The sequence below is a fragment of the Perognathus longimembris genome, chromosome 1, assembly GCF_023159225.1.
Source record: "Perognathus longimembris pacificus isolate PPM17 chromosome 1, ASM2315922v1, whole genome shotgun sequence".
Lineage (NCBI taxonomy): Eukaryota > Metazoa > Chordata > Mammalia > Rodentia > Heteromyidae > Perognathus > Perognathus longimembris.
In genome coordinates, this window is record NC_063161.1 from 129,184,489 (window position 1) to 129,454,882 (window position 270,394).

At 43.6% G+C, this 270,394-nt stretch overlaps 5 protein-coding genes and 2 non-coding genes across 15 annotated transcripts; 2 read left to right on the forward strand and 5 right to left on the reverse strand.

Annotated features, from left to right (window-relative positions):
* Nucleotides 1-1,748: 1,748 nt before the first annotated feature.
* On the reverse strand, nucleotides 1,749-34,605 carry Aqp3 (aquaporin 3 (Gill blood group)). 3 transcript variants are annotated; one of them, XR_007213403.1, is made up of 7 exons: nucleotides 34,431-34,605; nucleotides 31,401-31,527; nucleotides 30,951-31,088; nucleotides 30,508-30,626; nucleotides 29,772-29,989; nucleotides 28,896-29,681; nucleotides 1,749-2,460 (listed from the first exon to the last, which is right to left on the reverse strand). XR_007213403.1 is itself a non-coding variant. In XM_048363390.1 (6 exons), exons 1-6 carry the CDS (start codon nucleotides 34,536-34,538, stop codon nucleotides 29,513-29,515), a joined length of 879 nt encoding a protein of 292 aa, XP_048219347.1. In that variant the 5' UTR covers nucleotides 34,539-34,605; the 3' UTR covers nucleotides 28,675-29,512. The 3 variants fall into 3 exon arrangements, 1 of the variants encoding a protein (XP_048219347.1); XR_007213406.1 differs by lacking the exon at nucleotides 1,749-2,460 and adding an exon at nucleotides 19,337-19,370; XM_048363390.1 differs by lacking the exon at nucleotides 1,749-2,460 and having other exon boundaries at nucleotides 28,675-29,681.
* Nucleotides 34,606-47,852: 13,247 nt separating this feature from the next.
* Nucleotides 47,853-62,655, reverse strand: Nol6 (nucleolar protein 6). The gene is made up of 26 exons (XM_048363584.1): nucleotides 62,533-62,655; nucleotides 61,797-62,006; nucleotides 61,598-61,714; nucleotides 57,388-57,567; nucleotides 56,983-57,151; nucleotides 56,617-56,751; nucleotides 56,365-56,528; nucleotides 56,161-56,281; nucleotides 55,901-55,959; nucleotides 55,699-55,800; nucleotides 54,912-55,027; nucleotides 54,577-54,754; nucleotides 54,292-54,414; nucleotides 53,601-53,749; nucleotides 53,391-53,466; nucleotides 52,494-52,634; nucleotides 52,245-52,362; nucleotides 52,008-52,162; nucleotides 51,735-51,898; nucleotides 51,230-51,382; nucleotides 50,594-50,691; nucleotides 49,773-49,897; nucleotides 49,555-49,644; nucleotides 49,002-49,196; nucleotides 48,551-48,652; nucleotides 47,853-48,359 (listed from the first exon to the last, which is right to left on the reverse strand). Exons 1-26 carry the CDS (start codon nucleotides 62,584-62,586, stop codon nucleotides 48,210-48,212), a joined length of 3,444 nt encoding a protein of 1,147 aa, XP_048219541.1. The 5' UTR covers nucleotides 62,587-62,655; the 3' UTR covers nucleotides 47,853-48,209.
* Nucleotides 62,656-73,866: 11,211 nt separating this feature from the next.
* Nucleotides 73,867-138,863, forward strand: Ube2r2 (ubiquitin conjugating enzyme E2 R2). Its single transcript, XM_048363681.1, has 5 exons — nucleotides 73,867-74,571; nucleotides 112,930-113,016; nucleotides 119,017-119,114; nucleotides 129,500-129,634; nucleotides 137,881-138,863. Exons 1-5 carry the CDS (start codon nucleotides 74,395-74,397, stop codon nucleotides 138,098-138,100), a joined length of 717 nt encoding a protein of 238 aa, XP_048219638.1. The 5' UTR covers nucleotides 73,867-74,394; the 3' UTR covers nucleotides 138,101-138,863.
* Nucleotides 138,864-142,489: 3,626 nt separating this feature from the next.
* Nucleotides 142,490-241,456, reverse strand: Ubap2 (ubiquitin associated protein 2). Of its 7 annotated transcripts, none has more exons than XM_048364091.1 (29): nucleotides 241,163-241,456; nucleotides 214,224-214,363; nucleotides 189,060-189,137; nucleotides 186,731-186,841; nucleotides 185,341-185,494; nucleotides 182,553-182,630; nucleotides 180,791-180,845; nucleotides 179,163-179,266; nucleotides 174,883-174,948; nucleotides 171,589-171,644; nucleotides 170,192-170,259; nucleotides 167,811-168,000; nucleotides 164,503-164,716; nucleotides 162,794-163,068; nucleotides 161,616-161,785; nucleotides 159,396-159,609; nucleotides 156,815-156,857; nucleotides 155,262-155,445; nucleotides 154,342-154,411; nucleotides 149,313-149,538; nucleotides 147,890-147,981; nucleotides 146,999-147,046; nucleotides 145,033-145,111; nucleotides 144,404-144,609; nucleotides 144,163-144,262; nucleotides 143,971-144,078; nucleotides 143,768-143,835; nucleotides 143,491-143,682; nucleotides 142,490-143,406 (listed from the first exon to the last, which is right to left on the reverse strand). In XM_048364091.1, exons 2-29 carry the CDS (start codon nucleotides 214,320-214,322, stop codon nucleotides 143,311-143,313), a joined length of 3,444 nt encoding a protein of 1,147 aa, XP_048220048.1. In that variant the 5' UTR covers nucleotides 214,323-214,363; nucleotides 241,163-241,456; the 3' UTR covers nucleotides 142,490-143,310. The 7 variants fall into 7 exon arrangements, with proteins under 7 accessions (XP_048220048.1, XP_048219967.1, XP_048220165.1 ...); XM_048364010.1 differs by lacking the exon at nucleotides 241,163-241,456 and adding an exon at nucleotides 240,965-241,080; XM_048364208.1 differs by lacking the exon at nucleotides 241,163-241,456 and adding an exon at nucleotides 207,245-207,281 and having other exon boundaries at nucleotides 214,224-214,361.
* On the forward strand, nucleotides 147,156-147,704 carry LOC125364661 (10 kDa heat shock protein, mitochondrial). Its single transcript, XM_048364317.1, has one exon. The coding sequence runs from the start codon at nucleotides 147,214-147,216 to the stop codon at nucleotides 147,520-147,522; it is 309 nt and encodes a 102-aa protein (XP_048220274.1). The 5' UTR covers nucleotides 147,156-147,213; the 3' UTR covers nucleotides 147,523-147,704.
* On the reverse strand, nucleotides 156,100-156,177 carry LOC125341761. The gene has a single exon (XR_007209078.1). It is a non-coding gene; the product is annotated as a small nucleolar RNA SNORD121A (small nucleolar RNA).
* On the reverse strand, nucleotides 167,596-167,676 carry LOC125341754. The gene has a single exon (XR_007209077.1). It is a non-coding gene; the product is annotated as a small nucleolar RNA SNORD121A (small nucleolar RNA).
* Nucleotides 241,457-270,394: the final 28,938 nt, after the last annotated feature.

A 270,394-nucleotide genomic window follows, 5' to 3' on the forward strand; every position in this document is an offset into this window, starting at 1 on the left:
GGCAGAAATAATCCCCACATGGTTCCTCCTCACTAGAACCACAGCCAGTGTGTCATAAATGTGTGCTGAGTGAAGGGAGCCCCCTCTGCCCTGAATGAGAGAGAACTAGTTTGTCAAGGAGGACCATCTGCCTGGGGGAGCCAAGTGATAAAACCAGCATCTCTAGGAATTCCTGGTGCCAAGACCCTGCGGGGAGGGGGAAGGAATCCGCAGGGGCGGGCAGAAAGCCAGGTGCTCCTCTCTTCACAGACTGTAGGCTCCCACCAACCTGGTCCCAGTCACAACCCAGGCCCCAGTGAAGCACCTCACTCATTTTCTGCAGCTTCTGAGGCCCTCCTGGGAGGAGTAAGGGGTGCAACCCGCCCCACCCACATCCTCTAGGGTGAGGCCAGCATGAACTCCCCTCATTGGCTGCACTGACTCTGGCCCCAAAGCCCACCTCAGGGTTTCCAGCTCCAAGAAGATGCACAGTCCCATCAGTCCAACCCACACCTTTCATTGTGGCATCTAAGTTTGCTTTCGCATGTCACCTGTGTCATTTCCTTTCTTGTTCTGTTGATCTTAGTGCTGTCTCTGTTTGCTCTGACTAAGCCAACAGCCCCAGGATGAAACCTCTGAACCCTGGAAGTGCGAAACTGAGCAGCAGCAAGCTGGGGTGCAGGGGGAACATGAGAGAGAATTGAACCAGGAGCTAGTTCAGGCTTCAGCTGCAGGGTAGGGGAGGCATTGCAATTCAACCCCCACCCTTTCCCCAGCTCAGAATCAAGACCTAGGAGCAGAGATCAGTGGAGAGATTTTCCCTGCCTCTCAACAGGCAAGTCTTGACCTGTCACATTGCTAATTTGTTTTGAAGCCCAGCCCTGGAACTTCTAAATGCTTCACGTGTCCAGTAAGCTGAACACCTTTTAGGGAAGAGTACAATCCTCTGGAGTCTGCAGCCTCCTGGCAGCCTTTGTGATGGGATGAAACCCCACCATTATCCCACCTGTGAAGACCCAGCACCAAGCCTTCTTCACCTTCACCAGCTCTCTGTGCAAGGCTTTTGTCTTGCTCCATCTTTCAGTGGAAAAGAAATCTCATAACAGTCACTGAGTGAAAGCTTGAGTAGTCCACACTTCTGGCTCTGGGCCCAGACTCTTTGCCCCACTCTCTGTATTATCTCTCAGATCACAGAGAAAAGTGCAAGGCAGCACCAGGCCTTAGGCGCTGGGGCAAGAGCCAACACAGCCAGCCATGGTGTGTGTACATAGCACATGCCAGCACGCACAGCCCACACTAGCCAGGGGCAGGGGGGACCTAGGGATGACAGGCTCTCCTCCCATCTCTGAAGATCCCACAGCACTGGGGGCCTTACAGATTTCCTGTCTGCCAAGGGAGTTAAGAGAAATCTCTCTGGATGGCCACTTAATCCTCCAGGCCTGCCTGTGTGTCCTACAGACTGCGCATGCTCTCTCAGGGTTCCGAAGGAGTAGCCACCCTGTCCTGCAGCTAGGGAACTTAAGAAATAAAGAAGCACAGGGGGCTGGGGATATGGCCTAGTGGCAAGAGTGCCTGCCTCATATACATGAGGCCCTGGGTTCGATTCCCCAGCACCACATATACAGAAAATGGCCAGAAGTGGCGCTGTGGCTCAAGTGGCAGAGTGCTAGCCTTGAGCAAAAAGAAGCCAGGGGCAGTGCTCAGGCCCTGAGTCCAAGCCCCAGGACTGGCCAAAAAAAAAAAAAAAAAAAAGAAGCATAGGGAAGCAGCCACCATCATCCCAGACTTAGAGCACCAGGCTCTGCCAGCGGAACTAGCCCTTCTTGGGGAAAATGAGCTGTCAAGGTCCACCCCCACTCCCATCACCAGCCAGTCTTCTTCCTCCTTTCTCACTGGGCTCTGAAGGTACACCCCTCTTTCATGTGGCACTTCCACCCCTGTTCATGTGCTCCTGGAAGTACTATGTGCTCACTCACACCACCTCTGCCTTGTCACAGGCATCCTTCCCAGCGAGGACTTCCTGTGCAGTCAGACTAGTCATGCATCTCAGTCCCAGGTGTGTAACAAAGCATGTGTGCCCATACAGAAGAACCCACAGGAGCTGCATTCTGTGTACCCCTGTCCCCTTCCTGAACAAGAGCATTGAAGGGTAAAGAGGTGAGTCACTCATCACCTCCTGTGACCTGTTGAGCCAGCTCAATGGGAAACTCAAGCTCACAGCAATGGCCTCAGGAGACCAACACCCAGGTGAGACCCACCTTTGCCACCAGCTTCCAACCATCTCCACCCTTAGTGCCTCCTACTCTCACTCTCAGCCAGGACTCAGCTCCTCTATGCCTTTAAAATATATATCTGATGGGCTGGAGTGTAACTCATTAATATGGCTTATGTCCAGAATGCATCAGGCCCTGAATTCAATTCTTAGCAACACACACACACACACACACACACACACACACACACACACACACACACACACACCTGCAGCTAGGCTGTCTATCACTGTGCTCTAATGGACCCAGGCTAGACTTCTCTCCTCTTCTCAATCCAAACCCCAAGCTGCCAGCTCTGCTCTGAAATGCAATCACACCTGTAATCCTAGCTGCTCAGAAGGCTGAGATCTGAGGTACACAGTTCAAAGCCAGCCAGGGCAGGTAAGTCTGTGAGATCATCTCCAGTTAACTATAAGAAAACCTGAAGTAGTGCTGTGGCTCAAAGTGGTTGAGTACTAGCCTTGAGTGGAAAAGTTCAGGGACAGCACCCAGGCCCTGAGTTCAAGCCTTATCACTGACAAAAGAAAAAAGGAGCTTGGAGGAGATAATAGCAGCACCTCCTTAAATGGTTTCTCCACTTTAAATACACAATAGATGTTAATACTTGGAAAAGCAGTGATAATAGTAAATACAGCTATAATTAGGAAGTGATTATATATTACCTTTGCTTTTGAAATAATTAAGTTAATCATATGTTTATATCATTTAATTTTCTAATGACGGCTGTGTGTGTATGAAGCTTTCTGCAAGCTTGTGAAGATTTACTCTGGCTCCTGTGGGCCTGTTGGAGTGTCTCCAGCATACACTGCTTATGCCTGAGTTGCCCACACAGCTCTCTTTGGTGATTGCCAACTTGCTCTTTGAGCTCAGAATCCATGTTTCCTGCTTTCTGCTTCCCATGGACAGGATGTGAGGCACTGCAGGTTTCCCCCTGATTCCCATATGGGCATCTCTCCTTTATTGCCCTACAAGCTACGCTTCTGAGACTATTTTCCTGCCTGTATTTCTTTGGAGGGAAGGAGAAGGAAGATCATAAGGTCCAACAATCTTGCTCATTACACAATCCCCAAAGTTTAAAAAAAAAATTGCAAGGAGTCAGGTGGTGGTGGCTCACACCTGTAATCCTAGCTACTCAGGAGGCTGAGATTTGAGGATTGTGGTTCAAAGTGAGCCCAAGCAAAAAAGTCCATGAGCCTCTTATCTCTAACTAACTACCAAAGAAGCTAGAGGTGGAGCTGTGTCTCTAATGATAGAGTACTACCCTTTAACAACAACAAATCTCATGGATACTGCCTAGGCCCTGAGTTTAAGCCCAAGGACCGGCACACACACATACAAAAAAAGAATTTGCAAGGATGGGTTAACATTAGAAAAATCAGACAGGCACTAGTGGCTGTAATCCTAGCTACTCAGAAGGCTGAGACCTGAGGATTGCAGTTCAAACCAGCCCAGACAGAAAAATCTGTGAGACACTCATCTCCAATTAACTAGAAAAAGCTAGAAGTGGAGCTGTGGTTCAAGTAGTAGCACCAGTCTTGAAGTGAAAAAGCTGATGGACAATAGGAAGCCCTGAGTTCAAGCCCTAGGACCAGTATATATATATATATATATATATATATATATATATATATATATATATATATATATAGAGAGAGAGAGAGAGAGAGAGAGAGAGAGAGAGAGAGAGAGAGAGAGAGAGAGAATTAAAGGGCTGGAGAGCCCTGAAGAGGAACTGTGGAGCAGAGACAGGATTAAGAAAGTAGGGAGCCCTGGTGAATATGCAGTTGGGAAGGCGGGGTCACCATATCCTCTGGTTCCTGCAGTCTGATCCAGGCTACAGGTACCCAGAAACATCACTCTTTCCCCAGGCACATCCTTCGTTCCTCTCTCCACCTCACTGAGCTCAGAGTGCGTTTTTTCTTTTTCTTTTTCTTTTTCTTTTTTGCCAGTCCTGGGCCTTGGACTCAGGGCCTGAGCACTGTCCCTGACTTCTTTTTGCTCAAGGCTAGCACTCTGCCACTTGAGTCACTGCGCCACTTCTGGCCATTTTCTGTATATGTGGTGCTGGGGAATCGAACCCAGGGCTTCAAGTATACGAGGCAAGCGCTCTTGTCACTAGGCCATATCCCCAGCCCTCAGAGTGCGTTTTTTTCTCTCAGCTCCCCAAGTCTTCAGAAGGAATATGTAAGGAAGACTCGGAGTCTAGTGACCAAGTCTGGGGACACTTTTTCTCCCCGCTTTGGTCAGCAAACACCAAGGAGATTCTTCTCACTTCATAAAGGAACCAATGGCCCAAGGTTCAAATGTCCCAGGGTTTCCTCCTCAGCTGTGGCTTCCCAACACCCTGACTGAGGCTACCCCTTCCCCAAGGCCTGCCTGCCATCTTCCCTGCCTTCTAACAAGACAGCCCTCTCTCTTATAAGCAGGAGGGTGTAGTTTCCTTCTTCTTCAGAAGCAGCCCAAATATGGAGACCTATCTCTCCCTGATCCACCATCACCTGCCCATCCTGTCAGCCAAAGTGAATCCCTCATGCTTTTATGACAACGCCTTTCCTTTCCACAAAGAGACCTTGGCTTCCACTCTAGAAATGACTTCACCAAGGAACTGTTTCTCGGCCCTCTAGCCCCTCCCCAGCACCATAGCATAGCCACAACCTAGCCTAGTCTGGTGTCTGCCTGGGAAGTTCCTGGAGGCCGTCACCAATTAAGGACAGCCAGCCTGCTGGAGCCAGTCTCCCACCCTTGACCTTTGCCTGGGAGCCACTGTCCCCTCCCTCTCCAACATATGCATGCAGGCATGCATGCTTACACACACACACACACACACACACACACACACACACACACACACACCACCTTGGAGCCCAGACTCTATGTCCACCTGTCCAGACTCGCCTTCTGTCCTGCAGTTCAACATACCCACTTCAGCCATTCTTCTCAGAAGAATGTTTTGATCAGGTCAGAGAGAAAAGCAAGAAGAGGGAGCATGAAGGGGCAGCATCCCTTCCATGGCTGACATCCCTTCCTTCCCCATCTTGGCAAGGGTTGGGAAGGAGTCCTGAGGCCTGGCTCACCCTGGTTGGTATTATTTTTGGGGGGAAAGAGTTTGTTTGTTTTTGTTTTTTGCCAGTCCTAAGGCTTGGACTCAGGGCCTGAGCACTGTCCCTGAGCATCTTTTTGCTCAAGGCTAGCACTCTACCACTGAGCCACAGCATCACTTCTGACTTTTTCTGTTTATGCAGTGTTGAGGAATCAAATCCCAGGCTTCATGTATGCTTGGCAAGCACTCTACCCCTAAGCCACATTCCTAGCCCTCACCCTGGTTTTATAGTGAGTACAGTAAGGCTCTGAAAGCCAGCCTGAACCTCAGGGACAGGACTAGATCCCAGAAGAACCCTATGCAGAGTGTCCATCCCAGCATGGGAAGGCCTCTTCCCCAAAGATGGCTGCCAGCCAGGAGACTCAGAAGATTCTCCTGAAGAGCTAAGATGCCAGAAGAGTCACAGAGAGGTGGCCCAGCTCTGGGAGAGGACATGCTTGCCCACAGAGTTTCCAGAGATGGTGGCAAATTTAGTGTTGAGAGGAAGAAAGCAGAACAGCTCACCCAATGGCAAACTAAATCTGGGAGCAGGGAAGGGGCGCAGGAATGGGTCAGAATTAGCGGGGGGGGGGGGAGGGGGGGGACTAAAAAACAATCAGACTAATGTGCAAAACCCTGGGTTTGATCCCTAGCACCAAGACAAAAAACAAAAACCTGACCCACCGTCGGTCTGTTTCTATATGTCATCAGCAATTCTAAATGACATCAGTGATAAAATACACAGATGGGGTGGCCACTCCCACTGCCCCACCTCTAACCACACATTCACCCCCACATTTCCACCTATCAAATACACACTGAGTTTTTGGGGGTTTGTGTGTGTTTGTGTGTTTCTTTTTAAAAATTATAATCCCATTACTATTAAGGTGTTGTACAGAGGGGTTACAATTCCATAAGTCAGGCAATAAGTACAGTTCCTCTTGGACAATGCCATCCTTTCTTTTGCTTTCTCCCAGTTTACCCCTCCTATTTCTGCCCACAAGTTCATTTTTTACATAGTTTATATGAAGGCCTTAAACTCTGGGTCTTCCTGCCTCAGCCTCCTGAGTGCCAAGAATTTCAGATGGAGGGCATCATACCCAGATCCCACACTGTTTCTTAAATTGTAATAATTTTTTTTAATCTTCTCACCAGGCACACCTGTAATCCACACCTGTAATCCTACCTACTCAGGAGGCTGAGATCTAAACATCTCAGTTCAAAGCCAGCCCAGAGAGAAAAGTTCATAAGACTCCTAGCTTCAATTAGCCAGCAAAAAGACAGAAGTGGACCTGTTGCCCAAGTGGTAGAGTGCTAGTCTTGAGCAAAAAAGCTCAGGGACAGCACCTAGGCCTTGAATCCAAACCCCAGTACTGGCATACACACACAAAAAAAAATTTAATCTTTGGAGAATCTATGGACTCATAGAATATTTTTTTCTGATTACTCTCATGTAAACATCTAAAGAATTATTAACTTTTTTCTTTCATATACTGGGGATTGGAACCTAGTGTTTTATGCATGCTGAGCAAATATTCTACCACCGAGCTACATCCCTATCCCTAAGAAACACCCCAAGAGTAGTTCCTTTGTTCTTTCCTCATTCCTCCCTCACCAGCTGTGGAAACCGTGCCTAGTGCATAGCACTGGATGTGCACTGGGGACAAGTCTGTCTCTGTCCCGGAGGGCTTTAAGGTATGCACAGTGGAGCTGGTAAGCACACAGCTCACACACAGTACCTAGAGAGAAGTATACAGGCCTGTGGGAGTTGAGAAGAGAGATCTGAATCAAGCTTGGGGTCTGAGAATATCAGGAAGGCCTTCGTGGAAGAAAGGACATCTACTCTAACAGCAGAGGTGAAGGGGAAGCCAAGCAAAGGGGTGATGGGTGAATGGATGAAAAGATGGTCTCTAGCCCACCCCCCTACACCATCATACCTCCTTCCCCAAAACAAATAGGCCCAGAGGTAGTCTGAAGAATGGTCATCCTGGGCTGAATCATCATTTGCCCCTGAGAATGATGAAAAAACTTTGAATGCCTGTAAAGAGAGGAAATGTACTAGAAACTTCCAGAGCTTGGTTTAGAAGGCACAGGTTTAGGGTAAGCAAAATGAGCAGAGGAAGTGGTTAGTAGGCAACTGTAGTAACAAAGATGAGAGATATGGGGCCTGGAGCAAAGAGAGTTGCATCAGAGGAGGAAAAAGAGATTGGGCTGATTGTGGGGTGCTGGAGAAGCTGGGGGTAACTCCTAGGCTCCTGGCTGAAGTGGTGTGTCCCTGTCAGACATGAAAACAGATGAGGAGCAGGCTTAGTGTATAATCAGGCCTCACTCTCGCACATAGGAAATACAATTCTCTCAAATTCATTCCGCTTCTTAAGTGTGCCATCAAGGTGTGTGTGTGTGTGTGTGTGTGTGTGTGTGTGTGTGTGTGTGTGTGTATCTCATCCTCTTTTTTTTGGTGGTGAGATGTCTTGACCTACAAAACAAACTCATACACACACACACACACACTCACACACACACACACCAGATATGGTGGTACACATCTCTAATCCCAATGGTTTAGGAGGTGGTGAGAGGAAGATCTCAGTTTGAAATCAGCCCCTAGCAAAACTGAGACCCATCTAAAAAACAAACTAAAAGCAAAAAGGTTAGGGACTTGGAATAAGTGGCAGAAAGCTTGCCCTGTGTTCAATCCCAGAAACATTTTTCAAAAAAACAAACATTGAATGGATTCTATGGAATTTTGCCCATCATCCTTCCATTTGACATCCACCAGATCTGGTCATGGGAAACAGACAGATACTGGGCTCATAGAATTTACAATCTAGTGAATCAAAAGTAATAGGGGATTATAAAACACTGACACCTTCACATAAAGCACTAGTTTTGCCTCTCTTTTGTAAATGTATAGTTTTTATTATAAATGTAATAATACCCATCAAAGAAAATCTGAAAAGTTCAAGAAGAAAATGAATTGCTCACACTCAGGAATAGCATAAAGACCTATTTAATGCTTTCACTCCTTCTCATCCATTAATCTAAGTACTTTGTTGTCATAATTGAAAATAATTCTGTATAAGCTTGTCTATATAGGGCCCTTTACCCTTAATGGGATGACTAGAATAATTATCAGCTTTCCAGACCCATTATTTTAGTAACTAAGAGACAAATCATACTTCACTCTATCTGTTCTTTGTCCCTAGATACTTCATGCTTCCAACTTTGCATTTTTATGTTTTACTCATTCCTTCATAATATACAATAATATTTTAATGTATCAATGTTCAAAATCTTGCAGTAAAGCAACAGCAGATTGCAGTAAGTACATTTCCAATTCTTTTCCCAAGGATGAATCCTTAGAAATGAAATAAACGAGACCTAGTACTAGCTATCTTAAAACCAAGAGAGGAACCAGGCGCCAGTAGCTCATGTCTCAGCTGCTCAGGAGGCTGAGATCTGAAGATCTAGGTTTGAAACCAGTCCATGCAGGAAAGTCTCTTATCTCCAATTAACCACCAAAAAGCCAGAAGTACCTAGTCCCTGATCTCAAGCCCCAAGGCTGGCACAAAAAAGAAAGAGAAATATAGAGAGAGGGAAGGAAGGAAGGTAGGCAGGCAGGCAGGCAGGCAGACAGACAAGAAAGGTAAGCTGAATTCTTTTGAGTGTGCTGGTAGTGGGGCATGAACTCAGGGTCTTTCTTGCTTGACTTTTCCTATCCAAGGCTGGTATGCTACCATTTGAGCTATATATAGCTCCACTTCCAGCTCTTTGCTGGTTAATTGGAGATAAAGAGTTTCTTCGGTGGCTCACACCTGCAATCCTAGCTACTCGGAAGGCTGAGATCTGAGGATTGCGGTTCAAAGCCAGCCTGGGAAGGAAAGTCCATGAGACTCATTGTCTCCAATTAACCACCAGAAAACTGGAAGTGGTGCTAGCCTTGAGTGAAAAAGCTCAAGGAGAGTGCCCAAGCCAGTGACCAAAAAGAAAAAAAAAAAAAAGGGTATTTTGGATTTATTTGTTTAGACTGGCTTTGAACCTCACTCATAAAATCTCAGCCTCCTGATAACCAAGTGTACAGGCATGAGCCACCATCACCCAGCTAGCAAAGCTGATTTTAATAATTCATATAAATTGTTATCTCATACCCATCAGACAGAATATGAGGTGAAGATCTTAGTTTTGCTTTCCAGAGATCTGAAAGGATCTTCTTTAGGTGTCCTTTGCCCCATCCTCTTAGCCCCACCTTCTCCATTCTGCCTTTAAAAACAGATGGATGAGGCTGGAGATATGGCCTAGTGGCAAGAGTGCTTGCCTCCTATACATGAAGCCCTGGGTTCAATTCCCCAGCACCACATATACAGAAAATGGCCAGAAGTGGCGCTGTGGCTCAAGTGGCAGAGTGCTAGCCTTGAGCAAAAAGAAGCCAGGGACAGTGCTCAGGCCCTGAGTCCAAGGCCCAGGACTGGCAAAAACAAACAAACAAACAAAAAAACCCAAAACAAAACAAAAAACAGATGGATGAAACCAAATGTCACAAGCTGTGACTTTCTTTGCCCTAATTACAAGAAAGTGATTTCCTTGTTTGGTGAGTAACTGGCTTTCTCTGCGCGTCCTCACTTTCTGATGAGTAACTGAAAATATGCTTCTGTGCTTGAACTTTGTCAGAGTTATTTGTGCCAAGTCAGCTAAAGAATATTTGAAATGCTCAGAAATTAAGACAATATATAGGTGCAAGTATTAACACTGTGCCCAGCACATGTAAAGAGCTCAATAAATGGAATTTATTTGCTCAACAGAATTTTGTGTGTGTTTGTGTGCAAGTTCTGGGCCTTGGACTCAGGGCCTGAGCACTGTCCCTGGCTTCTTTTTGCTCAAGGCTGGCACTCTACCACTTGAGCCACAGCGCCACTTCTGGCCATTTTCTATATATGTGGTGCTGGGGAATCGAACCCAGGACTTCATGTATATGAGGCAAGCAATCTTGCCACTAGGCCATATCCCCAGCCCTCTAGCTCTTTTTTTCTTTTTTTTTTTTTAAGAAGTTTACTGGAGATAAGAGTCTCATTGCCAGGTGGTGGGGGAAGCTCATGTCTATAATGCTAGCTACTCAGGAGGCTGAGATCTGAGGATCACAGTTCAAAGCCAGACTGGGCAGGAAAGTCCATGAGACTCTCATCACCAATGAACTAGTCAGAAAAAAAAGCTAGAAGTGGCACTGTGGCTCAAATGGTAGAGCTCTAGCCTTGAATACCAAGAGGCTCAGATACAGTGTTCAGGACCTGAGTTCAAGTCCCAGGACTGGCAAAAAAAAAAAAGAGTTTCACAGACTTTTCTGCCTAGTCTGGCTTCAAACCACAATTCTCAGATCTCAGTCTCCTGAGTAGCTAGGATTAGCAGTGTGTGGCACCGGCACCCTGCCCAACAGCATTTTTTTCAGCCCCAATAAAAAGGTAATTGGGGTGCAGCTCTCACAGGTGGATAGGTCAAAAGCAAAGGACATTGGAAAGTTCTACAGAAGGAAATCACAGTCAGTACAATAAAGTGGAATTTTAGAGCAAAGCTGGACAGAGGTAACGGCCAGGTGTCATAGGTGCTGGCAGAGAAGATTCAGGGCTTCCTGGTGGTCATCTACCAGAGAATACCCTAGAACAAGGGCCTAGATCCATCCACCCTGAGGTTAAAATAAAGCTCTGCTGGCCAGGGCAGAGGGCAAGGGTGAGGAACATGGCAAACCAGGTAGTCCAGAGGCCAGAAAGACAATGGCTAAGAGGTGGGCATGTGTTATCCCACTTAGGAACCTAGATGAAGAGCTGGAGACAAAAAGGTGGCAGTGCTGGGAAAATGAAGGAGGTTGATAGAAGGGGGGGGAGGAGAAAACGGGGACAGGTAGTAAGATCTGGGGGACCATGTTGAGGAATGAATGATGAAGTATGACCAGAATGAGGCTGTGGCAACAAAGATGACTCAGGTGATGAGGACAGCCCAGGTGACAGGCGGAATAAGAATGGAACTAGCAAACAGCAGGATCTGGGTGGAGGTAGTTGATGAGTGACAGAATTGGTTCAAATAGCAACCACCTGGGCATGAGACTGGGCAAGGATGTGAGTGATGCCAGAAAAGGCAGCATAGTGATGGGAACTGAGTCACATGATAATACAGGGATGAAGGGGGAAATGGATGTGATGCATGGATGATGCTAAAGGTGATGACAGACATGGAGATAAGTGATGACCATCATGGTGGTCCAGGGTGACAGGAAATGTGGGTGGTGATGAGGTCCACGCTAGAGATACATTAGAGATATCCACGCACCCATGATCCTGGAGCAGTAACAACATAGGAACTGCTTCCTAGGCCACAGGTCCCATGACTGAAGACTCTGGATCAGCCATATATCTGATAAGATTTCTAGTCACAGGCACAGCCAAGGTGGGGCTGGCTGGGGGCCCATTCTGCTGTGCTGAGGCCCATTGAGGGATCCAGGCATGGAATCTCAACGTCATCGCTGCCTCCCCTACTGGAACCTTATCTGTCACCATTTGAGATCTGCCAACCTCCCCTGGCTGTGTCTTGGTGGAGAAGAGAACTGTCACACCCTTCTAACTTTTGACTCTATTAGAAGTTTCTGAGCCTTCTAAAGCTTTCTTTTAACTAGCTCTTGGGAAGTGACAGAAAGGAAAATATGAGTCAAGCTTGGAAGTCTTGTGATCTAACATGCAGGAGACAGAAGCAAGAGAATCCCAAGTTCAAGACCAGCCTGGGCTCCACAGTGAAATACAGCCTCAATTTTTTTTGCCAGTCCTGGGACTTAAACTCAGGGTCTGGGCACTGCCCCTGAGCTTCTTTTACTCAAGGCTAGCACTCTACCACCTGAGCCACAGCACCACTTCTGGATTTTTCTGTTTATGTGATACTGAGGCATCAAACTTAGGGCTTTATGTATGCTAGGCAAGCATTCTACCACTAAGCCACATTCCAAGCCCCTCAAAAAAATTTTAAATAAAAAAATGGGTTGGAAATGTGGCTCAGGAGGTAGAGCACTAGCCAATGAGCAAAAGCAAGCTCAGACAAAGGAAATGGGCTTTAGAAGGGGAAACTGAATAATCTCATTCATTCATCCCAGGAATATGTATTGAGCCCCTTATGGCATACTAAGGCTGGCTTTTGTAACCAGGCCTATGTTCCTGTCTCCATGGAACTCTGTGGGGACAGACTTGTCAATGGAAGTCACCATCAGACTAAAGATTTTATATCACTAGTATCAGAGCAATAGATTATGCTATTCTGGGCAGTTTGTATACATAGCTTGTGGCCTTTTGTGCTTGAATTCTTCACTTAACATAAAGGTTTGGTTTTGTTTACATGAGGAAAAAAACACCTTTATTTGGATACATATAATCGTGATTATTGATAGAAAACCTTAGCAAATTTATTAATAAGATATAATCTAGTATTGCCAAGGGACATTTACATATATCTTTTTTTTCCTGTCCATCAAGAGGCTTGAACTTAGGATCTGGGCACGGTCTCTGAGCTTTTTGACTCAAGGCTAGTGCTCTACCACTTGAGTCACAGCGTCATTTCTGGCTTTTTTCTATTTATGTGGTACTGAGGAATCGAACCCAGGGCTTTGTGCATGCTAAGAAAGCACTCTACCACTAAGCCATTTTCCCAGCCTTCATATATCTTTTGAAGTGAAAAATGGTTAAGATGTAAAGGATATGTAAGAATAGACACATTAAAAAGCAAAATGAAGCCAGGCACTGGTTGTTCATGCCTGCAATCCTAGCTACTCGAGAGACTGAGATATGAAGATTGCAGTTCAAAGCTATCCTGGGAAGAAAAGTCCATGAGACTCTTATCTCCAATTACCATCAGAAAATTTGAAGTGGCACTGTGGCTCAAAGTGGTAGAGCACTAGCTTTGAGCAATAAAGCTCAAGGACACTGCCCAGGCCCTGAGTTCAAGCCCCATGACCATCAACAAAAACAACCAAAAGCCAGAAAGTACAATTAAGTGTGAAGAGTCTTCTATGAGAGGCCAATAAGAGGAGATGAGGTTATAGTTTAGTGAAAGAGCACTTACATAGCAAGCACAAAGCCCTGAGTTCACTCCTTAGCACTGAAAAAAAAAAAAAAAGACCAGAAGGAAAATACTATTAACAAGCTTTTGAGAATTTGTGTGTCTGTGTGTGGAAAATATTATTGATAAGCTTTTGAGAGAGAGAGAGAGAATGTACACTGGTCCTAAGTTTGACTCAGGGCTTCCAATGAGCTTGGCTTTTTCCCTCATGGCTGGCTAACACTTGAGCCACACCTCCACTTTTAGCTTTTTGCTCATTCTTTAGAGATAAGAGTCTCTTAGATTTGTCTGCCAGGGCTGTCTCTAAACCTCAATCCTTAGATGTCAGCCTCCTAAAGTAATAAAATTACAGGCATGACCCACCAGCACCCCAACACAAAGTTATTTTCCTCGGTACTTTAATCACAATTATTCAAAATCTGCATAAACAATACAACTGGAAAATTATAAATCCATTTTAACAAAGTAGAAATACCTTATTAACTGATTTGAGTTAAAAAGACACTCCACAAACACAACTGTCTTAGCAAAATTTACAGGATTAGGTCACTTTAATCTACTTTTATTATTTATTTGCTTTTATTTTATTTATTTTACTTACAATCCTGGGGCCTAAACTCAGGTTCTGGATGCTGTCCTTGAGTTTTTTGCTCAAGGCTAATGCTCTACAACTGGTGCCACAGCTCCACTTCCACTAACCACTTTGGTGGTTAATTGGGCATAAGAGTCTCATGGACTTTCCTACCTAGGCAACTTTGAATCATGATCCTCAGTTCTCAGCCTCCTGAATAGCGTGAGCCACTGCTCCCTGGCTTTTTAAAAATTAGGCTGTTGCAGTTTATAACATGGTCTCACTAGTCTCCAAGTGAGGCTCAAGCTATACACCTACCTCAACATTCCATGCAGTTCAGATCTTAGGCAAGCACCACTAAACTTACCATTATTTAAAAGAGAAAAACCAGAAATTCATAATATAGAATTATTTTTTTTTCTTTTTCTGTCACTATCGGTTTCAAATTCAGGGTCTCAAACTTGTTAGGAAGTTTCTGTACACTGAACCACTTCCGCAGCCTTTCTTATTTCATCTTTTCTTTTCTTTCCTTCCTCTCTTTCTTTTCTTTCTTTCTTTCTTTCTTTCTTTCTTTCTTTCTTTCTTTCTTTCTTTCTTCTTCCTTCCTTCCTTTCTTTCTTTCTTTCTTATTGCTGCTCCTGGGGCTTGAACTCAGGGTCTGGGTGCTGTCCCTGAGCTTTTTTTGCTCAAAGAACAGTTCTCAACTACTTGAGCCACAGCTCCACTTCTGGCTTTGGTAGGAGTCTCTTGGACTTTCCTGCCTAAGATAGCTTCAAACTCTGATATTCAGGTCTCAACCTCCCAAGTGGTTAGGATTGCAGGCATGAGCCACTGGCACCAAGCCCAGATCTTTTTTTTTTTTTTTTTAGTAAGCTTTTGGATAGGAACTCCCTTTTTGCCCATGACTTTTCTCAGACTGCAACACTCCTCTGATGCCTTTCATGAACTTTTGGATTGTAAGACCATCCCACGATGCCTAACATACAGGCTGAGATAGGGTTTCATTAACTTTGTGCCTGGGGTGGCTTTGAATCATCATCTTCATCTTCTGAGATGACTTCCAATTTCTGACTCCCAAGTAGGTGGCATAGCAATTGTGAATCATCATGCCTGGCCTTATTTCATAGTACTTTAGCAATAATAAACTGAATATTTATAATCTTCACTACATTTCCTTTGGTCTCCTGTATTTTCAGGAGCACTCTGCACAAATTTGCACCAACTTCCTCACAAAACTTAGGTTTACATCATTCACTTAGATATGGTATTTCACTTTACCTGACACTGTTAAAAATGTGCAGCCATGTTGGTCAGGTGACAATGACTCGTGCCTGTAATTCTAGCTACTCAGGAGGCTCTGAGATCCAAAGGATCAAAGTTTGAGACCAGGTACAGCAAAAAAGTCTACAAGACTCCCATCTCCCAAATAATCAACAGAAAGTCAGGCTAGAGGTGTGGCACACCAGCCAAGCAAGCAATCCTAGCTTAAACAACACAAGGCCCTGAGTTCAAGCCTCAGCACCACATAGAAACACCACACACACACACACACACACACACACACACACACACACACACACTTCTCATAATTTTCAGTGACAGGTTTTTTGTGTTTTTTGTTTTGGTTTGTTTTGGTTTGGTTTTGCCAGTCTCCAGGGCCTGAGCACTGTCCCTGGCTTCTTTTTGCTCATAAGTAGCACTCTGCCACTTGAGCCACAGTGTCACTTCTGGTCTTTTCTATATATGTGGTGCTGAGGAATTGAACCCAGGGCTTCATGTATATGAGGCAAGCACTCTTGCCACTAGGCCATATTCCCAGCCCTCAGTGACAGGTTTTAGGATAGGATTTCCCTATGTAGCAAATATTTGCCTTGAACTTGGTATAAAAAAAAAATGTGTGTCTCAGCCAGGCACTGGTGGCTCATGCTTGTAATCCTAGCTACTCAGGAGGCTGAGATCTGAACATTGAGGTTTGAAGCCAGCCCAGGCAGGAAAATCCATGAGACTCTTAACTCCAGTTAACTAGTGCCAGAAGTTGGGCTGTAGCTCAAGTGTAGAGCATTAGCCTCAAAAAAAAAGAACCTGAGTTCAAGCCCCAGGACTGGCACATCCAAAAACATACCCTACAAGTGTCTCAAACTTGCGTTCTACTTCCCTTTACTTGCTGCCAAAGTACTGGAATAAAGGTGTGTAACAACATACCTCTTAGACTCAGTATAGACCTACCCTATGACCCAGCCATACCACTCCTAGGCATCTATCCTAAACAGCAAAACCCAAGATATCAAAAAGACATTTGTACTTCCATGTTTATCGCGGCACAATTCACAATAGCCAAAATATGGAAACAACCCAGATGCCCCTCCACAGATGAATGGATCCAAAAAATATGGTACTTATACACAATGGAATACTACATAGCGATTAGGAATGGTGAAATATTGTTATTCGCAGGGAAATGGTCAGAACTCGAACAAATAATGTTGAGTGAGACAAGCCTAGAACACAGAAAACAAAGGGGCATGATCTCCCTGATATATGACTGTTAACAAAGGGAGACGGAGAGACAGTAGAGACCAAGTCTGTGAACACTGTATATGTGCTTGATACATTGTATATTGCATATGTGTCTACCTGACCTAGACAAGGGATGGAAAAACAGGTTGTAAGATATCACAAGAAATGTACACACTGCCCTACTATGTAACTTATGTAACTGCACCCTCTTTGCACAACACCTTGTAAAAAATTTATGTTCAATTAATTAAAAAAAACATACCTCTTAGAGTGACAGGGTTTTTTTGTTTTGTTTTGTTTTGTTTTCTCAGTCATAGGGCTTGAATTTAGGAACTGGGCACTGTCCCTGAGATGTTTTGCTCAAGGCTAGTGCTCTACTTCATAAACCACAGCTCCACTTCCAGTGTTCTGGTGGTTAATTGGAGATAAGAGTCTCACAGACTTTCCTGCCTGGGCTGGCTTTCAACCATAATGATCTCAGCCTCCTGAGTAGCTAGGATTACAGGTGTGAGCCACCAGCACCTGGTGACAGGTTTTGATTATTTATATGTCCTCATTTGTAGGCAAAATGAATACTTTTGCACATCCTTCCTAATCAATGTTTCTCCCACACCATCTCTATCTCTCTTATTTCTCATATCTCTATATATGAGAGGAGGCTGAACTTGGCTAACAACAAGGCACAACCCACGGGATTTTTAGTTGTTGGGTTTTTTGTTTGTTTGTTTTGCTGGTTTTAGGGCTTTAACTCAGAGCCTGGATACTGTCCTGAGTATCTTTGTGTTCAAGGCTAGTGCTGCCACTTGAGTCACAGCTCCACTTAGGGCTTTTTTTATTTTATGTATTTACTGAAGAGAAGAGTCTCATGGATTTTCCTATCCTGAATGGCTTTGAACCATGATCCTTAGATTTCAGCCTCCTGAGTGGCTAGGTTACAGGCATGAGCCACCAGTGCCCAGCTTAACACATGCTTTTCACTAAGAAAGCTCTATTTAATGATCATTCTCAGGAGTGCAAGAAATACCTTCAATATTTAGGTCTTTTCACATCATGTATTTCCTGTTACATTTCAGTGTGACTTATTTCATGTTGGAAAAAGAAGTTGGATGATTAAAGGCTAATTCATGGTTGCCATATATAGGATTTCTATCCAGTATGAGTTCTTTCACTACTTAAAGTGTAACTGATCAGGGTGCTAGTGGCTCATGCCCATAATCCTAGGGACTCAGGAGGCTGAGATCTGAGGATCACGGTTCAAAGCCAGGCCAGGTAGGAAAGTCCTTGAGGTTCTTATCTCTAATCAACAGCCAGAAAACTGGAAATAGGGCTGTAGCTCTAAATAGTAGAGTGCTAGCCTTAAGCTAAAGGGCTCGGGGACAGCACCAAAGTCCTGAGTTCAAGCCCCAAGACCAACAAAAAATTAAAATAAGGAAAAAAAAAAAAAGAAAGAAAGGCCAGGTGCTGGAGGCTCATGCCTGTAATATTAGCTACTCAGGAGGCTGAGATCTGAGGATTGCAATTTGAAGCCACATCAGGCAGGAAGGTCATTGAGGCTCTTATCTCCAATAAAGCACTCAGAAAAAGCTGGAAGTGGCATTGTGCCTCTAGTGGTAGAGCATAAGCAAAAAAGAAGCTCAGGAACAGTGCCCAGTCCAAACCCTAGGACTGGCAAAAATAAGCGAGTGAGGGCTGAGGATATGGCCTAGTGGCAAGAGTGCTTGCCTTGTATACATGAGGCCCTGGGTTCAATTCACCAGCACCACATATACAGAAAACGGGCAGAAGTGGCGCTGTGGCTCAAGTAGCAGAGTGCTAGCCTTGAGCAAGAATAAGCCAGGGACAGTGCTCAGGCCCTGAGTCCAAGCCCCAGGACTGGCCAAAAAAATAAAAAATAAAAAATAAGGGCTGGGGATATAGCCTAGTGGCAAGAGTGCCTGCCTCGGATACACGAGGCCCTAGGTTCGATTCCCCAGCACCACATACATAGAAAACGGCCAGAAGTGGCGCTGTGGCTCAAGTGGCAGAGTGCTAGCCTTGAGCTGGAAGAAGCCAGGGACAGTGCTCAGGCCCTGAGTCCAAGGCCCAGGACTGGCCAAAAAAAAAAAAAAAACAAAAAAAAAAACAAAAAATAAAAATAAAAAATAAGCGAGTGAGTGAATGAATGAATGGCAACTGGAAGAAATTAAGATTTTCCCACATTTATACCCACAGAGAATCTCCAGCATGCTCCAGCATGAGTAATTTCATGTCCTTGAAAGGGATTGGAATGGCTGCAGGCTTTCCCAAATGGTTTATGTCCATAGGTTTCTCTCCAGTTTGAGTTCTTTCCTCTGTTTGAAGGGTACTGGACAAGCGAAGGCCTTCCTACATTGCTTACATCTGTAGGCTTTCTCTCCAGAGTGAGTTCTTTCATTCTTTCATGTGCCTGAAGGTAACTGGATTGGGTAAAGGCTTTCCCACCTTGCTTACATCCACAAGGTTTCTCTCCAGTGTGCCATCTTTTATGTGACAGATGGGCCCATAGGGATCACTAAGCAGGACTAGCAGGAGGCTTTCTTACCTCCCTCACCTAGGTCTCACCTGAAGCTGGCCTCACCCATCTTTCCAGTATCATATGGCATTTTTTAAATCTGTTTTCATGATTCAAAGCCATCCCAAGTAGAAAAGTTATCAGACTCATTCCAATTAACCACCAGAAAGCTGGAAATGGAGCTGTAACTCAAATGGTAGACCACCAGCCTTGAACAAAACAAAAAACGAAGGAACAGCACCCATACTCTGAGTTCAAGCCCCAGTACTGTTACTGTTATACACACACACGCACACACACACACACACACACACACACACACACACACACACAAAACTGAATTTGCAGATCTCCACATCCCACAAACTTCAAAGGATCCCACTTCCTGGTTCCTGCCCTGAATGCCTGAGATAGCCTAGAATTGTCATTTTCTATTCATACCCAGACAGCTGGGCTAGTTGAGGTTTCTCTCTGTAGTCATTGTCCCAAGGTTTAGAAGATGTCCCTGAGCTTGGGGACCCAGGCCTGGCCTAGCCACTGCCTTACCCGGTAGCTTTGTGCAAATCACCTTTGAGACTCAGCTTCCTGTTCTGTAGAATGGCAGCAAAGATGTGGGCTGCTGACTTCAGAGGGTAAATGGGCCTTCCCTTTGGTAGCCTTCAAGTCTAAGTCTAACCTTCTGTATGACAGACAGAGCTACTGGTTAGATGTGGAGAGATGTAGGCAATCCTGCTATTTGCTTACCCAGCAAAGAATTTACTGACAAATACCATGTAGCCCACCCAGGCACTGGGACTCCAGTCAGTCTTGAACCCTCCCGAGCCAGGTGTGGTAGCACACACACCTGTCATCCCAGCACTCAGGATGCTGAGGCAGGAGGATTATGAGTTTGAGGCCAGCCTGGTTTACATAGGGAGACCCCATCTCCAAATAAAACTAAACTAAAAACTAAAGCACAAAACCCTCTGCCTCTTAACCACTTGTCCTGAAAATCTGAGTTATGACTTCAATATCCAAAATATTTCTCAACCCACCTCTTGACCCCTGTGACTTGACTCTTCTGTCCCCCAATGCCTCCCCCAAATATTTCTAGCCTGTCAGACTTAGGGCAAAAATGAGTGGCTTCCAGACCCTGCAAGTAGGCATGTGAATAAGTGTATGTTGGAGTGAACACGAGGACATGGTGCATCTATGTAGAAGCCATGGTGTGGCTCATACAAAAGAGTGTGTGTGTAAGTGTACCTAAGTGTGTCTGAGCATCTGCAAGTGTGAACAAGTAAAAGTTGATGTCAGGGCAAGTGTGTACATACAAACAGATGAGTTGGGTGTGACATGAGCATGAGTAGATGTTTAGTGAGTAGATCTGAACATGTGCACACTTCACATCATTTGTTACAACAGACATGTCCTCTCATGCATCCAGGCAAGCATGGCTCCAAGGGCTGAAGCTGGCTCAAGTTGTAAATGCTTAATCCAATAAAGCAATGGCCTTATCTACAAGCCAAGGGTCACTCTCCTCTCCACCTCTGACATGGAACTGAGCATGCCCCAGCTAAAGGTTCCCTCTCTTAGAAAGAGCTACAGCCTGCCTCCCTCTGGGGCCAGGCCACTTCCTCCCTTCCCTAAGCCACTTTGCAGCCAAGCCCAGGCAATGACCTGAGTAGATAGGCAGAGAATGGGGGTGGTAGCTTGGCATTCCAGGGGCCTTCTCAGCTGAAGGGGGGGGGGGCATCTCCATGGAGATGAGTAATGGACCATGAAGATGATTATCAGGACTCCCAGAGTAAGTCTTCCCTCCCTCCCCCCACCTCTCCTGCCCAGGCCTCCTTAACTCTGAGTAGAGTGAAAAACAGTGACAAGTGCCCATGGCTGCTGGTCAGAGAAGCTTTTTTTTTTTTTTTGCCAGTCCTGGTGCTTGAACTCAGGGACCTGGGCACTCTCCTTGAGCTTCTTTTGCTCAAAGCTAGCACTCTGCCACTTGAGCCACAGCACCACTTGCTGTTTATGTGGTGCTGAGGAACGGAACCCAGGGCTTCACGCATGCTAGGCAAGCACTCTACCACTAAGCCACACTCCCAGCCCAGAGAAGCTTTTATTTAAAAAAACAAAAAGTAGGGCTGGGGATATGGCCTAGTGGCAAGAGAGCTTGCCTTGTATACATGAGGCCCTGGGTTCGATTCCCCAGCACCACATATACAGAAAATGGCCAGAAGTGGCGCTGTGGCTCAAGTGGCAGAGTGCTAGCCTTGAGCAAAAGGAAGCCAGGGACAGTGCTCAGGCCCTGAGTCCAAGGCCCAGGACTGGCCAAAAAAAAAAAAAAAAAAAAAAAGTATACATGGGCTAAAATATATATAATTTTGTTAAGGTGTTGTACAGAGAAGCTACCATTTCATAAGTCAGGTAAAGAGTACATTTCTCTTTGTTTTGTTTTGTTTTTGTTTTTCGCCAGTCCTGGGACTTGAACTCAGGGTCTGAGCATTGTCCCTGGCTTCTTTTTGCTCAAGGCTAACACTCTACCACTCGAGCCACAGTGCCCCTTCTGGCTTTTTCCATATATGTGGTGCTGAGGAATCGAACCCAGGGCTTCATGTATACGAGGCGAGCACTTTGCCACTAGGCCATATTCCCAGCCCTACATTTCTCTTTGGACAAAGTCACCCCTTCCCTCACTCTCTCCTGTCCCCTCACTCTCTCCAGTCCCCTGTCCCCATCCCTACCCACAGTTGTATATTGCATTTTCAACAGTGTCTATGTATCCATCCCTCCTTGACACCACATAGCTCACTGCATAGGGAGCCCCTGGAGAGGTTGAGTTAGTCTCCTACTGCAAGCATCATTTGTCCCCTGTGACTCCCCCTTTAGTACCCCCTTAGTTTTCCTGTGTTTCAGTGTGGGAGAATGAGAAGAGACCTAGATCCTTACCCTACCAAAGCTCCTGGAACTCTCAGTGTATCAGAAACAGCTAGCAAAAGGCTCCAGAAGCATCCTGTTTTTTTCCTCATTCTTGAGGAGCTGAAGTGGGATAGTGGTAAGACCTGAAGAAGGACTTCCTGATCGTCGGTGGTAAAACAAGACTGAGAAATATAGATTAGAGGGATTGCTCAGTGGCAGAGTCCTTGCTGATACATGGCTTTGAGTTCGGGCTCCAGTACGATAAGAAATGAAATACAGATTGGGAGATTTTGCTTATGTCCTCAACCTCTTTGGGGCTTCCTCCCTCCCTAATTCTATTCAGACAACCCTCTAATCCCCTAATTTATTGCCCTGCCACTTTCTTGGAGCCCTACAGTGATAGTATGCCCAGCTGTCCATTTGTCAGGAGCCTGAGTTCTCTGGAGCAGAGTGAAGATGAGACAGGGGCTCTGGCTTTCATCTCCCCAGACCCCAGTCTTCCCATGGAAAGCTGATCTCACTACAGTTGAAGGCACTGAGGGTGGACTCTCAGGATGTCAGAAGCCCTAAAGCGCTTAGTTCCTGGTGCTAGAAGAGACAGAAAGCCTGGGGAATCTGGTATGTCAGTGCCAAGCCTGGGCCACACTGTTCCTCACCACAATACACAAGACACTCTCAAGGGGGCATATCACCACCATCACCACCCACTATCACCCTTACCACCATTGACATTACCACCCTTACCACCACTTTCACCATCACTGTCATTACCACCTCTCCTCTAGTACTCACTCCTCAATCTGACATTATTCTCATACCCATGTTAACTCATGTAATCCTCACTTTATGAAACCTAAGGGGGTAAGTACCCCCTCCCCCATTTTACAAAGAAGCCAAAGCTCAGAGAGGAACATCAGCCAGGGATCCAACAGAAACAGTTAGTAGCCCCAGAAGACTTCATTGAGGACAAGGAGCTGCAGCCATTGTCCCTTCTATCAGAAGAGGCAAGAAGGGTAGTGGTTCGGATGCAGTAGAAGCTGGAACCCTGGAAAAGGCTGAAATACTCCACCCTTTCTCTGTGATTTCCTAGCTATGCCTCCCACTTGCCAAAGCTAATGAGCAGCCAGAAAGGCAACAGGATTCAGGCGGTGCAGTTCATGGAGCTTTAACATCCTTGGGCATATAACAAGGCAAGAGTGGAGTCCCGCAACCTGAGAGCTTCCTGCTTGTCCGGGGTTGTGTAGCTGCTAAGGGCTGGCTTGGAACCCAAGCCATTTGGATCCAGAGCCCTGCTCCCTGAGATGTCATGAAGTGCTGTTTGGGAAGGAAATTCAAACAATGAGGCTCTAGTTTAGGGTCTGCTACTATGCTCTGTGAGCCTGCTAGCCTCAGTTTCTCATTTACACAAAGAAGAGGTGTTCCCTCTTGGTACCCTCCACAGTCAAGGTACCATGCCAGACACAGACATTTTGTTCCCGCTCCCTCCCTCCCTCTCTCTAAACTCAAACCTGTCACCAAAGGCTAAAGCCCCAGGTGTGGAGACCTTCCCAGAGTTCCAGAGGAAGACCCGCCTACCAGTTGGGCAGACACATCTACTCCTCTGCACTCTGCAGGCCAGGTATTTACAGTCAAGCCCTTTCTCAGCCTCCCTGGGAGTACAAACATACCTGTGTCATCTTCCTTCACCCTCTCAGCCTTTACCTGGCCCACAGCTCAGTAGTGCCATTCTAGGAACACAGGCTCCCTCCTCCCAGTGGGGAGATGCAGGCTTTGCTCAGGCCAGGACTTCCTGGCCCTCTAGAAGCTGTCTCTAGCATCTAGGATCTCTGCACTAAGTGGGTAGGCCATTTTCTCCCCTTCTCACTCCACCCAAGTCTACTCCACCCATGTTTAGAGGTGCTTAGAGACTTAGAGGTGCCCCACCCAGCTTTTCAGAAAAACAAAATCAAGGGGAGTTAGCCAGCAGAGATTAAAGAGGAAGCATACCCATGGGGATTGGCTGGCAGGAGTCACCAGCAGGGATCTGTAGTTATACACTATGGACAGATAGAATTGTGCTCCAATGATACTGAGAGATGGGTTCCAGGGTACATATAGAAACCTGGCCCAATATACAAGATGTTCACTTAGGCACAGACTCAAGACAGTGCCAGAGATGAAGAAAGTCAAATGGTAAGCCAGAGGCTCAGATCAACAGATATACCCTACTTACGGAGGCAAAGGCCCACCAAAAGCACAAAGAAAAGAATATGTGCATGTGTGCACACATACACACAGGCAGGAATATACCAGACCAAGCTCAGGTTTCAGAAAGGCTGATTTCAATTGGAACAAGCTAGAACTTTAAGGAAAGATGGCCAGGCACAGGGGTGCTTGCCTGCATTCCCACCTACTTCAAATGTAAAGATCAGTAGGATCAAGGTTCAACATCAGCTTGGTCTCCAAGCTAGAATTAACATTGTGTACTTGTGATCCCAGAAGACATAGATAGACAGATTAAGGTCCAGGGCTATGCCCAGACAAATAAGCAAAACCCTATCTAAAAGACAAGTAAAGTGGAAGTGAGACTGTGGCTCAAGTGGTAGAGCACTAGCCTTGAGCTGAAGAGCTCAGGAACAGTGCTCAGGCCCAGAGTTCAAGCCCCACACCAACAACAACAAAAAAAAGTAAAGCAAAAATAGTCTGGGGTTTGGCTCAAGGGGAGAGAGTGCTTGCCTAGCAAGCAAAAGTCCATGTTTAGAAACAAGTGTTGCAGAAAAAGAGAGGAGAGAGAGAAAGAAGGGAGGGAGGGAGGGAGAGAGAGAAAGAGAGAGAGAGAGAGAGAAAGAAGAAAGAAAGAAAGAAAGAAAGAAAGAAAGAAAGAAAGAAAGAAAGAAAGAGAAAGGAAGGAAGGAAGGAAGGAAGGAAGGAAGGAAGGAAGGAAGGAAGGAAGGAAGGAAGGAAGGAAGGAAGGAAATATGAGGTCCTTCAAAGGGCAGAGGAGGAGGCTTAATGCAGAAAGGACAAAGATGATATAATCAGAATCCTGAACTGTGGGGGGTTTCCAACATGTCAGTTTAGCCACTTCCTCCAATATGCCAATTAAAGAGAAGAGTGGTGGTGGGCTGGGAATGTGGCTTAGTGGTAGAGTGCTTGCCTCATGTACATGAAGCTCTGGGTTCTATTCCTCAGCACCACATAAACAGAAAAAGCCACAAGTGGTGCTGTGGCTCAAGTGGTAGAGTGCTAGCCTTGAGCAAAAAGAAGCCAGGGACAGTGCTCAGGCCCTGAGTTCAAGCCCCAGGACTGGCAGAGAGAGCGAGAGCGCAAGAGCGAGAGCAAGGAAAGTTCAGAGAAAGTGCTGCAGAAGAGGAAGCATTTCATCTCACCTGACCTGAGCTTCAGGTTTAAATAGAGAGCAAATTGGGACAGGACAAGAGGTATGTATAATTCAGCAGACCCAATCCGAGCTGTACTGGAAGGTGTATCTCCACTTAGTCTGGCCACAGTGAGAAATCTTTTGGTGCCTGTGGGCGAGGGGGGGCAGGGGGGTCTGGCTTTTGCTCTTGTTCCCCATTGTTCTTGTTCAATCCTGTTTTCCCATTCCTGGAATCTGTGGTGACTGTCACAGAGACCAGCTCAGAGCAGAGGAGCTAGAGGCACCATGGTGACAGAGATGCCAAGCTTGTCCCTGCTTTTGTTACCCTTTGAACATTTGCCCAAGTGAACAGTGTCCTCAGCAAAAGCAGTTTCCCTGTTCCTGTTCTCCTGGAACCCTTGGTTGGCCACGGGAAGTGGCTCCCCGCTCCCCATGCAGATTGTTCTCCACATCTGCCCAGGAAAGTGGGTTACACGGATACTTTCTCTTCCAGTAGGAGGTAAAGAGTTCTCCTAAACCTTGCTAACAACCAGAACTGCCATTGGAAGGCTTGCTTGCAGGGGAGGGAGGAAAGCTGACTCCTTCCTTGCCCTCTTGTCACCATTGTGTGACTTGATTTTGGTTCCTCACTCCGAGCCTGGCCTGGCCTTCTCTTTCTTCCATGGTCTCCTAGGAAATATCCAACATATTCCTTTAGCTATGTACCCCTTTGCCCTTTACCTATAGGCATGTGCCCACCCTCCCTCCCCCTGTCTTATCTCCCTTCTATCCCTCACAAAAGCCTTCTAAGGTCAAGACACAGAAAACTGCTGCTCCCCTCTTCGTCCCTCCTCTCTCAAGAAATTCAGAATCATGGAAGGAACCTGAGGAGGAAGAGGATGTTGAATTCAATGACCTTTAAAAAATAGCCATCTCGGGGCTGGGAATATGGCCTCATATACATGCATATATAGAAAACGGCTGGGGCTCAAGTGGTAGAGTGCTAGCATTGAGCAAAAAGAAGCCAGGAACAGTGCTCAGAACTGGCAAAAAAAAAAAAATTTGCCATCTCCCAGGCACTGGTGGTTCACACCTACAATCCTAGCTACTTAGGAGGCTGCCATCTGAAGATTGTGGTTCAAAGCCACCCTAGACAGGAAACTCTCAGAGACTCTTATCTCCAATAACCACCCAAAGCCAGAAGTGAGCTATGGCTCAAATGGGTAATCTGCTAGCCTAGAGGATAACAAACAAAACAACAACACCGCAGGGAAAGCATGTAGGCCTTGAGTTCAAGCCTCAAGCATGAAAGAAAAAGCCATCAATACCCCTCCTTGACCCCTACTTCCTTCCCCACCCATCTGTAGTTCTGAATGAAACCATAAGGTGACATTTATTGAGTTTTATCATACACTGGTCTTTGTGTTAAATCCTTATCACCACTTCTGGTATTTCCTCTCACCAACATCCAAGTCACAGAGAAGGAAACTGAGGTTCAAGGAAAGAATATGAATCCTCCAAGATCACAAGGCTTGAGTGAAGCCAAGCTGGAAGTGGAATCTAGGCTCAACCCTCCATTAATCCCAGCACAAGAAGGTTTCCCATCACCCTCTGGGCTGACTAATGAGGACCAATAACAGGATTGGAGAGAAAGGGATATTGGGCATGGGACATGGGTGAGGTGGGGATATGCAAGGTAGGGCCAGGGTGACTGGAATGGAACTCTGCAGCCACATTCTTCTCCAAGGCTTATTACCCTTTCTTCCTACCTTCCCTCAGGGGTCTGGTAAGGGGACACTCCCTCTGGCTCAGCTCCCTTCAGCATTCCAGACATACCTCTTGGGAGCTGGGGACCGGGAAGGAAGAGAATTTCTACCTCTACCCCCCCCCCCCCACATATCCCACCTCCACTTCTCTGGTCTTTGCTCTGGCTGTGTAACCCTGTATTCCCTACCCACCCTCTCTGAGTCATGGTCATGGTCATGATCCTCTGTGAAGAGACTGGAGAACAAGAGCTGGCTTAGCCTCTAAAAAGTAGAAACCTGTGAACTTCAGGTTTTTCTAGCTCCCATGGGGTTAACTCTGCAAGAGAACTTGGGGAGCAATGCCTTCAATTGTATGCCTGGTGAAACTTAAGTCAGACCCAGTATTAAAGTGAATTTTTTTAAGTGGAATTGGGAAGAGCTTCTGGGCTCAAATATGCCCTTGTGTTCTGGGTGACAGTGTTCATCAGCACCACCCACGTGTGCCAGGGCACAGACATGCCTGGTTCAAGAAACGGATCAGAGGAAGGCCAGGGGTATACACCATAGTGATTTCTGGGCTTGGGTCAGTGATCTTGCAAGATTTAGGGAAGAGGTCTGGGAGTGTGGCTTAGTGGTAGAGTGCTTGCCTAGCATGCATGAAGCCCTGGGTTTGACTCCTCAGCACCACATACACAGAAAAAGCCCCAAGTGGCACTATGGCTCAAGTGGCAGAGTGCTAGCCTTGAGCAAAAGAAGCTCAGGGACAGTGCCCAGGCCCTGAGTTCAAGTCCCAGGACTGGCAAAAAAAAAAAAAAAAAGAGTTAAGGAAGAGCCAGTGGCTCACACCTGTCACCCTAGCTACTCAGGAGGTTGGGATGTAAGGATCATAGCAAAGTCTGTGAGACTCTATCTCAAATGAGCCACCAAAATAATTGAAGTGGAGCTGTGGCTCAAATGGCAGAGCACTAGCTTTGAGTGAGGAAAAAAATAAATCTCAGGAACAGTGCCCAGGCCTAAATTTTCAAGCTCCAGGACTGGCACAAAAAATAAAAATAAAAAAGATTTAGGGAAGACTTACTTCCCAGAGGAGAAAGTTTTAGAAAGACTAGGATTCTAATAGAAAAATGTGAGGGAAGGCCCAAAGTAGGAAAACCCAGGGGTACATAAAGTAGGCTGGGATAGGGTGGGTAGCATTATGAGGGGAGAGTCAGAGGAAAGGGGAAGGCCTAGAGAACATAGATGTTGATGGAAGGCTTTTGACTGTCTCCAGGTGGTGGGTACCCTGAAAGAGCCCCAGGGGTCCTCCTGAGGACTGTGCAGACCAACTGCCAACCAATGCCAGCCAACCTCAGGCTGGAGGCAGTCATGCAGAACAGCCGTGGGCTTCAGAGGACAATACAGGTTCCTAGGCCCACAGGTCTCCCACCATAGAGAATTCGCTCCCTCCTTTTCTGGGCAGCTGTACCTAGAAGGTTCTTTCCCACCACAGTGGGGCTCCAGCCTGCTTTCATGGGGTGACGTGTGGTTACAGGGACTAAGAAGAAGTCCAGAGGATGGGAGCCAGGAGATTAGATCTCTAACTGGGCACCTGGGAATTTGTAGCCAGATACAATGAAGCTCCTTAATGGACCCCAGAAAAATAGAAAACAAGAAAGATATTTGCACACCTGAAAGTGTTAGACAGACATTTTATTTTATATATAAAAGGCAAAAAAATGTATTCTTGAGGAGGATTGAAAGAGAAGAGACCCTTTTTAAAGAGAAGTCTCTTGGCCCCCATCCCTAAGATGGTAACATCAGCTATATATTTTTTAAAAAAACAAAACAAACAAAAGCAAACATGAAACTTATGACCTGGATTGCACACACACAGACACACACACGCACACAATGACATAATGACAGAAACATGTTACACAGCTTCTGCCCCAGATCTAAGAGCCCCTGATCTGAGCTGTGTTTCTGTCCTCTCAATTTCATCTGCCAAAAGCCTAGAGAAGCCCTATTTAGGGGAAAAAATGGAAGACCCAGATACACTCAAGAATCATAGAGGTCTGGATCTTCCTCCACATAGAGGCCTAGAATATACGTACCCTGGCTCTTTCTTCCCTCAAGTTGATACATTGCCTTCTTCCTTCTGGACCACTTGAACCACTAAGCTCCTTTCCAAATGCTTGGTCCCTTACCCTGAATATCTGGGAAACCACTCGTATGAATGTACACACACACACACACACACACACACACACACACACACACACACACAGCACTGTTACTCATTCTTTCCCTTTGGGAGACATAACCAAGTCTGGCCCTACTCCCTTCCCACCCAGGCTCACAGTGGTGACCTAAGGTCCTATGGGGCAGAATCCTAGAAGGAGCCATCCACAGGGGTAGGGTGGACAGGGAGCTTCTTATTCCTGTAAGGGGAATCATGAGGGGGCTCCCACACAGTCACTGGATGCTCAGGGGAGGGGGACAGTGGGGGGATGAACGCAGCCCACTCAGATCTGTTCCTTGTGCTTCACGTGGGCCAACTTCACATTCTCCTCTTCAACAGGTGGTGGGGGCTGCTCCAGATGGCAACCAATCATGAGCTGGTACACAAAGACACCTGCAATGGAGCCCAGGAGTGGCGAGACAATGGGCACCCACCACCAGTGCCGGCCAGTCCTAGGGAATAATAGATACATGTCATTTGAGGCAGGTGGAACAGGGCAGAGGAGAGGCGGGCAGAGTAAGCTAGGTATTCACTGTACTCACGTGAAGACTTCCGAGCCCCATCCAGCTAGGGCAGTAAAAAGGCGGGGGCCAAAGTCTCGGGCAGGGTTGACAGCATAGCCAGAGTTGAAGCCCATGGAAGTGCCAATGACCAGGACCACAAGGCCCACTGTGAAGGCCTCCAGGCCCCGGGGCACAGGGTTGTTGTATGGGTCAACAATGGCCAGCACACACACAATGAGAGAGGCTGTGCCGATGAACTAGGGAGTGGGAAAAACAGAATGAGGGGCAGCTCCCTCTCTCCACCTTCTCATCCCTCTTGTTCCCTGCCTTGCTACAAGCTCCTAAGAGTCCAGTCTTAACCAGGTGCCAGTGGCTCACACATGTAATCCTGGCACTCAGGAGGCTGAGATCCGAATATTGCCATTCAAAGCCAGCCCAGGCAGGAAAATCTGTAACACTCTCATCTCCAATTAACTACCAGAAAACAGGAAGTGGCCCTGTGGCTCAAAGTGGTAGAGTGCTAGCCTTGAGCAAAAGAGCTCAAGGATAGCTCCCAGGCCCTGAGTTCAAGGCTTATAACTGACAAAACAAACAGCAACAGTAATACTGATAGTCCAGTGGGAAGCTGTATGTTTTATAAGGACCTGCCACCATGTCCTGAGACTGGGTTCTCCACAAATTGAGAAATCCTGCTATAGTCAGAGTCCTGTTCCCCACCCAGTCATTAACAACCAAGCTCACTTGTTCTCCCTTACACACAGGTCCCAGCCCATACCTGGTCGAAGAAGCCATTGACCATGTCCAAGTGTCCAGAGGGGTAGGTGGCAAAGATGCCAGCTGTGCCATTGGGGCCCGACACTATAAGCACATTGTCAGCAAAGTTCCAAATTGCATCTGGTGACAAATCAGACCCAGAATAAGTAAAGGCAGAAGACCTCCCATCTCAGGCTGTATCCTCTCCACCTTCCCAAGGGTCATGATGAACAGAACTTGCTATATTGCTCTGAGGCATAGTGAAGGCCTGAGACTAATGATGCTGCCCAACTCGTTTCCCTCCCGTTGTGCCCCTCACCTGAGCCTGAACATGAATGAATGAGTCATGAGCCCTGGGCCTGGGCAGGCCCCAGCTGTCTGTCATCAAAAGGCCTGGTGCCAACAGGTCTGAGCTGAGGGAGGAGGCAGTATAGGGCAGTGGAGGCTGGAGAGGGGAATGCTTACCGTAGTAGAGCCCGAAAACTATCCCAGCACCAAGGAAGGCACCCAGTGTCTGAGCCAGGGTGTAGATGGGCAGCTTGATCCAGGGCTCCCGTGCCAAGAAGCACATGGCAAAGGTCACAGCTGGGTTCAGGTGGGCCCCTGGACAGAGAAGAGATAGACCCTATTATCCACAGCCCACCACAGTGGCAGGGGTTCCCTACATATTTCTCCTCTCTGGCCCAGCAAAAAAGGTTTCTTGTACAGGAGTGTAGTTGGATTACATAACAGCTCTGATCACCGGTGTTCTAAGGTAAGAATAGAAGGTTCTGAGTCAAGTCTCTTCTGCACCCTCTTCTCCCAAGAGCCCACGGCTACCACCCATCCTTAGGAATGCACCCCCTCCTCCTCAATGGGACATCTGGTGGGAACACTGTTGAGGGACCAGGACTGAGGGTGCAGTTCAAGTCTTACCAGAGACCTGGCCAGCTACCAGGATGCCCAGGGTGACAGCAAAACCAAAGGCCAGGTTGATAGTGAGAAAACCACCGTGTGTGCCTCGACTGAGAATCACCTGGGCCACGGAGCCACAGCCAAACATCTGCGTCAGGAAACAGAGCAAGGCAGAGAGGGTGAGGCCTCCCACAGGGAAGGGGTAAAGCCAACAACCTCACCTGCCACTACTGAGAGGCCTAGAGGTCCTTCCTGGAATCCAACCCAAATCCCTTCAGCTGCAACCGCACACCCCAGAAATAGGAGACACGCTTTCTTTCCCATTGTAATATACCCCAGCCCTATAGGAGGGGCAGGAAACAGCTCTATGTCTAAGAGCCCAGAAAAGGGTTCAAATATATTCTTCCAATTTTTCTTTACTCTCAGGAGAAGGGGGGTGAAAAGGAGAAGCTTTTATTGTAGCACGGCTTCTGCCCTGGCACTCTAGGCTTGGTGCTCCATGATGGGAGGCACTCGCTCACTCTTAGCTACACCAAAGTGCCGGGGAGGGGGGCATAGGATGGCATGAGTGAATGAGAGGAGGCCAAAATGAAGTCGAATCCACTTCCCCTGAGCCTAGGATGTCAAAGAACCTGTCCTTCACTTTGTCCAGCACCTCCCATTGGACCTGTCCCTTTTCTGGTGCCTCTTCTTTCCACCGCCCTGACCTGAGGGGATTCAACTTTCCCACTCCAATTTGGAGGTTCTGAATACAGTCATGGGCTCCTCTCACTAGCTCCAGACTGGAAGCCAGGAAAGAGGAGATCAGTGCTAAATGTTCTTCCAGGGATGAGGAGATTGAAGAGAACAGGGGTTCCTGATGTTGCAAGCACAGAATGAACTGACTCTATATCTGTTAGCCTTGTTCAAATGGGAGAATACTCTGCACCCACTGTAAAGAGCAGTTTGCTTTGAGGCCCCAGAACCCACCAAAGCAGCTCCAGGCCAGCCCTGAGTTTGTGCTACCACTTCACTGAAGGTATATGCTGGTGTAGCAGGTGCTAAGGGCCCTGTTCATTCTAATAGGTCAGTGCCTGTGCACTGGGTTGTTAAGAATGTTGATTATCATCTCTCAGACCAAGAGATAATTGGGAAGCCAGAGGTTGTGATGCAGGCCAAAGTGTACCTGCAGGTGAGAGCAAAGATCGTAGATGGGAGGGGGAGGCAGGCACGTGGAGGTGTGGGGCACTCTGCCCAAGGCCAAGCAGGTCTCTTGGCCTGCCTGAGGCCCTGCCTGAGGCCGGACTTGGCTCCATCCCAGGAGACCTTGGAGGGAGGAGCCGTCAGAGCCAGTTCTACCACCTCAAGGCTAATATTTCTCTTCCTTCTCCACCACCCCCCTGACCCCAAGTTCTTGGTCAGCGCCACCCACTGCCCCAGGGTAGATAACTCAGAGAAAGGGGCTTCCCTCACCCCAAAACAAACTCCAACTCTGCTGCAGGCCTCAGTCCCCCAACCCACAGAGGTATGTGGTTATGAGAGCAAGCAGGTAGCTCTGAGGCAGGACCCCTAGGGGGTCCCTCAAGCCTGGTCCTTTCTGTCAGGCTGCCCTTAAGCCTCTACTTTTCACTGACACCTGATGCCTCACCAGAGCCTAAAAGCCACAAACCCAGCACCTTCCTTTTGTGGTCTGAGATAAGCCAAATGATCCTGGGGCCCCACGTGAGGACTGACTGCTCATTTAGCAGGAGGGGTTGAACCTAGACCTGGGGGAAGGGATGAGGAGGCACTTTTATGAACATGGAAGATAGCCTTCTTTGTCCTATAGGTTCCCAAACAAGGCAGCTTGACTCAAGGATTAGGAAGGTGATAGACACCTCCCTCCACTCCCTTTCTGGCATGAAGGAGAAAGGATAAGGAACAGCTGACAGGGTCACTAGTCCTGTGAGACCAGAGGTGACCCTGGGCCCTCCTCTTCCATAAAGCAGGATTGCCCCACCACCTCCATTCACAGTAGGCTTCCTCAAGTCCTCTTGGCGCCCTCATTATGATTCCTAGTCCCCAGTGGGAGCTGGCTGGTCTGTACTACCCAGGACTGGGGCAGAGGCTGGAAGGAGTAAGTAAGCCACCCACTGCAATCTAGCCACTGAAAGCAGAGGAAACCAAGTGTGACCTCATGAGCGACTGAAAAATCAAACTAGCACAGAAAAGGGGGACTCTGTCAAACCCAAGAAGCACACAAAGACATCTAGGAATCCAGACTGAAGCTGGTATAGCTGAGGAGCGACTAGCACTCAGGAGAGACCCAAGCAGGGAAGCCCCTCATTCAGAGGGCCTATGGCAGGAGAAACTGAGGCAGGAGAGTGCAGAAACTCAGAAGGCCAGCAATCTTCTGCCAAGAAGCTGAGGGCATTGATCCAGGTGACTTTGCAAGGCATAGGAGCCCTTTGGTGGCACAGCCTCTGTGTGAGGGCTCAACTTCCTTCCACAGTCTTTTATCTTCAAGATTTTCTTTCTTTCTTCCTACTGTGTTATTTGCAGCCTATGTGGCTTGCGCCCTCTGCCCCCACCATGGCAAACTGTCCTCACTTCACTGTAACTTTTGGACTTTCAGAGGCTTAATTATTCATTAGGAGCGAAAGCTCCAGGGACCCAAATAACCCAATAGGGGTCCATTTACTCCTGCCTCCTATGCCTCCCTCAGCTAGGGAATCTGGGGAGGCTGTAGAAGGCAAAGGCAGGAGAAGTTGGTGGCTCCGGACTGCAGGGGTGACCTCTCCCCTAGCCCGTGGCCTGAGCCACCCACAGGAGGGCAAAGGAGCAGGGCTGTCACTGGAGAGCAACAGCTGTCACTCCTGGAGTCAGAGCTGTGGGGGCTGGAGTTCCAATGGTAAGAAGAGGGCTTGGGATGGGGCGCAAGCTTGACCCTGGGAGCTCAGTTGGGGTCAGACAGGGAAAGCCGGTCGGAGCTGAAAACGGCATCCCCTTGAATGAACTGGGAATTGGGGTGCAAAGGGGTCGAGGCCGGGATGGGGCAAGGAGAGAAGGGCTACCAGGGCTCCCTGCACTCACCACGAGAATGAGGGTCCCCAGGCACTCCGCCAGCGCCTGGCGAAGCAATCGGTAGCGAATGTGCAGCATCTCCCCACAGCGGTTCACCAGCTCCTTCTGTCGACCCATGGCGGTGGGGGGGCAGGCGGCGGCGCTGTCGGGCGAGTGAACGGGCGGGTGCAAGCGAGTGGTGGCCCCGACCCGCTGCCGCAGCGCCCTTATACCGGAGCGGAAAGAGGCCGTCCCCGCCCACTGCGCCCCGCCCGCGCCCGCTGCGCCCCAGGGGTGGAGAGGCCGCCACCCACCACTTACCCTGGGGGCATCCACGGGACGCTAGTGAGGGAAGCCGGTGGAGAAGGTGGGGGAGGGTTGAGAGGGGATTGTGGAGAGCTGGGAGCCAGGGGGCCCCAGGCCTGAACTGTGTGCCGGTTCAGGCCGGGAGAGAGTACAGCAAAGAATGGACCCGCAGGAGCAGGGACCTGTGGCTCACCCCTGTCATCCTAGCTACTCAGGAGGCTGAGATCTGAGGACCATGATTCAAAGCCAGCCCAGGTAGGAAACTCCATGCGTCTCTTATCTCCAATTAACCACCAGAAGTGGAGCTGTGGCTCAAAGGCGTAGAGCTGGAGCCTTGAGCAAAAGAGCTCAGGGAGGAAGCCCATACCCTGAGTTCAAGCCCCATGACTGACCAAAAAAAAACACACCAAAAAACAGCTGGAAGTGTTTCTGTGGCTCAACTGGTAGATCATCAGTCATGAGCCTTGAGAGGAAAAAGCTAAGGAACAGTGCCCAGGCCCTGAGTTCAAGCCCAGTACCAGTATGCACACACACATAGGGGAAAGCGCGCTCGCACGCTCGGACCCAGTGTGTCCTCAGTGAAAAGACAGAAGGAAGGACATTGTGAGGCCCAGATGAGAAGAGATGCTCTTGCAGTCCAGAGCCAGGTTAAGCACTCATGACAAGGAGTGCTGAGTTCCAGAGTCTCCAGGCCCTTCTCCTTATTCTGTGAGAACATGTCACATGTTACATTAGTCCACTGTGTTCACAGCAGGTCCACGTGGCGTGTGTCTTGTGTGCTTGATTGTACTTGCTGGGCATTCCTCATGGCCGGGCTGAGCCCTCACACGTGTCCCTGGATGTACTGTGCACCTGCCCCAGAGGCTGAGATGCAGTTGTCCTGACATGCCACACACTGCATCTTGCCAGCAGAGTTAAGTTCCAGATGTTTAACTCTCTCCTCTCCTACTCTGTTGATTTTCTGACTAAAGGGAGTCTGTCTTTTAAAAAACAATTAAGTTGCCCCAAATATGGAGAGAGTAGTGGATGATTTGCTGTCTACATTTTTTTTTTTTTTTTTTTTTTTTTAGTCAGGGTCTCAGTATGTAACTCTCAATCCTACTGACTCAGCCTCCTGAGTGCTGGGATTATAGGCATGCTTGTCAGGGAACATCCCTTTGCTTAAGATTACAGGCTTTTATTACTTTTTTTTTGCTTATTTCTTTTCACCTTCTGCAGTGCTGGGGATTGAACCCAGGCTCTCACACATGCTCATCATGAGCTGCATCACTGAACTACACACTCAGTGTCGGGGAATGGAGCTGGAGGTACAAGGCCCTAGGTTTGACCCCTAAAAAAAAAAAAAAAAGAGAAAAAGGAGGAGGAGGAAGAGAAGCGGCAGAATTGAGGCTTGATAAGCTGGGCCCTTCTCCCACAGGGCTTTACAGAAAGAACACGGCTTCACCTCAGTTCTCCATAGCAGTATTGCCAGGAGAAACCAAAGAAATCGTGTTTGTTTGTGTGCCAGTCCTGGGGCTTGAACTCAGGCCTTTGGCACTGTCCCTGAGCTTTTTTACACAAGACTAGTGTTCAGCCATTTGAGCCACAGTTCCACTTCTGGCCTTTTGGTGGTTATTTGGAGATAAGAGCCTCACAGTTCTCCTGTCCAGGCTGGCTTCAAACCATGATCCTCAGATCTCAGCTGCCTGAGTAGCTAGGATTGCAGGTATGAGCCACTAGTGCTTAGCAGAAACCACATTTTTGAGAGGGACTTAAATCCAGATGGGCTAAGAAGCCTTGGGGACTTGTTCATTGAGAAATGGCTACCAAAAATGAGAAATGTCTTAGACGCAGTTTACACACAAAGAGATGCAATACATAAAGGGTAGACTCACACTCCTGCAAATGTACACACACACACACACACACACACACATAAACACCCCACTCCCACATAGCTTGCAGCCACATGCTTGCCTGTAAAAACTGAGCTCTGCTTATATAATTGCCAGATTTCGCTGGACACAGTTGATTCATGCCTGTAATCCTGGCTACTCTGGAAGCTGAGATCTAAGAATTGTGATTCAAATCCAGCCTGGGCAGGAAAGTCTATGAGACACTTATCTCCAATTAACTGTTAAAAAGCCAGAAGTGGAGCTATGGCTCAAGTGCTATATAGTACTAGCCTTGAGCAAAAAAGTGTTCCAGGGCAGTGCCTAGTCCCTGAGTTCAAGTCCTAGGACTAGCACACACACAAAAAATATTTTTATTATTATAGTATTTCATTGACATGAAAGCCTGGCAATAGGCATATATATATATGTAGGTGTGTGTATGTGTATATACACATATATATGCACATATGTTATATATCATATATCAATCATATATATCATATAAATACATAGGTATATACATGGATATATATGTATGTATGTATGTATATATATATATATATATATATATATTATACAGGAGCTTCTCATAGCCCTTGGGTTAGACTCCCCTACCTGCTGGGCTGGGAGGCCCCCTGGTGAATCAGGGCGCCATCACTGAGTTGCTTGCCTGCTGGCTGTATTTCTAAGCTATGACTCATGGACAATCCCAACCTCTTGGTGCCAGATCCCCAACCACAGATTGTGAGAATGGGGAAACACCCCCTGCCAGGCTGCTTTCCCTGTTCCCCACCCTGCAGTGTGCTTCTCGGTTCCTTGTTTCTTCGAGTGGGCCTGCAAAGGCGACATGGGGCAGGAAATCCTGAACTCAGAAAGAAAGGGGGAATACCAGCCCACAGCCTTCCTCTCACCCAGCCCCATCCTAGGCCTGCTGGCAGCAGAGACTGGCCTGGAAAGCAGGGCAAGGGATAAAACTAGGGGCAGTCTATGAGCACCCCTGTACACACACGTGTGTACACTTAGCTCACAAAGGAAAGCCAGGCACTGGTGGCTCATGCTTATAATCCTTGCTACTCATGGGGTTGAGATCTGAGGATCATGATTTGGAGTCAACCTGGCCAGGAAACTCTGTGAGACTCTCATCTCCAATTAGCCACCAAAAATCTAGAAGTGGAACTATACTCAAGTCGTGGAGTGCCAGGCTCTGAGTTCAAGCCCCAGTGTCAGCACCAAAAAAAAAAAAAAAAATCCAGGAAAAGACAGATCATATACACAATCATTGATGTGTATATTTTGTCTACATTAACCTCACTTATTTGCATGTGAGCAGTTATATTCACTCATCTATGTATCTGTATCATCCATGTATGTATATGTATGTATGTATGTATTTTATGTGTCTATAATTCTGGGGAGCACTTCACCAACGGTCATTTTTATGATTCCCTTCTAGTCGATGCAGCTCCACACCAAGGCACATAGCTTAGTAAGCAAAACAAAGTTTGGATTTCAGTATCACTGTTCCCCTGGTCTCCTAGTCAGAGCCAACTTTCAGGACCATGACCCTATGTACTCCTACCAAGCTCATTCATACCCATAAGTGTATATACACATATGTTCACATATGCATATACATATGTCCCTTTGAGGGATGGTATAGATAGGTCAGTCTTCATGTTTCCCTGCCTGCCTAGAGGAAGGGAAGGAAACACTGCCTTATAAGAGCCTCTTAGTCCCATCAGCTTGTTTTCTTCTCTTTTATTTCTTCTGCATTGCTACTGCATCTTTTTTTCTTTTTTTCTTTGCCAGTCCTGGGCCTTGGACTCAGGGCCTAAGCACTGTCCCTGGCTTCTTTTTGCTCAAGGCTAGCACTCTGCCACTTGAGCCACAGTGCCACTTCTGGCCATTTTCTACATATGTGGTGCTGGGGAATCAAACCCAGGGCTTCATGTAATGACGCGAGCGCTCTTGCCACTAGGCCATATTCTCAGCCCTGCTCCTGCATCTTGAACTCATGTCTAGGCACTGTCACTCAAAGATGGCATTCTACCACGTGAGCCACAACTCCACTTCCTACTTTTTGCTAATGAATCAGAGATAAGAGTCTCTGGATTTTCCTGCCTGGCCTAGCTTTCAACTGCAGCCTTCAAATCTCAGCCTCCTGAGTAATGAGGATTACAGGCATGAGCCACCTGCATCTGGCCTACCAGATTTAGTCACCTGGGAGGAGAGGAATGCCCACAGTGATAGGCAGGCACGAGTATGGGACACAAGTGAGTCTGTCCCATTGCTCCATAACTCTCTGAGAGCATCATTCTCCTTGTAGTCAATGTGATTGATAGCCCTTGGAGAAGAAGGCAGAAGTAAGCACGGCTTCACAGAACAGGCGGCTTGCTGAGGCCCCAACCCTCTGAGTCACACAGTTCAACCCTAGGTAAGGACAGCTGACTGTGGGCCAGGAGCTCCAAGGCCCTACCTCCTCCCATAACATCTTGAGCAAGGCCTCTGTCTCACCTGGGCAGGGAAGGGGCCTGTGCAGCCCATCCTCTGTGGGAGGCCATGACTCCATTAAGGTCAGAGCTGGAGGAGTGGGTTCTCAGCTGAGGGAAGGGCTAACAATACAAGTCCCAGCCTGCTGGACCAGAGGGGCTGGCCCCGGCTTTTAAAGAGGGGGAGTGGCACACCCTTCATTTTCCTACCCCCTTCAAAAAATAAAATAAAACCACCTTTTCTGCTTGTATGAGAGCAGCCTGAACTAGCAAAAGAGAACTTTACTGTTAGTGAGTCAGAAGTGGGGAGGAAGGGTGGAAACACCAAAAGTAACTCCTCCAGAGTCCCCTCATCCCCTGGAGCCCTCTAGGCCCCACAACCCCCAACCTCTTGCAGAGCATTAGACTGAGTGGGGGAGGGGCAGAGCAACACTGACACATTTTCAAGTGCAGGAAGCACTTCCTCCCATTTTGAAAAATAATGTCCAGACATGGGGATGTTCTCTTACTTTCAGAGATGATCAAATTGTGGTTTAGAGAGACGCTACCTGCGCGTCATTTACCTGAGTACTGAGATTCAAACCCCCATGGGGGTAAGGGGAGGATGGGAGAAGAGGCTAGAGAGGCTAGAGAGCTCTACAGATCTGAGACATGGGAAGCAGAAAGCCAGAATTTAGAAGTTATCAAGCCCCGCCATGCTCAGCCATCTCTCCAGCTACCCCAATCTTAGGGTCCAGTTGGAAATGATTTCTGCTTCTAGGCATTGCAGGAGTAAGGGGTAGCTCTGGACTGGAATGAAGAGTAAAGAGAGGGCTGGGAATATGGCCTAGTGGCAAGAGTGCTTGCTTCTTACACATGAAGCTCTCGGTTCGATTCCCCAGCACCACATATATGGAAAACGGCCAGAAGGGGCGCTGTGGCTCAGGTGGCAGAGTGCTAGCCTTGAGCAAAAGGAAGCCAGGGACAGTGCTCAGCCCCTGAGTCCAAGGCCCAGGACTGGCCAAAAAAAAAAAAAGAGTAAAGAGAGATGATTCATCTTATTATGAGCATCCCAGACTGGGGACCTGGCTGGCAACTCCTCCTCCTGTGCCAATACAGTTATCCCAGACAGGCCCCCAAATGTAAACCCCTCTTAGGCACTTCCACACAAATGTCCAGTTGGACCTTGAGAAAATCCACCCTTTAACCTTTATTATAGGGAGACTAACTTCACCCCTGGTGTCTGAGCTGCCCTCAACCGCCTTTGAGGAAACAGGGCAGCAGAAGGTCATAGTGACGCAGCAGAGAAATGGGATGGAGGTCTAGACCCTAGCTGGAAAAGGACCCAGAGTCTTGGGAACTAAGTGGATGGGGACAGAGACCTCTGGCAGACCCAGAATTTGAGCACCAATATTAGCCACTGAACCAACCTGGTAGCAAACAAACGTCTACATCTCCACATAGATTTCTTCAATTGGAAGCATTTCTAAGGCTTCAACAATATTTAGAGCTGGGTGCTGATGGGTCATGCCTATAGTCCTAGCTATACAGCTAGCCCACCCAGGTAGGAAAGTCCATGAGACTCTTATTTCAAATTAACCACACAAAAAAACTGTGGTTTAAGTGGTAGAACCCTAGCCTTGAGTGAAAAAGGACAGTGCACACACCCTGAGTTCCAACCCCAATACTGGCACATGCCCATGTGCACATACACACACACACAGCAGCAGCAGCACAAAACCCTGAGTTCAAACCCCAATACTGGTACACACACACACACACACACACACACACACACACACACACAATATACTTCATGCTTTGAACACCAAGCTGTACAGTCACCAAGGCAGCATTCTTTTTTGTTTTTTGCCAGTCCTGGGGCTTGAACTCCGGGCCTGATCACTGTCCCTGGCTTCTTTTTGCTCAAGGCTAGCACTCTACCCCTTGAGCCACAGTGCCCTTTCATGGCTTTTTCTATCTACATTCATGGTGCTGGGGAATCGAACCCAGGGCTTCATGTATATGAGGCAAGCACTCAACCAATAAGCCACATTCCCAGCCCCAGCAAACATTCTTGAGAAAAGCCAAGTCTTTAACCAGAGCCACATTCTTCACATGTGATATCCATGAACCTCCAGGGACACGCTTTAGCTCTGTGTGTGTGTGTGTGTGTGTGTGTGTGTGTGTGTGTGTGTGTCCACAGGGTGCAGATGTAGGTCTATGTGTGCCCCTAGCTGTGCCTGGCTGTGTGTTTGGATCCAATGTTTACAAAAGCCAGTGATGAGAGATGGAATCTGCTCAAGGATCTGAAGATGCCCTGCCAGACATCTGGGCTTTCCCTATGCCAGCCCTAGGGGAGGGGAGCTAGTGACATAGAGTTCACACAGATCAGACCATAACTGGGAGCAGGTCTGAGGGGGGACCTGGAGGGCTCTGGCTCACACCTCAGGAACCAGATCCCGAAGGTCCTTCTTTCTGATTACTCTTCCCCCTCCTCCCTGAAAGGGAAGTTTCTGAAGCTAGAAGGTTATCTCAGGAGAGGTCAAAGAGGAAAGTGCACTTAAGCCAGGACTAAGCCTTCCTTTCCTGCAGCCAGGAAGAGAATGTGGGCTAGGGAAATCAGAGGGCTTCCTAGGGGAGGAGAAATATTTAGCTGGGGATTTTGTGGAGGGTTTTCTAGATAAGAGACTGCTGGTTCAGGCTTGAGCAAAAACAAAGAAGCAGTCAAGGGGCCAAGGAAGATGTGTGGATTGGTTAAGTGCCTTGGGTCTGATACTAAGGGTCTAGACCTTATCCATTGGGGCAGGAGATATTTGAGCTGTACTGCTCTAAGCCCCAGGTTCTCACAGACACTGTTGCAACTGGAGGTTGGGGCAAGTAAACCAAAGAATAGAGTCATGACCCCACCTATCACTTCAGCCCCACCATTTTAACCATTTGACATGGGATTTCTGAGGAAGATTTGTTGTCAAATGTTCCCACACTAGGACCATGGCTAATGGGAGCTCTGAACCACACAGCTGTTGACTGGAAGATGGATTCAAACAGGAGACCTGAAGCCAGGAGCCAAGGGAAGAGGCCATAGAACGATATAAGGCCAGATGTAGGGCAACAGCTGCAGGGAGGGAGGCGGGTATAAACTCAGGATTCAGGAAGCAGAGTGAGAAGAGCAGTTGGTGAAGAAGCTGAAGTTTAAGGTGGATAGAAGCTGAAGTAGGGGCCAGGGGCCAGCTCTGGGAAGGGCCTGTAGTCTAAGGGCAGTGGACACAGAGACAGGGACAGGGGATTTAACAGGGGTCTCTGTATCTGACATACCAGAAAGATGATTATATGTGAGCCCCAGTGTGCTCTCCCCTCATCCTAGCCTAGCCTGACTGCTAATTACAGGGAAGCCTTTGGTGACCCACCCAAAGAAGAGTCACAGGAAAGGGACCCAAGGGAGGGGACAGGTGGTGCTGCAGTCAGACTTCAGGAATGCCTTTCTGAGGGTCTCTAGTCCTGGGAGGGGAGCTCCAAAGAAACTCCATAGGTTGGAAGATGGCATGTTGGGGGTGGGGTGGCAGATATTATGGAGGGATACCGGGGAAAGAACACTATGTCATAACTATGTTTTCCATATAAACTGTTGGTTGATAAGTGGAATAGGGGTTAGCTCTTCATACTCTTCTTTAGTCAAGGCTGTCTCAGCCAACTCAGTCTTTCAGAGCTCTAAGACCTGTCTGCTCAGTTCCATTTTTAAAAATAAAGAAGAGCTGCCAAGGGCAGAGCTTTAGGCTTGAGCTCAGGTGAAGCAGTGCTCAAACTCCCAAACTGTCCTTTTCCTTGCTCCTGCTCCTATGTGTCTTGCCAATAACAGATGCATTCAAGGGTCTTCAGCAGGAGAGGACAAAAGTCCACAGGTAGCCCAGAACAGAGAAGTGGGCCAAGCTCCTGCCTTCTCAGCCCCATGGGAGAGATCTGCAGCTGAGGCCTCTCTGTTATTCCTCCTCTTTGGCCCCAGGAAGGTCATCTAGGACATCTCTAGGACATCTCTAATAGTTGCACCTCCCAATTCTCTGGACAAGTTCCCTTAAAGACTCATATGAACTAGAAAAAAATTGCTGAGTGGGCTGGGAATATGGCCCAGGGGTAGAGTGCTTGCCTCATATACATGAAGGCCTGGGTTCAATTCCTCAGCACCACATATATAGAAAAAGCCAGAGGTGATGCTGTGGCTCAAGTGGTAGAGTGCTAGCCTTGAGCAAAAAGAAGCTAGGGACAATGCTCAGGCCCTGAGTTCAAGCCCCAGGACTGGCAAAATAAATAAAATAAAAATTGCTGGGTGTTAGTGACTCACATCTGTAATCCAAGCTACTCATGAGGATGAGATCTGAGACTTTCCTGCCAACCCAGGCAGGAAAATCCATGAGATTCTCATCTCTAATTAACCACCAAAATAAAGCTGGAAATGGATGGAGCTGGGTCAAGTGGTAGAGAACCAACCTTGAGCATAAAAGCTAAGGGATAGTGCCTAGGCCCCAAATTCAAACCCAGTAACTACACACACACACACACACACACACACACACACACGCACGCACACACACACACACACACACACACACACACACAGCCAAGTTAACAACAACAAAAAAAGAAAAAGTTAGGTACTGGTTGCTCACATCTGTAATTCTAGCTACTCAGGAGGCTGAGATCTGAGGATCTCAGTTCAAAGCCAGCTCAATCTGGTCAGGAAAGTCCATGAAACTCTCATCGAGAAAACTGGAAGTGGGGCTGTGGTTCAAAGTGGTAGAGCACTAGCTTTGAGCAAAAGAACTCAGGGACAGCTCCCAGGCCCTGAGCTCAAGCCCCACAACACACACACACACACACACACACACACACACACACACACACACACACACGAAAAATTATACTTCCTGCCCACCTTTTAAAACCTGAAATGAGAAAGAAGTATCTCTCTGGATTTAAAATACTCTTTGTCTAGGTTCCTTTCATTCCTGGGGTCATTCTGAGGTGTCTCCTTCTCCTCCCTCTCTGAAGCAAGGGGATGATAGACTGGCCTTTCCTGTGCAGGGTAGGGCAACTTGCATGTCCCAGGCTTCCCTTCTCCCTTGCCACTCACCTGTGACTCATAAACTAGTACCGGATGTTGGAGAGAGGAGGTAACATGTTGAAGGAGGCTGGTTGCCCAAATATGACTTAAAAGGTTAGGAACTGAAGTGAAGGTAATCTGTTGTATGAGAACCTGGCAGAGGACCCAAAGAGGTGGAGAGGAGGTGGCCAATAGTACAGCAAGAAAGAAGTATCATTTGAGTTCAGCAACTTGAACTAGAGAGGGGTAGGTGAGAACGGGGGGGGGGGGGTTATTGGAGGGTTCCTCCTCCAAAGGAAGCATTTATTTAAAACCATAGGAAGAAATCCAGGATGTCTAACTCTTTCTGAAGAACTTTGTCTCCTGACCTGGTCTCCAAAAGCAGTTAACTCAGTTAACTAGAACCGAAGCAAAAACCTACATAAAATCAGGTGCCAGTGACTCAAACCTGCACCTATTATCCCAGCTATTCAGGAGGCTAGGATTGGAGGAGCCCAGTTTGAAGACAGTCTGGGCAGTAAAGTCCCTGAGATTTTTATTGCCAATTAATCACATGCACACACACGTGCACACACACATACACATGCCAGAAGTGAAAACTGTAGGTCAATTGGTAGAGCACCAGCCTAGAGTGAAAAAGCTAAAAGACAGTGTCCAGATCCTGAGCTCATGCTCTAGTAGCAGCATGAAAAAACGAAACAAGCCTACACAAGGACCAGTGCATACTGATGTGTATATGCGGGCACACACATCAGATCCCATCTAGATCCACCTGCAATTAAAGTCAGACACCACCAAGGAGACAGTTAAGACCTCTTACCAGCCTGTCTACCAAACTGCAGCTGCATCCTGAGTACTCTGGTACCCAGTGGGCTGGGACTTAAATGGCCAGACAAGGGTTATCTTGGGCTTCAGTAAGGAGCCAAGGCAGAGTCATCTTGGACATGAGCTTTCTTCTGCACTTATTTCCCAGATAAGAGAAAAGCAGGTTAGAGCTATCATTTGAAGGACTTAAAGCCTGGACTTTCAATCCTCACCCCTGCAGGTGCAGAGTACAGGAAGAGATAGTGGGGATTTTGAGTTTCTGGAATGTCGGTCCCCTTTTAGACTTCAGTCCAAGAGGAAGTAATCTGCCTAAGACCACAATAGGGAAGTCCCAGGCCCACAGCCCACCCTCTGCAGGGGAACTTGGGCCTACGCCACTCTTAGAGCCACTAGTAGCTCTGCCTGGGTGGGGGGGGACGGACAGATTCCATCCTTTCTCACACATCACAGCTAGGCTTGTAAAAGAGCTTGCTGCCCTGGGGATGAAACAGGTGTTTGAAACTGGCTAAAAATCTGTAGCCTTCCCCAGGGCCTATAAGAGGTTGTGCAGAAGGAATGAAAGGAGAGGCAGAGGAAGAGCCAAGGAATACTGTGGACCATGAATTACAGGGTGCCTTAGGGATGAGATTACATTTCTTTTTTTTTTTTTTGGCCAGTCCTGGGCCTTGGACTCAGGGCCTGAGCACTGTCCCTGGCTTCTTCCTGCTCAAGGCTAGCACTCTGCCACTTGAGCCACAGCGCCGCTTCTGGCCTTTTTCTGTATATGTGGTGCTGGGGAATCGAGCCTAGGGCCTCGTGTATCCGAGGCAGGCACTCTTGCCACTAGGCTATATCCCCAGCCCGAGATTACATTTCTTATACCCAAGATAAAGCCTGGGACACTGCTTGCACATAAATGAACACAGCACAGAGATACAGAACTCAGATCACTCTACCAATCAATTTATTCCCTATGCTCCTTTCAACCTTGGGCTCAATTTTACCATGATGGTGGGGGGAGAAAGAGTTCCATGAAGACCAACAAATTTTGAGATACGAAACCAGAATTCCGCCACAATTCCTTCGGAGTTGATATGGCTCTATGACCAAGTTCCCCGTTATGAAGCCCTTAAAAGCATCACCTCATATGTAATAGACAATAAATGCCACTGCTTTTTTGTGGTGTAGAGAATAAGCCCAAGGCTCTCATCCTTTTAGGCTAGGAAAGTAATATACCACTGAACTAGTCTCAACGCTGGATGTTTTGTTTTTTCTTTGTGCTGGCCCTGGGGCTTACACTCAAGAGCCTTGACTTCTGCTTGGCTTTTCACCTTAAGCCTGGCACTCTTATCACTTGAGCCATAACTGCACTTCTAGCTTTTTGCTGGTTAATTGGAGATAAGAGTTCTGTCTGCTTCCCAATTGAGACTTTCACATCTAAGCCTCCTGTCTAGCTAGGATTAGAGGCTTGAGCCACCATCCCCTAAGTCCCACATTTTTTTTGTTTTTGTGATGGTACTAAGGCTTGAACTCAGGGCTTAGATACTGTCCCTTAGCTTTTTTGCTCAAGGCCAGTGCTCTGCCATTTGAGCCACAGCTCCACTCCCAGCTTTTGGGTCACTAATTGGAGAAAAGCATCGCAAAGACTTCTCTGCCCATGTTGGCTTCAGAAATCCTCAGATCTCAGCTTCCTGAGGAGCTAGGATTACAGGCATGCAGAACCGGCGCCCAGCTCAATCTTAGTTTGTTGGGATAGCATCTTACTATGTGTCCTCCTGCTTGTGAAGCACTACAACTACAGGTATGTGCCACCATGCATAGGTTAACAATGACTTCTTATTTCTCAGGCTCTTTCACTCTCTCCAATCTACCTGCACTAGGCAGAGTTGTCAAATCTAGTTCCCGTTTCTCTGATGCCTTCTGATGCCACCTCTTGGCCTCTGCCTGCCCTCCTGTTCCTTCTATACCTAAAGCCCCATACTAGATGCCATGAAGAACACTGAGAAATCCGTCTGCTGCTCCATGGAGTTTATGCGTGGGACACCAGGTGAAAACCATACATCAAGGGAAGACAAACCAGGTACATGGGCAGAATTAGGTAATTTAATTTTAAGTCAGGAATCAAGACAATAGACAGGTTTCACACTGCAGTGCCTGCCCAGTGAACTCAATAGGAGTAATTGCTCTCACAGTTCACAGGAGGGAATGATCACCTCAGGCTGGGGGCCAGGGCATGGCCTAGGAGGGGCACTATTTGAGCTGAGTCTAGAAAAACAGCTAGGATTATAAGAGACAGAGGAGCAGGGAGTGGCTGCCAGAAAGGGGGTGTGGACCACAGCCAGACATAGCATCCCCTCCTCCCTAGAGGCCCTGGGAGCAGGACTTGGGTCTTGGTTACCTCTACAACCCCACTGCAAAGGGGTGGGGCAGTTGGTGAAATGAATGGGCAGCTAGCTGCTCAGAGCTGGTGGGACTTGGACCTGAGACCCCTAGACCCCCTTGACTCCTATACCCACCCAGCCCTTTCTGTCCTGTCCTTTTCCACTGTTCCCACAGAGGAAGCAGTGCCAACACAGGAGGGAACTGTGCTACTTCAGTGTGGTCTCCACTGCTGAGCCTTGACCCTCAGGAAGAGCCACACCTCCTCTAGGTCCAGCTAAAGGCCTGAAGCTACAGTGAAGGGCACGTTGAGACAGGCACATGTCCTGCCCAGGAAAAGTAGACACAGCCTCCACCCCAGGTATACATCCTATATTGCCCAACTGGTCCTGGAAGGAGCCTAAGCAGGTAATAAGAAATGGAGTGATGCTAGCTACTCAGGAGGCTGCGATCTAAGGATCACCGTTTGAAGCCAGCCCAGGCAAGAAAGTCTGACACTCTTACCAACAATAAGTAGAAGTGGCACTGTGGCTCAAAGTGGTAGAGCCTTGAGTGAAAAAGCTGACAGAGCCCAGGCCCTGAGTTCAAGTCCCATGAGGACAAAATAGAGTGAAAAGATCTCAGGCCAGAGATGACAAGGTGATGTCTCCTGGCTCAGTTTCCTATAAGCTGGCTCCTACTCCTCTTCTGGGAGTTCAGGAAGTCAGGTCTAGGAAGTCTCCACAACACAGCACAGCCCCTGCCCTAGTCCAGGGCCAAGGCTCTCTTTGGGAACAATTCAGTATGTTAAGGTCAACAGGCCCTCCAAGGAGGGTCCATATGTGATGAGGTGACTTCCCCCAAAATCTTGTTGCTCCAGGGCTCCAAAGTCCTGCTGGGATCACACAGTCCACCTCTCACTTCGGGCCTCCACTGACTGAACCAGGCCTTCACCCAACACAGCAAAGTCCTCCAGGATGGCTTCCATGTTGGGTACTGTCATTAGCTGCCCGCCTTGTGACACCACCATGCACCCCTTGGTGCTGGAAACCTGCAGGGATCAGAAGGTATGTGGATTGAGGTGAGGTGACACAAGGTACATCCTGAGACATAGGGAGGGGGGAGTAGAGGTGGGAGTGGAGTATAATACACTTGACTCAGTGTTCATCATGAAGCAAACTACACAGGCAGGGGACAATGTACACATGCTCAGAAACACACAGCTGTCACCAGCCAGCACACCTTGAAAGGCTGGGGCTGGAAGCTGGCAGGTCTCCAGAGGACCCCGATCACCTGTCCACCATGCTGGTCATAGAAGAAAAGGGCCAGATCCCCGAAGGCCGCCTAGAAAGAGACAGAACAAAAACAAGATTTACACGGGCTGGGAATATGGCCTAGTGGTAAAGTGCTCTCCTTGTATACCTGAAGCCCTGGGTTCAATTCCTCAGCACCACATATATAGAGGGGGGAAAAAGCCGGAAGTGGCGCTGTGGCTCAAGAGCTAGAATGCTAGCCTTGAGCAAAAAGAAGCCAGGGACAGTGCTCAGGCCCTGCATCCAAGCCCCATGACTGGCAACAAAAACAAAACAAATTTTACAAAAAGATTTACAGGTGGGGCCCTAAGCACTTCCTCCATAGCCCCAGCTCTGCCTGGAAGTCCCTTTGCTGGGTCAGCCAGCCATTTAGGACCTACCCTGAGCTGGGCCAGATAGAGCTGAGGAGGATCATAGCCCAGCACAGGCATCATGGATGACGGCCCTGGCTCATCGAGGAGGCCCCGGCAGAAGGAGGCAGCTGGACAGTCCACAGCCTGGCGATGCCGGGGTAGGTGCCGGGGAGACAGGTGGATGAGAACATCATACATGTCCAAGGGTGGCCGGAACACTGTCTAAGTAAGGAAGGGGGAGGGAGAGGTCAGTGGTGCCTCCTGTTACTTTCCTACATGCCCACCTGGCTTCCCTCCTTTCCCTGTATCTGACCATCCATTACAAGGCTGCATGCCCATGTGAAGGCCAAGGACACTGAGACCCACAGAGAGAAGCAACTGGTGCCAGCTTGAGCCCTGTACCCCACCCCCCCCCACAAACTCTACCACTTCCAGGCACCACAGAAGCTTTTGATGTCTTCTCTGTAATGTCTCACCAGACAAGAGTGCTGGGCACCACGTGAGGACCCCCTCCAGCTCTGGACTTTCAGGGCTTAGAGAATTCCCAGAGCCCCAGAGTCACAGCTGGTCAGCAGCTTACCCTGATGTCCCCAGGCCCCCGGGGATCTGTCAGCTGCTTCTCTAGGACAGGCAGGGCCTTGGCTGCTACGACAACAAGTTGCTGAAGGATCTGAGTGGTATAGAAATATCAGACCAGAGAGACCATCGGCTCAGGATGGGGCTTACTATTTGGGGGGGATGGAGGGAGAGGGAGGCAGGGTAGAAAAATCAAATCTGGGCACTGATATGGAGTTGAACCTGGGCCGAGGGTCCATCCTGTGTCCACACAGAGCCTTTTCGGTCCTGGGGAGTAATGATGACCATGACTGGTAATCGGGCCCGAGCTGCCAGGAAGCTCCTGCGTATTTCCACCTGTTCCTCGGCTAGAGACAAGAGTGGGTGCTAGGTCAGCCTACCTATCCCAAGATACTTTCCACCATTCCAAGTGTTCCCATTGTGTGATGTGTGGCTGATCACCACAGGGATTTTCCAATACCCCTTCCCCAAAGGGCAAAAGGGATGAAATGGACACCACAGTTGCCTTAGTGGGGTGGAGTGCTAATCTCCCAGCCACAGCCCAGAAGCAGAATTTTCCACTGCTTGGCACCCCTAGTCTACTTTCTGGGCCTGCACAAGCTCAGGCCTGCTCCCAGGCCCCTCCTGCCCTGGGGTCCCAACACACCTGGGGAATTAGGAACCTAATACTCTGCTCTTTGCTGGGACTCAGAGCTCCTCAGATTACAACTGGAAATCACTCTTCCAACCCCCAAGAAGTATGTGCACCCAGTCTATACTTCCTTGCTCCCCTAAGACCTCTCACCTAATGTTCAAGAGTCTTCCCCCACCCCTCTCTGTTCTCCACAGCCTGCCTCCCCTGATAGACTGCTTACCCACTGGAGTTTATTCTGTCTCTAACCACACAAGGACAAAACTCACTACAGCCAGGCTGAACCTGGGCCTTTTCCTCTTGACAGTCTCTACCGGGCTTCACTGGAATGGGGGAGAACAGAGAAAACCTAACATCTGCCCCACTGTGCAGTTCATAAAGGGGAGCTCCAGTCAGTGATCCTACCACTTACCTGTGAGCTCATTGTTGAGGTTGACAATGAGAGGGTTGTTCTTCCAATCAAAAGTAGACACCAAGGAAAGGAACCGAAGGAAGCCAACCTGGGGGGAACTAAGTAGAAGGAGCCCGAGTTTGAGGTACAGCCATCACTCCCTTAGACTTTCTCCCACAATCTAGGGAGCCCGCAACCTGGGGGAAGCTGAGTAAAGAAGGAGGAGTCCACGGCGCAGCCACCAACCTCAAGCTTCTATTACATTGTAGGGAGCTCAGATCCCTTAGAGTGGATAATAGGAAGGTGCTTGCAACCCCTTCTATCTGCCTGTGTGTGTATGTGCGTGTGCGCACACGTGCACGTGCATGCATGCTGGTACTAGGGCTTGAACACAGGGCCTGGGCAGTATCACTTAGCTTCTTCACTCAAGGCTAGGCTACTTGAGCCAGAGCTCTACTTCTGGCTTTTTGGTGTTTCACTGAGAATTAAAAGTCTGACTTTCTTGCCCAGGCTGGCTTCAAACTGTGATCCTGAGGCACCTGGTCCTGCTATCATTTCTTTGGCCACCCTCTCCAATTTGGACTACAGGTAAAACATGAAGGATAAAAATGGGCCCACAGAGAACTTCTTGGCTAGAGGAAAAGTGGGGAGACTCACCTGGGAGGGGTGAAGGGTTCAGGGTGCAGGAAGAGGGAGGCAGCCACCAAATCCAAGCTCTCATCAGTGAGTTCCTCTCCCAGAAGCTGCGCGCGCACCCAGCGCTTCGCCAGACGAGCTACACTTGAGAAGGCCGGGTGCTGCTGCTGGAGTCTGAGGGAAGAAGAGGAGGCAGCGAGATCCAGGGCTTGCAGAGCCTAGGGACAGCCCCATTGCCAGTCTGTATTCACCTTTTACCCAACCCTGGCCTCCAGGTTAATGCATCACACACACAATCTCATCTTCTAACAAATGCTCCAGGAAGCCAATAGCAATTCCCTTCCTACAGATGAGAAAATAAGACCCAGAGGGGAAATCTTGCCCAAAGGAACACCGCCAGGTGGCCAGGCTGGGCTTCTAGAATTTAGACCCCTGTGATGCCACCTGGCCTCCTGGATGGGCAGCCAGGAGAGAAGAAAGGGAGCCAAAGGCCTATAGACAGGAAGAGTCTGTGCAGGAGCCTTACCCATGCAGGGCACTGGTGAGCAGGGGTAACAGCCTGGTGTCTCTCTCAAGGTGGAGAGAAGCGGGAGTGTCCCTCAGTGAAATCATCCCCTCAGGGCTCCGCACCTCCTTCAGGATCTGAGGTTCCCGCTGATAGGCCACGCGAATCCGGAACACAAACCCATCCTGTTGGAAGAGGGGATGGGGATGGGGAAGTGAATGTCAGCCTGGGGTCCTGGGGGTATCCTCTTGTACACCTGACATCCCAGTTAAGATTTCCTTGACCATCCCTGACCTTGAGGACATCGGTGTGTGTGGCAGTGGCCCGACACTGCAGGCTATGCTGCTGTGTCAGCAGTTCTGCCAGGCGAAGCTGGAAGGCGGCTCGGACCCGCCGCACGGCCTCAGCATCCTGTGGCCACTGACCACTGCCCTCCAGGTGACAAACCACTAAGGGAGAAGAAGGAGAGGTTTCATACTACAGCCTAGAGGGACAACTGCCCGGCCCTCTGCCTCTTAAGAGCCCTCTTACCAGTCATGGGCTCCACATAGGCAGGGCAGGGCTTATCAAGTCGGGGCAATAGTGAGGCCCGCTCCCGGAGAAGCTCATGGAAGGAGAAGGCTGGACGGACTGGGGCTGGTGGAAATACCTGCCAGCCAGAGAAGCAGGGGTGAGGAGGGTTGGGAGGGATGCCCAGTCAGAGGGAGGAATACTGGGGACTGGACTCAGGTAGAAGGTTGCTGAGCAAAATGGGTTCTCTGTCTCATTAGGGCACCATACCTCTGTATAGCGCAGTACTGGGTGAGCTCCCTGAACGGCAGATACAGTCAGTGGGAGACCCTCCAGCCCCCACAGCAAGCGGCTGAGCTCATCATAGCAGCGCACCACCACCGTCAGAGCCTCCTCACCTGTGCTGGAGGTCTGAGGGAAGAGAAGATGATCAGGAGACTGAATGCTATAAAACCCCAGCACCAACCAGGCACCAGTGGCTCATGCCTATAATCCTAGATACTTAGAAGGCTAAGATCAGAGGATTGTAGTTCAAAGCCAGCCTGGGCAAGAAAGTCCATGAGACTTTTGTTTGTTTGCTTTTTTGCCAATTCTGGGGCTTGAACTCAGGGCCTAGGCACAGTCCCTGAGCTTCTTTTTTCTTTCTTTCTGTTTTTTTTTTTTTTTGCCAGTCCTGGGGCTTGGACTCAGGGCCTGAGCACTGTCCCTGGCTTCTTTTTGCTCAAGGCTAGCACTCCACCACTTGAGCCATGGCACACTTCCAGATTTTTCTGTTTATGTGGTGCTGAGGAATCGAATCCAGGGCTTCGTGCTTGCTAGGGAAGCCACATTTCCCGCTGTGGGACTCTTATCTCCAATTAACCAACAGAAAGCTGGAAGTGGCACTGTGGCTCAAGTGGTAGGGCATTAGCCTTGAGCTGAAGAGCTCAGGGAGGGATAGTACCTAGGCCCAGAACTCAAATCCCACAGCCAACAAAAACAAAGGGGGAAAACAAAAAAACAAAAAACAGCACCATCTAGGATTCGGCTATAGTTCAAGCTGCAGCAGAGCTACATCACCACCTGCTGGACATCCCAGGAAATGCAGCTCGACTAGGAGAAAGGGCTCACCCCAATCTATAACACAGGTTATTCTAGCATCACTAGCTTTGGCTCTGAGACCCTTACCTCTTTCAGATCTTGAATCAGTGCATCCAGGAAGCCCCCAACATAGTGGACACAGGTACCTGGAATGTCAGCATGGCTGAGGGAGGGACACAAACACAGTGCATTAAAGGAATCTACCCCAACATGAGGTGAACTACTCACTCTAGCCTCCTGGATTAGACCCTCAGAATAAGACCAGGGAGACCTCCAGGCATGAATGCTAATACTCACAGTGCTAAGAGATGGGTAACCACCTGGTGAGGAATAAGGCGCTTCTGAGACAGAGAGGCTGCCTCCCAGACCACAGCTTCCCTAATGGCTCCATCTTGGAAACGCCGGAGTTCTGAACGGGATCCCCAGAACTGGCGGAAATCAGCAGCCTGAGGACAGGTAAGGGGTGTTTGGAGTGATCAAGAACAAAGGACAAGTACACACTGCCTTACATATGAAACTGCAACCCCTTTGTACATCACTTTGACAATAAAGAAATAAATAAATTTTTAAAAAGAACAAAGGACAGGGCTGGGGATGTAACATTGCTGCATGTACCAAGACCTTCAGTTCAAACCCAGCACCATAAACTTTTTTTTTTAAGGGGGTGGGGGTGGGCTGGGAATGTGGCTTAGCAGCAGAGTGCTTGCTTGCCTACCATGCATGAAGCCCTGGGTTCGATTCCTCAGCACCACATAAACAGAAAAATCTGGAAGTGGCGCTGTGGCTCAAGTGGTAGAGTGCTAGCCTTGAGAGAAAAAAAAAAAAAGGCAGGGACAGTGCTCAGGCTGAGTTTAAGCCCCAGGACTGGCAAAAAAAAATAAAGAAAGAAAAAGGACTGTCTGAGAACCTTTTATAGCAAGCTTCAAGCAAACAAACAACATGAGCACAGCCCACCTACTCCTTCCAAAGTACATGCTGGGCACCTCACCTCAGGCTGGTCAGCTTCTGGGCCCAGCTCAAGGACACTGGTTAGAGCCTCAGGCCGGAGGAGTAATCCCAGGGTCAGAGTCCCAGAGTCTTTGTGCTTTGGTGGATCTTGGCTGATGTCCCACTGAAGAAAATAAAAAGGCTGAGCTCAACCCAAGAATTACTCCAGACTGGTCTGAAAATAAACTTTACAACTGGTTTAAGATATTAGGCTAAAAAGATAGCGTGCCATTTGTGTCCTTTGGGACCCTGGATCCAACCTGACTCAGTTCCACTACTGGCTCACCTCTGGAACAGGGAGCCGAGAGTGAGCCAGCAGATGTAACCGGGAGCCTAGACCCTGCTCCAGGAGAGTGGTTAATGGGCCCAATGCAGCTGAGACATAGTCCCCACCATTGTCTTGCAGCTCTGGCCAGAGCTTTAGTCGGTGACATGCTGCCTGCAAGCGGCTCAGTGGACGAAGACTAGAGGGGTAGAGAAAGATAAAGAAGGGTATTAGAGTCTACAGACTCCTCATATCACCTACTCCATGGAAGATCTGAACACCTGCCTGAGGAAATTTTGCCTTATTGTCTCAGAGAGACAGGACCCACCCATAAACCCTTCCACCCTTAAACTCACTGCAGGATGTGGTCAAAAGCCCGGATCATAGGCTTGGGAGTCATCAACAGGAACTGGAATCCATCATCAGCTTTGCTGTCCAGCAATGCCATAGATAGCCGTGCCTCATGCTGCACCTGGACCACAAAGTAGGAGAGACCACCATTGTACACTTAGCTAACCCAACGACTCAGACTAGGAATGTGCCTCATCTTTTTTATTTACTTATTTTTTTGGTGGTGGTCCTGGGGCTTGAACTCAGGGCCTGAGTGCTATTCCTGAGCTCCTTTTGCCCAAGACTAGTGCTCTATCACTTCAAACACAGCTCCACTTCCAGCTTTTCTAGTAATTTATAGGAAGTAAGAGTCTCATGGAATTCCTGCCCAGGCTAGCTTTGAAGCACGATCCTCAAACCTCAGCTTCCTGAGTAGCTAGGATTACAGTTGTGACTACTAGCACCTAGCTCTGATCTTACTTTCTTTTCTTTTTTTTTTTTTTTTTTTCCCAGTCCTGGGGCTTGGACTCAGGGCCTGAGCACTGTCCCTGGCTTCTTTTTGCTCAAAGCTAGCACTCTACCACTTGAGCCACAGCACTACTTCTAGCTTTTTCTATCTATGTGGTGCTGAGGAATCAAATCCAGGGCTTCATGTATGCAAGGCAAGCACTCTCCCACTAGGCCATATTCCCAGCTTCTGATCTTACTTCTTTAGAGAGCATTTTCTGGAGGTTTGGGTAAATGACAGAAGGGACTAGACTAAACTGGGACATTGGGGTATACAGGAATAGAGTCCATTGGGCCTATTGGTACCTGGTGGTAAGTGGAGGCAGTGACATCAGCACAAAGGTTGAGACGACCTGATGAATCCAGGAAGACAACTGGGAAGGCCTGGTTGAAGTCAGCCAGAGCTGGCTGGGGAAGGGGGGATACAGGGGGAGGATAGAGAAAAGGCAGTCAGGGTTGGGCTTTATCTTCAGGCCTCCTGGCACAGAACTGCCCTTCTCCAACTTACCAAGGAGGGATCTGAGCTGAAACATAAGCTGATCCCATTCACCGTCAGATCTGTAGTGGCTGAAATGAACCAGAAAAAGTGGGTGAGTCAGAAGGTGTCCCACCCCAGGGATTCAACTCAAAAGACTCCCCACACCCCCTCAGCCTAGGTGTCTCCAGGATTCCATTCGCTCAGCCCAATGGCGAGGAACTGAAGGATCCCTAACAGAATGAGACGATTCCTGAGATAAGAGAAACTCGGGCTTGCCCAGTCTATCTCACCCAGAAATTGCAGGACACTTCTCAGGACCTGGTAGCCGCTCATGGTGGCATGGATCTTGCGTGTGGACACAAGGAACGCAACCAGCATGGAGATAATGAACCCATTAAACCCACCAAGGCCCTGAAAGAGAGAGGGGCAGGGGCAGAGCTCAGAGCCAGTCCATCACACAAGGAGGCAGGAAGGCTAGGTCACCCCCAACTCACCTTGTCCAGCTCCCGCTGCCGCAGCCAGACCTTCAGAAGTGCCACACCATCCTTCAGCCCCTGGGCAAAGCCTAGCACATCTGACAGCAGCTGTGCATGGGACTCGAGAGCTGTGTCCTGCAGAATCCATGTGTTGTAGTGGGGAGTAGGAGGCTCTGGGCTATCTGTAGGAGGAACAGAGAAGCCATGAGAAAAGAAGCCTCCACCATACTCCATCCCTCTAGCACACTTGGGACGCCAGTGCCTGCTCACCACCCTCTGGAGGACTCTGTCCTTGAAACCAGGCCGAGCGCACATTGTTCTTGTTTGGCAGCAAGCGACATGGGCGGAAGAAGTCCAGAGGAGGGCATACGTAGAGACGTACAGTGACCAGATGTTCATCCTTGCCTAGGTGGAGACATTCAGTGCTTAGGCCTTGTGGCTTATAGAATTGAAGGAGTCCCTCATACTACCCCTCTCTCATAGTTGAGGGCCCTATGTCTTCCCACCTCAGAATTTGAGGTCCTAATCTTTCCCCTCAAACTTGGCCCTTTAGTTTCTAGTTTTTCCCTAGACCTTGTGCCTCCCCTCCTAAATTTGTCACCCACACCAGTCCCTTAAGGTAGGAATGAATCTCACCATGTGGCCGCAACAGAAGCAAGGGTTTCAGGTGGCAGCCATTGGCACAGGAGAAGCGAACGCTGCCAAAGAGGGGGTCTTGGGCCAGGTGGTAAGCCAAGTGGGCTAGGTAAAGGGCACGCTTGCGGAAATAGCGTTGATTCAGGCCATCCTTGTCCTGTAAGATTTCCTGGGGCAAGTAAGGGGAGACAGGACAAGGTGCATGAGTGCTTATGAAGGTTGGGGGTTAAGAGGAAAGAAAGTGATTGTCCTGGGGCTGCTTTTGACTATGGAGTGTCTACTCAAGCAACATCTCACTTAATTCTCACACAAGGAACACAAACTTCCAAAAGAACAACTCACCCAGGGACCCAGCTAGGCTGCTCTTATCATGGGCTCCTTAATCCCCCAAGCCCTAAACCTTACCCTGGGCATGGTCAGTGCCATATCCACATTGATGTTTGGTCGTATACAAGTGCCCAGAAGGTAGCTGCCCACAACACTGACTTGGGTTGGAGGCAGGAAGCAGAAAGAACCCTTCACATGATAAGGCACTTGGTGGAGCGGGACCCGAACCTCAGCTGGAAGCCACGACTGATCCATAAGCTGCAGAGACAGACAGTGACACATATTCATTCCATTGCTGGAATTCCTCACACTGGCCTCTTGACGTCTAACAGATGTCTTAACAAACTAACACGTTTAAAAATGAATTGCTGGGGCTGGGGATATAGCCTAGTGGCAAGAGTGCCTGCCTCGGATACACGAGGCCCTAGGTTCGATTCCCCAGCACCACATATACAGAAAACGGCCAGAAGCGGCGCTGTGGCTCAAGCGGCAGAGTGCTAGCCTTGAGCGGGAAGAAGCCAGGGACAGTGCTCAGGCCCTGAGTCCAAGGCCCAGGACTGGCCAAAAAAAAAAAAATGCAGCGCTAGAGAGACAGTGGCAGAAAGATCATCAGTTCCAGACCAGCCTGGGCTATATAATAAGCCTCTTTCTCAACAAACAAACAAGCCCTAGTGGAAGGAACTAGTTTAATTGCTCAAGTGATTATCCTGAACTGTCTATGCTGTCTGCTCCTTTGTAGTGAATTTTTATACAGCTTATACTTTGATGAGGTTGCTGAGCTAAAGGAAGATTGATCACCACTCTGGTAGGAAGCTGGAAGACAGCCCTAAATTCTTGCACTCTGATGATGCTGCCACCATTGATATATTTCCTGGCAAACCTAAGTGTGCTGATAGTTTCTCTGACAAATTTCCTGTGGTTCATTTTGCTGTTCAGGATGAGAGTTGCTGTGGTTGTTGTTGTGGGCAAGAAGGTTGCAGGAGCTGGGAAAGTCACCAATTCTGCCTAGAAAGCTGAGTATTATCCCTAATACACACCCCAGCATTCATCAGTGAAAGAATCACCTCAAAATCTGTCCCTCGGTGGCTCACCTACAATTCTAGCTACTCAAGAGGCTGAAATCTGAAGATCCCAGTTTAAAGCCACTCAGAATAGGAAAGTCCATGAGATCCTCATCTCCAATTAACCACCAAAAAGCTGGAAGTAGAGCTGTGGCCCAAGTAGTAGAGCACCAGCCTTGAGTGAAAAAGCTAAGTGAGAGCCTGAGGCTCTGAGTTCAAGCCCTGCTATCCCAGTTTAAAAGATTGGTTAAGGGCTGGGAATGTGGCTTAGTAGTAGAGGGGTTCAATTCCTCAATACCACATAAACAGAAAAGGCTGGAAGTGGCACTCTGACTCAAGTGGTAGAGTGTTATCCTTGAGCAGAAGGAAGCCAAGGACAGTGCTCAGGCCCTAAGCTCAAAGCCCCAAAACTAAAAAAAAAAAAGGATGGTTAAAGCTGGACATCAGTGATTCATGCCTGTACTCTGAGTTATTCAGGTGGCTGAGATCAGAGAATTGAAATGCGAAGCCAGACCAGGCAGAAGACTCAGAAAGATTCCATTATTCCATCTTCAGTTAATCAGCAAAATGTCATACAAGAGGTATGGTGAAGTGGTAGAGTGCCAGCTATGGGTAAGCAAGCCAAGTGAGAGCAAAGCCCTGAGTTCTACTCTAGTAACACATGTGTGCATGTGTGTGTGCACACATGTATACATATACACATACACACAACTGGATAATAATAATATACTATAAAATTCTCAAGAGAGAAGAATGTTTTGTGGGCCATTATTGTTTCTTCTGTTTATGTGATACTGAGGAATTGAACTCAGGGCCTCATGCACGTTAGGCAAGCACTCTACCACAAAGCTACATTTGAGCTCCTTTCTGGTGTTTTCACTCAGTCCACTGCTATTGGTGCCCAGAGGGCCTGTTCTTATCTTCTAGCTTCGGCCTCAAAGTGCTAGTATTGGGGCTGGGGATATGGCCTAGTGGCAACAGTGCTTGCCTCATATACATGAGGCCCTGGGTTAGATTCCCCAGCACCACATATACAGAAAATGGCCAGAAGTGGCGCTGTGGCTCAAGTGGCAGAGTGCTAGCCTTGAGCAAGAAAAAGCCAGGGACAGTGCTCAGGCCCTGAGTCCAAGCCCCAGGACTGGCCAAAAAAAAAAAAAAAAAGAATGAAACTATCAAAGTGCTAGTATTACAGTTGTGAACCATCATAACAGTGCAATCCGTACTTTTTATTTTATCGAAATATGACCAAAAATCCGTCATAGAATTTTGCAAATCAGGGGCTTGGAATGTGGCTTAGTGATAGAGTGCTTGCCTAGTATGCATGAAGCCCTGGGTTCCATTCCTCAGTACCACATAAATAGGAAAAACCAGAAGTAGTGCTCTGGCTCAAGTGGTAGAGTGCTCATCTTTTTTTTTTTTTTGGCCAGTCCTGGGCCTTGAACTCAGGGCCTGAGCACTGTCCCTGGCTTCCTTTTTGCTCAAGGCTAGCACTCTGCCACTTGAGCCACAGCGCCACTTCTGGCCATTTTCTGTATATGTAGTGCTGGGGAATCGAACCCAGGGCCTCATGTATACGAGGCAAGCTCTCTCGCCACTAGGCCATATCCCCAGCCCTAGAGTTTTCATCTTGAGCAAAAGAAGCTTGAGGACAGTGCCCAGGACTTGAGTTCAAGCCCCAGGACTGGCAGAAAAATAAAAAAATTATGAGAATCACTAAAGCAAAGTTCAGGGATGGGACTAACATCTTGGTAGTAGAGCACTTGCCTGGCATGAAAGTTTAATCTTCATTAAAAAAAATAATAATAAAGAAGAAAAAAATCGAAAGCAAACTACTTCCCTTTCTATCCAAATGTAAGATACCACCAATTTTCAGTACATAGCAAATATCTAACTAGCCCCTGATTTCTCCTTTATCCCTTTCGATCTACATACCACCTATGTGAAATATTTCAAGCTGTATAAGTGAACTTTTAAAAGGTACTCTCAATCACTGCTGTGCAAAACCAAACACCCACCACTGGCTTTCCACCTCCTAGAGCAACAGCAAGAGTCCTCTTCTTCTTCTGTTAGTGCTGGTGTCATACTCAAGAAGTTGCATATGGGGGCTGGGAATATGGCCTAGTGTTAAAGTGCTTGCCTCATATACATGAAGCCCTGGGTTCTATTCCTCAGCACCACATATATAGAAAAAGCCAGAAGTGGCACTGTAGTTCAAGTGGTAGAGTGCTAGCCTTGAGCAAAAAGAAGCCAGGGACAGTGCTCAGGCCCTGAGTTCAAACCCCAGGACTGTCAAAAAACAAAACAAGAAGTTGCATATTTAAGCCAGTTCTCTACCACAGACCACTTCTAGACCCCTAAGTCCTTACGTTGGTGTACAAGGCCCAGTATAATATATCACTTCTTCCTATTACCTTTCTGAATTCCCTTCTATCATTACGTCATTTATTCCAAGGACAATAACATCTTTCCAAGGAGAATTCCCATTTTTTTGAGATTCAGTACTGATTGCTTCCCTTTCCTGGAAAGTTCTTCCTCCTCTAGATAGTGTATGGCTGACAAAATCCCTTCAAATTTTTAGACAAATGTCACTTTAGTAGGGCTTACTTTGGTCACTCTATCAAAACTTTAAACCATGGCTGGGGATGTGGCTTAATGGTAGAACGCTTGCCTAACATTCACGAAGCCCTGGATTCAACTCCTCAGTAGTACATAAATAGAAAAAGCCAGAAGTGGCGCTGTGGCTCAAGAGTTACAGTGCTAGCCTTGAGCAAAAGAAGCTTAGGGACAGTGCCCAGGCCCTAAGTTCATGCCCCAGGACTGATGGAGTGGGGGTTGGGAGGGAACAACAATAAAAAACAAACTTCAAACTATTTAAATCCCCTAATACTCAAAAAATCCCCTTGCATTATTATCCTATGTTTTCCTTTTTTTCTATAGCAGCTGCTGCCTTCTAAAACTATCATACAGTTTATCTGTCATGCTTATTATCTGCTGTTCATAAGTCTACATTAGTGCATAGGCTATTTCATTTACAAAAGTATCCTATGAACACTAAGTGCTTGTTGAGTGATGAATGAACACATGAATGACCACAGTCTTAGCTGCTTCTTACACTGAGAATGAGCTTTCTAATACCCCAGCCCTCCAAGAGAATAGTGGTAAAGCTCCTGAGATACACCATGCTTCTCAAGGCCTTGTTTATCAGTTCCCCAAGCCACCTGTTTTACCTCTGCTTCAGGAGTTCGGGGAACTTTCTTGATCCGCTGGTTGACCTCCTTTAGGAAGGCATCAATTCGGTCCTTCTTCTTTTCTGACAGTCTAACTTCTTTGAGTAGTTCCTCCACCTGTAAGAGAGGTCAAGGAAGAATCTATTAGCCTTAAAGTTACAAGCAAACCTCTCTAACCTTAGCTTTAGCCATCCAATACCTGTAAACGAAGCAAGCTAGAATGGAACAGGATCTCAGTCTCCCGAAGGCGATTCAGCTCCTCATTGGTAGGTTCCTTGTACAGTTCTGCCCGGCTTAGCTTCGGTGGCTGCAGGAGGAGGCTTTCTGTTGGAGATCCAGCTCTTGCACGCTTTCCTGAGGATGCCTTCTTCTTCGCTTTGCCTAGGTTTTCCAGACTTGTTTCCATTGCCTGTCACCAGAGAAGGAGAAGACAATGTGAGATCACAGGTATTTGGCATTTGCTGTCTAAAGTGCCACTGTGACACAGGTTGTAGATAAAGGGTTCATGTGTTCCTATCTCTCCTTTGAGCTCCTTTGGGTGAGAATCACATTGGTAAAGTCCAAAAGCATTCAATGGAGTAATCTGACAGCACAAGCAAGGAACTCCATTTGGAATTGGTACCGTTGTAAGTTTTCTGGACATTTCCCCCCACGCAATGGATAAGCCCCTCGTATGTCTTTAGGTACCACAAATCCAGAAGTTACCTCCTCTACTGACCCAGACTTGGGAGTCCTCACATGCCTTCTCCATTCTTGCTCGGTCCAAACCCTGGCAGTCCCATCGCCTCTAGCAATATGTGGCTTTTCCAGTGCCCTACGCTGGAAGAATCGCGGCCACGACCACCCTTGTCAGACCCTCACCGTCTGTCAGGATCCGCTATCTAGTGCTCTGCAGCTGAGGGAGGGCGCTCCGCCTCCCAGTTCGCTCAACCCACCTCTTGCTCCCCAGCCGCCCTGCGCGGCTGCTCCCCGGCAGGGGCCGGCCCCATCACGCCGGTCCAGGCCGGCGTCCCGCACGTTCAGATTGAAGCCGCGTCCGCCCAGCGTGTCTCCCCACGTGTGCGGAAATGCCGAACTCCGGTGGAGTGGACCGAAGTTTCCCCAGAACTCCACCCACCTTACTGCTATTGGGTTTTTGCCCACCAGGTCGCTCGCCATTGGTCAGTTATTCTCCAAGACCGCCCACTCAGGGCGGGATCAAGCGGAGGTTCTACAATTTACGGCCTTTTTTTTTTTTTTGCGACGCTAGACCGGAAGTCTGTGGGTAGTTTAGCAGACACTTCCTCTTCCTCATTTTGCTCCCTTGGGGCCAAATGGGAAAGGCCGAGCTTTCTGCTTCTGGGTTGTTTATGCTAAGTGAATCCTCTCCTTCTCATCTTGTCATTTCTACTTCCAAAATAAACTTTGAATTTATTCATTATTCCATTTGTTCTACCTTCTTAAAAATAATATATAGGGCTAGGAATGTGGCTTAGTGATTGCCTAGCATGCATGAAGCCCTGGATTCTTCAGCACCACATATACAGAAAAATCCAGAAGGGGCGCTGTGGTAGAGTGCTAGCCTTGAGCCAAAAGAAGCCAAGGGCCCTGAGTTCAAGCCCCACGACTAGCAAAAAACAACAACAAATAACCCAACAAACAAAACAAAAACTAAATACATTGGCACTTAGCTATCACAATTGAGGATTGCTGAACATAAGTAGCTTGTGCCTGTAGTCCGAACTATTCAGGCGGCTGAGATCTGCGGAATGAGTCCAGCCCAGGCAGGAAAATCTATGATAGTCTTACCTCTAATCACCAAAAAGCCAGAAATAGCACAAGTGGTATTACCTGTTTTGTTCAGCCTTGAACAAAACCGCTTAAGGGACAGCATCTAGGCCCTGGATTCAAGCCCCAGTTCAGAAAATAAAGGCCTGGGCTGGGAATATGGCCTAGTGGCAAGAGTGCTTGCCTCCTACACATGAAGCTCTCCGTTCGATTTCCCAGCACCACATATATGGAAAACGGCCAGAAGGGGCGCTGTGGCTCAGGTGGCAGAGTGCTAGCCTTGAGCGGGAAGAAGCCAGGGATGGTGCTCAGGCCCTGAGTCCAAGGCCCAGGACTGGCCAAAAGAAAAAATAAATAAATAAAAATAAATAAAGGCCTGCTGAATGCTGATGGCTCACAGGTGTAATCCTAGCTACTCAGGATGCTGAGCTCTGAGGATTACAGTCCAAAACCAGCCTGGGTAGGAAAGAGAGACTCTTTATCTCCAACTAATCACCAGAAAAAAAAAAAAAAAGAAGAAGTGGAAGTGGCACTGTGGCACTGTGGCTCAAAGTGGTAGAGCACTGATCTTGAAAAAAAAGAGCTCAGAGACAGTACCCAAGCCCTGAGTTCAAGCCCCACAACCAACCAAAAAATAAATACGTTAAGGCCTATCTTTTATGTAAGCACACTTTAGAAAATGCATGAAATTTATTTGTTTTTGCCAGTCCTGGGCCTTGGACTCAGGGTCTGAGCACTGGCTTCTTTTTGCTCAAGGCTAGCACTCTGCCACTTGAGCCACAGCGCCACTTCTGGCCATTTTCTATATATGTGGTGCTGGGAAATCGAACGGAGAGCTTCATGTGTAGGAGGCAAGCACTCTTGCCACTAGGCCATATTCCCAGCCCCCCAAATGCATGAAATTTAATCTCACCCAATATCTCCTTCCTCTTGAGTGCCAGGTAGGCCTAAGCCACATAGTAAGACCTAGTTAAATAAATGCATAAATAAAAATATCTCAAGCCAGGTGCTGGTGGCTCATGCCTATAATCCTAGCTACTCAGAAAGCTGAGATCTGAGGATCATGGCCAGCCCAGAGAGGAAAGTCCATGAGACATTTTTTTTTTCTTGTCAGTCTGTAACTCTGGGCCTGGGCACTGTCTCTGAGCTCTTCAGCTCAACGCTAGTGCTCTACCCCTTAAGCCATAGCACCACTTCTGGTTTTCTGGTGGTTAATCGGAGATAAGAGTCTCACAGACTTTCCTGCCTAGGCTGGCTTTGAATCACAATCCTCACATCTCAGCCTTCTAAGTAGCTAGGATTACAGATGTGAGCCACCCTGCACACAGACATACACACACACAGCAGCAGCAGCAGCAGCAGCAGCAGCAGCAGCAGCAGCAGAGAAAGGTTTAAAGACAGATAAATTTTAGAGAAATCTAATATTGATGTACTGTGGCTCAAGAGGTAGATTGCAAGCCTTGATCAAAAAGAAGCCAGGGACAGTGCTCAGGCCTGAGTTCAAGCCCCAGGACTGGCAAAAAAAAAAAAAAAGAAAGAAAGAAAAAGAGAGAGGGGAAGGGAGGGAGGGAAGGAGGGAGGGAGGGAGAGAGGGAGGAAGGAAGGAAGGAAGGAAGGAAAGAAGGAAGGAAGGAAGGAAGGAAGGAAGGAAGGAAGGAAGGAAGGAAGGAAGGAAGGAAGGAAGGAAGGAAGGAAATCGGTTGACCATAATGTGTAGACTTATTTCAGGTCTTTCCATTCTAGTCTGCTGATTTACAGGCCTTTTTTATGCCAGCACTGAAGGATTGATTCCTGCCTCATTCCCACAGTCAAGCAAGACAACAAGCTTGATCTCATGCCTGTCTGCAGGCAGGTTATTCCAATCTGGGCCTGGCCAAGGACATCACCCTCGGCCCCTAAGAGACCATAACCCATTTTGTTTTCTACTTCCTTGTTAAGCCCTATATATGCGACCCCAAAATCCAGTCCCCAGGCACAATCTTCAATCCCGTGGGAAGGTTGGTTTGTGCCCATTGCTGTTCATCAATAAACACTCCTCGTCTGTTGATGATGGAGCCTGGCCTATTCCTTTTCTGTTCTCCATTTCTCCAACAAGTACCACACTGTTTCCAGTGTTGTAGCAAGTTTTAAAATTGAGAAATGTGAGTCCTCCAACTCTGTTATCCCTCCCCCAAGATTATTTGAACTATTTGAGTCCTTTGCTTTTCCACACAAATTTGAGGATCATCCATCTTATCAAACTCTATAAAAAAAATCCAGATGAGATTTTGATAGGAAGTTAATTAAATGTATAGATAAACTTGAGAAGTATAGTAGTCTTAGCAATATTTAGACTTTATTACTATTGGTATAATCTCCCCATTTATTTAGATCTTTAATTTCCTAACAATTTCTTATAGCCAGGGACAGTGCTCAGGCCCTGAGTCCCAAGCCCCAGGACTGGCAAAAAAAAAAAAAAATGAGAGGCTGGAAATGTGGCTTAGTGGTAGAATGCTTGCCTAGCATGCAAGAAGCCCTGGGTTCAATTCCTCAGCACCACATACACAGAAATAGCCAAAAGTGGCACTCTGGCCCAGGGACAGTGCCAAGGCCCAGAATTCAAGCCTCATTACAGACAAAAAATTAAATTAAAAAAAAGAGGGTTGGGGATTTAGTTCAGTGGAAGAGTACTTAAGGCCCTGAGTTTGGTCCTCAGCTCTGAAAAAAAAAAAAAAAAAAAAAACAAGGAGGAGGTGAAAGAAATGATATCCACACACAAATAAAGATGTTGGATTTCGGGCTGGGAATATGGCCTAGTGGCAAGAGTGCTTGGCTCGTATACATGAAGCCCTGGGTTCAATTCCCCAGCACCACATACACAGAAAACGTCCAGAAGTGGCGCTGTGGCTCAAGTGGCAGAGTGCTAGCCATGAGCAAAAAAAAGAAGCCAGGGGCAGTGCTCAGGCCCTGAGTCCAAGCCCCAGGACTGGAAAAAAATAAATAAATAAAAGAGAAAAAATAAAAAAAGATGTTGGGGGGCTGGGGATATGGCCTAGTGGCAAGAGTGCCTGCCTCATATACATGAGGCCCTGGGTTCGATTCCCCAGCACCACATATACAGAAAATGGCCAGAAGTGGCGCTGTGGCTCAAGTGGCAGAGTAAAAAGAAGCCAGGGACAGTGCTCAGGCCCTGAGTCCAAGCCCCAGGACTGGCCAAAAAAAAAAAAAAGATGTTGGATTTCTACCTGACACCATGTACAAAAATTAAGTCAAGGGCTGGGAATGTGGCTTAGTGGTAGAGTGCTTGCCTAGCATGCATGAAGCCCTGGGTTCAATTCTGTAGCACCACATAAACAGAAAAGGCCAGAAGTGGCACTGCAGTTCAAGTGGTAGAGTGCTAGCCCTGAGCAAAAGGAAGCCAGCGACAGTGCTTAGGCCCTCAGTTCAAGTCCTAGGACTGGCAAAAAAAAAAAAAAAAAGTAAAAAAATAGATCAATGAGAACTAAAACTATATAACACTGGAGAAAGCACTGGTGTTAAATCTTCCTGACAGTAGATTAGCAATGGTATCTTAGCTATGATATCTAACCCACAAGAAGACATAGTGAAAATAAGTTGGACTCCATTAAAGAATGCTACAAATGGTTCTTCCTTAAGAGCACTTCAGTGATTGGAAGAAGTAAACAACTGCAGAACAATGTGGATAGAACTATGATGACACAGATTGCTGTGAGCACATTAGACCAGGAAAATTACAATATGGTGATGAAGAACGATCACACTGAAATTGTAATCACATTGAAATTGTATGCACATTGCTTCATGCCTGTAAGTCACAGCACTGAGAAAGCTGAGGCCAGATGATCATGAGTTTGAGGCCAGTCTGGACTACATAGTAAGTTTAGTTTTGTTTCTCTCTATATAGCCCTACCTAGGAAGCAAAACAAAACTACTATTACAACAAAAACTGAGAAGATATCTGAGGTAAACTCAACCTTCTGCTATTAACTAAATGAGTGACCTGAAGTTTTCTTAATGTTTTTAAGCCTTATTTTACTCAACAAAATGAAAATTCTAGTAATGATCAAGGAACAGATCAAGTAATGAGATGCTGAATATAAAAAGCCTTTCAGCCAGGTGCCTGTGGTTCACATATATAATCCTGGCTACTCAGGATGCTGAGATCTGAGGGTCATGGTTTGAAGCCAGACTGGTCAGAAAAGTCCATCAGACTCTTATCTCCAATTAACTACCAAAAAAAAAGCCAAAGTAGAGCTGTGCCTCTAGTGACAGAACACTAGCCTTCAGCAAAAGAAGCTCAAGGACAGAGCCTAGGCCCTGAGTTCAAGCCCCAGTGCTGGCATAAACACACACACACACACACACACACACACACACACACACACACACTTCACAAAGTGATACTAAGCAAAGATTAGTTATTATTATTAGAGGAAGACTAGGGCTCCTTAGACCAGTGTTCAAGTCTTAAATATGGTAACTTGCTAAATTAAAAATGCTTGTCTTTTAAATCCTGTGGCATACACTACGTGGTTACTGTATATGATTTTGGTACACTGGATATTATATATATGCCTACCTGATCTAGGGAAGGGAAAGAAAAATGAGGGTGTAAGATATCACAAGAAATGTATTCATTACCTTATTATGTAACTGTACCCCCTTTGCAAAACACCTTGTCAATAAAATTTAATTTAAAAAAATGTTTATCTTGGGCTGGGAATATGGCCTAGTGGCAAGAGTGCTTTCCTCATATACATGAAGCCCTGGGTTTGATTCCCCAGAACCACATACACAGAAAATGGCCAGAAGTGGCACTGTGGCTCAAGTGGCAGAGTGCTAGCCTTGAGCAAAAAAAGAAGCCAGGGACAGTGCTCAGGCCTTGAGTTCAAAGCCCAGGACTGGCAAAAAAAAAAAAAAAGTTTATCTTTTAAAAACAGCCATAGAATTTGGGTGCCAAGCATGAGTCTGTAATCCTATCTACTTAGGAGGCTGAGAGCCAGAGGACTTAAGCTCAATACTAACAAGAACTGAAAAGTCCTTGAGACTCTGTCTCCAAAATTACCAGCAAAAAGCCAGACTGAAGGCTCAGTTCAAGTGGTATAGCATCAGCCGAGCAAGAAAGATGAGCAATTGTGTGAGGACCTGAGTTTAAAACCTGGTACCAACACTGGATTTTGTATGCTTATCTGAACTAGGAAAGGGAAAGAAAAATGAGGGAAGGTATAACAAATAAGACAAGAAATATACTTACTACCTTATTATGTAACTGTACCCCCCCGTACATCACCTTGTCAATAAAATTTAATTAAAAAAATAAAACCTGGTACCAAGGCATGTGTTGGTGGCTCATGTCTGTAATCCTAGCTACTCAGGAGGCTGAGATCTGAGGAACATGATTTGAAACCAGCCCAAGCAGGAAAGTTCATGAGACTCTTTATTTCCAATTAACTAACAGAACTGGAAATGGTTCTGTGGCTCAAAGTGGTAGAGTGCTATTCTTGCATTTAAAAGCTCAACTAGGGGCTGGGAATGTGGCTCAGTGGTAGAGAGTTTGCCTAGCAGGCATGAAGCCCTGGGTTCGATTCTTCAGCACCCCATAAACAGAAAAGGCCAGGAGTGGCACTGTGGCTCAGGAAATAGAGTGCTAGCCTTCAGCAAAAAGAAGCCCGGGACAGTACTCAGGCCCTGAGTTCAAGCCCCAGGAATGACCAAAAATAAATAAATAAATAATAAAAAGCTCAGGGACAGCACCCAGGTGCTGAGTTCAAACCCAATGGCTGACAAAACAAGGCAAAACAACAACTAAAACAAAACCCTGGTACCAAAAACAACAAAAAATTGTCATGAGGGGATTGGAGATCGAACTCAGGGCTTTGTGCATGCTGGGCTTTACATTATATATACATATACATAATTTTATTATTATTATTAAGATGTTAGAGGAGGGCTGGGAATATTTCCTAGTGGTAGAGTGCTTGCCTCATATGCATGAAGCTGTGGGTTCGATTCCTCAGCACCACATATATAAAAAAAGCCAGAAGTGGCTCTGTGGCTCAAGTGGAAGAGTGCTAGCCTTGAGCAAAAAGAAGCCAGGGACAGTGCTCAGGCCCTGAGTTCCAGCCCCAGGACTGGCAAAAAACAAAAACAAAAGATGTTAGAGGAGTTTCCATTTCACAATTTAGGTAATGCCTATGTTTCTCTTTTGGACAAAATTACCCCTTCCTTTGCTTTCCCTGGTTCCCCATTCCGTCCCTGTCCACGGGTCACATAGTTCATTTTCCACATCCAAGAGCTATTCTTTAAAGTTGATTAACCTTCCTAAGGAAATAATTCTTCCTTTGTTTAGCTGACAATGTATACATTTGTGTGTGTGTGTGTGTGTGTGTGTGTGTGTGTGTGTGTGTGTGTGTGTCTGGAGCATGAACTCAGGGCTTGGGCACTGTCCTTAAGCTTTTGGGCTCAAGGCTAGTGCTTTACTACTTTGAGCCACAGTGCCATTTCCAGCCTTTTAGTAGTTAAGTGGAGATAAGAGTCTCATGGATTTTCCGTCCCTGGGCTGGTTTTGAACTGGGGCTGGCTTTGAACTGCAATCCTCAGATCTCAGCCTCATGAATAGCTAGGATTACAGGTTTAAGTTACTAACAGCTCTCTACGTTTTTCTCTATGGAAAAAAGCTAATGGATTCTAGAAATGCCCTGGTTGGCACAAGATGACGCCTTAGACTGAGGTTAGCTATTGCGTTTTCTTTGCCACAAGAGGGCACCAATCAGTCAAATCAGTCTGCCATTATGAAACAATACAGTTCTGAGAAATTGTGCTCTTCTTTGACAAATATGCTTTGAGCACCTAGTATGCAACAAACATTGGAGTAATTTATATATGCTCATGTAATGTATAGTCTTGAGCACCTACAGTATACCTGAGACAGCCTAGACATGGAGGTGGAGGGTGGGGTTCAATGTGTTATTTTGTGATAGGGATTGTCTTGTCTTCCTGCCCTTGGCTGTAAGTCTGGGAGAACAATTACTTAGTGTCTACTTTGTGTCAGATGGTGTGCTGGTTGCTGAGATACAGGGATGAATAAGATACACTTGCAGCTTACTACAAGATAAAATGTCTTTGCTGGCTATGATAAAAAGACATGAACTAGTTCTGTGGACCTGCAGTTCCTCTGACCTGAGAATGCAGAGCCTTGAATATAAAACACACTAACACAAGAAGCTGCCAGCCTTCCAGCTCAGAGCCATACCCACAGTAGATATTTGGTACTGAGTTTGTGAGTTGATTTGAGCCCAGGGCAGCGTGTGCTCTGAGGTGGTAGGTGTATGTTCCAATGGGTAAGACTAGGGATCCATCATCCTATAAATTAGGGTGGGGCTATGATGAATTAATGTGGGTGAACTGCTTTGAAGGTGAGCTTTCTGCCTCTTTATCTACTCACAGCCTTGCTATTAAAGGTGTCAACATCATCTCTGAGGTTTCCAGGTCAGCAATCTTTTTGTCCCTAAATTGAACGGTGGAGGAAGGGAAGCCCAAACTAAGCATACATCATTATTTTGGGAGGAAGTGCTGCTTTGACTAGGACACACTTCTTCCTTGAGGGGAGCTCTAATTCCAGTGGGGTTTGGTCTCAAGACTTAGGACTGTAGGTTACAGAATGATGCTTGAATTACAGTTTCTTAGATCTCATTTGTAGTAGGGAGACATAAAAAAAATAAAGGAGGGCTTATACCACACAAATACACACAGTATACAAGGGGCTGAGGAGGAGGAAGAATTAATCTACAGTGGAAATGCCTGACCTATTACCTCACCTAGTGATTAAGTTCAATATAAACAATGCTATGTCATGTTGCTTTATTAGGTGGCTTTGATATGACGTGATAAAAATGGCATTTTAGGAAGTGGTGCTGTGGCTCAAATGGTAGAGTGCTAGGCCTTGAGTTGAAGCGCTCAGGGACAGCATCCAGGCCCAGAGTTCAAGCCCCATTACCGGCCAAAAAAAAAAAAAAAAAAAAAGGCATTTCATACCACCATTCATGGTCTTTCCCTTAAAAAAAAAAAAAAAAAACAACAAACACAAACAAACCAGTCTTACCATGAGAAAAAAAAAATCACAAATCCTTGTTGGGAAATTGTCTACAAAGACTTTGACCTAGCTGAGTCTAGTGGCTGGAATTCCAGCATTCAGGAAGTGGAGGCAGAATATTGAGAGTTTGAGGTCACGTTGGTCTATATAGGGACCTTGAGGGTAGCCTGGGCTACAGAGAAAATCTGAAAACAAAACAAAACAAAAACTAACCAAGGTGGTTCAAATTTTTCAAAATCATTAAGAAGGTGAGAAAGTGTCAATAGGAAAACTAAATGTGGTTGGGTAGCTTAGATGGAATCCTGGAACAGAAAAAGATTAGGTAAAAACTGAAGATATGAATAAAGACTGAACTTGAATTAATAGTAAAGTATCAATATTGGCTTATTAATTCTATAGACTACACTCTAATATTAGAATATTATTAATAGGGATCCGTGTGCCAGTGACTCACACTCATGCCTGTAATCCTAGCTACTCAGGAGGTAAAGATCTGAGGATCATGGTTCAAAGCCAGCCCAGACATGAAAGTCAGTGAGACTCTAAATCACCCAAAAGTGGAAAGTGGAGCTGTGGTTTATGTAGTAGAGTGCTGTGGTACAGTGCTAGTTTTTTTTTTTTTTTTCCACAGCCCTGGGTCTTGAGCTCAGAGGCTGAGCACCATCCCTGGCTTCTTTTTGCTCAAAGCTAGCACTCTACCACTTGAGCCACAGCGCCACTTCTGGCTTCTATATATGTGGTGCTGAGAAATTGAACCCAGGGCTTCAAGCACCCTATTAGGTCATATTTCCTCAGTTCTAGCTTTGAGCAAAAATGATCAGGCACAGTGCCCATGCCCAAAGTTTAAGCCCCAGGATTGGCCAAAAAAAAAAAAAAAAGGCTATTTAAAAGGGAAACTGGGTGCCACCAATATGGGAATTGTACTATTGTCTCAATTTTTCTGTAAATTGAAAACTTTGTTTTTTGGTCAGCCTTGGCGCTGTCCCTGAGCTCTTCTGCTCAAGGCTAGCACTCTGCCACTTTATATAACAGCCACTTCCACTTTTCTAGTGGTTAATTGGAGATAAGTCTCTTGGCCTTTCCTGCCCATGGCTGGCTTTGAACTGAGATCCTCAGATCTCAGCCTTCTAAGTAGCTAGGATTATTGGTATCCAAGCCAATAGCACCCAGTTTAATCTAAAACTTCTCTAAAAATAAAATGTATTATAAAAGAAAACACGGGGCTGGGGATGTGGCTTAGTGGTAGAGTGCTTGCCTAGCATGCATGAAGCTCTGGGTTTGATTTCTCAGTACCACATAAGCAGAAAAGGCCGGAAGTGGCACTGTGGCTCAAGCGGTAGAGTGGCTAGCCTTGAGCAAAAAGCTAAGGGACAATGCAAACAAAGAGAGGTAATATGAATTGGATAAGGGCCTTTTGGATTCCCAAATGGTGCTGGTGGCACTGTCACAATAGCCTGACTTTCCTAGGAAATACAAGTGAGGCAGTTACATCACATGCCTTCCTCTAAGATTCTAAACCACAGGGACTGAAGACGCTGCACATCTCACTTCAATCGTGATTATTTTTCAAACGTTTACTCCGTTCCAGGTCGGACAAGTTGAATGGACTTATAGAGAGAGGGTCAAGGTCCACACAGAAGTGCTTGCCCCAAATCACTGGGAGAAGGACCGAACTCAGGTTGAGTCAATTATTTCTGTCTTTCCTAGTATCTTGTAGTGCTGAAGACGCGCAGTCCAAGTGCCAGGTCTTCTTTCTCTTTTAGGAGACGATCCTCCCAGCGGCCAGGGGGGATGACTTCCCGGGAGCACAGAGCCGGGACGGAGGGGAACTGCATCTGTGGGAGAGATCAATGTCAGCCAGGCTGGTGCCTGCTTTTCAGGTCTTATATTGTCTCATCAACTCCAGGTCAAGAACCTACTAAATGCAGGGACTGCAGACCCCGCGTTCTCGGAGGCGGGCGGCGGCGGGGACGGTGCTGGGCGCTCTAGAACCCGAGGTTCCTTCCGGGACGCAGACGCGCCCGGGACACCGCGGCGTCAGGCCGCACAACAGTCGCAACAGGGGCCGCGGCGCTCCCCGTCCGGCGGCCGCCAGGGCCTGGAAGGGCGGGGGACACGCGCCCGCGTCACAAAGCGCCGCCACCTGGCCGGCCGGCCGGGAGGAGGCGGGGAAGTGGGAGGAGGAGGACGAGGAGGAGGAGGAGGGCGAGGCGGGCGGCTGAGGGAGGGAGGGGCGCGCGCAGGCGCGTCGGGCCGCAGCTGCCGAGAGCCGCCCCGCTCCCGGCGCGCCCCTCCTCCTGCTCTCCCTCCCCCCCCCTCCCCGCCCTCCCTCCTCGGCTCGGGCGCTCCCGCGGCGCGCGGCGCTCACGCTCTCCTCCTTCACCCCTCCCCCGCGCCGCCGCCGCCGCCGCCGCTGCCCGGAGACCCCGGCGCTACGCTCCCCTCCCCCCGGCCCCGCGCGCCCTCCGACCCCGGCGGCCCCCGAGGAGAAGGAGAGGGCGAGCGAGCGAGCGCGGTGCTCCCGGGCGGGCCCGGCCCCCTCTCCACATCACCGGCCCCCACGGTCGCCTTCGTCCGCTTCCATCTCCGCTCCCCCCCCTCCCCTCCAAGTAGAGGCCCCCTTGGGGGGGGGGAGGCCCCGGACCCGGACCGAATTCCCCGAACTCCCGCCACCTCCCCCCATCGCCCCCCCGCTCGGCCCGAGTGTGAGGAGCAGGGCCCCGGCCGGCCTACGTCGAGTGTGAAGAGGACCCCGGGCGGGCCCACGGGCCGTCTGGGGCCTGGTCCCGCCCGCTCGCCGGGCGTGTGAAGACAGGGGCCCGGTGTGCGGCCCGGCCCGGCCCGGCCCGCGGGCGAGCGGAGGGGAGGGGCCTGGTGCGGCCAGGCCGGTGCGCGAGGACTGGGGCCCCGGCCCCGCACGGCCGCCGCCGCCGCCGCGATGGCCCAGCAGCAGATGACCAGCTCGCAGAAGGCCCTAATGCTAGAGCTGAAATCCCTGCAGGAGGAACCGGTGGAGGGCTTCCGGATCACCCTGGTGGATGAGTCCGACCTCTACAACTGGGAGGTAGCCATCTTCGGACCCCCCAACACCCTCTACGAAGGCGGCTACTTTAAGGTATTCCCCACCCCCTCTCCCAGGCTCGGCTTCCCGGGCCCCAGGCCTCGGCTCCCTGTGGCTTTCGGGCTGTTTTAAAACAGGGCGGCGTGTGGGGGGGGGGGGGCTGGGAGCGTGTGCGCCGGTGAGTGGAGGGGGCTACTCACCCCCCCTCCCAGTGGAGGCAGGAAGGCCTGGCTCACCCAGTGCCTTTTCTTTGTCATGGGGCGGGGGCGGGAGGCCAGACTGCACCGAGAAATGGGAAAGCCTCCCCCCCGGCTGGGGTAGTGACTACGGTGGAGAGGATGGCTGTCTTTGTTTTGTTTCTTCAGCTTGGGGTGTTTGGAAAGGGAGATGTCTCCTCGATCTCCCCTCTGAGCCCTCTCTGCGCAGGCTGGAACTGCCCCAGAGGGCAGGGTGACCTGCACTTATTGGATTTGATTTTTTTTTTTTTTGAGAGGAGGGGGTAGTGGTGGGAGAGATGCTTTAGCCTGTCATTGCCGAGGCCCTGACATTTTGAGGATTCCTTGAGCTTTTTGGGAGTTCCAACTTTATATTTTAGTGAGTAGTAATGAAAAGGGGGTGATTTTTTTTTTTTTAGAGGTGCTGTGTTTTCTTGCCAATATCCACTGGAGGGAACTTTAACTCAGCTTTCTTTCTGTCCCCATTCTTAATTTACCTCAGTCAGTGCTGCTTTTCAAAATGCCCTTTGTCCTCACCCCGCCACCAAGTTTACTCGCTTTTATTTATTTCCCCTCTTGGAGAAACATCCACAAAGGGTGGTGAATCATGACGTGTTAGAGAGATTGAGAGTTCCTCCCTTTAAGGGAGTTAACATTGAAAGCTTTTGTGCCCAGGTGGTTAACTCCACCAGAATGGGGTCAGATCACCGATGAAAAGTATCTTAGAGGAGGCGATTCTTGGGGTTGAGATGGCTCCTTAGACAGCCACTGTAGACATTGTTTCTATTGTTTTCTATGAATTATTCTGGAATCCAGTGGTTTGGTTTTGTTCTAACTCCAAGGTGGAAAACTTGGAGTTGACTGCTTTTATTTTTTCTTCTCTTGAGCATTTTTGCAGGGTGGAATCCCAATTTGAAGATTAGAATATTTTACACTGTGGGGGCAGAGATAGGGGACATGAATGTTAAGGAATTACTTATTTCTTTTTTTTTTATTTCCAAAATTAAGTAAAATAGGGCAGTGAGTCAAATTTAGTTTGTTTTGAAGGGAGGGGTTATTTTGGCACAAGTTTGAAACGAGTATCTTAGTCACGTAGTTCTGATGTGTATTTTTAGGACTACCCAATTACTTAACTCTGTTTTCTACTCTTTAAAAGGTATAGGCTTGAGTTTCTGGCTTTAAATTGGGTCAACTTTGTTGAAAATGGGAGTGATATGGGGATATTTAATATTTATGTTTGTAATAGTCACTGGATATCTGGTAAAAAGACATTTTTAGGAGATTATGTAAGAGTTGTATCCTTACCAACAGTTTACTTCATCTTTCGCGGTCAGTGTACACGTATACTTTTCAGATGCACATATTTAATATTACTAAGTAAAAGGTACAAGTTATTAGTGACAAGCTAGAAACGATATTACCATGTCCATATTGAACCACATTATCTAAAGACAAGTGTTCATTTAAAGATGCTGGAAATATTGTACAAATGGAATTTATGTTACAACTTTTTTTTTTTGCCAGTCCTGGGGCTTGAACTCAGGGCCTGAGCACTGTCCCTGGCTTCTTTATGCTCAAGGCTAGCACTCCTACCACTTGAGCCACAGTGCCACTTCTGGCTTTTTTTTTATATATGTGGTGCTGAGGAATCAAACCCAGGGCTTCATGTATGTGAGGCAAGCACTCTACCACTAGGCAGTATTCTCAGCCCTTGTTTTAACTTTTCTAATAAATAATTTTTTTAGCAAAATCCACTGGCCAACTTTTTTTTTTTCTTTTGTCTTTTTTGGTACTGGGGATTGAACCAAGGACATTGCACTTGCTAGACAAGTGCTTTGCCACTGAGCTACATCCTATCCCTGGCCAACTTTTATGGATCAAGTTTAATTTCCAAAAAGTACTTTTTAGCTGGGCGCCAGAAGCTCACTCCTGTAACCTTAGCTTTTTAGGAGGCTGAGATATGAGTGAGGATGGTGGACTGAAGCCAATCTGGGGAAGAAAGTCTGTGTGACTCTTACATCCAGTTAACTACCAAAAACAAAACAAACAAAAAGCTAGATGTGAATGGCTCAAGTGGTAGAGCATTGTCTCTTGATGAGTGTTCAGGCCCCAAGTTCAAGCGTCATGACCAGCACCAAAAGAAAATATTTTGTTTGGGACAACTGACACTAAGGTAAATGGTACTAGTTAGATAATAATCTTACTCCACTGTAATTTGCTAAAAACAAAGCAAGCATATATGAAAGAAAATAAGGGAATGGAAATTAACGTAGTTTTGCCTAATAATCTGTTAGCAGAGTGTGGCAAACTCCCCTCAATGTGAAATTGGTAATACAAAGATAGTCCCTGTACTGTACACTGATTTAGAATGCTTGCCTAGCATGCTGGAGCTGGAGGCCCTGCTCTGGGTTTGATCTACACACACAACACACACACACACACATATACACTCACTCACACACACTAATAATGTGCTAATTTTTATAATATTTTGAGTGTGTCTTTAATCCTGTTTTTTTTTTTCCCAGTTGTGGGCTTGAACTCAGGGTCTGGGTGCTGTCTCTGAGCTTCAAGGCTAGTGCTCTACCATTTGAGCCATAGCTCTCCTTTTGGCTTCTTTGGTAGTTTCTTCCAGGCTTTGCTTTGAACTGGGATCCTCAGATCTCAGCCTCCTGAATAGCAGGGATTACAGGAGAGAGCCAGTGGTACCCAGCTTTAATTTGTTTTTGTTTTGTTTTGAATTTTGGGAGGCTAGAGATGGAACTCAGAGTCTTTCCTGCACTGCCTCTGAGCTGTATCTCCAGCCTCTTTACCTTTGATTCTGACACGTAAAAAAACAAAAACATATTCAAGGGCTGGGAATGTGGCTTAGTAGTAGTAGAGTGCTAGCCTTTTTTTTTTTTTTTTTTTTTTTTTTGCCAGTCCTGGGCCTTTAACTCAGGGCCTGAGCACTGTCCCCTGGCTTTTCTTTGCTCAAGGCTAGCACTCTGCCACTTGAGCCACAGAGCCACTTCTGGCCATTTTCTATATATGTGGTGCTGGGGAATTGAACCCAGGGCTTCATGTATATGCATCAAGCACTCTAGCCACTAGGCCATATTCCCAGCCCGAGTGCTAGCCTTGAGCAAAAGAAGCTCAGGGACAGTGCCCAGGCCCTGAGTTCAAGCCCCAGGACTGGCAAAAAAACAACCCCCCCACACACAGATTCTTTATGTTTTTGTTTTGTGTGAGAAATTTGTTAAGTTGCATTTCTTTTATTTTGTCTCTATTGTATTGCCTTTTATCTGATTAATCCTTAGTTGAAAAAAGGCAAATCCCTGGTCATGGCTTTTTATTTCACTGTTTTTGTCTTAAAATAAGACTTTTAATGTATTCCATTCCAGCTGCAGTTAAAAGTGGTGCAGGCTGGGTGCTGGTGGCTCACACCTAGGCAGGAAAGTCCGTGAAACTTATCTCCAATTAACCACCAAAAGCTGGCAGTCTCAGTGTTAGAGCACTAGCTTTGAGCAAAAGAAACACTGAGACAACATCCAGGCCCAGAGTTCAAGCTCCAGGACTGGCGCGATTGCGCGTGTGCACACATGGCTACCACAGAATCTCTTTTTTTCTTTTTTGTCAGTTGTGGGGCTAGAACTCAGGTCTAGGGCACTGTCACTGAGCTTTCCTCCTCAAGGCTATTCTACTACTTTGAGCCAACAGCTCCACTTTTGTTTTCTGGTGGTTAACTGGAGATAAGAGTCTCAGTGTTTCTTGCCTGTACTGGCTTTGAGCTGAGATCCTCAGATCTCAACCTCCTGAGTAGCTAGGATTGCAGGTGTGAGCCACCGGCTCTACAACTCTTCTTCTACAACTCTTATTATCAAATAATAGTCTTTTCAAGTTAAACTTAGTTCTGTATTAGACAACCTCTTGAAGGCAGTGGTACCATCTGTCATTCTTTAAATTTTTTATCAAGTACTCTAACTTAAAGATGTTCATAGGTTACTGATTGATCTTTGTCATCATGAAATGGCTGGTTTAACCATTATGATCTGCATTGGAGACAGATTTCTCAGAATTTTTATGATTTCTCAGAATTTTTAATAACGTTCTGCTCTTATTTGTAATGATGTGATTCTTTGTGCTGGCTGGTAGTGGGTACATATGAACAAAAGTAGTTTCTTTTTCATATTATTAAAAAACCTTACTAGTACTTATGTTTGTAGAGGGAAATCTCTTTGTGACCTTGCTTTTTGCCTAGATTTTTCCCTTTTTTTTTTTTGGCTAGTCCTGGGGCTTGAACTCAGGGACTGAGCACTGTCCCTGACTTCTTTTTGCTCAAGGCAAGCACTCTACCACTTGAGCCTCAGTGGTGCTGAGGAATCGAACCCAGGGCTTCACGTATATGAAACAAACACTCTACCACTAGGCCATATTCCCAGCCTGTCCTTGAACTTTTTTTTTTTTTTTTTTTTGCCAGTCGTGGGCCTTGGACTCAGGGCCTGAGCACTGTCCCTGGCTTCTTCCCGCTCAAGGCTAGCACTCTGCCACTTGAGCCACAGCGCCGCTTCTGGCCGTTTTCTGTATATGTGGTGCTGGGGAATCGAACCTAGGGCCTCGTGTATCCGAGGCAGGCACTCTTGCCACTAGGCTATATCCCCAGCCCCCCTTGAACTTTTTGCACAAGGCTAGTGCTCTCCCACTGGAGCCACATCTCTACTTCTAGCTTTTTGCTGGTTAATTGGAGATGAATCTTAACAGATGTTCGTGCCTAGGCTGGCTTCATCAAACTGCAGTCTTCAGATCTTAGCCTCCTGAGTATCTAGGATTATAGACATGAGCCGCTGGCACCCAGCTAGGAGGATCATTTTGAGTCTAGAAGTTCTGGGCTGTGTAGTACTATGCTGACTAGATATCTATACTACACCAATAATGGTGAAACCAGTGGAGGACTACTAGGCTACCTAAGGAGAGGTAAACTCACCCCAGATTGGAAACAGCAGGTCAGTAGTGAGGCTATACCTGTGAATAGCCACTGCACTGTAATCTGGGCAACATACTGAGACTCCATCGTGTGTGTGTGTGTGTGTGTGTGTGTGTGTGTGTGTGTGTGTGTGTGTATGTATGTGTGTATGTATGTGTGTACGAGGCGAGCAGTTTACCACTAGGCCATATTCCCAGCCCCCCTCATCCATGCTTTTTACCTCTTACCTCTCCTTCTGTCCCATTGCCTCTCCAAGTCTGTCTTACTTTCCTATCTTCCTATCTTCCCTCCTCTCCTTCTCCCCCGCCCCCCCCCCGCCCCGTCCTGGGGCTTGAACTTTGGGCCTGGGCACTGTCTCTCAGCTTTGTTGCTCAAGGCTCGCACTCTACCACTTGAGCCACACCTCCACTTCTGGCTTTTTGTGGTTAATCAGAGATGAGAGTCTCAGTTTTCTGCTCTGGCTGGTTTAAAACTATGATCCTTAGATCTCAGCCTCCTGAGTAGCTAGGATTACAGGCCTGAGCCACCAGTGCCCTGCTTTTTTTTTTTTTCCTCTTTTATTTAAAAATTTTTGCTAGCTATTAGTTGAATCAAGGGAATTTACTATAGTATTTTAGATATGCATATATTTTGCTTGTTTTCCTTTTCCCTTGCCCTTCAACCCTCTATTGATCAGTACCATCTCCATATATAGTTGCATTGCATTTCACAATTATTCACCTTCCATCTGTTTTTCTTTTCTACTCACCCTTTTACATTGTCCAATAGTTGGAATCATGTTCTGTGTATGTACAGTATGTATGTGTGTAATGCATATATGTAAAATATATAAATATATATTTATGCATATGCATGTATGTGTGTAACATGTCCAAGAATATTTTTGTCTTTCAGGTCTGGGTTTCACATAAGAGCAAAAATATAGAATATTTGGTTGCTTTTTTATTTTTATTTTTTCCTTGTGCTGATACTAAGGGACTTGAGCTCTTACTGGCTTTTTATCACTAACAACCTCATTCTCTTTGTCACTTGAGCCACATCTCCAGTTCTGGCTTTTTGCTGGTTTATTGAAAATAAGAGTCTGGAGAATTTGTCTATCCAGGCTGACTTTGGGCTGTGAGCTTTATATCTCAGCCCTGTTGAGTAGCTAGGGTTATAGACATGAACCACAGGTGCCTGAACTGGATGCTGGTTGCTGTACCTTACTTGGCTTTTTTTTTTGGCTAAAGGATGGTATTCTACCACTTGAGCCACAGCTCCATTTCCAGCTATTTGGTGATTGATTGGAGATAACAGTGTCATAGACTTTATACCTGAACTGACTTTGAATCACCATCCTTAGATCTCATCTTCCTGAGTAGATTACAGGCATGAGCCACCAGTGCTTGGCAGTAAAATTTATTTTTATTTTATTATTATTATTTTTTAATTTTTTGCCAGTCCTAGGGCTTGGACTCAGGGCTTGAGCACTTAATCCCTGGCTTCTTTTTGCTCAATGTTAGCACTCTGCCACTTGGGTCATAGCACCACTTCTGGCCATTTTCTGTATATGTGGTGCTGGGGAATTGAACCCAGGGCTTCATGTATACAAGACAAGCACTCTTGCCACTAGGCCATACTCCCAGCCCAGTAAAATTTATTTCTAAGTGTATATCTTTTTTTTTTTTTTTTGCCAGTCCTGGGCCTTGAACTCAGGGCCTGAGCACTGTCCTGGCTTCTTTTTTTGCTCAAGGCTAGCACTCTGCCACTTGAGCCACAGCGCCACGTCTGGCCATTTTGTGTATATGTGGTGCTGAGGAATCGAATCCAGGGCTTCATGTATATGAGGCAAGCACTCTTGGCACTAGGTCATATTCCCAGCCCTAAGTATACATCTTCTATGAATTAAAAATTTTTAGCATCCATTAGTTGTACGGGCACGGGTTCCATTGTGACATTTCCATACATATAATGTATGTGATCAAACTCACCCCTTCTCATCATTCTTCTTTCTTTCCTTCTAAAACAATTTCAACAGATTCCATTGTGTTATTTTTGCATATGTAAATAAACTACTTCAACTATATTCATCTTGTCCATTTGTTCTCTCTCCTTTCCCTGGTATTCTCACCCACAGCCCCACACAACAGAACCTATTTTACTTTCCTGTCATTCATTTCTGTTGCTGGACATATATTTTAGCATACATCCTTAGAAATGAAATATTTTACCTGTATTTTTTTTTGGGGGGAGGCATATTGTGGTTTGAACTTAGGGATCATCACTTGTTAGGTAGGAAACCCCCAATCCTGAAATGAGGTATTTTATTTTATTATTTTATTTTACTTTTTGTCTCAGCAAGGCAAAATTTACTTCAGCACAGGAGGATGTGCCATTGGCAAGCAAGCACCTGAAATGAAATACTTTAGACTTAGAAACACTGCTGAGGGCCAGGAGTTTAGCCTAGTGGTAGATTGCTTGCCTAGCATGCACAAAGCCCTGGGTTGATTCCTCGGTACCACATGTACAGAAAAAGAAGTGGCTCTGTTTCTCAAGTGGTAGAGTGCTAGACTTGAGCAAAAGAAGCCAGGGACAGTGCCCAGGCCTTGAGTCCAATCCCCAGGACTGGCAAAAAAAAAAAAAAAAGCCACAACTGAACCTAGTGGTGTGCATCTTTAGTCTAAACTACTTAGAATGCTTGCGTCCAGGTCTGGGAATATAGCCTAGTGGCAAGAGTGTTTGCCTCATATACATGAAGCCCTGTGTTTGATTCCCCAGCACCACATATATAGAAAACGGCCAGAAGTGGCACTGTGCTTCAAGTGGCAGAGTGGTAGCCTTGAGCAAAAAGAAGCCAGGGACAGTGCTCAGGCCCTGAGTCCAAGGCCCAGGACTGGCATTAAAAAGAAAAAAAAAAGAATGCTTGCATCTAGGAATTCAAGACTAGCCAGAGCAATGTAATGTAGCAAGACCCCAGTCTCAAAAAAAAAACAACAACAAAAGAAAAATTAATAGATTAATATAGTGGATATTCATATAAATATAAAATGTATTGGTACACATATTATAAGTATGTTATTACATTTATAGAAGTAGCTTTTATGGGTCAACTAAGTGTTTATATGTAGAGATTTTTAAGTGATTTCCACAGAAATGAAATTGAGGCAAGTCCTTGCAGGATATTTTGATTTTTTTTTTTCTGAATGATATCCATACTTGAATGGCATTGAGTATTTAAATGCTAGTATCTTTCAGTTTAATCTTTATTTACATGGAAACAAAGTATGACATATTTCATCTAATATAAGTAAGGATTCCCAATATTTAGTGTTTGTTTGTTTTTTTTTGCCAGTCCTTGGGATTAAACTCAGGGCCTGAGCACTGCCCCTGGCTTCCTTTTGCTCAAAGCTAACACTCTACCACTTGAGCCACAGTGCAACTTCTAGCTTTTTGGTGCTGAGGAATCAAACCCAGGGCTTCATGAATGCTAGGCAAGCACTCTTCCACTAAGCCACATTCCCAGCCTTTCACTTTCTTATATATAATACTGTTAACTTTCGAATTAAGTAATGTATTTACTTCAGAGTTTTTTCATGATTTTTGCCTTATACTTTGATGTGTAAGTCAGTAATTATATAACTATCAGACATTATTGTAGATACTTAGGATATAGTTCACAAAGCAGACTATTCCTTTATGGAATTTAGCATTTTAATGGGATAATAGACAATGAACGAGAAATGTATTAAGAAAAAAGTGAAGCAGAGAAATAGGATCTCAAGTTGAGAAGAGTATATTAATATGTGTGTGTATATATAGTGTGTATGTATGTATGTATGTATGTTTGTATTTTGCTGGTCCTGAGGCTTGAACCCAGTGCCTGAGCAATGTCTCTGAGCTTTTTAGCTCAAGGCTGGTGCTCTGCCACTTGAGCCATGGCTGTACCTCCAGCCTTTTGATTAGGTGGAGATAAGAGTCTTATGCTTGGGTTGGCTGGGGTCCTATCTCAGTCTCTTGAGTAGCTAGGATTACAGACATGAGTTTCTAGTGCTGACTTGAATGGACTACTTTTAAAATTTGGTACTGCTTTTTCACTATTTAGTTATCCAGAGGATAGTTCATGTAGAAAAGTAGGACACATACTTGATTCTTTGCTTTGACTTTTTTTCCTTTTGACTATATTGTTAGTTCTCTTGTTCTTTAATAGAACCATCTATTTTTGAATTATGAAGTCAGTGGATTAAAACATTTAATCAATAGAAATTTTGTTATTGATGTTTAAATTGTCCTATCTTTGGCTAGTCAAGGAGCCACCTTGACTTGAGGCATGATAGAGCACCTGCCTAGCAAGTACAAGGCTCTAAAATTCAAACCCTTAGTACCTCCAGAAAAAGAAAATGGCCCTTGAGTGACTTGATTCATTGCTTGTAGCATTTGTAGCATCCTTGCCTTCTGGTATGACCAGATATTCTGGGCTTATATTTTACATTTCTTACCCCAGATTTGTAACCTGTTGTTTCTATACTAAACTCAGATTTTAGTGAAAGATGGTATAAGAAATAATACCAAGGCTAGGAATATGGCCTAGTGGCAAGAGTGCTTGCCTCGTTACGTGAAGCCCTGGGTTTGATTCCTAAGCACCACATATATGGAAAAGGCCAGAAGTGGCACTGTGGCTCAAGTGGCAGAGGGCTAGCCTTGAGCAAAAGGAAGACAGGGACAGTGCTCAGACCCTGAGTCCAAGCACCAGAACTGTCAAAACAACAACAATAACAAAAAACCGAAGAACCTAATGTGAGCCTTTAGGATATGCTGCTATGGTTTTGGATGTGCTTTGTTTTCTAAGGATTCATATATTAAAAACTTGGTCCTCACTGGGTGCTGATGGCTCACACCTGTGATCCTATAGTTACTCTGCTGTGATCCTTTGAATCTCAGCTTCCTGTGTAGCTAGGATTACAGGTATAAGAATGCCTTGCCTAAGGGGGAATATGGCCTAGTGGTAGAGTGCTTGCCTCATATACATGAAACCCTGGGTTCGACTCCTCAGCACCACTTATATAGAAAAAGCCAGAAGTGGCGCTGTGGTTCAAGTGGTAGAGTGCTAGCCTTGAACAAAAAGAAGCCAGGGACAGTGCTCAGGCCCTGAGCTCAAGCCCCATCTGGCAGAAAAACAAAACAAAGAATGCCTTGCCCAGTTTCTCATTTTGTTGGATTCTAATTTTACTAGTTGCTGTGAAGTGCTTACCAGAGTATGAGTTGATAGCAGTGCATACCCTTGAACTAAAGCCTTGAGCTAAAATTAACCCCTTTTCTTTCCATACAAACTAGTCCCTAGTATTTTGTTACAGCAACAGAAAATAGACTAATACAAATGTTGATGTATTGTGAGTTATTGTATCTTTGTTCTTTTGAGATAGGTTTGTATAGTGCAGGCTGGCCTGTAGTCTTTTTGCCTTCAGTGCTACTATGCCCAGCTGCCATTTTTCCATGCATGTGCATGGTTGTGTGTGTGTGTGTGTGTGTGTGTGTATGTGTATAGACACATAATTTTTCTTTCTTTTTTGTTGGTAGTGGGGCCTAAACTCTGGGCCTAGGTACTGTCCCTGAGCTCTTCAGCTCAAGGCTAGTGCTCTACCACTTGAGCCACAGTGCCACTTCTGGTTTTCTGGTGGTTAATTAGAGATAAGAGTCTCATAGACTTTCCTGCCTGGCCTGGCTATGATCCTCAGATCTCAGGCTCCTGAGTAGCTAGGATTACAAGCGTGAGCCATCGGCGCCTGGCTTAGACACATAATCTTTTTTTTTTTTTTAAGTCTTGTACATTATACCTGAATTTCTTTTTTTCTTTCTTTTCTGCCAGTCCTGGGGCTTGACCTCAGGGCCCTAAGCATTGTCCCTGGCTTCTTTTGCTCAAGGCTAGCAGTCTACCTCGTCAGCCACAGTGCCATTTCTGGCTTTTTCTGTTTATGTGGTGCTGAGGAACTGAACCCAGGGCTTTGTGCATGCTAATGGAGTACTGTACTGCAATGCCACATTCCCAGCCCTCGATTTTTTTCTGTACTCAAAATTCTGGTTCTTGAGGAAAGGGCAAAGTGAATTGGAATATATTCACTATTGTTTTCTCCGATGTTAGGTAAATCTCAGAATAAAATAATAGTATTTATTACCTTACCAATATGATTTCTGAGAAGTCATGTAAATTGCTCCATTTGTTGTCTCCACTCTATATTATATCCGCATAATATTGATATTGCTAGAATATATATAGTCATTACATATTGTAATGTTATTTTTGTTGTTGTTTGTACTGAGGTACTCAGCGCCTTGTACTCTGCTTGACTCTTGCTCAAGACTGCCATTTAAACACTTGAGCCACATTTTCACTTTGGACTTAAAAAAAATTATTTATTAATTAAATTTTTTTTGACAAGGTGTTGTGCAAAAGGGGTACAGTTACATAATAGGGCAGTGTGTACATTTCTTGTGATATCTTACACCCTGTTTTTCTTTCCTTTCCCTAGATCAGGTAGACATATATATATATATATATATATATATAATACACATTGTACCAAAAACATACATAGTAGCCACGTGGCCTACGCCAAAGGAAATTTACCTAGGACTTTAAATGTAACATCAACAATAGAGTTTGCTTATCCTTGTCTTATACGAACATACCTACATAGCTTTTAAGCTATTGTGATCCGCTGAGAGGTCTATTTTTGACCTTTATATGTTGAGTAGTTGTTTGGTTTTAGTTACATAATGTAAGGTTGCTGACCCAAACCTGTGGGAAATACCATTTGACAAGAAGTTTTTTGTTTCGCAGACCTGGTCTCTACTGTCTCCCCCTCCCCCCACCTTAACAGTCACATATCAAGGAGATCATGCCCCTTTGTTTTCTGTGTTGTAGGCTTGTCTCGCTCAACATTATTTGTTCAAGTTCTGACCATTTCCCTGCGAATAACAATATTTCTCCATTTCTAATTGCTATGTAGTATTCCATTGTGTATAGGTACCATATTTTTTGGATCCATTCATCTGTGGAGGGGCATCTGGGTTGTTACCATATTTTGGCTATTGTGAATTGTGCAGCGATAAAGATGGAGGTGCAGATGTCTTTTTGATATCTTGAGTTGGATTTTTGTTTTGTTTTGTTTTTTGCCAGTCCTGGGCCATGGACTCAGGGCCTGAGCACTGTCCCTGGCTTCCTTTTTGCTCAAGGCTAGCACTCTGCCACTTGAGCCACAACGCCACTTCTGGCCGTTTTCTGTATATGTGGTGCTGGGGAATCGAACCCAGGGCCTCATGTATACGAGGCAAGCTCTCTTGCCACTAGGCCATATCCCCAGCCCCCTTGAGTTGGATTTTTGATGGATATTTGGAGATAGAGTTTCACAGGTTTGTCTGCCTGGGCTGACTTTGAACCATCACCCTCAGGTCTCAGCCTCCTGAGTAGGTAGGACTATAGACATGAACCACTAGCATTGGTCTAAGACTTCATTTTTTGTTTTTACTTTGGATAACACAGGAAGAATGTAACATAGTATGACATTACTTATTCAAATGATTTTAGTTTTCCAATTATTTAAAGTTTACTGTGTGTCTTTTACATGTCAATACTGTTTTGGTATGTATGTATGCATGCATGTATGTATGTATATATGTATGTATACACACATGTGCACACACATTTTTATTTTTTCCAGTCCTGGGGCTTGAGCTCAGGGCCTGGTCTCTGTCACTGAACCTTTTATGCTCAAGGATAGTGCTCTACCACTTTGAGCCACAGTGGCACTTCTGGCTTTTTCTGCTTATGTAGTACTGAGGAATGGAACCCAGGGCTTAATGCATGCTAGGCAACACTCTACCACTAAAACACATTCCCAGCCCTTGTTTTATAATTTTAAATTCATTTAGAAGCAATATGGTTCAGATTCTGGTAGGTCATACCTATTATTCTAACTACTCCGACTCTCAGACTGAGATCTGAGAAATTCCTAGAAGAAAAGTCCATGATACTCTTTATTTCTAATTAACCACCAAAAAGATGGATGTGGAGTAGTAGAGCCCTAGTCTTGGGCAAAAAAAATAAAAGCAACTAAACAAACACTAAGAGACAGTGCTCCGGCTTTGAATTAAAGCTCCTGTACTGGCACAAAAACAAAAGCTAATTTTCAAAGCTATTTAGTATTTTTATAACAGTGGTTTATCTTCAGAAGAAAATTGTCTTGGCCCTAGCTCAAAAAGTTTTAGTAAAATATTCCTGTAGAGTCATCAAGTTGTTGTGAACAAGGACATGCCAAGATAGCTAGCTTCTCTTTGGGTACCTAATGGTTTAATACACAAAAGTGAATGAAACTAGACTGGGAATATGGTCTAGTGTTAGAATGCTTTCCTCGTATACATGAAGCCCTGTGTTCTATTCCTCAGCACAACATATATAGAAAAGGCCAGAAGTGGTGCTGTGGCTAAAGTGGTAGGTAGAGTGCTAACCTTGAGCAAAAAGAAGCCAGGGACAGTGCTCATGCCCTGAGTTCAAACTCCAGGAATGGCGGCAAAAAAAAAATTAAAAAAAAGTGAATGAAACTCACCTTTTTATACTACTAGTCAATTATACTTGATAGTTTCTAATATTTTCAGCAAGTACGTGCTAATAAATACTAAGGCATATAAGCCTGAAACACTTGGTTATATTTATAAATATTTTCTTTCATTTTGAAAATTTTATACAGCTAAACCTTTTTCTGTTCACACATACTTATTTTTGTCATCAGATGTAATGTAGATACTACTTCAGGTTGTACTGAGTTAGTGTTTTCTCAAGTGAAAATATTTTTGCTTGTACCAAATAGACACTTAAAAAGGCTAATTCTTCAGTCGCTTCAAACTGTATCTACTGGTCAAATAAATAGCAACTGAGCCGTATCACACAGTGTCAGTGATACTGCTGACTCATTTAGAGCCAGGATAAAATACTCAAAATCATTTGCCTTATTTTTTAATTAGTCATTGATTCTGCTCCCAATATTTCTAACTTACTGAACAACTATTTTCTTCAAAAGGTTAATAATTTTGAACAGGTTTTTTGTTTTGTTTTGTTTTTTGCCAGTCCTGGGCCTTGGACTCAGGGCCTGAGCACTGTCCCTGGGTTCTTTTTGCTCAAGGCTAGCACTCTGCCACTTGAGTCACAGTGCCACTTCTGGCCATTTTCTGTATATGTGGTGCTGGGGAATCGAACCCAGGGCTTCATGTATACGAGGCAAGCGCTCTTGCCACTAGGCTATATCCCCAGCCCCGAACAGGTTTATTTTTTATGAACAAATTTCCTTGCTCTAGTCAAACACTGTTAGTTAACTTACCATTAGTAAATGGCTCTCCTTGCTAAGCTTTACTTTTTTAAAAAATTTTTATTGTCAAAGTGATGTACAGAGAGGTTACAGTTACATAGTAAGGTAGTGAGTACATTTCTTGTCATATTTGTTGTACCCTCCTTCATTTTTCTTTCCCTTCCCTATCTCAGATATGCAGTATCCAGTGTACCAAAATCATATACAGTGACCACAGGGGGTATACCATAGGAAATTTACCTATTGCATTAAACATAACAACAACAATAAGATCCTGTTTCCACCTCTTGGAGTTCATTTTGCTTAGCCTTATCTTATATAATCATATGTACAAAGCTGTTGAGCTATTGTGATTATTTAGTGTGATTATATATAGTGTGATTATTGTGTTTATTTAGTAATTGTTTGGTTTTAGAGACATGATGTAAAGTCACTGGCCAAAACATGTATAAATAACATTTGAAAAGAAGTTTGTTATTTTACAGACACGATCTCTACTGTTCTCGGCCCCCTCCCCCCAACATCTACATATCAGGGAGACCATGAGCCTTTGTTCTCTGTGTTTTAAAAGGCTTGTCTTGCTCAACGTTATTTGTTCAAGATCTGACCATTTCCCTGAAAATGCCATTATTTTATCATTTCTAATTGCTGTGTAGAATTCCATTGTGTACAGGTACCACATTTTTTGGATCCATCTATAGTGGGGCATCTGGGTTGTTTCCATATTTTGGCTATTGTGAATTGTGCAGCGATAAACATGGTTGTGCAGGTATCTTTGTGGTGTCCTGGATCCTGTTCTTCTGGATAGATGCCTAGGAGTGGTATGGCTGGGTATAAGGTATTTCTATTCTGAGTTTTTTTTTTTGAGTTGTTTTTTTTTGGCCAGTCCTGGGCCTTGGACTCAGGGCCTGAGCACTGTCCCTGGCTTCTTTTTTTTTTGCTCAAGGCTAGCACTCTGCCACTTGAGCCACAGCGCCACTTCTGGCCGTTTTCTGTATATGTGGTGCTGGGGAATCGAACCCAGGGCCTCATGTATACGAGGCAAGCACTCTTGCCACTAGGCCATATCCCCAGCTCCTCTATTCTGAGTTTTTTGAGGAACCTCCATACTGTTTTCCAGAGTGGTTGTACCAGTTTACACTCCCACCAGCAGTGGAGAAGTGATCCTCTTTCTCCGAATCCCCTCCAGCATTTGTTGTTGCCTGAGTTCAGAGTATAGGCCATTGTAACTGGGGTGAGGTGGTATCTCTGGGCTGTTTTTATTTGCATTTCTTTTACTGCCAGGGATGTTGAACATTTCCTCATGTTTCTTTTCCATTTTTATTTCTTTGTTTTGTTTTCGTTGCCAGTCCTAGGGTGTGGACTCAGGGCTTGAGCACTGTTCCTGGCTTCTTTTTGCTTAAGGCTAGTACTCTACCTCTTGAGCCACAGCGCTACTTCTGGCTTTATTCTATATATGTGGTGCTGAGGAATCGAACCTAGGGCTTCATGTATCGAGGTGAGCACTTTACCACTAGGCCACATTCCCAACCCCTGCTGCCATTTTTATTTCTTCATCCTGTGAAGTCTCTCTTTAGCTCCCTTACCCATTTAATAATTGGTTTACTGGGTTTAGAGGGGGTTAGTTTCTTGAGTTCTCTGTAGATGACAGATATTAGGCCTTTGTTGCTTTGCTGGTGAAGATCTTTTCCCAGATGGTTGGCTGTCTTTCTAGTTTAGTGGCTATGTCTTTAGCTGTGCAGAAACTTTTTATTTTGTAATAGTCCCATTTGTTGAGTCTTTCTCCTATCTGTTGTGTCTCTGGGACTCTATTCAAGAAGTTCCTGCCTGTGGCTGAAAGTTCTAGTGTCCCTCCTACTCTGTCCTTCAGTAGTTTCAGGGTTTCAGGTCTGATGTTGAGGTCTTTAATCCATTTTTGAGTTGATCGTGGTGCATGGTGATAGGCTAGGGTCCACTTTGAGTTTTCTTCATGTGGCTGTCCAGTTTTCCCAGCACCAAGTAGTTGAAGAGGCGATGTTTTTTCCCATTATATGTCTTTGGCTCCTTTGTCAAATATCAGCTTTTCTCTTTTAATGGCACAACAGTGTGTGTGTGTGTGTGTGTGTGTGTGTGTGTGTGTGTGTGTGTGTGTGTGTTGCCAGTCCTGGGGCTTGAACTCAGGACCTGAGCACTGTCCCTGGCTTCTTTTTTGCTGAAAGCTAGCACTCTACCACTTGAGCCACAGTGCTACTTTTGGCTTTTTCTATGTGGTGCTGAGGAATCAAACCCGGGGCTTCATGTATACAAGGCGAGCACTTTACTATTAGGTCATATTCCCAGCCCAGCATAACAGTTTTTAATTCAACTACCAACCTACTTTTATTTTTTAAACAAGTTATGTTGTGATGAAATAAATACTCGGTTAAATTTTTCCAAATTTTTGGACTGGGAATATGGGTAAAGTGCTTGCCTTGCATGCATGAAGCCCTGGGTTTGATGCCTCAGCACCTCATAAACACAAAAAGCCAGAAGTGGTGCTATGGCTCACGTGGTAGAGTACTAGCCTTGAGCAAAAAGAAGTCAGAGATGGTGCTCAGGCCCTGAGTTAAGCCCCAGGACTAGAACTCAGACAAACAAAAATAATTGAATGAATGTGGCTATGTTCCTGTAAAATTTTATGGATACTGAAATCTGGATTACATAATTTTTGTGTGTCACTAATTCTTGTGTATTTGATGGCATACTTTCTTTCCCAGTATTTTATTTCTTCCCACAAAATCTGAGACATTTTCTCTCAACCTAAAGAACTTTTGATAATTTTTGTAGTATAGATCTATTGGAAAAAAATGTCAAGTTTTGTTAATTTGGGTGTAGTTATTGTGGTGCTAGGATGAATGAATTCAGGACCTCTACACGGTAAGTTAAGTGCTCTCGAACTGGGCTGCAACTCAACCTTCTACTTAGTTTTTCTTTTTGTGCATCCATTGAGCTGCACTTGAGCTCTTATTTAGATATTTTCATTTTTGTGTTGGTCTTTTTTTTTTCTTGTTGTTGTGTGTTTTGTTTGTTTTTTTTTGCCAGTCCTGGGGCTTGAACTCAGGGCCTGAGCACTGTCCCTGGCTTCTTTTTGTTCAAAGCTAGCACTCTACCACTTGAGCTACAGCACCACTTCTGGCCTTTTCTATGTATGTGGTGCTGAGGAATGGAACCTAGGGCTTCATGTATATGAGGCAAGCACTCTTGCCATTAGGCCATATCCCTAGCCCCTGGTCTTGGGGTTTGAACTCAGGGCCTGAGTACTGTCCCTGAACTTTTTTGCTCAAGGCTAGTACTCTACTACTTTAGACTCACCTCTGCTGTGGCTTTTTGCTGGTTAATTGGCTATAAGAGTCTTATGGACCTTTCTGTCCAAGGTGCCTTTGAACTGAGATCCTCAGATTTCAGCTTTCTTGAGTAGCTAGGATTACAGATGTGAGCCACTGATACCTGGCTCCTTATTTAGTGTGTGTGTGTGTGTGTGTGTGTGTGTGTGTGTGTGTGTGTGTGTTGATTGTTGTTGGCTGTGGAGCTTGAACTCAGGGCTCAGGTGCTGCCCCTGAGCTCTTTTGCTCAAGGCAAGTGCTCTGCCACTTCAAGCCAAAGTTCCACTTGTGGTTTTCTGGTGCTTAATTAGAGATAATGTCTCATGGGGGCTTTTGAAAGGGGGAAGTCCTGGGTTTGAACTCAGGGCCCTAGGCAGTGTCCCTGAGCTTCTTTTGCTCAAGGCTAGCACTGTATCACTTGAGCCATAGTGCCACTTCTGGCCTTTTCTGTTTGTATGACACTGAAGAATCAAACCCAGAGCTTCATGCATGCTAGGCAAGCACTCTACCACTAAGCCACATGCCCAGCCCTCCCTTACTTATAAAATATTTTTGTTTTGTTCTGTGGCTTCAACATGTGGCCTTCTACTTACTCCTCTCATTTTTTTGCCACACTTGAGCAATATCTCCAGTCTGGCATTTTGCTGGTAATGGGAGATGGAGTCTTACAGACTTATACTCTGATTGGCTTTGAACTGAGATCCTCTAGGTCTCAGATTCCTTCAATAGCTAGAATTACAGGTGTGAGTCACTGACACCCAACCTCTTTGTCTTTTTTAGTAGTATAGCTAATGTATGCATGTCTGCCTGTGTATAGGTTTTTTGTTTTTTTGTTTTTTCTTTCCGGTCCTGGGGTTTGATCTCAGGGCCTTGGCTCTGTCCCTGAGCCTCTCTGCTCTACTATTTGAGCCACAGTGCCACTTCTGGCTTTTTCAGTTTATGTGGTACTGAGGAATGGAAACCAGGGCTTCATGCATGCTAGGCAAGCATTCTATCGCTAAGACACATTCCCAGCCCCTGTGTATAGTTTTCTTTGTTGTTTTTTTTTGTTGTTGTTGTTGTTGCCAGTCCTGGGGCATGGACTCAGGGCCTGAGCACTGTCCTTGGCTTCTTTTTGCTCAAGGCTAGCACTCTACCACTTGAGCCATAGTGCCACTTCCGGCTTTTTTCTATATATGTGGTGCTGAGGAATCGAACCCAGGGCTTCATGCATACGGGGCGAACACTTTACCACTAGGCCATATTCCCAGCCCCCAGTTTTCTTTACATTGCATCAATCCTATCCTTGGTGCACAGAGCTTTTTGAATCTGTGTAATGTTTTTCATTAGCGTTGGAAGATTCTTGGCTTATGTATATCTGTTTGTGTCTATATCCTTTGGTGTTTTTTTGTTTGTTTGTTTTGGTACTGTTGCTAGTACTTGAATTCTGGGCCTGAGAATTTGTCCTCTTAGCTTATTTGCTTAAGGCTAGTAGTGTTCTACAACTTGAGCCACACTTCCACTTCTGGCTTTTTGGTGGTTAATTGGAGATAAGAGTCTCTGGCTTTCCTCTCAGGGTTGGCTTAGGAGTATGATCCTCCAATCTCAGCCTCCTGAGTAGTTAGGATTACAGATACAAGCCACTAGAGGGGCCTGGCTTTATGTCTGTATCTTTAAATATTGCTCCTGCTCTGTTTGCTTTCCACTTGTACACAAATACACATAAAACCTTTTAGCTATACTTCACCATATTTTACACTCTGTTTTGCCACTAGTCTGTATGTGTGTATGGTACTAGGGTTTAAGCTCATAGGATCTCATACTTGCTTGGCAAGTGTTTTAACACTTGAGCCACACTCCTAAACATTTTGCTTTAGTTTTTCAGTCCTTTAGTTTTTTAGTCCTTTTTTCTGCTGGCCTCTACTACCTATCACCTCCCACATAGCGGAAGCTACTGGTTGCTTGCCACTATTGACCATTTCTTTTTTTGTTGTTGTTGAGATGAGGTATTGCTAACTTTTTGCACTAACTGGCTTGGAACCTTGATTTGGAGGATCAAGAATTAAAGGTGTGAGTTCTTTTTTTTTTTTTTTTTTTTTTTTTCTTTGCCAGTCCTGGGCCTTGGACTCAGGGCCTGAGCACTGTCCCTGGCTTCTTTTTGCTCAAGGCTAGCACTCTGCCACTTGAGCCACAGCGCCACTTCTGGCCATTTTCTATATATGTGGTGCTGGGGAATCAAACCCAGGTCTTTATGTATACAAGTCAAGCACTCTTGCCACTAGGCCATATTCCCAGCCCCAAGGTGTGAGTTCTTGCCCTTGGCCTTGAAACTGCTTTTTAAATTTTAACCCCTGTGGCTCAATGTGAATGTTTACTGTTAATGTACACTTAAGTTCTTTATCCTGTTTTATGCTGTTAAAATTTAGTTGAGTTCCAAATCTGTGGATACATTTCAAGTTTAGGGTTTTTTTTTTAGAGACAAGGTTTCTCCATGTTGTAGAGATTGGCTTTGAACTTGAAATACTCTATTAGCCTTCTATACAATATTACAAGTAATGTATGCCATCGTGCTTAGTTGGTTGGGTATTTTTTTTTGTTGTTGTTTTGTTTTGTTTTGTTTTTTGAGACAGGATCTTCTTGTGTAACCTAAGTTGGCCTGGAAACATAAATATATATGTATATATACGGGCATATATATACATCTGGTTTTCCTCAAATGTGGTGTTTTCCTGTGTCATCAAGTTACAGTTTGTGTGTGTGTGCGAGTGCACCAGTCCTAGAGCTTGAACTCAGGGCCTGAGTACTGTCCCTGAGCTTCTTTGCTCAAGGCTAGCACTCACCAGGAGTTCTACTTCTGGCTTTTGGGTGGTCAGTTGGAGATCAGAGTCTCAACCTGGTGCAGGTGGCTCATTCCCATGAATCCTTCCTTTTCAGAGGGCTGAGATCTGAGTATTATGGTTTGAAACCAGCCTGGGTAGGAAAGTCTGAGATTCTTATTTCCAATTAACCACCAAAAAACTGGAAGCAGAGCTGTGGCTCAAAGTAGAGTGCTGAATTTGAGCCCTGTGGCTGACAAACAAAAACAGGCTTTTCTGCCCAGGCTGGCATTGAACTGAGATCCTCAGGTCTCAGCCTCCTACGTAGCTAGAATGATAGGTATGAGCCCTCAGCCACATTTTGTGTGTGCATTTATGCATATGTGTGTGTGCTAGTACTCAGACTCAGAACCTCATAGTTTCACTTGGCTTTTTCACTCAAGGCTGGTGCTCTGCCACTTGAGCACACCTCTACCTCTGGCTTTTTGCTGATGACTTGGAGATAAGTCTCACAGACTTTGTTGCCTAGACTGGCTTTTAATTGTGATCCACAAATCTCAGCTTCCTGAGAACCAGTGCCAAGCTCAAGTTTATATCTTAAAAATGGCTTGTTGTTGGGACTGGGGATATGGCCTAGTGGCAAGAGTGCTTGCCTTGTATACATGAGGCCCTGGGTTCAATTCCCCAGCACCACATATACAGAAAACGGCCAGAAGTGGCGCTGTGGCTCAAGTGGCAGAGTGCTAGCCTTGAGTAAGAAGAAGCCAGGGACAGTGCTCAGGCCCTGAGTCCAAGGCCCAGGACTGACCAAAAAAAAAAAAAAAATAGCTTGTTGTTGATACATCCCTGAAGATTAGTAGTTTGAGATTAGTTGGGCTATGTACTGAAAACCTGTCTCAAAAAACCAAATAACAAAAATAGGTCCCAGTTTTAGAACTAATTTATGCAACTTTTTAACTTCTATTTCCTGCATTGTGAGCAGGAAATGTTTCTCTCTCTCTCTCTCTCTATGTATACATACATATATATGTATACATACATACACACATACTTGCCACTACTGGGATTTGAACTCAGTCTTGAACTCGCTGGTTTGCTTTCTTTGCTGGCACACTACCACTTGAGCCATGCCTCCAGAATGGCTTTTTGCTGGTAGTTTTGGAGTTGGATTACAGACCTTTTTTCCTGTTGTTCATGGGGCTTGAACTTTAGGCCTGAGCACTGTCCCTGAGCTCTTCAGCCCAAGGCTAGTGCTCTACCACTTGAGCCACAGTGTTACTTCCAGTTTCCTGGTGGTTAATTGGAGATAAGAGTCTCACAGACTTTCCTGCCCAGCTGCACTTTCCTGCCCCAGCTGGCTATGAATCAGGATCCTCAGATCTCAGCCTCCTGAGGAGCTAGAATTATAGGCATGAGCCACCAGTGCCTGGGGAGATAGAGTTTTGTTTGTTTGTTTTGCTTATATTGAGGCTTGAAACTCAGGACCTGGCAGGCTCTTTCAGCTTTTTTTTTTTTTTTGCCAGTCCTGGAGCTTGACTCGGCCTGAGTGAGGCACTGTCCCTGGCTTCTTTTTGCTCAAGGCTAGCACTCTGCCACTTGAGCCACAGCGCCACCTCTGGCTGTTTTCTATATATGTGGTACTGAGGAATCGAACCCAGGGCTTCATGTATATGAGGCAAGCACTCTTGCCACTAGGCCATATTCCCAGTTCCAGCTGCTTTATTTATTTATTTATTTTCGCCAGTAATGGGGCTTGAATTCAGGGCCTGAGCACTGTCCCTGGCCTCTTTTTGCTCAAGGCTAGCACTCTGCCACTTGAGCAACAGCACCACCTCTGGCTTTTTCTATATATGTGGTACTGAGGAGTGAAACCCAGGGCTTCATGTATATGAGACGAGCACTTTTTTACCACTAGGCCATATTCCCAGCCCCCCAGCTTTTTTTTTTTTTTTCTTCTTAACTCACAGCTGGCATTCTGGCATTCTACCATTTTAGCCTTCAGTCTGGCATTTTGCTAGTTAATGGGAAGATGGAGTCTCATAGGCTTTTTCTGCCTAGGCTGGAGGTGATTTTCTGGGTCTTAGTTTCTTGAGTAGGTTCTGTACCAGTACCTACCTACCTGGCTTGTGATAAGGTTTTTATAGACATTGTTGATTGTTTTTTAGACAGGGTCCTGTGTTTTAGCACAGGTTGGCATCAAGATCACTGCCTTATCCTGAATGCCAGGATAGATTAGATTTTTATGTAAGACCTAGCCCATCTCTGATGTCCTTGTGCTTTGGGTGTGCCTATATTGGGCTGATCAGGTGAAGTGATTTTATGGGGGAGGGGCAGTCCCGGGGCTTGAACTCTGGGCCTGGAAACTGAGCTTTTTGCTTAAGGTTAGCACTCTAGCACTTGAGCCACAGTGCCACTTCCAGCTTTTTCTATTTATATGGTCCTGAGGAATCGAGCCCAGGGCTTCATGAATGCTAGGCAAACACTTTATCACTAAGCCACATTCTCATCTCTGAAGTGATCTTTTGTTACCTTAGCTTTTCAAACGAAAGAGTAGACAAGTAGACTGGGTACCAGGAAGCCCAAAAAGCTGATTGAGCTTTTTTTTGGGGGGGGGGGGGTCAGGGTCGGGGTGATGGTGGTAATGAGGATTGAACTCAGGGACTCTCTACTGTATACATTTTAAAACCTCTACAGGGATGCTGGGCACTGGTGGCTCATGCCTGTAATCTTTCCTAGCTACTCAGGAGGCTGAGATCTGAAATTTGAAAACAGCCTGGGCAGGAAACTCTTGACTTTTCCCTCTAATTAACTACCAAATTAACTACTAGAACACTCTCCTTGAGCAAAGAAGCTCAGGGACAGTACCCTAAGTTCAAGCCCTAGGACCCCCCCCCCCCCAAATAAAACCTCTGAACTGTTCACCATTGACTTTAATCAATTAATGCATGTTAGTACTAGGGCTTTTGAACAGAGGGCTTTGCATTCCTTGGCTCTCCCCCCTCCTCCCCCAAATCTGGTACTCTACTACTTGAGTCACGCTTGCCAATTCTGGCATTTTGATGGTTAATTAGAGATAATAGTCTCATGGATTTGTCTGCCCCAACTGGCTCCTAACCCCAGTTCTCAAATCTCATTCTCCTAAGTAGCTAGGTATATAGGCAGGAACCACCAGTATCTGGCTATCCCTCCCTCTTCCTTCCTGAACTTAAAACTTCATACTTTTGCTTAGCTCTTTTTTTATTCACACTTGATCCACTCCTTCAGTTATAGCTTTTTATGTTTAGAGGACCTGTCTGCCTGGTCTTGGTCAACCTTTGATCTTCTGATTGACTTGGCTTTCTGAGTAGTCTAGGTGTGAACCACCACCAGGCATTTGTGTGTATTTGTATGTAGGGGGGAGGGGTATTGGGTTTCAGCTCAAATGATACTGAGTTTTCAACTCAGGGGCTTCATGCTTGCTTAAGCAGATGCTATAACCTTTGACCATTTCCAGCCTTTGTTGGCTCTTATTTTTTTATTTTTAAGATTGGGTTTGCTTTTTGTCTCAGTTACCACTAGGCCTTGATCCTTATATTTAACCTTCCTATCATAGCTGTGATGACAGGTGTTGTTATCACATCCAGCATTTATTGATTGATATTGATTGTCCCCAATTTTCATGCCCAGGCTGGCCCAGAAGCACGATCCTGATCTGTGCCTCCCAAGTAGGTAGGAATATGGTCATGATCCACCAGCACCTGGCCTTAAGCACTTTTAAGTCCTTCATTTCAGCTTCACACTTGGCGAATTTCTCTTTCTTTTAGAATTCTTCTGCCTATGCTCAGTCTGCTTCTGTAACCTGTGCCCCAAATTTGCAAATGCCCCTCAGAAAAAGAAAATGACTTTCAAATTTAGTTCAAATAGTTCTTGTTACTTTCATAGGTTTTCAGCCTTCTACATTCTAGGATTACAGGTGTACATCTCTGTGCTCAGCTGCATTTTTTTTTTCCCATTCAGTTGTATGGCTTGAACTCTGAGCCTTGAGGCACTGTCCCTAAGCTCTTCAGCTCAAGGCTCTACCACTTGAGCCACAGAGCCATTTTTGGTTTTCTAAGTGGTTTATTGGATCTGAGTCTCATGGAGTTTCCTACCCGAGCTGGCTTTGAACTGTGATCCTCAGATCTCAGCCTCCTGAGTAGCTAGGATTATAGGGGTGAGCCTCCAGTGCCCGGCTTGCATATTGTTTTATTGCATGCTTATATGGACATAGATGGAATTATTTTATTTTCATGTATAACACTGAAAATACTAAAAAGACCAAAATACAGTAGTCATAGTCTAGAATGGTGATTATATCATTGTTGGTAGGAGTCTCTCTACCATAAGAAGAAAGGTGAAGATAATTTAAGCACACAAAATATGATATAATGTTATTTTTATCCTGGAGGAATCTGATTCAAATTTGACCTAATCCTGGCTGTGGTTTGCTGCCACCTGGTGGCAGTTGTCTTCAGTATAAATAAATGGGACCAAACCTAGCTGGCTAAGACTTCCAGGCATTGGCAGCAGTTTCAAGCAAGGTTTAGCCGATGCCAGCTTCTTTGGCACAATCCTGGGAGATTGGGCCAGGAGAATACTGAGAATGAAAAATATCTTTCTCTACCTTTTGCTTTCTAAGACAGGTGGCCTGCTTTTGGCTTCTAGGCTTTACCTCTGTGAGGGTGGGAATAAATGGTGGGTAGATGTGCTAACTATTCTATCAATGGTTTTTATTTTCTCTTTGAAAATATGTACTATTTTTTTCAAATTAACCTGTACATATGAAAATTTGCTTTTTGGCAAAAAAAAGAATAAAAATAGAAGGCCTTGCTATCTCAGGAACAAGAGGAAAAATATTAAGTGGGTAGTTTATGTAGAAAATATTTTCAGGCACTTAAAAATTATTTTTTGGTCTGGGAATGTGGCTTAGTGGTAGAGTGCTTGCCAAGCATGCATGAAGCCCTGGGTTCGACTCCTCAGTACCACACAAACAGAAAAAGCCAGAGGTGGTGCTGTAGCTCAAGTGGTAGAGGGCTAGCCTTGAGCAAAAGAAGCTCAGGGACAGTGCCCAGGCCCTGAGTTCAAGCCCCAGGCCTGGCAAAACAAACAAAGCATTATTTTTATTATATTTATTATATATTTTAATATATATTTTATTATATAAAGTCTTAGCAGTTATACTAATTATCTCTTTCAAAGCAAGACTTACCTCATTTTCTATTTGTTTATTATTTACTCCTATCACTCCCAAACTTCATTAGATTGATTTATCCAACCGGTAAGCATTTTTATTTGTTTTGGGTTTCCTTTTACTTATTTTTGTGCTGGTACTGAGGTTTGAACCTTAGGACTTCGTGCTTTTACTTCTTTTCTACTGGGTTTTTCTACTGGGTTTTTGCTGGTTAATTGGAGATGAGTCTCATGGATTTTTTTTCTGCCTGGACTGGCTTGTGATCCTCAGATCTCAGCCTCCTGAGTCACTAGGATTACAAGTGTGAACCACTATCCTTTTAATAGTTTTTTTTTTGTTGTTGTTGTTTGTTTGTTTGGCCAGTCCTGGAGCTTGGGCTCAGGGCCTGAGCAGTGTCCCTGGCTTCTTTTTGCTCAAGGCTAGCACTCTGCCACTTGAACCAGAGCACCACTTCTGGTCGTTTTCTCTATGTCTGGTGCTGGGGAATCGAACGCAGGGGGCTTCATGTATATGAGGCAGGCATTCTTGCCACTAGGTCATATTCCCAGCCTCCTTTTAATAGTTTTGAAGTAGGGTTTCACTATATTGCCCAGGCTAGTTTTACACTTATTAGGTAGCTCAAGTTAGTCTTGAACTCATGACTCTGACTCTTTTGCTTTATTATCTGAAGTGCTGGGATTACAAGTATTAAAACCTGTATAGTGGTCCATCTAGAGGTTAAGTTTGTTATAATACTTAGTTTATATCTACTCTGTCATTGATATGTGCAAGTCACTTTTCTTTTTTTACTTCTTTTTCTCCCCATCCCCTGCCTGTATTTTTTCCTTCCTAAGCAACCATTCCAATGTGAATTTTTTTTTATTTATTCCTACAAAATCTGCATTGTTAATCTTTACATAATTTTGGTATTATTTCTCACACTTCATTCTGTTTTCCCACTAACTGGTATTAGTGATCCATCCATGTTGTTACACATACACCTTGCCTAAAAGTGTAAGCAACTTCATCTCCAAAGTAGCCAGCAAAAAAGCTGAGGTGGAGGTATGGCTCAGGTGATAGAACACCAGCAGAGCAAGCAAGCAGAGTGAGAGCAAGGGCCTGAATTTAAATTCTCACCATTTTTAAAATTTTTTGCTGATCCTGGGGCTTGAACTCGGGGCCTGGGCAGTGCCCTTGAGCTTCTTTCAATCAAGGCTAGCCTTCTACTATTTAAGCCACAGCTCCACTTTGAGCATTTTTGGTAATTTATTAGAGATAAGACCTGCCTGTCCAGGCTGGCTTTACACTGTGATCTTTAGATCTCAGACACTGGCTCTCCAGTACCAATTGGAAACACACACACACACACACACACACACACACACACACACACACACACTGTTCTTTTGTATCTTTGTTAAAAGGATGAGCTTTAACTATATGCTTCTTTCAATACTAGATGTATGTCCTTTTAATAAATATTTTCTTTGTTTGAACACTTGGGATCAAAAGACATTTTATTATTCTTTCCCCTCCCTCTTAGGTATAGATATTCTGGATCAGTTCTCGGTAAATCATTTGAGTCAGTTAGGCAAGTTAGAAGAAAAGATGCACTGGTCGGTCACTTGTAATCCTAGCTGCTCAGGAGTCTGGGATCTGAGGATCACAGTTCAAAGCCAGCCTGGACAGAAAAGTCTCAGTGAGACTCTTAACTCCAATTAACCACTCAAAAACTGCAAGTGGAGCTGTGGCTTAAATTGTAGAGTGCTAGCCTTGAGCAAAGGAGCTTAAAGGACAGCATCTAGGCCCTGAGTTCAAGCCCCACAACCCACAACAAAAAGAAGAAAAGATGCCTCCACCCCCTTTTAAAGTGCGTATTGTAGCTCAGTGAGTGGATTTGAAACTGAAAGTAGTGGCTATGTGCTTTTAAATCTCTGAATTTTAGGTTCCTATTTCCCTTGCTTCAGTGACAAGAAAAAAGGAGTACAGTATTTAGTGCAGATGTCATTTTTTTTATAAATATATTATTTTCTTTAGTGCTGGAGATTGAACCCAGAGCCTTGCACATGGGAGACAAGTACTCTTCCCAAATTGCTTGTTTCAGCCCAGATGAAAAAACCCTTCAATAGGAAAAGCCAGCGGTATGATTTTTCTTTAAATTTCATTGTCCTCTTTAAAACTTGATTATGGAAAATAAAAGCATAAAAATGGAGTGGAGTATTAAAATGAACTCTCAAGGGCTGGGGAATAGCTCAGTGGAAAGGCACTTGCTTAGCATGTAAAGGGTCTTGAGTTCAATCCCTAGCATTGCCAAAACCAGAACCCTAATTTGCCTGTTAACAAGCTTACTGGTGAACATTTTGTGTGGTTTTTGTTTTCTACTTGTAGTTTCTTTGAGGCTCATATGATTCTACTTACAAGTAATTCAACATGCCTCTCCAATTGTGTGTGTGTGTGTGTGTGTGTGTGTGTTTTGTTTGTTTGTTTTTGGGATGCCAGTCCTGGGGCTTGAACTCAGGGCATGATTACTGTCTGTGAGCTTTTCTGCTCAAGAATAGTACTCTACCACTTATGGCTTCACCTCTGGCTTCTTTGGTAGTTTAGTGGAGATGAGTTTCACAGATTTTCCTCCTGAGCTGGCTTTGAATCGTGATCCTTAGATCTCAGTTTTCTTTTCTTTTCTTTCTTTCTTTCTTTCTTTCTTTCTTTCTTTCTTTCTTTCTTTCTTTCTTTCTTTCTTTCTCTTCCTTTCTTTCTTTCTCTCTCCCTTCCTCCCTTCCTCCCTCCCTCCCCTCCCTCCCTCCCTCCCTCCCTCCTCCCTCCCTCCCTCCTCCCTCCCTCCCTCCCTCCCTCCCTCCCTCCCTCCCTTCCTTCCTTCCTTCCTTCCTTCCTTCCTTCCTTCCTTCCTTCCTTCCTTCCTTCCTTTCTTCTTTCCTTCCTTCCTTCCTTCCTCAGTCCTGGGGCTTGAACTCAGGGCCTGAGCACTGTCTCTGGCTTCTTTTTGCTCAAGGCTAGCACTCTGCCACTTGAGCCACAGCGCCACTTCTGGCCTTTTCTATATATGTGGTGCTGAGGAATTGAACCCAGGGCTTCATGTATATGAGGCAAGCACTCTTGCCAGTAGGCCATATTCCCAGCCCCCAGATCTCCATTTTCTGAGTAGCTAGGCCACTGGTGTTTTTTTGTTTTTCTTTTAAAAATTTTTATTGTCAAACTGATGTACAGAGCCACTGGTGGTTTTATTATCATTAATTAGAAAACTTTTTTTTTTTGGTCTGTGGGGTTTGACCTCTGGGCCTGGGTGCTGTCCCTGTGCTCTTCAGCTCAAGTCGAGTGCTCTACCAATTGAGCTACTTCAGGTTTTCTGATGATTAATTGGACATAAGAGTTTTATGGACTTTTCTGCCCGGGCTGGCTTTGAACTGCCATCCTCAGATCTCAACCCCCTGAGTAGCTAGGATTATAGGCATAAGCCACCATCACCTGGCAGGCTTCCTTTTTTTGGTCCAGGACTGGAGCTTGAACTTCGTACCTGATGGTTTTGCTCACTGGCTAGTGTTCTTACCAGCCGAACGATGCCTCCAACCTCTAGAAGATAGTCATTTTTCTTTTAGTTTTTTTTGTAATTTAGTGTTCTTACTTTGTGAAATAAAAACTGAAGATATTAGTTATAATGTTTTATTTGCATTTATTTTATTCAAATTGCTTTTTGTTGTTTCTTTTAATTGTGTCTTACTCTAGAGATTTTCTTGAAATTTCTCATTTTGCTTTGCCCTTTATTTGTGTCTCATATATATATATATATATATATATATATATATATTTTTTTTTTTTTTTTTGCCAGTCCTGGGCCTTGGACTCAGGGCCTGAGCACTGTCCCTGGCTTTCTTTTTGCTCCAGGCTAGCACTCTGCCACTTGAGCACTTGGCCATATCCCCAGCCCTGTGTCTCATATTTTTTACTCTTTATTACTAAAGAATAATGAATGGGAAAATGTGAATAAAGCTTGCTGAGTAGTGAGTCTCAACAAGGTGAAGAACCCCGAAATATCAATATCTAGTCTTTTTTTTCTTGAGTGAATAGTTTGTTTTAGAATAATACTCTAATCTCTACTTGTGGAATACAGGGTTGGGTAGATGAGTGACATAGCTTATGGTTTTATCGTTATAGATGACTTAATCTCTGCTTTCAATAAATCTACTGTCTAGTGCTGTTGGTTCATGCTTGTAATCCTAGCTACTCAGGAGGCTGAGATTTGAGGATTGTGGCTCAAAGACAGCCTGGACAGGAAAGTCTGTGAGACTTTGAGGCTCTTAATTCCATTTAACTACCAAAAAGCTAGAACTAGAGCTCTGATTTCAAGTGGTAGAGTGCTAGCCTTGAGTGAAAAAGCTAAAGGACAAGTCAGGTGTCAGTAACTCATGCCTATATCCTAGCTACCCAGGAGGCTGAAGCCTGACGATTGTGGTTCAAAGCTAGCTAGGGCAGGAAAGTGTGAGATTTCTCGTCTCCAATGAAATACTCATAAAAAGCTGGAAATGGAGCTGTGGCTCAAGTAGTTGAATGCTAGCCTTGATCAAAAAAGGTCAGGGACAGTCCTCAGGCCCTGAGTTCAAGCTCAAGGTAGACAAAAAAGCAAAAACTTCTACTTGAAGTTAGTGGTTCTCTTGTTTAACTTTTCCTCAGTATGACTCTTCAGTCTTCTGTTGTGTGGGAACAGTCATTTTCTGAAAGGCGGGAGGAAATGATCTAGGTGTTTAGCTTGTTAACTTCCTTTATATATCCTTTCACCTTTTAATTTCAGCTCCAACTCCCACCTTGACTTTCAGAAGTACTAAGTGTTCTTCTGTTCTTAAGCCTTTCCAGGTTTTTCTATATGCATGAACTTGATTCAACTCCTTGTTCCCCTTCTCCCACACACTTAGACTTCAGTCTTCTGGTGTCTGTTAAATCTCTTTATCTAATTACTTCTCTCTCCCGTCTTTATTTTGTGAGCTTATTATGTTTTATTCTTCTTTCTGTCAGTAAGGTTTTTGAAGAGTAAGGATGAAATAAGGCTAATTTCTCTGTATTTAAAATGAAATTAATATTGACTTAGCTGGGTGCCACTGGCTCCCTAGCTGCTCAGGAGGCTGAGATCTGAGGATTGTGATTCAAAGCCAGCCTAGTCAGGAAAGTCTGTGAGACTCATATCTCCAATTAACCACCTAAAAACCAAAAGTGGAGCTGTGGCTCAGAGTAGTAGAGTGCTAACATTGAGTGAAAAAGCTCAGACACAGCCCAGGCCCCATGACTGACCAAAAAAAATTTAAAAAAATTAATTTAGGTGGTACTTCCTGTAATAAACTATACTGGAAAGTTATTATATGGTTATTTGTAATATGTATTTAACTGTGTTTGTACAAAATCAGCTAGCTGAATAGACTGGCAAAATTGTTAACCTTTTTTCCTTTAATATACAAAAAACTGCTAATTTTTTTCCAGTGATGAGAATTGACCTCAGGGCCTCAGACACCAATCAGATATTCTGTTACCGAGTTACATTCTCAGTACCTCTTCTTTTTTTGTGTGCCAGGTGACTCAACCACCATCCTCAGACCTTAGCCTCACCTCTCTTCCCCTTCCTTCCCCTCTCCTCCCATGCCTCCTGAGAAACTAGGATTATAGATATAAACCACTGGCTGTTGCCACCCCCCCCCCCCCCAACTCTTTCATTTAGTGCTGGTACCGGGGTCTGAACTGAGAGCCCCGATCGCTCTTGTTTGGTTTTGTTTTGCTTTCATCTGATGCCATACCTCTCCAGTCTAGGTTTTTACTGGTTGGTTTGGAGATAGTCTCATGGACTTTCCTGCTGTATTGGCTTTGAATTTCAATTCTCATATCTCAGCCTCTGAGCAAAGCTAGGATTACAGATGAGTGGTTCCTGTCTCACTTTAAAAAATTATTTTGATACAAGGTCATTTGAATGATTTGTGATTCATCTACTCTAGCCTTATTAGAGCTGAGATTATAGTTATATGCCACTGCTCCTGGGTAAAAATGTTTTGTTTTTAAAATAGAATATAAGAATTATTTGGCCTGTAGTAGTATACAATGCTCAGTTCTTTAATAATGACTAAAGCCTATCAGGTATGTGGCTTATGTCTGTAATGCCTGCTGTTTGAGAAACACAAATTGGGAGGATCCAGGTCTAAGACCAGTCTCTCTGCAAAAAGTTAGTGAGACTGTCTCAAGGAATAAGCCAGGCTTGATTCACATTTGTAATCTCAGTAGGTAGGAGGTTTGTAGCCCAGAGGAAAAATACTGTCTTTGAAAAACAAAGTGAAAAGAACGCTGGGGGCATGGCTCAAGTGCTAGAGTACTTGCTTAGCAAGTGGGAGGCTCTGTTTAAATATAAGTACTTCTCTCTTAAAGGTATCTGTTACTTATGTATATTAGGAAGTGGTGGTCATATTCTAAGTCCTAGATGTGAACTTAACATTAATTTAAAAATTTGTTTTCAGCTAGGTGCTGGTGGTGGCTCATGCCTGTAATATTAGCTACTCAGGAAGTTGAGACCTGATCTCAGTGCAAAGCCAGCTCCAGCAGAAAAGTCTGTGAGACTCTTCTCTCCAAAAAGCAAGAAGTATGGAGATGTTGGTTCAAGTGGTAGAGCATTAGCCTTGAGCAACAAAGCTGAGGAACAGGCCCCGAGTTCAAGCCCCAGCACCCCCGCCCCCAATATTTTTTTCAACTCAGGGAATAATACATAATAAAGTTAACACATGGAGGCTTTGTATAGTTCAGTGGTAGAATATCCATCTGGCATATACAAGGACGTGGGTTTGATCTCCAATACTTAGTATTAGGGTTTGAACTTAAAGCTTGCCTGCTTAGTTGTCTCTGGTTACTTGAACCATGTTTCCAGCTGTACTTTTTGCTGGTAATTTTTTTGAGGGGGGGGCAGTCCTTGGGACTCAGGGCCTGAGCACTGTCCTTGGCTTCTTTTTGCTCAAGGCTAGCACTCTACCTCTTGAACCACAGTGCCACGTCTGGCTTTTTCTGTGTATGTGGTACTGAAGACTTGAACTCAGGGCTTCATGCATGCTAGGTAAGTAATCTGCTAAGCTACATTCCCAGCCCTTTGCTGGTGATTTTTTGAGATAGAGTCTCAAGGACTATTCTGCCTGGATTCGCTTTGAACTTTTATCCTCTGGATTTCCGCCTCCTGAGCAGCTATGAGTGTAGAAGCCACTAGCACCTGGCTAAAAGTAAGTTTTGATATAGTGTCCTGAGAATACTAGCACGAAGATTGTTAGATTTTGAAGGGTAGCTTGTTGTCATCACAAAATAGTGCTTTCCCAGAAGATATCTTAATTTTACATTGTAGCCAGAGGTCAATGAAAATGTAAAGATGATCACTAGGACAATTTCGTTTAGCTTTAGTTGTTTCAAAACTAATAGTCTACTATACAGTATAGATGTAAATGTGTGTATATTTTTATTTTACTGGGGATTGAGTTCATGCTAGGCAAGCACTTTACCATGATAGTATACCTCCAGCCCTATTTTATTTTATTTTTTATTTTAAGAAAGGGTGTGTACAGGCTGCCCTGGAATTTGGAGTCCTTCCTGCTTCAGCCTCTGGAGTAGCTGGGATTATATGCATACACAACTCCACTGAGTTTAGCTACATTAAATTTCTAATTAGAATAGTCATTATTGTATTATACTGTGAGATTATGACATCATAGTCTTTTTTTCTTTTCTTTCTTTCTTCTTTTTTTTTTTTTTTTTGTATGCTGGAAATGACTTGAATCCAAGGATTCACACTTCTGCTTAGCCTTTTCTCTTCAAGGCTGGTGCTCTACCACACTTGAGCTACACTTCCACTTCTGGCATTTTGCTGGCTAACTGGGGATAAGAGTCACTTGGATTTGTTGACCCAGGCTCACTTCAAGCTGCAATCTTTTGATGTCAGCTTCTTGAGTAGCTAGGATTACCAGTGTATGAGCCACTGATGCCAAGCTAATAGTATATTTTTTCCCCCAGTCCTGGGGCTTGAACTCAGGGCCTGGGCACTGTTTCTGAGCTTCTCTGTGCTCGAGGCTAGATTTCTACCACTTGAGTCACAGTGCCACTTCTAGCCTTTTCTGTTTATGTGGTAACTGGGGAATCAAACCCAGGGCTTCATGCATATGAGGCAAGCACTACCACTAAGCCCAGCCCTCTAGTAGTGTATTTTCTTTACACTTGGGTTTATGGAAGAGTTCATTTCTGGGGCTGGGAATATGGCCTATGGCCTAGTGGCAAGAGTGCTTGCCTCTTATACATGAAGCCCTGCATTTGATTCCTCAGCACCACAGATGTAGAAAAAGGCCAGAAGTGGTGCTGTGGCTAGCCTTGAGCAAAAACGAAGCCAGGGACAGTGCTCAGGACCTGAGTTCAGGCCCGAGGACTGGCAAAAAAAAAAAAAAAAGTTCATTTCTTTTAATTTTGTAATTGCTTTTTTTTTTTAAAAAAAAAAAATCAAGATCTTTATTTGATTCTGGCCTGGAATTCTTTATGTAATCAAGCCTGTCCTTGATCTTGTGATTCTTAGCCTCTCTAGACATAAGATTATAGATGTGTGCCAGTACAATTGGCTAACGCCCCACTTCTAATTTTTAAAAGCAATAGACAGTGAAAGAATTATATGTAGATCAAACCATTATAACTTAAAATACAAGTCAAAAGTCAGGTGTTAGTGGCTCATGCCTATAATCCTAACTCAGGAGGCTGAGATCTGAGGATTGCAGTTTGAAGCCAGCTAGAGCAGAAAAGTTTGAGAGACTTTTATTTCCAGTTAACCACCAAAAAGCTGGAAGTGGAGCTGTGGCTCAAGTGGTAGAGTGTTAGCTTGGACCAAGCCCTAAGTTCAAGCCCCAAAACCAGCATAAAATTGTGTGTGTGTGTGTGTATAAATGTGTATGTGTAAATGTATGAAAGGCTGGCAACTCCCACCTGCAAATAAAAAGTCCTTAAAACACATTTAATACATCTAATATACATCATAACTTAGCCTAGCCAACCTTAGTAGTAGTACTTTGAAAATTTCAAAAGCTTTTGATGTTTAGATATTTAGTTTCAAAATGTTCATTACTGGGTAGAGTGAGGCTCAAGTGGTAAAGTCTCTGCAAATATGAGGTTCTGAGTTCAATCACTAATACTACAAGAAGTAAAAAAAGTTTATTATCGGGCTGGGGATATGGCCTAGTGGCAAGAGCGCTTGCCTCGTATACTTGAAGCCCTGGGTTCGATTCCCCAGCACCACATATACAGAAAACGGCCAGAAGTGGCGCTGTGACTCAAGTGGCAGAGCTCTAGCCTTGAGCAAAAAGAAGCCAGGGATGGTGCACAGGCCCTGAGTCCAAGGCCCAGGACTGGCAAAAAAACAAACAAACAAAAAAGTTTATTATTATCAGATACAAAAAAGGTTTATTACCACCTGCTGCCATAGTTTCCTTTTGTGCAGTTTATTTTGGTCTACAAAGAATGCTCTCATACCTATTCAAAGCTCACATACTCATGAAAACTAAGCTCTGAAATATGGCTTATATTAAAATTTTTTTCTTCTTGTGTTGGTAGTGGGGCTTAAACACAGGGCCTGGGCTTTTTCACTCAAGTCTGATGCTCTACTCCTTGAGCCACGGCTCCCCTTCTAGCTTTCTGGTAGTTAATTGGAGAGAAGAGTCTTACACTTTGCTGCTGGACTAGATTCAAACTGAAATCTCAGAGCTCAGCCTCCTAAGCAGCTGGGATTACAAGTGTGAGCCACCTGGCACTTAAACTACAGGTTTTTTGTTTGTTTGTTTATTTGTTTTTGCCAGTCCTGGGGCTTAGGACTCAGGGCCTGAATACTACCCCTGGCTTCTTTTTGCTCAAGGCTAAGACTCTACCACTTGAGCCACAGTGCCACTTCTGGCCTTTTCTGTTTATGTGGTACTGAGGAATCGAACCCAGGGCTTCGTGCATTTAAGCTACAGGTTTTTGTTGTTGTTGCTGTTGTTTTCAGTTTCCTTATTTTTTTCTTATTTATTGTCAAAATGATGTACAGAGAGGTTACAGTTTTATATGTTAGGCCTTGGGTACATTTATTGTACTGTTTGTTACCTCCTCCCTTATTCCCTCCTCCCCTCTTAAGAAGTTTTAAGATGTATGTCTGTAATTTTGAAATGCTGTTATTTATTGAGCATTAATGCATGTGAATCTCATTTCCTTTAAGTTCACTATGGAGGAATTTTTTTTAAAGAGTTAGAATTGTTACATTGTCTGTATTTGAGATTATTACTGCTTCCATCTCATTGCATGTCACTTCTTCTGCCTCATGTCTCTATTACATGTAGATTTGATCTTTTGATGGAGTCTGAGAGCTTTTTTAAGTTCTTGGTGTCTTCTGTTTTTTTTTGCAATGTGTTTGAATGTTTGATCTAATTCCTCTGCTTTATTTTCAACATCTGATAATCTGATTCCAACCTTTTCTGTTCTGTTACCTAGGCTTTCAATTATCTTTTTTTTAACTTGGGCAGTTGAGGTCTTCTACAATTTCAGTTTGATTTTTTTTTCAAGGTTTCCCTATCTTTTTTGAATTCCTCTTTCTTATCCTGCATTACCTTCTGTTTGTATTCTCCTTTGCTTGCTTGCTGTTTGCTTGAATCTTATATGAATTCTGTCAATTTGTCTAAATACCAGTATCTTTGTTTCACTAAATATTTTTGTCATTGTTTGGAGTTATTCTTGTGTTAGTTAGTGAGGCTTTTTTTTTTTTTTTGGTGCTAATATAAGGGCTTGAACTCAGGGTCGTGGTATTCTCATTTAGTTGTTTTGCTCAAGGCTGGTGCTCTACCACTTGAGCTACAGCTCCACTTCTGTCATCTTGGTGGTTAATTGGAGATAAGAGCCTGATAAAAGATAAAATTTTCTGCCTGGTCTGGCTTCAATCTGTAATGATCAGATATTAGCTTCCTGATTTCAGTTAGGATTACAGGTTTGAACCTCCAGCATTTGTCTGGTATTTCTGATTTTTGAGGTCTCTAACGCCACCAAAATAAGAAACAGAGAGAAGCCAGGGGCAGTGCTCAGGCCCTGAGTTCAAGCCCCAGGATTGGCCAAAAAAAAAAAAAAAAAAAAAAAGAGAGAAACACCCCAAACCCTCCAAAATAATTAAATCATTAAAAACGGTTCATCTATATGAATATGACAGAATATGTATTTATCATATATATGATAGAATGTTGTGTTAATAGGGCTGGGAATGTGGCTCAGTGGTAGAGTACTAGCCTAGTTAGTATGCATGAAGCCCAGGTTCAATTCCTCAGTACCATATAAACAGAAAAAGCCAGAAGTGGTACTGTGGCTCAAATGGTAGATTACTAACTTTGAGCAAAAGAAGCTCAGGGACAGACAGTGCCCAGGCCCTGGGTTCAAGCCCCAGGTCTGGCCAATATATATATATATATATATATATATATATATATATATATATATATATATATATAGTGTTAGTCCTAATAATCATACATGTAGAGATTTCTCTTTTGTATGCTGGTCCTAGGGCTTGAACTCAGGGCCTGGGCACTGTCTGAGCTTTTTTGTTCAAGGCTAGTGCTTTACCTCTTGAGCCACTGCTCCACTTCTGGCTTTTTTTTTTTTTTTTTTTTTTTTGCCAGTCCTGGGGCTTGGACTCAGGGCCTGAGCACTGTCCCTGGCTTCTTTTTGCTCAAGGCTAGAGCTCTGTCGCTTGAGTCACAGCGCCACTTCTGGCCGTTTTCTGTATATGTGGTGCTGGGGAATCGAACCCAGGGCTTCATGTATACAAGGTGAGCACTCTTGCCATTAGGCCATACTCCCAGCCCTGGCTTTTTTTTTTTTTTAAGTAATTAATTGGAGATAAAGGTCTCAGGGGCTTTCCTGCCCAGGCTGGCTTTGAGCTGCAATCCTCATATTTCAGCCTCCTGATTAGCTAGGATTATAGGCATGAGCCATTGTTGCCTGGCCTTAAAAATAAAAAAAATTTTTGGTAAGGAAATAAACATTGATAAACCAGAAAACTATTATAAGGAACTACATCAAAATGCTGTTATTTCTAGGTGAGAAGATAATATTTAAGGTGTCTGAGTAAAAAGAAAAATATACTACTTTTTTGTGGCCTGTGCTGTGCAAAATGGTCTTATTAGTTGTTTCTTGCTATTGAAAAAAATAGTATACTGGGTATGTAGCTCAGTGATAGGGTGCTTGGCTAGCATGTGAAAGGCTCTGGATTCCATTCCCAGCACTTCAGAACAAAAAGAAAAATAATAATGGATGTACACTCTTATTCCCATGAGTTGAGTTAAAAATTACAATAGCTCAGTTTTGATAGTGTAACATAATCTCATATCTGTTTGAACAATTCCTCAAATGCTTTTAACTGCAGAACTAGGGGTTAGCAAATTAAAAATGAGTTATTCTCAGGCGTATGTTCTAAAGAAAGGAGCTTTGTTTCTTTGGGGGTTTAACCACATGAATTATTAGATGAATTAGTTTCATTTATTAGCATGTCTTTCTTTTTTTTCCAGGCACATATTAAATTTCCTATTGACTACCCATATTCACCACCTACCTTCAGATTCTTGACCAAAATGTGGCACCCCAACATTTATGAGGTAAGCAATGTAATCATAAATTTGTCTGTAGATTTATTTTCCTGGTTAATTCTTAAAATAGCCTGGGACTAGGAATGTAGCTCAGTGTTAGAGTGCTCAGTTAGCATACAAACATCCTGGGTTTCATCCCCTACGCCACACACATACACAGTTTAGGGTTTTTTAAAATCCTGTGTATCTTTGTATGTTACAATATAGTGTAACCACACAAAAGTATTCATGATTAGCAGTCTCTAGATTTAATTATCTAAAATTGAAGTAGTTTTATAATACCTGAAATGTATTATCTAATTGTTGAGGCCTTAAACCTATTAGCTCATGGCTGAGATTATAGTACACATGTGTTGATGTAGACATCTAAAATATTTAATAAAGGCATATAAATTTATTTGTGTACCTATCCTCTAACTTCACAGCCAGGGTCACCTGTTGACCAGAGATTCAGCTTTTTGGGGGGATTTGTTCTACATTTGGACTGGCCTCCTTTCAGGAGTTACTGCTGAACATGTGAGAGCCTCTTTTGGAATAAATCCAAGGTGAGGTTCTTCTGAACAAGTCAACAACATGCTTGCAGAGGCTAGCATTCTACCTTAGCTTCTGAATGAAACATATTTAGTTTTAGATTAAGTCATAACAATGCAAGGATAATGTACTAGCATAATGAAGCAGCTTTTTAAATTTCACATAGTTGGGGCTGGGGATATGGCCTAGTGGCAAGAGAGCTTGCCTCCCATACATGAAGCCCTAGGTTCGATTCCCCAGCAACACGTATACGGAAAACGGCCAGAAGGGGCGCTGTGGCTCAGGTGGCAGAGTGCTAAGCCTTGAGTGGGAAGAAGCCAAGGACAGTGCTCAGTCCCTGAGTGCAAGGCCCAGGACTGGCCAAAAATAAATAAATAAATAAATAATAAATTTCACACTATGCTTTTTCTGTAACACCTGACTTTTCTTCTTTTTCCCCTCTCCCTTGCCCTCTCTCCATCTCCCTCTCCAAAGTGACAGGATTTCCTAATGTATCCCAGGCTAGCCTTGAACTGGGGATCTTCTAAGCCTCCCACCTGCTGTGGGATATAGGGTGATAAGAGTTTTCCATAAATAGTAAGTTCCCTAGGGTATTTAGTGGTTTTGTTTTATTTTAGAATTTAAAAATAATAAAATCAGTGAAAATACTATTCTGTATAACAAAGTTACCCAATTGTAGGAGAGAGTATGTAGAACTAATTCATTATTTCTTAAGATTAAATTGTTAATATTCTCAGAAAAATGCTTTGGTATCTTAGGTTCATTTGGTCTGCTATAGCAAAATACCTTAGTTTGAGTAATTGAAGGGTTTTTTTTTTGTTTTTGTTTTGCCAGTCTTGGGGCTTGAACTCAGGGCCTGAACACCATCCCTGGCTTCCTTTTGCTCAAGGCTAGCAGTATACCACCTGAGCCACAGCCCCATTTCTGGCCTTTTCTGTTTATGTGGTGCTAAGGAATCAAACCCAGGGCTTCATGCATGCTAGACAAGCACTCTGCCGCTAAGCCACATTCTGGCCCAGTTTGAGTAATTTAAGAGCAACTGAATTATATTGCTAAAATTAAGTGCGGAGAGCTAGGAGGACTAAGAACAAACTGCCAGCAGACTCCTGAGAGCTTGTTCCATTTAGATATGATTGTTTTATCACGTCGCTGAAAAGGCATAGCGCTTTCTTTCTTTTCTTTTTTTGGTTGGTCCTGGGGCTTGAATTCATGGCCTGGGTGCTGAGCTTTTTTGCTCAAGGATAGGACTCTTATCACTTGAGCCACAGCTCTACTTCTGGCTTTTTGATGGTTAATTGGAGATAACAGTTTCATGGACTTTTCTGCCCCGGTTAGCACTTTACTGCCTAGGTTGGCTTCAACCCTCAATCCTCAGATAGATTTCAGCTTCCTGAATAGCCAGGATTACAGGTGTGAGCCATCAATGCATAGGGCTGGCTTCAAACAACAACTGTCACATCAGCCTCCTGAGTAGCAAGGACTACAGCTGTGAGTTACCAAGCACTTTTGCAGTGTTTTTTGTTTGTTTTCCTGCTGCTGGTTTCAGGGTTTGAACTGAGGGCTTGGAATGCTGTCCCTGAGCCTCTTTGCACCCAAGACTAGCAGTCTACCACTTGAGCCACAGCACCACTCTGGCCTTAGTAATTTATTGGAGATAAGAGTTTCACAGAGGGCTGGGGATATGGCCTAATGGCAAGAGTGCCTGCCTCGTATACATGAGGCCCTGGGTTCAATTCCCCAGCACCACATATACAGAAAACGGCCAGAAGTGGCGCTGTGGCTTAAGTGGCAGAGTGCTAGCTTTGAGCAAAAAGAAACCAGGGACAGTGCTCAGGCCCTGAGTCCAAGCCCCAAGACTGGCCCACCCCCCAAAAAAAAAGTTTCACAGACTTTCTTGCTCAGGCTGGCTTTGAATTGTTATCCTCAGATCTCAGCCTCCTGAGTTAGTAGGATTACAGGTGCGAGCCACTGGCACCCGGCTTTTTTGCATCTTTTATAATGGCACCAATCCTGTTAATGAATATAGAGTGCAAAGACCACTTTTTCATATATGTATTGGTCCTGTTGTAGAGCTGACTCCATCTTTTTTTTTTTGGGCCAGTCCTGGGCCTTGAACCTCAGGGCCTAAGCACTGTCCCTGGCTTCTTTTTGCTCAAGCCTAGTACTCTACCTCTTGAGCCACAGTGCCACTTCCGGCTTTTTTCTATATATGTGGTGCCGAGGAATCGAACACAGGGCTTCATGTATAGGAGGCAAGCACTCTTGCCACTAGGCCATATTCCCAGCCCCTGACTCCATCTTGACTAGGGAAACATGGTAGGAAATGTTGGGGGGGGAGTAGAGCTGACGCCATCTTGAATATTAGGTCAACCGGACCCCAAAATTCTGCTTCTGTAAATGGCTTGCTTAACTTGTTTGTTGCTTGCTCTACCCCCTGCATCAACCTCCTACATCTGTGACACTTTTACCTTTATAAACCCACCTCGAGGTCTGTTGTCACAGTGTCAGCGCCTGAGTCTGCACTGTGCCCCTTAGTGGGTCAGCACAGTAACAGTGTCAGCTGCATCCCTGACCGGTCACTTTGCTTTTTGCTTCCCAAATAAATCCATCTTTTTGAGTTTGTCTCTGAGTGGTGGACTCTTGGAGGGATGTGGAATCTCTTCCCTCGAACCCCTTAACAGTCTTAGGGCTTGAACCTCAGGGTCAGAGCACTGTTCCTGAGCTTTTTGGCTCCAGGCTAGTGCTCTGCAACTTGAGCCAGTGTTTTTACTTCCATGTTTTTGCTGACTAATTGGATAAGAGTCTCACAGAGTTGTCTCTCTGAGCTTGGCTTACTTCACTTACCATGCTTTTTTCTAGATCCATCTATTTCCTCGCAAATGACATAATATTCTTTCTTATGGCTGTGTAAGATTACATTGTGTACAAGTACTACTATGTTTTTTGGATCCACTCATCTATTGTGGGGCAGAATTGAACTTTATGAGGGCCAATGTCAGGATTTGTGATTCTAGAGATCTGGGACATGTTCTTGGCCAGACGGAGGCATCCTCTTGTTTTTTGTTTATTTGTTTTGTTTTTGCCAGTCCTGGGGCCTAAACTCAGGGCCTGGGCATTATCCCTGAGCTTCTCTTGCTCAAGGCTAGCACTCTACGTACCACTTGAGTCACAGCTTCACTTCTGGCCTTTTCTGTTTATGTGGTACTGAAGAATCAAACCCAGGTCTTCTTCATGCATGCTAATCAAGCACTCTACCACTAAGTCACATACCCAGCCCCAGGAGGCATCCTCTGAAGAATTGCTCATTATCAGTATGAAATTGTGTGATTCAAGTGGTAGAGTAGGAGACCTAAATTTCAAGTCTTGGAATTATTACAACACACACACACACAAACACACACACACACACACACACACACACACACACACACACACATACACACACCCATAGAAGGTCTGAGAAAAAAGGAAAAAAGTCATCAATACAATTATGAAGTCAAGATTTATATACAGTTAAGTGATGAGTTTTAGATAGCTTGGTAGCCCATAGGAAAATATGTTACTATTTTACATTAGTTCTGGAGTTTCTTTTGATTGTCTGTATTCAACCTACTATTTTCTGTGTGCTCCCAAATTGTAATGTCCTGCTAGTTTCACTACTATTCTGGATTAGGGTATAGTGTGTAGTAGTTTAGCTGCTGGGCATTAAACCCAGGGACTTATTTAGCATGCTACCCTCTCACTTTCTTTCCTTTCCTTTTCTTTTCTCAGATGACTATAGTTGTATGAATTTATTTCTAGGTCCCTTTTTGTATTCCATTGGTCTACGTGGCTGTTTTTGTACCATGAAATTGTTATTGTTGCTCTGTAGTATAATTTGAAATGAAATACTATGATACTTTCTTCTTTTTTGCCAGTTCTGGGGCTTGAACTCAGGGCCTAAGCACTGTCCCTGGCTTCTTTTTCCTCAAGGCTAGCACTCTGCCACTTGAGCCACAGCGCCACTTCTGGCTGTTTTCTGTATGCGTGGTGCTGAGAAATCAAACCCAGGGCTTCATGTATATGAGGCAAGCACTCTTGCCACTAAGCCATATTCCCAGCCCGCGGTCTACTTTTTGAGCCATGCCTGTCATTGGAATTTTCAAGTCTGCACCAATGCATTATGTTCATTTTTCCAGTATGAATGCTGAGGATCTATGGACAAGAGTTCTTGCCACCTCTTAAAGTTTCTTCAGTGTTTTATAGTTTTTGTTATCTCTTACCTTCTTAAGTTTATGACTTTTGATTTTTCCTTTTTGAAATTATTGTGAGTGGGATTTTTTCCCTAATTTTCTAAGTGTAGGTGTGGGTGTGTGGTCCTGTGGCTTGAACTCAGGGCCTGGGCACTTTCCCTGCTCTTCATGTGGTACTGAGGAATCAAACCCAGGGCGCATGCTAGGCAAGCACTCTACCACTGAGCCACCTTCCCAGCCCCCCACCCCCTAATTTATTTTTCAATGAGTTTTTTTTTAAATTGGTATGTAGAAAAGTTGGTGTTTTTTATATGTTGCTTTTGTATTCTGCTTCTCTGAAAGTGTCAGATCTGAGAGTTCTATGGTAGACTCCTACAAATAGGAATAATTTGATTTTTTGCTGATTTGATTTATTCTTGCCTTTGCTTTGGTTAAAAATTCAAGCACAAGGGCTGGGAATATAGCCTAGTGGTAGAGTACTAGCCTTGAGCAAAAGAAGCTCAGGGACAGTGCCCAGGCCCTGAGTTTAAGCCCCAGGACTGGAAAAAAAGAAATAAAGGAAGAAAGGAAGGTTGGTTTTTTTCTTAGTGTAATTTGTGCCTAGTTATTTTTGTATATATCCTTTATTCAGGTATGATCATATGATTCCTAATTTCTTTAAGGATTTATCATAAAGATGTTACATTTTATCAGAGGCCTTTTCTGGATCTATTGAGATAATTATTGTCCTTGATTTTATTCCTGTGTTATATTCTATTTACTGATATGTTGAAACATATCCCTGGAAGGAAACAAACTTGTTTATGGTATGTGGTTTTGTGTGTGTGTGTATGTGTACACACATGTACACACGTATGTGGGAGTGGGAGCACACAGGCAACAGTCCTGGAGCTTGAACTCAGGGCCTGGGCATGCTGGCCCTGAGGTGTTTGTTTTTGCCCATAGCTAGCTAGCACTCTACCACTTAAGCCACACTTGCACTTCTAGCATTTTTGGTGGTAATTAGAGATAGTCTCACAGATTTTCCTTTCCTTACTGACTTTGAACCACAATTCTTAGATCTCACCCTTCTAAGTATCTAGGATTACAAGCACCCTGCTCTGGTGTATGATCTTTTTAATAGCCTCAAACATTATATTTTCCTGCCTCAGTCTCCTGAATGCTAGAATTATGTGTGTGTGCTACCACATCTGGCTTATATATCACTTTTTGGGTATTTATGCAGTGTGATATTTGTGTCTTGTAGAATGGAGATGTATGCATTTCGATTCTTCATCCACCTGTAGATGACCCACAGAGTGGAGAACTCCCCTCAGAAAGGTGGAATCCTACTCAGAATGTGAGGTAAGGTGTTAATACTTTCTTGGTGTTTTGTTCTACTTTGTTTTGCTTTTTGAAACAGTCTTACTGTGTTGCCCAGGCTGACTTTGAACTCCTGCTTTAGCCTCCCAAATGTTTGTGACTAGCCTACCATTCGGGTAATGGATTTTGGAGTCTTAATTCATTGTATTTTTTAACTTGGGTTAAAGGAAGCTTTCTATATTTCAGTGGCATGTTTTTCTTTGGGTGGGGGTATTGGGTTTTTGTTTTTGTTTCTATGTGTGCCTGTAGAGGTTTGAACTCAGGGTCTGACGCTGTCTTTGTGCCTTTTTTTTAACCACTTGAGCCACAGCTCCACTTTTGGCTTTTTTGTGGTTAACTGAGGGTAAGAGTTTTACAGACTTTCCTGCCTGGACTAGCTTTAAATTTCAGCTGGAATAGTTAAGATTATAGGCGTGAGCCACTGGTACCTGGCACTTCAGTTATAGTTTTAAGAAGTATCTGAATTGCTGCATTTATTGAGCATTTAATGCATGTGACTCTCATTTCCTTAAAGTTCACCATGGAGGAAATTTTTGATCTACAATTCTTCCTCTTACATTGTTTAAGTTCAAGTCTGTGATTTCTTTGTTACCCTTCCCCTCCTTTTCCCTGTTCCCTTTCCTTTTCCTTTCCTTTCTCCTTCCCCTTTACCTTTCCCCTCCCCTTTGCCTTTCCCCTTTCTCTTCCCCTTCTTTCCCTCTTGCCCTTTCTCTTCCCTTTCCTTTTGGTATATGTGTCTCTATACAGGACTTAAACTTACAGCCTAGGCACTGTCCCTGAGCTATTTGTTTGTCTCAAGGCCTAGTGCCCTACCACTTGACACTGGAGCCACAGCTCCACTGAATGGCTTTCTTTTTTGGTGGTTAATTGGAGATATGAGACTGAGCTAGCCTCAAATCAGTCTCCTGAGTCACTGGGATTGTAGGTGTGAGTCACTGGTACCCACCTTTTTTCCTTTTTAAAAATTAATATACAGTAGTTGTACAAAGGGGTTCCATTGTAAAATTTCCGCACATGCATACACTATACTAATCTCACACACCCTGTATTATTATTCCCTCTGTCCCACTCCTCCCTTCCCAAAGTAATTTCAGCAGAATTGTTCTGTTTTCATACATGCAAATGAACTCCTTCAACCGTGGTCGCCCTTTTTCATTCCCCTTGTTAGCCCTCCCTCTCAGTGATACACCTTCCCTCAGCAGATGTGAGAATATTGCCTTATTTAGATTCTCACTACTGACTTTTCTTTTCCCTTCCCTTCTTCCTTTCTTTCCTTTCCCGTGTTAGTCCTGGGGCTTGAACTTAGGGCCCAGGCACTGTCCCTGAGTCTTTCTTCTTCTTCTTTTTTTTTTTTTTGCCAGTGCTGGGGCTTGGGACTCAGTTCCTAAGCACTGTCCTGGCTTCTTTTTGCTCAAGGCTAGCACTCTACCACTTGATCCACAGTGCCCCTTCTGACTTTTTCAATATATGTGGTGCTGAGGAATTGAACCCAAGGCTTCATGTATATGAGGTAAACACTCTACCACTAGGCCATATTCCCAGCCCCACTGTCCTGAGCTTTTGTGCTCAAGCATAGAGCTCACTTGAGCTATAGCTTTTTGGTGGTTAATCGGAAAATGAATCCTATGGATTTTTTCTGCTTGGGCTGGCTTTTAACCATGATCCTCAGATCCCAGTCTTCTGGGTAGCTGGGCCTGAACTATTGGCACCTGGATCTCAGTACTTTTTGTAGAAAAATCTTAATCTTTTATAAACTCAATATTTAGTATATACTACTATAACAGTGAAAGTTGTTTAGTTTTTTTGCCAGTCCTGGGTTTGGACTCAGGGCCTGAACACCATCTCTGGCTTCTTTTTGCTTAAGGCTAGCACTCTGCCACTTGAGCCATAGCACCACTTCTGGCCATTTTCTATATGTGTGGTGTTGGGGAATCGAACCCAGGGCTTCATGTATACGAGGCAAGCACTCTTGCCACTAGGCATATTCCCAGCCCCTCTTTGTTTTGTTTTGTTTTGTTTTTTAAAGACAAAGTAGCTATGTAGCCTGGGCTGTCTTCTATACTCCTGCCTCTCAGATTCCTCAGTGCTGGGAATTACAGGTGTGTGCCATTGCATTTGGCAGGGCCATATTTCCAGTAGTAGGTATTGAACTTACTCATAGTCCTACGCATGTTTCTTGTGATGATTTGTAAGACAATTTCTTGTGATTTCTTTGCTTACTCATGTATTGACTGACTTTTTAATTTATCTAGATCAGGAACAGCAAGTGTCCTGTTGTGGGCAGTCATTTGGTTTGACACTGCCAAAGCAACTGCAAGCAGGTCTTGAAATTTAATAAATCTCAGAGCTTTTTTTTCTTTCCCTCCCTCCCTTTCTAACTCCTCTCCTTTTCCTCTCCTCCCACCTCCCCTCCCCTGAGCACTGTTCCAGGCTTCTTTTTGCTCAAGGCTAGCACTCCACCTCTTAAGCCACAGCGCCACTTTCGGGTTTTTTTTTTTTATGTGGTGCTGAGGACTCAAACCCAGGGCTTCATGCATGCTAGGGCAAGCACTCTACCACGGAGCCACATTCTCAGCCCATCTTTTTTTCTTTCTTTCTGTCTGTGTTCAGGTATTGGAGCTTGATCTCAGGTCTAGTTACAATCCCTGGGTTTTTTATTTACTTCTTCATTAAGTTTTTTATGTGAATCAATTTTTCCACAGTACAAAAGACAAATTAGTCAATTATGTCCACTTAGTACACTTCTAAATGTGTGACAAATACTTAGAATGAGATGCAAATTAATTTCTTTCAGTAACACACACTGGCCAACTCTTCTGTGCTAGGATCTTTTTTTTTAATAGCAACGTAAGCATCAATATTAGCTAGCATCACAAATCAAATGGTACTTGGCAGAAAAATGATTCCTCACCCTGATCTAGATATTTAATTGTTTATAGTAATATTTATATGTATATGTATATGTGATAGTCATGCTTCTTAAACAATTATAAAAATTAGCACAGCCCCTGAGTTCAAGCCCCAGGAGTGGCACAAAAAGTGATAAAAAAAAAAAACTATACTGTTACCTATTGTGTAATTTTTAATCTGGGAGTTCAAACCCCATTGTCTTCCCTATTCCCTCCAATAAGTCATTTTTACTTGCCTAGCATTCATAGGCCCTGGTGTTTTATGTTTTATTTTTTGAGCTTGAACTAGGAGCTTTGTTTTCTTCCTTGGCCTTTTCTCTCAAGTCTGGTGCTCTCTTCCACCTGAGCCATACCTCCACCCTCCACTTCCAGCTTTTTATTTTGTGTGTGTGTGTGGTCGGTTAATTGGGAAAATAAGAATCTCATGAATCTCTCTGGAGTTGGTTGGCTACCTACTTAGGAGGCTGAGATCTGAGGATTGTGATCAAAGCTAGCCCAGGCAGGAAAAGTCCATGAAATTCTTATCAGTTAAGCACCAGAAAACCAGAAATGCCACTGTGGCTCAAAATGGTAGATTGCTAGCCTTGAGCAAAAGAGCTCAGGGACAGTGCCCAAGCAAGAATCTCTTAGACTTGTCTCCCCAGGTTGGCTTTGAACTGAGATCCTGAGATAATAAGCCTTCTGAGTAGCCTGGATTATAGGGGTGGGTATACTCAGATGTTGGTGTCTTCAGAATAATAATAGAACCACAAATATCACAAGTGCATTTCTTAGCTGTTATTCTAGCATATATGCATAACAGAGCATAGGTATCAGTTCAGCTCACTATTTACCCTGTTACCATACTTTTATTTATGTTCAATTTCTCTAACTCAGTTTTTGGTTCATTTAGGTAGAACAAACTCACTTTTAATGCTTTGTAATTAAGTCCTAAACCTGTGAATCTTGATTTGGTCTCTTTCTTGATTTCTTTTTTTTTTTTTTTTTTTTTTTTTTGCCAGTCCTGGGGCTTGGACTCAGGGCCTGAGCACTGTCCCTGACTTCTTTTTGCTCAAGGTTAGCACTCTGCCACTTGAGCCACAGCGCCACTTCTGGCCATTTTCTGTATCTGTGGTGCTGGGGAATTGAACCCAGGGCCTCACGTTTACGAGGCAAGCACTCTTGCCACTAGGCCATATCCCCAGCCCTCTTTCTTGATTTCTTTCAGATATTTACCAATACCATATGTATAGCTAGGATTTTCCCTTGTGGTGCAAATTTCTCAAATCTGGTATAAATCTGACTTTAAGAGCCTAAGTGACTATGTATCAGAAGTGCAATAATACAAATATTAAATGATCTACGCAATTTTGCCCTCCATCCATCTATCCATCCATTTATTCATTCAGTACTGGAGTTTGACCTCACACTTCCTAGGCAGGACCTCTATGATTTGAGCTACTCTTCCACTACATTTTCCATTATTTCTTTGATGGTATTAGTTTTGAAGTTGTGTTTTTAGAAATGGCTTCTCTGGCCAGGCACTGGTGCCTCACACCTGTAATCCTAGCTACTCAAGAGGCTGAGATCTGAGAGTCACAGTTCAAAGCCAGCCTGTGCAAAAAAGTCCATGAGACTCTTACCTCCAGTTAACCACCAGAAAACCACAAGTGGAATTGTGGCTCAAAGTGGTAGAGTGCTATTGTTGGGCAAAAGAGCTCCAGGACACTGCCCAGGCCCTGAGTTCCACAACCAACCAAGAAACGAAGAAATAAAATGACTTCTATTTTATGAGTTGTCTATTTAACCAAGCGAGCTTTGGGGACACGAATTATCCTTTCTTTTTTGTTGTTTTTCATTGTAGTCAGACAGTGTGTGCTGTAGCCATTGAGTCACTTAGTAGCTATCTTAGCATTTGGTGCATTTGGAGCTGCAGAATTGCTTGTGTTCAACTCTTTACTTGGCCCCACAACACAAGAGCAGTGATGCTGATGATTTGGATATGCTGGAGAAGCTCTAAAATGCTTCCTTGTAAGAGACAAGGTGGAATACCACGAGATCATTTAAGAAATCACACAACTATTACAATTACTATTACAATTATTAACTATATTGTTATAATTCTGTTAGTAGCTGTTGTAATCTAAACTATACCTAGCTTGTACATTACACTTTGTCCAGTAAATGCTTATGTGTGTATAAGAAAAAATAGTATGAATAGTGTTTGATACTCCGTGATTTCAGGCACATTTTTGGGGGTCTTGGTAACTGTGCCTCACGAATACTGAGGATTACTATACTTAAAAACTGGGGTCATTTGGAAGATGTATTGAAAATTTGGACCAGAAAAAAGAAAAGTGGGCTGTCCTTTTAAGTATGCGCTCTCTCTCTCTCTCTCTCTCTCTCCCCCCCCTCCCCCTCTCCCTCTCTTCCCCCCCTCTCCCTCTCCCTCTCTCTGTCTCCCTCCCTCCTTGAACTCTGGGCCCAGGCCCTGTCCCTGAGTTCTTCAGCTCAAGGCTAGCACTCTAACTACTTGAGCAACAGCGCCACTTCCAGTTTACTGGTGGGTAATTGGAGATAAGAGTCTCATGGGGGCTGGGGATATGGCCTAGTGTCAAGAGTGCTTGCCTTGAATACATGAAGCCCTGGGTTCAATTCCCCAGCACCACATATACAGAAAACGGCCAGAAGTGGCGCTGTGGCTCAAGTGGCAGAGTGCTAGCCTTGAGCAAAAAGAAGCCAGGGACAGTGCTCAGGCCCTGAGTCCAAGGCCCAGGACTGGCAAAAAAAAACAAACAACAACAAGAGTCTCATGGACTTTCCTGCCCAGGCTTGCTTTGAACTGTGATCCTCAGATCTCAGCCTCCTGAGTAGCTAGGACTACAGGTGTGAGCCACCAGTGTCTGGCTTAAGTATGATTTTGGTCCTTATTTTTCAGAGCTAGGTTAGAAGAAGTGGTCGTCTTTTTTTTTTTTTTTTTGCCAGTCCAGGGATTTGAACTCAGGGCCTGGGCACTGTCTCTGAGCTTCTTTTGCTCAAGGCTAGCACTCTATCACTGTGAGCTACAGTGTCACTTCTGGCTTTTTCTATATATGTGGTGCTGAAGAATCTAACCCAGGGCGAACACTCTACCGCTAGGCCATATTCTCAGCCAAATGCTTACTTCTCTTCTGTCAGATACACAGCCTCCAACAAGTTTCATCATTGCATTCCTTCCTAGGTAATATGTCGCTGCTACCCAAAGACATTCAGTATTTACCCCTTCACTTGTATATTAAACATATAGTCTGTCATATGCATTGCAAATTTTAGAGACAGGCCTACTTTTTAACCAGATTTCTTTGACAGAGGATTCTTTTCATGCTAATCTGCCCATCTGAAACTTGGACTTTACATATTGGATCTGAGCAATTTTTTTTTCCACTTGGGCCTGTAAGGTATTTGAGATTTAGGGACATTTCCCAAACCTCACTGCAGATATTTTCTCCCCCTTGCCTTTTTGTTTTTTGATTTAGAGGCTTCACAACTGGGAATAGTTATCTGTGAATCCACCCCTAAGATCTTCATGTGCAGCTCTATAAAATACTTGCTTTGGAAACCTTTTACCTTCTTGGACCTTTTGTCTCTAAGTTCATTAGATATTCTTCATTGTGTTTTGGTGTTTGTGACTTTCTAAAGGGCACATTTTAGTGATGCTTTTTGGAATGTCATCTGCCTGGAATACCTGGTAATGCTCAGAATTCTGAGGAAGTGTCAGGAAAGTATGGTCAAGTGAGTAGATGTGGAATACTTTTCTTCTTGTTTTTGTTTTTAGCTAGTTGCTGTGAAATAAAGTGGTTCATTTGGTGCTTTTTTTTTTTTTTTTGCCAGTCCTGGGGCTTAGACTCAGGGCCTGAGCACTCTCCCTGGCTTCTTTTTGCTCAAGGCTAGCACTCTACCCCTTGAGCCACAGCGCCACTTCTGGCCTTTTGTATATATGTGGTGCTGAGGAATCGAACCCAGGGCTTCATGTGTACTAGGCAAACACTCATGCCACTAGGCCATATTCCCAGCCCCTTAAGACAGATTCTTGATATGTAGCGTAGGCTAGCCTCAAAACTCCTGAGCCTCCTGCCTTTACCTTCCAAGTGCTAGGATTACAGGTGTACGTGACCACACCCAATTTGCAGAAAGGTTTTTTGGTAGGAGCAGGACATACTGGGGTTTGACTTCAGGATTTAGTAGGCAGACACTGTGCTGCAGATTAATTATAATTTACTTCTTGTATTTACTTACAGATCATTTATGACACTAGAATGTTGAGGCAAGATTGTGGTTCAGGCTGGCCTGGCAGAGGGCATGACCTAAGTGGTAGTACACCTGTCTAGCTCTTACAGGGCCCTGAGTTCAAAACTGCCAGTACCACCAAACACATTTTTTTTTTAAACAGTCTGGCTTTGTATATTTAATCTCAGCCCCCGATCCCTACCTTGTATTCTCAGTCAGTAGCAGGTCCAGCACTGTGCAGCAGCACTGTACATTTCTGTGTTTCAGCAGCATAAGGAAAAGCTGTTTGTAATATGTGAAGCAATTAAACTACTATATTTTTCTATTAGATGTTCTGTTTTCTTAGTCATAGCTGGCTTCTTTGTTCTAATACTTTCTTTAAATTACTCTTCCATGTGTTAAGGACAATTATGTAATGAAGACAATGTTTTGTTTATATTTTAAGTAGTTGTACAAAAGGATTTCAGTTCAACATGTTAATGAACACATGAATTAATGAATGTGTTAATGAATTTATGAACACAGTGCACCTTGAATGAGGACAGTTTTAACTGAATCATTTTGTAGTGTTAGTTTTATCTTTGGAAAGAGTATAAATGAGAGATTAAAAGACCCCAAAATGAGAAGGGTCAGTATAGAACACAAAGTCAAAAGTGGTTACACCGTACATGGCATTTCCTTGTGGTATTAGAATTGGGCTTATTTTTCCGTACATCAGCTTACCCAGAGTCTAAATCTGTGTGCGCGTACATGTGTGTGAAGGGAGCTAAACTTATTTATTTTTTAAAAATAAGCCCTTTCTACCGCTCACATGCTGCCTGGAGGGATATATGCATACACATACAAGTTTGGTTTTTGGGTTTGGTTTTTTTTTTTTTTTTTTTTTTTTTTTTGCCAGTCCTGGGGCTTGGACTCAGGGCCTGAGCACTGTCCCTGGCTTCTTTTGGCTCAAGGCTAGCACTCTACCACTTGAGCCACAGTGCCATTTCTGGCTTTTTCTGTATATGTGGTGCTGAGGAATAGAACTCAGGGCTTCATGCATGCTAGGCAAGCACTCTACCACTAAGCCACATTCCCGCCTACACATACAGTTTTAATCCTGAAAAATTGTGAACCTTGCCGACCAAATTAAGATGGTAAATTAAGCTAAGATTTCTATTTCATTTCTGCCCCCTTCTCAAGAACTCACAGGAAGGATTATGTGCACCTTAAAGTTGATGTTACCATTAATTTCTTCTTCCCTCCTCAAAAGAAAATTCCATTTCTACCACTGATTCATTTAGCTTTCTAAAATCATTCTTTTTTGGTTTGGAAGTTGCTATGTTTGTGTACAAGTGTCAAATTTTGTTTTGTACTAGTCAGTGCTGGAGAAATCTTAATTGGTATGTGTACAGGTCTAAATTTTATATTATTTGGAAACTTTGCTTCTTTGAGGTTGGCATCATTGCCGCCTGTTTGGGTAAAAGAGGTATGTGTAGCCTGTGAGGTGACAGTGTGCTGCTGATCTTTCAAGGTCTTTCTCTACCCAGTTCTCAGTACTTGGTATGGTTTGTATAATGTCTCTTACATGTACATCCTGCAGCTGAGTGTCTTTAAATAACACTAATAACACTTTTTTGGGACTGGTTGGGAGAAAAAGAAACCAATAATGTAATTCTGTGTGTGTGCGTGCCTGTGTATGTGTGCATATGTGTGCACATGCTGGTACTGGGGCTTGAACTAGGGGCTGCACATTCTTATTTGGCTTTTTGGTGGTTAATTGGAGATAAGAGTCTCACAGACTTTCCTGCCTAGGCTAGCTGTGATCCTCATTTCTCAGCCTCCTGAGTAGCTAGGATTAGAAGCATGAACCACTGGCACCCAGCTAAGAATTATTCTTAACCTATAGAAGAGGGGAGTGGGTAACAAAGTTTTCTTTGAAAGTGTCCTAGTCATAATCCTGGGTAATCAAATAACAGAAATGCTTTACCACTATTAGGAAAAGGTTTAATTAAATCAAATATCGAATTGCCTAGTTCCTGTCTTTTACTTTTTTGCTTGGAACCATAAGCAAAAAGCAGTTTTGCAAGAACAGTGATGTATAAAACTTCACATCAGGGCTGGGGATATAGCCTAGTGGCAAGAGTGCCTGCCTCGGATACACGAGGCCCTTGGTTCGATTCCCCAGCACCACATATACAGAAAACGGCCAGAAGCGGCGCTGTGGCTCAAGTGGCAGAGTGCTAGCCTTGAGCGGGAAGAAGCCAGGGACAGTGCTCAGGCCCTGAGTCCAAGGCCCAGGACTGGCCAAAAAAAAAAAACTTCACATCAGTGAGAAAAGGTAAAGAAATATAATTCTTCCATCTTTTTTCCCCCCTAACAAACTTTCAGAGGAAAAACATCCATGAGAAGTTTGGAATGTCTTGGAGCTCTTTTCATGCCACAGAGGCCTCTTCCATGGTTCCTTGGAACTTTAGTCTCTTAAGATTGACTGTTTGAAATGCTGAATTTTGTATGGATCTGCTAGATGTGTTAGCACTGGGAAGTCAAGGATGGCATCTCACTTGCTCACCATTGTACATTTGATGTCTTACTTGGTGCCTCTGAAAGACAGTAGGTACTCAGTAAATATTTTTTGTAAAGGTAGATTATTCAGAGATTAGGTCTTTAAAGGCTTTGCCTTTTTCCTCTTGAGAAATGTGTTTTCCTTTGCTTGTAGACATGAAGTACTTAATATTTTTCAGGTGTCTTAAGGGCCCACAATACAAATAGGATAACTGGTGTCATGTTTACCTTCTTCCAAGAGAATATGACCTTAAAACTAAAATATTTTACACTTTTCCTGTTCCACCTAACTTTAAGTAATCTTTTCTTTAATACATGGCACTTGAAAGCTTCTAGATATCTGCTTTCTGCAGAATGGAACATGTAGGCAGTCGAGACAGTGCATTCAAGAATCACTGCATTCTTTGCAATGTGACCTTCATGCCAGATTCATGCATTTGCTCTGCCCTGTCCCCCAGTCAGCAGTTGGTTTCCTTTTGATTGTTGTAGCATAGGCTGGCCTCAAAGTAGTAGTCTTCCTGAAGAGGTTGAATGTGCCGTCATGCCTGGTAAGCACCTTTCCTAGCCTAGACAGCTGAATACTGAAAACAAAATATTATCTAAGCCCTTAAGTTGTATTGGAAAATTTTATATGGATATTCACAACTGATCCTTTCCCCCTATTTTCAGGACTATCCTGTTAAGTGTAATCTCACTGCTTAATGAGCCCAACACCTTCTCCCCAGCCAATGTGGATGCTTCGGTTATGTTCAGGAAATGGAGGGACAGCAAAGGAAAAGACAAAGAATATGCTGAAATCATTAGGTAAGATACTTTGTTTTGTCTTTTATTACTTCATCTTTCTATAGGCCAAAATGTATTCTGCAACCAAGCATTTAAATGAAATTTAAATATCCTGACCACTCCAGGATGACTCCTTTCAGTTATATTTGTAGTATGGAAAAGGAAGATTTCTGCTTGAATCCATGAGCTTGGCTATTGAAGTGACACCCCAAAAATAAGGCCAGATAGATATCCAGTTTCCTAGGAACCAGCACTTCCACATTCTTCTTAGATATCTGTCTATCATATTGTTGGTCCTGGAACTTTGTACTCTGGGCCTGGAGTCTGTCCCTGAGTTCCTTTTGCTCAAGGCTAACACTCTACCACTTGAGCCACAGCACCATTCCAGCCTTTTCTGTGATTAACTGGAGTTCTATGAACTTGCCTGTCTGGGCTGGCTTTGTACCATAATGCTCAGATCTCAGCCTCCTGTTGCTAGGATTACAGGTGTGAGCTACCGAGACCCCAATTTTCTTTTCTTTTCTTTCTTTCTTTTTTTTTTTTTTTTTTGAGACAAAGCCTCATTTGCTGTAACCTAGACTGGCCTTGAACTCATGAGACTCCTATCTTAGTCTCTTGAGTGCTTGCATTATATAGGCTTGCACCACTGCCTGGTTCAATCTTGCAGGATTTCCTTCCTAGCCATTTTAAGAACCCTCTTGGCTTTTGTGTCCATCAAATGTAGTAAACATGTTTATCCAAAGCATCAGACATTGCAGGTATAAATATACCTTATGGAAGAGAGTAATTTTTAATAGTGAAATACCACGACTTAAAGATCCTTTTGGCCATGGTGGCAAGCATCTACTGGGTATCTTCATTGTTAACAATAGTTATGCGGTAAAACTGATGCACAGCAAGAACCAGAATCTACTGGTGTTGGCACATTTCATGTGACCACATATCATTTGACTTTTTGAGTGTTTAGTGTCTCCATCTGTATAAAAGCAAAAAAATTGGGTCAGCTTTTCATTTCCTTGTCAAACACAGTGAGATAGAAGGGTTACATAATGGCTATGAGTTTCAAAGTGTGTTCTCCCCCCCCCCCCCCCCAAATATTTGAACTTGGGGCTTCCTACTTGCTGCCTCTACATTAGAGCCATGCTGTTCTTAGCCCTTTTTTGCTTCGGTTATTTTTCAGATGGGGCTTTTGAGTTTTTGTTCATTCTTGGCTTCAAGCCACATAGCTAAGATTATGGATAGGCACCATTAGATTCAGCTTATTGATTAAGACAGTGGCCTTTCTAATGTTTTAATCAGGTGGGCCTTGAACAGTGATATCTTCATCCTGAAGAGTTGGGGATTACAAGTGTATGCCACTGCAGCTGGCTCCATTCTCCTTAATTCTATATTTTATACCTTAAAATAGAGCCTCTAAATAGTTATAGATGCTAGTGGCTCATGCCTGTAATCCCAGCTACTCAGGAAACTGAGATTTTGAGGATTACAGTTTGAAGGCAGTCTAGGCAGGAAAGTTTGTGAGACTAATCTCCAATAAACCACCAAAAAAGGGCTGGGAATATGGCCTTGTGGTAGAGTGCTTGCCTCGCATACATGAAGCCCTGGGTTTGATTCTTCAACACCACATATGTAGAAAAAGCCAGAAGTAGCACTGTGGTAGAGTGCCAGTAGCCTTGAGCAAAAAGAAGCCAGGGACAATGCTTAGGCCCCTTAGTTCAAGCCCCAGGACTGGCAAAAATAAATAAATAAAATAAACCACCAAAAAAGACAGAAATGGAATGCTAACCTTGAGCATTTTGATTGTTTGTTTTTGCCAGTCCTGGGACTTGAACTTGGGGCCTGGGCACTGTCCCTGAGCTTCTCTTGCTCAAGGCTAGCTCTCTACCACTTGAACCACAGGGGCCACTTCACTTCAGCCTTTTCTGTTTATGTAGTACTGAGGAATTGAATCCAGGGTTTCATGCATGCTAGGCAAGCACTCTACCACTAAACCACATTCCCAGCCTCATGAGCAAAAAAGCTTAAGCACCCAGGTGCTTAACTTCAAGCCTGGACACACAAAAACAAAGTTCCAGTTCAGTTACTATTTTCATAGTGACAACCCTCTCTATAAGTGAGATGGCCGCCATGTAATATGAAACAATAACAAAAAAATACAAGGTCAAGAAATCACGTGTGATTGCTAAATACTACAAATAAGCTGTTGTATGCTTTTTTCTAGTAGGCCTCCTTCCCTAAACCATAGCCTTTGAAGGAAAAAGACCTCAAGAAAAGAGAAAAGGATGGTTGCTAAAATACAGATATGCAAGAAGCCCAGTATTGTCCAAAGTATTATAACTTTGGCGTGTAAGTTGTGTGGTACTTTTTCAGTGAGAGACATTTTCCTTAGGGTAGAAAATGACAAATGTAGTTTTACTGAGTCAAGAGTTAACATTCACATAATAGGGATATCCAAAAGCCATTGGTTCTTAAAGTGGCTAGAACTCAGAAGAAATAGCTGAGGACTTATGATTGAGAACTGTCACTATAAACAGAGTGGTTGGAACCATAAGGTAAGATGTATCAGGAGAATGGTGTGAGAGCAGAGTGAAGCCCTCTGAGCATCAGTATGCAAGGCATGGCAACTTAAGAGTGACAAAAGAGGGTCTTCCCAGGTTAAATAGGGAAACTGATGTTCTTTTTTTTCCTTTTTCTTTTTTCCTCTGTGCTGTTACTGGGGCTTGAACTCAAGGCCTTGCACTCTAATGAGTACAGTTCTTCCTGGACAGTGTCACCCCTTTTACCCTTTCCTTTCCTCCATTTTCTTCCTCCCATTGCTGCCCACTAATTGCATAGTTCAGTTCTTTTATTTCTTTCCCATCATGTGTACTGAATACCATGACTGCATCAGTTTATCATTCGTTCTTTCATTCCTGTGCGCCCCCCCTCCATTGTGCCCTCCTAAAAAAACACAGCAGCAAAAATAAAAACATGTTTCCATTGCCTGGAATTTGTTTTGATAAATAGTATCTTAGATATTCAGAGGTGTTAAGTCTTTAGTTTCCTCCCTAGAGAATCCTCATTTAGTCTGTTTGTATGTTTGTTTGTGTTTTTCTTTAAAGGCCTCGGGCTGGGAAAATAGCCTAGTGGCAAAAGTGCTTGCCTCGTATACATGAGGTCCTGGGTTTGATTCCTCAGCACCACATATATGGAAAAAGCCAGAAGGGGCACTGTGGCTCAAGTTAGTAGAGTGCTAGCCTTGAGCAAAAAGAAGCCAGGGACAGTGCTCAGGCCCTGAGTTCAAGCCCCAGGACTGGCAAAAAAAAAAAAAAAAAAAGATCCTCTATAAGCTATCATGTTGTACTATACAGTTGTGTTTTAGATCTGGCTTCCATATATGAGAGAAAATATGGCTCTGTTTTGGCTCATGATTTTGTTCTAGGTTCATCCATTTCCCTGCAAATGACCTATTATTTCTAATGGATGAGTAAAATTCCATTGTGTTTATGTATATGAGTGAAATTCCATTGTGTATATTCTACTTTTTTTGGTGGGGGGGCAGTCTTAGGGCTTGAACTCTGGGCCTGGGTGTTGTCCCTGGGTTCCTTTTGCTCAAGGCTAGCATTCTACCCCTTGAGCCACAAGTACCACTTCCATCTTTTTCTGTGATTAATTGGAGATAGGAGCCTCCTGGACTTGGTTACTCAGGCTGGCTCCTAACCTGGATCCTCAGATCTTAGCCTCCTGAGTAGCTAGCATTACACAAACCTGAGAGGCATCCAGCGCACCACACTTTTTTGGGGGTGGGGGTGGGGACAGGATTGGGGTTTGTAGGGCATCTGGGCTGTTATTTGTTTCTGCTTTTTAATTTTTTAACTTGGCTATAGTGCAGCAGTAAACATAGATGTGCAAGTGCCTTTACAGTATCCTGGCTTGTGATGTTCTGGTCAGATGCCCAAGAGTAGTACAGCTTGGTCATAGGGAAGTTGTCTATATTTAGGTTTTATTTTTAGGAATCTCCAAACTGCCTTCCAGAATGGTTATACTAGTTTACATTCCCAAAAACAGTGTAATAAATAATAAGGTTCCTTTTTTCCCACATCCCTCCCAGCATTTACTGCTCTTTGAATTCTCAATATTGGCCAATCATACTAGGGTGAAGTAGATGGAGTCTCAGTGCTGTTTTGATTTACATTTCCTTTATGGCCTGAGAAGTTAAACATGTGTTCATTTGCCATTCTTACCTCTTTTTCTGAGAAGTCTTTCTTTAGCTCCTTTGCCCATTTGTTAGCTTTTTTTGGGGGGGGGGGGTGTTAATTTCTTGAGCTCCTTGTATATTTTGGATATTAGGCCTTTGTTGGATGTATTGCTGATAAAGATCTTCTCCCAGTCTGTTGGCTGTCTTACTAGTTTAGTAACTGTGTCCTTTGCGGTGCAGAAGCTTTTTATTTTTATGTAATCCCATTTGTCGAGTCTGACTCTTCAAAAAATTCTTACTCTTACCAAACTTACAAGTCCTAATGTTTCTCCTACTCCCTTGCAGTATTTTCAAAGTTTCAGGTCTGAGGTTGAGGTCTTTGATCCACTTTAAGTTGATATTTGTGCATGGTGACAAACAGGGATCCATTTTAGTTTTCTGCTTATGGGTGCCCAGTTTCCCCAACACTAGTTATTGAAGATGCTATCTTTCTTTTTTACTGTGTATCTGTGGCTCCCTTGTCAAATATCAGGTAAATAAGTATTATACGGCTTTATTTTGGGTCATCTAGTTTGTCCCATTGATCTTCGGCACTGTTTTTGTGCCATTACCAAATGGTTTTCATTATTATAGCTCTGTAGTAGTTTGATACCACTTGCATTGCTCTATTGGCCTAAAATTGATTTGACTATTCACTGTTTTTTGTTGTTCCTAATGAATATTTGGAATTTTTTCTTTGTCAGTGAAGAAGAACATCAACATCATTGGCATTATGGTCATTTTCACAATATTAATTCTACCTATCCATGAACATGGGAGGTCTTTCCATTTCCTGATGTCATCTTTGATTTCTTCATATTGGTTTATTTACTATGCTGGTCCTGGGGCTTGAACTCTGGGCCTGGACACTGTCTCTGAGCTTTTGTGCTCAAGGTTAGTTAGCATTGAACCCCTTTAGCCACAGCTCTATTTCTAGCTCTTTGGTGTTTAATTGGAGATTAGAGCCTCACCGATTTTCCTGCTCAGAGTGGCTTTGAACTGTGGAACTGTGGTCCTCTTCAGAAGGAGCTAGGACTACAGGCATGAGGCACTGGCATCCAGCTCTTCAGATTTTTATAGTTTTTCCTTATAGAGGTGGTGTTTTGGGGTTTTTTTGTCTCTTTTTTGGGGGGCTATTGCAAATTTTTCTTGATTTCCCACTGATTGTAACATTGTTGGAATACAGAAAAGCGTGTGTGTGTTGTGTATTCTGCTGCTTTGCCCAAGTTATTGATCAGCTCTAGGAGCCTGGGCATGAAGTCACTGAGGTCCTTTAGATATAAGATCATGTTGTCTGCAAATAGGGATAGTTTGACTTCTTTTTCCCTATGTGAATCCCTTTTATGTCTTTCTCTTACCCTGTTGCTGTGGCTAGATATTGAAAAGGAGTGAAATGAACATTCTTGCCTTGTTCTTGATTTTAGAGGAAACGGTTTTAGCCTGAAATTGGCCGTTTCTGTAACATACAGCTTTTGTTATGTTGAGGTATATTATTTTCGTTACTAGCTTTTCTTTTCCACAGCTTTGAATATGAATCAGATGTTAGATTTTATTGAAGGCTCTTTCTCATCTATTTAGATAATTATTTGTGATTCTTGGCTTTGGCTCTGTTAATGTGATACATTGTTTATTGATTTACATATATTAAACTAACCTTGCATCTCTGAAATAAAACTTTTGTTGTTGTTGTTGCCGATTCTGTTGGCAAGTATTTTATTAAGGAGCTTTGCATCTGTGTTCATCAGAGATTGATTGGTCTTTTGTCATCGGGTCCCCTCCCTGGTTTGGGATGAGTGTAATGCTGGCTTCATAAAATACGTTTGGTAGGGCTGGGAATGTGGCTTAGTGGTAGAGTGTTTGCTTAGCATGCATGAAGGCCTAGGGTTTGATTCCTCAGTACCTCATAAACAGAAAAAGCCAGAAGTGGTGCTATGGCTCAAGTGGTAGAGTGCTAGCCTTGAGCACAGAGAGGCTTATGAACACTGCCTAGGCCCTGAGTTCAAGCACCAGGACTGGCAGGAAAGAAATGTTTGGTAGCAATCCATTTTTGTCATAGAAATGTTTCAGTAACACTAGTGTATTCAAGGAAACTGATGTTCTAATGTTTTAATTTCTGATTAATTTGGGTAGTACTGAATTCAGCTTTTTTCTCCAATCTTGATGACTCATTTAAAAAAATGCAATTTTATTGCTATTACCAAGGTGATATACAGAAAGATTACCATTTCATAAGTCAGAGTATAATTTGTTTTGGGACAGTGTCACCCCTTCACTTTTCCTGTTTCCTCCTCTTCAAGTTGCATAGTGGTATGGAGGATAATGTGCAGGTTGATGTGACTAGATGGCTACTTGCCACTGAGTTGCCAGTGGAGCTGGAGGTCTAGCTCAGTTATCTAAATGCAGTATCCTCCCACTCAAAAAGTTATCAGGGTAATAAGCCTCTTTTAAATTAACATAAACCAAAGGAGGAAGATCAGGGGAAGAAGTATTAAAATACATTGTGGGCTAGGAATATGGCCTAGTGGAAAGAGTGCTTGCCTCATATACATGAAGCCCTGGGTTCGATTCCCCAGCACCACATGTATAGAAAATAGCCAGAAGTGGTGCTGTGGCTCAAGTGGCAGAGTGCTAGTCTTGAGCAAAAAGAACCCAGGGACAGTGCTCAGGCCCTGAGTTCAAGGCCCAGGACTGGCGGGGGGAAAAAAAAAAAAAAAAAAAAAAGGACCAGGGAAGGGAAAGGGAATATCTAGAGACAGAGGCTAATCAGACAAATGACTCCAGAAGCAATACTTAGAAAACCATTTGGTATAAACCAACTGAACAACTCATGGGGGGAGAGGGAAAGAGAGAAGGGGGAATGAGGGAGGAGGTAATTGTACAAGAAATGTATCCACTGCCTTAAGTATGATACTGTAACCCCTCTGTACATCACTTTGACAATAAATAATTATTTTAAAAATATTTGAAAAAAAAATACATTGGAGAGCTGGGAATGTGGCTTAGTGGTAGAGTGCTTGCCTAGTATGCATGAAGCCTTGGGTTCAGTTCCTCAGCACCACATACACAGAAAAGGATGGAAGTGGTGCTGTGGCTCAAGTGGTAGAGTGCTAGCCTTGAGCAAAAAGAAGCCAGGGACAGTGCTCAGGTCCAGTGTTCAAGCCCCAGGACTTGGTAAAAAAGAAAATAATAATAATATTGGGTTGGCCCCTAGTGGCTCACACGCCTGTAATCCTAGCTATTCAGAGGCTGAGATCAGAGGATCACAGTTGAAAGCCAGCCTGGGCAGGAAAGTCCATGAGACTCTTAGCTTCAATTAACTGCCAGAAAACCGGAAGTGGCTCTGTGCCTCTCAAGTAGTAGAGCGCTAGCCTTGAGATGAAGAGCTCAGGGACAGTACCCAGGACCAGAGTTCAAGCCACATTACTGACCAAAAAAAAGATTGGGCTAGCCAGGTGCCAGAGACTCAAGTCTATAATACTAAGTACTCAGGAGGCTGAGACCTGACAATCACAGTTAGAAGCCAATCCAGGCAGGAAACTATGAGATTCTTTATCTTCAATTAAGTACCAGAAAAGTTAGAAGTAGAAGAAAAAAAGCTCAGGGACAGCACCAGGCTCTTAAGTTTTTAAGGAGGAAAAAGAAAGTTGGGGTATAATTTAGTGGTAGAATGATTGCCTAGAGTACTTGAGGGCCTCTGCGGTTCTATTCCTATACCTCCAAAAAAGTACTAACCTGGGTGGCCTGAATGTGTTGGAATGCAGCATAAATTGTTGGGGATTTTATTCTGCATAATGAAATTGGTGGTGAAATAAAGGGACCCTTCCTCCAAAAACGCAATGTCTATTTTAAGAACCATTGCTTTAAACTTTTCACGTTTCTTTAATTCCCCCCCCCCCCCAATATCATTCGTTAGTGACCATTAAAAGCCTTTGGCTGTTTGTACAAGGAAGCTGTCAGATACTTTTAGGCAGGCAAAGTTTGGAAAGTAGATGGAGAAAGAATCTTGATTAAAGCCAATTATAAAATCACTTTTATGTCATCCTATCTTCAGGAAACAGGTTTCAGCCACAAAGGCCGAAGCAGAAAAAGATGGAGTGAAGGTCCCCACAACTCTGGCAGAATACTGCATCAAAACTAAAGTGCCTTCCAATGACAACAGCTCAGATTTGCTTTATGACGACTTGTATGATGATGACATTGATGATGAAGATGAGGAGGAGGAAGATGCCGACTGTTATGACGATGACGATTCTGGGAATGAGGAGTCGTGACGGGCTCCTTCAGTGGCCCTGTACTGCCCTGCCGTCTCAGGCCAAAGGGAGGGGAGCCAAGTGGGGACCTAGCGGTGGCCCCTCAACAAAAACTCACTCACAGGGGGTGGGGAAAACAAACAGCTCCTGCTGACTCCCCTATGGATCTCAGTTTGCTCCTTTTTATGGACCTTTAATGGAGAGAAAGTAACCCTCCACAGAATGTCTCAACTCTTGCATTCATTATCCTTCCATCACTGTATTGATTTCCCCCCCCCCCCAAAAAAAACCCACCATCATCCAAACTCCCACCTCACTTCATGTCTACAGAATGTTCACAGCAAAACACATTATTTTTTTGATTTTAGATTCCTGAAGAATTAGTTAAAGACATTTAATGTGTTTAAAGCTGGGAACCTCTTGGGAGTTCATAAGTGCTGCATATACTGGGTAGCAAAAGAAAATGGAAAAACAAAAACACAAAACAAAAACTCAAAACTTTTTTTTTGCCAAGGTTTAGCTGCTCATCTACATTAGTGTGCGTGCATATTTGTTCAGACCCATCATAGTACATTTTGTTTCTTTCCCTTCCTTAGGCTGGGTATGGTGGGCATCAGGGACTTTACTTCATGCTAAGCCTGATGAAATGTGCTTCTTCTGCCTCCATGAAATCATCCTAACATGGTGGCCTCAGTTACTCTGAGGAGAGAAATCAGATTTTGTTTTTTGAAATCAATTGGGATCTAAAGCCTGAAATAAATATTCATACTTTACATAGACCTGAGCACTTGGTTGCTATTTATTTTAAAGGCAGGGTTATTTTTATCCCCACCAGGGAGTGGGCAAATGGGGAGGAAAATGGGTGGATTTTTAGTGATGAGGACAAAGTGTTTTAAAAATTAAAAAAAAAAAAAATCACACCAGTTTTGGTTGATGCTACTGAGGGAAAAAGTTAAAGCTATTTACTGGTGGCCACAACTGGGAGAGAAAACATCTGTTTATGTATTTAACTTGGCCTTCCCCTCAAAGATTTCATTCTCACCATGAGGTTTTGTTGTTGTTACTGTTATTTAAGTAGCCACTTTTAACTACTCAGTATTAATCCTAGGTGCATGTGTTAAGATTTTGGTTTTCATTGAGCTGCTTATAGCGATAAATGTGGATGTGTGTTAAGACATGAGTGGTTCTTGCTTTCTTCTTGGATGTGATCTGGACTTTTTCTTTCAATGTACTTTGGCTGTGGAGTACAAGCAGAAATTGTGCATGGAGCTTCCCCTGGGCTTTGCTTTTCTGGTAGGGCTCAGGGAGTTGACTGCTGGCAGTTTGCAGCCCAGGCAAGGCTTGAGTTTTTTGACCATGCAATTGCAGCTTTGTTTCCCAGGTCTTAATCAAATGTTGCTTCAATCAAGATTGAGATCCAATAGCCTTCACAACATCCAGGGACTTCAGAATTTGAAGGTGATTTTCATTACTAGGGTATGCGAGTTCATACTGTTCTTTGGGGAAAACCTCTATAATGCAAAATCAGATTTCAGAAGGAAAACACAGCAAGGACTGCAGCCCTATGTAAGATCCCTATGCACCAGTATCATCTCCTTTTTTCTTCAGATCATAGTTCAGAAAGAACCAAAGGGCAGATTAGGGACAGGAATAGGTGGATCCTAGGATGTCCAGAGTAGATGATCCTTACTTCCGTAGCTCCTCCTTCCTTTCTGATCTCAGGGTTTTCATTCACTCTTCAAACTCTCCCAAACATATGCTATTTCCCAGAAGCCCTCTCTAGCCTCTAAAGCTTGGTTTTTATTAAATGGGAATGTTTTAACATGTTACGATTCTTAAGGGACACTGCTGAGCCTGGTCCCAGAATTGCTGTTTAATCCCCACAGAGCTGCTCTTTGTGCCCTTGATTCCAGATTCAAGGAACAGAGCAGCTGTGCAGGAGTGCAACCTCTCCTAGAAGGATATTAGAACTAGCTTGTTGCTCCCTACACTTTGAGTAATGCTTCCAGATAACATAACCTGCAAACCTAGAGCCAAAGCCTCTCAATGCTCTGATTTACCTCCCCACCCCACAAGTTTACAGCCAGTAGGTTGGTCTCATTCTCATAGAGCTCTAACATTCACCCTTCTGTTCACCTTACTGCTGAAACGTCTTACTCCCAGGTCAGCCCAGGCACCTCGGCGTTTTGGGAGGTGCTGTGATGTTCAGCTGTCCAATTAGGCCCTGTTTAGCATGTGTTGCATGTTGACTCAGGGAGCCAGAGAGCCAAGTGGAAGTTGTACCTCTCAGCACTTCTTGGTGGTACTGTTGTTGGCTGGGTTTGCCTCTGATGATACAACCAGTTCTAGGAGACTGGGGTGTGCTGACTTGTTGGCAAGTAGACATTCTGGTAGTTTAGACTGAGTTATAAAACCCAGATGATGCTGGTTCCAGACTTGTCCCTGAGAACATATCCTGTGGAAAAATACTTGAGTATGTTTTCTCTTTGGGAGAGTGGATGGGAGTCTCAGGCTCATGCCATAACCTTGTGAGTACACTTGTACTGACTATTTGGTGTGAAATGAACTCAGAATCCTTCATTTTGCGATTGCTTTTGATTCTAATTGAGGCCTCACTGAATTCTCTTCAGTTCCATGTATTTTGAAGCTCAGTGGAGAAAATATATCATGATTCCATTGTTGCTTTTCTCAGCGTTTCCTTTCCTTTTCCTATCATTCCAGAATTCTTTTCTACCTTTTGTTCCCCTGTAGTCCTTTCCTTTATTTCTCCTTCCCTGGCAATTTGCTTCTTTTACTTGCTGGTTTCTTTGTTTGAGGTATATATCTAGTAAAAGATTGGAAGGGGACAAGTATATAGTTCTCTGCTGAAAATTAACTCTCCACTCTCCTGATTTTTAAAAAAAGGTTTACATTTACAACTAAAAAGATTCAGATGCAATTTTCAACTATTCTGAAACCAGCAGGACACACCTGACTTTAATAGTTTTCTTAGATGAAATTGTAGATGTTTTTCCTCAGTTTAACTTATGAGAAAAGATTTATTGATGCATTTTCTGTTGACTTCCCCTTTAGTGGTTTTATTTTGTCTTTATTTTTTTTTGCCCATCTGTCTACTAATAAAATGTGAAATAAAATATACCTGTATTGCTACTTCCCCATTGCATGACCCTCTTTTTTTCCTTGTGTTAAAACTAAAAGGTAGCTGGGCGCTGGTGGCTCACGCCTGTAATCAGCTACTCAGGAGGCTGAGAACTGAGAACTGTGGTTCAAAGCCAGCCCAAGCAGGAAAGTCCGTGAGACTCCTATCTTCAATCAACCACAGAAAAAGCCCTAAGTGGTGCTGCAGCTCAAGTGGTAGTGCTAGCCTTGAGCAAAAGGAGCTTAGGGACAGTGCCCCAGGCCCAGAGTTCAAGGCCCAGGACAGGGTGGGTGGAAAAACAAAAAAAATCCTAAAAGGTGGCCTCAAATTCTGTTATCTTGATTATGAAAAATCTAAACCACCACAAAAACTGGCTGACCTGCCTTTATGACATCCTGCCAAACCTGACTTTCTGGAACATCACTGTCCCCACTGAGGCTGTTTACTGAAGTTGACTGAAATATAGAGCAGGCTCTGAAGAGTATACCAACATCTTATGAATCAAGGCAGATCGCTTTTAATAAAAGTCCTTATTACGTTTTAGTTGTGGACACTTGCCATTATTCTAGCCAGCATCTTATCTGTGTCCCATTTGAGCATTATTTCTGATAAGCGGGGGGAGGGGGAGAAGGAAGAACCTCCATCTGGTTCTGAAACAGTCACTTGATCAGTACCTGCCATTCTTAATCTGAAATGGTCCAGAACCCAGAATACTTCTGATACTCAGCTTGTACTTGCTTGAAGCAGCACTCTTTGCTTATGAGCCTAGTCTGAAGTTGTGATTTAGGACTGGAATTAGAGGCTATAATTCTTGGGTAACTTTTTAGGCCCTAACATCACCCCTGCTAACATCACTCACGAGGCACCTGTCCCACCAGAACCCCTGACTGACTGGCAATCCACACTATTTGGAGATAGGATAGGTATGCCTTGTTCAGGCCTTAAGCCTATGCTCATTTCTTGGCTTTACTCCAGGTTTAAAGAGGTTTAGAGAAGCACTTATCCTCCCTAGCAGTCCTCCTGGCTGCCTGATTAAGTTGATTAAAGGCTTTCCCAGAAAAGCTGTATCGAATACTTTCGTAAACACAGCAGGGACCCTGAATACCTTTGTCTTTTCAGCTACAACATTGGGGCTGAAAGTCCAGCAGAAAGCAGGAACCATCTAATCAAGCCCTTTAGACTCTTAGCAGATGACTTGTAACCTTGCCAAGTCTACTTGGACCCTGGAAACTTCAGGGTGCCATACCTCAACCACAACACACAGACCAAGCATGCTCTCAGAACTTTATTAGGTGGAATCTGGGCAAGGGGAAACCCCCGGAACAGTTGCCTGCCTGGTGCAGGACAACTGGCATGGAGGAGCCTTTACTTGGAGACGGGCTTTCACTGAGGTGGAAGCAGATCTTTGATTCTTTTGTGAAAGGGGAGCTGACTGGATGAACATCTGAGACCCAGTTCAAATTTTTTAAGTGGTCGGCCAGAAAAAGGCAAGTCTCTAGGGACAGGACTGGACCGAGCAGAAGCCCCGGTTTCTGTTGGGCAGGGGATGTCTCTGCTATTCCCAGATGATTTGGTGGAAGAGGGACCCTGACAATGACAAAAGGACCAATTTCTCAAAAACAGAGGTATAAAGTAATTACAGAAGGGATAAAACAAATAATGGTTCACAAGGGAGATAAGTCGTGATTCTTCATTGGTACCTGACCCCAATACTCAAAACTGCCAGCACTAATCCTCCAGTGGCTGCCACTAGCAGCTCTGGGGACTGGGGGCCATGTGGAATGCCTGAGGCAGAAGAGCTACAGGGGCTTGCCTGGCTACAGTGAGGGGGGGTCTGAATTAGGAGAGCAGAGTTGGCTGCCACCTGAAGCCACACCCCCACTCCCTCAGGCTTCGATCACATTTACAAATACATACATAAATTACATTACATACAATAGCAAGTCTGGGAGGCAGGCTCCCCACAGAGGCTCAGCTGACATAGTTAAAGTCTCAATTCTAGGAAAGGGCACTGGGCTCCCAGAAATGTGCTCCAAGTGCTCTCTCCTGCCTAGGGTAAGCCCGGCCCCAGAGCCCACCCTCTCTTCGGAGTCTAATTTGTCCAGTACGGTGAGTTCCCATAGGTAGGTTTGGAAGCTTGAGACTTGGGTTGCAGGGAGTTGGGCTGGTTGCGTTGACCCGAGCCACTCTGAGGAAGAGGAGGAAAAGGCTGTCAGAGCAGGAGGAGAAGCCCAGGCCAAGGCAAGGAGGGCACGACTGGCCCTCCACTCACCTGGGCGTCCTGCGGAAGGTGGTGGTGCAGCAGCTGGGAGTGGGGCTGCTGGTGGGCCGGCAGGATATGCAGGAAGGGTGGGGGTGCATAGCCAGCGGCGGCTCCAGGAGCTAGGGCTCCCGTAGAGCCCAAAGCTGAAGGTAGGCTGAAAGGGGGAGGCGTGCCTGCATGAAATCCCTGCTTGTCAAAGGCCTGCCAGGCAAAGATGGGAACAGTGATGGTCAGATTGAGCTGTACTTGGATTGACCTACCTGCCCACCTTCGTTCACCCTCTCACCTGTGTCTTGTTATAGACCGAACCAGTCATATCAGGGAGGCCAGCGGCGCTTGAAGACACCGATGCTCCTAAGAGGGAAAGTAGTTCCTCCTTTGGCATTTGGACGCAGCTCCGTGGCCACTGGGGTAGCCCTGCCTGACACGGGGTTGGGAAAGAGACAACTACTCCCGGATTTTATCTTGGAAAGCAGGGATAAACACTACCTTTGCCAGGCCCAGAACCAGTGGACTTGTTTGGTGCCTGTGATGATCCGCCATAGCCACCCTTGGTGTAGTCTCCCGCAGCTGTCCCTTGGGTTAAGTCGTCATAACCTAGCAGGGCAGAGCGGGAGAAGCATGTGTGGGGCTGAGCAGGCCTGCCCCGCCCAGTGTGTGTGTGCTGGGAGCAGCCCTTACCTGCGCTGTAGCCGTGCTGCCCGTAACCAGTGGCCTGCTGGAAAGGGGTGGGAGGGGTGCTGAGGTTCACACCGTGCTGCTTTGCAGAGGCTGGTGGGACCTAGTGGAGAAAGCAGATGAGGGCAATGCATGGTGGACACGAAGGCAGATGGTCCAGAAGAGACAAAGGGGTTATGACGCCCTCCTCCCTGCTTCTGCTGCCAGGATGTTCCAGAGGGGAAGGAATGGCACAGATACTCACAAACATAGTGGGCCCATACTGGAAGGCACTGGGCATGCTTGTGTAATAGGGGAGGCCGGTGTAGCTGTAGCCAGGTGGCAGTGCAGGATTCAGAAAGGGCTGCTGGGCTGTGTGGTGGGCCTGGGATTGGCTCTGCTGAGGCTGAGCTGGTGTGGTGGGGGGTGCGGGAGATGCAGAATCACCTCGGCCAAACTTTGTGACATCACCTGGAAGATGAACACTGACCCTGTACGACCAGGGAAAATGCCAGCCTGGCTAACAGCTTCTGCAGGGGCAGCTTAAAAAAAAACCTCTCGGGCTGGGGATATGGCATAGTGGCAAGAGTGCTTGCCTCGTATACATGAAGCCCTGGGTTCGATTCCCCAGCACCACATACATAGAAAACGGCCAGAAGTGGCGCTGTGTCTCAAGTGGCAGAGTGCTAGCCTTGAGCAAAAAGAGGCCAGGGACAGTGTGCTCAGGCCCTGAGTCCAAGGCCCAGGACTGGCAAAAAACAAAAAAAACAAAACAACAACCAACCAAACAAACAAAAAACACCTCTCAGCACTGTGTCTGCCTTCCATCCTCCTGTGGTGAGCTGCAGGGCCAGCCCATACCCTCCCACTCTCAACCACTGAGGCCCAACTAACCTGAATATGGATTATTAGCTAGGCTTCCATCTCGGCTGGCAAGGGCTGTGGGTGCAGCAAAAGGAATTCCATAGTAATCCTAGGATAGATCAGGGAGACTCAACTGGGCAAGGGTGTCACCCCATTCTCAGCAGTAGTACAGAAACCTGCAAGTCAACAGTGGCATTTGGGAGCCCCCTTGCTGATGAGTGCGTGGACAGACAAGCTCTTTGGTTCACATCTGTGTTACACCATGGCTGGGTATTTGGTGACCACCACAGACTCAACCAACTTTACTGGCTTTTCCTGTGTCAGACTCTAAAGAACAGCCAGAAATGTTGATGAAACAGAACAGCGGTGCCAGATAGACACTCAGACCTAGACTTCCAACTGACCTCCCTGCATTGCACAATGACACTGTAGTGGACTAGGGGCAAGAATAGCAGATACCAGTTTTTCTGGTCATGTCTATAAGTAACCCAGGAAACCTAGAGAATCCCCAGCCTCTAACCCTAAGAAATGGCAGGACTGCTGAACTGCCTGGATCTCATGGGAGCAGAACCAGAGACCACCCAGAAGGAGAAGCCTATTCACAGAAGAGGAGATGAGGCACAGGACAGCAAAGGCTATAAAATGACTCAAAATTATGTTTCCTATTTCAATTGTAGACACAATGGAAGAAGAAGCAAAGGAGTCCCATGATAAAAGAGGAGAGGGGCTGAGAATATGGCCTAGTGGTAAAGTGCTCGCCCTGGGTTCGATTCCTCAGCACCACATATATAGAAAAAGCCAGAGGTGGTGCTGTGGCTCAAGTGGTAGAGTGCTAGCCTTGAGCAAAAAGAAGCCAGGGACAGTGCTCAGGCCCTGAGTTCAAGCCCCAGGACTGGCAAGATAGATAGATAGATAGATAGATAGATAGATAGATAGATAGATAGATAGATAGATAGATAGATAGATGATGAGAGAACCAAGAAGAGCCCCAAAGGCAGGCTGAATCCTTGCCGGCACTGCACTGAGTAGCTCTGGGGAGACCTGCTGGAGGTCCAGTGAGGCTACGTGCAGCCTCTGCCACTGAAGATGACTCTGGCAGGGAGAGAAAGAGGGTGCCCTTAGGGACCACAGTTCTATGAGCCTGGCAGCGGACAGGTAAAACCTCACTGGGAGAAAGCCCTTTCCTCTGGGAACAGGAAAGATGACATCTTATGGTCCAATTGTCTCTGATGTATGTTCTGGAAAATCTCAGACTGAGGCTACCTACCCAGAAGGAAATTCTGCCAACTGCAGGCAAAGAGTAGGCCTATTTCCATCCCTGTCTCATCTCTTCTGTGACTGTGGCTTTCCTAGGCAAGACCAAGTGCTTCATACCATCAGCCAGGGTCATTGAGCAACCCTGGACTGACACAGTGAGGCAGCAACAACCAGGGCCCAAGATGGGCATTCTTTCAAATAACGATGAAGCCAGACCTAGAAGATGCATTAAAGATGGTTGGTTCCAGCTAAACTTCAGCTTCTCCAGTGAGAAACAAACACACACACATACACACACACACACACACAGACACACACACACACACACACACACACACACACACACACAAAGAGAGAGCGAGAAAGAACAAGAGAAAGAGGAAGAATTGGCTATGGAAGTGGCGCTGTGGCTCAAGTGGTAGAGCACTAGCCTTGAGCTGAAGAGCTCAGGGATAGCACCCAGGCCCAGAGTTCAAGCCCCATGACTGACCAAAGAAAAAAAAGGAGAGAGATGCCAAGAAGCTACATTTTAGTAAGAGGTCCAGGTCCCAACGGCCTTCAGGTTTCCCAGGAATGAACACAAAATACTCATCTAATGAAACTAACCACCACCACCAGTGGTGGGCAGGGCATTCCATAGGCCGATGAGCCTGAGGGCTTAGCAGGGTGGCAGTCAAAAACAAAGGAGGAATGAGCCAGTCTAAATGGCCACAGACCCACCATGCTACTTCCTACTCACCATTGGCAGCCGGGATTGCAGCATCTGGAGCTCATCATAGCCATAGATCTATATGAGAACCAAAAATATGTTAAGGACTAGACCCCAACTTCTAGGAAATCCAAGGCCCATCAAGGGGTCAAAAGGTCGGAGGCATGTCACATGCAGAAATGGGACTGGGTCTCTCCTTGCAGCGCAGTCGTGGGAGCAGAGTCCGAGTAGCGACCGCGAGAGTCATGGCTGGACAAGCATTTAGGAAGTTTCTCCCTTTGTTTGACCGAGTGTTGGTCGAAAGGAGTGCAGCAGAAACTGTAACCAAAGGAGGCATTATGCTTCCAGAAAAGTCTCAAGGAAAAGTATTGCAAGCCACAGTAGTGGCTGTGGGATCGGGCTCTAAAGGAAAGGGTGGAGAGATTCAGCCAGTTAGTGTGAAAGTGGGTGATAAAGTTCTTCTTCCAGAATATGGAGGCACCAAAGTAGTTCTAGATGACAAGGATTATTTCTTATTTAGAGATGGTGACATTCTTGGGAAGTATGTCGAGTGAATGCATCACTGAAATGGCATCATGTGAAGCTGCCCATTCCATAGAAGTTCTGAGATCTTTCATCATGTAAATAATTTCCGTATCACCCTTTTATAATAAACTGCTGATAACTGAAGTAATGATATCCATTCTCTCTAAAATTTAATTTCACTGTTCTGGTATAAACATTTCCAAATAAAACATGTAAATGAAAAAAAAAAAAAGAAATGGGACTGGGATCAGTGGCTGTGTGAACCAGCCTGGATGAAGGCCAGAGATAGGGGGTGAAAAGCAGCCCAAGTTGGGTCCCCTTGGCCCACCCCACACACCCTCAGCTCCTGCCAGGTGCCACTCCTAAGGCCAGGCAGGAGCTCCACCATGTGCTCACTGGGTAGGCAGGAAGCAGTCCTCCAGGGCCCACGAGGTACTGGTTGTGCAGCAGGGGAGGCACCCCTTGAGGCAGGTTTGGAGGTGCTTTGCCTGCAGAAGGGAAAAAGAAATGGAGTGGAACCACCACCATGCAAGTGAGGTTCCCTGACTGTTTTGGGAGGAGGCTCTCTGGGCACACAGCTGGTGACAGCGCTAGTCCAAATGTGTCCCTGGCTACAAGGGCAAGCAAGTGGCTGAGACACGCTTAGGCTCATGCTAGGAAGTGGCCAAGGGAAGGCATGAATACACATCACCGTATTTTGGATGTTTCACAGCAAAAGAGAAACACACTCTTGCCCTCCAAGGCCAAAGGGCACACTGCATTCAATAAACACCATCATAAGAAACAAACTGCTGGGCTGAGAATGTGCCCTAGGGGTAGAGTGCTTGCCTTGCATGCATGAAGCCCTGGGTTAGATTCCTCAGCACCACATACACAGAAAAAGCCAGAAGTGGCGCTGTGGCTCCAGTGGTAGAGTGCTAACCTTGAGCAAAAAGAAGCTCAGGGACAGAGCCCAGGCCCCAAGTTCAAGCCCCAGTGTTGGGGATTATTATGGCCTTGGGGGAAGGCTGCCCTTCCACCAGCCTTGGGACAATGGAAGTCCCTCCCACCTTCTGGCCTCCGCCCCTTGGGAGGTGAACACGTGCGTGCCACCATGATGGGGTTGTCCCGCCCACAAAGGAAGTTTCGTGATGTCACTTGATGGACATGGTCCTTAGCCTATGACTGGCCCTTTGGCCAGCCCCCTTTCTTTCCCGCCATTACTTCTATATAAGTGCCTTTCCATATTAAAGTCTTTGAGATGCATCCCACCACCGCAGCGTGTCCCTGATGCCTTCCTTTTCGCCCCCCGCTCTTGGTAACGTGGGGGGACTGGGGGGAGGGGAGGCTTCAGCAACCTTTCCTCAACTTAGCGCAGGTCCATGTGAGTGCACCTTTGGCCTTCGGCTGGTGGAGGGCAAGGCCAAGTGCTCTTTCATAGTTTTTCGGGGTTCACCATTCTCCCTGTGGGGTTGGGGAGAAGGGGATCGTTCAGATCCCGACATCCGACACCCCAGGACTGGCCAAAAAAAAACAACTACTTTCTCGAAACAGAAGGAAGTCATGCCGCTCAGCCATTAAAACAGTCTAGGTCTGGTGACAGACAACTGGTCACATAAAATGCTGTGAAGGGTCGCAGCAGCATTCCTGAGGAATCCCATTCCTTCCATATGAGAGCTGGTTGGCCTTACTCGGTCAATAAACACAATGGCAAAGTCAGGGCAAGAGCAAGTGTAGGATTTTCTGGTACTTGCATCTGCCTACCATGGCCTGGTAGCCACTGGACAGCCTTACAAGGGCTACAAAGGGAACCAGAAAGGCTCCTTCCTGGGGTGCCTACCTGAGGTCACCAAGGGCGTGGCCCTGGTACAGCTGCTGGGTGCGCTCACAGTGGTTCCGCCCAGGCAGAGGCTGCTCACAGTGCTCATGCTCCCAGGTAGGCTGCCACCCGAGGACTGGGCACTCGAGGCAGGGGTTGCTGCTGTTGAGAAGGTGACCGACGACTGGAGGGGAGGGGTGCTCTCCACACTGGCATGCTGGCAAAACAAAAGCCAGGACACATGGATCTGGAGGCAAAGAAGAAGATGCTGGGAGAGACTGGCCTGGCCTCTGAGCCTGCAGTCTCCTGGCACAATGGGCGGAGGATGATGCCAGTGACCAGGGACTGTGAGGCGAGAAGCTCTATTCTCAGTGGTCGCAGCGGCCTGTCTATGGCCAGATTTGGGTATCAGGACTTACAAACACTCAACTGTGATCGATGCCTCCAATTCTGCAAGTTGCTCATGCTTTGGTACCTGAAACAGGGCACTGAAATACTTAGGCAGACTTCAGATCATATATGAACATAAATACAGGGGCAGAACGCACCTGGTGTCAGAGGAGGCAAGCTAGCCCAAACCATAGTCTTTGGACTTCCTGCTAGACTTCTTAGATACTTTAGCCTGGAAACCACAGGAGGCCATGAAAAGCCTTTAATTGCAAAACCAGTAACAGCTGAGACTCCCGCTCTTCACAGTAGTCTAGCCTAAAGGGTGTGGCTGGTCACTATGCCAGTTTAACAAGATCAACCTGGGAAGGGCAAAATTCAGCAGAAAGTGTCTTGAAACTCAGTTCCCGGGCTGCTCGCTGGAGGACGCTGAGCACTGAGGTGGGTGGAAAGAGTAGCACCAGAGGGGATAAAGCCCCCACCCAGTAGGTGGGAGAAAACCGTAAGAGAATACCTGCACCTCTACTGCAGGTGTGCTGTGCAGGCGCTCCTAGAGAACACGCAGACCATGAAGGTCCTGGAAGAAACGGGTGAGGGGCTGCCACTCAGTCCCTATGGATACCCCACCACCTTCCTCGTCCAGGGAACGTGCAGAAATGATTCTCCAAGCTTAAGACTTAGGCAAAGTGTGCTTTCCTGAGACTCTTTCTCCTTCAAGGCAGAACCGGGGTGGGGAAGGCTCATGAGAAGCAGATGTAGGATGCATTGTTAAGCACCTCAGTCACCAACTTCTGTAAGAAGCCAGACTTTCACCCAAGATTATCTATCACAGAAGTAAAAAGGTCTATCCAGGGCTCAGAAGTGTTACTGGTCATGTAACCTTACACGAGAAGAAAAGAAAAAAAAAAATCCCTATCCATAGGAGAAGCAGCCGATTGGTGAAAAGTCACCTGGAAAGCGTCCCTTCGGTGATCTCTGCCTGTCACTTCCCAGCACTGTGAGAGAACCAAACCCCAGGTTCCCCTGGTCTAACCCCATATGCACAGAGCCTGTTCAGCCTACCCAAGGAGCAAGTGTAGGTAGGAGAAACTGAGCTTTCCTTTGTAAGGCTAAATGAAAAAGACATATGGCACACTCTGTGATGAAAGATATATTTGACTAAATTAAAAACAAACAAATGGGGCTGGGGATATGGCCTAGTGGCAAGAGTGTTCACCTTGTATACATGAAGCCCTGGGTTCAATTCCCCAGCACCACATATATAGAAAACGGCCAGAAGTGGCGCTGTGGCTCAAGTGGCAGAGTGCTAGCCTTGAGCAAAGAGAAGCCAGGGACAGTGTTCAGGCCCTGAGTCCAAGGTCCACGACTGGCCAAAAAACAAACAAACAAACAAATAAATAATAAAAATAAAAACAAACAAATGGGGGCTGGGGATATAGCCTAGTGGCAAGAGTGCCTGCCTCGGATACACGAGGCCCTAGGTTCGATTCCCCAGCACCACATATACAGAAAACGGCCAGAAGCGGCGCTATGGCTCAAGTGGCAGAGTGCTAGCCTTGAGCGGGAAGAAGCCAGGGACAGTACTCAGGCCCTGAGTTCAAGGCCCAGGACTGGCCAAAAAAAAAAAAAAAAAAAAAAAAAAAAACAAACAAATGGTATGCCAAATCTAAACACAATATATGCACCTTCCACCAAAATTGGCTACTAGTATCCCTAATTTCAAGGTTCCTAGAAAGATATTAAGGACCAAACACAAAAACGAACCTAGAGCTGGGAATATGGCCTAGTGGTAGAGTGCTTGCCTTGTATATATGAAGCCCTGGGTTCAATTACTGAATACCACATATACAGAAAAAGCCTGAAGTGGCGCTGCGGTTCAAGTGGTAGAATGCTGCTAGCCTTGAGCAAAAAGCAGCTCAGGGACAGTGCTCAGGCCCTGAGTTCAAGGCTCAGGACTGGCAAAAAAAAAAAAAAGAACCTAGAATATAAACAAACTCACAAAAAAGGAAACTCAATGTCTATAATGTCTATTAAGAGCATAAAATGTCCAAACTAATTTAGCTTAAAAAGGCTGATACAGTATGGTGGTGCACATTACAATACAGGAGGGTTGCAGTTTTGAGGCAAAGATGGGTAAAAAAGCTAGTGAGACTCTTAACTAAAAAGTAAGACAGGCATCAAGGTGAATACCTATCGTCCCAGCTACTTGAGAGCCCAAGATAGGAGAAATATGGTGTAAGGCTGGCCAGGGGAAAAGTAGGAGGTTTTACCTGACATGACTCAAGTAGTAGAGTATCTGCCTAGCAAGTACAATGAGTTAAAACTCCACGTCAGAAATAGAACTGGTATCTCTATCCCTGAAGGGCTATTTTTTCCCCCTACAAATTGGAAAAATGCCAACATACAATGAGGCCACTTTAAGAAGGCTACAGGAAGTAAGGCATTCTTATTTGGGCTGGCTTTGAACTTCTATCCTTATACCTCAGCTTCCTGAGTAGCTAGGATTATAAGGCGTGAGTCATCAGTACCTGGTTTTTCTTTCATTTGGGGCACATTCAATTTTTGTGAGGGTTTTTTGTTGTTGTTGGTGGTGGTCATGGGACTTGAACCCAGCCTGGTACTGTCCCTGAGCTATTATACTGAAGGTTAGTGCTCTACCACTCTGAACCACAATTCTACTTCTGGTTTTCTGGTGGCTAACTGGAGATAAGACTCTCATGGACTTTTCTGCCCAGGCTGCTTCAAACCACGATCCTCAGATCTCAGCCTCCTGAGTAGCTAGGATTACAGGTGTGAGCCACTAGGCCACATTAGTTTTTTTGGGAGGAATATTTTCATGAAGTTAGGAGCAGGGATACATTCAGCTGGCACAAAGATTTAAGCATAACTGACAATGACTTGGGGCTCACTGAGTTTCTTCATATTAGTTGAGCTGCAGAATACTATGTATGGAAAATTAAATTGTTTTTGAAATTTCTTTCAATTTAAAAAGATATTTACCACACTTGGTCAAAGTCATGTATAATAAATGCACAAATAATACAGGCTTACTATATAAGGCAACACTAGCATCAAGACCAAAACAAAACAAAAAAAAAAAACAAAGAAAGCCAGTGCCAGTGGTTTAGATATGTAATCTTAGCTTCTTGGGAGACTGAGAACAGAATGATGGTTTGAGGCCAGCCAGGGAAGAAAAATTTGAGACTCTAAATCTAGCTGGGTCCCAGTGTTACATCCTGTTACCTCAAGCTACATGGGAGGTGGAGATGGTGAGATGTTTTATGCTGACACAGTGTACAGTTCACCAAGTACAAGAGCACAAGCCTCCTAGAAACAAGAAACAGGGCTCAAGGCATGGAGACTGCACCTCAGCACTCATGGTAAAAGGTAGCATGACCCAAGGCAGAGGCAGGTGCCCACATCACGTTCCGTGTTGAAGATGGCAGCCTATGTGTTTTAGGAAAATGGATCAGAGAGATTTTGAGATTTTACTTAGAAAACTAGAATTTGAAAGCCACCATACTGGATGGATCAGACCCAAGGATAGAATTGCCCTTTTCCACCATGGTATTCTGCAGGTAAGCTGATTCTTTTACCAATTTTCTGTCCCTCAAATTCATCTCTACCCATCCACCCTGCTAGGGGACCTGCTACTCCAACCTGCCTGAAGCCCTGTTGCCCAGGAGCCAACATTCTGTGCAGTCCCCTCACCTCCTGTCTGTGCCAGCTCCTCCTCACCTCCTCTCCATTCTCCCACCATTCCTTCTACCTCATCACCCTCACCCAACCCACATCCCCTAAAACAGTGCTTCCATTTCACAGACTAAATTAACAGTTCCTGACTACAAAGAGAAACCATGTGCACACCCCAGCTGACACCTCCACTTGGAACGTCTCCTGACCTGGCTTCCCTGACAGCACAATTCTGCTCGACTTTTCGCCCTCCCATCCCCCAGACTTCCTTTTTAAAGTGTCTACTTCTGAGTAGGGAAAGACAGCATGGGGCTAGATCAAATAAGAATGAAGTTCCAATGACCCCAATAGAATACAATTACCCTGCCTCAGCCAAGAGCCAGGAACTTCAGTCTAAGAGATGTTTGCACAGCAGAGGATGGAGGTCCAAGCTACTCAGGAGGCTGAGATCTGAGCATCGAGGTTCAAAGCCTACCTATGTGAGACTCCAATGAATCAGCAAAAGCCAGAAGTAGAGGTGTGGCTCAAATGGTAGCCTTGAGGGGAGGAAGGGGGGAAACCAGCAGAGTGCCAGGCCCTGAGTTTAGACCCCAGTACTTACACATGCATAATTATTTTAATGAAGCATGCATGAACATAAAAAACTCTTGGAAACAAAAATACCCTATTGGGTAGGAATGTCTCCTACAAGAAAAGAGTACAGCAAGCTCTTGGGTGCAAGCTTACTGCTTGAGTCCTCCCAAGAGCACATGGGTCTGAGGCAGTACTTCCGAGGAGTCAGACCTCAGGAAGCAAGGCGGCCAGCACAGAGCCCAGGAAATCAGCACTTAGAACCATGGAACTATATCAAGACACCTCAGCTAATGCAGATTGTCTCAGACCTTCACAATTCATCAACTGAAGCCTTAGCTTCATGTGGGAAACTGCAGGTGAGCTGGGAAGGGGGCGGGAGTGGCCTGAGGATACTTACTGTGTGTGGTGTGTTCGAGGAGCGGGCTGTAGGCACAGAGGAGAGGCTGCTCTGGTGGCTCGAGAGGGAACTGGAAGACAAAATAGAGCACCAAATGTCCACTCAAACAAGTTTCTCCACAAGTCAGGCCACCTTCGCTTGGACGGCAACAATCAAGCTTATTCCTGTTCCTGGGAAAGCTGAGCTTCAGACCTCCTGCCCTCAGAACCTGGTGACTGGGAACTGGTGGATTAGGAATGACCTACAGGACCCCTTGCCATGAGATCTCATATATCCTAGCAGAAACTTCCAGAGGCGAGTTCAGTAGACAAGATCCCTTTGCTCTTGCAGATGTAAAGAATAAAAACACTATTATACTGCCAACTCTGCCGGGCTTGATTGAGAGCTCATAAAATGACACCACATGACAAAGTAAGAACCTAATTTCTCATGTCCAGAGGCCAAATCCAATGATTTTGCTCCCAACTAAAGGAGTTAAAAGGAAAGTCTACAAAGGTAACAAACAAACCTATTTTCCTACACCCTGTTCTAAGAATTGATCTCTGGAGCCATGACAAGTGTAAGTCAGACCTCTGCTCGGAAATCCAACCACATTCTTACTCCATGTCCTAGTGCCCTGGCTGAGAGCTGGGACAGGTTAGGTTTACAGCACCTGCCTTAAAGTCCAAGGAAAGTGCTGGGAACTCAAGGCCCATCCCTTCCCCAGGAGACCCGCAGTGCTGTTGCAGCAGAGACATTACAAGTGGTCACTTTTCACATCCAGTCCTTTTGAGATCTGGCCAGGCCCAAACCTAAACTAGGGAAAAGCTCAAATCATGTAAGGGGCATCAAGTGGATTTTGTTCATAGAAACAAGCCCAGAGGGGCTCAAGGACTTTGCCCCAATGTGCTTCTCACTTGGGGCCCACAGTTCCTCCATACCTGCTAAGCTGAGAGAGGGGACTGCCGGGCAGGTCACCAGGCTGGGACAAGGAGGGCAAAGTGGCAGTGTGCTGGGATGCAGAGGGCAGAAGCGCAGTGCAGGAGGTGGTGCTGGGCAGGGAGCCCACAGACGGGAGGGTGGAGGGAGGATCTGCTGTCTTTGGAGCTGGAACGGATGAAGTAGCTGTAAGAAACAGATGTGTTGAGCTCCTGAACCAACATCATTTATTGGAAATATGCTCAGCATCTTGGGAAATGTTAGGCTCAGGTGACACATATATAAAGTTATACAACCTAGGACAATTCCCAAGCGTATCACCAGATGGCCCCATCTCTGTCAGACTTTACTACTGGAACTGTGTGATGATGGGACAGGCAAGATTTGAACAAAAAACAGGCAATGGCATGTTAACAGTCATCCGCTGTCCTGTGAACATACCACTGCCACCTACAATCACCTAACATTTGCAGCAACTAGAAGGCAAGTAGATTGGTATGCATAATTACAAGGTAAGGCAAATTTTCCTCCAAAGGCTCAACGGAGAAGACTGAAGAGCTGATTAGCAAGCCACCCCACGAACTTTCATCTACTTCGCACCAACGCAGATGGCACTGCCACAGCTCAATACCAGCTTAGGGCAAGTGGGTGTGAAAATGCAGAGTGAGCACACTGTCTACACTGTCTATAATCTGCAACAGAAAGAAAACACATTGCTGCCCGATACCTACTTCCAAATGTACTGCACAAGAATATCCTTGGAATGTGCTTCAACAGATTACCCTCAGAGCACATAACAACTTACAAGACGTCAGAACGGACAAGGACATAACCTGACCTATGGAAAAGACTCAGCTTAATTCTGTCCACACATACAATTCAGATATGTGCTTGGAAGTACATCACTGTCTTTTCCCTCCTGCCAGACTCTATGTAAGCACCAGGAACGGCACTCTTAACAGGAAGAACAGGCAGGGGCAAGCCAACTGTCTTTAGGCAGATAGGTCAAGTCTTAGAATCCTTTGCATTCCGAAGTCCTCACTTTCATTGACAGATTATTCCAAATGTGAAATCTGTTCTTAGACAATCAGATAAAGACAAAATGATGTGCCTCACCTGAAAGTACTTGCCTGAATTTGGGGATGACCTGACATTAGGCCCATAGTAAGGCTCTCCCTAAAAGACCAAGAGATGGAAAGGGAGGGGAAGCATGTGGTGTCACATTCCTGTTTTCTCAGGGAAGGAGATCTAGAGTTTGAGGCTAGCTTGGACTATACAGCAAGACCTACTTCAAAAAAGAGGAGGAGGCCGAGGCATAGCTCAAGTGGCAGAGCACCTACCTACCTTGCAAGCCTGAGGCCTAGAGTTTAAACTCCATTATGTCAAACATTAATTAAGAACTAATTAATAGGGTGGGGAGAGAGAGGGTTTCCAATAAAAATATAAAAAGGCTGTTTTTTAAAAAATGATGCATTGGCCAATTGGTGTTTTCATCACACCAACCATGTTTCTTTGATTTCTGCCAGCCACATGAACAGTTAGCTGATATACTTACTAGTGTCTAGTGTTTGCTGACTTCGTCCACCACCATGTCCATTCTACAAGGAACAGAAGAGGAAATAAGTGCACCCACATATAAACCCAGATGATTACTCAGATAACGGTCTATTGGGATTCAGCAGTAGTCATATGAAGTATAGATTAATGAAGAAACAATTGTTTCATCAGACAAACAACAAACTCTAATAAACTCCAAGATGCTGACATTATTTGAAAACCAGATTTTAGTATTTGGGGGAAGTAAAAAGGACATAGCAATGAGATAGTCCCTTAATTAAAGTATTCAACTGTATAAGAAACATAGATGCATTAGGGAACATAGTGCCATTTTACTTTACTTATTATTTATTTATTTGCCAATCCCTGGGCTTGACTTAGGGCCTGAGCACTGTCCCTGATTGAGCCTCTTTGTGCTCGAGGCTAGCACTCTACCACTTCAGCCACAGCACCACTTGTGGTTTCTTTTTCTGAGTAGTTTACACTGGAGTTAAGAGGCTCACAGACTTTTCTACCTGGGCTGGTTTTGAACCATGGTCCTCAGATCTCAGCTTCCTGAGCAGCTAGGATTTCAGGTGTGAGCCACCAGTGCCTGGCTGTACCAGTATTTAAATGAATAGATACCTTTCTAGTCTCATGCAAGTTCTGATTCCTATGTGCCACTTAAGTGTACAAGAAAGAAAATGTTAGCAGGCACTCTATCACTTACATCATATCCAAGCTCTTTTTTGTTTTATTTTTGGGCAGGGTTTGGAGTTTTTGCCTGGAACCACCCTTCAATTACAATCCTCTACTTGTATTTTTCTCATACCTGGAATTATTGGTATGCTCTGACACACTCAGTCAGATCATTTCTTAAAATCGGGTCTGGACTGGCCTCAAACAGTAATCCGTTCAATCTCTACCCTGGAGCAGCTGAGATTACGGGGAGCCACTGCATTATGCCTCAACATGTTTTACATTGCTAGCAAAATGGTTCTCAGCAAAAATGAGATATGACCTTAAAGAAATGGGGAGTCGCTTAGGTCGGGCGATACACTAGAAGCAGAATCTGGAAACAACTGGTTTAAATAAACCAGTTCCAATGGAACTGATGTAAGAAAAATCCCATTTCTATGAAAGGGTATCTCTTCCACCAGCTGAGCACAAAGCCATGGCACACAATCGCAGAGTCTACAAGGATTAGACACTGTGCCCTGACAAAAGAAGCACGGAAAAAGGCTAAGACTAAGACAGACACTCCTAAATCAAAACTAGCCAGGTGTTGGTGGCTCATACCTGTAATCCTAGCTAGTCAGGAGGCAAGGCCTGAGGATCATGGTTCAAAGCCAGCTGGGACAGGAAAATCAGTGAGATTCTTATAGCCAATTAACCACCACTGTGGACCAAGGGGTAGAATGCTAGCCTCGAGCAAAATATATCTCAAGGGTAATGCCTAAGCCCTGAGTTCAAGTCCCATGACCAATAAAAACAACAAGAGTAAAAACTATTAAAGAAAGAGATATTGTAGCTACTGTTTGTGTATTAACCTGTATCTAGTTTAATTTAGCACTAATGACTTTGAACTGATTCTAGGTCTCAGCCTCCTGAATAGCTGGGATTATAGGCATGAGCCACTGGTGCCTGGCTAGCAAAATACATTTTTATGGTAGCTGCATTTTTATAGTATGTGTATTCTAAATAGCATAAATCTGACATTTAAACAAGCCTTCCCCAAACTGTACCAAATTTTAAAAAATCAAAAAGGGGATATGAAGTAGTAGTTATCACAGCTGAGAAATATTTCATTTCATCTTGAAAATAAACGTGATGGATTAGGCTGTGATTTAAGTGGAAGAGCAAGCAGAAGGCCTAAGTTCAATTTCCAAGACCACCAAAAAATCTCTATAAGCCATAAGAGCTGGAGATGCAGCTCAGTAGTACAGTGCCTGCCATACATGAGCAAAGCCCTCAGTCTCCAGCACTGAAAAATAATAAAGTACAACTGTTGGACAGACACAAGGGAGGACTACACACTTGTAGGAGAGGAATGCAGAAGTTCAAAACACACAAATATCAAGGATCCAGGGAAATCGGAATCAGTAGCTGAAAACAATGAAATGGGCAGTGATGTGGACAAAGATAGCTAAAGCTCAAACTAGACCTGGGATTGAAATATCCTGGAGATGATGGGGACTGACACATAGATAACAAAGGGCCTGATTATGTTTCAGAAGCAGCATACCACCAGCACTGTTAAAGAGAACTTTCTGTAATAATGGAAATATTCTGTATTTGCATGGTTTTGTGTAAAAACTACTATTCATTTACTCATTCATTCAATCAGTCTCACTAGCTTTGGCCTCACCTAGCCTTGATCTTAACAATCCTTTTACCTGCACCTTTGAATAGCTAGGATGTGTGTGTGTAGCTCCACGTACTCCACGTTGCTATCACCAACCTCACGTACTACCAAGATTCACTCAAATGGCTGGCCAATTTGCAATATAAAAATCTTACCCAAAGGCATAATTTACCTAACCCATACACTAACTTTTAAAGAGAATATCCAAAGAGGAGAAACTTAGAAAACTACTTACTGTGATAGTTCCTGGAGTTGACTCTGAGGGGCTCACAGAGCTTTGGTATGCGATCCTATTATGCACAGAACTCTGGTCATAGGAGGAAGACGTTGTTACTGGGCTATTAGAGCTCAGGGCTGAGCTGGTCAGACTAGAGGAGGTAATGACTGAAGTTGTATAGGTGGTGTTCTGTACAGCACTGGTCATTGGTAAAGAGGTATTCAAAGGATCACTAAAAACAGTAAATGGTATTAAGATACACATTAATGTCATTTGATATAGACAACAAAATCAATTATAGCCACATTCTTAATTAAATAAACATGGAATGTATTTATATTACTGTATTATTTTTGATACAATTAAATTTACACACACATGATCTATCTAATTTAACTAACAGGTAGAGATTGTTAAAACTCTTTAAGAAACTTTAAACTTAAGGAGACTCAAAACAAGTAAGGCTGATAGAAGTAAAAAAACAAAACAAACAAACAAACAAAAAAACCCAGAAAAATGGGCAGGGTCAAAGAATGAATTGTAGGAGTGCCCAGAACCAAAACCAAAATACTGTTTTTCTCTATTCTGTATTTGTCTGGAAGTGCATGCACACATTCACGTCCATACTGGAGATTCTACTATCACCAAATGCATGAACTCTGCCTCTATACGGAAACACTAAAAGATAATGCCTCAAGTCTGCAATTTTTATTTGTAGAATTCTACTGGCTGGGTACAGTGGCTCACCCCTGTATTTCTAGCTCCTTGGGAGGTAGAGATGGAGAGGATCATAGTTCAAGGCCAACCTAGGCAAAAAGTTTGAGAGAACCTTAACTCTACAAACAGCTATCTGAGTTAAGATATGTTGGAACTGGAGAGGTGGCTCAAGGAGCACCAGCTGTGAGTAAAAAAACTAAGTGAGGTAGTGAGTTCAAGTCCCAGCACCACCACCAAACCAAACTATACCAAACAAAACCATAAGCTGTGTCTGATGGTGGTGGTGTGTGTCATCCAAGCTACTCTAGAAACCTAAATAACAGGATCATAGTCCAAGCCAGTCCACATCTACTCAAAAAGAATGAAATCAAAAAGAGTTGAGAGTATGGCTCAAACGGTAGAGCCTAGTGAGTGCAGGTCCTGAGTTCAAATTCTCCAATATATATATATATACATTTTATATATGTATACAAATTCCACTGCAGGAAAATAAATGTTACAAAGATGTGGAAAACTTTAATCCTTCCCACATTACTGGTAGGAATGCAAAATGCTGCAGTCGTAAAAAAAATTAAGTTATCCAAATAGCTAAAGATAGCAATAATGACAGGACCCACCAATTCTGTTCCCCACACATATTCAAAAGAACAGAAAGCACACAAAACGTATAACTGAATGTACACAGCAGCATGATTCACTATCATCATCCAAAGAAATAAGCCAAACGTTTATCAAGTAATGAATGGATAGGCACAATGTGGTATAGATGCACAATGAAACGTTGGCAATAAGGTATAAACCTTAGCTGGGCATTGGTGCTCAGGCCTGTAATCCTAGCCACTCAGGAGACTGAGAGCAAGAGATCATAATTCAAAGCCAGAAAATCTTGTGAAAGCCCAGCTCCAAAATAACCAACAATTGCCAGGTGTCGGTGCCTCATGTCCTGTAATTCTAGCTACTCAGGAGGAGGCTGAGATCTGAGGATTGCAGTTCAAAGCCATCCCAGGCAGAGAAGTCTATGAGACTCTTATCTCCAATTAATCACAGAAAAAGCTGGAAGTGGCATTGTGGCTTGAGCAAAAGAAGCTCAGTGCCCAAACCCAGAGATCAAGCACCAGCACTAGCAAATAAATAAATAACAAAAAGCTGGGCTAGAAGCATGCCTCAAGTGGTAGAAAACTACCAAACAAGCAAATCTAGCAACCATGAGACCTTAAGTTCAAATTTCAATTTCAGCAAAGAATAAACCTTGAAAACAACAGTTGTGTAATGTCCAGATTAGGCAAATCCTGAAATAGATTGTCAAGGGATGACAATAAATAAGAAATTTTGAGTATATGCTTGCTATAGGTTATGGGAGGAGGAGGGAAAGTTTTAGAATTGGAAACCATTGATAACTTCACACACTCGTTAACACAGGATTACATGATCTCCAACAAGGGATTTCTTAGAACTGTTGTGTTGTTTTACAAACTAAGAACTAAATTCGATCAAAATAAGAAAAGTAGTTACGTTTTGTACCTTACAGACTTCGAATATAAGCTGATAGGAATTTGATTACTGTTTCCACTACTTGGAGCTGATCCAAACTCAGAGAGAGAAGGTTCTGTTCCAAATTCCAGGGCCCCAAACTGAACATTTAATCCTGTGATGTCTGTTGAGCCAGGCATTTCCACTGCAGAAGCTGGAATCTGGAAAAGTAAAGGTGTCATGTCAGGGACAGAAGACAAGTACTCCAAATCTAAAAGCACCCACAAAGCAACTGGGCTCCCAGGCTACACTGGCAGAATCAGGGAATGAGAAACAAAGAAGAACATATATTTTAAAAAAGCGGGGGGGGACTGGGGGCTGGGAATGTGGCTTAGTAGTAGAGTGCTTGCCTAGCATGCAGGAAGCCCTGGGTTTGGTTCCTCAGCACCACATAAAACAGAAAAGGCCAGAAGTGGCGCTGTGGCTCAAGTGGTAGACAGTACTAGACTTGAGCAAAAAGAAGCCAGGGTCAGTGCTCAGGCCTTGAGCCCTAGCATTGGCCAAAAAAAAAAAAGTGAGTGAGGGAGAGGAAGAGTAAAGAATTGTTAAAGGGTCATGGGGAGGAGGGGGATAGATGTTGATGTTGTTAATATAAATGCTTCTTAGAGCTGGCTGACTATTTTAAAGGGAGACACCAATTTTGAAAACATTATCTGGTCAACAAACCACACATTCTCCAATTACAGGAGAAAGCAGTATACAGGACACCAAATGATTTGAGCTAGATCCTCAAATTTATATATGAATTAAGGTTCTCTGGCTCTCAGTACAAATCTATTTCTTCAAATATAAACCTAACTTCTCAGAAAGGGCCAAATCCTCATAAAGCAGTAAGCTTGCTTTTTTAACACATAGAAGTAGAAGTGTTGCTCAAATGGTAACAGCATAAGCCATGATCAAAAAAAGGCAAACAAGAGTAGCAGGGTCCCCTGAATTGAAGCCTTAATACCAACACCAAAAAAAAAAAAAAAAATGTCTAGCCCAGTCTAACTCTATGTAGTCCAAGCTGGTAACTCTTGATCCTCCTGCCTCAAGTCTCCCAACTCAGCAAGGATTACAGTTATGAATACCATACGAGTTAGCAAAGTGCTTACAACAAACACAGTTTCTGAGACTTATCTCGCCACAATAAACCCTCTGGGACTATGATTCCATGATGGAATCCTGACCTTAGAAGCTGGAGGTATCCGACGCTTCGGGAGTTTGATGTGTTTGGGCTGTGGCTGGTGAGCAGGTATGGAGATATTTTCCACAGCTGTGTTAGGAAGCTGCAAGAGTTTGTTCACAGTGGAGGTACCATTTCCAGGTGCTGAATCTCGATGTTTTGCCTGAGAAGGAAAGGACTCCAGACCAGGAGGAGGAACACTGACTGTCTGGGTCTGGTGCTGCTGTCGCTGGCTCATTTGGCTAAGAACTGGGGATGGTTCCGGCTGAGATTTAAAATCTACGAAATATGTAAAGGAACAAAGAAAAGCAACAATGTATTATTCTGTGACAAGAATTTCCAACTCCCTCTTATACCTTCATTGTTCAGTGTAAGTCATCTTCTTAAATCGAGAGAGAGAATATGACAATAAATGAAGTTATAACTACTGGTACTGAGGGAAGAATGCCTGAATTGGTTTGCCATTATTCATCATGCAGAGTTTTTATGCTAAAGCACATGGAATAGGAACCTCTAATAATAGTGAAGTGCTATTAGCCAAGAACGGGCTATGCTTTGTTTTATGGTTGTGGCACAAAACTTTAAAATATTATTATTTTGACAGATGTTTAAAAGTTGTATATGTACAAAAATACATATGATGAATATACATATTTTCCCCCTACTGTCTTCATGCTTGCTTTAGAGATATTATGTAAAAAAACAACAACAAAAACCAAGGGCTGGGAATATGGCCAAGTGGTAGAGTGCTTGTCTCCTACACATGAATCCCTGAGTTTAATTCCTCAGCACCACATATATAGAAAAAGCCAGAAGAGGCGCTGTGGCTCAAGTGGTAGAGTGCTAGCCTTGAGCAAAAAGAAGCCAGGGACAGTGCTCAGACCCTAAGGTCAACCCCAAGACTGGCAAAAAAAAAAAAAAAAAAAAAAAAAAAAAAGCCCCCCAAAACATAAAGACAGGCATGCCTGTCTTAATGTATTCCTCATTTTCTCTAGTCATTTTAACTTTCAAAGACTGTTTACATTAATATAGAAAAGCTACTTGTACATATAAATCAAGTGAATTGGATTTATACTTTTTAAACCAGTTCTATATTAGTACGAGTTCAAATTTTCCTGCCTGTGCTTTTTTGAAAAATGTGGAAATTGGCATATATGTATGTTAGATCTTTTTATAAGTGTAACTATCCTTGTAGCATCAAATGCTAGAATATCCATATATCCTGGTTCAAAGATACTTTAAATTTTAGCAAAAACTTCAAAATTGCTATATATAGGAAAACAACCTTCCTATACATATAGGAAAATCTTTTAAAAATACTCTAGTTTAGGGCTGGGAATGGCTTAGTGGTAGAGTGCTTGTCTAGCAGGTATGAGACCCTGAGTTCAAGTCCATATTTAAAAAAAGAAAGAAAGAAAGGAAGGAATGGAGGGAGGGAGGAAGGGAGGGAGGGAGGGAAGGAGGGAGGGAGGGAAGGAGGGAGGGAGGGAGGGAGGGAGGGAAACTGAATCCTCTATCTATGGTATAAGTTTAAAACGTGTTTTCACACATTTTATCTTTTGATTTGGCTATGGTGTTTTCTTTCACAAAAGTGCAAGTATTCTTTAAAAAAAAGTCTCTGGATAAATTCACTTTGGTGGTGATAATTCAATACTCTGCTAATAATTTAGCATGTCTTTAATTATGGGCACCAGAACAAAAAAGTATACTTACCAAAATGATTAAGGACTGCAGACTGGGATACTGAGGGCTTGAGGTCCCAAGATGTCGTAGTTGTGGGGGAGCTAGTACTATTCTGCTGTGAACTTGGGGTGGCAGTAAACTGGCTCAAACTCGAAGTATTCAACTGCTCCAAAATCTGGGAGCTGGTTATGTTTGACATTTTTGATGGTGCAAGCTCTCCAAATCCTGACCCCAGGACCGATGACTTTAAAGAGAAATAAGAGAACAAATTCTCAGGAATATAGACTACTCCAGGATCACAATATCAAAATATTTCCAGAAGTATTTTAAAGAAGATATCCTGGAACATCTAAACTAGTAAGTCACATTTTAGAAAATGCCACATGAAGCCAGGCTCATGAGCTGGTGGCTCATGCCTATAATTTTAGCTACTCAGGAGGCTGAGGACTGTGGTTTGAAGCCAGCCTGAGCAGAAGTTGTGAGACTCTTATCTCCAATTAACCACTGAAAATTCAACCTGGTAGAGTGCTGGCCTTGAGCAAAAAGTTCAAGGACAGCGCCCAGGCCCTGAGTTCAAGCCCCACAACCAACAAAAAATGAAAATATGACTACACTCTAAGAAGGACCTGGAAAACCAGCCATCCTTCCGGTTCTGACAGTTTAAAAGGAACAGAAATATTTGCCATCGATTTGAAGGAATTTGTTTTTAAGTGATGCTTTAAAATCACAATTATAAATCAGTTTTCTAACACTAAACAGGAATAAAAGTAAATGACAAAAACATGCTTGACAAGCCACAACAAAATGCATCTGTCACAATAGTGGTCATCGTTTTTGTGTGTGTCAGTCCTCGAGCTTGAACTCAGAGCTTGGGCTCGGTCCCTCAACTTTTTTGTTCATGGTTATCACTCTCACTTGAGCCACAGCTCCACTTCTGGCATTTTTGGTGCTTAAATGGAATGAAGAGTATTTCATAGGCTTTCCCGCTTGGGCTGGCATTGAATGGTGATCCTCATATCTCAGCCCCCTGTGTAGCTAATATTACAGGCGTGAGTCACCAGTACCCCGCCATAGTGATCATCTTTAATGATTACAACAAAAGAGGTCAGCTCTGAGGTCACACTGTATATCAAATGCAGTGTATAATAATACACTATATCAAATACAGGTTACAGAGTTTAAATACTGAAACACACAGGTAATTGATAAGCAAATACCTTAAAACACCAAACATGCTCTAGAAAAAATTAAATTTACATAAAATAATGCTACTCCTATTCCTGTTCTGTCATAGTTCATATATACAGATCCAAAGAGACAAGTATGGGGCTGGGAATATGGCCTAGTGGCAAGAGTGTTTGCCTCGTATACATGAAGCCCTGGGTTCGATTCCCCAGCACCACATATATAGAAAACGGCCAAAAGTGGAGCTGTGGCTCAAGTGGCAGAGTGCTAGCCTTGAGCAAAAAGAAGCCAGGGAGAGTGCTCGGGCCTTGAGTCCAAGGCCCAGGACTGCCCCCCCCCACCCAAAAAAAGAGACAAGTATGGTGGCACAAGCCTGCAATCCTATACTCATAAAACGGAGGCAAGAGGATTAAAAGTTCAAGGCCAGCCAGTGCTACCCATCAAGACCCTGTCTCAAAAAAAAAAAAAAAAATCCAAATGAAAGCCTACAACCAGAAAATATTGTAAAAAAAACATTATATTGTTAAAAACATTTCAGTATCATTCTGACAAATTTGTTACCAAAAATGACACCAGATAATCAGGCATTGGTGGCTTATGTCTGTAATCCTAGCTACATAAAAGGCTTTGTACTAGCAAAATAAATAAAAACATCAGAGCCTAGAAATAGAGCTCAATGGCAGAATACTTGACTAGTATGAGTTCTTCGGTTTGATCCTTAGCACCACCAGGAAAAATTAAAACAACAACAACAACAACAACAACCAAAAAATATACATATTAAAAAATATCTTCCAGGGGTTGGGAATATGGCCTAGTGGTAAAGTGCTCGCCTTATATAGATGAAGCCCTGGGCTCCATTCCTCAGCACCACATATATAGAAAATGGCCAGAAGTGGAGCTGTGGCTCAAGTGGCAGAGTGCTAGCCTTGAGCAAAAAGAAGCCAGGGACAGTGCTCAGGCCCTGAGTTCAACCCCCAGGACTGGCAAAAAACAAAACAAAACCTCTCCCAGGGTAAAAACCAGAAAACATTGTTTCCCATAAGAAGTAAGACCAAGGAAATAAAAATAATTTTATTTTGTCATTAACATTGAAAAACAGGGAGTATGCCAGTTGTAAGGAAATCCAAAATTGCTTTGTTGTTCTACAGCTACCTTTTCACAAGCTAGGTCTCATTCTTTAATAGTTTCAGAAGTTCTTTCTGATGACAGTCTAACTCACCAGGAGTCAGTTATATACACACAATTGAAGGACACTGTTTCAATGAAAACACATTCAAACAAAAGGGCCTCTATTATACTGTTTGGCACTTGAAGAGAAAAGGAGCCTTTATTTTTTGGAATTAGAACAAAGAAAATTACAGAAACAAGAACACCTCGATAGACTTAAAATTAGTTTTGTATAAGTCAAGACTAACAAACAGGGGCTGGGAATATGGCCTAGTGGTAAAGTGCTTGCCTCATATACATGAAGCCCTGGGTTCGATTCCTCAGAAAATGGCCAGAAGTGGCACTGTTGCTCAAGTGGTAGAGTGCTAGCCTTGAGCAAAAAGAAGCCAGGGACAGTGCTCAGGCCCTGAGTTCCAGCCCCAGGATTGGAGAGAGGGAGAGAGAGAGAGAGAGAGAGAGAGAGAGAGAGAGAGAGAGAGAGAGAGAGAGAGAGAGAGAGAGAGCAAGAGAGAGAGAGAGAGTGAGAGAGAGAGAGAGCGAGAGTGAGAGAGAGTGAGAGCAAGAGAGCGAGAGAGAGCGAGAGAGAGCGAGAGAGAGCGAGAGAGAGCACCTAACAAACATTTGCATTTAGGTCAACTAAATATATTAAAAATAGGGGCACACTGTTAACAAATCTGAGGGAATAAATTATTAGTAAGAAAGATGTTTTCAATTGGAGTGACTATTACTTGAAAGAGAATTCTATCATGAAGAAATATTTTTATTTTGGTCCAGGAAACTCAGTAGTTAAATTCCACATAGAATCATCAGATATGTGCTTGGAAACAATCACATCACTGTTTTCTGGACTGAGATCTAATGCAGGAATTTTAGTATTCACAGTACTTGTAAGATAAAAATTGCAAGGCTTGTATCATATTATAGACTACCATTGTAATGGGTATATTCCTTAAAAATCTCATAGTAAAATAAAATTGAGTTACCAGACTCTGAGGAGAGTAAGAATTGGTAGCAGTGGAGTTGCTAGTTCCCGGTGCCATCTTATTGTTGTGTTGAGAATTTGTGAAGACAAGGGCTTGGCCAAAGCCCTGCTGCTGAGAGGTGTCAAAGGAGGTGACTTCTGAGGTCTGACTGGGAGGAATGGGCTTCTGGAGCAAGGCCACAAGGTCGATACTAAACAGACAAAATGCAAACGAGAAACCAGTCCTGAGCAACAAATGAATCTGAGAGACAAATTAAGATGAAGTAAACTTAACTGAGAAATTACCAAAGAGAGAAGAATCCTTGGAAAATAAGAGCTTAAGAGAGAAGACCTCGATCCCCATAAAAAGGTTACAAAGCTACATAAATCAAAGCATGGAGTGGAAAAACAAAAATATATTCTTAGTAATTTGCAGAAAAATGATACAATGACTTGAAGGTGGTAAGTAAAAATAGCCAACTTATGGAGACAGCTCGGATGCCCTAAAATAGATGAGTGGATCCAAAAATTTTGATACCTATACACAATGGAATTTTACACAGCCATTAGAAAGAATATTATGTCATTTGCAGAGAAATGGATAGACCTAGAACAAATGTTAAATGAGATAAGCCATGCTCAGACAGACAAATGGCACATACTTTCTTTTCATATGTAGAAGATCTAAAATCAACGATAAATTATACTAGACTCTAGGCATTCATACACAGTGAGACAAAAGGAGGATATTCTTAGGGGAGGAACACAATGCCTAGCTTGCATAGCATTCATGAGGCCTGTATTCGATAACTCAGCACCACATAAACGCTGGACATAAACACTATCTGCCATGTGAATGAGATGCTAAGTTCCTGTAATAATTCTTCTCCAAGCTGGACAGCCAGGCAACATGCACCAGATTACCTAGCAGAGCGTTCCATGAATCCCTTTCAAGAAACTGTTTTCTAACTGAACACTCTTAGCATTCCAGTGAGCAAGGCAGATTCTGGAGCTTCAAATAATTCAGGATTCAATTCTTTGTAGAAAAGCAAAGTTCTAACACTGAGGTCCTATTCTTCTGTACTGCTATTCTCATTGTCCAGGAGCCACATTAAATTCCCAAACTAATATTTTAGACCCCAAAATAATGTTCTAGTTTATAATATCCTAATTCCAGGAATACAAATCCCTATGATTGCAAAAGTTGAATTATTGAGCTGGGAGCATGGCTCAAATGGTAGATGCCTACCAAACAAGCAGTGGAGGGGCTGAGACTATGGCCTAGTGGTAAAGTGCTTGCCTCGTATACATGAAGGCCTGGGTTCCACTCCTCAGCACCATATATATAGAAAAAGCCAGAAGCGGCACTGTAGCTCAAGTGGTAGAGTGCTAGCCTTCAGTAAAAAGGAGCCGGGGACTGTGCTCAGGCCCTGAGTTCAAGCCCCAGGACTAGCAAAACAAAACAAAACAAAAAGAAACAAGCAGTGGATATCCCAAATAGAAAGATTTGCATTGAAACAAAAAAAAAAAAATTGCATTGGGGCTGGGAATATGGCCTAGTGGCAAAAGTGCTTGCCTCATACACATGAAGCCCTGGGTTCGATTCCTCAGCACAACATATACAGAAGTGGCTCTGTGGCCCAAGTGGCAGAGTGCTAGCCTTGAGCAAAAAAAGAAGCCAGGGACAGTGCTCAGGCCCAGAGTCTAAGCCCCAGGACTGGCAAAAAAAAAAAAAAAAAGATTGATAAATCAACATTAAACATAGTACTAGATTGTCTTCTGGAAAACAAAGGAACCACTAAGGTGTTTATAGTTATAAAAAGAGGGAGGGGGGAGGGGGGAGGGGGAGGGGAGGAGGAGGAGAAGGAGGAGGAGGAGGAGGAGGAGGAGAAGAAGGAGGAGGAGGATCAACCTAGGAAATTCACTAGATCATAAACACAATGGAGAAGAGGTAGGTATACACATCATTTTTTTTCTTTCCCTATAATAAAGTCTTACACAAGTATGAAAAGGGAACAAGGAAACATGACAAGACTGGTTTGGGAAGAGGAAGGAGGGAGAATGAGAAAAGAGGTTATTATGATCAAGATGTAATAAATACACAAATGGATTTGTTTACCCCCCCTTTACAACTGATGCTAATTTAAAACATGAAAATGAACAATAGGTTTACAAAAATAACCATCAACTAAGGTTTCCCAACTGCTAACTACAAAATCAATTGCTATTTTAGTCCTCCAATGGATACCACCAATTACTGAAGCTGTTAACTCTCCAGATAGAGGTACTGATTAGTCTTAGTTAAAAGGAAAAATAGAGACCCAAAACGCAAACACATGTCCCAAGGCAAGAAATTTCAATTATGCTATGAATAACAATATACAGATTGCCAAAAGTGTTTACCTTTGCCCAGGTGTGATGTGATTCTCTGCTGGAACAGATGAGGCAGTGAAGACTTTTGTTTCAGAAAGCTATATGGAAAGTTTGAAAACTTTAAAAAAAATCTTACTCTGTATAAGACCACAATTTTCAGTCATCAGTACTCTGATAGTTCATCTGTCACCTAAAAGATATTCTAAAGGAAATGAAATATACAAAGGACCGTGACAAGTAATTTCCTATTAACCACCATGTGCCAGTGCTGGAGCTTGAACTATAAGCCTCATGCTCTCACTTGGCCTTTTCACTTTCAGCTATTTGCTGGCTAACTGCAGGAAAGTCTTGAGGATTTGTCAGCCTCTGCTTATTTTGAAGATCACAAATGTGAGCCATTGGCACCAGCTCTATATTTTCAGTGTCTAGAATGGGAATTGAAATGCTAGAAATGTACTAATGAGGCAACATGGAAATCCAATAAGATTATTATTCAAATATTCCTATAGAGAAAGCTAGGGGCTGGTGGATTATGCCTGTTATCCCATCTACTCAGGAGACTGAGATTTGAGAATTCAATTTTGAACTCCAGGCAGGAGAAATTCCTGAGACTCTTATCTCCAGTTAACCAACAAAAAGCTAGAAGTGAAGATGTGGTCCAAGTGGTAAAGTGCCAGCCTTGGGCAAAAAAAGCCAAGTGAGAGTGTGAGGCACTGAGTTCAAGCCCTGAGTTCCATCAGGTTAAATACAAACTGTGGCCCCCAAATGCACAGTCTTTCTATCAGTAGAAACATTCTAAGAGTAAGTATACTCCACAAATGAGAAGCAGCAACATCATCTACCCCTCAAGACAAACTAGGGTAAGTTTACTTAGATTTCAGTCCTATTTAAACCTGTGTGTGTGTGCGTGTGTCTTTTAACAGTACCATAATGGAACCCAGGGCCTCACACAGCTCGGCAAAAACTCCTCCACTAAGCCATATCTGCTCATTCTTTTTTGTTTTATTTTGGCCAGTACTGGAGCTTGAACTCAGGGCCTGGGCACTGTCCGTAGGCTTCTTTTTGCTCAAGCTAGCACTCTACCACTTGAATGACAGTGCCACTTCTGGCCTTTTCTGTTTATGTGGTGCTGAGGAATCAAACACAGGGCTTCATGCATGCTATGCAAGCATTCTACCACTAAGCCACCTTCCCAGCCCTACGCTCATTCTTATGCAGATACTTTAGGACCAAATTTAAAAAAAAAAAAAAAAAACAGAAAATATTCTGAGAGACATCTGCTGAGAAGAGCCAATTCTTTAAGAACTTAGCTAGGAAAAATACCAAAAAGAGTTAAGAGGAGACAAATGTCATCAGGCTTTTCCCAAGGACAGATGCCCCTACAAAGACCCAAAGGAAGATGGGTTGACCTGACACCAAACACTTACATCTTCAGTCCAGTCTTCTGCTGTCCACTCCTCCACAGAATTCTTCCAGGCACCTGCTAAACACAACAATCAAAGTTTATAATACAAAATCAAATGTCATTTTATTCCTAATGATTTCTTTATTATATACTGGGCAAGAAAAAAATTGTATTTCATTAGCAACTCAATTTACAATCCCAGAATTCTAAATTTATTCTCAGTAAGACCAGTCATGTTTTCAAATTCAGCTTAGATAATAATAAAAATATAAATTCATATCAATGTCGTAAAATGACTTTACCTGAATACAAATAACATCTAAGCAATTCTGCCACAAATAAGAAAATATGGACATGCCACACTTAGTAATGGACTAATCCTTGTGAAATTTATTAGTTTGAATGGAACAACACTCATTTTACTTCAGGTTAGTTACTGAGTTATAAAATTCACAGACGCAATCCTTATATATAAACTATTGGTCCCCAAAAAAGAAGAAAAGCAGGATGCTGGTGGCTCACACCTGTAATCCCAGCTACTCAGGATGCTGAGATCTGAGGATCAGAGTTCAAAGTCAGCCCAGGCAGAAAAGTCCTCATGAGACTCTTATCTCCAATTAACCACCAGAAAACCAGAAGTGGCACTGAAGTGGTAAAGTGCTAGCCTTGAGCAAAAAGAGCTCAGGGATAGTACCCAGGCACTGAGTTCAAGCTCCAGGACAAAAAAAAAAAGGAAAGGGGAGAGGGAAATTTAAGTTAGAAAGTACAATGGAAGCTAGAATAGTAAGGTTTTCAGAGGCAAAGGATGAAGATCTGAACATACAGATGTACAAAGAAGGGATATTTCTTCAAGAAAAACAAGTATTAGGCATTACCAAAATCTATTTACAAAATATTTCAAATATTCTATAGCTTCAAATGTACATCTTTTTTTTTTGAAAACCAAAATGATTGATGTCATTATACATTTTCATACATGTATTTCATTTACTTTGATTATATTTGCCTCCCCCAATCCCACCCCCCCGCCTTTTTTTTTGGTTGGTTGTAGGGCTTGAACTCAGGTCCTGGGTGCTGTCCTTGAGCTCTGTTGCTCAAGGCTAGCACTCTACCACTTTGAGCCACAGTATCACTTCTGGTTTTCTGGAGGTTAGCTGGAGATAAGAGTCTCATGGCCTTTCCTACTCAGTCTGGCTTTGAACTGTGATTCTCAGATCTCAGCCTCTTAAGTGGCTAGGCTTACAGGCGTGAGCCACCTGTGCCAAGCTCCATTACCCTCTTTAATTCCCCTTCCCTTCCAACTTTCTCCCTCTTCTGAAATCATACGTTCTCCCAGCCCCCCACCCTTTCTCTGTACTGGTCCTGGGGCTTGAATTCAGAGCCTGGGTGCTGAGCTTTTAAAGATTTTTCTATAAAAACTTTTTTGCCAGTCCTGGGACTTGGACTCAGGGGCCTGAGCACTGTTCCTGGCTTCTTTTTGCTCAAAGCTAGCACTCCACCACTTGAGCTACAGTGCCACTTCTGGCTTTTTCTATATATGTGGTGCTGAGGAATAAAACCCAGGGCTTCATGTATGTGAAGCAAGCACCCTATTCACTAGTCCATATTCCCAACCCCACTTTTTAAATTTAAATTTTATTTTATTTTTTGTTTATGTGATACCAAAGAATCCAGCCCAGGGCCTTATGCATGCATGCCAGGTAAGCACTCTATCACCAAGCCACATTCCCAGCCCATCTCTGAGCTTTTTGGTTCAAGTCTAGCACTCTGCCAGTTGGGCCACAGCTCCACTTTTTGGCTTTTTGGTGGTTATTGGAGATAAGAGTGTCATGGGGGAACTAGAGGCATGGCTCAATAGAGCCATAAGAAAACACAATGAGAGAAAACTTCAGGTACCAAGTTCAAGTCCCAGTCTCTGATCCAAAAATATAAAAGAATGTCATGGATGTTCCTGCCTGGGCTGGCTTCAAACCTACTTAGATCTTAGCTTCCTGAGTAGCTAGGATTATAGGTATGAGCCACTGCACCCAGCAATCTGAATACATTTAAAAGCAAGTAGGGAGTTGGGTATGGTGACACACACTTGTAATCACAGCACTCAAGATACATAGAAGCAAGAGGATTCTGAGCTTGAGGTCAGCCTGAGAAACAAGTAATGAGTTTGTCTGGCCTGAGCAATGTATTGAGAACCTGCTGTAACAACAACAACAACAATTTTAAAATTTCCTTCTAAAAAGACAAAAAACAGGCAAAAGAATAGTGCAGGGGCTGGGAATGTGGCTTAGTGGTAGAGTGCTTGCCTAGCATGCATGAAGCCCTGGGTTCAACTCCCTTAGCACCACATAAACAGAAAAAGCCAGAAGTGGTGCTGTGGTTCAAGAGGTAGAGTGCTAGCCTTGAGCGAAAAAGAAGCCATGGACAGTGCTCAGGCCCTGAGTTCAAGCCCTAGGACTGGCAAAAAAAAAAAAAAAAAGGAATAGTGCAGAGCTTACAGGTAATAACAGGCCAACAAAGAAGAGTTGCAAGTAGCAGAAATGCAACATGATCAAGTGATATGACAACAAGAAGAGCCCCATGTTAGGAGGAAGAGGCAAATTACTATGCACATACTATGACATACTATGAGAACACCAGACATAAGTTCAAGACCTTAAATGACTTTAAACTACTCAAATTTTACCAAAAAGGTTTTGTCTGCAATACTGAATTTTGGATCTGTGGGCCTATAACCCAGAGCATATGGGGAAAAAATTAGGACATTATTTTCAGCTTTAAACAATAGATGTCATTCAGTGGTAAAGTACTTGCCTAGCATGTGTAAAACTGGATTTGATCCCCCACATTACAAAAAATAATTTAAAAACTGAGATGAATACTATTAATAAAAAACCTTATTTAGGGGCTGGGGATATGGCCTAGTGGCAAGAAAGCTTGCCTCGTATACATGAGGCCCTGGGTTTGATTCCCCAGCACCACATATACAGAAAATGGCCAGAAGCGGCACTGTGGCTCAAGTGGCAGAGTGCTAGCCTTGAGCAAAAGGAAGCCAGGGACAGTGCTCAGGCCCTGAGTCCAAGGCCCAGGACTGCCCCTCCCCCACCAAAAAAAAACAAAAACCTTATTTACTAGTCTTAGGAAAATATTAACTAGTCAGCGGGAAATACTGGAAGAATTTTTAAGTGTGTTTTTGAAACCCTCAGTACAGAGGATTAAACATGGGACCATATCTATGGTAGGCAGGCAAAATATCACTAAATTCTACATTTCCACCTATTAAGTCTAAACTATGTAAACTCTTTAAGTAAAACATTCATACCTTTGAGTCCATATGAAGTTTTGTTTGGCAGATCTTGAGCTATACTATGAGCCTTTGATACCATTTCTGTAAATCAGCACAAAAGAGAAAATTTCAACAGTCAAAGCTAAATACAGCATCATTTCTAATCATTTACATTTCTATGGTCAAGGTCCAAAAGTATTAAGGGAAAATACCAGAAGATATAGAAGAAAAGACAACCACATTCACATGTCTTTCATGATAGTACAGGGTTTGAATTGTCCCACTGTATTATTATTTCTTATTTCTTACTATGCCTTATTTATTTTGTTGCTACGTTGGGGGGTGGCATTGGCAGTGATGATGACTCTGGGGTTTGAACTTGGAGCCTGAACACTTTCCCTTAGTGTTTTTATTCAAAGCTAGTGCTCTACCACTTGAAGCCTCAGCACCACTACTAGCTTTTTGGTGGTTAATTGGAGTTAAGGGTCTCATGGGACTTTCCTGCCTGGGCTGGCTTCAAACCATGATCCTCAGAACTCAGCCTCCTGCGTAGCTAGGATTACAGGCGTGAACCAACAGCTCTATGCCTAACATACAAATGGAACTTTATCATAGATGTGTATGAAATACAGGATATATGATTTGGTTCTGTATACAGTTACAGGCATCCCCTAGTGGGGGTGTTAAAAACAATCCTTCATGAACAAGGTAGTGTCCATATTGCGTATTCTATGCTATTATCCAAGGACGGAGAACCTACGATCAACTCTATTAAAAGTAATTAGAAAAATAGATGATGATGATGATGATGATGATGATAATGATAAAAAAAAAAAACCTCTGTGCTCCAAGCTATGAAGATTACAACTGCTAGCTTGTGAACATTCACAATGCGTACACTATAGTTTTCATTTACTACTTGAACTTTCCAATCTGTTTTAAAGAGCCTATTATTCATAAATGAGTATTGTGAAGACATATCACTCTTTCTAGTTTGGCTAATGTGTTTTTCTCACATGAAGAATGGATTTCTTGTTTTTTTGTTGTTGTTGTTGTTTTTTGGCCAGTCCTGGGCCTTAAACTCAGGACCTAAGCACTGTCCCTGGCTTCTTTTTGCTGAAGGCTAGCACTCTGCCACTTGAGCCACAGCACCACTTCTGGCCATTTTCTATATATGTAATGCTCAGGAGCCGAGCCCAGGGCTTCATGTATACAAGGCAAATACTCTTGCCACTAGGCCATATTCCCAGCCCGAAGAATGTATTTCTTTAGGCTACACATAATGGTAGTATACATCTGTGATCTCAGCTGCTAGGGAGGGAGGCAGACAGAGATCAGGATTACAATTTGAAGCCAGCCAGGGAAAGCAGATTACAAGGCCTCCATCTAAACAAATAAACTGGGTGTAGTAGTACATAGCTATAACAATCCTAGCTATCACCTAAATAGGTAGGAGGCTCATGATCTCACCATCCTGGAGCAAAAACATAAGGGGTGCCTATGGATCATGCCTATTAATAATCCTAGTTACTCAGAAGGCTGAGATCTTAGGATCATGATTCAAAGCCAGCCCAGGCAGTAAAATCTGTGAGACTCATATCTCTAATAAACCATCAAAAGCCAGAAGTAGAGCTGTGGTTTAAGTGGCAGTGAGCTAGCCTTGAGTAAAACAGGCTCATGGATAGCACCCAGGTCATGAGTTCAAGGCCCAGAATCAACTCTCTCTCTCTCTCTCTCTCTCTCTCTCTCTCTCTCTCTCTCTCTCTCTCTCTCTCTCTCTCTCTCTCTCTCTCTCTCTCTCTCTCTCTCAGAATAAACAAAACAGGAAAGTGGTAGAGTGCTTGCTAAGTAAGTATAAGGCCCTGAGTTCAAACTCAAGTATGGCAGGAAAAAAAAAAAAAGATATGTTGCCAGTTGTAGTGACATATCTATAACGTTAGCTCTTGGGAAGCTAAGGCAGAATACTGAGTTTGAGCCCAGCCTAAACTAAATTTAAAACCCTGTATCAAAATCCCTACCTGGGCAGGAGATGGTATGAAGGGTAAATTTGTGCCACGTATAGTAGCATATCTGTAATCCCAGAATGAAGCAAAAGAATCACAAATTTGAGGCCAGCCTTGACATACAGAATAAGACTATGTCTCAAAACAAAACAAAGAGACAACAATGGGAAAAAAATACACACAATACCAGGTGTAGTAGTCACATACGTAATCCCAACTACTCAGGAGAAAGACATTGGAAAGATGGAGATTTGAGGCCAGCCCAGGAAAAGATTAGGCAGATCCCACCTCAACAACCATGGCTAGAACATCCCTGTTGACCCAGGAGTGGGAAAAAATAGGCAAGAGAATCAGTCTAAGGCTTGTCCAAAGCAAAGAGACTCTATCTAAAAGATAGCTAAAGCAGGGGGGCTAGGGATATGGCCTAGTGGCAAGAGTGCTTGCCTCATGTACATGAGGCCCTGGGTTCAATTCCCCAGCACCACATATGCAGAAAACAGCCACAAGTGGCACTGTGGCTCAAGTGGCAGAGTGCTAGCCTTGAGCAAAAAAGAAGCCAGGGACAGTGCTCAGGCCCTGAGTCCAAGCCCCAGGATTGGCAAAAAAAAAAAAAAAAAAAAAAAAGATAGCTAAAGCAAAAAAGGCTAGGGATGTGGCCCAGTAGTAGAGTTTCAGAAGACCTGAGGTCAAAGCATAGTAATAATAATAATAATAATATAATAAAAGAATCCAGTACGGGCTGGGAATATGCCCCAGGACTGGCAAAAAAAAAAAAAAAAAAAAAGAATCCAGTAATCCTAGATACCCAGGAGGCTGGGATCAGAGGATTGTAGTGAGAAGCCAGCCTGGGAGGAAAGTCCACAAGACTCATATCTCCAATTAATCACAGAAAAAGCTGGAAATGGAGCTGTGGCTCAAGTGGTAGAATGTTAGTCTTGGGCAAAAGAAGCTCCGAGACAGTGCTGCTCAGGCCCAGAACTCAAGTCCCAGGACCACCAAAAAAAAAAAAAAAGGGACTGTGATTTTTATACTGTCAAACATCTGACTTCTGAAACTATAAGGCTAAGGAAAGGCTGGACACAGAACTGTCTCATCACCAAGACAATATTATTCTGAAGCCTCAGGATAAATGGCCAGACCTCCTTCAGTTGATGAAAACACATTTTGTAAGAAGTCTGCTATTCTAAATGACAACAAGGGAAATGAATGGAGAAGACAGAAAAGAAGCATCAAGGAGCAAAGATTTTAAAAACCAGTACAGGAATGGAGTCATTATAAACACCACATACAGAATTTTCTCTGGAGGTGTTTATATTCCACATTCATAAAAATCAAGGAGGGGCTGGGAATGTGGCTTAGTGGTAGCATGTATGAAACCCTTGGCTCAATTCCTCAGTAACATAAATAGAAAAGGCCAGCAAAGGCGCTGTGGCTCTAAGTGGTAGAGTGCTAGCCTTGAGCAAAAGAAGCTCAAAGACAGTGCCCAGGCCCAGAGTTCAAGCCCCAGGACCTGCAAAATAAACAAAAGAAAAATAAAATAATTACATTATAAATATTCAGGCCTCTAGGCATTCACACACAGTAAGACCAGGGGGTCTTGGGGAGGAACACAACGGTGTAATGCTTCTGATCATAAAAAAACATATTTATCAATATGAACTCCAGGAAATGGAAATAAGGGATTTTTTTTAAAAAGGAAAAGAGTCTATGTATATGTGACATACTATAATTGGATCACCATTTGTGCTATTTATGCAAATTTCTTATACAGCCCCTTTCTCAGAATATAGAAGGGAAACATCAAGATTATAATCAACGGGGGCTTTTTTGTTTAGGTTTTTTTATTTTCCACTGTCTTATGGTAGGGGGTTTAAACCTAGGATCTTGTACATGCTAAGGCAAGCACTCTATCAATTGAGTCATGGCCTTCAATGAGGTTTTTATTTTTTTTTTTTTTTATTTTTTGCCAGTCCTGGGCCTTGGACTCAGGGCCTGAGTACTGTCCCTGGCTTATTTTTGTTCAAGGCTAGCACTCTGCCACTTGAGCCACAGCGCCACTTCTGGCTGCTTTCTATATATGTGGTGCTGGGGAATCGAGCACAGGGCTTGAGGTATATGAGGCAAGCACTCTTGCCACTAGGCCATATTCCCAGCCCACAATGAGGTTTTTAAATGAGAGACTTTGAGAGAAAGAAGACCCAACTAAGAGTAGTCTCAGAATAGTTTCCATCAGCACACTTCACCTTTGTATGAGAAGATAAAACTCATAATAGGACAAACATTTAAATCATCTTTGACTGAAACAACACTTACCAGGTCCCTCATCCCCACCATTCTGAGCAGCTTCCCAAACTACTAGCTTTGTTCCACAGCCATCTGTAGATGTAGAATCTGAATACTCCGCAGGATTAAATGTCCTGTCATTTAAGAACAAAGGCAAATAAATGACGCAAGCCATGAAGTCACAAAATAAACACCATCTCTTGACCAGCCCCTCCAAACAGCTACCACTCTATTATAATTCTTCTGGCCATTAGAATGCAAATCTCCTGCAACAATCATGTGCAAGACATATTGATGGATATTGAGTTGTTTTTTTAGACTGTTGTTCTCATTTTCATTTGATTCTAGTGTTGTTTTTTATTTTTTCCTTGGTTTCTTCAATGAGGCACTGGCCATTCAAAAGTATATTGTTATCCCTGAGCCGGTGGTTCATGCCTGCAATCTACAGGCCAGCAGGGGAGAAAAGTCTGTGAAACTCTTATCTCCAATTAAACACTAGAAAACCAAAAGTGGAGCTGTGGCTCAAAGTGGTAGAACACTATAGCCTTGAGCAAAAGAGCTCAGGAGTTCAAGTTCCAGGACTAACCAAAATAAAATAAAATAAAATAGTCTCCATGTGTTTGTTCAGTTTCTGTCATTTCTCTTATTTTCTGTCCTCTCTTTTACTGGCCTTATTTTTCACACAATGTGATACACTGCATCAGAAGCAGTCAAGAGACCTGGGAGCTTTCAAAAGTACTCAGTAGTCATGTCTTTTCTTCTCAAGTCTGAGTCCAAGCTTGACTTTGAGCCTTTTTCAACAGAATTACATCCTCTTTTTTTTTTTTTTTTGTGCTGGCCATGAGGAAAACAGTTAAGGGACAGTGCCAGGACTTAAGTTCAAGTCCCAGTGCCAGAAAGATTAAGTGAAAACTACTAATTATGGTATCTATTCAGTATGCTATCTTTTACTATTTTCAACTCAGGAAAAAAATCAATTCAGGAAAAAAAGTGTCAGTTACATAAACAAATATTACAAGTATTTAGCAATCAAAGACTTGTATTTATCAGCTCTTAGGCAGGGGCTTTCAATTAGGGGTATTTAGGCATACACACACAGTTCCCATAATCTGGGAAACATTTGGCAATGTCTGTAGACATTCTGTTACAAACTTCAGGAAAGGTGCTACCTTACTGTATCTACTAGAGAGAAAAGAGGGGGATGATGCTAAACATCCTACAGTGTACAGCCTCAATGTCAATTATGCCAAGGTTAGAAACTCTGCTCTAATGTGTATTGAAACATCAATGTTCTTTATACTATTCTATATAGTAAATCTTTCTATGTACATAAAACCTCTGGTAAACCAGAATAAAGAAACTAGGGGGCTGGGAATATGGCCTAGTGGCAAGAGTGCTTGCCTCATATACATGAATCCCTGGGTTGGATTCCTCAGCACCACATATAGAAAAAACAGCCAGAGGTAGCACTGTGGCTCAAGTGGCAGAGTGCTAGCCTTGAGCAAAAAGAAGCCAGGGACAGTGCTCAGGCCCTGAGTTCAAGAACCACGAACGGCAAAAAAAGAAAGAAAGAAACTAGGGATAGGAGAGGGAAAGAAAAAGTAGAGTAACAACTGATAAAGGCAATAACTACAAAAAGCAAGATGGCTGTCACTTACCCCATGCTTTGGGTTAAGAATCTCCCTGCCCCTCTCCCTCTGCCACGTCCAAATCCTTTAAAAAAAAAAAAAAAAGTGTAGTATATATCACTATCAAGTGTATATCCTCTACACTTATACTTCTATCAGCTTCTATACCCTATACACATCACTCCAACATTAATCATCACTGAAGGACGTCTCTCCCCTCTAGGCCCATTCTTTCTATGTATCCAAAGATGGAACATGAAGGATTGACCCCCCACTCCCACCCTATTGTCCTAGGTGCATACAGGCATCAGGCAAAACCTCAGGTATGCTGGACCTGCTTTGAAGTAGAGGCAGGCCAATTCACCTAAGCCCAGATGTAAACAGTCCAATGTGAGCCCAACGAAAAGCCCCCGACTTCCTAGACCTATATAAGGGCTTTTTCATTAACCTCTGTCTCCTTCCTCAGACCTCATATAAGCCTGATCTCAAACTCACCCCCTCATACAACCCCCAAACCCTTGAGAAGGGCTGTGTACAGCTCACTGGCAATAAACAGTCCTCTCGGTCCTCCTCTTGTTGACTAGTCAGGCCTATTCCTTTTCTGTTCTCTTCCATTTTCCTAACAAGCACAATTGTTTCTACAAGTACTGATAATCATCCAGGGTATGGCTGGTCCTTTGCTGACATACATACTCAGTTGTAACTTGACTGTGGCCAAGTTTGGTCTCCAGTACCACCACCAAAAAAAAAAAAAAAATTCTGACATATGAAACATGTGAACTTAGTTAAATTAAAGTACATAAAGGCAATTAATTAGTCAAATTCAGAAGCGAAATATTTAATACAACTAGAAAGAAAAACGGGTAGTAACGGTCATCCCTAACCAACAGTAGTTAAAGAAAGCAGAGGCAAATTTTAAAGGGAAGATTCTGCTAAGAAAACAGAAATAATATTTACTTGGGCAGGGGGGGGGGAGGAGGGAGGAGGAGGAGGGGGGTAGGAGGAGGAAGGAGGGGGAGGAGGAGGGGGGAGGAGGAGGAGGAGGAGGAGGAGGAGGAGGAGGAAGAGGAGGAGGAGGAGGAGGAGGAGGAAAAAAAGGAGGGGGGAGGAGGAGGAAAAGGAGAAGAAATGCTATAGTACACAATAAAATACTACTCAGCCTTTAAAACAACAAACAAAATTTGATCATTTGGCACATGGATGAAACTAGAGGAAATAATATTGACAGAAAATAAGCTAGGCACAAAAAGCTAAATAGACATCACTATATATGGAATCTTTTAAAAAGTTGAATTCAGGGCTATGGGTATAGTTCAGTGATAGAACATGTACTTAGCATATATTAGGTTAATACACAGCATGAAAAAAACCAGTTAAATTTATAAAAGGCAAAAATGATACTTTCCAAAAGCTGGTTTAGAAAAGGTTTTTGACTAGTTTTACACAGACAGGAACAGTAAGTTTTGTGATCTATTACAAAGGAGGGTCACTTTAGTTGGCAATAATGTATGAAATAGTTCAAAAAAATTAAATTTCAAACGTATCACTACAAAACAATCTTAAGTGAGATGACACTTCAGCTACATTGGTTACATATCAAAACATCACATTGTACGCTAGAATGTAAAATATTTTGTCAACCAAACTGTGGTAAGGGATGGTAGCTCACCATCATAATATTTAGAAAGTCAACCACTCTTTCAGATTACACGATTATCTTTCCTCTGAGCACTGTAAATCAGCAGATTGCCTTTTCCCCAATGCTACCAAACATTTCCTCTCAGCAGCTTACCTCTGCCACGAGCTCGCTTGCCTCGGTCTGAAGGCTTATCCCCTTGGTTGCAATCAATTCCATTCTCTTCACCTCTAACTAAGGAGAAAGAAAAAGGTAGAAAGACCTACTTTTTATTCACAAACCTTCGATACAACGTTATCCAGGGTAGGAGGGGGGGCTTAATAAGCATGTTACAATTTAAAACATGAATTCAGAAACCAGGTAAAACTAAAAGTTAAACAAAAGCAGCACATCTTATACAATTTACAGTATGAAGTCTCAAAAGAAATGAAAATAGGGTCTGGGAAGTGGTAAAGTGCTCGCCTCGAAGCCCTAGGTTTGATTCCTCAGCACCACATATATAAAAAAGGCCAGTAGTGGCGCTGTGGCTCAAGAGGCAGAGTGCTAGCATTGAGCAAAAAGAAGCCAGGGACAGTGCTCAGGCCCTGAGTCCAAGGCCCCAGGACTGGCAAAAAACAAAACCAAAGAAATGAAAATAATGTAGGAATTTTCTTTCCTTCTATTTAGATTTGCTCTTTCTTAATGTGCTAAAAAAAATCAATAACCACACTTTCATTATGTAACCATGTAATATACCACAGAATTTGTCCATAAGTTGAGTTCAAACCTTGGAAAGGTAAAGAATCAATCAAAAGAACAATGTCAAGGAAATATATCCTTGGAAATGCTAAAGTATAAGATAATGTCATCCAGAAGATATCAACAATTTCCTCTTTCCTTCTACATTGGTATCCTTCTACCCTAACTAAAAAATTAATCACAGAGCCAGGCACCAGTAGCTCATAACTGTAATCCTAGCTACTCAGGAAGCTGAAATCTAAGGACTGAAGTAGTTCAAAGCTAGCCCAGGTAGGAAAGTCCTTGAGACTCTTACCTCTAACCAGCAAAAAGCTGGAAATGGAGCTATGGAAGAAGTGCTAGCCTTGAGCAAAAAAAAAGCTCAGGGAGAGCAACTAAGGCCTTGAGTTCTAGCCTAAAGACCAACACACACACAAATAAATATGTACATAAATTTCTTCTGAGTGCTGGTAGCTCATACATATATATAATCCTAGCTACTCAGGAAGTAAGAGATAAAGAACTGCAATTCCAGGTCAGCCCAGGGAAAAAGTTCACAAGGCCCCATCTGAACAGAAAATGCTGTTGACAAATGAGTTACAACCAGACCAGACCTGGGAAAAAGGTGTGTAAGAACTCGTTTCAAAAGAAGGGGAAGTTGGCTGGGAATGTGGCTAAGTGGTAGAGTGCTTGCCTAGCATGCATGAAGCCCTGGGTTTGATTCCTCAGCACCACAAACTGAAAAAACTGGAAGGTAGCACTGTGGCTCCAGTGGTAGATGGCTATCCTTGAGCACACAGAGGCTCAGGGACAGATCCTAGGCCCTAAATTCAAGCCGCAGGACCGGCAAAAAGGAAAAGAAAAAGCTGTTGGCATAAATAGGAAGATAGCAGGCCAAGCCTTTCAGGGCAAAAAGTGAGATCTGTATGTCAGAAATAACCAGAAGCCAGATGCTAGTGGCTCACTCCTCCAAATCCAGTTACTCGGGAGGCTGAAATCTAAGAATCCTTGGTTCAAAGCCAGCCTAGGTAGGAAAATTGGTGCCTCCTATCTCCAATTAACCACTTTCCCCCAAAAAACAATAAGTAGAGCTGTGACTCAATTGGTATAGTGCTAGCCTTGAGGTAAAGAATCCCAGGCTCTGAATTCAAGCCCTAGGGGAGGGAGGGAGGGAGGGAGGGAGGGAAGGAAGGAAGGAAGGAAGGAAGGAAGGAAGGAAGGAAGGAAGGAAGGAAGGAAGGAAGGAAGGAAGGAAGTCTTCTTAAAGCATAACAACAATTAACCACTTATTACCCAGGTCAGCACTGATATGAAACTGCATCACAAGGCCTAATGAACTACTCAGCTGCAACTTATTTTGAGTATTAACTATTGTAGGAACAATTTTGCATTGAAAAAAGTTTATTGGCTTTTCTTTCTGCTTTGTCGTGCCAGTCCTGGGACTAGGGTACTGTCCCTGAGCTCCTTTTTTTGCTCAAGGCTAGTGCTCTACCACTTGAGCCACAATTCTACTTGCAGCTTTTTGGTGGTTAATTGAAGGAGATATGAGTCTCTTGGACTTCTCTACCCAGGCTGACTTTGAAACATGATCCTCAGATCTCAGACTCCTAAGTAACTAGGATTACAGATGTGAGTCACTGGCACCAGGCTTATGGGCATTCTTTTGCTTATTCTTTCGACTTTTCAGGACACCTGAAAATTCAAAAAAAACTTAACAAGGAAAATATGTTCAAAGCTGGGTGCTTGGGCTGGGGATATGGCCTAGTGGCAAGAGTGCTTGCCTCGTATACATGAGGCCCTGGGTTCGATTCCCCAGCACCACATATACAGAAAATGGCCAGAAGTGGCGCTGTGGCTCAAGTGGCAGAGTGCTAGCCTTGAGCAAGAAGAAGCCAGGGACAGTGCTCAGGCCCTGAGTCCAAGAACCAGGACTGGCCAAAAAAAAATAAATAAATAAAAATAAATTAAAAAAAAAAAGCTGGGTGCCAGTGGCTCATGCCTATAATTCTAGGTACTCAGAGGAGATAAAGAGCTAATCGAGGCTTGAAGCCAGTCCAGGCAGACAAATTTGTGAGACTCTTCTCTCCAATTAACCAACAAAAAACTAGAAGTGGAGGTAATGCTCAAATGGTAGACAGTTAACCATAAAAGAAAAGGCCAAGTGATAGCATGAGACCCTGAGGTCAAGCCCCAGTACCCGCATACATACACAAAAAAGGGTACTTACATTCTCTGCCTCGATTGCCACCTCTTCCTTTCCGGTTGTTGTTTGCACGTCCACGACTTGCTTCTCTCTCTATTTTCTTCTCTCTGTTCTCTTTGTTTTCTGAATTCTCTTTTCCAAAATTCTTTTTCTTTCCCCCAACAGTTTCCCATGATGTCTATCAAAAAAGAATTGTTCACTGTTACTCAAACCTAATTACCTGGGGCTGGGAACATGGCCTAGGGCAAGTGTCCTTGTATACATGAAGCCCTGGCTTCGATTCCTCAGCACCATGTATATATAGAGAGAAAAGGCCAGAAGTGGCACTGTGGCTCAAGTGGTAAAGGAGTGCTAGCCTTGGGCAAAAAGAAGCCAGGGACAATGCTCAGGCCCTGAGTTCAAGCCCCAAGACTGGCAAAAAAAAAAAAAAAAAGTTTAGTTCTACTTTTCAAGTAAGACAACAATCTTGCTAAATTTCTTTTTCTATACAGTACACAATTACAAGTATTAGTTAACTGGACAATTTACTGCCCCCCACTCTACACCCATTCCTTTGAGTATTGACTTACAAACTAAATTAATGTACTCTTTTTTTCCTTTTTGTTGGTTGTGGGGCTTGAACTCACTACCTGGTCACTGTTCCTGAACTTTTTGCTCAAGGCTTATACACTTACCAAACTTTACATTGTTTTTTATAATATTTACTTATATCCCTTAATTTCTCAACTACATAAGATGATTTTTTAACACTACTTATTATGATTTGTTGAAAATATAAGTTAAGTTTTGGGGTTTTATTTGTTTTTTGTTTGTTTTTTTTGCCAGTCCTGGGGCTTGGACTCAGGGCCTGAGCACTTCTTTTTCGCTCAGGCTAGCACTCTGCCACTTGAGCCACAGAGCCACTTCTAACTTTTTTCTCTTTATGTGGTGCTGAGGAATCGAACCCAGGACTACATGCATACTAGGCAAGCACTCTACCACTACACCACATTCCCAGGCCCTAAAACTTTTTTCTGTCTAGGTATGTTAAACTGTGATTGAAAACATATCCATAGAATATTCAACATAAGCAAATAAATGTACAAGCAAATTCTGGGTTTTTGGCTAGTCTATGAATAGAAGGAATAGAGGTAAAAGCTAAGATGAGTAATACATATGTAGTGTGTGAACTACAGACAATTTTCAGATGATCAAAAGAGAAACTAAGAAACCCTAGAGTAGATTACCAAATAAATGTGTTTTTTCTAAAATTTAAGTATGGTACTTGCCTAGCATACACAGGATCCTGGGTTTAATGCCCAGCACGTTTCCTCCTCCCCATTAAAAGAAAAAATACAGAATAGCACTCACAAGCCACTCTACCATAATACAGAACTGGAAACAAATCTTAGCAATACAAATGAAGAACACTTACCGTATCTGAATTTCCTTCCAGCAATATATTGATAGCTTTGTTCACATCTCCATTACAGTCATGTAGGGCCACTATGCATTCATCCTGATTTTTTCCTGTCACTTCCATAAGCTATTCAAAGTATGAGAAAATGGTTATGTGGACCAAAAAGCAGAACTTGATATTCTTAGATTCTTCTACGCAAATATAGAAAGTATTCTATCCTTCTACATAAATATGACCTTTTTCAGACTGTCTATGATCTGACAATAAGTTAAGTTGTATTTTAGAGGCTACCTTACGTCCTAACACTAACTACTACAAATCAAACTCCTCCAAGATGACCAAATATCAGAATATTAAATAAGTGTTACATAAATATGCATATACCTCAGAACACACAGGATCATCATTCTGCTTACACTTAAATTTAATCATACAGGATTCTCAAAGTTTTGGACTCAATTATTAAATAGAACTATATAAGTACAGTCACAATTCACAGAAAACATAGTCAAAATATTTTGTATAGCAGCAACATTTTGTACATTGACTAACTCTGCTTATAACATAAACTTAGTTATAACAGTTTGTACTTGTCTTAGGGCTTGAACTCAGGGCCTTGGCACTGTCACTGAGCGCTTTTTTTTTTTTTAACTCAAGGCAAGCACTCTACCACTTGAGCCACAGCTCCACTTCTGCTTTTTGGTAGTTAATTGGGAAATAGGAGTCTCGAGGATTCAAACCTTGATCCTCAGATCTCAGCCTCCTGAGTAGCTACAATTATAGGTGTGAGCCAATGGCACTTGGCTTGTCCATTTTCTTTAACAAGGGAAACTAGCCATTTAGCTTTTTCTTTACTAGAATCATCATGGACTAGGCAGGAGTTCCTCAAGTATCAGTGCACAAACATATGATTTAACTACATGTTGTTCTAATATATTCTAATGTTCAAAAGAGCTTGACTCTAATATTTCAAGGGATTTGTGCCTGTGTAATAAGACTAATTAGTAGGAAAGCCTGAATAAATCACAAGTATCCTGATCTACCAATCACACTTTTTTTTACCATACCTCAATTTGGTTTCTTCCATTTTTCTCTTCCCATTTTATTTAGCAGAAAAAGTTCTACCAGCTCCATAGTTTCCCAGTGTTTTTTGCTTGTTTTTTATTTCTTATTTATTTATTTATTTATTTATTTATTTATTTATTTATTTATTTATTTTGCCAGTCCTGGGGCTTGGACTCAGGGCCTGGGCACTATCTCTGGCTTCTTTTTTCTCAAGGGTAGCACTCTACCACTTGAGCCACAGTGCCACTTATGGCTTTTTCTATATATGTGGTGCTGAGGAATTGAACCCAGGGTTTCATGTATATGAGGCAAGCACTCTACCACTAGGCCATATACCCAGCCCCTCCCAGTGTTTTTATGTTTGCAATCAGAATCAGAATTTTCTAACTGATTGGGTGTATTAAAAGAACTAGAGTTAGAACATCATTCTCTAAAATCAGTCTTTTGTTCATCATCTATCCTCTAGTAATAACAAGTAATACAATATGGACAAATATTTCTCAAGCTTTCTCCAAAATGAGGGATGAATTTTATGGGTTTTGTTCTTTTCTGTTGTTTTGGAGAGAGCAGGGAAAGATTAAAATGGGAAAGACAGGGAAGACAGGACCTATATTGCCAAGGCTGGTCTAAAGTCCTACAGTCACTTGATTCTCCAACCTTAGACACCTGAGTTGCTAGAATGATACAAGTATGTAGCACCACAACCACGAGTTACATGATTTGTGTATATCTGCCTGTGTGTGTGTATGTGCGCACGCTAGTCCTAGAGCTTGAACTCAGCTTGGGTGCTGTCTCTGAGTGTTGCTCAAAGCTAGCACTCTCTCTTGAGGAACCGATCCACTTCTGGCTTTTTGGTAGTTTATTGGAGATGGGAGTTTCGTGGACTTTTCTGCCTGGGCTGGCTTCGAACAAACTACAAACCTCACATTTTAGCCTTCTGAACAGGTAGGCTTATAGGCATGAGCCATCAGTACCTAGCTTATATGATTTTTAATAAACAATTTCTATGGCCCTCATAAGTTAATAGTAGAGCTACAAAGAGTCATGTAGAAAAAATAATAATTTATGTAGTAAAGCAAAACACTATGAGACACAAACTAATAAGTCAGAATGATTTGACTGTCAGGATAATGGTACTCTGAGTGTATCCAGAATATGGATGAGTTTGCAAGAAGGCTTGGAAAGAAAAATTTCTAGTCAAATTATCTAGTCAAATTATCTTCTTAAACACACTAAGAAGAAATTACAAAAATAATAGTATCCTTTGCCAGAAACATACCTGTTTAACTTTAGCTTCGAAATCTGAATCATTCTTATCGAAGATCACTTGAGCGAGACGCATCTGTTCGGCTGTTGCCTGGAAAGCACATAAACTTGGTTAAGATTTGAGCAACAGAAATATGAATTAGATGCAAAAATCTGGATCGAGTTGATGAAGATCTCAAGTACTAAGCACTACAATAACAAATACTGATCAACCAAAAAAGGTGGCAGAGTCTAAATTTAGGCCTCTCTAATTGTATAAAACCTATACTCACAAGAAAAGTAAGCATTAAAATAGTTTAAAAGACACTTGAGGGGCTGGGGATATAGCCTAGTGGCAAGAGTGCCTGCCTCGGATACACGAGGCCCTAGGTTCGATTCCCCAGCACCACATATACAGAAAACGGCCAGAAGCGGCGCTGTGGCTCAAGAGGCAGAGTGCTAGCCTTGAGCGGGAAGAAGCCAGGGATAGTGCTCAGGCCCTGAGGGGTCCAAGGCCCAGGACTGGACAAAAAAAAAAAAAAAAAAGACACTTGAGGGCTGGGAATATGGCCTAGTGGTAGAGTGCTTGCCTTGCATACATAAAGCCCCGGGTTCGATTCCCCAGCACCACATATATAGAAAAGGTGAGACGTGGCGCTATGGCTTAAAAGCTAGAGTGCTATCCTTAAACAAAAAGAAACCAGGGACAGTGCTAAGGCCCTGAGTCTGAAGCGCCAGGGCTGGCAAAAAAAAAAAGACACTTGATTTTAGTAAAATAACCTAAAGTTTGTTTTCTGGGCTTTTTTTGTTTGTTTTTTGGTCCTGGGGCTTGAACTCTAGTCTTGGGCTCTGTCCCTGAGATACTTTCTCCTCTAGTCTAGCACTCTACCACTTAAGCCACTTCCAGACTTTTCTGAATAGTTTATTGGAGATAAGTGTCTCACAGACTTTGCTTCCTAGGCTAGCTTTGAACCACAGTCCTTAAATCTCGGCCTCCTCAGTAGCTGGGATTACAGGCGTGAGCCACCAGCACCTAGCTTGACCTACAGTTTTAATCTTCACTGGTTATGTGGGTTAAATGTATTTTCTTCATGTCCAGAAAGGAAGTGTAACAAGAAGCAGTAGAAATAACTGCCCACACATAGGAACACAATCAGGTCTGCTGAGAGAATAAGCTATCAACTCTATTATACTAGTCAGCTCTGAAGAGAAAAGGGTGCTAAATAAAAATGTTTTCTAAGTCACTTCTTTTTTTTTTGGCGGGGGGGAGGGTGCCAGTCCTGGGGCTTGAACTCAGTGCCTGGGCACTGTCCCTGAGCTTTTTTGCTCAAGACTAGCATACTACCACTTGAGGCATAGAGCCACTTCTGGACCTTTCTGTTTATGTGGTACCAAGGAATCAAACCCAGGGTTTCATGCATGCTAGGCAAGTACTCTACCACTAAGCCACATTCCCAGCCCAAGTCCCTTGTGCACAACACCTTGTCAAAATTTTTTGTTTAGGGGGCTGGGGATATGGCCTAGTGGCAAGAGTGATTGCCTTGTACACATGACACCCTAGGTTCAATTCCCCAGTACCACATATACAGAAAATGGCCAGAAGTGGCGCTGTGGCTCAAGTGGCAGAGTGCTAGCCTTGAGCGAGAAAAGAAGCCAGGGACAGTGCTCAGGCCCTGAGTCCAAACCCCAGGACTGGCCAAAAAAAAAAAAAAAAAAAAAAAAAAATTGTTTAATTAATAAATAAATTTTTAATAAAACAACAATTTTACAGTTTCTAATTAAAAAACAGACAATCTTTCTTTTTCCCTCCAGTAGTAGGGCTTGAACTCAGGACCTGGTAGTGAGTGCTCTACCAGTTTGAGCCACAGGGCCCACTTCCAGTTTTCTGTTCCTTAATTGGAGATAACTGGACTTTCCTGCCTGTGCTGGCTTCAGTGACTCTCAGATCTCAGTCTCCAGAGTAGCTAGGATTACAGGCGTGAGCCACCAATGCCTGCCAGAGAAACTTTTAAACACTACAGTTAGTCAACTCTGCCAAAAACCATCAGTTACTTTCTTCATTCAAAACCCTGTTGTCATAAGCCAAGTTACTGAATATTTAAGATTTTTTTCCCTAACACAAGTACTTTAAAAAGCTAAGCAGTTGACACGTCTGTAATCTACATAAAGGCAGGAAGATTAAGTGATCAAGGCCAATCTAAGAATAAGACCCATCTCAAAAAAAAAGGGGGGGGGGGGGCTGGGAATATGGCCTAGTGGTAGAGTATTTACCTTGCATACACAAAGCTCTGGGTTTGATTCCTCAGCACCACATATATAGAAGAAGCCAGAAGTGACACTGTGGCTCAAGTGGTAGAGTTCTAGCCTTGAGCAAAAAGAAGCCAGGGGGGCTGGGGATATGGCCTAGTGGCAAGAGTGCTTGCCTCGTATACATGAGGCCCTAGGTTCGATTCCCCAGCACCACATATACAGAAAATGGCCAGAAGTGGCGCTGTGGCTCAAGTGGCAGAGTGCTAGCCTTGAGCAAGAAGAAGCCAGGGACAGTGCTCAGGCCCTGAGTCCAAGCCCCAGGACTGGTAAAAAAAAAAAAAAAAAAAAAAAAAGAAGCCAGGGACAATGAATGCTACTGCTCAGGCCCTGAGTTCAAGCCCCCAGGACTGGCAAAAAAAAAAAAAAAATACACAAAAACTTGATATCTGAACTGTGGCTATACAAGGCAACATCCTGGTTCTCTAGGTAGGTGGTGATGATGCATGCTTATACTCCTAACACTTAGGAGACAGGCAGAAGAATCCTGATTTGAGGCCAGCAGGGAAACACACTGAAACACTGGCTCAAAAAATAAAGTAAATAAAGGAAGTGGAGCTCTGGCTCAAGGTGGTAGAGCCCTAGACTTGAGCAAAAGAGCTCAGGAACAGTGTCAAGGCCCTGAGTTCAAGCACCATGATCGACCAAAACAAAAGAATTATATTACAAAAATAAGTAAATAAGAATTTAAAATACCAGGTGAGTGACTCACTCATAATCCTAACTACTGAAGAGATGGAGGGGGTCACAGTTGGAAGCCACCCTGGGCAAAGAGTTTGCAAGGCAACATTTCAATAGAAAAGGCTGGGGGCATGGGGTATGTGCCTAGCATTTCAGTTACAACCGAAAACATGAACAGAAATGAATATCTTAGTCCCGGTCACCACAAACAAAAAGTAAAACCTTATCTAAAAAGGGTTGGAGTATGGGTCAAGTTGTAGGATGATTAGGGCAAGGCCTTTGATTCAAAACCTTGAACTGTGGGTGGGGGGGGATGATTTAATTTTGAAATGACAAGACATCCTCTGTAATATGGAAGTCAGATCTGGCCAGCGCCATCATTGGCTGTTGAGGGGTGCCAGATTGCTTCCATTTCAGATTAAAGAGAGCAGAAGCCGACTCCATCTTCACTAAAATCTTCCCCCCACCCCTCCACCCCCGCCCTATCCAGGGAAGTTCCCCTTGGCTGTGATAAGATTGTATAAACTTCTTGACCACCTGAGTAGTGGAATGTTCAAGGTTAACCTCATTGGCCACCTGCATGTGGCAAGCTTGACCACGTGGTATTTACCTTTATAACCTGACTCCAAGTGTGGCCCGGGGTACGTGGTCCCAGAGTCTGGGCTGCGGCCCTGGCCAGCCAGCCTGTTTTTTATGGTTGCGGTCCCAGCTCCCGAGTCTGGGCCATGACCCTGGCCGGTCAGTATACTTTTTACTTTCCCAATAAATACATCTTTTTGCTTGAGACTGTCTCTGAGTGGTAGACTCTTGGAGGGATGGGGGATTCCCCCATCCTCAGACCACATTACATTGTGGTCCCCTCCCTCGGGGGACCCCATTACACCTCCATCCTCAACTTTCCAAACTAATCAGCCAGAGTTCCTAGGATGAGAAACTAGAGTATAAAATCAAAACTGAGCAAAATACACAGGAAAGAAAGGTGAAAGAGAACTGACGTAGGAAAACTCAGAAAATAGGTCAACATAAAGACACAACGAAGTTGCTGAAATTAGAAGACACCCTGAACCATTTCCATAAAATTCATTTCAGATAAAAATGTAGAAAAAAATCAAATCCCATATGAAGTTAATAGAAAAGGAAAAAGGATGATGATAAACACTCCATCCCAATAAAAGTGCACAAGAAAAGACATGATTAAGAAGGAAACTAAACAGACACCTTCTGTTCAAATGGAATTAAAAAATACTACATACCGCTGGGCACCAGTGGCTCATGCCTGCAATCCTCGCTACTTTGGAGACTGAGACCTAAGAATCGGTTTGAAGCCTGCCAGGGCAGGAAAGTCCATGAGACTCTTATCACCAATAAACCACTCAAAAACTGGAAGTGATGCTCTGACTCAAAGTAGGAGAGTCCTAGCCTGGAGCAAAAGAGCTCAGAGGCAGCCGCTAGGCTCTGAGTTCAAGCCTCAGTAACATCACAAAAACAAACAAAAGACATTAGATAGAACAATAATATTATAGTGTAAGTTTTTCTTGTCCAAGCTGGGACAAGAGGTACACCCTATACTAGAGGAAACTTTAGAGTAACAACAAAATTGACCAAAGATCAAAGAAATGAAGATATCAAAAACAAATGAAGGAGACAGAGACAAGCACTGGAGCTAAGAAAAAGACAAATCAACCATGAGCTAGAGATAATATGAGTCAATGAAGAAAAGAACATACACCAAATAGTCACAATGTTTAAAACTAAAATTCAGTCTTGGTATGGTGACAATTATTTTTAACTCCAGTTGCTTGCAAAGCAGATATATGGAAATCAGCCAGAGCAAAAAAAGGTTGGTGACATTCCATTACAATCAATAAACCTGGTGTAGCGGATCAGTTCACAAGTGTGTTCCCAGATTCTATGGATTGCAGGTTAAGGCTGGCCCCCTGAGGAAAATGAAACACCCTATTTGAAAAGTGTTTAAAGCAAAAGGGATAGGAATGATAGAGAACCTGACTACCTAGACCAAGAAAATCCAATACTACTTCCAAGAAAATCTTTAAGACTTAAATTCAAGTAAATAAATTGTCAGGAAAACAAATGAAAAATGTTTACGTGAAAGACAACAAACTGTGTTTGATAAGCTCAACTTATAACAATCCACATTGCCATGGCAGTTAAAGAAAACACAGTTAAAGCAAACATCCACAAGGCATCAAGGCAGAAATAGGGAAATAGGAAGAGATTTATTGGGCAAAACATTTAAAAAAGAAAAAAAAAAAAAGCTGGGCCTGGGAATATGGCCTAGCAGCAAGAATGCTTGCCGTCTATACATGAAGCCCTGGGTTCGATTCCTCAGCACCGCATATACAGAAAATGGCCAGAAGTGGCGCTGTGGCTCAAGTGGCAGAGTGCTAGCCTTGAGCAAAAAGAAGCCAGGGACAGTGCTCAGGCCCTGAGTCCAAGGTCCAGGACTGGCAAAAAAAAAAAAAGCCAAGCACTGGTGGTTCATGCCTATAATCCTAACTACTCAGGAGGCTGAGATCTGAGGATCATGGTTCAAAGCCAGTCTGGGCGGGAAAGTCCAGGAGACTCTTAACTCCAATTAACCACCAAAGGAAAAAACAACAACAACAAACAAACAAGTAAGGCTGCAGCTCAAGTGGTAGAGCACTAGCCTTGAGCACAAAATCTCAGGGAGAGTGCTCAAGGCCAGTTCAAGCAGCAGGACTCATGCATAAAACCCAGATTTTATCAAAAGTGATAGAGTCTGCAAGCATCAAGATGCTCATTTATAATCCCACCATTGAAAGGGAAGGGAGCCCTGAGGGAGAAGGATCACAAATTTAAGGTCAGCTTGGCTACCTAGCCATTTCCAGAACAGCAGGGCTACATGACAAGACCCTGTGTCAAAAGGAAAAGACAGTAAGATTTAAGATCTATAAAGAAATTGTGGGGTATGAGGGTATGTCTCAAGTGATAGAGATTGCCCAGCACTCTCAAGGTCCTAAGTTCAAACCCAACACTTTTCAAAAAGAGAGAAACATGAGCCTTTAATTCATACCCAGTAAAACCGCCTTAACTCCTGTCTGGCTACCATGAAGCCCTGAGTTCAAAATAATACAACAAAACAAAACACAAAAACTCTGTTTTTGGTACACACTCAGCAGCACATATACTGAAATCAGAAAGACACAAATCAGCATAGCCCTGCACAAAAAGATATGCAAATTCTCTGGGCTCATTCCTGGAATCCTAGCTACTCAGGAGGCTGAGATCTGAGAATCACAGCTCAAAGCCAGGTCAGGCAGGAAAATCCATGAGACTCTTATCTCCAATTAATCACAGAAAAAATCCAAAAATGTCACTGGAGCTCAAGTGGTATAATGCTAGGCATGAGCAAAAATTGCTCAAGGACAGTACCCAGGCCCAAAGTTCAAGCCCCAGACCCAGTAATTAATAATAATAAATCATATTTTAAAAGAGATATATACACAATGGGTACATGAACAATATAGATATAGTACATTATTTTTAAAAAAGAAGTCCAGTGTGGCACACATCTCCCAACTTGTGAGGTAGAGACTGGGAAGATAAAGAGGCTAGGTGTAGTGATAAACAGGTAGTCCCAGCAACATAGGAGATGAATATAGGAATTTAAGAGGCAAAAGTAGGAAGATCACAGTCCAAGGTTGACCCAGAAAAAAAGAAAACAAAAAATGAGACTCGAGCCCAAAAAATGATGAAAGCAAAAAAGGACTATGTGGGGATGAGTGACTCAAGTGGTGGAGGGCTCTGAGTTCAAATCCCAGTACAGATAGGTAGATAGACAGACAAATAGATAGGTGGATAGATGGAACAGATAGACAGCAAAGAACAGAACACAATAGAGTACAGTAGAATACAATATAGTAGAATGATGAAAAATCTATGACTTCCAGAAGAAGCTAATCTAATGACGTAGGTCCACGGCTGTATGTAAAACAATAGGTGTAACAATCTGCTGCTCAGGGAGACTTTGGATTTCACATTGTCACTATTCACCTGAGGGCAACTTCTATCAAGTAAAATGTTTCTACAGATAACAGTGGGTCCCAGATTCTGAGAAACACTATTAAACATCATTAATTGTAAAAACAAACAAACAAAAAGCCTGAGATCCCCCTTGTATAAAATAATCAGATACAGTGTCTCTTGGTTGTAGAATAATGTGCATTACTATTGATAAAGACCAAAGGTGTACAGCTTGCTACTGCAGAAGTCAAAGCAAACAAACCAACTGGTTTCCTTGAAAAAAAGTATACAGAACATAAGACATTTGTTTTAACAACTGACTTTAAACTCCCTAAAACAGATTAGTAAGAGTTAAGCCTTTATTAAATTAAAACAAGCCAAGATTTATGGAAGCCTATGGAATGAATAAACATATACTTGCACTAATTCATTACAATTCAAAACATAATCAGGAAAAAAATACAAGAAAAGAAAACTAATCTAGAGGGGAAAAGAAAAAAGAAAAAACTAGTGAAAGAAAGCAGTTAGTATTTGCATGGGGTGCTATGAAAATAGGAAACATTACTAAGAAGCACAATGAATCTTTGGAAGGTGATGGATGTGCCACAACTTAATTATGGTGATAGCTTCACAAAAATATATAATTGACAGATTGAGCTAGGCATGGCGATTCATTCCTATAGTCCCAGCACTCCTAAAAACCAGCTTGAAGCCGGGCTCTGCTGGCTCATGTCTGTAATCCTTCTCAGGACGCTGAAATCTGAGAATTAACCACCAGAAAACCAAAAGTGGAGCTATGGCTCAAAGTAGTAGAGGACCAGCCTTGAGTAAAAGAGCTCAGGGACAGTGCACATGCTCTGAGTTCAAACCCCATGATTTAAAAAAAAAAAAAAAGGTCCAGCTTGAGCTTTATGAAACTGTCACGGAAAAAAATAAAATTGGATACTTAGCCAGGCACCAGTGAGTGGCTCATGTCTGTAATCCTAATTACTCCGGAAGTTGAGATCTGAGGATCACAGTTTGAAACCAGCCCAGGCAGAAAAGTTCATAAGACTCTTATCTCCAGGGCTGGGAATATGGCCTAGTGGCAAGAGAGCTTGCCTCGTATACATGAAGCCCTGGGTTCAATTCCCCAGTACCACATATGTAGGAAACAGCCAGAAGTGACGCTGTGGCTCAAGTGGCAGAGTGCTAGCCTTGAGCAAAAAGAAGCCAGGGATGGTGCTCAGGGCCCCAGGATTGGCAATGAAAAAAAAAAAAAAAAAAAGACTCTTATCTCCAATCAATCACAGAAAAAGCCAGAAATGGAGCTGTGGATCAAGTGGTAGAACACTAGCCTTGAACAAAAGGAGCCCATGGAAAGCGCCCAGAAAAAGCCAGAAGTGGTGCTGTAACTCAAGCTTTGAGCAAAAGAAACTCAGAGACAGTGCTCAGTCCTGAGTTCAAGTCCCAAGACCGGCTAAAGAAAAAGAAAAACTTTTGAGGAAAAAACAAAAGATGAGCCATAAGTCACACTGTAAGGCATAGGTAGGAGGACCTTGAGTTCAAGGCTAGCCTAGGCAAAGTCAATGAGAGCCTACATCAAAACAAAACAAAACAAAACAAAAGGGGCTTAGCTCATTGGGTACAGTGTGCTTCCTCAGCAAGCCTAATCCCCTAGGGTTCAATCCTCCACAGGGGGAAAAAACATGAAGAGGAAACCAGATTATATCAGTTGTGACCTTCTGAAGAGTAGCACAACTAGGGCTTGAACTTGAACTCAGGGCCTTGTGCTTACTAACCAGGTGTTCTGCCACTTGAACAACACCCCTGGCCCTTTTGACTTTATTTTTCAAATAGCATCTCATAATTTTGCATAGGGCCATCCTCAGACATGATCCTTTTCCCAATTCCTCTCATAAATGGATTACAGGCATTACTCACCACACCCATCTCAGATGGGGTCTAGTTAACTTTATGCCCAGGCTGGTCTCAAACATCCATCCATCTCCAGATATCCACTTCCCAAGTAGCTGGGATTATAAGTGTGTACCATCTCATCCAATGTGACGATTTTTTTTTTTTAAAAAAGAAGTAAAGACAACAGGATGCTAGTGGTTTATGTCTAGTCTATCATTCTAGCTACTTAGGAGGCTGAGATGTGAGATTAAGGTTCAAGGTCAGCCCAAGCAGACAAGTCTCAGAGTCTCTTATCTCCAATTAATTAGCAAAAAGCCAGAGTGGAGGCATAGCTCAAGTGGCAGATCAGCAGCTCTGAACATAAAAAACAGCCAAGCAAGAGCACAAGCCTCTGAGTTCGAGCCTAGTACCAGCACAAACAAAAAACACAAACAAAACATCACAGGTCTGATAGCCATATTGCTATCTGATTACCTTTATTTTTTCATTAAAATCAGTCCAAAGAGACAAGAAGTCATCACTGTAGTCAATATCTATGCACCAAACAATGAGCAATTAAATGTTAAACAAATACTTCTGGACTTAGAGAACATGAAAGATCCCAACACGTAACCTCTCTGTACATCACTTTGATAATATATAAGAAAAAAAAAAGATCCCAACACAATAATAGTGGGATATCTTAATACTCTGCTCTCAGCAAAGGACAGGCCAACCAAACAAAAGAAGCCACTGAATTAAATGAAACCATAACCCAAATGGACTTAGCAGACACCTTGAGAGTATTCCACCTAACAACAACCCAATTCACATTCTTCTCAGCAGTCCATGGAACCTTCTGAAATTGATATCATAGGACACACAAAGAACCTTAGAAAATAAAAGAGGATTGAAATAACTCTTTGAATCCTATCTGACCACAATGGACTCAAACTAGCACTCAACATACATTTGCAGAAAACACTCATATACATGAACACACTACTGAATAACAACTGGGTCACAGAAGAAATTAAGATCAAAATTAGAAAGTTCTTACAATACAATGAAAATAAATGGAGCCTCTGTGACACAAGAAAAGCAGTGCTAAGAGGAAAGTTTATGCTCTAAGCTTAGCCACACATACCGAAAACTCAAACAGCTCAAGTACTCAGTGCAACTAAAACTGCTAGAAAAACAAGATCAAACCAAACCCAAAACTACAAGATGGAGAGAGAGAACAAGATTAAGGCAGAAATTAATGAAATAGAGACTATAATGAAATTGACAGATCACTACCAAGACTAAAGAAGAGATGAGATTCAAATCAATAAAATCAGATATACCACAGGAAACATTACAACAAACATCCAAGAAATCCAAACAATTATAAAGGACTACTTTCACAACCTATGCCCCCAAAATAAGGAAAACTTAGCAACAATGGGCACATTTCTAGAGACATAAAAACTACCTAAGCTAAACCAAGATATAAACCAGTTAAAAGAGCATTAACATGTAATGAGATTGAGTAAGTAAGCATTAGTTTTCCAACAAGGAAAAGCCAAGGACCTGATAGATTCACTGCTGAATTCTCTTAAGACCTTTAAACTAAAATCAGCATTCCTCAAGCTTTTCTGTGAAATAAAAACAGAGGGAGCAATTCCAAATTCATTCTATGAAGCCAGTATTACATTCATCCCCAAACCAGGTAAGGATCCAACAAAGAGAACGACAGACCAGATTATCTGATGAACACAGCTGCAAGAGGTCTTCAATAAAATACTAGCCAGCAGAATCCAGAAACAAAACAAAACAAAAAAAATTTAAGTAGGCTTCATACCACAGCTGCAAGGCAGGATTAACATATGTAAATCAATAAATGTAATTCACCAAGTCAAAAGAGCCAAAGTCAGGAATCATGTGATCATCTCAAGAGATGCAGAAAAGGCCTTTGATAAAACACATCATCCATTCCTTTGGAGAAGCTAGGAATAGAAGGAACATTCCTTAAAACAATGAAGACTATATATGACAAGTCAATAGCCAACATCATACCAAATGAGGAAAAACATTTCCTCTAAAATCAGGAACAAGACAAGAATATCTGCTCTCTCCACTCCTCTTCAATATTGTTCTGGAATTCCTAGCCAGAGCAATAAGGCAAGAAAAGGACATAAAAGGGATTCACACCGGGAAAGAAGAAATCAAACTATCCCTATGTGCAGATGACAGATCTTATACCTAAAGGACCCAAAAAACTCCACCCCCAAACTCCTAGAGCTGATCAATCACTTGGGCAAAGTAGCAGCATACAAAATTAACCCACAAAAAACAATAGCATGGCAACAATGTACAAGCAAAAAGAGAAATCACAAGACAACTACATTTGCAATAACCTTAAAAAAATGCTTAAGAATTAACCTAACCAAAGACATAAAAGATCGTTTTTGTTTTTTTAGATTTTTTTTTTCTTGGCCAGTCCTGGGGCTTGAACTCAGGGCCTGAGCACTGTCCTTAGCTTCTATTTGCTCAAGGCTAGCACTCAACTACTTGAGCCACAGTGCCACTTCTGGCTTTTTCTATATATGTGGTGCTGAGGAATCAATCGAACCTATGCCTTTATGTTTACAAGGCAAGTACACTACCACTAGGCCATATTCCCAGCCCGACATAAAAGATCTTTATAGTGAAAACTATAAAAATATAAAGAAAGAAATCAAAGAGGACACCAGGAAATGGAAAGTCCTTCCATGTTCATGGATAGGTAGAATCAGTATTGTGATAATGGTCATACTGCCCTATATGATATACAAATTCAATGCAATCCACATCAAAATCTCAATGACATTCTTTACTAAAACAGAGAAAACAATCCAAAAGTTCATACAGAACAGAAAACCTAGAATAGCCAAAGCAAAAAGAAGGGGGGAAAAAAAGCAGAGCAGGTAGGATCACAATACCAGACCTCAAACTTCACTACAGAGTCATAATAACAAAAACAGCTTGATAATAGCTCAAAAATAGAGCTGAAGATCAATGGAACAGATTAGAAGACTCAGAAATATAACCATACACTTACAGTTATCTGATATTTGATAAAGAAGCCAAAGTCATACAGTGGGGGGGGGGGGGGGGGAAGCCTCTTCAACAACTGGTGCTGGGAAAACTAGGCAGCCATATACGAAAAACTAAAAGTGAATCTCTGCATGTCAGCATGCACTAATATCAACTAAAAAGACCTCAACATCTGCCCGGTTCAGGTGGTTCATGCTTGTAATCCTAGCTGAGATCCAAGGATATTGGTTCAAAAGCCAGCCTGGGCAGAAAAGCCCATGAGACTCTTATTCTCCAATAAACCACTCAGAAAAAGCTGGAAGTGATACAGTGGTCCAAATGGGAGAGAACTTACCTTGAGCCCAAAAAGGCTCAGGGACAGCGCCCAGGCCCTGAGCTCAGCCCTAGGAGCAGCAAAAAAAGAAAAAAAAAAAACTCAACATCGGACCCAAAACTTTGAAACTACTGCAAGAGTTGGAGAAACATTAGAACTTATAGGTATAGGGAGAAACTTGAATAGAGTCACAGGGGCACAATAGGTAGGAGAGAGACTTGACAATTGGAACTACATCAAAATAAAGTTTCAACACAGCTAATGACATAGGTTACTAAACGAGAAAGACAACCAACAAACTGGGAAAAGATCTTTACTGGCAATATATCAGACAAAGGCCTAATATCTAATATATCCAAGGAGCTCAAGAAACCCCTCTTAAACCTAATAAACCAGTAACTAAATGGGCAAAAGCGCAAAGGAGAGACTTCTCAGAAGAAGTAAGAATGGTAAAGAAACACATGAAGAAATGCTCATCAACCCTGGTCATAAAGAAAATAAAAATCAAAACACTCTAAGATTCCATCTTACCCCAGTAAGATTGACATTGTAAATTTAAACAACTGGGATGTGGGGGAAAAGGAACCCTACAGAACTGTTGGTAGGAATGTAAACTAGTACAATCACTCGACAGCAGCCTGGAGGTTCCTCAAAAAACTAAACACAGACCTTCGCTATGATCCAGCCATACCACTCTTTAGGCATCTACCCCGAACATCATGACCCAGGATATGATAAGGACACCTGTACATCAATGTTCACCGCTGCACTATTCACAATAGCCAATATAGGAAAACAGCCAAGATGCCCCACAATAGATGAGTGGATCCCAAAACTGTGGTACCTATCTATACACAGTGAAATTATTATTATTATTTTTTTTTTGCCTATCTTGGGGCTTGAACTCAGGGCCTGAGCACTGTCCCTGGCTTCTTTTTGCTCAAGGCTAGCACTCTGCCACTTGAGCCACAGCACTACTTCTGGCTTTTTCTGTAAATGTGGTGCTGAGGAATTAAACCCAGGGCTTCACGATTACAAGGCAAGCATTCTACTGCTCTGCCATATTCCCAGCACCCCCCTCCTGTTGTAAGGCCTTGAAGTCAGGGCCTGAGCAGTATCCCTGAGGCTAGTGCTCTACTACTTTGAGCCACAGCTCTACTTCCAGTTTTTGAGTGATTAATTGGGAGATAAGAGTCTCACTGTGACTTTTCTGCTTGGGCTGGCTTCAAACAGTGACCCTCAGATCTCAGCCTCCTGAGTAGATAGGATTACAGGCGCGGGCCACCAGCACCCAGCTATACAATGGAATTCTACATAGCCATTAGAAAGAATAAAATCATGTCATTTGCAGAGAAATGGACAGAACTAGAACCAATCATGTTAAGTGAGGTATGCCAAACGCAGAGACAAACAGGCGCATGTTCTTCCTGATATGTGCAAGTGAGATCTAAAATGTACTGGGATATGACAAATTACACAGGATTCTAGATACTCACAATGAGACCAAACGAGGATACTCTTCTAAGAGAATCACAAAAGCACAGTGCCTAAGTGCCTCTTCATATTTATATAAAATAATATACAAACTGAAATGAACTCCAAGATACAGAAACAAAGACTTTTTTTTAAAGTTTTTTTATGATTCTGCCTTCTTTACCTTATGTATAGTGTATTCATGAGTATACCTCTGGAGGGTGGGAGAAGGCACAGAACTTGAGAGGGGAAAGGTGGGAAAGTTCAGCAGTGGAGCTCACTGGACACTGATTAAGTGAACTATGCAACTCATGGGTGGAGATGGGAGGGAGGGACTGGGAGAGAATGAAGGAACAGAAGACACTATACAGAAAGGAAATGTACTCATTACCTAACTTGTGTAATTGTAATTCCTCTGTATACCACCTCTATAGTAACAATAAAGTAGGGGCTGGGGATTTAGCTCAGCGGAAAAGCACCTGCCTAGCAAGCCACAAGGCCCCAAGTTTGGGCCTCAACTCTGGGGAAAAAAAAAAAATCTATAAAAGATATAGTAACAGGGGCTGGGAATATGGCCTAGTGGCAAGAGTGCTTGCCTCCTACACATGAAGCTCTCAGTTCGATTCCCCAGCACCAGATATATGGAAAACGGCCAGAAGGGGCGCTGTGGCTCAGGTGGTAGAGTGCTAGCCTTAAGCAGGAAGAAGCCAGGGATGGTGCTCAGGCCCTGAGTCCAAGGCCCAGGACTGGCCAAAAAAAAAAAAAAAAAGATATAGTAACAATAAAGTAAATTAATTTAAAAAATAGAAAAAGAAAAAAATCACATGTCTGGGAGTGTAGTTCAGTGAAAAAACACTTGCCTTGAACGTATAAGGTCTTAAGCTACATCATCAGCATAGAAAAAAGAGACACTGTCTCTATTTATACCTTATACTGCAAAAAAGTCTAAACATGAAAAATAAAATACAGGGGGCTGGGGATATGGCCTAGTGGCAAGAGAGCTTGCCTCCCATACATGAAGCCCTAGGTTCGATTCCCCAGCACCACGTATACAGAAAACGGCCAGAAGGAGCACTGTGGCTCAAGTGGCAGAGTGCTAGCCTTGAGCAAAAAGAGAGCCAGGGACAGTGCTAAGGCCCTGAGTCCAAGGCCCAAGACTGGCAAAAAAATAATAATAATAATAAAATAAAATACAATTTTAAATAAATCTCCATCCTTTGTCTTCATCAGTCCTAGATTATAGACGGTCTTATGGCACAATTACCCCCTAAGAATCTGTCTATTCTGCTCAAAAGTTGTGAAGTAGTTATATTGAAATGAAGTTAGAATATTGAGAACTCTCAAAAAACAATAGGTCCTAGGGGATGGAGATATGCCTTAAGTGATAGAGCACTGTGCAGAGTAAGTTAGTTCAAAACCCAGCACCACAAAAACTAACTAACCAAAAACACCAGAACAAGACTAGACCCATAGCTCACATGGCATATTGTTTTCTTAAAGTCAACCTCTGGTACCACTAAAAACAAAAACAAACAAAAAATAGAAAAACTAATAAAACAAAAGAAGCTTCTCCACTGAATTACTCATAAAAATGGTTAAAATGATGACTTTTATGTTGTATATTTTTCTACAATGTTTCTACATTCAGCTGTGTGTCAGTGGCTCACACCTGTAATCCTAGCTAATTAGGATGCTGAGATCTGAGGTTCAAGGTTCAAAGCCAGTAATGATCTCGTTCTTCACTCTTGTCAGACCTGAGGCACTATGCACTATCTTGCTTTTCCTTTATCAAACTTACATCAGGGACAGACTCTAAAGGCTTACTAGCTACTTAGGAGAAGCTGAGATCTGAGGATTGGTGCTTCAAAGCCAGCCCAGGCAGGAAAGTCCAAAAGATCTCCACTTGATCACAAAAAAAGCTGGAAGTGGCGCTGTAGCTACTGTGGTAGAGTGCTAGCCTTGAGCAAAAGGAGCTTAGTGACAGTGCCCAGGCCCAGGGTTCAAGACCCAGGACTGACTAGATAAATAAAAAGGAAACATATGAATCATCTTCCGTAATCATCTTCTTCTGTTTGTTGGTCAGTCTCATGGACTTTCCTACTGGCTTTAAGCCGCAATCCTCAGATCTCAGCCTTCTGAGTAGCTAGGATTACTGAGCCACCAGCACCTGGTACACAATCATCTTAATAGATACACAAAAAAGTATTTGACCAACCAATAGCCCCTTTTGGTGTAGGGGAGAAGAGGTGCGTGCATTCCCATGCCAGCTGATCCTAGGGCCTAAGGTCAAGGCCCTAACCTCTGATTTGGCTTTTTCACTCACAGCCCACACTCTAATACTTGAGCCAGGTCTCCGCTTCCAGCCCTTTGCTGTTTAAATGGCAATAAGAATGTCATGGACTTTTTTGCCCAGGTTAGCCTCTCAGCCTCCTCAGTACCCAGAGTTATAGGTGCCCAGCCCAATAGCCCCTTTTATTATAAAATTTTTTAATAAAAATGATTCAACAAGTTAACAATTGAAAGAAACATCTTCAACCTGATCAAAGTAACACAAAAAAAAAAAAACTCACAGCTAACATCATTAAGTACACTTAATACTGGAAAATGATTTAAGGTTTTTCTTAAGATCAAGAACAAAACATAGACTCAGGGCCTGAGCACTATCCCTGGCTTCTTTTTCCTTAAGGCTAATACTCTACCACTGAGCCACAGTGCCTCTTCTAGTTTGTTCTGTTTATGTGGTGCGGAGGAATTGAATCCAGGGCTTCATGCATGCAAGGCAAGCACTATACCACTAAGCCATATCCCCAGCCCCAAAACAAAAATTTGAATCCCTTTTATATACATCCACTTGATTTCTTAGCCAAGAAGCATTTGGTTGTGAAAAACTGAAAGAGAAAAAAACACATTGAGAAGATGCAGAGGAACTCTATGGCCCTGCCCTCAGGAAAACAGACCTCTCAAAGGAGATCTGAGATCACTAGACAAGTACTTCCTCCATCTTTTTCATCAACTTTCATGTATAATCATTCTCATAATAAAACGATGGAGACAGAGGTTCAACAAATGGTAAAAGAATCCTTTAAAGAAGGCCAAAATAAAGAGGCCAGTGATAAATAAGAAATGAAAGAGGAAAAACACGTAAGAAAATGGACTACTTTGACAAGAACATGACACTTTCAGACAAAAGACACTTTCTATAGTAATGTCAGAGTGCAAGACAGATCACCTTTCCAAAAAAGGTATTAAAAAAAAAAAAGCAGTGGGGGTTATGGCAGAGACAAGAGCAACAAATGTTGGCTCCATATTAAAGCATTGATACTTTGCTTGTCGTGCATGCTAGGGATTGAACCCAGAGTCTTAGCCATGTCAAGCATGAGCCCTATCATTGAGCTCTGTGCCTGCCAACACAAAGCAGAGATATTTAAGCTTGAAAACTCTCTGAGCATTGCCAGTGCTTTTTAAAAGTACAAAGTTTGTTTAAAGGGCTGGGAATATGGCCTAGTGGCAAGAGTGCTTGCCTCGTATACATGAAACCCTGGGTTCGATTCCCAAGCACCACATATATAGAAAACGGCCAAAAGTGGCACTGTGGCTCAAGTGGCAGAGTGTTAGCCTTGAGCAAAAAGAAGCCAGGGACAGTGCTCAGGCCCTGAGTCCAAGGCCCAGGACTGGCAAAAAAAAAAAAAAAAAGTTTGTTTAAAAAAAAAACAACTACCCTAATCCTGTTAAGATATAAAACCAAATCAACAATCTAGTCCAATGATTGAACTCCAGGCCTGGACACTGTCCCTGAGCTTCTTCTGCTCAAAGCTAGCACTCTACCACTTGAGCCACAGTGCCACTTCCAGCTTTTTTGAGTAGTTTATTGGAAATTAGAGTCTCCTAAAGTTTCCTGACTCTGACTGGCTTCAATCTGCGATTCTCAAATCTCAGATTCCTGAGTAACTAGGATTACAGCCACTTGGTGCCAGCTAAGCTCAATTTGTTAAGCAGAATAATCATTAATGATCTCATATGTGCTAAGCACTAACTAGTTCTATCATTTAGTTACATACTATGTATGTATTTCTATATTTTTATTTTGGTATTGTTTCATTCATATATCTTTAACTGAAAAGACAATTACTTATTGCCTTAAATACCAGTTACTGATTTATTCAGACTTAACCCTTTAGCTTAAGGATTATGACTCAATATTTTTTGCATTCCTCTTCAGTGATATCATGTTTTGTTCCTAACAAGGCACAGACTAGACAACTTCTGAAAGCACAGCTGATATACTTAACAGCTGTTAACAAGCACAGTATTGTAACACGAAGTATATCAGTATAAATTTTTAATCAAAATATTAATTTTTTTAATCTTTGTAAAATAACTATGTATCTTAGTCAAGAAGAAAATTACTTTGTTCAATAAACAATTCAACAAATACTCAAAAACAAAGCACCAAACATAAATTAAGAGTATAATAGGGAAGTTACCAGGCTGAGCTCTAGAAGTGTCAAGAGGTCTGTACAGCTTGGGGAAAAAAGAGGAAAAAGCAGGGTCAACTAGTAATCCAACTTAAACAAATTTAGTGTACCCTCCCCATTACTGACATTCATCAGGCCAAGTCACATACTAAAAGCAAGTATGGCCAAGAAAAGGAGCATTGCCTTCTAATTGCCTTCCTCTGGCTCCCTCTGCCACTCATGTGGCTTATAAAAAGCAAAGTTGCTTTCATAATAAAAAATGGTGCTGGCAGTTTTTCTAGTGAACCAATTTTTTTTTATTGGATCTGTCAGCCATTTTGGAAAATATAATAAAATAGCTTTCATTTAAAACATCCTTATTATACCCACCACCACCCATCAATATTATAGTCTAACCATTATTCTTTCATATTCAATAGTATTGCTATAATTTACATCTTTTTTCAACTAAACAGAAGCCCATGAATTTTCTACAATATTTTGTATAATTGGAGTTTGTTTATTTATTTATTTATTTATTTATTTATTTTTGAGACAAAGTCTTACTATGTATCCCAAGCTCATCACAAACTTGCTCTGTAATCTTGGCACGGTGGTACAAGCCTATAATAACAGCACTTGGAAGACAGAAGTAGGAAGATCTCAAGTTCAAGCCCAATGTAGACTACAAGGTAAATTTGAGGACAACCTGGACTACAGAAACTGTAGTCCAACTAACAAAAAGCCCAGGCTCGCACAGAACTTGAAACTCTCACCTTTGTCCCCAGTGCTGGGATTACAGGTGTACACCATAATGCCCAGCTCAAATTTCAAATATTACTAAAATCACTTCATAATTTAAGCAGAATATACAGTAACAATTAAAATAATCACTTCCTGATCACAATTTTACTCCTTACAATCATCCTGCAAAAAGCCTGTACCATAGTCTACTTTTATACTTTCAAAAAACTAATTTGTTATATGCCCAAGAAATACTACTTTAAGCAAAAAGTATATGGAACAAACATATCCTACTACAGCATGCTATAATGCAGTAACCAGATCACATCTGGTTGGGAATGTAACTCAGCAGTACAGTACTTGCCTAGCATATGTTAGGACCGCAGTTCAATCCATACCACAAACACAGAGACAAAAAAAGAAAAAGAAAAAAATCTAGGATGCTTCTACTAAAAATTCAGGAATCAATTAATTCTAATCATGAGGAAATATCAAACAAACTCAAACTGAAGATACTATACAAAACAACTGGCCTATATTCTTTAAATAAGTACTATCATGAAACTAAGGAACATTTTCACCTTAAAAGAACCAAACATGGTGGTGCACACCTGAGATCCTAATACTCAGAAAAGGAAAGGTTGGCGGATCAAGAGTTATAGGACAACCTGAGCCATATAGCAAGACTTTGTCTTTAAAAATAAAACAAATCGGGCTGGGGATATGGCCTAGTGGCAAGAGTGCCTGCCTCCGATACACGAGGCCCTAGGTTCGATTCCCCAGCACCACATATACAGAAAACGGCCAGAAGCGGTGCTGTGGCTCAAGCGGCAGAGTGCTAGCCTTGAGCGGGAAGAAGCCAGGGACAGTGCTCAGGCCCTGAGTCCAAGGCCCAGGACTGGCAAAAAAAATAAATAAATAAAAATAAAACAAATCAAAAGGGGAAAGGCACATAGGTTGATTGAAAAGACTACTGGTATAGCTTAGTGGTAGAGCATGTACTTATCACAACCAGAGTGGAGTGGAGAAGGACAGAGTGAAAGGGAGAGAACAAGAGAGGAAGACACACTGAAGAGTCTGCACCTAAATACAATGTAAGCTTCAGGACTTACCTAAAACCATTATTGCCAGTGATAAACCAGTATATGACTTTAGCTTTCCAGAAGCTGACTACAAATTCAAAGTCAGGCTATTAGGACAGCATGTACTGATAGTGAGAGAGGGTCCCAACACACAATAAAAAGACATTATTGGGACAATTAAGACAAATCAAAATATAAATATAAGTCTATAGGTTAGATAACAAATAACTTAATCTTCTGACTTTGGATAATTGTATTGTGACTATGTAAAAGAAGATCTTCATAAACAAGGCACAGTAGTACACACCTATAAATCCCAGATCTTGGGAAGCTGAGGAAGGATAGTAAGTTCAAGGGCAGCCTGGGCTACTATGAGTTCAATGCCAGTTAAGATTGAAAAGGCCCTGTCTCAAAAATCATTAGAAAAAAAACAACTAATAACAAAAATAAAAATACTTAAGTATTTAAAGAAGCATCTTGTCTGAAACTTATTCTCAAAAAGCTTGGGGAAAAGCATAGTTGTAAAGTCATGGCACTGTGTTCATCCCCAGCATTGCAAAAATAAATAATGTTCTGGAAAAACTATCAAAATAGGGGCTGGGGATATGGCCTAGTGGCAAGAGAGCTTGCCTCGTATACATGAGGCCCTGGGTTCGATTCCCCAGCACCACCCTGAGTCCAAGGCCCAGGACTGGCCAAAAAAACTATCAAAATAGTACAGAAAAAAGTTAAAAGCCAGTAGATGTATGCATGTATGTATATATCTATACATATATACATTCACACACACACACACATACACACATCTGAAGGATCTGTAAAGTCTTCAATAATTATTTGTTATTACTCTTTTTATATGTGCTGGTCCTGGGGCTTAGACCAAGGGTCTCAAGCTCTCACTTGACACTTTTGCTCATGCTGACATTGTACTACTTGAGACATACCTCAATTTTTGGCTTGTTGCTGGGTAAGTAGATGAGACTCTGGGATTTATCTGCTTGGACTGGCTTCAAACCTCAATTCACAGATCTTAGCCTTCTGAGTAGCAAGGATTATAGGTATGAGCCACCGGTACCCAGCATTTATTTGTGCTACTTTTGAAACTCTAAGAGTGTCCATGTATGTTACTTTAAAAATTATAATCAGGGGCTGGGAATATGGCCTAGTGGCAAGAGTGCTTGCCTCGTATACATGAAGCCCTGGGTTCAATTCCCTAGCACCACATATACAGAAAATGTCCAGAAGTGGTGCTGTGACTAATGTGGCAGAGTGGTAGCCTTGAGCAAAAAGAAGCCAGGAGCAGTGCTCAGGCCCTGAGTTCAAGGCCTAGGATTGCCCCCCAAAAAAAATTATATTCAAAAGGAAGAAGAGATAGCATGGTAGCAGCTAATAACAGTAATGCCCATATCCTAGCATTTAGGAGGTTAAGGCAAAATGACGAATTTAAAGCACACCTGGGCTACTTAAAAGACCAGAAAGACATTGTCCCATCCCCCACCAAAAAAAGAAAAATCAAACAAAAACAGCTGAGCTGGGGCTGGGAATGTGGCTTGGCTATAGAGTGCTTGCCTAGCATGCATGAAGCCCTGGGTTCAATCCCTCAGTACCACATAAACAGAAAAAGCCGGAAGTGGAGCTGTGGCTCAAATGGCAGAGTGCTAGCCTTGAGCAAAAAGAAGCCAGTGATAGTGCTCAGGCCCTGAGTCCAAGCCCCAGGACTGGCAAAAAACAACAGATGAGCTCTGGTGGTTCATACTTGTAATGTTAGATTGAGGTTCACAGCCAGTGCAGGCAGGAAAACTTATGAGACTCTTATCTCCAATTAACTACAAAAACAAAACAAAACTGGAAGTGGAGCTATGGCTCAAGTGGCATAATGCTAGGCTTGAGCAAAGAATGCTCAAGAACAAGAACCCATGCCTTGAGTTCAAGCTCCACGACTAGCACAAAAATAACAATGAAAACAAGACTAGGCTGGGAATATGGCCTACTGGTAGAATGCTTGCCTCATATACATGAAGCCATTCCTTAGCACCACATATATAGAAAAGGCCAGAAGTGGTGCTGTGGCTCAAGTGGTAGAGTGCTTAGCCTTGAGCAAAAAGAAGGCAGGGACTGTGTTTAGGACCCAAGTTCAAGCCCCAAGACTGGCAAAAAAAAAAAAAAAAGGACAAGGGATATAGCTCAGTGGCAAAGTGCTTGCCTAACTATGCAAATACAAAAAAAAAAAAAAAAATCTCGTAAGGTGACTGACCAAAGATCCAAACAACTCAAATTTATACATGTTCAAAAATTCTCGCTTTCAGCATGTTAACTTAGGCAGGTTCAATCAGAACACCCTTACTATATGAATTAGAAGAGGACAGCTGACATAATAAAGTGCTTCAGCTCCCAAATGAAGGTAATTTCCTCAGAAAATACTTACTAGAAAGGGAGTAGTAGATAAATGAACATCTTTCTGTGGGGGAAGGTAGGGGGAATGTGTGCTGGGTCTCAACCCTGGGCCGATGCATGCTGGACACAACTGCTCAACCACTAACCCATACCCCCAGCCCAACATAAACCATTGTTATAATCCATAACATAACTATCATTGAAAACGTTCTCAAAATCCATTTTTTAAATTAATTAATTAATTTTTTTTTGCCAGTCCCAGGGCTTGGACTCAGGGCTTGAGCACTGTCCCTGGCTTCTTTTTGCTCAAGGCTAGCACTCTGCCACTTGAGCCACAGCTCCACTTCTGGCTGTTTTCTATATATGTGGTGCTAAGGAATTGAACCTAGGGCTTCATGTACACAAGGCAAGCACTCTTGCCACTAGGCCATATTCCCAGTTCCCTCAAAATACTTTTAACAAAAAGGATTATTAGATACCTAACTAGCAGCTAGGCATGGTGGCACACATTGGCACAGAGGCTACAAAATTTCAAGACCCTCATTTCAAAAACAACAACAAAAGAAACCTGAAGACCCTGAAATCCTTCCCACAGTTCAATAGGAAGTGGTATGCAAGGGGGTACAATTTATAGTCTCAACCTTTCATTTGGCCCTTTTTCAAAAGCTAATACTTCCTTTTCACTGACATAAAAATAAAAATAATGACTAGGGGGCTGGGAATATGGCCTACTGGCAAGAGTGCTTGCCTCGTATACATGAGGCCCTGGGTTCGATTCCTCAGCACCACATATACAGAAAATGGCCAGAAGTGGCACTGTGGCTCAAGTGGCAGAGTGCTAGCCTTGAGCAAAAAAGAAGCCAGGGACAGTGCTCACGCCCTGAGTTCACAGCCTAGGACTGGCCAAAAAAATAAAAAATAAAAAAAATAATGACTAGCTGAGCACCAGTGGTTTACGATATTCAGGAGGCTGAGATCTGGAGGATTGTGATTCAAAGCCAGTCCAGGCAGCAAAGTCCACAGGACTCCATCTCCAAAATAATAAATAAAATCAAACTGGAAATGTGGCTCACGTAATAATGTACTAGTGAAGTGGGCAAGCACCCTGAGTTCAAACCCAACTACCAAAAAATTTTTTTTTATTTTAGACTGCACTTAAGATTATTCCTAATATATTTTTTCTTTGGTTAGAACTATTTATGAAATTAACTATTCTTTAAACACTCCTCTATAAAAGGATGGTGATAGCCTTTTGCCTATAATGCTAGCTACTCAAGAAGCTAAGACCTGAGGGTCACAACTCAAAGCCAAACTGGGCAAGAAAGTCAATTAAACTCTTTTTGGGGGGGGGGGGGCAGTCCTGGGCCTTGGACTCAGGGCCTGAGCACTGTCCCTGGCTTCTTTTTGCTCAAGGCTAGCACTCTGCCACTTGAGCCACAGCGCCACTTCTGGCAATTTTCTATATGTGTTGGTGCTAAGGAATCGAACCTGGGGCTTCATGTATATGAGGCAAGCACTCTTGCCACTAGGACATATTCCCAGCCCCATCAATTAAACTCTTACTTCCAATTAACTACCAGGAAAGCTGAAAGTAAAGCTGTGGTTCAAGTGGTTCTAGCCTTGAGCACAAAAGATCAGGGTAAGCAACCAGGCCCTGAGTTCAAACCCCAGGACCAGCACCAAAAAAAAAAAAAAAGAAGTGGGGGGGGTTTGGGGGAAGGAAATGGCCTTAACCCCCACAATGCTAAATTTCCAACGCTAATGGTCTTTCTCGATCTATTTATGAATAAATACCTGTCAGAGTAGGAGTAGTCAGGAGAAAGCACTGAATAGCAGTGATGTGTGTCTGTTAATACTAACAAAATACTAGCCAACTTCATATTGAATTTAACAGGACAAGTAAACAGAGTCTACTATGTCCCTCAACATCAACAGGGCACTTGGGTATGAATGATTATAAAAGTACATATAGGGATGGCACTGTGGCTCAAATGGTAGAGAGCTAGCCTTGAGCAAAAGAAGCTCAAGGACAGCACCCAGGCCCAGAGCTCAAGCCCCATGACAGGAAAAAAAAAAAAAAAAAATCAGTCAAGGCTGGATATGATGACACATGCCTATCGTGAGTTTGAGTGAGTATGGGGGAGAGGGGTGTCTGTGTATATATATATATATGAGCTCTGTGTGTGTGTGTGTATATATATACACATAAATATCAAGACCTTATCTTTTAAAAGTATAGACAGCCCTCAATCTGAAATTAGGATGAACCAGATAAGGCTTATTTACTCACTTACATATTGCCTCTATACATACTGCCTCTATAGAATGTTAACTTTGTATTTTTTATTTTATTTAGAATAATAATATAATGGCTAGGGTTGTGGCTTTGTAATACAGTATTTGTCTAGCAGACAAGAAAGGCTCCCATTTAATCCCAGCACTGCAAAAAAGATTAAAATAAGAAGAAGAAAGGAAGGAAGGGAGAACGAATGAATGGATGGATAAAGAAATGAACAAAGAAAAGAAATAAGAAGGAACAGGAAGGAAAGGAACAAAAGGAGATGGCCTAGATGATAATAAATAGCTTAAATTCTAGATTAAATAGTTTACATTGAACAGCATTCATTTGTATCTGAATCATCAATATTACCTCTTCTGTACTATTTAACTGTATACTTTTTATACACAAGTTCAAAATCCTGAGATTTCCTGCAAAGGAAAACATTAAACCATATGTTCCTTCTTTTAATTCTAAACAAAGAGGGAAAAAAAGCTCCACAGAAACTTACCTGTACCACCTGTTTCTGTGGTTGTGTTGCCTGTGTTGCTGAAATCTGTGTTTTTTCCCGAGCTCCTCGGCAACGATCACTGCTTACCGAAGTCATCATGTATAGTATATACAAAATAATGTATGTACAAAGTAGAAAATCTGCAAGAAAGTAGACAGTAAGCAAAGCTTTCAAATCATGATAAAAAGCAAACATAATTTAAGGAATAGATAACACATGAAAAGTGTCAGGTATTGATTGACACTTGTAATATTATTTACTAAGGAGGCTGAGATCTGAGGATTGTGGTTCAAAGCCTGACCAGGCAAGAAAATCTAAGAGCCTCTTATGCCAATTAACTTGCAAAACGCCAGAGAGGAGCTATGCTCAAGTGGTAGAGGTCCAGCCTTTAGTAAAAAAGCTAAGAGCATGAAGTCCTGAGTCAAGCCCTAGTACTGGCACACACGCACGCGCGTGCGCACACACACATACACACAAACACATTCTCTAGAATACAAAATTTCAAGACATATCCCCTTAATATTCTGGATTCAGATTAGGTTTTTGGTTTTTTTGGTCGTCGGGGGGCTTCAGCTGGGCGCTGTCCCTGAGTTCTTCAACTCAAGGATAGCGCTCTACCACTTTGAGCCACAGAGCCACTTCCGGCTTTCTGGTGGTTAATTGCAGGTAAGAGTCTCATGGACTTGCCTGCTTGGGCTGGCTTTGAACCAAGATCCCCAGATCTTGGCCTCCTGAGCAGCTATAATTACAGGCATGAGCCAACACTGCCCGGCCAAGTTTTCTGGGTTGTTTTTTTAAAAATTATTATTATAAAGGTGCTATAGAGGGGTTACAGTTACATAAGCCAGGTAACCAGTACATTTCTCAATGTTACCCTTTTTCTTCCTCTCTCCCAGTCATTTTTTATTTGTTTTTAAGTTCTTTTTTTTTTTTTTTTTTTTTTGGCCAGTCCTGGGCCTTGGACTCAGGGCCTGAGCACTGTCCCTGGCTTCTTTTTGTTCAAGGCTAGCACTCTGCCACTTGAGCCACAGCGCCACTTCTGGCCATTTTCTGTATATGTGGTGCTGGGGAATCGAACCCAGGGCCTCATGTATACGAGGCAAGCACTCTTGCCACTAGGCCATATCCCCAGCCCCTGTTTTTAAGTTCTTAACCTTTTAAATTAAAATTTTAAGGGGCTGGGAATGTGGCTTAGTGGTAGAGTGCTTGCCTAGCATGCATGAAGCACTGGGTTCGATTCCTCAGCACCACATAAACAGACAATCCAGAAGTGGTGCTGTGCTTCAAGTGGTAGAATGCTAGCCTGAGAAGCCAGGGACATTGCTCAGGCCCTGAGTTCAAGCCCAGAACGGGCAAAAAAAAATTTCTTTTTTAAATTAACCAATCAAAATCAGCCTGGTATTAAGTGATGCCAAAACCTTCAAAACAAATAATCATTAGTTTGCTTACAACTATCTAATAATTCTATTCACTGAACTATATGGTTCCATTTCTCTTCTGAACTGTTTATTCCTCAGTGCTTTGTGAAAATACTCAAAAGTACACTGTAACAAAGTGAGACTTTCTCCTTACAGGTGCCATCTAGTGGCAAATCTTTGCATGTGCAGAATTTAAGATTTACACTGAGTTGAACAGATGCTATAATAGAATTCTTTTACTGATCAAAGTCTTTATTATTTTTTTTTATTGGTCTTAGGGCTTAAACTCTGCACCTGGGCACTGTCCCTGAACACTTCAGCTCAAGGCTAGTGCACTACTACTTAAGCCACAATGCCACTTCCAGTTTTCTAGTAGATAACTGGAGATAAGTCTCATGGACTTTCCTGCCCAGGCTGGCTTTGAACTATGATTCCCAGATCTCAGCCTCCTGAGTATCTAGGATTACAGGCATGAGCCACCAGTGCCTGGCAAAAACCTTAATTTTTATAGCCTATTACAACCAAACATTACTTTGGCATAATGTCCACTTATCGGTGAGGAAAAACTGTTAAGACTTTCTCTATCTCAAGTGTTAATTTTTTACTATTTCTGAGTATAAATATTAAAAGTCTGTATTTCCACTCTAATCAGCAATCCTTAGCATAAAACAGTCCATGACTATACAATTAGGCTATAAATAATGGTCCTAGTTCCATGATTAAGTCAGATTAACTGCTTTTTTGGTGAAGCATAAATACATGTGTACTTTATCCCTAAGTGTTGTTTAAAAATAACAGATTTTTCCACTTTTAATTAAGGTTTAGTTTTGTTATGTAGTCACAAGTTATTAGTACAACTATATATTATTACTATGAAAAGCCTGCAGCTTAGAAGTAACATAGAAGCTAGACTCCAGTGGTTAATGTCTGTAATCCTAGCTGCTCAGGAGGCTGAGATCTGAGATTTAAGGTTCAAGGCCAGTCCAGCCAGGCAGACAAATCCAAGAGACTCAACTCCAATTAGCCAAGACAAATCTGGAAGTTAAGGGCCAATTCAAGTGGTAGAATTACAGTCGTGATGACAAAAAGCAAAGTGAAAACATGAGGCCCAGAGTTTAAGACCCAGCATTAGTGTTTGTACTCAAGCATGCACACACACTCATACAATAGATCCTTGGGGGGAAAAGGCTTTAAAAGACAATTGAAACCCGGTGCTGATGTCTCACCCCCATAATCCTAGCTCCTCAAGAAGCTGAGAACAGAGGATCACCATTCAAAGCCAGACAAAACAAAAAAGTCTGTGAAACTCTTATTTAAACTTCTAAAGAAGTGAAGTTGTGGCTCAAGTGGTAGAGTGCTAGCCTGGAGAGCAGCTCAGGGACAGTGCTCAGGCCCTGAGTTCAAGCCCCAGAAACAGCACTAAAAAGAAAAGGAAATGAAAGCAAGAATACCAAAGTCCTGTATTCAGAATGAGTATATCAAAATATTCAGATTGGCCTTTTTTCTCAAATTATGGCTCTCCACATTAAGACTGAAATTTCAGAACAACTGACTTCCTCTTCATAAAGAATGTCAATGCTGAAGAAATCCAGCAAAAATATTTTCAGAGCTGGCCACAATGGTATTTACCTACAGTCTCAGATACAAAGTGCTGGAGGACAGCCTGGGCAACAGTGAGACCCCGTCAGAGAGGGAGAAAAAGAACCTTCCAAAGATAGACTGAGACTCAACAGAATAAGAACAGAAGACTAAAATACAGAGAGATCAGAAAATACAAAGTTAATGACATGACTCAACAAACAAATCTTTCTCATATTAATTTTTTGTGGAACTTCCAAAGATCATGAATAGGGGCTGGGGATATGGCCTGGTGTCAAGAGTGTCTGCCTCATATACATGAGGCCCTGGGTTCGATTCCCCAGCACCACATATACAGAAAATGGCCAGAAGTGGCACTGTGGCTCAAGTGGCAGAGTGCTAGCCTTGAGCGGGAAGAAGCCAGGGACAGTGCTCAGGCCCTGAGTCCAAGCCCCAGGACTGGCCAAAAAACAAAAACAAAAACCAAAACCAAAGATCATGAATAAAAGTTAAAAGTTACCAAAGTAACCACCAATAGCCTTTAAATTATTTACCACTGTGCACTGTAAAAATAATTAAGTCATGGGAATTAAACTGTAAGACTCAACACCTTCAACTAATATACTGTTTGTTATCTACGCATAAATTCCAGAAACAGAACTCGATGTAATAAACTGAATTGCTTCTGCCAATAAGTACTCAGTTGCCAGATCATCGGAATCCAAATTATTCTTGTGTTCCATCCTCTCTATCATTTCTCTACCCTCAAGAGCTCTACTACTAGGGAACAGGTTCCAAGAGATTGCTTAGAATAGAAACAGAGCAAGAGATTCTAAAAATAATCTAGCAGAAACACAAACATGCATATCTCAGGTTCTTTAGCTGCAAGACACACAAGGTTACAATCCAACAAAATTTAGAACCTTATATATCTCATCTTATTCAAAATAAATGAAAGCTGTGACAGATTTTAACACAAGAGTTGCTGGTATATTTTCAGCTTTTCTTCTTTTTTTTTTTTTTTTTTTTTGGCTGGCACTGTGGCTTGAACTTAGGGCCTGGGTGTTGTCCTTAAGCTTTTTCACTCAAGGCTGATGCTCTACCACTTGAGCCATAGCTACACTTCTGGCTTTTTGGTGGTTAATGGAGATAAGAATCTCTAACTTTTCTGGCTGGGCTAGCTTCAAACTGAGATGCTAAGATCTCAACCTGAATAACTGAATTATAGGCAGGAGCCATCGCTATTTTTAACTTGTTTAAAACAAAATCAGGGGGCTGGGGATATAGCCTAGTGGCAAGAGTGCCTGCCTCGGATACACAAGGCCCTAGGTTCGATTCCCCAGCACCACATATACAGAAAACGGCCAGAAGCGGCGCTGTGGCTCAAGTGGCAGAGTGCTAGCCTTGAGCGAGAAGAAGCCAGGGACAGTGCTCAGGCCCTGAGTCCAAGGCCCAGGACTGGCCAAAAAAAACAAAATCAGCCAATTATAATGGCATACACCTGTAATCTCAGGACGCAGGAGATTGAATCAGGAGGATTTTGAGTTCAAGGCCAGCTTGGGATATACAGTAAAACACTGTCTCCAAACGCAAAAGAAAGAAAAAGAAAAAAAAAATGAGAGAAAAGAAAATCAGTGGGCTGGGACTATGGCCTAGTGGTAAAGTGCTTGCCTCGTATACATGAAGCCCTGGGTTCGATTCCTCAACACCACATATATAGAAAAAGCTGGAAGTGGCGCTGTGGCTCAAGTGGTAGCCTTGATCTAAAGAAGCCAGGGACAGTGCTCAGGCCCTGAGTTCAAGCCCCAGGACTGGCAAAAACAAACAAACAAAACAAAACAAAAGAAAATCAGTAAATATGATACAAGTTTCCAATTATCTAAGATTTTTTAAATGGTCAATATAATTTATAATATAAAGAAAATAAACAAGTAGAATAAACTGACTTGACTGGGCTACAAATACTTTTCCTACAGGAAGAACATTTTTAGAAAAAGGTTTGTTGGTTGCTGGGAACCTGGCTTAATGAGAGTGCTTGCCTAGCATGCATGAAACCCTGGGTTAGATTCCTCAGTACCACATATCAAAAAGCCAATAGTGGCCCTGTGGCTCAAGTGGTAGAGTGCTAGCCTTGAGCACAAAGAAGCTCAGGGACTGTGCCCAGGCCAAGTTCAAAGCCCCAGCCCTGGCAAAAAAAAAAAAAAAAAAAGTCTGTTGGAATTGGGGGCAAGGGTGTTTTTGACAGTACTGGAGTTTGGATTCTGAGCCTTTCTTGTGCTTTCTAGGCAGGTTCTCTACCACTTGAGTCACACTCCCAGAACTGCTATTTCTTTCAAGGACTACTTTGAAGATTAGATACTTCAAGCAGCTAGCTATGTTTTCAAGAGATCTCAGTTCAGAAAAAAAAAATTTTTTCAGGTTGGAATGAAAAGATGGTTAACAGTCACCAATAATTTTATTAAGCATACATAAACCAATACCACAGATTTATCCTGATGACCCTAACCTCAAGGTATACAAAAACACTCTGGGATAAAACTTATTTAAAACTGTTATCAGCCAAACACCAGTGGCTCACACTTGTAATCCTAGCTACTCAGGAGGTTGAGGGCTATGGTTGGAAGCCAGACCAGGCATGAAAATCCGTGAGACTCCAATTAACCACCAGAACACCAGAAGTAGTACTGCGGCTGAAAATGGTAGAGCACAAAAACTGAGACGGTGCCCAGGCCCTGAGTTCAAGCCCCAGGACACACACACACACACACACACACACACACACACACACACACACACACACACGAGAAACTGTCATCCTATCATACCCTGAAATAAAAACATAGACAAGCATATTTGATCACTTTGAGAAGTACAGAACACTTGTTGATAACATGTTGAGAATAGGGAAGATTTCAAATCATTATATAAAAATATGAATAGATCAATAAATCCCAAATTGCAGTTAATACACTCCATTCAAGGTAGTGTAAATGTCAGGATTGATGTTGACACACCATGCATCAGCTACTACACCAAATATATATTACAGGAATAGCAAAATGAATGCCTTTTTCAAATAGACATGAGTTACTAAGTGGGCTGAGCAATTAAAAATAAGATACACAGGGCTGGGGATATGGCCTAGTGGCGAGAGAGCTCGCCTCGTATACATGAGGCCCTGGGTTCGATTCCCCAGCATCACATATACAGAAAACGGCCAGAAGTGGCGCTGTGGCTCAAGTGGCAGAGTGCTAGCCTTGAGCAAAAAGGAAGCCAGGGACAGTGCTCAGGCCCTGAGTCCAAGGCCCAGGACTGGCCAAAAAAAAAAAAAAAAAGACACACAATTCTGTGTGTGTGCATGCATGTACATGCCAGTATTAGAACTTGAATTCAGAACACCTCATCTTGCTCAGCTTTTTGGCTCAAGGTTGGTGTTCTACCACTTGAGCCATACTTTCTCTTGTGGTTTTTGGCTAGAATTTGTCTGTCCTTGTTAGTTTTGAACCTCAGTCTTCTGGTCTTAGCCTCCAGAGTAGCTAAGATTATAGGCTAGGATTATGAGTAGCTGGAATTACATAGCTAGGATGAGCCACAAGTACCCAGTTTAAAATATATAACATGTTCAAGAAGCAAGTCTCAGCCAGATGCCACCAGTTCATGCTACTTCTCAGTAGGCTGAGATCTAGAGGGTCATGGTTTGAAGCCAACCAGGGCAGAACAAATTCCAAGACTTATTCTCCAAGATAACCAGCAAAAGGCCAAGCTAGAGGCATGGCTCGAGTGCTAGCTAAGCAAGCAAGCTGAGCAAGTGCAGGGACATTAGTTCAAACCCTTCCTGCAAAAAAATAAAAAAGGAAGAACACTCATAAATTCTCTTCACTCAATCATGAAGCCAGTGTTACAGGGAGTATTTACTATGTGCTATATACTATGTTAAGGGATTAAGGGATGGATACACACACACACACACACACACACACACACACAGTCCATAATACTTAATACTTTAGGTACATAATAACACTCTAAGTCAATAATACTATTTTTGTTGTTACAGAACTGTTACAAACTTGCTAAGCAGGCATTCTACCACTTGAACCATGCCTACAGCCCAATATTACTTCCATTTTTACAAATATTGTGATGTACAGTTACAGCTAGTTAAAAAATGAAGCTAAGGATTCAAACCAAGGCCATCTAACAATGTACCCTTAACCACTATGCTATGTTGCAAAGTGTTCAGTAACAGATAGACAACAGCCCCCAACTTGGCCTCCTCTTCTACAAGGCAACAGAACTACTGTGCATGACGGGCATAGCTCATGGCTAATGAGAAAGATCTGATACGAGCCATAATCTCACTAAGCTCCATGTCTTGCAGATATGTCTAAGTACTACCTTCTTGGTCTCTATAAGCTTCTATGGCCAGTTTTATTCTTTTTGTTTAATTTCCAGTCTGTGTTCTTGATGTTCCTACTGAGAAAGGTCCATTATTCTCAAACTTTTCTAGAAAAAATTCATTAAAAAGAATCTCAACTGGTTTGGAAAGTGCAGAGCAGGCAGCAAGAGGAAGATAATAACGGCCAATCCAGGAGAGAATTAAGGCAACTAGGATGCCAAAGTACGAAATTATGAGACTAATTCCATGCAGCTTAACTGCCAGTGTCTTGCATGCCAGGAGCTGACCAAGCTGATACTTTTATTCTCCACAGCTGCAGAGGGCAGGGTCAGGCTTCTAGCAGCTGGTGGACAAGGATGAACTTCTCTACACCCACTTGGCAGACAGTGGAAGGACAATGTTATCAGCTGTCCCATGCATATAACCTGCCCATGGAAAAAAATGAGCACTGGTGAACTCTTGAACATTATAGGCCATCATTTTTTATTTACTAGAGTCACATTCTCTTTTAGGTACCTAAGATCCAAGAGGGGGAAATATTCTTTATGACTACTTCCATACACAAGTCCCATTCCTACCTTGTATTCTCAACTCTAACTCCGGCCTCCCTTTTTCTTCTATTCTTTCAGGTGATTTGGAGGACTTAACTCAGGGCTTGACATATACCAGGCAAGTATTTTACCACTGAGATACACTTCTAGTCTTTAAAACTTGTCTTTAACTCAGCAGCTGCTAGGACTCTTTGCCTTTCAATTACTCAAAGTCTCTTCATTCTTTACATCTTTTCTTTCTTTCTTTCCTTTGGTAATACTAAGTCCTCAAACTTGCTAAGCAAGCCATCTACCATCTTAGCCATACCCTTAGTCCTTTTTTTTTTTTGGAGATAGGGTCTTACTAACTTTGCTGGGGCTAACTTAGTCAGATTCTCTTATCTCCTCCCAAGTAGCCAGTGCCACAATGCCCAGCCTCCTAACCCTAATATCTGCTTGAAAACAAAAATTTTGTAAAGCCTGTATTATGTACCAGCTCAGCGCTGGCAGCTCATATCTGTAATCCTAGCTACTCGTGAGGCTGAGATCTGAGTTTCATGGCTTGAAGCCATCCCGGGCAAAGGCCATGAGAGTCTCATATCCAACAAACTACTCAGAAAAAGGTCTGAAGTGGCACTGTGGTTCTGCGTAGAATGCTAGCCTTGAGCAAAAGAAGCTCAGGGCAGTAGCCAAGCCCATAGCTCAAGCCCCAAGTCCCCCAGGGGCTGCGGGGAGGAGAGAAGCTTGCACTATATATAGTATTTCATTAGACCTACTATGTTAAAGAAAACCATATTTTTAAGACTGAAGAAAGAGGTAGCTCAGTGAAATAGTGCTTACCTAGCATATGCAAGTCCTTGGTTTGATGTCCAGCACTCACACACACAAAAAAATACTTGAGGGCTATGAATGTGGCTTAGTGGTAAAGTGCTTGCCTAACATGCATGAAGGCCTGGGTTCGATTCCTTAGTATCACATAAACAAAAAAAGCCAGAAGTGATGCTGTGGCACAAGTGGTAGAGCACTAGCCTTGAGTAAAAGAAGCTCAGGGACAATGCCCAGGCCCTGAGTTCAAGTTCCAGGACTGGCAAAAAAAAAAAAAAAAACACCAAAAAACTTCAGATTACAATCAAACAAGCATTCTCAATTAATATACAGATGATATCTCATTAAAAATTACTTCTCTGAGCTATTAGTATGGTTGGGACAATAACTTAAATCATAGGGCAGCGGTGGATAGCACAGAGCTACCCTCAAAAAAATAAAATAAATAAAATTTAGTTGGATGTCAATGGCTCATGCCTGCAATCCTATCAGGAGTGTGATATCTGGTGATCACAGTATGAAGCCTGCTGGGCAGGCAAATCTAAGACTTCTATCTTCAGTTAACTAGTAAAATGCCAGAAGTGGAGGTGTGGCTCAAGTAGGGTGTGGCACCAGTTGTAGAACACCAGCTTTGAGCAAAAAAGCTGAAGGAGTGCTGGATGAGAGTATAAGGCCCTGAGTTCAGCAACAAATAATAAATAGTGCCAGCAATAAATAACTATACTTCCAATATTCTTTTTTGCATCACTATCAGGATGTAATCTATCACAATAACTGCATCATTCTTTTTGTCACTGAACATTAATAAACTATTGCATAAGACTGGGGATACAGTGCAATGGCACAAGCACTTGCCTAGCAGAACAAAGCTAAAAGTGGTTAAGTCATAACTATGCTTCCATGACAAAACTTTACAAAGCTTCAGTTCTGCACTGTGGATATATAGTTTAGTGGCAGTCTTCTTAAGAACAGGTGGCTCTCAAAATTGTATAGTACCCATTGAGGTTTTGGTGCTAGGTATTGAAACTTGTGCATGCTAATAAACATGTGCTCAGTATATGCTCCATCACTGAGCTACACTTTCAATCCTTGTACATAAAGTACTAGTTTTTGTTTTGTTTTGTATAGGTCTCACTATACCCAAGCTGGCTTTGAACTCCAGGGTTCAAGTGATCCTCTAGTCTCAGACCCCTCGAGTAGCTGGGATTACAGAAGCATAATACAATGTTGGAGTACAGTATGAGTTTTGTGGTTTGTCAGTTGTGGGGCTTGAACTCAGGGCCTGGGCAGTCCCTGAGCCTCTTTGTGCTCAAGCCTAGTGCTCTACCACTTCAGACACAGCACCACTTCTGGTTTTTGAGTGGTTAGATAAGTTTCACAGAGACTTTTCTGAAAGGGCCAGCTTCAAACCACAATCCTCAGATCTCAGCCTCTTGAGTAGCTAAGATTACAGGCGTGAGCCACCAGTGCCAGGCTACAGTATGAATTTGGTATGTCAATCTGTCACATTCATAACCCAAGAGTAATATCTTAATCAACCACAATATCAGTAATTGCCTCCTCTATTACATTCCATTTTCTTTTTTTCTTTTTTTTTTTGCCAGTCCTGGAGCTTGGACTCAGGGCCTGAGCATTGTCTCTGTCTTTTTGCTCAAGGCTAGCACTCTGCCACTTGAGCCACAGTGCCACTTCTGGCGAATTTTTTTTTTTCTGTATATGTGGTGCTGGGGAATTGAACACAGGGCTTTACGTATACAAGGCAAGCACTCCTGCCACTAGGCCATGTCCCCAGCCCTACATTCCATTTTCCTGCCCTATTTACCTCCCTGACATCTCAATTATAAAACTGCTACTAAAGTGTATAGTTTACTTGGCTAATAACACTGCTGATACCTTTCTATTCCCTATTCCCTACAATTTTTTCAAGATGACTTTGCCATATCGCAAATTGTACCTGCTTTTTTTTTTTAAAGAGGAAACAATTTATTGGAAAGGGTCAACTGATAAACTTTTTTCTTTGCCAGTCCTGGGGCTTGAACTCAGGGCCTGAGTGCTGTCCCTGGCTTCTTTTTACTCAAGGCTAGCACTCTGCCACTTGAGCCACAGCGCCACTTCTGGCCTTTTCTATATATGTGGTGCTGGGGAATTGAACCCAGGTCTTCATATATACAAGGCAAGCACTCTTGCCACTAGGCCATATTCCCAGCTCCTTTCATGAGATACTGGTGTTTCTTTTTTTTTTTTTTTTTGGCCAGTCCTGGTTCTTGGACTCAGGGCCTGAGCACTGTCCCTGGCTTCTTTTTGCTCAAGGCTAGCACTCTGCCACTTGAGCCACAGCGCCACTTCTGGCCATTTTTTGTATATGTGGTGCTGGGGAATGGAACCCAGGGCCTCATGTATATGAGGCAGGCACTCTTGCCACTAGGCCATATCCCCAGCCCCCTGCTTTTTTTTATATCCATCTTCTCCAAGCATATTTTCTAAACAGCACTGGCCATACTTTCCATTCTCTCATTTTCTGTTCCTGTGAACACCAATTACTTTCTAGATGACATCAATAATTGGAACATTTTGGTTCAGGGTATATAGCTCAGTGGTAGAACATGCTTAAGTCTCTGGATTCTATTTCAACCACACACAAATAAATAACTGGAGTACTTTGGAATCAATATACTAATGTATATCAGTGGGTGAGTAGCTGAACAGTATAGCACTTTCTTATCATACACATATTTTTCTACTATTATCTTAACACTGCAAATCATAAATTAGAAGGCTACTCAATAAGCTTTTTTTAATTAAAGATACTCTATTATAAGCAGTTGTACAGAGGGGTTACAATTTCATAAATTAGGCTCAAGTTTTAAAACACAAGGTCCTGGCTCAATCCCCAGAAACACAGGAGAAAAAAACAGATGTACAGCTAGGTCCTAATGGCTCACACCTGTAATCCTAGTCAGAAGATTGAGATCTAAAGATTGAAGCTCAGAGCCAGCCTGGGCAGAAAAATCTTTAGACTCTATCTCCAACTAAGCACCAAACATGCCAGAGTGGTGCCATGGCTCAAATGGTAGAATGCCAGCTGTGAGGGGGGAAAAAAATCCAACAAGAGCACAAGAACTTGAGCTTAAGCCCCAGTACCGGCACACACACAAAGTATAACAAATAGCTCTACTACAAAGCAGACTGGTTCATGAGTGTAACTTTATAGCCTTCTGTCCCTTTTTTAGTATGAGAAAACAAAACACTTCTCAGTATTGTATGCCTGACCTCCTAATAGATCACATCTAAATTGACAGAGGGTTTAAAAGTCAGCTCACTATGCTGATTTGAACAACTACTAAAATCAGAATAGAAAAACTAAAGAAAAAGCAGGGTTTAAAACAAGACAAAAACCTCCAAGAATTTAACAAAATCTGACTAATTCTCAACATTAAAAAAATAGACAGGGCTGGGAATGTGGCTCAGTGGGAGAGTGCTTGCCTAGCATGCATGAAGCCCTTCAGTACCACATAGACAGAAAAAGCCAGGAGTGGCACTGTGGCTCAAATGGTAGGTAGAGTGCTAGCTTTGAGCAAAAGGCGCTCAGGCATGGTGCCCCGGCCCTGAGTTCAAGCCCCAGGACCCCCCCCCAAAAAAATATATATATATGTAAAACCATTGTAGTGGCACTGCTAAAGGGCTCTAGGGCCCCACCTCTGTATCCCAATTCAGTTCCTCATCTAGTTTGAAGCCTCCTGTGTCAATTTTCCTTTCTCTTGCTTAATACTGCCTGACACGGCTAGTACCAGGCTGTATTCCCAGATAGCAGTACTTCTGATAGTCAAAGTAGCACAGTAGTATAATTAACAGTACAGGTTTAGCAGTCAGACAGAAGTGGAATCTATGAATTTTGAGGTTGGATAACCTTGGCCAGCCAAACACTTCACTGTTTTCCAAGTCTGTGGGGAGCAGCAAACAAGATAATGGGCTTCAAATACTTAAATTACACTAAAAGGTAGAGATTATAAAACTAGTATACATTGTTTACTATGTAGTCTGCTTATTCTAATCTAAAACATTATATTCATTCATCCTAAAAAGAAAAAAGTGAATAATTTTATTGAGATATTGTATAAATACCATAAAATTCATCCTTAAGTATATAATTAAATGGCTTTTAGCATACTTAGTAAGCTGTGCAACTAGCAACAGTCTATCATCCAAATAAAATTCTTTGTTGTTTGTCCCATAGCTGGCCAGACTCAGAATATCTTCTTTTGTTTAGACATATCCCATTGTGCTAGCTACATTCCATTACAGCTGGAACCTCTGGGTAGTCTTTAAAAATGAACACTCCTCTGTGCTAATAAAATAGTGAAGTTTATTTTTAATAAGTATTTTCATTTTTGCAGTACCTCGATCTTTCTACAATACACAGGGATATTTTTCCACAATTTTCTTAACATTTCCTTCCAATCATAAATCAGAAGGCTGTTCAATAAGCTCAAGTTCTTTTTTAATTAGATACTCTAAGTAGTTGTACAAGGGGTTACAATTCCATAAATTAGGCTGTATATAACTAATAAAACTAATAACCAAAAAAGAGAAAAAAAGAATTGTCAAGAGATCATCTGCTCTCTAGCAACTCAAAGAAACATTTTACCAAGTAATTGATATTGTAATAACATAGTATAGTGTAGTGATATATGCCTATAATCCTAGCACTTGGAAGGCTAAAGATTATAAACTCAAGGCCATACTGGGCTACACAGCAAATTCCAAGCTGTCTTAGACTACATACCAAGATCCTGTCTCCAAAAAAGAGTCAAAAATAGAACTAGGGGTGAGAGGTTGAGTTCTCATGAATTATCCTAGGAACTCTCACTCTTCCTCTTCCTGTAAGTAGCCTGAAGTGACCTGAGAAAATAGTTTGCTACTCTCTTGACCCAGAAAACCCCAAAAATCATGCAAAGCATTTTTCAAATCTTCATGCTCACTTGAAGAACACCTGACACACTGCTCAGGCCATCAGGGTGTATAGATCAGAAAAGTCCTCACATACCTGAAAGATGTCACTTTAACAAAGCGATCTGTGCCATTCCAGCATTACAACTGTGGAGTTGGTAAGAGTGCCCAGACCAAACTGCAGACCTGGACACAAGGCTGATCAACCAAAGAATACAAAAGCTTTTCTGCAAAGCTTAGAAAGGTTAAGAGTAAGCCAGGCAATGGTGGCTCACACTGCTATTCTAGTTAATCAGGAGGCTGAGATCTGAAGATTGTGGTTCGAAACCAGCTCTTATTTCCAATTTATTTCCAATTAACCACCTGAAAACCCTAAGTGGAGCTGTGCCTCAAAGTGTTAGAGCACCAGCCTTGAGTGAAAATACCCAGGCCCTCAGTTCAAGTCTCACAACTGAAGTGGGGAGGGGGAAAGGTAAAGAATAAATCAGGCCTAAGAGGCTCTTTTTTGTTGGAGGGGGGGGCAGTCTTGGGACTTGAACTGAGGGCCAAGGCACTGTCCCTGAGCTTCCTTTGCTCAAGCACACTACCACTTGAGCCACATTCCTAGCCAAGAGGCTCATTCTTGTAATCTAAATTACTCAGGAAGCTAACATCTGAGGATCGTGGTCCAAAGCCAGCCAAGCAGAGTTGTCCATAAGACTCTTATTGCTAATTAATTAGCAAAACGATGGAAGTGGAGCTATGGAGCAAGCCTTGAGTGAAAAAGTCAAATGGGAGTGTAAGGCCCTAAATTCAAACCCCAGTACTGGCACTTGAAAAAGAAAAATAAAAGCTAGAAAGTAATGCTAAACATAAGAGTTTAGATGTAAATTCTGTCACTGAACAAAGCATACAAGATATTCCACCACACTTACAGAGTGCAATGTCTGGTCAAGCCATACATTAGCTCCCCTGACACACTGAGATCATCCTTATTGAAAAGAGCAAATTGTTCCTAAACCAAAAAGAGGAAGTTGCATAGAACAAAAAGATACCCCAGAAGGAACTGAAGAAAGAAAATCTTATAACACAGGATAAATTCAGCATAAAATAAATGCAAATTTTGTTGCCTATGTTAGTAACTATTGTAGGTGTACTCATAAGGGTCAAATGAACCTGGGTGCTAGTGGGCTAGTGCTAGATCTTAGGAGGCTGAGATCTGAGGATCACCGTTCCAAGCCAGCCCAGCCCAGGCAGTAAAGTCAGTGAGATTCTTACCTCCAATAAACTACTCAAAGAAAAAAATTTTTTAAATCCAGGAGTAGCACAATGGTTCAAGTGGTAGAGCCCTAGCCTTGAACAAAAAGAAGCTCAGAGATAAGAGTCCAGCCCCTCCAGGTATGGTGCTACAAAACTGCAGCCCCAATTCCTCAGAGGACTGAGGGGAAAAAGTCTGGAGTTTGAGGATGACAGGCTGTGGACTGAGGGTCAAAATAAAAAGGAGGAAAAAAAAATAACCTGTGTTTCTCTTTTGCAAAGCTCCACAAAGATACTATCAGTTAAGGACAAAAAAAAAGAGATACAGTTATCAAATGCTAATTAAAATAGTGGCAAGGTTGGGAGTATGGCTCAGAAGGGGAGCTCTTACCTAGCATGCACTAAACTTTGGGTTCTATTCCCAGTAGAGGGAAGGAGACGGAAAGAAGGAAAAAGATGGACAGCAAATTTTAATAAAATTGACTTCTCAATACAAAATTCAACTGTTTTAACAACCTAAATTATAGGCAAGAGCCAGACGAACCAGGCTCAAAAACAATTTCTATCAGTGTTTCAAAACCTTGGATCTGTACAGCAATATTAGGATATAGTACATAGCATTATTTTGTGTTTATGCCAGTCCTGGTGCTTGAACACAGGGCCTGAGTGCTGTCCCTGAGTTTTTTTGTTTTTGTTTTTGTTTTGCCAATCGTTGGGCTTGAACTCAGGGCCTGAGCACTGTCCCTGGTTTCCTTTTGCTCAAGGGGGGGTGATTAATTGGAGATGATTGTAATCCTCAGATCTCAGCCTCCTAAGTTATTGCTTATTGATATGAAAAAACAGCACTCGAAGTAGGATGCTGGTGGCTCATGCCTGTAATCCTAGCTACTCAGCTGGCTGAGATCTGAGGGTCACAGTTCAAAGCCAGCCTAGAAAGTCCATGATACTCTTTTTTTTTTTTTTTTTTTTTGCCAGTCCTGGGGCTTGAACTCAGGGTCTGAGCACTGTCCCTGGCTTCTTTTTGCTCAAGGCTAGCACTCTGCCACTTGAGCCACAGCGCCACTTCTGGCTGTTTTCTATATATGTGGTGCTAGGGAATCGAACGCAGGGCTTCATGTATACGAGACAAGCACTCTTGCCACTAGGCAATATTCCCAGTCCATCCAGGAGACTCTTATCTCCAATTAACCACAAGAAAACTGGAAGTGGCACTGTGGCTCAAGTGGTAGAGTTATACCCTTGAGTTGAAAAGCTCAGGGACAGCACCCAGACCCAGAGTTAAAGCCCCACGATCAACAAAAAAGAAAACAGTGCCCAGACATAGAATCTTTTTAAGCAAAAAAAAAAAAAGGTTATCCTGGGGGGGGGGGGGGGAGGGCTAGGAATATGGCCTAGTGGCAAGAATGCTTGCCTTGTATACATGAAGCCCTGGGTTCAATTCCTCGGCCCCACATATACAGAAAAGGCCAGAAGAGGTGCTGTGACTTAAGTGGCAGAGTGCTAGCCTTGAGCAAAAAGCCAGGGACATGCTCAGGCCCTGAATCCAAGGCCCAGGACTGGCCAAAAAAAAAAAAAGTTATCCTGGGGCTGGGAATGTGGCTTGGCAGTAAAGTGCTTCCATAGCATTCAGAAAGCCCTAGGTTCAATTCCTCAGCACCACATAAACAGAAAAAGCCAGAAGTGGTGTTAAAAAACCAGAAGTAGGGCTGGGGATATAGCCTAGTGGCAAGAGTGCCTGCCTCGGATACACGAGGCCCTAGGTTCGATTCCCCAGCACCACATATACAGAAAACGGCCAGAAGTGGTGCTGTGGCTCAAGTGGCAGAGTGCTAGCCTTGAGCACGAAGAAGCCAGGGACAGTGCTCAGGCCCTGAGTCCAAGGCCCAGGACTGGCCAAAAAAAAAAAAAAAAAAGCCAGAAGTACTGGTGTAGCTCAAGAGGTAGAGTACTAGCCTTGAGCAAAATGCCAGGGTAAGTGCTCAGGCCCCTAAACCCCAGGATTAGTTAAAAAAAAAAAAATGTTGGGCTGGGAATATGGCCTAGTGGTAAAGTGCTTGCCTCATATGCATGAAGCCCTGGGTTCAATTCCTCAGCACCACATATATAGAAAAAGCCATAAGTGGCGCTGTGGCTCAAGTGGTAGAGTGCTAGCCTTGAGCAAAAAGAAGCCAGGGACAGTGCTCAGGCCCTGAGTTCAAGCCCCAGGACTGGCAAAAAAAAACAAAACAATTTTTACAAAAGTTATCCTGTAATAAATTAAAATTTTAATTAATATTGGGCTGGAATGTGGCTTAGCAGTAGAGTGTTTGTCTAGCATGCATAAAGACCTCGGTTCGATTCCCCAGTACCACATATATAGATAAAGCCAGAAGTAGTGCTGTGACTCAGGTGGGAGAACACTAGCCTTGAGCAAAGGAAGCTTAGGACAGTGCCCAGGCCCTAAGTTCAAGCCCCAAGACTGCAAAAACAAAATTTCTTTTTTTTTTTTGCCAGTCCTGGGCCTAAGGCTCAGGGCCTGAGCACTGTCCCTGGCTTCTTTTTGCTCAAGGCTAGCACTCTGCCACTTGAGACACAGCGCCATTTCTGGCCATTTTCTATATATATGGTGCTGGGGAATCAAACCCAGGGCTTCATGTATACGAGGCGAGCGCTCTACCACTAGGCCATATTCCCAGCCCCAAAATTTCTTAATATCAATGAGGATAATCTGAAGTATGAGCAATAGCTAGGTTTTATCAAATGATCTGACAATAATCTAAAAAATAACGGAGAAAACAATCACTTAAGTGACTTAAGCAGGAAGTGATAGCAAACTCATTATTCCAGGAATCAGAAGAAGGATTGCTAAGTATGAGGCTTGCTTGGAAACAAACAGATAGGAATAAATTATAGAGGGTTTGGGGTGTTGTTCATTGGTGGAGTACATACTTAGCATGAGAGAGGCACTCAATGAAGACCACAGCACTAAGGAGAAAAAAGTGGATCATTCTGTAGTGTACTTCAAGGACAATATATAAACACAGAAATGGAATAAAGAGAAAGGAGACTACAGAAAGACATTTGGGGGACTGGGTATGGCTCAAGTGGCAGAGGACCTGCTTAGCAAAAGCACAGTTCAAACCCCAGGACCAGTTAAAAAAAAGGGAGGTATCTTGCAGGCAATAAACAAAATATGATATGTATTAAATGATATATATCATGATGTATCAGTATCATATAGATTACATACATATATACATTATTCACATATATACAATACACATGCACATATGTATCATATCTGTCATATCATGTCATATGATACATACATACATATACACATATAATTAGATCATTACCCATTTTCCTAATTAAGACATCATTGTGAGGTGGGTTTTTTTTTTTTGGGTAAGAGAAAGTCTCTATGGAACTTCCTAAGAAACTATTTAGATGTAAACATCAAGGTGATTATGCTTCACTGTCAAATCATTTAGCCTCAAAATATAATGTATGTCTACTGCAGTGATACATGCTTATAGTCTCAGCTACAATATTCCAAAAGCTAAAGTAGGGGGATCACTTGGGCCCAGGAGTTATATAGCCTGGGCTATATAATGACACCTTGTCTTAAAAGAAAGGAAGGGGCCAAATATTAAGTAGTGACTCCAGTAAAGAATATGGGAGGGGCTGGGAATATGGCCTAGTGACATAAGTAGTTGCCTCATATACATGAAGCCCTGGGTTCAATTCCCCAGCACCATGTATATAGAAAATGGCCAGAAGTGGCGCTGTGGCTCAAGTACCAGAGTGCTAGCCTTGAGCAAAAAGAAGCCAAGGACAGTGCTGGGGCTCTGAGTCCAAGGCCCAGGACTGGCAAAAAAAAAAAAAAAAAAAAGAATATGGGAGATGCCCGCACTGGTGGCTCATGTCTGTAATCCTAGCTACTCAGGAAGTTGAGATCTGAGGATCATGGTTCAAAGCCAGCCTGGACTTGTAAGACTCTATCTACAATTAACCAGCAGAAAACCGGAAGTGCACTGTGGCTCAAAGTGGTACAATGCAAACCTTGAGCTGAAGAGCTCTGGGACAGCACCCAGGACCAAAAAAGACTGAGAGAGAGAGAATGAATATGGGAGATATGGGAGTGTAGCTCAGTGGTAGGTTGACTACTTAGCATTAGTGAGTCCCAGCACCAAAATAATGAACACAAGATGTAGTGTAGAGGCCAACTCTAGAAAATGGAAAGACCTGGGGCTGGGAATATGGCCTAGTGGCAAGAGTGCTTACCTCGTATACATGAGGCCCTGGGTTCAATTCCCCAGCACCACATATACAGAAAACAGCCAGAAGTGGCGCTGTGGCTCAAGTGGCAGAGTGCTAGCCTTGAGCAAAAAGAAGCCAGGGAGAGTGCTCAGGCCCTGAGTCCAAGCCCCAGGACTGGCCAAAAAAGAAAAAGAAAAAGGAAAGACCTATCATGGGAAATGGTATAACTGTATTTCTGGATATGTTCAATTTACTGGATGTTCATTTATTGTTTTTTTTGTTTGTTTTTTTTTTGGCCAGTCCTGGGCCTTGGACTCAGGGCCTGAGCACTGTCCCTGGCTTCTTCCCGCTCAAGGCTAGCACTCTGCCACTTGAGCCACAGCGCCGCTTCTGGCCGTTTTCTGTATATGTGGTGCTGGGGAATCGAACCTAGGGCCTCGTGTATCCGAGGCAGGCACTCTTGCCACTAGGCTATATCCCCAGCCCTCATTTATTGTTTTTTAAAGTTCTACACACTTTTATACCTTATGTAATTTCTACGGTTTGTATGCTATATTTTTCAATTAAAAAAATCAGCAAATATGATCCTACTTATGTCAAAAGTATAGGGCTAGGGGTGTAGCTGAGAGGTAGAATGCTTGCCTAGCACTCATGAGGCCCAGGTTTTTTTTAATGAGTATATATTTTATGTAAAATAAATAAATAAAGAACTATACTAAAATCTTAAGCCATATGGCATTCTTATTATCATTATCATTTTTTGTTTTCTCTAATTTTCTAAGATCATTTTCCTAGGTAAAATAATGCCTTATAGCCTGACTGAAAGCCTATTCTAGAGGCTAAGGCTCAATAATAAATACTGCTTAGGAATTTAAGGAAGCCCACGGTTCAAGGCATAGCATGGCAAAGAGAAACAAATTTTTAGTTTAAATAAAACTCTACCATTAATTTAAGAAGGTAAGAGCTGGGAATATGGCCTAGTGGCAAGAGTGATTGCCTTGTATAATTTAAGAAGGTAGGGGCCTAGTGAGGAAAAAAAAAATTCCTCTGATAGAGAATAAAGTCCGAGCCTTAAGCATGCTTCCAAGTGCTCTACCAAGCTACTAGAAATCTTTTTTTTTTTTTTAATTTTGCCAGTCCTGGGGCTTGAACTCAGACCCTGGGCACTGTCCCTGAGCTTTTTTTGCTAAAGGCTAGCATTCTACCACTTAAGCCATAGCACCACTTCTGGCCTTTTCTATTTATGTGGTACTGAGAAGTCAAACCCAGGGCTTCATGCATGCTAGGCAAGCACTCTACCACTAAGCCACATTCCCAGCCCTAGAAAACAATTTAATGTTAGATTTTCCAATCAACCCTAAGTAGATATATTTATTTCTAATCCCTACTTCAGGTAAACTTGCTATTTTTTTTGTGGTGGGGGGGTTGTTTCTTGCTTTGTTTGTATTAGGGGTTGAGCCCCAGATCTCCTACAGGATATACTAAACTATGTCTCCAGACCCCAAACTTGCACTTTTCTTTTGGTTGGGTTGGGAGGGTAAGAGGTGGTTTTGTTATTGTTGACAAAGTCTCCCTATATGGCTCAGGCTGGGCTCAAACTCAGGATCCTTCAACCATAGCCTCCAAAATGCTAAACTACAGGAATATCCCACCACACCTGGCTCGGAACTTGCATTTATTTTACCCAGTATTCTTTTTTATTTTTTTTTTCCAGTCCTGGGGCTTGAACTCTGGGCCTGGGCACTGAGCTCCTTTTGCTCAAAGCTAGTATTCTACCACTTGAGCCACAGCACCACTTTCCTGCCTGGGCTGGCTTCAAACCATGATCTTCAGATCTCAGCCTCCCAAGTAGCTAGGATTATAGGCATGGGCCATCAGCACCCAGCATACACAGTATTCTTGTTTAAGGATTTGACAAGGCCAAAAACTTCAGATGAAAATTTTCGCCTTTCAGAAAGCACCCAATCCAGGCAAGTATGCATGTGTAATACAGACAGCTCTAAACACCTTGCTCAAGTCTGAAGTTGCAAAAATATTTCAGGTTTTAATACATTTGCCTGGGAAGCAATATATTATGGTGACAGATACAGAGCCAGAAGTCCACTCTGCAGGGCTGAGGATATAGTTCAGTAGTAAGAGTGCCTGCTCACACACAAGAACCTTGGTTCAATCCTCAACACTGGAAGGAAAAAAATGCCAAAGAGACAATAACCTCAACTGAAAGTGAGTATTCAGTGTTATTGTGTATGTGATGAAGGCACAAAAAGGAGAGACAAGAGGAAAGAGTAGAATTAAAGGTATAGAGGGAGACAGACATTAAGAAGCATTTTTCCGCCTCCATAAGTTTCCGTAAATACAACACTTATGATTAATTTGATAAGCAAATTGAAACACAAAAAAAAGCTTACAACAGAGCTTAAATTGAGGAACTGCCTATGTGAGAGCTTAGCTACAGACAAGTAAATAACACTATGAGGGAAGAAAAGTCATAAAACGTTTAAATTCAAATGAAATTTTCTCCAAGAAAAAATTCATTGCAAGTATTCTCAATTTTTTTTTTTAGACCTCATATCTATGTTCTACAGTAATTTTGTGTGTGTGTGCTGGTCCTGGACTTTGAATTCGGGACCTGGGTTCTGTCCTTGAGCTGCTTTTGCTTAAGACTAGGGCTCTACCCCTTGAGCCACAGTTCCACTTCTGGCTTTTTTGTGACTAGAGATAAAGAGTTTCACCAACAAGCCAGGTTCTAGTGGCTCACCTCTGTAATTCTAGGCTAAGATCTGAGGATCGAAGTTAGTCTGGGCAAGAAAATCCACGAAACTTTTTTTTGGCCAGTCCTGGGCCTTGGACTCGGCCTGAGCACAGTCCCTGGCTTCTTTTTGTTCAAGGCTAGCACTCTGCCACTTGAGACACAGCGCCACTTCTGGCCATTCTCTATATATGTGGTGCTAGGGAATCGAACCCAGGGCTTTATGTATATGAAGCAAGCACTCTTGCCACTAGTCCATATTCCCAGCCCTGAAACTCTTATCTCCAATTAACCACCAGAAAACCAAAAGGGGAGCTGTGGCTCAAAGTAGTAGAGTACTTACTAGCTCTGAGCAAAAAAGGTCCCCTGGGCCCGAGACACAGATACAGACGGACTGACAGGGAGACGGAGACACATAGACAGACACAGACACACACAGACACACAGACACACAGACACACACACACAAACACACACGTCTTACACTTTCTTGGCCTGTGCTGGCTTTGAACCATGATTCTCAGATCTTACTGAGTATCTAAGGTTGTAGGCATGAGCCACTGGCACTTGACTTCTACAATAATCTTTAAGTACCAAATGGGAAAACAAAAATAAAGCTACACATTCCTTTTTTTTTTTTTTTGGGGGGGGGGTCCATCATAGGGCTTGAACTCTGGGCCTGGGCACTGCCCCTGAGCTCTTCAGCTTAAGGCTAGCTAGCACTCTACCAGTTGAGGCACTTCTGGCTTTCTGAGTGGTTTATTGAAGAGTCTCACACACTTTGCTGCCCCAGCTAGCTTTAAACCTCTCAGATCTCAGCCTCCTGAGTAGCTAGGATTACAGGTGTGTGCCACATGCACCCCACTTTTTTTTTTTTTATTAAATTTGCAGTCCTGGGGATTGAACCTAGAATCTCTTGCATGCTTTCCAGGGGTTCTATCACTGAGTTATACCTCCAGCACACATTCCTAGCAATTTTCAAAAGAACAGCCTAGTCTTATGAAAAACCTAATCCCTTAATGCAAGTATTTTTTTGTGCTTCAATTTCAAATAGTTAATTAGGCTCCAAGTCAATGAGCTCATTAAGTTTAGTATGAAAATGAGTTATCTGGGACTAGAGGTGTAGCTTAACCTAACAAGTGCAAAGCTCTGAGTTCAAACTCCAGTACTGCTCTCTGTGTGTGCACACACGCATGTGTGCATTACACACACAGATCTCCTGAAAAACTGAAACAAATTAATTACAATTGAATCTAACTGTAATCCATTCCAGAAATTTACAACCCTGCTCTTCAATGCCAAAAATCAGAAAATTTCTGAACTAAAATAACTTCCTTTCTTTAAATAGCACAAAGAACTAAGGGTGTAACTCACTGTTGTACCACATACTTAGCATTTGTAAGGCCATCAATTCAATCCCCAATACCAAAAGAGAAAGTATAGGGTATACACCAAGTTTGGGAGAAACACAATCCAGGGGAAAAAAAGTGTAGGAAAATAATCAGCAGAAGCAGTTTATATTCCAGTTGTGGAAAGTGACAGATTTATTCCTTTAACTTCAAAAAGAAAAAATGAATACTTGGTAGTTGGAGTCAAAACAATTTCAAAATCTACCACAGGCTTACATGGAGAAATGGCCCAATCTGTCTTTCTTTATGTTCATCTCCGCTCTTCATTTTACAAACAGCAACAAAAATAGCTGCTAAAATCTATCAAAGGTTACTAGCTTACCATCAACACTATGGGAGCCATAATGCCTATCTTTTAAGGACATTCCATTTACTCAAATTAACAACTAAGAATCACCTGCTATTTGCTGACAACCTGGGTTACCTTGAAAGAATAAACATAAATGAAACAATCAAGAGCAGAAAATCTTCCCTACCTATGAATTCATGCATAGCTTCTTTTGAGCAAGAATTAGCTCTTCAGGGCTGGGGATATAGCCTAGTGGCAAGAGTGCCTGCCTCGGATACACGAGGCCCTAGGTTCGATTCCCCAGCACCACATATACAGAAAACGGCCAGAAGCGGCGCTGTGGCTCAAGTGGCAGAGTGCTAGCCTTGAGCGGGAAGAAGCCAGGGACAGTGCTCAGGCCCTGAGTCCAAGGCCCAGGACTGGCAAAAAAAAAAAAAAAAAAAAAAAAAAAAAAAGAATTAGCTCTTCATAACACCCTTACCTTCCCCCAGAAAGTCTTGTAACACAGAAAATATATGTTTTTTTTGGAGCTAAGATTTATCCATGTAGTCCAGGCTGACCACACTTGGTCCCCAATCCTTTTTTTGATTTTTTAAAATGATGAGTTATTAAGATTTCCTTTGGCCAGGCATGGTGCATGATATGCTTTTAATCTCCAATCAGGAGGCTGAGCAGGAGAAGCAAAAAGTTCTGGTCAGCCTAAGCCACAGAGCAAGGCTGTCTCAAAAAAGGGAAAAAAACAAAAAAACATTATCAGCACATGATGACTCAAACATGGAATTCTAGCATGTTTTGAGATGATCTGGGTATCTCTGTTCAAGGCCACCCCAGGCTTAAAAGTTCTTGAGACTCCACATCAATCAACCACTGGGTGTGGTGTTTCCTGCCAATCATTCCAGTGACAAAGGGAAGCACAAATAGGAGGATGCAGTCCAGGCTAGCCCAAACATAATAATTCAAGACCCTATCTTGAGAATTACCAACTCAGAGAGTTGGCAGAATGGCTTAAGTGGTACAGTGTCTGCTTAGAAAGCTCAAGGCCTTGAGCAACCACAAGAAAAGAAGAAAAAAAAACAAGTGCATACTGAAATAAATCCACTGTCGTGGCCATGCTCTCCCATACTGAAATAAATCCACTCTCGTGGCCATGCTCTCCCATTTCTCCATAAATAATAAAAGTCACTCAAACTACTACCAAGAGAGATACTCCCGCTAAACACTGCACAGGCTCCACCAATTACCAGGAAGGCAGGCCAAGGTGGTGTTGTTCCAGTATAGATCTAAAGGAAGCTCCATGTGACTACTGCTGATCCAGCCCACATTTAAAGAGGCCAGAGGAAACCAGAGCAGCAGGAAAACAGTCAGGAGAGGCAATTATCACAATCCTTTTCCATGGCCTCATTCTCTCCCATGCCACCACTTCCAGCCATATTTCAAAAATCTCCCTTCTCTGAAATGTTTCTTAATTATTCAGGGTCAGAGGCAGCAAGGAAGCAAATGGGGAAAATAAAAGGATGTAAGAAACACACAGTGAGTGGGGGTGGGGAGGAGGTCTCCAACAACACATGAGACTCACGAGAAAATATTGGGGGAGCAGGGAGAATACCTTGACACCAGCACAAAAATGATGCAGGAAACTAAGAGCTCTGCTAAGAAAAACCTTCATACCCACAGAAATGGCCCTAGCCAAGAGGCCCTACAGGCAGGTAGGATGTTATTGGCCAATTGCTAACAGTAGAACTCATCCCCTGTTCTGAGATTACAGGAACCAACATAGCCATCCAATACCTAAGCTACAAAGCTAGGTGATGTTCACCCTTCCTTCCATCTGTGAGAAACTAACACTGAAAAGGACACATAATTCATAGGAAAAAGTGAGGAACACACTAACCAAGAGTTTATGAAAAAGCCTTCTAATATAAGAGAAAAATGCATGTAGAGTGTTAAGAGGAAAATGTATAAATAGTGTTCACTGAACAAATGAACTGCAGGCTTGGCATGGTGGTACACACCTGTAATCCAGCAGCCTGAGGACAGAGTCGGAAGTGAGCATGGACTACATAATGAATTCAAGTTGCACCAGGGCTTTAAAGCAAGAACCTGTCTAAGGAAGACAGGAAGGAAAGGAGAAACTCTTCTCAATTGTTAGGCTATAGTGATGTGAAACAAAGTAAGCCTAAATAGTGACAGATTGTATTCATTGGACATAGATATAAACAATATACAAGAGTGGATAATAAATTTACTACAGGATATGTCAACCTAGAAATAACAGGAACTACGGGATCAACCCCTAGAGATAACAAGGGTAAGAGACCAGAGTGGTGACTCTCCAGATGCCTGGGTTAACTAGTTAAACAGAACAACACTCCACGGAGGTAGGTGGGAAAACCTGGTGAAGTGAGTGGCTAAGAACACTGAGTTGTAATGCACCAGTGAAAGAATAAACATTTCGAATACGTAACAGAGCGTTTCACAGTTTACCAGGCGCTCTAAACCGACATTAAAGAAAAGAATAAAGTAACACAACCAGACTACAAGAACCGGGAGTAAGGAGGAAAACTGAGTCCAAACTGAAACCAAAGCCCCTCAAGGAATGCAAAGGACAAGTAGAACTGAGCCAGGACTCCAGGTTAAGCCGGGAAAGGCTCAGAAGTTGGGGCTCGAACAGGGTCGGTCTCAGGACTAGCGCCAGACGTGAAAGCGAGGAGCTGGGGAAGGGAGAGACAGCGTGGCGGGGAGCTCGAGGAGCCAGGCAGCAACCCAGGAGGTGGGAGAGAAAAACCACACCCTCCAGGACAGAAACCCAAGGGGGGGGGAGGGGAAGGCGCCCCCTGGGGCTGGGTGGGGCCCAGTCCTCCAGGATTGGGGGGAGGGGGGGGGACAGAAAGACAGGAAGAAACAGCACTAAGCGCCTGGAGCACGAGAGGAAGGAAGGTGCCCCGGCCTGGACCTAACGAAGGAAGCGTGGAGCCAGCCAGGGAAGCTCGGCCCGATTCTCACGGGGTGGGCGCTGAGGAATCCTGAAGGGGGTTGGGAGTTGAGAGGAACTGAACCCAGGTCTAAAAAAGCTCACACCGCAGCACTCGGGACCCTAAAGGGGAGAGGGTGGCAATTACCGCTGCTGCTCTTGCTGGACTCGGGACCCGCCGCCGCCGCCGCTCGTTACCTGCCAATGTGCCTCTTACAAAGCGGCGGCGGCGGCAGAGGCGACCCTGCCCGTCACGTGACCTTCACGTCGCTGGGGGGCGGGGCCTCACCACGTCGCTCGTGCGCAGCGCCGCCTCCTCCCAGCCTCCCCCCACTCCTTCCCTTACTGGGCGCCGCCAGCCGCGCAGACTAGGTGGAGACTAGTGATGGAGCCCGCCGAGGAGAGCGTCTGGCACTTCCCGCATTCGGAATGAACCCGGTGGTATTGCTGCATGCGGAGTGTCCGAAGTGCGGTGCAGCTGATTCCTTGTCGCGCCGTGATGACTTCACGAGGCAGCGCAAACTACTCCCTGCTGGCAGTCTCCCGTCACCTGACGTGACCTAACCACTCAAGGCAAGCTTGGCCTTCAATGTTGCCGGAGGGGACCACGACCCCCACCACGCTGCACTCACTGTCAAGGCGCCTGCGATGGCAGGCCTTCCCGTTTTACGTGCAGCGCCGGGGCCTCTGGCCCAGACGGAAAGCGCACTAGTCTGGCTTCCGGGACTCACACCCGCGGGCGCCACCGGCCCGGAGTCCCCTGCGTGCTTCCCACTGGGAGATGTAGTCCTGGCGGGGAGTGGGCTCCGCCACCACGTGGCCGCGCTCGCGCTCACCCGGCCGGCCCCCTGCGCGGGAAAACGCTAACGGCTCGCTGAGGAACCCGGAGCCCGGGAACGACGACCCCGAACCCACAGCTCGAGATTTCAGCCTGGCTAGAAGTGGACTGTGGCTCGGCGCTCAAAACTATCGTCCGAGCTACTCTGGAGGCTGAGATCTGAGGACCATGGTTTGCAGCCAGCCTTGGCTGTGAGAAAAGAGCCGGAAGTGGAGCTGTGGCTCCAGTGGCCGAACACATGCCCTGAGCAAAAAGAAGCCCAGGGACAAAACTCAGGGCCCGAATTCAAGCCCCAAGACCAGCCCCCCCAAAAAAGTGTATTGTGTTCTCCACTCCCAAGTGACTTCTGCATGATTTCACAGGGTTCCTACTCAATGTCAGCCGCTTATGCAATCATTTTAATGTTAATCTTAGCCCATTGAGGCTAAGATTGGCCCTGTTTCTCGATGATACGGAAAGAGGCTGAGAGACATTTCCTGGCCTGGGACCCCGAATCCTCTTTTGTGCCTAGAAAACCGAGCGGCCCACTTCTCAGTAAGAACCTGTTGTTAGCTCTAGAGTTAGTCATACACGATAATAGTTGGTAATTCTAGTAGAATGGCTTATTTGATCCTCAAAGGTACCATCCCGTAGATGGGAATGTAGCCCAGTGGTAGACACAACATGCACAAGGTCCTGGTGGGTTGTGTGGAGGCAAGTTAGAGTAGGGAAACCGTGAGGCATGGTAAACAGCACCCATGAATTCAGAAACAATGTATTTAGAAACATAGAAACGCTTCTAACTATGGAGGATAAATTTGTTTTATGATGGGATGCATTCCTTATCTCAAGGATAAAAATCTCTTTTATGGCCAGATGAATTCTTTCCTAAAAGGGATGCCCAGACACAATAGTCAAGTATATCTAAAGTACAGATCAGTCTTAGATCCTGAGCACAAGTAATAAAAGTGTAATACTAAAATCACCAATCTTTGCATACCTTTAAGTCACCCTGCCTTTAATACCCCCGATGTCAAAGAACTCAATGTTGGGCTGGGATGTAGCTCAGTGGCAAAGTGTTTGCCTAGCAAGTGTAACATCCTCCGTTCAATCCCAGTACCCAAAAAAAAAAGTTCAATGACTCTCCCTTTGAGACCACCTACACTCAGAATGTGCCTCTGCCTTGTACTTGTTTGCCTGCTTGCTTGCTCATTTGCTTGCTAATTTACTCAATAAAGTTCCTCCAAGTTTTCTTACCATTGTGACTGGTCTGGGAAGTCAAGGACCCTAAGTGAAGAGTCTCCACTTACAAAGGGAAGCTTCACAATCCTTCACCTGCACCCTATCCCCAACACCAAAAGAAAATAATGATAATGTGCATATGCAAGAGTGTGTGTATACCCACACAATACCATTGACCTCTTAAAACCACGTTTTGGAGTCCAGCAGGCCTTACTTCAAAAGCACTGGCTTGGGCTGGGAATGTGGCTTAGTGGTAGAGTGCGTGCCTAGCATGCATGAAGCCCTGAGTTCAATTCCTCAGTACCACATAAGCAGAAAAGGCAGGAAGTGGCACTGTGGCTCATGTGGTAGAGTACTAGAATACTAGCCTTGAGCAAAAGAAGCTCAGGGACAGTGACCAGGCTCTGAGCTCAAGCCCCAGGACTGGCCAAAAAAAAAAAAAAAGCACTAGCTTGTGAAAGTTTAGTAAAATTCTGTAAAGTATCTCAAATATTACAATTGTTTTCACACTCATTTTATCCCCATAGTGGCCAACAAGTTTAAGTAAGGTACAAGGAATTTGTTTATTACTGAGCTAGGTGCAGGGCACTACTAATTACTAAATTGCTAATTAGAAATAGTTTTTTTCTGTATTAAATTACCTTATGAAAACAATTGAAACTTTAAACAGTCCTGCTCAGTTCAAGGAATTTCTTTTGTTTTTCATTGAACCAATTTAACAATTCTCAAATTATGCCTCTTTCAAACAGAATTTATTATGACTATTCCTGTTTAGAAAATATCTAAACCGGGCTGGGGATATGGCCTAGTGGCAAGAGTGCTTGCCTCGTATACATGAAGCCCTCAGTTCGATTCCCCAGGACCACATACACAGAAAATGGCCAGAAGTGGCGCTGAGGCTCAAGTGGCAGAGTGCTAGCCTTGAGCAAAAAGAAGCCAGGGACAGTGCTCAGGCCCTGAGTCCAAGGCCCAGGACTGGCAAAAAAAAAAAAAAAAAAAAAAAAAAATTGCATAGAAAATATCTAAACTCTCACCTTTTGCTGTGAGCTAGGATTGTGCCTAGTCAGTTCAGCCTTCTTCCTGTTTGCATACTTGCTTTATAGAAATGTGTGGGAGCTGGTTGCCAGTGTCTCACACCCATAATTCTAACTACTCAGGAGGCTGAGATCTGAGAATCACAGTTCAAAGCCAGCCCTGGCCAGGAAAGTGTGTGAGACTCTTATCTCCAATTAACCACCAGAAAACCAGAAGTGAGGCTGTGGCCTAAGTGGTAGACCGGTGGTAGCCAGGAGCTGAAGAGCTCAAGGACAGCACCCAGGCCCAGAATTGGAGCCCCACAACCAACAAAAAAAGAAAAGAAAAGAAATGTGTGGGAGAGTCAAAGATAAAAGCTACCCTTAAGAATGAAAGAGTAAATGAAAAAAACTGGAGAAATTGATTCTGCAAGAATAAAAGACATGGGCTGGGGATATAGCCTAGTGGCAAGAGTGCCTGCCTCGGATAAACGAGGCCCTAGGTTCGATTCCCCAGCACCACATATACAGAAAACGGCCAGAAGCGGCGCTGTGGCTCAAGTGGCAGAGTGCTAGCCTTGAGCGGGAAGAAGCCAGGGACAGTGCTCAGGCCCTGAGTCCAAGGCCCAGGACTGGCCAAAAAAAAAAAAAAAAAAGAATAAAAGACATGATCTCCCTGATATATGACTGTTAAGATGGGGTGACGGAGAGACAGTAGAGACCAGGTCTGTGAAACCAAAAACTGCTTGTCAAATGGTATTTCCCACAAGATTGGGTCAGCGACCCAACATTATGTAACTAAAACCAAACAACTACTCAACATATAAAGGTCAAAAATTGACCTCTCAGTGGAATACAATAGCTCAAAAGCTATGTTTGTACGTTCATATAAGACTACTGTCGAGGAGCTGGGGATATGGCCTAGTGGCAAGAGTGCTTGCCTTGTATACATGAGGCCCTGGGTTAGATTCCCCAGCACCACATATACAGAAAACGGCCAGAAGTGGCGCTGTGGCTTAAGTGGCAGAGTGTTAGCCTTGAGCAAAAAGAAGCCAGGGACAGTGCTCAGGCCCTGAGTCCAAGCCCCAGGACTGGCCAAAAAAAGACTACTGTCGACATATTGTCTAATGTCGACATTACATTTAAAGCCCTAGGCAAATTTTCTTGGGCGTAGGTCACATGGCTACTGTATATGTTCTTGGTACATTGTGTATTGTATATATGTCTACTTGACCTAGGGAAGGGAAAGAAAGACAGGGTGTAAGATATCACAAGAAATGTACACACTGCCCTACTATGTAACTGTACCCTTTTTGCACAACACCTTGTCAAAAAAATTTTTGTTTAATTAATAAATTACAAAAAAAAAAGAATAAAAGACAAACCTGGTCATGGTAGATGAGAGGAGAAGAGGTTTGTGAATGAAAGTGCTGGCCAAGAGACTACTCTATTATTTTTTTATGCTGTCACTTTGTTTTAACATGAGGAAGAAACTGGCATATTCATTAAAAATTAACTTTAGTGGGTCACTGGTGTATCAAACTTGTAAACATAGCAACTTAGGAGGCTGAGATATGAGTGTTGAGTATTTCAAAGCCAGCCCAGGTCAAGAAAGTCCATAAGACTCTAATCTCCAATCAAACACCAAAAAAGGAGAAAGAGGGCTATGGCTCAAGTGGTAGAGCACTAGGCTTGAGCAAAAAAGCTCAGGGACAGTACCTGTCCCCTGAGTTCAAACTCTAGGATCAGCAAAAGGGCCAAGCTCTAGAACCACACACAGAAAAAAATAACTTGTTGGCATGGGACTGAATACCAGTTTTCCCAGTAGTGAGGAGGCTGAGGCAGGAGAACCCTGTGAGGCCAAACTGAACTACATAAAGAGATGCTGTCTCAAAAAGGGGGGGAGAGGGGGAGTGAGCAAGAAAGAAGGGAAAAAAGTAAAGAAGAGGTCCAGGTAAGATGCCTGTAATCCTAACATTCCAACACTTAAGGGTGAGGCCCAGGCTGAGGGGAGATGGGGGAGAGAAGAGGAAGGTAGGGATTTGGAATGTAGCTGGGCACAGCAAGTGCTTACCATGCCCCAGGTTCCTTTTCTACCCAAGCTAACTAGCAGACATTACCTCTAAAACTAATTTGCACATCCAGTGACTTCAGAAAAACACGAGCTTTGTAACAAGCTCTTGTTTGCTTAAGTCTTCCTGGCTGAACTGGGGTAAAAGCCTAATGTAATAGAAAATACACTGGAGAAATTCTTAAAATTCTATTCATGTACACATGGGAGGCAGTAAAGCAAGTAGTTGAGGCCCATTCTCAGAAATCAGTAATAAGTGGCAGACATTTAGAAAGATGCACTCAAAAGTGCATAAACTACAAAGCAGAATTTTCACAAATTAGATAAAATCTAATCACAGTTCAAGTCTAATTTACTATAGCAAAATAAATCATCATAATCAAATGTATTGTGTGCTACCTGAAGAATGTGATTACTGAGAGGAAATAGGTTTTATTAGATCTTTTTTTTTCTTATAAAGAGAATGTTAAGAAGCAAAATTATATAGTGTATAAGAAAAGGGTAGCCTGACCAGCACATAGAACATTCTGGTCCCCTTGGCAGTTCTCTGCCTTTAATCTCCTGGAAATGGCTGTTCCATGTTTATTACCTCTGAAGATCACCCAAGACTCCCTGCCCCTGTGATCTATGTTGCCAAGCAACGTTCTGATTAGAATTTGGCTCTCATTAAGACTTTTATCCAGAGAATTGAATATATTGTTGACCAGAGGACCACATGTTATTTTCCTTGGCACAAAATTAGTACACTAACAATGACAATTTTGAATATACTGCCAGTTTCTGATGTTTATAACCATGGTCAGTTGAGTGTGGACAGGTTCATCTTTGAATCCAATGACCAAAGCACTACCATTATATAAAGCCTGTTCAGAATAACCAAAAGGACTCTAGTCACCCTATGCCGTCTCATTTCTCTAAAAGTCCAGTATGTTCCTATCTAACTCTACTAATTAATAACTTACCCTTGAGTCGAAGTGGGTATGTTAGCTCATTATTAGGAAACCCTGACACAAATCCTGCACTAAAAAGAAAACAAAAATCAAATCCTTCTCAGCCTGTTTTTGGTTCAATATAAAAAAAGCTAAATTCTAAAATACATAATGGCCCCTGCCTGTAAACCAAGCTACTCAGGAGATCACTGCAGTTTGGGGTCAATCAGATAAGAAAGTTTGCTAGATTCAATCTAAACAAAAAGCTAGAGACCAGTGGTTCATGCCTGTAACCCTAGCTACGCCAGAGGCTAAGAGCTGAGGATCACAGTTCAAAGCCAGCCTGGGAGGAAAGTCTATGAGACTCTATTCACAGTGAACCACCAAAAAGCTAGAAATGAAGCTGTGGCACTAGCCTTGAGCAAAAATAGCACAGGGACAGGGCCTAGGCCCTGACTTCAAGTGCTAGGACTGGTACACGTATACACACACACGTCAGCAAAAGTAGGACTAGAGGTGTGGCTAAAGTGGTAGAACACCAGCCAAGCCAGCATGCTAAGCAAGCATGAGGACCTGAGTTCAGATTCTAATAACTCAAAAAGTAAAAAGAAAAGCCAGGCTCTGGTGGCTCATGCCTATAATCCTAGCTACTCAAGAGACTAACATCTGTAGATTAAGTTCAAAGCCAGCCTGGAGCAGGAAAATCCCTGAGACTCTTATGTCCAATTAACCAACAGATGGTCTTGTGGCTCACTGGTAGAGCACCAGCCTTGAGCTGAAGAGCTCAGGGACAGCCCTCAGGCCCAGAGTTCAAGCCCCAAGACCGACAAAAAAAAAGAAGAAACAATAGCAGCAGCTAAATTCTGTTCACTTTAAATGATACATTGTCTAGTTCATGAAAAACAGTGTCAGAGACTTCAGAAAATAATTGGTATACAAATAATAAGAGGCTGGGAGTGTAATAATAGGGCATACCTATAGTTATTAATACCAGAAGTATATATGCACATATATGTAATAGATATGTGTGTAAATATATATACATGAATGTAGATGTATATATACATAAATGTGTATGGATATATTGCTATTACTACTAAAAAAGAACTTAATCTGGTTAAACAAGTACTTATATAGTCAGTGGTTAAAGCATTCAAAAAGGCCTGCATTGGGCTGGGAAAATGGCCTAGTGGCAAGAGTGCTTGCCTCATATACATGAAGCCCTGGGTTCGATTCCTCAGCACCATGTACATAGAAAACAGCCAGAAGTGGCACTGTGGCTCAAGTGGGAGAGTGCTAGCCTTGAGCAGAAAGAAGCCAGGGACAGTGCTCAAGCCCTGAGTTCAGGCCCTAGGACTGGCAAAAAAAAAAAAAATAGCCTGGATTATAGAATAGGCTAAGAAAACTGAAGCTCGTAGACCAAATCCAGCAAATTCTATGAATGACCCACTAGCAAATAATAGTTTTTCCTTTTTTCTAAAGACTAAGGGAAACAAATAAAAAGAAGAATGTTATTTCATTATATATAAGATGTATAGGAAATTCCAATTTTAGACTCTATTGAGATTTGTTCCAATGTAGCCTAATGCTTATTTATGTACTGTCTTTGGGCTATATTTGTGCTATACACTAATAATAGAGTTAAATACCCAGAGATTGGGTAGCTCTCAAAACGCCCAATATTTACTGTCTGACCCTTTACACAAAACTTTGCTAACCTTTGTTTTTGAAAAATGTAGGTGTGGAGCTGGGAATATGGCCTAGTGGCAAGAGTACTTGCCTCATATACATGTAGCCCTGGGTTCAATTCCTCAGCACCACGTATGTAGAAAATGGCCAGAAGTGGCTCTGTGGGTCAAGTGGCAGAGTGCTAGACTTGAGCAAAAAGAAGCCAGGGACAGTGCTCAGGCCCGGAGTTCAAGGCCCAGGACTGGCCAAAAAAACAAAAAAACAAAAGAAAAAGAAAAATGTAGGTGTGTGGGCTGGGAATGTGGCTTAGTGGTAGAGTGCTTGCCTAGCCTGCATGAAGCCCTGGGTTCGATCCCTCAGCACCACATAAACAGAAAAGGCCAGAAGTAGTGCTGTGGCTCAAGTGGTAGAGTGCTAACCTTGAGCAAAAAGAAGCCAGAGACAGTGCTCAGGTCCTGAGACCTAGCCCCAGAACTGCCCCCCCCCAAAAAAAATGGAGGTGTGTGACCTTAGGCAAGATACATAATCTCATGCTCCTCAATTTTCTTATCTGTCAAATAGAAACAATAATTATTTTGGAAGACTGTTGGAGAACCAAGGAGTTAAGTTGTGCACAAAGGCAACCTTGAGTAGTCCATGCTATTCTGGAAGCTTAGGCAGGAAGGTAGCTTGAGAAGTTCAGGGGCAATCTCAGCAACATAGCCAAAACTGATCTCTAAAAACAATAACAAAAAGTTAGGCTTTGTTAGGGTTTTGTTAGTTTTTTTTTTTTTTTTTGCGCGTGGGGGAGGGGTGGTGATGGTGATGGGGCTGAACTCTGGGCTTGGGCCATGTCCCTGAGCCTTTCAGCTCAAGGCTAGTTCTATACCATTTTGAGCCAGAGTTCCAAATCCAGTTTTCTGGTGGTTAATTGGAGATAATAGTATCAGGGACTTTCCTGCCCTGGGCTGGCTTTGAACCTTGATCCTCAGATCTTAGCCACAACTCCACTTCTGCTTTTTTGGTGTTTAATTTGAAATAAAAAATCTAACAAGCAAGGGAAGCTGGTTCACACCTATAATCCATGCTACTCAGGAGGCTGAGATCTACGGATCATGGGTAAGCATTCTACCATAGAGCTACACTTACCATCTTTAAAATAACCAACAGAAATGTTGGGCTGGAGTTATAACCCAAGTAGTAAAGTACCAGCCATGAGTTCATGGCTCATGAGGTCCTGGTACTGGGGTGCGCGCATACACACAGGACACACACACACACACACGACAAACATTTAAGGAGAAAGAAGATACTTGTATACTCTCAATATATCCATCCATTCCCCGTGTTACGGGGTTTGATGGGGGGGGAATTCCCCGTCCTTCCAAGAGTCCACCGTTGAGACAGTCTCAAGCAAAAAGATGGATTCACTGGGGAAACATAAAGCGAACTGACCAGCCAGAGACACAGCACAGGCTCGGGAGCTGAAACTACGCCAGTGAAAAGTGGGCTGACCGGCTAGGGACACAGTGTAGACTCGGGAGCTGCCACCATGACCCCGAGATGTCCTCAAATTGGGGTTTTTAAAGGTAAAAGTGTAGCTTGACACAGAGGGTAGAGCAAGCAACAAACAAGCTAAGCAAGCCAATTACAGAAGCAGAATTTTGGGGCCAGGTTGACCTAATCTACTCCCTCTAACATTTCCTACCATGTTTCCCTAATCAAGATGGAGTCAACTCTGCTCCCTACAACACCCAAACTCAGATTATTCCCACAAGTTAAACCATGGACTGCTGACCATTATCCATGACAATTAAAAAACAAAAAGCACAATCATAAAAATAAATCATAAAGGGGCTGGGAATGTGGCTTAGTGGTAAAGTGCTTGCCTAGAATGCACGAAGCCCTGGGTTCAATTCCTCAGTACCATATAAACAGAAAAGGCCAGAAGTGGTGCTGTGGCTCAAGATGTAGAATACTAGCAAAAAGAGGTCAAGTACAGTGCCCAGGCCCTGAGTCCAAGCCCCAGGACTGGAAAAAAAAAAATCATAAAACACACCCATAACCAAGCACCAAACATATACAATGCCATTCTTAACATCCAGCACTGTAAACGGGGGGGAAAGCCAAAACTAAGTCTTTGAGTGAATATACCTATAGAAAACACTGTTATGGTTTGAATATGAAATGTCTGTCATAGACATGTTGAATCACATAAGGCTTGGTTCCCCACTGGTGGCACTATTTTGGGAGGTGGTAGAAACTTCAGGAGATGGGGCCTAGCTAACAAAGTAGGTCACAAGAGACATGCCTTTGAAAGGGCATCTTGTCCCTGTCTCTTGTCTTTATCCATTTCCCCTCCACCATTAGGTAAGCAGTTCCTCACCATGCTCCTGACTCCATGCTATTCTGCCTCAGCTCAGGCACCAAGCAATGGAGCCAGCTATTCATAAACTATAACCTCTAAATGAAGAGCCTAAATAAATCCTGCCTTTAAATACTTATTTCTGGCAGTACAAATATTGGTATTAAACCCAAGGCATTGTACATGCTAGGCAGATATGCTACCACTTAATTATATCCTCAGCCACTCTGTATTTTTTTTTTTTTTTTTTGGCCAGTCCTGGGCCTTGGACTCAGGGCCTGAGCACTGTCCCTGGCTTCTTCCCGCTCAAGGCTAGCACTCTGCCACTTGAGCCACAGCGCCGCTTCTGGCCGTTTTCTGTATATGTGGTGCTGGGGAATCGAACCTAGGGCCTCGTGTATCCGAGGCAGGCACTCTTGCCACTAGGCTATATCCCCAGCCCCAACTCTGTTTTTTTTTTTGCCAGTCCTGGGCTTTGGACTCAGGGCCTGAGCACTGTCCCTGGCTTGTTTTTGCTCAAGGATAGCATTCTGCCACTTGAGCCACAGCGCCCCTTCTGGCCATTTTCTGTATATGTGGTGCTGGGGAATTGAACCTACGACCTCCTGTATATGAGGCGAGCACTCTTGCCACTAGGCCATATCCCCAGCCCTGTATTTTTTAATTTAAAATAATGTGCTGGGAACGTGGCTTAGGGATAGAGTGCTTAGCATGAAGGTAGCTCTCGGTTCCATTCCTAATAGCTCAGTGGTTGAGGGTACGCTTAGCATGTATGAGGTCCTCTGTTCATCCCCCAGGATCACACACAAAAATAAGTAAATAAATAGCTGAGGGCTGGGAATATGGCCCAGTGGTACAGTGCTTGTCTCGTATACATGAAACCCTGGGTTCGATTCCTCAGCACCACATATATAGAAAAAGCCGGAAGTGGTGCTGTGGCTCAAGTTGGCAGAGTGCTAGTGTTGAGCAAAAAGAAGCCAGGGACAGTGCTCAGGCCCTGAGTTCAAGCCCCAGGACTGACAAAAACAAAACCAAACAAATAAATAGCTGGAGTGGAATCTCATAAAAGTTGAGAGTAGAAAGAGCATTTGTTCCAGAGATTATGGATAATGGGGGTGGGAGGGTTGGAGAAAGATTACTCAGTGGGGACTGTTACAGTTAGAAGGAACAAGAAACTCTAGGGTACAATGGCACAGTATGGTGACTACAGATAACAATTATGTACTGTATATTTCAAGAAGCTGCAAGAACTAACTTTGAAGGTTTTCACCACAAATAAATGATAAATGTTTGAGGAGAAAGGTTGGAGGTGTCGCTTAGTTGGTAGAGTGCCAGCCAATGAGCAAAAGCATCACATCTTGAGTTTGAGTCCCAGTGTTGGACCCCCCCCCCCCCCAAAAAAAGAAAAGTTTGAGGAGATAAACACCTTTCCTGATTTAACAGTTATACAATGTATACATGTATGGAACACTGCATGGTACCTTGCATAGTAACTAACATTCATATTCTTGTGTATCAGTTAAAAATAAAAGTAGGGGGACTGGGAATATGGCCTAGTGGCAAGAGTGCTTGCCTCATATACATGAAGCCCTGGGTTTGGTTCCCCAGTACCACATATATAGAAAACTACCAGAAGTGGCGCTGTGGCTCAAGTGGCAGAGTGTTAGCCTTGAGCAAAAGAGAAGCCAGGGACAGTGCTTAGACCCTGAATTCAAGGCCCAGCACTGGCAAAGAAAAAAAAAAAATCTCTACTTTACATATGTAACTGTAACCATATGTACATCACCTTGACAATAAAATTAAATTAAAAATAAATAAATAAATAAAAGTAGGGGGCTGGGAATGTGGCTTAGAGTGCTTGTCTAGAATGCATAAAGCCCTGGGTTCGATTCCTCAGCACCACATAAACAGAAAAATCTGGAAGTGGCGCTGTGGCTCAAGTGGTAGAGTGCTAGCCTTGAGCAAAAAGAAGCCAGGGACAGTGCTTAGGTCCTGAGTTCAAGCCCCAGGACTGGCAAAAAAATAAAATAAAGATAGTTGTAATGGCCCATATCTTTAATCCTGTCACTCAGGAACGGGTGTCAGAGGATCAAGGGTTTGATACAAGCCTGACTACATTAATGAGACCTCAGAAAATGAAATAAATAAATAAATGAATAAAAATCAAAACCTCAAAACAGAGGCACTAGGAGGCTCAGTGAGAGGAGTGCATGCTTAGTAGGTACAGGCCCTAAATTCAACTTCTAACACTAAAAAGATAAAAACCTAAATGAGCATTATATTTTGTGAGGGACCAGGAGAGAGATGAGATAGATACAGGAAAATGATGGAAAGTTTCAATACAAAAAAAAAAAAAAAAAAGAAATGATGGAAAGAAGCAGTGAATGGAATCAAAGTATAATATATTGCATGTTAGTAATCCCTACTAAATGTTTTTCAACAAGACTTTCAGTGCTAGTAGGAGACTTTAGAAGCAGAAAAACCTCTTTAGAGACAGTAGGACTTAAGTCCTAATGGTGGAATGACAGGTGGTCGGTTGATATTTTAGATGGGGAGGCTCCCACCTGCCCCCCAACATCCTCTGCTGCTGATGTGGCGCCAGTTCTGACAACTTAAGGATGGGCCACTTGTGGTCCCTAAAGAAGGAAAACTTTCCCTTAGTACTCAATTGCATGTGGACTTTAAAAAAAATCCAATTGCATTGGACACATGCTTTCTTTTTTCTATTGAGCCTCCAGCACTATACAAATGGTAGTTGTCAGAAACAACCTGCTCTGCTGAGGATGAGTATAATGCCAACACAACTGTGGAAGGAAAGATACTTCCCACAGCACACTCGAGAGGGCAGGAGGGAGCCCAGCAGCCTGTTCAACCCAGACCTCTCTTGACATTCCCCTAGCCTAGGCTAATCTCCCAGAGGCTCAGGACCCTATTTTGTGCCAAAGATAGTTCAGTGGAGGCTTTTGCAAGAACAGAATGGCTACACCTGTTGTCTTCCTAAAGCAATATCAAATGCCTTTTGGTTGAAGGATATGCTACAATACTTTTGACTTTTCTGACACTGGGCACTGCTTTAGGAAAAAATTCAAAATAGGTCACCAATCTGGGAAATGACTTCTGAGCTTCTTCATCAGCTGTCTTCATCAGCTTCTTGGCAGGCAAGAAAACACTATTCTTTTTGCTAGTTGGTGCTTGAACTCAGGACCTGAGCACTGTCTCTGGCTTCCTTTTGCTCAAGGCTAGCCCTCTACCACTTCAGCCACAGCACCACTTCTGGCTTTTTCTGTTTATGAGGTGCTGAGGGATCGAACCCTGGGCTTAATGCATGCTAAGCAACCACTCTACTGCTAAGTCACATTCCTAGCCCTCTTTTCTTTTTTTAAGTTTAGCAAAGGGCCTGGGAATATGGCCTACTGGCAAGAGTGCTTGCCTCATATACATGAAGCCCTGGGTTCGATTCCTCAGCACTGCATATATAGAAAACGGCCAGAAGTGGCGCTGTGGCTCAAGTGGCAGAGTGCTAGCCTTGAGCAAAAAGAAGCCAGGGACAGTGCTCAGGCCCTGAGTCCAAGGCCCAGGACTGGCCAAAAAAAAAATTTTTTTTTAAAAAGTAATACTGAAAAGAAGAAGAAGAAGAAGAAGAAGAAGAAGAAGAAGCAGCCAGGGACAGTGCTCAGGCCCTGAGTCCAAGGCCCAGGACTGGCAAAAAAAAAAAAAGACCTACTCAGCCAAAGTGCCCAGGATTGATAAGGTGTATCTCCAACAAGTGTCAGGGTCTTTAAAAAAAAAAAAAAATGCTCACAAGCCACCATACCTGTAATACCAGAATTCAGGACCACAAAAGGCAGACTCCTTAAGGGAGGTAATGTAATGCTATAACTTTCCTGTATCCTGGTTTCTCTAAGAATCACTTCAAGGGCTGGGATGTAGCTCAGTGGCAAAGTGCTTGCCTAGCAAGTTCAATGTTCTGGCTTCAATCCACAGTACACAAAACGAAACAAAAAAACAGGTCTGGGAATATGACCTAGTGATAGAGTGCTTGCCTCACATATATGAAGCCCTGGATTCGATTCCTCAGTACCCCATATATAGAAAAAGCTGGAAGTGGCACTGTGGCTTAAGTGATAAAGTGCTAGCTGTGAGAAAAAAGAAGCCAGAGACAGTGCTCAGGCCCTGAGTTTAAGCCCCAAGACTGGAAAAAAAAATCACTTTGAGAGGCAAGACCCACGGTAAAAATTGAAGGATGTTACCATGTGCCAATGGCTGGTGCTCTATCACTTGAGCATGCCTCCAGTCCAGTTTTATCATTAATTTATTTTATTTAATGTATTTAATTTTAATTAGTTAATTTAGTTTCATTTATTTTAATTAGAGGAAGAGTCAGACTTTTCTGCCTAAGCTGACTTCAAACCATGATCCTAAGCTGTCAGCCTCCTGAGTAGCTAGGATTTCAATCCTGAACCACCAGCACCTGGTGAGGGATTTATTTTGACTCATGGTTTCAGAGGTTTCAGTTTATAGCTGGCTGGTTCCATTGTTTCTGGGCCATGGTGAGGCAGGGCAGCCTGGCAGGAGAACAGGAAGGAACAAAATTGCCACCTCATAGTATGACTGGAAAGGAGAAGGGACACCAGACAAGATATCCTTTGAGGACAGGCCCCAACTTTCTCCATTTAGGCTCGATCTCCTACTTGTCACCCCTTCCCAATAATGCCATCAATATTGTGAATCCACCAATGGGCTAATCCATTAGCTTAGAGCCCTCAGGATACAATTACTCACCAAAACGTTATTATCTGGCAACCAAGCCCCCAATATATGAGCCTATCAGAGGGACATTTCATAGTTAAGCCATAACAGTGTACTTCTAGTGACTCTAGTGACTTTATTGTTTGAAAAACTATCTTTTTTTAGAAGAGTGAGTTGAAGATAGGGTTTCAGTATGTTGCCCATTCTGAACTCTAACTCAAGATCCTCTTGCCTCAGTCTCTTGAATGCTAGGACTACAGGTGTGTCATACTACATCCAGCCCTGAAATATAATTTTATATATATGTATAATTTATTGATTGATTTACTTAGTACTTGTCCTGGAGTTTGAGGCAAGAGCCTCATACGTGCTAGCAAGGCATTTACCACTTACGCCACTCTATCAGTCATTTTTGTGTTGGTTATTTGTTTTTGTTTTTGTTTTTTTTCTGCCAGTCCTGGGCCTTGGACTCAGGACCTGAGCACTGTCCCTGCCTTCTTTTTGCTCAAGGCTAGCACTCTGCCACTTGAGCCACAGCGCCACTTCTGTTTTTTTGTTTTTCTTTTTTTTTTTTTTTTTTTTGCCAGTCCTGGGCCTTGGACTCAGGGCCTGAGCACTGTCCCTGGCTTCTTCCCGCTCAAGGCTAGCACTCTGCCACTTGAGCCACAGCGCCGCTTCTGGTCGTTTTCTGTATATGTGGTGCTGGGGAATCGAACCTAGGGCCTCGTGTATCCGAGGCAGGCACTCTTGCCGCTAGGCTATATCCCCAGCCCCTGTTTTTTTCTTTTTATATGGTACTGAGGAATGGAACCCAGGGCTTCATTCATGCTAGACAAGCACTCTACCACTAAGCCACATTCCTGATCCCTGTATGTTCTTTTGTTCAGCTTTTTCCACTCAAGGCTAAGAGCTCTACCACTTAAGCCAGGTCTCCACTTTCGGCTTTTTGCTGGTTAAATGGAGTGAATTTGTCTGCCAGGATTGGCTTCAAACTATGATTCTCAGATCTCAGCCTCTTCAGTAGCTAGGGTTACATGTGCAAGCCACCAATACCTGGCTTCTCTTTTGATTTTGAGAGACTTCCTCTTAGGTCCAAGAAGAAAGGTTCCTTACTGATAATATATGTAGCAACTTGGGCACAAATGTTCAATGTTGTGGAGAAACAACAATTCATTTTATGTCTTCCTTTCCATCTCTATCCTCAATATAAATTTAACCTCCTAAATCCTAGAGAGTTGTTGGGACTTAACCCCAAGATTGATTAGCTGTAGGCCAGGTGATCTGGACTTTCAAAGACACTACCTAAACAATGTCCTTCAGAAGAACACTGCTGGGCTGGGAATGTGGCTTAGTGGTAGAGTAATTGCCTAGTACGCATGAAGTCCTGGGTTCAATTCCTCAGCACCAAATAAACAGAAAAACCAAAAATGGCACTGTGGCTCAAGTGGTAGAGTACTAGCCTTGAACAAAAGAAGCTCATGGACAGTGCCCAAGCTCTGAGTTCAAGCCTAAGAGAGAAGAAGACTGCTGCTTTTTCTGGACTGTAGCTATTCCGATAAACTTGCCTTTTTTTTTTTTTTTCCCCAGTCCTGGCATGTGGACTCAGGGCCTGAGCACTGCCCTTGGCTTCCTTTTGCTCAAGGCTAGCACTCTACCACTTCAGCCACAGTACCACTTCTGGCTTTTTTCTATATTTGTGGTACTGAGGAATCAAACCCAGGGTTTCATGCATGTGAGGCAAGCACTCTACCACTAGGCCAGATTCCCAGCCCAATTTTGCCATTTTTGTTTCCATCCCTGAAAGTCAACTGGTGAAAAGTTGTTAAACAACCTTTACTCTAAACTTTCCCTGTTAAGAGCATCAAATGATGGTTTCATTGGCTTTTATAGTGGCTTTCTGATTTTGTTAGTCTATTGAAGGAGTTTGAAAGTTGTGTGCTCTGTTTATAACTGGCTGCACATATCCTGTCTGAGATGCTATGAATGTTTGTTATAATAAAGCTAAAGAGGAGCCAACTGTGGTGGTACATGCCTGTAAAGCCAGCACTAAGGTAGGAGGATCACAGATTTGAAGCCAGACTTATCTACACAGTGAAATTCTGCTGGCTTATGTCTATAATCCTAGCTACAGAGGAGGCTGGGAGCCTCCCCAGCCAAAATAAAGAAAATTCTAGAGACCCCTTCTCATCAGAAAAGTCTGAGCATGGTACTATATGCCTGTCACTTTCCTCATGCAGGAAGTATAAGTAGAGGGATTTCAGTCTAGGCCAGGCTGGCAAAAAGCAAAACCCTATTTCAAATGTAGCAAATAAAAGTGGGGGGGGGGGAGGGCTGGAAGTATGGCTCAAGTGGTAGAGTGCCTACCTAGCAAGCATGAGCCCCTGAGTTCAAAACACCAATGCTGCCAAAAAGGAAAACAAACAAACAAAACAGTTCAGTGGTAGAGGGTAAAACTATGGATCAGATCTCCAAAACCACAAAAACGAAAGACTAATAAGAGCCCAGGATTATGCTCCTTTTTGCTATTATTAGCTATGCTATTAACTTACTGTGTGACCTTATGCAAAACCCCTCTTTCTGGATCTTCTTCTTTTATAAAACAAAGTTATTGTATTATATGTAATCTTTGGAGCTCTTCTAGTTCTAAAAGTTCTTGGGCCCATCTATGGCTCCAGTTACAGAGAAATTTTGCCTTCCTTCTCTTGTTTTTAAGTACTTTTCCTGAAATCACAGGTTTAGGACAACTGGGTGGTACAAAAAACAGCCAGGTGGATTCTGTCCAAAGTGGATTCAGTCCAAAGTGTAAACTTAAAACTAATTATCAGGCTTGGCCTCAATCAGTCTGGGAAAACTTTTCTGGGGCCAAAACTTTCCAGCATGTGGGACTCTTCCTCTGACTGACAGCTCCAGGTGCTGGTCGGTTCTGGCTGCTTAGTTTGTAAGCATGCCAGATGTCTTTGTTTAGAAACTTATTAATTCTGCCCTGCTGAGTGAGGCTGGAGGTGGGGTAGGAACCTTTTGCTTTGCTTTGCTTAGTTTTAGTAGAGAGAAGCCGAAAAACAGAGAACGAAATACAAAGAGAAGTGGAGGCACAGTTAATAGCAGTGGACTGAGTAAAAACGCCAGAAAGATTTTTCTGACACTTTCTAATGAGAAGGCAAAGACTAACAGAACTGAATAAAAAGTAAAAAGCTGAGTTGTAGGAACAACTCAAGAGATGACGCTAGAGACTTGGTTTTCTTTTCTTTTCCTTTTTTGGTCAGTTGTGGGGCTTGAACTCGGGACCTGGGCACTGTCCCTGAGCTCTTTCGCTCAAGGCTTTCGTTCTACCACTTTGAGCCACAGCTCCACTTCAGGTTTTCTGGTGGTTAACTGGAAAGAAGAGCCCCTGCCTGGGCTGGGTTTGAACCATGATCCTTAGATCTCAGCTTCCTGAATAGCTAAGATTGCAGGCATGAGCCCCCAGCCCTCAGCTTCTGGATAATTTCTTGCAAAGAGCCATATTTAAAATAAATATGCATATAGCACAGAGGTAATTCTTGATGAAAACCAACTCAACTCTGGGATGTTTTTACATACACTCTCACCCACCCCTGCCAACCCAAATGTCCAACAAAATAATTTTATGTATTTTTTTCACTCAGGCCCATATTCATCTGGTTGAATTCTATAGGAGCTAGAATTGTCTATCACCTTATTATTGCCTTAGAACCAAAGATTATAAAAGTAAAAGGGACCTAATATTTTATATATGAGGAAACCGAAGCAGAGGAGAAGTTAGATAACTTGCAAAGGCCTGACAAGTGACAGCCTAGGTTGGTGATCCCTAGATCTCAAGAATATAGTACAAGTCTAATATATCAGGACCCAGCAAGAAGAAATAGCTGAAGTTGAGGCATTTTTTTTGTTTGTTTCTTTTTTGTTTGTCAGTAGTAGCTTGAACTCAGGACCTGGGCACTTTCCTTGAGCTCATTTGCTCAAGGCCAGTGCTCTACCACTTTGAGCCATAGTACCACTCCTGGTTTTCTTTTTTTCTTTTCTTTCTTTTTTTTTTTTTTTTGCCAGTCCTGGGGCTTGAACTCAGGGCCTGAGCACTGCCCCTGGCTTCTTTTTGCTCAAGGCTAGCACTCTACCACTTGAGCCACACAGCGCCACTTCTGGCTTTTTCTATATATATGTGGTGCTAAGGAATTGAACCCAGGACTTCATGCATGCTAGACAAGCACTCTACCACTAGGCCATATTCCTAGCCCCCTACTTCTAGTTTTCTGGTGGTTAATTTGAAATAAGAGTCTCACAGACTTTCCTGTCTGGGCTGGCTTTAAACTGTGATCTTCAGATCTCAGCCTCCTGGTAGCTAGGATTACAGGTATGAGCTACCAGTATCTGGCCCTGATGTGAGTTTGATCAAGGAAAAGCAACAAAACAATGTATAGTACCTCAGGGCTAATAAGGGTGAAGAAACATGATCATTACTGGGCCAAAGGGGGCAACAACGAAGCAACAGAGAGACTAATGGAAGGGCCATCTGATAGGGTATGCAGAGACTCTGCTGTTTGGAAGGTGGAATGTGCAATGGGGAATAAATAAGCTCATGTCCCTTCTCCTCATCTTCATCAGAGGACAAGAAACCAGTTTGATAGAGACCCAGCAGGTACTGCAAGCTGACCTGGAGGAGCAGCAAGAAGGACTGTCTGCCTATTATCATTTTATTTGTTGAATTTCAAACAGCTCTTGTGCTGCCAAGGAAACAACTACAGTAAGAGTCTAGAAAGCTGCAAGTTAGGGCAGGCACCAAGCTGTCATGAGTGACAAAAGCAAGACTGGAGGAATGGAAGTTTCTCAGGGCCTGCTTTGCTCTGTGGCCCAACATTGATGCCACACAGACTTTGGGCAGAGATTCAGATGACAATTCCCGCCTTAGTGGAGGAAGCTGACTCTACAGAGGGCAAGGTCTGAGCCTCTTGGACTATCCTGATTCCTGTTCCTGGAAACCTTCATGATGGCAACTTCCTGGAGAACCAAAAGTCAAAAGTAACACCAGGGCTTGGGGATATAGCTCAGCTGTAAAGGCTTTGGGTCCAACCCCCAATACTGACCCCCACTCCAAAAAGTGACTTATCCAAGTGTGGGGTACATGTCTGTAGTCTTAGCTACTTGAAAATTTCAGGTGGCACATACCTATAATCCTAGCTACTCAGGAAGCCGAGATCTGAGGATCTTGGTTCAAAGGTAGCCTGTACAAGAAAGTACCTGGGACTCTTCTCCTCATTAACCACCAAAAAAATAAAATAAAATAAAATAATAATAATAATAAAAGCCAGGAGTGGAGCTAAGGCTCAAGTAATAGAGCACTAGCCTTGAGCAAAAACGAAGTTCAGGCCTTAGTTTCAAGCCCTAGGATGTGCACACAAAAAAAGGAAGGGCTGAGGCAGAGATGCACTTGAGCCAATGGGTTTCAGACTTTAAGAGCACCAGGAAGAACTAGAGACCAGCCTGTCCTGGGACCTATGAGGAGGCGCTATGGAGGGAATTCAGGAAGTCCTACTAGACCCTTTCCTTTCCCAAAGTAAGTCACCTCTCCAGGGACCTCCTAGACTTGACATATCTCTGGCTATATCAGTTCTTCTCCCTATAATCCTTCCTTCTCCCCTCTCTGAAGCCAGAGGAGTTCAGGGTGGAGTCAAGACTCTCAGGAGCAAGTTAAACCCGTTCTTGCAGGCCTAGACAAGCCCTGCTAAGAATAGCCCCTGCCCCAAAACTCTTATCTTTAGCTGCTACAGTCAGCTACAGAGGTACAGGAGATAGGGGACAGGGGAGAGAACTCAGGGAAAATAGAAATTAGATGGGTCCACATGGGGCCTGGTCTTTGCCTGCAAGGCAAAGCTAATACTCAAGTCACCTTCTTTCCCATGCCCAGCACAAAAGCCACTTCTGCCTTAGGAGGGTGTCTCCTATGAATCTCAACGCCTGTTGCTGGGGGCCTTACTCCAATTGTACCAGCTAAGAATCTCAGCATTTCCAGGGTTTTCTGAGAAGCCACCTATGAGCAACAACGCATGTTGTTGCTTCTCCCTCCTGGTCACTCAGGTCTCCTGAGCCCACATATGTCCTTTTTTCTAGTGTGGGTCACCTGGCTGGCTGGTCAGCCCACTTCGGTTTAGACAGGGTAGGTTTCAACCAGAAGGAATACCCTGGATGAGGTAAAGTCCTTGTTGGAGGCTTGAGTGCTTAAAGCTTAAAGTGTCAATGTTATTTCCTAGTATTCTCCTTATTCCTGGCTGCTCCAAAGACATGATTATTTGGGATGAGTTAAAGTGAAGATCAGCCATCTCCCTGGGTCTGTGAAATCTCAATAGATGACTCAGGAGCCCTAAGGTGACTTGGGAGCCCTCGGAATGCCTTACAGTTGCACTTTGTGTGAAAAGCACCTTTACATCCCTTAGCAACAAAGTTCATGGTGAGCTCAGAGAGGTTACCTGCTACGTCATGTCAGTGGCTCAGGAATCTGAGACTTGCAGGATTGATTGTGGTTCAAAGCCATCTTGGGCAGAAAAATTTGCAAGATTCTGATTCCAATTAACCAGAAAAATGCTAGGCTGGAGGTGTGGCTCAAGTGGTAAAGCACCAGCAGTGAGCAATGAAGCCAAGCAAGAGTGAGTCCCAGCTTGGAAAAACTAAATGAGTAAAAACAAAACAGAAAACTCAAAGACCTGGCTAGAGTCAAGAAATGATAGCTGATATAATCCCAGTACTCAGGAGACTGAGGCAGGAGGATCAAGAATTAGAGGTCAGCAAGAGATTCAGAGATCCATAGGAAGACCCTGTCTCAAAAAGACAATGAAGCAAAAACAACAACAACAAAATACAGTTGGCTAGTGATTAGAGACAGATTTAATTAGTAGGATGGACCTCAGATCCAGTGTTCTTTCTCTAAGATACTCCCTGCCTAACTCTTTAACAAAACATGCAGTTGGGAGATCCAGTGGCAATATTTCATTTCTTTTATAGTAAAAGTCATCTGGTTATTCCATATTATAATATCATTTATACTTGCTGTTCTGGGAACTGAACCCAAGGCCTCTGATATGCTAGAAAAGTGCTTTACCATGGAGTTACATTCCTAACCAAAATACATATACACTTGAGAAATTGTGTGCATACATATATCTTTGTAAATCAAATTCATACATAAGTGTATAGGGAAGATTGGTTCAAGGATTACTACTCTGAGCTGGGCTCCGGTGGCTCATGTCTGTAATCCTAGCTACTCAGGAGGCTGAGATCTGAGGATCAAGGTTCAAAGCCAGCCCAGGCAGAAAAATCCCTGTGAGAATCTTATCTCCAATTTGCCACTCAAAAATCAGAAATGGAGCTATGGCTCAAAGTGGTAGAGTGCTAGCCTAGTGAAAGGGTTCAGGGTCAGTACCCAAGCCATGGGTTCAAGCCCCACAACCCACAAACAAACAAAAAAAGGATTAATACTCTGAATACCTGATTAAAGAAAACTAAACCCCAAAACTCCCAACCAAAAAAAAAAAAAAAACTCCATTAAAGATTGATACTACAGTTTTGTCCAACTTCCCTCTTTAAAAAATGTGTTTTTCAGGGCTAGGAATGTAGTTTAGCAATAGAGTGCTTGCCTAGTATGCACGAAGCCCTGGGTTAAATTCCTCAGCATCACATAAACAGAAAAAGAAGGAAGTGGCACTGTGGCTCAAGTGGCAGAGTGCTAGCCTTGAGCAACAAGAAGCCAGGGACAGTACCCCAGGCCCTGAGTCCAAGCCCCAAGACTGGCGCAAAAAAAAAAAAAAAAAAAAAAGTATTTTTCAGGGTTGGAAACTAGATCAATGGTAGTGTGCTTGCTTAGCAAAGAAAGCCCCTGGGTTCAATTCCTCACAAAACAAACAAAAACATGTTTTGAGTCAGGAATTAGTGACTCATTCCTGTAATCCTAACTACATAGAAGGCTGACATCCAGAGGATTGTGCTTCTAAGCTAGCCCAGGCAGAAAAGTTCACTTGTCCATCTCCAAAGCAGCCAGCAAAAAATGCAGGCTAAGGTTGGGAATGTGGCTTAGTGGTTGAGTGCTTGTCTATAGCATGCATGAAGACTTGGGTTCGATTCCTCAGTATTATATAAACAGAAAAAGCCAAAGGTGGCACTGTGGCTCAAGTGGTAGAGCTCTAGCCTTGAGCAAAAAGAAGCCAGGGACAGTACCCAGGCCCTGAGTTCAAGCCCCAGGACTGGCAAAATTACAACAACAACAAAAAAAAACAGGGCTGGAAGTGTGACTCAAGTGGTAAAGTATATCAGCTGAGCAAGCCCCTAGTTTAAAGTCCAGTACTGTAAAAACCAATACTAAAATATAAACCATACTTTGTGCATACTTTGATTTTCTCACTTTTTTTTTTTGCCAGTCCTGGACCTTGAACTCAGGGCCTGAGCACTGTCCCTGGCTTCTTTTTGCTCAAGGCTAGCACTCTGCCACCTGAGCCACAGCGCCACTTCTGGCTGTTTTCTATATATGTGGTTCTGAGGAACGGAGCCCAGGTCTTCATGTATACAAGGCTAAGCACTCTTGCCACTGGGCCACATTCCCAGCCCTGTTTTTCTCACTTCTTAGTTTGATGCAGGAGAGGTATCTGGAGTTTGGAAACTAAGCTTTGGCTCCCCCTGCTGGGCACACATGGACTTAATGATCTCTTGAGGAGTTGGTTCCCCACTCCTGTCCCTAGATGGGCTTGATTAAATCACGGAAGAGAAAAGTTGGAACCTCAGCAATAACTTGAGTGACTTTTTTTTTTTTTTTTGGCCAGGAGAGGATTGGGTGATGTGGTAGTCTAAAGAACTAGGAATTGGGGCCAAAAGAGTAGTCGATAAATATTTTCTATCATCATTATCATTATCATCATCATCATCATCATATCATCATCATCATCATCATCATCATCATATCATCATCATCATCACATCATCATCTTGCTTGTAGTGCGAGGGACTGAATCAGGCCCCTGTGCATCTTTAGCAAATACTCTACCACTGAGCTACATCTTTGGTTATTATTATTTTATGTTGGTTCAGGGGCTTTATTCAGGTCCTAGGTGCTGTCTGAGCTCTTTTTTTTTTCCCCCTTCAAATCTAGCACTCTATCACTCAAGCTACAGTTCTGCTTCTGACTTTTTTGAGAGTTAATTGGATTTAAGATTCTCATGGGTCTGGGCTGTCTTCAAACTGCGATCCTCAGATTGCAGCCTCCTGAGTAGCTAGAATTACAGGCATGGAGCCACCTGTGCCCAGCTATTATTAATTTCTTATTCACAACCAGCATATGTCAAAGAATAACTGGATGAAGGAGCATGTTCGAGGCTGAACTTGAATATACAATTCTCAGGCTTCAGCTTCCTGGGTGTTAAGATTACAAATATGTACTACCATGCCTGGCTTGGGCATATTAAGTGATATTCTAAGAAAATAAAGATAGTGGGCTGGGGATATAGCCTAGTGGCAAGAGTGCTTGCCTCATATACATGAAGCCCTGGGTTCGATTCCCCAGCACCACATATACAGAAAATGGCCAGAAGTGGCGCTGTGACTCAAGTGGCAGAGTGCTAGCCTTGAGCAAAAAGAAGCCAGTGCTCAGACCCTGAGTCCAAGGCCCAGGACTGGAAAAAAAAAAAAAAAAAGAAAGAAAAGAAAGATAGGTAGGCAAAAATAATTTAAAAAGTTTTGCTAAATGATGGTTAATTGGAGATAGGTCTCATGATCCTTCTTGCCTGGGATGGCTTTACATCTCAATCCTCAGAACTCAGACTCCAGAATAGCTAGGATTACAGAAATGAAACATCAACGGCTTAGTTATAATTTTTTAACTGTTGATGATTATACTTTGGCTCCTTCCCTCCCTCCCTCCCTCCCTTCTGATGCTGGGATTTGAACTCAAGGCCTCATGCTTGCTAGGCAGGTACTCTACCACTTGAGCCACTCTTACTTCACCGTCATTTATTACTTCTTTATGGTGTAACATTCAAAATCATTTCTAGTTTTGTTTTTTGTTTTTTGTGTTTTTTTTTGGCCAGTCCTGGGCCTTGGACTCAGGGCCTGAGCACTGTCCCTGGCTTCCTTTTGCTCAAGGCTAACACTCTGCCACTTGAGCCACAGCGCTACTTCTGGCTGTTTTCCATATATGTGGTACTGGGGAATTGAACCCAGGGCTTCATGTATATGAGGCAAGCTCTCTTGCCACTAGGCCATATTCCCAGCCCATTTCTAGTTTTTTGAAATAATACATTTGTGTTTCTTTTTTCTTTTTTTGCCAGTCCTGGGGCTTGAACTCAGGGCCTGAGCACTGTCCCTGGCTTCTTTTTGCTCAAGGCTAACACTCTGCCACTTGAGCCACAGCGCCACTTCTGGCCGTTTTCTGTATATGTGGTGCTGGGGAATTGAACCGAGGGCCTCATGTATACGAGACAAGCACTCTTGCCACTAGGCCATACCCCCAGCCCATCTTTTTTCTTTTGATGATGATGATTACTGGTATTGGAGCTTGAACTCAGGGACTGGGCACTGACGTACCTTTTTTGGCTCTGGTTAGCACTCTACCATTTGAGCCATGGTTCCATTTCTATTTCTCGTCTGTGTAAAGAAAGTTTGGAGCTTTACTAGTGTCCTTTTTCTTTTTTTTTCTAGTCCTGGCTTGAACTCAGGGCCCGGGCACTGTTTCAGAGCTACTTTTGCCCAAGGCTAGCACTCTACCACTTGAGCCACAGTGACACTTCTGGCTTTTTCTGTTTATGTGGTATTGAGCAATGGAATCCAGGGCTTCATGCATGCTAGGCAAGCACTCTACCATTAAGCCACATTCCCAGACCACCTGAAATCTTTTATTGGAAAAATTTCTTACATTTTAAAATTAAAAACTAGTAACTCACATCCCTCCCCACCAGCTTAAACAATTATCAGCATATTGCTTTTTGTCTTTATTTGTTTGAGACAAAGTCATGCTAGATAGCCCAGGCTGGCCTCAAACTTGAGATACTCTCACCTCAACCTCCAAAGGGTTTGGATTATGAGGTGTGTGCCATCACACCTGGCATTTTGTTTAAAGTGGTCCTGGAGATTGAATCCAGGAGTGAAGATAATTGATAGAGAGGTTGATATGCACCTTGTATGTGTGCATGGAAAGGTGACAATGAAACCTCCCTTATGCAGATAATGTATGTTAATAAAAGTTAATTAAAATTTTGAAAGGGCTGGGAATGTGGCTTAGTGGTAGAGTGCTTGCCTAGCATGCATGAAGCCCTGGGTTCAATTCCTCAGTACCATATACACAGTATATGGTACATTGTGTAAGATGAAGAAAAATACTGGTATCCAACAAGGGGAAAAAGACTTTTTCAAAGCACATGGACATGCTCAGCAGCAAAACTGAAACTGCACCCTCCACTTTCACCCTGAACAATTGGTGGTGGTGTGGGGGGCATGTATTATTTTTCAAATAGCAGCTTCAGTACCTTTAACCACTACTCCATACCTTTAAAAAATCCAATTGGTGGGGCTGGGAATATGGCCAATGGTAGAGTGCTTGCCTTGCATACATGAAGCCCTGGGTTCGATTCCTCAGCACCACATAAATAGAAAAAGCCAGAAGTAGCACTGTGGCTCAAGTAGTAGAGTGCTATCCTTGAGAAAAAAGAAGCCAGGAATAGTGCTCAGGCCCTGAGTTCAAGCCCTAGAACTGGCAAAAAAAAAAAAGTCTAATGGTAAAACCTTATACACAGTAATGATAGCAATGACTTTATTTTTTATTAGTATAACATCCTAGAGGGCAGAAAGGCTGTAAAGGTGAGTGCTGTTTCTCAAATAAGTAAAGCCAAAACCTCCACACTTCATTCCAGGATAGTTCAGGGGGTCTTGTCTGCCATTAAAATGCCTTCGCCATGGTATATTAAATCAGTCTTTCATTACTGTGACAAAATGCCAGAGGTAAGCAACTTACAGTTGAAGATGGTATCTTATACTTATTTTGTTTATGGTTTCAAAGGCTTCAGTCCATGAACCCCAGCTCTACTGCTTTGGGAACTGTGGCAAGGCAGTCAGGGGAGGGGCATGGCAGAGCCAAGTTGTTCACTTCATGGCAGCTGGGAAGCAAGAGAGAGGAAGAAACTAGGGTTCCAACATTCCTTTCCAGTGCATACCTCAATGACCTAATTTCCTTCCACTAGGTTCCACCTCCTAAAAGACTCTAGCAGCCAATGAGCTCATCAGCTGAGAATGAAGTCTTTAACCTAGGAGCCTTTGGGATACACTTAAGAGCCAACCCTTAGTACCTGGAGAACAAAGAAAGCTCATCATTATTTTCAGTCACCTGTCCAGGCTGACATTTAGTTGAGAAAAAATAGCTACAATTGAGAGAAGTTCAAGATAGTGGTTCATCATTTGCTTTCTTCCAGTCCATAGCACTAGATATGTTAATTACAGCTTTGAGTAGATAACAGGAAGTAGGATAAACATGTGACTATACACACAGTTAATGAGTATTATTAGCCTTTAAAAATTCTTAGTTTGGCAATTACACACTAATCAAAGGGAGTGTTCTCATGTGGAACTTGCAAGGAAAGCTTACACCTCTGTTTTTACAAACTGAATCATAAAAGAGCTCCAAGCCCTATTTCTCCCCCTTAGCATCTACGCCCTTACACTTGAGCCACATACTTCAATACTTCAGAGCCTAATCTTGAGTTCAGATCATGTCTTTATTTCTGGTAGTAGTGTTCCTGTTTCACACATTTCTCTACATGATCCCTTGGAGCAGTTAAAGTAAGAGGCAAAGAAGCAAGCTAAGAAACCCAAGCTGCTTTTTTTTTTTTTTTTTTTGAGACAGAGTCTTGCCATGTAGCTCAGGCTGGCCTCCTGAGCAGTGCTGGGATTATAGGTATATACCATCACTACCACCTGAACGATTCCTCAATCATAAGCCCATGTATCTGCCTTCTTAAAACCTCTCAGGATCCCATTAGTATGCAGTGAAATACAAATGAATTTGAAGCAAATAATATAGTGATCCCTAATATTTACTTCCATCTCCATTACCTTCTCAACAGCTACCTGAATAGGACAAAAATCCTAAGGTCACAGGCTGATGCCTTAAATGAGGGCCTTGACATCTGACATCCTTGTTATTTTTTGGTTATTGCCTGAATGGTATGTGGACCTAAACTACCCAAACTTTACCCTATTATAATAAGCATCTGGGACCAGATCTGTAACTTAAGACTGGTGGGGAGGGTTGGAGTGGTAGATGCATACCTGGCATAAGTAAGATCCTGGGTTCACTACCCAGTATCAGAAGAAAAAGGAGGAACAGGGAGCTGGGCACAATGATCTGTGTTTATAGTTCCAGCTACTCTGGAGGACAAGGAAGTAGTATTGCTTAATGAGCCTAGGAGTTTGAAGCCAGTCTGGGCAAGTCCCACTTAAAAAAAAATGGCAGGCTTGTAATGTGGCTTAGTGGTACAGTGCTTGCCTGGCATGCATGAACCCCTGGGTTCAATTCCTCAGTTCCACATAAACAGAAAAGGCTGGAAGTGGTGCTGGGCAAAAGAAGCTCAGGGACACTGTGCAGGCCCAGTTCTGGGGGGAAAAAAAATGGCAGCAGGGGAGAAGGGTAGTGTGTTAGGGAACTAAGAGCATAAATGTGGCTTGAAGGAATAGGAATTCACTTTAATTCCCAAGTGAACTGATCCTTTCTGCAACAGGATCCAAAGGATGATGGGAGGAACCGCCAGGTCATTGGGAATGAGGTATGCAGCATGTGGCCTGACCTTGAACAAGGAAGTTCTTTCATAGCACAGAAGGGACAGCATGCTGGCAAGGAGGGGATACCCACAAAGCCCTTCTGTGATACATACATTGCTGGAAAATCTGGCTGGAAAATCGGAGCAAGGCCAAGATTCCACGGAGGCCAGAGTCTGCCTCGCATCTCCTGTCACCATTCTTGGGGCATGTTCCAGAAAACAAGAGCCCTGTGATAACATACCAACAACCTAAGCATAAAGGTGATGTGTTTTGGCTTTTTTGTGGGTTGTAGGGCTTGAACTCAGAGCCTGGGTGCTTGTCTCTGAGCTCTTTTGCTCAAGGCTAGTGCTCTGCCACTTTAACCCATGGTGTCACTTTTGGTTTTCTGGTGGTTAAATGGAGATAAAGAGTCTCATACACTTTCTTGCTTGGGCTGGCTTTGAACTATGATCATCAGACCTCAGTCTCCTGAGTAGCTAGGATAACAGGCGTGAGCCACCAGCACCTGGCTCTATTTTAGTCTTCAAATCCCCCAAATGTTGGGCCATTGTGCAAATATAAATGCTGTTTAGGACTTGGTATTCTAAACTCACTAGCTACAGTCCCTGTTCAAACTTAACTCTTCTAGAAAGCCCTCTCAAATGATTTCAACTGTTCCACTCCCCCTTCCTGTCTCATAACCTTTGACCAAACAGGTCCTCATGAGCCATGTTCTGAACCAGTCTAAGGAAGGTTTGAAGAGTAGTTGTAGCCAACTTGCTCTGGAAAGGAACAAGTGCTGTGTGACAGAGAAATAAGCATTGCCTTGCCAGGCTCAGTGGCAGAGCATCCAAAGATGGCTGTAGGAAGGTGCTATGCCCAGTAGTCTGCCTTTCTTTCAGCTATAGCTTTTTAATCAGGCATCACTCTCTGTAGTTACCATGTCCT

What these genes read in the sequence shown, in the direction of transcription:
- Ube2r2 (XM_048363681.1), top strand. Translation starts at nt 74,395, where the DNA reads ATGGCCCAGCAGCAGATGACCAGCTCGCAGAAGGCCCTAATGCTAGAG. An exon ending in GGCACCCCAACATTTATGAG is followed by an intron (nt 113,017 to 119,016) that starts GTAAGCAATGTA and finishes TGTGTCTTGTAG; the next exon opens with AATGGAGATGTATGCATTTC. An exon ending in AATCCTACTCAGAATGTGAG is followed by an intron (nt 119,115 to 129,499) that starts GTAAGGTGTTAA and finishes CCCTATTTTCAG; the next exon opens with GACTATCCTGTTAAGTGTAA.
- Aqp3 (XM_048363390.1), bottom strand. Translation starts at nt 34,538, where the DNA reads ATGGGTCGACAGAAGGAGCTGGTGAACCGCTGTGGGGAGATGCTGCAC. An exon ending in AGTTTTCGGGCTCTACTACG is followed by an intron (nt 30,627 to 30,950) that starts GTAAGCATTCCC and finishes ATTTGTCACCAG; the next exon opens with ATGCAATTTGGAACTTTGCT. An exon ending in TGGGGCTCGGAAGTCTTCAC is followed by an intron (nt 29,682 to 29,771) that starts GTGAGTACAGTG and finishes ATTATTCCCTAG; the next exon opens with GACTGGCCGGCACTGGTGGT.
- Ubap2 (XM_048364091.1), bottom strand. Translation starts at nt 214,322, where the DNA reads ATGATGACTTCGGTAAGCAGTGATCGTTGCCGAGGAGCTCGGGAAAAA. An exon ending in TTCTTAACCCAAAGCATGGG is followed by an intron (nt 179,267 to 180,790) that starts GTAAGTGACAGC and finishes CTTAAATGACAG; the next exon opens with GACATTTAATCCTGCGGAGT. An exon ending in TGGTTCTGGGCCTGGCAAAG is followed by an intron (nt 143,836 to 143,970) that starts GTAGTGTTTATC and finishes TTTCCCTCTTAG; the next exon opens with GAGCATCGGTGTCTTCAAGC.
- LOC125364661 (XM_048364317.1), top strand. Translation starts at nt 147,214, where the DNA reads ATGGCTGGACAAGCATTTAGGAAGTTTCTCCCTTTGTTTGACCGAGTG.
- Nol6 (XM_048363584.1), bottom strand. Translation starts at nt 62,586, where the DNA reads ATGGGGCCGGCCCCTGCCGGGGAGCAGCCGCGCAGGGCGGCTGGGGAG. An exon ending in GCTTCTGTTGCGGCCACATG is followed by an intron (nt 56,752 to 56,982) that starts GTGAGATTCATT and finishes GTCTCCACCTAG; the next exon opens with GCAAGGATGAACATCTGGTC. An exon ending in CACACACCGATGTCCTCAAG is followed by an intron (nt 51,899 to 52,007) that starts GTCAGGGATGGT and finishes CTCTTCCAACAG; the next exon opens with GATGGGTTTGTGTTCCGGAT.